The following is a 255,773-nucleotide window of genomic DNA, read 5'->3' as shown; positions in this document are numbered from 1 at the left end:
ATTATGTGTAGTTTTTAAACCAACATGGACCACAAAGTTCAGTTCTGGTCTCATCTTAGCGTTTTCTTCCTTATGTTTGTAGTTTCCTTTCCAGGGCTGGTACAACGTCTTCTGGGGTCTCAAACACAACTGGATTTGGGGCCCATTATTTTAATTTATCCAGGGTGTACTCTACTTCATTTTAGTTGATTGCATGAAATCCCTATAATGTGAAGACTGTGATTGTGACATGTCAATTTTATTTAATTTTCAAATTTCTATAACTTTTCCAGAGTCCATAATAAATATGTGAACTCTGCAGAAGCATGATCTCATATTCTGAAATATTCTAGGGCAGAGGAGTTTTTGCTCTCAGTCCAGCTCAATAAAACTTATGTAACATTTTGTGAAAAGACATCTTAGTATTTCCAAAAGGAAATAGATGGTCATTTTTAAAGAAACACCATTTTATTTCGGTTTTTAGGTTTAAAACAAAGAAAAATATAAAACATTTACAAAACAAGGGGTTGCTGATGTTTACTTTAAAGTGGTGTAAGAAAAAAACCCCACTGTTTCCAACATAATGATAAGAGAAAAAATAATAAATATTACTCATACTTGAGTCATGTTGTTATGGAAATTTGAAGCAGGATTTATAAAATAAATAAATAAATAAAAATACTGCTAAAATCTGCATTTGTTGCATCTACATTTACAAAAATGAATGTTAGTTCTGCACTAGATTCTGAGCACTAATAAAACAAGAACAGACTACAATCACTCAGGATTTGTCCCAGATATTTATAGATTTGATGTATTTGTCCAATAAAAGTCTTTGAATGTTCGTTACAATGTACAGAAATATTTGTGTCACTGCCAGAACTTTTTACCTAAGCAGAACTTCATCAATCTCACTTTAAGTTGTAGTGAAGAAAGAATCGCCTGCAGTTTTGTGCTGCTGAACAGGCTCCACCAGAGGTCGCTGTTTGACAGTAGAATATCACAATGAAGAGGAAATTTACTGGAACTGCGTGAGTCTAAATTAAAAGTTTAGAAATCAGTCAGATCCCATTTTGATCAAGGATTTGTATTTATCACTAACAGATGTATTTTTGAAACAATCGGTGCAACACATGCTTGCTTTTTATGTTAAAAATAAATCAAAACTTTTAAAAGAAACACACATTTTAACATCTATTTAACCCAAAATGCCTTCTTGTGACGTAAATTCACATTAATCCCATGTGGGAATTTATTTATGATTTATGATCAATAACTAATGCAACCTGAACTCCCTTTGAATAATCTATTAAGTGGAAAAATATAATTTATAAGACAGTTTTAAAGTTAATTATCACATTGGATGATTTCTTAAAAGGTTTTGGTGTTTACATCTGTAAATGGTTGGAAAGTTCATCAGACTGAATAAATTTACGTTTGAAACAGATCTCATTAGCTGGCAGCAACTCACCTGAAAAAAAGAGTTTATTTGGCGCATTTCCAATAAAATCTCACATAGGAAATACCAACATTGTGAACAGGAAGTGAAGCTTATATTGTGGAACAGCATCCTTCCCTTTAGTTTGACTTTTCAATCATGCTAAATCTCCTATAGTCATGGTCATATTTCAAATGGATGTTACTAATCCTGCAGAACATTTTCAGAAAAATCACCAGCCTTTAAATTTCAACTTATAAAATAATAATATAAAAAGACTTTTTTCAAAATGTATATCTTGTCCTGCTTCATCTTCGGCAGGTGCTCAAGAATATCTGCACTGTGCCTTAGATATTCATAAAAAATCTAAAATTTAAATCTCATGCTAAGTTTTGATAAAACTAAAGTGATGTATCTTTAAAAATAAAAGTATAAAATCAAGCAGAAAGTACATGTCAAATTCTTACAATAAATAATAAGTTGATTGAACACGTATGAGTTTACAAAAACTTTTATGCATCACAGTGACACTAAAAAAAACTTGGACTTTTATTTTAAAAACAAATAATTCCCTTTTAAAGCAATAAAAAAGGAGTTTGGAAGTCAGTTTATTACACATTCATATTTAAATCGTTTCTTCCTTAAGAAGTTCCAGGAAGTTTTCTGAGGCCATTTTTATCCCACGTTTTCACTTCCCAGGAAAAAATAAATAAATTTAACTGTGTACTTCAGTTCTAGTTTAAGTAATCCACATCACACGATTTCAGTTAGCTTATTTTTTATTGTTTGTTTGTTTTTAGACATGCCTTGTTAACTTTAATTGATTTTAAATCCTCAACATATGTCAAAGTAGTCTGTGGTGAAGGAGGATGTGAGTCCTTTATTCAAAGTAATATTTTGTGGGTTAAACTATTGATGCTCCGATAAAATCAACCATAACATCCTCTGATCCTGAGCAGATTTTTACAGAAAAAAGCTGTGTGTGGGTAGTTTATGGGACCCACAGCTCAGGCTTTGTTCAATAATTATGTGTGAACGTTAACCCATTCCTCTGTTCTTGAAGTGATTATAATACGGTTTCACAGGATACACGCTGTAAAATGACCACAAGTTTGTGGCTAGAACATTGACTGCACAGCTGTGTCTCAACATTTCTCTCTCCTTTTGCTCTACTTTGTCGTAGCAACGCCTTTACGGTGATATTACAGTGACTCTGCATAAGTTTTAAAGTGTAGACGACGTCACACTGACCAACGCCAACAGCTCTGCAGTTTGTGTGGAGTTATTGCTCAGTACCAGTGACTATTTTGGACTTCTAAGTGGAAACATTTGCAAAACCAAATGGCCTAAGTAAGTAAAGAATTGCAGCCTATAACGTTCTGGAGTTTGGAGTCAGTAGTTACCATTACTTAAAATGAAATTACAAAAATAAATTTGCTAATGGAAACACGCCGATTTCGAAAAAGTTCACGCTTTTCGATAAAGTTTTTGCACTAGGATGAGGTCATAATGGTTTTTCAGCCGTATCAAAACACTTTTGTCACGTGATCACTACAAGTGAAACCAACGAAGAAGACGAAGACAGGGAGTAGTAGGAGGATGATAGTTTGCTTCTCACCCTCTTAAAAAACTTCACATAAGTAGCTGCTCTGAAGTATAAGAGGCCTGGTGCCCCAATGCCTGAATAAGACGCTGAATATGGGGGAATATTTCTGCCATAATTCAAGAGCACACATTTTCAGTCTGGAAGGAGGATTTTATGTCTTTTGTGCTAACATTTTCAGTTTGACAGCAAGACTTTGTGTCTTCCTTCTCAAAAGTTGTAATGTTTGTACTCACAACTTCTGCTCTCTTTCAAATATTCACTGTGCTTTCTCAAACCTTTCTCCTCGCCTCAAAACTTGTCTCTGCTCGGATCAAATCTCCGCTTGCAAACCTCTCTGCTCGCGCTTGGAACGCAAAAGTACCGTCGCCTAGCAACCTCTCAGCCAATAGAATGAGAGTGTTATACTGGGTGCGTTTGTTTACTTGTAGTGGGTGTGCCTGCATGGCTACTATCGATTATAGCAGAAAAATTGACGTCCCGTCTGATGACTGAAATATATCTCATGTAACTGTTTACATCCGTCGCTGCCATGAATTTTAGTGACTTATTGGGTGAACAACCTTATTCATGTGTGATTTTAATTTTCTATTTAATGAAAGCATTAAATAGCATTCGTTTTGAAATTGAATCTGTCATGCTTTTTTGATGTAACTTGCTGGAGTGCAAAAAATTGCAAAAAAGGTGGAAGAGGTTTGAATAGATTGTCTTTTGGTTGTCCCAGTATCTCATATCCTGGGACCTGGCAATTTTGCCAAGTATCTCTGCACTTCCTGGATGGCATCAGCTGTGGCACTTTTGGTCTGCCTGCCCACTTCGATGTTGCTAAAAGTTAGCTTAAAACCAACAAATTAGCATTTAAATTGGCATTTGTTGGTTTTTGAACTGCAAAAGATGTGACATTCTTTTGGCAGTGCATCGATTGGACAGACATGCTTCCTTATAGACACGATTTATGTCGTCAGTGTCAATTCGAAATAGTTCCTGTATAGGTCATGTCACTTTCTTGTAGCGATATGCTCACCGACACGGGGTTTCATGCCATGAGCTTTGACACATCGGTGTTACTGGAAACCTTCAAAAGTCAGAACTGAAGCAAAAATGGTCTGAATACGTCAAGTATCTAAACACTTTGAATAACAGGCATTCGTCACCACTTTTAAATCCCTGGCTAGTGTGCTGGTTTGTTAGGTCTCCATGCTACTGGTTGTAGGCAACATTTTTCTCTACTTCTTCCTCGTCATTAGAAGACAAATCACCAATAAATCTGCATTTTATGTTCTTCTATTCAAGTTGGAGACTTTGCAATCTCTACTTTCTTCTTTGATCGTCATTGTGTCACCATTGTGTCTGACTCCAGAGGTCTTGGGGCAACATTTCCCTCTTTGGCAATTTTTAGAAGTCACCTCAGTTTGTTTTTGATATATTTTCTAACTTTCAGATATAAAATGAAAGCCTTTTAAACACAATATTTATATTGGAAAGACATGAGGGGGAAGCAAGACTTTATTCTGGTCTAAGCAACAAAATTAATTGTAAATCATACAAAACAACTATTTTCATCAGTGAGATATGAAAGACTAGTAAAAATGCTTCCTCAGAAAAATTTCTACATATTTACACACACATTATTGTTTTGTGACAGTAGAAGGCTGCACATGACTTGCCACTTTCTCTCAAAAAGTCCAGTATTTCATCCTCTACTCTTTACTCAGTAGCATCAGTCTTTTCCTCTGTATGTGATGTTTGTAAAGGTAGACGTTGCTCCTTTATAAAGAGGATTGTGCCCCTGCAAAGAAAACACAAATTAGGAAATTATCATTTAAGTTTTAGTAGGAGAATGTAGATTTGAAAGGTTGAAACAAAAGGTTTAAATGCCTAAAAACAAAACAAAAAAGCAATTAAACGCTCAGTATGTGCTTTCACATCTTTTATTCTGTGACTTTAGTGATTCAATGGAAATTGAGGCTTGTGAGATTTGTGAGACCACAAAGAGGCCAATTACCAGAATAGGATGATTAGAGTTGGCTAATTTAAACCCAGCCCTTCCTCTGACTGCCTTTTGTTCAGCTGGGAGTAACAGCAGGACACTAAATAATTAAAACAACACCCTCAGAAAACAGGCAAATGGCTGAGTGTGTGGCCTTTTAGATGTTTTAGTCAGCAAAGATAAATACTGTGCCACCATTCGGTGTTCTGCAGATGTGCTAATTCAGAAAAGCTGCTTTTCTGCACACGCCACCCACCGTGTCCCACTTGGCCCGAGCGCGCTCCTCCTCGAATTTGGCAAACTCCCGCCTGTCGTGGATGGTAACCAGCAGCTTCCAGATCAGCAGAGCGGCCAGGCCGAGGAACAAAATGGCTCCCGCCACCGACAGGAGCACCACCAAAATGTCCGGACCCTTGGGGCAGTCTGGGCGGAAGAGGAGGAAGAGATAAAAGATGAAGAGTAGTGGAAACGCAAAGGAGGTCAGGAAGAGGAAGTGTGATATTACAAATATGTTTCCTCCATGTGTCACTGCGTCCGACTTTTAAGTTTGTTGCAAAGGTCATACGTGCTGAACTTTTTAACTTTTTCCAGCAACAACATATTTCAGTATAATTTCTGAGTGTCTTTAAATCAAAATTTTCTCTGGACTCATTAATAGATTTATTTGTAGATTAAGATATTTCCATGTGCATGCTTTTATATTTAGTCATATTTAAATTATTTACAATTTCTAGGCCTGTGACAGTAACAAATTTTCCTAGACAATAAATTGTCCCAGAACTTATTGTGATAAACGATCATATTGTTGTCTTGGGACCAAGTAATATAATAGTAATAATGGCACAATAATGCAAGAATACATTGTCAATGATCAATCTACTTTAAATTCTAACGAACATTTAAACACTGGAACTGGACGGCATTTTAAATATCCAAAATAAATAAAGAAAACAACAAAAACAACAAATAAAATGAATGATGAAGTCTCTATAAACAAAATTATCTTTCAAAAACACAGGCTAGGAGAGACCAGAACACCAGACTGAACGACTTTTATCGTTCAGTTTTTGGTAAAAAGAGAGAAAAGGTTTGGTTACCTATCAACAACTTGTTTTCATTCTAAGGACTATTTTTTTTCTGCGTTTGAGTTATTAGAGTTATTGCTTCATGAAGGTTGGACAGCACCAAAACCTTCAGTAACTATTTTGTTATTACTAATTGTTAGATTTTCTCCCCCCTCCTAATTATTACGGTTCTTCCTATTTGTTTTGAATATTAATATATTTTCAATCTAAATCGCATCTTTTGATTCGTTTCTTCATTCATAGCAAACCTCCATTAAGAACAGTTCTTCCGATGCTTCTAGTTGTTAATAATTTGTAACATTTTGAAGCTGTAGTCAGTCGCCTACTCCAATCACTCATTACATAAACTGAAAGAAACCCATATTAAGTCCCGTAACATGAGTCTTGGCGTGGACACTGCAAACATGAAGAAGGTCTTCTAATCAAATGGGGGAAAAATTGAGCCATATAGCCTTTTTTTTAAACATGTACAACAAAACCAACAACTGTTTTTTTTTAATTTTTGTCAAAGTCTAGGCCAATTGAGAATCTCTGACAGAAACAAATCAATGGTTTGGTACCTAATTTACATGAATAACAGTTTCTTTAACAGTTAAATAAACAAGAAGAACAGAGGAAGGGCTGCAGTGGAAAATACTGACATCTTAGAGCAGAGGCCACAGCTTTCCCATCCCTCATTATGGTCTGGGGGGAAAAATGCAACAGGAATCTGATTTGAGGGGTTTCAAAACGGACTGACAGCGGTACTCATTAACATGGAGCATTCCTTCACCAGAGCGAAAGACGACTCGACTTGTTGTGTTATCGTCTGTGTTTTTCCTATCATTCATTGTCCAGGGGAAACTTGCTATTTAAATTATCCACCAAATTCGTCTCTCAGTATTTATGATGGAAGTAAAAGACTAAATACTGCTGAATCGTTTCTTGTTTTATCCCAACATCTTATTTAAAAAATTCCTTAAACGTTTGTAAGCTCCTCAGAAAATCATCTTGACGCTTTTATTAACCCTCTGATTTTGTTGGCCTGTAGTTCCAGGCTGTAATGGCTCCTGGAAGATGTTTTCCTAACTGCAGCCTTGTTCCGAGATGTTTGGCCAAACCAGAGAAGCAAAGACAATACAAGTTCAAGTTGTTTAAAAGTTCTCAAAATCTGTTGGTTTTGTCTACTACCATCAACTGACTCAACAAGGTCCAGGTTATTTATCACGGTAGATATTTGGACTTAAACTCAAATGGGGTCAAATGCTTTAAACAGTTGGATTTTAATGAATTGTGATGACCAAACCGCAGGCTACTCGGATGAGGCATCAGCAAGATTTAACTGGATATTCCACACCTGTTCAGGTGGCGAGTCACAAAAACAGTTTCTTTTATGGATAAAGACATTTCAAGTTTCCCCTTCACTATTTTGGGGTGCAGGTTTTTTGAGAACAACATGGAGTCATCTGCAAATGGCAGTTTAACCTTTTCCAGACAGCTAGATAGCTAACTATCAATTAATTGCAATAATTCTGTAAGTAAAAACACCATTGATCAATCATAATGGCTTCAGGAGCCCTGATCTGCATCCAACATTAATGATCTTTAAATTTTTTGTTAAGTCTGATCACCTTTTGAGATATTCATCGTTATAGAGCTCAGAGATTAACTTAATATTAAAAATTATGTTGGGTATAAAATGACGAAGAAAACTTGCAGGAGCAAAAATGAAAAAAATAAAATAAAATAAAAAATCCAATTTATTCAGAAGAAAAAGTCCCGTTTGTAGAAACTAATATTTTATTTTTTTTCCACAAAAAATAGGTACCAATAAGTAGCACTGTAGCAGATTCACTTGAAATGTTTTTGTACTTGTTCCCTTAAGCCTACAAAGCTATGATTTATTATCTTGGCATTCCCAAGCTATTTAAAAGCACACAAATGTTACTGCCTGTAAATTTCTTCAATATTTTCTAAAGAAAATAAAAATAAATGTGATGCTATTTAAAGCTGCAGTACGTAACTTTTTAAAAAATACATATTTTAAACTGTACAGTATAGTAAGAAATAGATAAATCAAGCTCCTTCTCACAGTGCTAACTGCAGAAATACACAGCTCGGTCATAAACAACCAATCAGAACCATGAAGAGGGTCTTAGTGCTGTCAATCATGCTTGTGCATGTGCTGCTCACACTCTCCCCCTTGCTCTCTGCTAGGCTACAGCTTCTTCCTAGCATGGCCACCGATGGATAAAAAGTTTTGCTGGGACGTAAGTTGTTTCTCTGCCATTAGCACACTAAGCTGCACGTACACAAGGATGATTGACAGCACTAAGATCTTCTTTCTGGCTCTGGTTGGTTGTTTTTGATTGGGAGCGGTGCATTTCTTCAGACGGCTTTAGGAAGATGTGGAGGAGCTGATTATCTGTCTTATATCATACTGTCAAGACATTTTTAACAGATATGTATAATACGTCAATTTTGTAAAAGTTACAGACTACAGCTTTAATAAATGATAAGTAAAAATGATTTTGTTAATCCTACTTGGTCTGAAACTGAATCTTTTTCAGTCATATTTATATATATATGCTTACACTAATCCTCCAAAGTACTCACTTTAAGTCAACTTTGAACAAAAGCCACCTGGTTCTGTTTGAAACTATTCATATTTATCTTTTTTGGACATTAATTTAAAGAAGTATTTATCTTATTGTACTAAACCGTTTTGGAAATCAAACTGCATGCGTGTGTGAGAATGTGCTTTCAGACAAAACAAATGCAGCTTGTTTGCAGCACTTTTGAGTAACCTACAACACGAACAAACTTTTACAGCAAACTTCAAAGCCCTTTTCTTCTTCCCTTCCTCCTCTTGTTTTTACTTTGCTGCTTCCGACACGTCAGCTTTTGATCCCTCTAACAGCTCAAACACGTCTTACTAAGTACTTAAAGATCATCTCTCCAGTATAATTTATTTACTCATTATTTTATTCAGTTGTTGCCTTTCTCTCGGTTCGCTCTCTAGTCCCGCTGTCCTCTTGAGGATTTGTAAAGTCAGCAGTTTCCTAGAGGAGCAGGGCTGCTGTTTACAGCCCTGTTTGACACAGCAGGGGGCACCTGTGTTCAAGGCAATTTCCAGGGGTGCTTCTCTACCCACTCCTGTCTAAATTAAATACACACATTCATTAAAGCGATAGTCCAAAGGACAGAGTTTCTCCCTGAGCGGTAATGATCATTAAAAGCATATTTTACACCAAGCGCTCTCTTTTCGGCTGCCAAACAAGCAGGTATCAGTAAGCCTGGATGAAGATAAACTATTTAAAAATATGAATAATGCTGCTGCATTGGTGGTTATTCAACATGCATTGAATTTTTACATTTATATCCAATGTATTATGCACATAACCTGAACCAGATGAAGAAAATTAATAGCTCAAGCTACTGCATTTCATATTTACAGTCTTTTGGAGGCTGTAAATGTTGCTTCATTGTATTGTATCAATGTTAAATTGCTGTTTTTATTATACACAAGGCAACCGGAGCTTTTGGTTCTGGTTCTGTTTTTATTTACTTCATCTTGACTTCATAATTTTGATTTTAACAATTGATAAGATAAAAAAAAGTCTTGTAAAGCTCTTACATGTTGATTCATTTGAATAATTCTCTTAAATACATCAACTAAAATTAGCTTGCTCACTACAGTAAGATGCAGCCAGGAATATTTTTTGAAGTTATAACACCTAATAAATTAAATTACAATGAAAAATACTGCACTCTTACAATACATTTTACATTTAAGTCATTTTTCATTGTTCAAAAGCAAATCTTTAGAATTGTGCTTTAAGCTATTCATAAAGAGAAAGTTAAGGCTTAAAATTAAACATTAAAGTATTGGTACTTTGTAAATTGTCAAATGTCTTCTTCTGAAAACTCTAAAGTAAGTAATGCAAAAAGCTTAAAAAGAAAATCAGCTCATTATTGTGGCTTTCAGCAAATTTAAATTAATTTAGGTAATCCTAAATTATGCAAAAAAAGGAAAAGCTTAGTTTGATTTCATGTTTCAGTCAAAAAAATTTTATGTGTCTTTTATTTTACATATATACAGTTGGTTCCAGCTTCAAAATGTTTGGAAACATTTTCTCGCTGCCCTCTCCAGCATGGTGGGCGCGTGTTGCTTACCCGGCTCTTTGACCACAAACAGGATGGATTTGCCGCTGGCGTCCTCATAGTACTGGAAATGCTCCACGCAGTCGTTTTCGTCTTTATACGAGCAGTTTACCGCGTTCGTGTCATGGAGAACTGTGTGGAAAGGGTCGAGGAAAAAGTCAGTTTGTGCCAATGTTTTTAGCTAAACAAATACAATTGTCACAAACACAACTAGAAATTAGGCTGCTAAAGATGAAAATAAAAGCACCTTTTACAAACAATCAGTATTTTTACCAAATACATTGCAATGTGTATTTAGATGTCTTGACATTGCATTGGTACAATAATCCAAACAGTGCTATCTTTAAGCTAATATTTGAGATCTTTCTCTTGTATATCACACTGTTGATCATACTAAAAACTATTTCTGATATATTTTGAAATTTTCTAAGGGTGTTGTCACCCCTGATGCTCTGGTGGACTCAGTTACTTTTTCAGCTGCTGTGGTTGGCTTTCACACTGCACTGTGCCAAACAAACCTGTTCCCCTCCTCGCCTGTAGTGGCGCTGCACCAAAACCTCTTGAGGGAAACAACACAAAAACCTCTGAAGAAGACATGAGCGCAACTTCCTCCTTCACCAAATGTAAACAAAAATGAAGCGGCATCAGATTTTAGCGGTTGTTTTTCTCTTGGTGAAAGACAAGCAATACACCACACGCCAAACTCAAGGCCCGGGGTCCAAATCTGGCCCACCAGAAAGTTTTATGTGGCCCACAGGGACATGTAAATAGAACCTTGAGAATGATAATTATATGACATAAATGAAAGCAGTTTTCAACGGAAGAGGATTATCGACAGAAAAATAAAAATCTGCTATTTTTCCTCAGGATTTAGACTTTCTTTCTCAGAATTTACCAGAATTATTCTGACTTCTGAGATTCTAAGATCGAAAGTTAGAATTCTGGGGGAAAAAATGTGAGAAAAACAGTCAGTATTCTGAGAAAAAACTCAAAATTATGAAAAAAGTCGAAATTCTGAGAAAAAGACAGTATTCTGAGAAACAAAGTAAAAGTTCAGAGAATAAAAAGTCAAATTTTGAGGAAAAAAAATTCAGAATAAAAAAAAAGTCAAAATTCTCAGAATTCAGGCTTTTGAACTCACAAGACTAATACCAGAATATTTTTATTTTTCCACTGACAATAATCTTTTTCTGTGTCTGCCACATGGCGTCAATGTAATAATGTTTGGTATTATTGAACTTTAACTCATCAAATGCAGAGGCGGCTATTTATTCATATTTTAGAGGTTTGTTAATGAGTTTTATCATTACATTTTACCCCAACTCTTTGAGGATATTCTTAATCTTGATATAGTCCAAATTAAAAGTGAGTTTAACATCCCTTCACTAGACTAGTGTGTTTGTTTTGGTTGTAATTACCCAGAATGCCATGCGTTATAGCCCACTTCCTGCTCTTGGTCCACTTGAATTCACATATGCACCAGAGTTCACTTTTATCAGGTTTTCAGGAGGACCAGAGTTTGCTTTTTTGGTCCACATCAGAATTTGATAAAATTTATATTATTGATAACATTTATGTTTTACCAATATGCGTTTGATCAGCTTACCTATTTCATCCACAAGTACAATCTCATCCTTGCAGATTCGACTGCAGGTGTTATCGTCATGCAGCTTTCCCCTTTTGAAATGTTTACACTCCACGCATTCCCTGTAATGACAAGACATAATCAATGCCATTTTATCACAGAATATAACAATCCAGATGTTTTGAATTCAGCAGCAAGGCATGGAAACGTGTGCATATTTATGCTCACTTCTTCATGGTACAAGCGTCTGGGCAGGTGGGGCACTTGTCACATGTGGCCCCGTAGGCCCCCGGCTGGGTGCACTCGCAGACCCCACAGACGCACTGGCCCCTGCCGCTGCAGAGCAGACCCAGGTTGGACATGCAGGTGTCCGTGCGTCGGGAGCAGTTACAGTTCTCACCCTGCCAGTCTGGCGCACACTGGCAGAAACCGCAGTTACACACTCCATGGCCTGAAATGGGGAGAAAACGTCACTTTCTGATAAGCTACTGTAGCACAGGTGACATTGTATTATAGTCAAACGTAAAGAGGGGAATGAACAAATGAGGACATGGGTGTGATAAGTTATGGGTGTGAAGAAAGAAGTGTTGAGCGGCTTTGATAGATGTAATCTGGATAACACATAGAAAACAATTTGCTCATTTTAAACAACTTTCAGAATGAGCTTAAATCCAAATAAGCTGCTGATGTCCACGTCTTCCAAACTCAACATTTACACTCACACGTAAAAATAGCTGCAGACAGACGCTTAACTACACATCCGTACATCTTTGAAAAGCAGAAATGGAGCCTCCAGCACAACCAACAAGAATGCAGCAAGTGATTTCTGAATAGTCAGTCACCAACAAAACCCTTGTCTTTTCCAGCAGCCATTGTACAGCGCATACAGTGGTAAAACCAGCTAACCAAAGGTGCTGGAACTCTGCATGAGTTGCTAAGTGGGCTGGGTTTGGTTGAGGTTGCTAGCTAACGTCACAGTGTCAAAAAACATCAACATATTGCAAAAAAAAAAACAGCTTGGTGGTTTTTTAAAGAATTTGCTCTTTTGGGCAAAATATGAATTTTGAATAATAGGTCAATTTTAAAACATATATTTTTTTAAAGTGTTTAAATGGCTCCATTCTTCACTTTAATGTGAATATTATGAACCTTGAGTTCTTGCCTTACCTCCTTTTTTAAATGCCAAACTGTGGGTGTTTTTTTAGAAACACCTACAGCACTTTCAGAACAATTAATAAGTGCATTTACACTAAAAGCAGGGTATATATTTAATTTTGGTCTTTCTAAATTCCACCAGAGTGTAGAAAGATTGAACTTTTCATTGCGTTGTTGACCACTAAAACAGACCAGTAAATGGAAAATTTTGCTCTTTGGCGTCAAACATAATACTGTAGCAGGTGGCTGTAACAAAAGTGGGTGACTGGTGTAATGCTATGGTTTTAGATCAAATCTGATTCTGACTTTTCTTACTCAGAATTTTGACTCTTGTTTTTTTTTTTCAGAATTTACCAGAACTTTCCTGACTTCAATCTTTGAAGATCAAAAGTCAGAATTCTGGGGGAAAATATGTGAGAAAAAGCGTCAGAATTCCGAGAAAAAGACAGAATTCTGAGAAAAAGTCAGAATTCTGAGGAAAAAGCGTCAGAATTCTGAGAAAAAGCATCAGAATTCTGAGAAAAAGACAGAATTCTGAGAAAAAGTCAGAATTCTGAGAAAAAGACAGAATTCTGAGAAAAAGTCAGAATTCTGAGTAAAAGCGTCAGAATTCTGAGAAAAAGCGTCAGAATTCTGAGAAAAAGACAGAATTCTGAGAAAAAGACAGAATTCTGAGAAAAAGGCAGAATTCTGAGAAAAAGGCAGAATTCTGAGAAAAAGCGTCAGAATTCTGAGAAAAGTCAGAATTCTGAGAAAAAGTCAGAATTCTGAGAAAAAGTCAGAATTCTGGAAAACAAAGTCAAAACATTAAGAAAAATTTCTGAATTCTCAGAATTCTGACTTTTGACCTCATAAGACAGAATTCTTTTATTTTTCCACTGGACATAATCTTTTCTTGTAGTTTTCATATGTATTCTGCCAAATGATATCAATGTAATGATGTTCGGTATTATTTAACTTTAGGAAGCACTCATTGAGGTTTATTAATGAGCTTCATTAATACTTTTTAGCACAACCGGCCCTTTGAGGACATTCATAATCTTGATATGACCCAAAATAAAAATGAGTTTGACATTCCTGTTTTATAATATTGTATAAAGATAATTTTGGGGTCCTTTATATTTATGTTCAACAACCACAGGGTAGTTAAAACAAACTATCAAAGGTCATATTAATGACAGTTTAGTCATTTTTAGTGATTTTCTGAAAGTCCATCTGGAAAGACTCCTGACTGGAAAGAAGAAGTGTTTTGTTGAGGTTTCTAAAACCGCTTAATGTTAAAGCTTGTTCCATTGTCTGGCTGAGACATCTTTTTATTTCTGGATGAATGATTCATTACATAAGTGGGTAAAATTGTGCACATCATTGCCTTGCTGGTACTCCATATATATCCATGTGTGCATGCGAGTGCCAATCTGAGTGACGGTGCAGAAAACATTGTGGTGCGCGACCGCAGAAAACAATGTCCAGATAAACAATGAGACAGGAAGCTGCTTGGGACAGCGTGACTGGATAAAAAATGATCCCCCAACAAGCTGTTATTACCACTCAACCGCAGAGCTGAGGTCTTTTAATTTAGCAGTTCTATGGCAGAGTCCAAACGTCCCTCGCTTTAAATGAGGTATCTGAAGACAAAGACACACCATGTTCTGCAGAGACCCAGTCTCTGAACATTTCCAGCCCTCTTACACACACGGTCCTTCTCTGACCAAACATGGATTTATTTTTAGCCTCATTACACCACAAAAGCCCGTGAGTAAGCAGAAAGGTATTTTCATGTTACTCTGCAGACTTTTGGGAATACAACGAACGTTTCTGGGTGAGAGCAGCAAAGGTGGGGAGAGTCAGAGTGATATATGAGATCTGATGATGTAATGGAGGACAGGTCAGTGGTTGGTGCCAAAACTTTGCGCTACATCTCTTCTACTCAAGTCATGGATCCTGACCGATTTTGATCTTTAATAAAAATCTTTGGCACTGAGACAGAAAGTTTCAACCGGGTCATAACAATGTTAAATGCACTTTCATGCTTGTCCTTTATTTGTAGGTAGAATCTGGAATTGATTAGACTTTTAATAAGTTCTTTAAATGGCTCATTCTTCCATAGTTTGTTATAATTCAACATGAATCTTTAGGATCTTCTCTAATATTCAAGGACTCAAAAATTTTACATAAATAAAACATATACTGTATGTAGAGCCCACATAAACATTTGGCTGAATATCTTTGACTTTTTGTTGCCATCAATAAGCTTTTGGCATAAATATGGATTGATATACAACTACGGTACTTTTTTTTGATTGGCAGAGTTTCTTTAAAATGGTTTATCCCCCAAATTTTCAAATGGGTTGAATTCAGGGCTTCCAATAATCCATTTGGGAGGATTAAGGTAATATATAAACCCAGTTTTGCCCAATTTCCAACAATCTGATCCAAACCATCACCTACAAATTAAAGAAAATTTGTAAGAATGTTTAGGAAAAACCCAGAAAACTGAGTCACCGACCACAGGGAAGCCATTTCTGCGACCATGAGAAGGCTGACCATGAAACACGCCACAGCAATTATTGTTGGAACAATATTATTCAGCAGCAAGGTGACTGTAGAACCCAACAGGGCAATGACCACAAACAGACTGGTTTGGGACAGAATAAATCAGGAAAAACCCCGTAGAGAACGTATGGACTTTGCATAAAAGCAAAATTCAATTCATTGATGAGGTCACAGAGAAACCCAGAACAATATCCGGAGCACTGCAGGTCTCACCTGCCCCAGTACATGTTCGTGTTCAGTCCAAACCACATCAGACCAAAAAAAGCAAATGTCTGTTCCAAAGTTGCCAATAAAAAAATTTTAAAATAAAAAAAGCTCTCCAAGATTCTATGGACTCACAATGCAAAAATGTCACATTGTGCTGCATCTTGTATAAAACTTAATCAGCTTTTCAAAATTAAACATCATACCAACAACCAGGCAAGGTGGTGGTAGTGTTATGGTTTGAGCCAACTTTTTTTGTTTCAGGTTCTCGGCAACTTGCTGGGTTGTGCAATGGGACAAAAAACCAAAGAACGACTGTAAGTTCATGTCTGAATGGATCAAAAAAATATGTTTTTTTAGTGGCCTAGTCAAAGGCTGGACTTCAATCCAATTAAAGTGATGTGGCATGACCTAAAACAAACCCTTCATGGTTGAAATTCTCCTTATATGGTTGAATTAACCTCAATGCCTAATCTTAAATAATTTTGATTGGTAATGATCTTTAAACAGCTGCATCTCACAATGAAAATTTAAATTATTAACATCTCCAAAGTAAAGTCACCAGTTTCTATGTGACTAAATACGTGCAGCACTCAACAAGGAGGCTAAATTGCTGTCAACTTCTGCATAGAAATCTTCACAAATGTAAGGGTCACCTCTGGCAGAAGAAAAGTTTCATCAGGGGGTCTGAACATTTTTCTGTGCTGGAACCTTTTTGAACTTCTACAAAAGCTTTGCACGACTGACCAAAGAAAAACACACATGGTGCCTACACAATGGCACATGTTTATTGTGAGTGGAGCCTGTGTCCTGCGCAGAAGGAGAGAGTTGTTATTGCGTGTAATTCTTCCCAGATGAGGAGGGTCGGTGGCGGCACGTCGGCATGGCAAAAGGGACTGCCAGCCTTGAAACTACTGTAAACACAGAAAACTTCACCACAACCACACACAAAATTCACTGTGGTCAATTGATCATTTTTTGCACTTTAACCATTTAAAAATACATTACATAACAAGGTTTTAATGTTAAATTATACTTAAATGCATCCTGCATTTACTTAGACTTATATTCTTTATATACACATGATTGAGAGCTGAAGGAGTAAATGTTGCATCATTTCCAGCAGGTTCAGTTGGTGTTTATTGAAATCCAAATAACTTCTCCAAAACTTGAGAATATGAGACAATGGGATATAAATATGCTTCTAATCTCTGGAGAGACTTTAACTGATACTGTCTTCTTTGGTCAGTTGAGACTAAAACGTATATTTAAAAGAATAAAATAAAATAAAAAAACTCTCCAAGTAGCTTCGGCACAAAACAATGAATCAATAGCAGTAAGTTGATGTTTTTTGGTATGTGGAAAATGAGTTTCAGAAACTTTCGGAATGTAATGTCACAAATCAGTAGGAACTGCCCGTTACTTAGCAACCCAGCGGAACTTAGTCTGCAACCTAGCAACCCAAGCCGAGCTCCAGCTTATTTTTATTTAAAGTGACAATAGGCCTTAAAAATAGCTCATACTGAAAGCAGCTGAAAATAGGCAGACCTGACCAAACAAAAATCTCAGTGTCTGAGAATGATTTTGTTAAAAATATGTAATAAACATGTTGTGTATATCCCAATCCTAACATGTCCAAGGATAGTTCACCATGATACTTCACAATGAAAATGCTTATCGTACATTTATTAAAGTATAATCTTTAGATCCAAAGGCAAAACCCAGTATTTCTGCAGGTCATTGCACCTTACCTGAGCACAGCTCTCCTTTGTATCGCAGGCAGTTGAAGTCATCACACTCACACAGCTTCCCCCACACCTTTCCGAAGTCGCTGCTGTGGCACACACACTGGCCGCACACGCAGTCGCCGCGGCCGCTGCAGACGGGTCCTCCGGATCCCGCTGGGCCGCTGCAGCGGTCCTGCTCCATGGGGTTGTAGTCGCCCTCTGCGCACTCGCAGTACGGCCCCAACCTGCCTGGGTGGCACAGGCACATGCCGCACTCGTAGGTACCGTTCCCGTTGCTACATTTGGGGCTGTTTAGCTGGGCTTTGCTCTGGCATTTACAGTCACACTCAAAGGTGACAGTGATGGTGAGAGAGTCCTTGAAGCCAACTGGTTTGATGATGAAGGTCTTCTTTTTTTGTCTGGGACAGCCTCGAGCGCGGGCCTCTACGCTGAACGACACCTGGAGAACAGGAAGATTAATGTTCACTTAAAGCTGCAGAATGTAAAATATGTTATTTACATATTTGTTAAAACTGTGACCATGTTCTGACAGATTGTTATGAGATTGACTTCCTCCACCTCCTCCCTGAGCTATTACTGCCATTGGAGAAATGAAAAAAAAACAAAAAAACAATCAGAGCCAGGAGGCGGGTCTTAGTGCTGTCAATCAAGCTTAAGTACTTGCTGCCAAATGTGCTAATGGTGGAGAAACAACTTACCGCTACAAGAAAACTGTTTATCTGCAGTCAGTGGTGGCTGTGCTAACTAGCATAAGCATTAATGACATGCTGTGCTAGCTGAGCAGCACCACACTGAGGGTGATTGATAGTACTATGACCCGCCTCCTGGTTCTGATTGGTTGATTCTAGCTAGCAATTGGAGAAGGCAGACAAGTTCGATTTTGCCTCAGATTATCTGTCTCATACCGCACTATTACAACATAGTGACAGTTTCCACAAAAATTTTATAAAATTGTTTTTTTTTGTAAAAGTTATATTCTGTAGCTTTAAAGTGTGACAGACATGATAAAAACACTTTCATAATTTAAAAAGATGAACTTCTGCGCTTTAATTCTGTGTGCACAAAAACTTCTAATAATAAATATTTCTCACTGCAGGAGTGTCGCTGTTTTCTGTAGTAATTGGGTCAAAAGCCGGCGCCATCTTGTGATGTAATGAGGGTAAGTCAAAACGTAAACAACCGAGGCCGAGTATACAATTTAAAGTAGTTTGTGAGAAATATTTATTATTAAAAGCTCTTGTGTACACAGAAATAAGGACAGTACATCTTTTTAGAAAAGTGGTTTAATGGTGTCAGTGACACTTTAACTGCCGCCATTTTTCACCATTATCAAATCAATTTCATAAGGAAATATTTTGAAGGGAATGCGAAGAATGCAAAGAAAAGCACAAAGTTAAAGGAGTTGCTCTGCATCCATATCTGGTAGATGTCCAAAAGCGGGCAGTAACTATATCTGGAGAGAGATCCAAATATGGAAATATGATCAGAGGCAGGAAGAAAAGAAAATATGTGGAGCGCAGAATGTGTCTCTTTGACTCAGGCAAGAACAACAGAGACTAAAATGTAAGTAAATATGAAAGTAGCAAGGTAAACTTTGAAAGCAGGCATTTAAATCCTGTATATTGGCCCCAAAAGGAAAATAATCCAGAAAAGGCGGACTCAGACTGTTGATCTGTTCCCTCCAGTGTTTGCTCTTTTGACACGATGAGGAAAAAAAAGGAGAAATGAACTTTTAAATAGAAATAGACGGCAACTATAAGAGAATGGAAATATAAGGGAAAAAATTCCACAATGATGGGGGAAATACCAAAGAGAACTACTGAAATATAAATATACTTTTGGTGTTTTTTTTATCATGAAGTCTGGATAATGTCTCAAAGACTTGAGTCGGTATGAGCTGCTCATGATATGACAAACAAGCAAAAATACCAAAGTTTTGAAGTAGCATTTAGTTATTATTTCAATTTTTATGCAGGTTTTAGAATATACAAGTGTTAAATTTAGTTTCAAATGTTTAGCGTGCTAAATATTTAAACTTTTTGTCATTCTGCTCTTTATAGTACAATGGCAAATTAGGACTTTTGCAGATGAAAAATAGTAGCACATTTCTGCCAGAAAACTCAAAAGTTTTTAGAAAAAAAGTTGACAATTTGCTAGAAAACCCCCCTGAAATCCAATGTGTTATTTTATATATATATGGTGAAAAATTTTCATTTATGTGTCTTTTACCTCCAGAAAACAAGATTTGTTTCTTCATTTGATGGATTTAATTTATTTAATACGAAAACAAGTTCAGTTTTTGCATTAGTTTTACAGGCTATTTTCTGAACATTTTTACTAAAATCAATTCTATTATTAAAGGCATATTCATTTAGTTGTTTTTGTGTTGTTGTTTTTTTGCACAGAGACAATGTACAACATCTTATTAACCTTTTAAAAGTAAAGATACAGAGTAGGGTACAGCTTATTTCCACTTGCTCAAATGTTTATACAGGTTATCAATTGGTGAAATATAGTAATTAATTTAATACATATCCAATAATTTATTATTTCACTAAAACCAAGCAAACCAGTCAAACTAGAATCCTACAGGCAGTTCATAAAAATATTTCTTTACCTAAATGCAAAACTGTTTATTTGTTAGCTTTTTTTTTTTGCCTAACATTTTACAACTATTACATGATATAACCTCATATGGCAATGATCTGTTGTAACAAAAAAGAAGGTAGTTTTATTAAAAGCAGTTTCTTGTGCTCAGACCAGATTTAAAACCGTAAAGATTTAATAGATTTAGTTGAGGGGAGACTGACCGTGTCTCCTATTTTGAGGCCGGAGCAGGATTTGAGGCCGGGGATGAGCTCTCCGTTCAGACAGGTGGCATTAAAGGACAAGGACAGCTCCTCTGGGACGCCTAGAAGCTCCAGCTCCACTTTAGAGCGAATTTTCTGACAAAACATAAAGAAAAGAAAGAAATTATTTAAACTCGTTCATGTGAAAAACTTCTGTTCTTATACAAGATGCCTGACCTGAAGCGACAGCTCAAGTTTAGACATTGTCTTGAGTCAGTTCTGCTTGCACTGGTAATTTAAAAACAGCTTCAAGTCGTTGTTTAATTCACAGAATTTATAACTCCTCCACCTGTTTTCTGCTTCTTGACCTCAAGTCAATAAAAATCACTCAGAAAACGTCAACTTTTGGTTGGTTTCACACTTCAGGAGCTACGGGATTTAAACTGAGACACGCATGACTCAGACGCCATGGGTGTGGGTCAACAAACACACGTCATGTCCTCAGACACCGTCTAGTCAAAAATGTGTGTGTGTGAAGGGGTGCAAAGGTGTGTGTTTCTACTCACAGCGTAGGCTTTTAGGATGAGCTGGATGACGTTTCCGGAGTCGTTGGACAATGTTCCCACTGTGGTGCCAGGAATAAGCTCACTGTAGTTCTGAAAAACACAAAGATAGCAACAAAATGAAAAGAAATAGTAAAAATTACAGAAGTGATCCAGATGTTTTCTAATTTCTTATTTATAGCAGATGCAGTTTTCAGTGGCAAATTAATATTTTTTATTTTCAATAACCATGACAATGTGAATCATTTATACCGAAACCCGTTAGCCTCTGTGGTTTCTCATGTCCGAAAAAGAGTTGCCAGATGAGTAATGCTTAAAACTGCATTCCTCATTATTACTACATAAGAAGAGTGTAAATCTGACTTTCCATGTTTCATAGAGAGCTTTTCCTCCATTACAGTTTTCTTCCATTTTTGTCATTGATATAACCTGATTTAATATAAATGACAGTGCTCAAATCAAGGCCTGTGTGGAAAGTAACCCTCCCTAAACTTAATAAACTAAAACTAGAAAAGTTTGGTCTGATTTAACTTCAGACAGTGAAGAAAAAAATGTGTCTTTTTATTCAGTGAATGTAAACTTCTGGTATGAACTGAACTTAGCTGAGGTAAATACATAGTTTTAGACAAAGTTCTTCAGATTGTTTACATGAAGGTTGGCGAGATAATCTTCCTCACAAAGGCATTCCATGTTTCCAAAGCTCAAAACTTGAATTTACTCAGGAATTTTCTGATAAGAAATAATCAACATCGGTGAAATGGGAGCTAGCTTAAATACCGGGTAAATCTCTGTTAAACAATCATGAAGACATCGACACACACTGTTGTTGTAGAGAACAAAAATGTTGAAGATGTGCTTTATTTTCACAGGTACTTTAAAACAAACAGATTTTTACTAACTGTGTTGCTTCAGTGTTTAATGCAAAATGCCACAAAAACACAACTATCCACAATATTGAGCCAACTTTTCTGACTTCGTCCTCTCTTATCGCTTGTGATTGAATAGTTTGTGACTCAATAATAGATGATAATACAAGCTATAAATATAGTATACAGTGCCTTATAAAAATTATTCAAACTCCCTTAAACTTTTTTCACACTTTGTCAGATTACAACCATAAACTTCCATGCATTTCCTTTGGATTTATTTGATGATAAACCAACACATAACAGCTCATATTTATGAAGTAGAAGCTTTTAGATCCCTGGTTCAAATCTCAAATTTGTTACAAATAGAAATATAAAAAGTGTGGCTTGCATTTTGTCACAAACTATTTAAGGGAGTCCAAAATTTCAAACATATCCATGTGTTAGAATGGCCTAGTCAAAGTCAAAACTTAAATCCAACTCATAATCTATTGCAAATAAATGATAGAGATTGTGCTGTTTTGCAAACAGGCAAAAATTTAAGTATCCATATTTAGTAAGCTGCAGACATATTTTGGAATACTTTTTGATCATGAAATATTTCTCTAGATAGTATCTTTCCTATCATCCTGTCATGTTGTTGCTTCATCCAGCACCTACAAGTTTGTATTTAATACCACAAACCTGTAAGATACAAAAACTATGTCTACACATTTCACAGATCAGTGAGCATTTTTCAAGAATTTATTTTCATACCCAGTAAAAACCATCTGATGAAGATAAACCTGGTGTATATGTGACAGGATTTTATTTTAACAACATTATAGATGAGAAGCTTGTCAGAATTTGTTTATTTATTCTTTGAATTTATTTTTGTTTAATCAATAAGTTGGTCCTCCTGACATTTAGTGGTGTTTTAAATTCTGTTATGCTGCTCTTGGCAGTTGGTGGTTACCGTAGCAACCTGTAACTGATGTTTTAAGTTCTGTTACGCTGCTCTTGGCAGTTGGTGGTTACCGTAGCAACCTGTAACTGATGTTTTAAGTTCTGTTACGCTGCTCTTGGCAGTTGGTGGTTACCGTAGCAACCTGTAACTGATGTTTTAAGTTCTGTTACGCTGCTCTTGGCAGTTGGTGGTTACCGTAGCAACCTGTAACTGATGTTTTAAGTTCTGTTACGCTGCTCTTGGCAGTTGGTGGTTACCGTAGCAACCTGTAACTGATGTTTTAAGTTCTGTTACTCTGCTCTTGGCAGTTGGTGGTTACCGTAGTAACCTGTAACTGATGTTTTAAGTTCTGTTACGCTGCTCTTGGCAGTTGGTGGTAACCGTAGCAACTTGTAACTGCCAGCTCCGCCCCCTTTTTTCAGTTGCCGTCTGTAAATGTGGCAATATGTTAGGATCAGCTCTGTGTTTTCTTCACAAGTATTGTAATTTAACATATATTTTTAGACAAACTTAATCATATACAGTGGTTTTATAAGTAATTTTGCTGTGTTTTATGTATGCTGTTAACTGTTATCACTATTAATGTTTAATTTTCCAACTGCTAACTGCTCATTGGGAGCTACTGCTTAGTAGTTTATTAAGGTTATATGTTGGATTTTATTAAATGAATTGGGGAAGAAGCTGCTGGACTGATGTTAACCACCAACTTGATTTCTGCTTTTGTTAGAATAAATACAATGAATCTGAGAGTATCTGTCATGAAGTCAACCTACTCAATCAGTGATAAACATAAGGATTTTAATCTTTACTAAATAAGTTGCTAGACCGTTTAAACTGTCAGTTTTTTAATAAGCTGATGAAGATTTTGAATATATTGGGCTTGAACTGACCTGGTAGAGGGGCACCACAGGGTTGGTGACTGCAAAGATGAGGTTGATGTTGTTCTCTGACATTTTCTCTGTGATCAAAGCAAGTGACGGATAATCCTGCAAATCAAAGTGTGTTTAGCTCAAACAGCACTGAACAACTTTTATAAGACATGCCTGTTCATATGTTGTTGATCATCCTCCATGTTTACCATAGTGGTGGACATGCTGTACATATTGTCAGCGTTCAGGTGGCACTGTCCATCGTTGGGATGCACGATTCCAGCGAGTCGTCCATCCAGAGCCACATGGGTTTTGGCATCGGAGGTGAAAATCAGGAGGTGGGAAGCACCTGGACGCCAGCCGATCTGCTCCTAATTCAGACATAGGAGATGGTTCTTATAGCTAACTAAAACTAGAAAAATAAAAACTTTAATTAAGAAAACATTCTTGTTAACTAAAATAAATAAAAACGGTAATTAATGAGGAAAAACTATAACTAACTCAAACTATATCATGCTTTTATAAAACTAACATATTGAAATTAAAGATATAATATCCTTCGTTTCATGATTATGAATCTGTTTATTAGTCTTTTGAACGGATGTGAAATATATATATATATTTTTTTTCCCCTTACACAAACTGTTTACGTCAGCTGTTGGCAAATTCCAGCATATACACCTCATGGTGGCGCTAATGCTAGTCCTCAAAATGGCAACACCAAAAGTTGGGAGAAAACTCCTGACTCAGTTGTTGTTCAACATGAATACATTTTTAAATAATGGTTTATATACATACAAAACTTCAACCTTTGTGAATTCTGGACCTAAAGATTAACCAAAGTATGAAAAAACTGAAACTATTGTTACTACTAATTAATGAAAACTAAACTAAAACGAAACAATATTAAATTAATAGTAACTAATAAAAACAAGGAAATACGCTCCATAAACTAACTACAGCTAACTGAATTAGACAAACAAAAAGTCACACTAAAATTAAACTGAACTATAATGAAAAACCCAAAACTATTGAAACCCTGATACAGCAAGAAAAAAAATTCCTACAAGCCCTTTATTTTTTCCATCCCTGTAAAGTGACTTTTAGTATAATTTTTTTTTCTCAACATCATGTTCCTTCAGTGTGACAGAAGAGAAAAAGAATGCAAATTAACGTGTAAGTAAATGTTTACGTGGCAGCAGAAATGCCTGCATTCATGCAGCGCGCCTCTCCACCTTGCACACAGCAGCCTGGATGATTGCATCGAATCCTCCCTCCGGGGCGTCTCGGTTCCTGGACACCATCTGCTTCTTCACCTCCTCCGTGAAGCGGCTCACTTCCTCCGTCAAAGACAGCACGTGTTTGTAGCCGAACTGGGGCAGACAGGTGGTATTAATGCTGTCAATTGAACAGAAATTCACTGTTTAATTAATTTTGCGTGATAAACGTTTTTTATTTTGATGTCTGATGTCTATTTTTTCTGGTTGCAAACTTTATTTCCTGTTTTAGTTCCCTTGATAGGCTTTCTCTGTCACCAGATGTTTCCTTTAGTTCCTTTTGTCCCAGCCCTGCTGATCATCAGCTCCATTTTGTGCCATGTTGTCTTTTGCCAGTAATCAGCCTCGCTGCCTCTATCGTGCATTTGGTTTTGATAATCAAGAAAGGAAGTTTTCACTTCCTGTAGAATATTTTTGGCAAAAGAGAAGAGGAAAGTGTGCAGCAAATGGTCCAAGACAAAGGATTGAACATTTCAAAAACATCAAAGTCTCTAGTTTGCACATATTGCTCCTAATTCCCCAAATGCAAGTGAAGCAGCAGAATCTTTTTTTAAAGGGGACCTCTTGTGCAAAATTCACATTTTCCCTATTTTTGTTAATCTATTTGGGTCTCAACTGCTTCTAAAAGCAGCCCAAAAGCTTAAAGAACACACACATACACAGCCAAGTTTTTTGCAATAAGTTTATGTTTTTTGATGTTTGGAAAACAATTTGTTTTAAAAACCTCCACAGTCTAATGTCACAAGTCAGTAGGCTCTGTCCATTACTCTAGCAAACCTAGCAAAGCCTAGACTGTTACCTAGCAACCCTAGTGGAACTCCAGCACATTTGGTCAGCTGATTTTACCAGTCTATGCGGTGTATAATGGCTACTGGAAAAGACAAGTACTTGCTGTGTTCTCTACTTCTGCTTTTCAAATATGTACGGTTGTATAATTGTGCAACTGTTTATAGTCATTTTCATGTGTGAGTGTAAGTGTTGAGTTGGCAGCTTATTTGGACTTAAAGTAACAAGAGGCCCTAAAACAGCTCATCCTGAAAGGAAAAGACAAGTACTTGCTGCGTTCTCTACTTCTGCTTTTCAAATATGTACGGTTGTATAATTGTGCAACTGTTTGCAGTAATTTTCATGTGTGAGTGTAAGTGTTGAGTTGGCAGCTTATTTGGACTTAAAGTAACAAGAGGCCCTAAAACAGCTCATCCTGAAAGGAGCTGAAAATACGCAGAACTGAGCAGACAAAAACCTAATTATTCAAGAATGATTTTATGCAAAAAAATGTAATGAAAATGATGTATGACATTGCATGACTGACAGACGTCTCTTAATCTGTCCAAGGAAGCACAAATAGGTCACTTTGAAAGTCTTGGATTTGGGTTTCTCTTCTAAAGCAAACAAAATGCAGTGCTAACCTCATGAACTATGTCCCAATGCTTTGGCCCTCCATGCCAGCAGGGGGCACCCAAGATTCCTTGAAGTCTCTCACAGAATAGTGTTGTTTAAAAAAAATTAATCTTAAAGGAAAAGCAGTGATCACATGCTTGTCCACAGAGGAGTAAATGCTGCAAGTCCATGACTCAATGGACTTCACATCACATCAATGACATGTGGTTCTGAATTTACAATACATAAATAAACTAACTTGAATATAATTGAATGCACAACATGGGCTTTTCTAGCAGTCATTGTACAGCATATACAGCAATAAAAACAGCTGACTATGGCTGTCTTCACACTGCAGCCTGAAGTGACCCAATTCCGATGTTTTTTTCTTAATGCGACCTGTATCTGATCTTTTCATGACAGTCTGAACAACACAGGTTGGATTTTTTTCGAATGCAACCCAGGCCACTTGGATATCCGATACGTATTCGATCTTCATCTGACGTGAACGTCATTGATACTTGGCAAATGTCCCAAATCTGCACCCTGATATGCCCCCGCGTACTACAACTAGGATTAAGTTGTTAAAGTACTGGCTCTGGTCCTACAAACACTGAGCACCGCTTCTTCTTTATGGTGGTTGGCAAAACACTGAGCACGCTCTCTATGTGACGTTATTGCGCCCTCAGGTAGTTTGCAGTTCACACTGGAATACACAGTGGGAAGTGCTTCCTCCAGTTCACGCTGCGTCACTGAGACACATATATTTGGAAGTGTGAATGAAAACGGCTAAAAAATCTGATTTGACAAAAAATTTGAATTGGGTCACATCAGGCTGCAGTGCGAACGTAGCCCAAATGTGCTCAAGCTCCGCTTGGGTTGCTAGGTGACGGGCTGGGGTTGCTAGGTGACGGTCAGTGCCTGCTGATTTGTGACTTAACAATCAAGAGGTTTTTGAAATAGCTCATTTTCCAGACACTAAGAAACATCAACTCATTGCCAAAAAACGGCTTGGTGTTTTTTTAGGCACTTCGGCTGTTTTTAGAAGAACTAGAAACTCAAACTGAAATACAAAAAACGTGTAAAATGTAAATTTTTCATAATAGTTTCCCTGTAAAAGCGATCTTCAATGTGCTAATTTTTTTGCTGACCTTTCCAGTCTTCTACAAATATTTTCATGAATACTGAGAAAAGATTAATTTCTCCTACAGGACCCATCTTTCTCTTCTATGCCGGGAACTCCTTAATGTGCTTTATCTTACAATGAAACATTCCTGTCGGCCAGCTTTTGTCAGCCCGTGTGTAAACAGAACGTAAATGTACCCGGGAGACATTAAACCAACAAATCAATCCCAGAGGAGTATCTGGGTGGAGTTTTAGTGCAGCAGCTTACAAGCAGTCGCTCTGACTCTGCAAGTAAAACTACCTGCGGCTGATTGAGAGCAGCTGACCAAGCAGTTGTGGTTGCCACGCTGAGCCTTTAACGACTGCTGCGACTCTGACTGCTCTCTTACTAAGCAGTGCAGCGATTAAAGATGTCCTCACTAAAATGACATCATCTGCGTAACGATGTTACACGCAGACATAAACAACCGCTGAGGTCAGCGCTGTTTCTGACATGGGCATGCACAAATACAAGTCAGGATTTCAATACAGCAAGTCAAAAACAATAAGCAACAAACATGCTTTCAAGGTTTCAGCAAACAAGTTTCTTTGAATAAAGGTTTTCCCTTTGTTACGTCACGTTTGTTTTTCACTTAGCATGGGGTTAAATTCCATGATGTCTTGCACAAAAAATGCAAACATTTGCTGCAAATTACATTGTTAAAATATGTGTTCTCTTTGTTGAGTCAACAAAGCTTTCATGCTGTTAGACTTTAACATGATCGAAGGAGGGAATGCCACAGATATCTAAGTGTTTTTACTCAGTTACTTGTCACTTAATTTTAAGAATTAGAGCGGTTCAAATTCAATTAAATACTAAAAACTCCAGTGTTTTCCATTTGTTTATTGTAAGTTAGAAATAACAATAAAATGTAGCAATTATAATTTTCAACGTTAATCAAATAAATAAATATATTTTTAATTGTTTATGAAATTTTGAGTTTAATAAGACATAAGATCTAATACTAAATACACTCATACTCATACATAAGAACAATTTAGAGAGACAAAATCAACTTAGCCATGTTTTCAGACTGTGTGTGGAATATGGAAATTACTGAAGAAATTAAGAAAGAAAGACATGTTGTTACTTTTGATATGGCTGTATAATAAATAGACACACTGAGTCTCCTTCTGACTTAAAGCTGCAGTATGTAACTTTAGTAAAAAAGAAATATATATATATATGTATATATATATTACATATTTACATGAAACTGTCACTATGTGGTGACAATTTGGTATGAGGCAAATAATCTGTGAAAAAGAAAATCAAGCTCCTCTCTTTCAGTGCTCCCAGTGGTAACTAGAAACGACCAATCAGAGCCAGGAGGCGGGTCTTAGCGCCACGCATCACCCCTCTTCCATCCCCCATTTGCTTCAGCTTGTTGTGAATGCTAAAGCTAGTTAGCATAGCCACAGAAGATGGCGGGTAACAGTTTTCCTGTAACAGTAAGTTGTTTCTCTGCCATTAGCACATTTAACAGCGAGTACATGAGGGTGAGTGACAGCGGTAAAACTGTCACCTCTTGGCTCTGATTGGTTGGGAGAAGTTAATTTCTTCAGATATGAATAGTAGCTTAAACAGAAGGTGGATGAGATCAATTTTGTCAGATTATCCATCTCATAAACTGTCTCGACATGGAGATGGTTTGTTGTAACTTTCCGATTTATAAATTCATATGAAAATGTCACATCAGGTCATATAATTATAATAATAATAATAATATTACCTGTAGCAGGGGTTTCTCACGGCCGCCTCAGGTGAGATGTACATGTACGGCGACAGCGGCTTGTCCACAAAAGCCCCGAAGCCCATGCGCAGGTTGCTGGTGGTTCGGTTCATTTCTTCGGCCAGACCGCGGCCCAGCGTCCTCAGGCGGAAAAGGTCATCGTTCATCGAGTAGGACAGGTCCATGAGGTAGTAAAGGTCAACTGGGTAGTCTTCTACCTGCCGCACTTTCACTGTGAAGCGCTTTGCATCATCTGGGAAACGTGTCACAGTTTCTGACTGTAAATAAAACTCCTGAACCGGGACCGTAACTCTCCGGTTTCTAAAATGAACCCACCTGGCCTGAGAGTGATATGCAGTTTCTGCGGCTTTATCTGGGTGACATCTTGGGTCGCTCCGGCCGCCTTGTTGCTCAGCGGCCGGTCCTCGATCACTTGGAGTCTGCTGGTCGGAGACTCCAGACCGGATGCTTCACAACCCGCAGCGATCAGGTTTTTCTTCAGGTCGCAGCGTGACGAGCTGGCAACTCCATGACCAAAGTCCTGAGTGGAACGTCAAAGTGAAACATATTCAGTCAAAACTGTTCTCTTCAATCGTAATAGAGTATAAAATGAGCTGTGCTATGCATTTTCCAAGCACATAGAGCTATTTTAAAACACAATCAAGTAACTACGTCATCTTAAGTTGTTGTAAAAATGCTGCATATGTAACAGGGTTTGTTTATTTAGTCTTCAAATTAAGTCAAGAAGTTATTTCTCCTGACATATTGGTTCTGTTGCTGCTTTTGGCAGTTGGTGGTTACCATAGCAACCGGCAGCTGACAGCTCCTCCCCCTTTTTGTTCTCACTTGCTTTGTTTTTAGCGCGTGACATTTGCTGTCCTGCGTTCTTGATGAAATAAACTCGAGTTACTGAATTCAGTCTCTTGTACCCAAAGATTATACTCAAGTAAGAGTAGCACTACTTCAACATATTTTTATTCAAGTAAAAATAAAAAGTAGCCATCCAAGAAATTACTCAAATAGGAGTAAAAAAGTATTTGATAAAAAAGTCTACTCAAGTAATGAGTAACTGATCAAATTATGAGTCATTTAATATTTAATAAAATTACATCATCAGAAAAGAACAAAATATAAAGTTAAGTGGAAATTTTGATATTTTAAGGGCAAAAATGACAAGAATTCAAAATAGGGCAAAATAAAAAAAATTCCAAATTAGTTTCTCTCAATGAAAAACTTATGAAACTTAAACAAAAACTGCAGGTGTGTGTCTGTGTCTGGTGAATTTGGGTTAAATCATGTTTGTTTTTAATTCAGTGGGTAGAAAATCCAGAAATTTTACTCAAGTAAAAGTAGAAATACTTCATAATAAAACTACTCAAGTAAAAGTAAAAAGTACAGCGTAGAAAAAAGTCAGTTTTTCCAAAAAGGTTGAGTAAATGTAACTAGTTACTACTCAACTCTGCCTGCCAGATGTTTTTAATGTTGGCATATTATAACATGATGAAAAGTAAAAAAAAAAAAAAAAAAGGCAATTTAACATAATTCTGGACCAGCTGTACATAAAAAGGACAAGTTCAACCAGTCCCTGCTAAGAGAACCCCGGTTAAAGTCATAAATAAGTCTGTAAATACTTTTTAGATGACTAAATATTGCGTATTCCTCCCCATTACCGGGTTTTACAGTAATAAACTGAGCTGGCACTCAGAAAACACGACTCTATCCTCATGTAAGGACACATGGGACACTTAATGATGTTTGTGGCGTCACAAACGATTGAGTATCTCACTTTAAGAAAATTCAGCCGGGTTTACAGCTGCCTGATGGGGAGGTTGGTGCCAGCCTGCATCAGTCTGGCAACTCATTACTTACATGAAGCGAAGCAGAAAAAGTAAAATACTCACCTCCTGGAAGCACCAAGAACAGCTGGGGTGCACAGCCAGACATTGCTTGCATGTGCTGGCTCCCCTGGAGGTGCACACGTTTGAACCTGAATCCAAGAGGAGAACAGTTATTTATCCCAAACCACAAAAGAAAAAAAGAAATAATAATAATCAGGCAGCTTCAATAATAAAACTCTGGTGTTTTAAGAGAGGTATGAGATTGTTTGTGTATCAGATGGAGCAAATAATCTCTACTGCAGCTAATGATTATTTTAGTAATCGATTATTCTGATGACTAATCGATTAATCGGATTAAAAATTGTTTAACCACAAGTTTATCTTTTAAAACAATATTAGAAATACATTAAAATATGAAAATAAACATTTAAAATTCCTCTTTAAATCAGAAATGTAACCATTGCTTTAGTGCACGCTTGAACATTTGTAGAAAAAGATGAATCTACTGTATATCTAAAAAAATACGTCAGCATCAGCATGTGAAAAGCTTAACCATTTCTGCTGATCTATTGACTATTTTTTGGGAAAGTAAAAGGTGCTTAATATATATTTTGGTGCAGAATTTGAACCAGGTGAAGCTAAAATGACGTCACTTGAGAAATGTTTAGTAAAAAAGCAACAATGGACAATGTTTTTTTTATATTTAAAATGCAAAATGTTTATTTTTTTTACAGTTTTGCCTTAATTACTGCTCTTAATTACATTGTTCTTCCAGAAAATTTGCTTTTTTTGAGTTTGTTAATGATTAATTGATTATTAAATTAACTGAGAATGATTTCAATAATCGATTAATCGCATCACCCCTACTTTAAATGAGCTGTTGGCTCACTCCAACATACATAAACACTATAACAATACAACAATTTTGTCTTTAAAATTCCAAAATTTACACTTAACTTTATATGTTGTTCCGTCTGATGATGTAATTTTTACTTGAGTAATTTTATTATGAAGCATTTATACTCTTACTTGAGTTAAATTTCTGTATTTTCTTCCCACTGAATGAAGAACAAACATGTTTTTACCAAAAGTTCACCAGATACATACACACACCTGCAGTTTTTGTTAAAGTTTCATAAACTTTTTATTGAAAGAAACTTATTTGGAAATATTGTTCAAAAAGCCTGATTTTGTTATTTTTTGTTACTTGTATGTATTACTGTCATTTTTGTCCTTAAAATGCCAAAACGTCCTCTTAACTCTGTACTTTGGATCATCTTATTATATAATTTTAAATATTAAAAACAAAACTTGGAAATGTTTTATACCCAAAGTATATTGGAAATCTTCCCTTAAGCAGCCTGTACAATAATTACTCACTTCTCTATCAATCTGGAATCCCGTTTTGAAAGAAAGCAAATAAGCATAAAAAAATGACTAACATCATGTTCTGCAGCCCCATTGTAAGCCCTCTGTGTATAAACAAAAAGCTGCATAAACTCACCGCTTGCTGCCGTTTTCCCTGCAAATGTGAAAACACACATCCATAAGAGCCAGCGCGTTGGGAGCGCAGCCATCCTGCAGCTCAGGGCTGAGTGTGAGGATGCAGGTTGCGGTCTGAGCAGCACCAGTTGAAGAAGAGCAGGAAAAAACTTATCTGCAAGTCTAACAACTCCAAATACAGTCAGATGTCTAAAAGCCAGCCCAACTCTGCTCCCCCCACATTCACTTCATTAGGAAAATAGGCGGGGAAAGTGCAGCATTTAAACTTGGAAAACTTGGAAGAGACTGAGATGTGTGTTTCATTGACTACTACTAAACATTGTAGTCAAAAAACTATAATGTTTACACTTTTATTCATGTTTTTATGGTTGTTTTATTCTGTGAAGTCAGTAGGAAATGTTGTAGATTTAATTTAAAAAAAATAGCAAACAGGAAATTAAAAAGGATGTTAAGTAAATGTAAATGTTTCAAACACGTTTTTTCCCCCAATATATTTTTTGTTAATTATAAAATTAGGCTGTTAAAATTCTAATAAAAATTAGATAACGTTTTGTGTCGCGTTTTGAGAAGCACTACACTGCCCTCTAGCGAAAAGCTGCTGTAAGTAGACTAAAAAATGAAGATAAAAGCTGGATATCATTAGTGGAAAATTCAGCAAAAATCTTATAAAAAATAAATTAAATTAAACTAACTAAACTATTAAATTCATTTCGAAATCATTTTATCGTAATTTGTTTGCCATCACTATAAATGACACAAATGCTGATAAAATTTTGAGTTCAAATCCATAAACTGTTGCCCTTCCTGCAAAGATTGGCACAATCATTTATAGGTTTTTCTCAGAGATGGGCAGCCTTTTCCCCTCTATAATAAATGAAATAATTATTTGAAAATTACAGCTTGTATATATGATCTGAAACATTTAGGTGTAACAAGAAAGCAGCAATAAGAGATTACATACTTTTAGATAAAGTCAAAAGTTAAGTTGCAACCCTGATAAACTGATCAGATAGGAAAACTGAAGAAACAAAGACAACAACGCACATCAATGGCCAGAATATCAATAATGCACAGGGAGAATGTGCAAACTCAACAAAAACAAAAAAACCCTGAATGTTTCTGGCTGCAAGACAAGCTATTATTTACCAAAAACAACAGGAGACAAAGCCGCAGAGCAGAGCGATCCGAATGTGGAGGAAGAAATACCACGAGAGAAATGTAAAGTATTCCAGGCGTTTATAGCCAACAACAGAATCAGTTTCCATTTAATAAGAGAGGATGAAAGAAAACAATAAAACAGGCAAATTATTAGAAACACTCAGTTAGAGCAAGAAAGATAGACAGACAGATAGATCACATTATAAGCAGTCATAGGCAAACAAACTAAAGAAAAAACAAGCAGTTTTTCTTCTAATTTTCTTTCTTTTTTTTTAAGTAAATGGTGTTATTCATTGGAGATCCAAAATGTAATTTGCACGTTTGCTGTACTAAAAGAGAGGCATCTAGTTTTCCCATTTTGGGGGGCTGAACAAGGTTCGGGTCACTTTCTTTCAAAATGTTTACTATATTTAGCAAAGTTTGATCAATTTGGGTGCAGCAAAGTTTCAGTAAAAGTCTCTGGATAGACATAATAAGAAAATTATGTCTGTAATAATTTTACTCTAAAAAGCTCAACAAACAATTTTGTTTCAGTCCATGAACCACAAATGGCCCTTTTTCCACAGTTTGGACGTCCCTGGAGCAGCGTTTATGCGCAGCCTCAGTCACAAATCATACAAAGCGAGCTGGTTGTGAGTTTCTGAGCGATCAGTCATCTGTTAGCTCCGTCAAACGGGGCTTTAAAGCTTCCACAACAGCTTCACCAGATTGTTATGTCCATGCCACCGCTTGTAAAACCTCCAACAGCAACCCTCTAACCAGCGCAGGCTTTAAAACCCTGAGAGCTTCCCAAAACAGAAACAGCTGGAACATCAGTCTGACGTAGTAAAAAAGATACCGCACTAAAACGTTTTGCACAAGACTTCATTTTATTCATACTACAGTCATGCTTCTTGAATTTTTCCACTTCATAATCATGAAACTATGTGCATTTCATTGGGTTTTTTATGATAGACCAACACAACGTAATGGATAATTATGAAGGAAAAATATTTTTTTTCCCCTTTTCCAAATAAAAAAGCTGGGATTTGAGTCAATATTTTGTAGAACAAAGTTTTGCTGCTGTATGTCTCATTTGGTAGAAACATCAGGCAGGTTTTAAATTATTCCACAGCTTTGTCCTGCTATGAATGGGATTTAATTCGGCCATTTTAAAACCTAAAGTCAAATTGCAACAAAAAGTCAGGCGTGCAGAGAGGATCGTTGGAGCTTATCTTAAGTTCAGGAAACAGGCAGATAACATGTCTGCAGACCACACACATCCTGGATGCAAACTGTTTAGACTTTTGCCTTTGAGTTGGAGCTATGGAGCGTTTTTGCACAAATAAACCAGAGAGACAATTTCTTCCTCCGGAATTTCACTCTGATGAACACAATGATAACTTTATAGTCAGATTAGTTTAAAAAAAATTAATCTCTTGATTTAGATTTTTTCTTATTTCCTTTAACGGTTATTTATGTATTAATGCTGTGAATGCTGTAGGCATTCACACTAATTACTTCCACTTTTCTGGTTGCTGCGTAACTTTCGCCGCGCTTCTTCTGCTGCATACTTTGTGCTATTTTCACCATTCAACTTTTATACTATTCAGCTTGCTCTCCTAATTTCATCTTTATCTCCTGGTATTCATAACCTTCAGATTTTTTATAATATTCAGCTTTTTATGAATTTTTCTCCCCATGGGGGAAACCGCTCCATCCTGTGGCAGAATTGAGAATTACAATATAAAATGTCTTGAGTTTCACAGTGGATGTTTCAGGTCCTGCCAGAGGTGTGACCAAGTCACTGTGTTGCAAGTCTCAAGTAAGTCTCAAGTCTTTGTCCTCAAGTCCGAGTCAAGTCTCAAGTAAAGACAGGCAAAAGTCGAGTCAAGTCTCAAGTCAGGAACCTTTAATTTCAAGTCATTTCGAGTCGTTTTTATTTTACTTATTTTTTATAATTTGCAATTATACAAAAAATTCAAATAATAGACCATTTGTTCGTTTTAAAATATGTATTTATCTCAAATGATAGAACATGTGTAGCTGAACACAAAGTATAAAAAACATTTTTAAATTGGACCACTTTATTGCCCAGTTCTGTTAAACTTGATATTCAATAAAAAAAGACGAAAATGCTGACATTTCCACAGCACAATACAAAGAACCATAACAGCAGTTTTTTCCTCTTTTCTCTGACCTGTCAAAACAATATATTGTCAATATAATTTCCCGACGTAGATGTCTTCAAATACACCAACCATCCTTAGATGATACTAGACCCGGCTCATCATCATGATGGGACAGAGAGACTCTGTTCCCTGTGTTCAGGTCCAGAATCTGCTTTCTGTTCCGGAGCCCCGCTCACTATCCACCGGCTTCCTGAGCTAACACGGTGCACATTATTTGTGGAGGCATTTGAAGGACCGGATTTATGGTAAATCATCACCAATTTAACCCGGAGTACACATGCTAACACGAAGTTAGCTAAAGTCAACTATCTTACAGCAAAAGAAAAGTGCCACCTACCGATCTTTGTAAAGCTTCAAATGCCGGACAAAGTTGGACGTCGTGGCATCTCCATCCGATATTCTCTTCTTGCATGTTTTACAAGTTGCAGTTCGTTTTTTAGTCGAAAGTTCATAACCTACATAGCCAAAAGAAATTACTCGCGGAAGCATATTCGAGCGGTTATTTCGTATTTCGTTCCCTGAGCTCTGTAGCTTTGCCGCGTTTTTTTAAACGTCCAAATCCTGTTAATTTGATTGGTTGTGCTGCAGCTACGTACACATACATACATAAGGAGAGAGGAAAAACATAGTGACGGTCTGCGCATATTGATACGGAATGAGTGAAATTAATTAATGACGCCACTTTATAAATAATGTGTTTTAAATTTTAAGACTTTGAGTGAAAAATATCAAGTCTTTTCAAGTAAACAGCTTCAAGTCGAGTCAAGTCCCAAGTCAATGGCATGAAAGTCAAAGTCAAGTCCGAGTCTTTGAGCATTTTTTCAAGTCAAGTCTCAAGTCGTGATTTTAACGACTCGAGTCTGACTCGAGTCCAAGTCATGTGACTCGAGTCCCCACCTCTGGGTCCTGCCTATTAATGGCAATGAATTATCTAGTTTTGGAGCTGACATGGAGGAAACAAGGCAGCGGCCATTTTGAAGTTGGGCAGTTTAACAGGTTTTATGCTGTTTAACACCTGGGAATAATTTGAGCTTTTGACGTTGCTTTTTTTGTGCTGCATGTTTTGTAGTAATGTTTTTTGTAGTCACCGTGCTAAACGATGCCTCCAAGCAAATGTTGATATCTCAGGAACCATAAAAGTTTTGGATTTCATTCACCCACCGTTTTTTATCAGAAGGAATATGGGAACGTTGCTGTCCTTTTCAAATTTTAGGGTTTACATTAGTTTTTAAAAAAATGTTTTACATTTCATGGAATATATTACTGTTCCCAGCATGCTAGTGGTAGCCTATTTGCTATCATTAGTATTTTAGCTAGTTTTAGCTTTTTAGCTAATTTAGGCTTTTATGTGGGTTTTTCACACTGCTTGGACTATTTCTTACCTTTCTCTAAGTCTTCAGCAGTTGGCTTCAGACGCTTTTGCCATTTTCACCAAAAGCACTCAGCATTGAGCATCCACGCTTGCATTTTCATAGGAAATCCACACTTTCTAGTTCATATTTACTGTCTACATGGTGAGTGCGAGAAAACAAAATAAAATTCTTCAAACTGAGTCATTAAAGCTGAAATATCTAAACTTTTCCTCTGTAACTGAACGTCCACACTAATCTTACGTCTTTCACAACCTGTAAAAGGTTTTCAGCTACACCCATCTTCTCACAACTATGGAAAGAGTTATTTTTTTGAAAAAAATATGTAATTTTTTAAAGAAAAGTTATTTCCTGCAGCTTAAATAGAAAATGTTTGATATAATACAGATGTTTTTCTTTTATTTTGTCACTCATCTTTGTTTGTCCTCAGCTTATTATCAAAGGATTTATGAAAGAAAGATTTAATTTTTGTTGACAGTGGAGGGGGACTCAGATCTGATTTTTGGGATTGATTGGTTAATTTCCATTTTCATTTGTTCTATATATTACTGATGTTAGTTGACAATGATTTACACTCTTTTACTCTTCCTATCATATATATGGACTTATATTTGATGTTTTTTTTGAAAACCTCCTGTTTATTCCACCAATTATTGATTTCTGGACTCTTCCTGCGTTAAAACATTAGTTTTGTTGTTTCTAAATGAATATGAACTTCTTGTTTTCTTTGCATTATTTGAGGTCTGGAAGCACTGCACCTTTTTTCCTATTTTGACCAAGTAAATACTAAATTTTTGCTTGGACTTCCAGAGATATGTTGTCAGTAGTTCATAGAAGAAAACAACAATGTTCATTTTACTCAAACACATACCTATAAAAAGTAAAATCAGAGAAACTGATCATTTTATGTGGTCAATTAATTTAAATTAATTGTCCACTCAAGACTTGAATAATTCTGTATTGAACAGAAAAACATTTTCTAGATCGCACAAACTAAATATAACTAGAAAGTTATATACCTAAACATCTTTCTTTTCATAAGGCTAACACCTGAACCCCTTTTTTCAGAACTTAATTAGTTTGATTCATTAAATAATTTAATTTACATTGAAATAATTTTTTGTTTGTAATTTTAGGTGAATCTCTGGATTCTTTAACTTCTTCTCTTAACTTTCATGAACTGGACTTGAACCTCCATCGTGTTAAATCCCAGTGAAACACTGAGGTTCTTGTTTGTAAAGTGAGATAATGTGGATGGTTTAAAAGAGCATTAATATGTTTTTAAGAGCCTGTATTTTACAATATTTTACTTTGAGCTAATCCATGATAAACTATCATGTTACAGAAAACACATTCAGATATCTGGACTGGCTTAAAGTAACTTATATTGGGATGTTTTGCAAGGAGAGGTTTTCTGATTTCTTCATCAGTTCTTTTCTTCTCCTTTTGCTACATCCTTTTTAATTAATTCCCTTCCTTTATATCTTAAGCCTCCTCCTTCTCTTGCGCCACTTATGATTTCTCTTCCCTTTGTGTTTTATTTCCTCATATGATTACACAACCCTCTGGGCAAAAAGCTTCTCTTTCTTCCAGTAACGTTGTTAGCCATCTTGGCTCCTTCTTAATGTTTGTGTTTTCAACCAGTTATATCTGTTTAAACTTTAATTAAAGTATTTGGCCTTTTTGTAAAAGTATTAGTTTCTGCACATTTTGTCAAACGACAACAACAAATAAATTTCAAAGTATCTCACTGGCATTATCACCACTAACTAGTTACTGGGGTGTAGGAGAAAAATGAAAACAGTCTACTAATGTCAGACTGAGCCTGATTTAATCTCAGGATAAATCCAGCTGTTCTGTGAAGGCATCAGAAGAAGAAAAAGCTAAGAAAACATTGCCATGCACGGCTAATCTTTTAATTCCATTATTTTGCAATGTTTTTGGGCCCAAATTCATATGTTAGATAGTGAATTTCACACAAGAACAGTTCACAGTTTTTCAAGTGCATGGTAAGATTTTCTATATTTTCTGACTCGTCCCTCTCATAAACCCGCTTGTGTTTAATATTTGGAAGCACAAAGTTTTCTTTTTTAACAGCTGCAACACTACCAAGATGCAGTTGTTTACTAAAACTGACAGGTTGAAGAAGAAAAGCCTTTAATCAGGACAGCTTGCAGTATTCCTGGAGGAGCTGCAGAGATCCACAGCTCAGGTTGGAGAATCTGTTAACATTATGCATCGCTTACACACAAAGTTATATAACTTGAGATTCTGCTAAAAAGGTTGCAAAAGTCTTGAGGATTGGGCAAAGCGGAAAATCTGCCTGATGTGTTTTCTAAGAAAGCATAATTTTCACGTTAGAATGGTCCAGTTGAATTTTACAACTGGACCATTCTAGTTGTCCACTGGAACAAAAATCTAACTGAGAACCTAAGGGAGAACTTAAAAAATAATAATTATATTGACCTTGAGCTTTTTCAAAGAGGTGCTTGCAGATGTAACTGCAACAAAAGCTGATACTTATGGACATTAAAGTTTTTTAGATTTTTAAAGAAACTGTCAAAACTGCTTTATTTTTCTTTGACCTCATAAATGTGCTAGCCTGGACATTGCCTTCCTGTGCCATTCCGGTGTATCTTGCTTACCTGCTTCATCTGGCCTTTCTCACATTGACGTGGATTCCTCCCCTAGAATTTCAGCCGGGTCGATCAGCGACCATCAGGAGAAGCTGCGGACGATGACATCAATCATCTCTTTGCGGTGGAGGATGGTTGTTTTCAACGCAGGCAACTTCCGGGAAGCTTAATAATGTAAAACTAGCATGTTAGCATGTCTGTGGTTTTAGCAATAGCAGCGAAGGAAGTGAACAAAACTATTCAGTCCGTGTTAGCCAGGCTTCGAAATGTTGAATCAACAGTAACAGCCATCTTGTTCTGCTTGGCATTTCTGTCTTTGTGTTGCATCATAGAAGTATTTTACTTAAATTATTACTATTTTTAAAGTTATAGATAAAACATCCTTTTAGTAATTTATATAATATATGTTATTTGCCTATTATTTTTGTTCAGCCGCAGAAGTTTTACAGAGCTGCGTGCTACGTCACTGTTTGTTTTGTAGCGGAAGTAGCGTCAGGTGGTCAGTGGTGACGTTGTAGCCTGGGAGAAGAAACTTTGTACTGGTTTTGTTTCTGTGCGTCACTGCCCAGCTGCTTCAGGGAGAACAATTCCCAATAACAAAACACAAAGCGTGGGGCAAATAAAGTTGCCAAAACAGAAGATGGAGTCCTGTCTGTTTCGTGAGTGCAACACAGGTTACAAACGTATATTTGTAACCTGTAATTTGTTATTACTTTGTGTCTCTCTGTCAAATAAAGTCCAGATTGTGATTCTAAGGTACCAAATTTGAAAAGATTAATAGCGTATAAATCTTTTTGCAAGGCAGTAGCTGCATTCCCTTTACAAATGCGTGCGAAAACATTTCCAATGACCATATAATTGTGCAATTTGACATTTCTAAAATTATTTTTGCTGAGTTTAATTTAAACACACCAATTAAAAAAAATTATTGTTTTCTGATAAGTTTTGGTGCTATTATTTTGTGGTATTTTGATAAATGTATTTATTTTTGCAAAACTGCGTCATGGGAGTCAAATAATCAACAACCGGATGTTGCCACTGGCACAAACCACGAAGAAGAACGCGACAGGAAGTAAGTAGTTGGAGGATCATGGCGCCGCATGTTTTTTATTGACTTATGACATAAACAAACTTATGCACATGTGAGTTTAATTGCGTTTCTTGTTGCGAAATTATGTTTTTTAGACATCAACGAAATGTTGACAAAATTTTGCATACACTTATAATGGAAACGCAGCTAATATGACCAAAAAACACCTCATATTAGCGCCAAAGATTTTTTTAAAAATCAAAAATCTAGTTACTTTCACTAAGGGAATTTATTTTCCAAACGTCAAATTGCGCGATTATGTGGTCAATGGAAACGCAGCTACTGTTTGATTTGAAGAAACAAAGCCACAAAAGCACCCGGAAGATTGCGAAAGCGCTTTTCCATTGATTCATCCGAGGAACGCAGGCACACATGCATGCACCCTCTCAAACACAGAGGCTGTGTGTTGACTTAAGAGTTAATGAATGGATGATTGAGGACTGGGAGGACTAGGGAGAGCAGCTCCGTGGAAACAACCCCTCTTTCCCATGGAAAGCAGCATATAAGTTGAGTTAAAGACAGAGAAAATGAGCGCTGCACACAGACCGAGCTAATTTCTGTGCGCAAAGAGAGAGGAAGAGAGCCTGGAGGGGCTTTTTGGAAGCTTTCGAAAGCACCAATAAAGCAAGTAGCATGTTCTTGACAAGAACCCAAAGGGGAAGAGAGTGAAAGAGGAGCAGCTGTTGGAGGAGGAGAGTGAGACAAAGACGGAGTAGGGGGGCTGTCCTTGCTTGCTCTTCACTCCGAGGTCTGAATGTGGGAGGAGGCAGTGGGAGATCAGGACCAAGAAAAGAAAAGAGCAGTAAGGAAAATGTTTGGCATGTAAAAAAACACACATCTGACAGCTGTGTGTTGTGGATAGTTTTGGGAAAGCACCTTTGTGTGTGTGTGTGTGTGTGTGTGTGTGTGTGGTGAGTGTTTTTGAGGGGCCGGGGACCATGCTGCAAGGGAGGACTGTTCCCTGGGTCTGCGCGCTCCTGCTGGGGCTGATGGGGCTCCCGGCGTCGGGCTCCGACTTTCAGCATCACCGATACGAGGACATGGTGCGGGTACTGTTTGCGGTGCACAGCGACTGCCCCTACATCACCCGCATCTACAGCATTGGGCGCAGCGTGGAGGGGCGCCACCTCTACGTGCTGGAGTTCAGTGACAACCCAGGGATCCACGAAGCTTGTGAGTAACACCTGATTTATTGTTTGGAAGCACATTTAGCAAAAACAGGTTTTATGGTGTGTTGAAATCAGGGCCGGCCCAAACCTTTTTGGGGCCCTAACCAGGTTTTCATTTGGTGCCCCCCCCCCCCCCCACACACACACACAATACGAACATGTCAACCTGGAATGGTTGATCATTCCTCGGTTACTCTTATGTGTGTACCATACCTGGTATCATTAGCTCTGCATTTTCATTACCAATGAAATCTTTGTCTAAAAAATAAAATTTTGCATTTGCGATGTTTCCAATAAATGAGAAAAACAAGCTTGTTCCCGTGATAAGTCATTAAAAATCAATGGCAGCTACATGAAATATATTCAGAAATCATCAGAGGAATCGTCGACCTGTTAGTCAGGCATTGGCGCGACAAGCCCCTCATACATGGCAGCAACTAAATCAATTAATCACTTAAATTAAATTAAAGTGAGCTTAATAATTTCCATTTGCATAATTTATTCTTTTTCTCTTTTGTCCCTTTGGTCTTTACCCCTTTTATTGAAGGACAATTATGTTAACAGAGTCTTCATAATTCATTTTATTTGTTGTTTCTGTTTATTTATTTCAGATATTTAAAATGTCTTCCAGTTCCCGTGTTAAATGTTCATTAAAACGTACATTTTATTGATCCTTGAGACTCACTATTATGCTGTTACCTATATATTACTTGAAAATTGTCTCAAAACAACAATATAATAATATATTTCATCATCCAGAAAATGTTTTTAAAGTAACATAAGATGATAAATTATAAATTTATGGTTAACAGGTTAAAAAGTTTGATATCAGTATACAGTATTTATTGTGTAACAACCTTAAAAATAATATAGAACTTGTTTATCATGTTTAATACTATTTAGTTTGTATTATTCAATTCTATTTTATGTTTAACCAACATGCTAACTTGGTGCTCTTGGGGGCCCCCTAGTGGTGTGAGTGTTTAACTCTCATATGCCTCTTGTTGAAATTAATTTGCATTCAAACAAGGCTGGGAAAATGAAATTGATTTTGGTGGAACAGTTGGTGGAGCAGATTTCAGAGCACATTCTGTTCGTACTTTTATCTGCTGGGACATAGCTGGCAGAAGACGGAGCAGTCTGCGAGGATTCTGGTTTTGAAAAACACAAGCTCTCCGATTTGGCCAGATGAGGACAAGAAAAGAGAGGAGTGATTCCAAGGCTGCCGTCTCTGATAAACATCAGCGAAAAGAAGAAAATACAAAAGAGCTGAGCCAACATCTGTGTTTCATCTCAGTTTTTCTGCCATCCAGCCTCTGACAAATTTTGTGGTGTAACTCAAAGCTGAGCAGATGACTAATAGGTTCACTTTGAGTCAACATGGGTTTAACCCTGAGCCTACTCCTGCAAAATGTTTTGCTTGTTTAATCCCCCCACCTCCTTTCCCCTGCTCCAAATCAGTTCCTCTGTTTGTTTTGCCTATTTATTGCAAATTAAAAAGCACAACTTCATTGCACATTTTTATGTGGGCAAAATACCAACTAATCATATCCCATGTCATCAAGATTTCTTTTTTTTTTTTCCATTCCCTCATCTGCTTACGCCAGAATTTGAAAAATAGCCTGACATCTGCAAAGAATGCAGTTATGGCCACGTCTGAGCTTGCATTTCTATTTCTTTTTCTCGTTCCTGCTTTTGCACACGTAGCGGCTTCCTTCAGTAGAATTGAAGGATGTGTGCCTTCTCTGTCGCAAGGTGAAAAACAGGAACTGTTCGCTTCATGACGGGGGAGTTACCCGAGGTCTCGTCTAGGTCAACATTTCTTACTCTCTTTAGGAATTCGGCTGCCGGCTGTTACTGAACTCACTTTGTGGTAAAGAACAGGAAATTAAGCCATGAGCAATTAATGGAAAGCGTTAATAAATTTGGAGGTATCAGCGCTGCTTCAAATAAATCAAATCATATTTGATAGTCCAGGAACTGTTTGGTCTTCTAGTTCCAGAATAGGCTTCTGGGCTCTTCAAGAGTGATTAATGAAGCGACCCCGGGGAGGAGGGAAATCTATCCAGCCGACGAGGTTGTTTGGATTGGTTGCTCAAAGATACCGACGAGAATACCAGATGACCTTCTCTGGAGTAGCGAAATCAGCCACAATCACTCCTTTTTGAGAAGAGTTTAAGTTTTTCCTCCTGTCATCAGTTAATTTACTCAAGGATTTTGCAGCTGCAGCGTTGATTTATCTTAGCTAAAGTCAAATCACAATTTGTGCAAAAACGTACAGAAATGTCCTTTAACATCACTTAGAATTAGAGGTAGACATTTATTGTATCGTTTATCATTTATCCTGATAAATTTCTCTTCATTGTTAGAATTTTGATTGATCGATGTATTGATAAACCCCCCTCAGACCAGTTTGATATTTGTACTATTTTCTCCAATGTTTGTTCAACAAAAGAATCAATAAATACCAACAAATTTTAAATGTTCAGCTTAGTGACACAAATCACACTTCTTTACATGATTATTGTCCTAAATAAGCTCATTACAAGAGGAAATGTTTGTCTAAAGTATTATTTGTGTTTGTGGGGCTATAATTGCTCTGACACACAGTCACAGCCATATAGTTACCTTAAAGAAGATGTAATAAATAATTCTTATTGTCACTTTTATCGTTATCATAATAACACCTCATATTGTGATAAAACTTTAATTCCCTATCGCCCAGCCCTACTTTGTGTGTTATTGATTGATGGTTAATAAGCTGAAACTTGAGGAACAGAAGCAGCCTTTAGCAGTATATATTTTTATTTACTCAAAGACTTAGCCTCCACTCAGACTCTGGGACTCTCATAAACTCTCATAAATCTTTATCTCTTCCAATTAGTGTTGAAAATAAGCTGGAAATTGTAGATGATTTGCATAAATGATTAATGCTGTCCCATGTGAGTTACTGTATAGTAAGGAGGGAAGTAAAGTTTATTTTATAAAGTGCCTTTCACAGACACAAAGTTACAGCGCTGTGCATATAAATCACACTGAAGCTATACATAATCTAAAAAAAACATGATTAATGCAGTAAAATTAAGCCAGGGAGAACAAAACTTTAAATGTCTGCTGACTGTGTTCCTTGTTTAGAGTAAGTTTCTTGTTTAAAATAAAGTAATAGAAAACAAGAAAAACTTCAACACAAATACCAGGCTGTATTCAACTGAAAGTTTGCAAATCAGTCAAGTAAATTAGCGCTTTAGAATCTTTAGAATTATAAAAAATTAATTTAGGGGAAGCTAAGTGCGCTAAACATCTTCAAAGTTAGCTTAAGGGCTAATTAGCTCCACTGTTAGCAAGTCAGCAACACTGTGTCTAATATTATTTATATAAGCGCACAATAAGCGTGTACGTGATCCTATTCTGCTCCGCTAGTAATCGCACATCCCAGATGTTTTGTACTTGACTCGCTCTAAGGTTGCAACAAGCAACAAAATGGAGCTGGAATATGCAAAGCAAAACCAAAATAAAGAGAAAAAGTTACACTGCTTACTGAAATGGTGGTCTGAAGCAGTAAAAGCTTAATTACAATAATATGTTGGGTTTAATTCTGCCCTGGGCGTCTAATTAAATTAAATTACTGGATCAGGAACGGACACAATAGCTGTGAGGTTTCGCCTCTAGATGCGGACTGCGAGGAAGTCCTGCGTTTAGACCACAGAGAGTCATTTAAATTAGAGCTGTTTAAATTTTATTGTTTATTTGTAGTTATTGGGGCCACCGTTAGCGGTCGCTGTCAATGCTGTAAAAAAGTTAAGTGTGTTCATCTGCATATCTACAAATATGTACAACCTGTTTTTTATGCTCTACAAGCCAAATGTGGTCGACTAACTACTATATTTAATTATTTATTTCAAACAATTTGAGAAAACAAGAACAAAATAATTAGCTTACCACTATTTACCACTGTTTTTCTGTTTGGAAAGTGAGCACCTCTTTAATTACACCCCTTATATAAGCACGTAATGTTAGGATGTACTGTAAGTAACATGCCTGATTAATATTGAAATAATTTTGCTGACCTGTTCAGTATCTGCAAAAAGTGGAAATCTTGACATTAATTCAACAGTATTTTTGTTTTTGCAGTGGTTGAGTTGAAAAAGCACTTCCTTTCTTTCTTATTCTTAAAGCTGCACTACTCAGTTATTTACAGGCTGATCTGGTACTGTTTAAAAAATTAAGTGAAAGTGTGTACGTGTGCTCATGCTGGATGATCTTTTTTACTTTCCTGCTGCCTGCGTTTTTCCAATTCTTCCCCCAGTGGAGCCGGAGTTCAAGTACGTGGGCAACATGCATGGCAACGAGGTGCTAGGCCGTGAACTCCTCATCAAGCTCTCGCAGTTTCTCTGCGAGGAGTACCGGGCCGGAAACCAGCGGATCACTCGGCTGATCCATGACACACGCATCCACATCCTGCCCTCCATGAACCCCGACGGCTATGAAGTGGCAGCCAGGCAGGTAATGTAAACTCTGGTATATGTGAGAGCTTTTTTCACCCTGAAGGAAAAACCAGAGACAGGAATCTCCCCAAGGGACTCTCTTTGTCTGTTTTTCTAATCTAGTCATCTGCTACCTAAGAAGAAAAAATAAGTAGATTTGTTTTTTTTTTATTTGCCAAAAATGACAGGGTCCCAGAGTGAAACTAAACACCTGTAAGTTGAATCAAAGCGCATTCCTCACACTCCACACACAGTTTGTTTAAATCCACGCGATAATATGCTAAGCAATCTGTTTTAATTTCAAATGACACATTCAGACAATAGCAGGTCATTTTTATCCCTGCGTTTGCTCGAGTTAGATCTTAGAGGTAATTGGGAACTGAACCACAGATCGCATGCTACGCACTCTGACACAAACACACACACGTGTGTGCAATCTCTTTGAGGCTAATTATAAGTCCGGAAGCGAGCTGCAGCACATGGCAGACAGTCGGAGCTCATAGGAATAACTGCACTGTAATTTGGCGCTTAGCAGATGTTTGGGTGCAGCACCATCTGGATGGTAAGGTTTGTTTTCCTGAATCTTGGTTTGGATCGTGTTGGTTCTGTCCTATGCAATCACAGAAGGAACAACAGAACCGGATATATTTTCATGAAGGTGTCTGTAACGGTTTTCAAATGTGATATTCTGGTATGTTCAGTTCGATTGGGGACCAAAGTTGCAACATTTGTTGAATTTTCAGATGGTTTGGTTTTGCTTTTTATGGAATTGTTGTTCTCAGAAGCAGCCGAGCTCTAATGCACAGAAACAAACCGTCACAAAGTTTCTTCAAAGTTACAACTGACCAACTGATGCTACTCCCGCTACAAGACAAACAGTGACGTAACTTCTGCGGCTGAACAAAAATAACTGTAAATTATATTAAATAAATTAATAAAAGAGTGTTTTATCCATACCTTAAAAAATAGTAATAATTTAAATAAAATACTTATTGGATGCAACATGCATGTACTGTATGTTTAAATTTGTTTTACTTTTGTTTAACCAGGTTGTTGTGTGTTACCAGGTCCCTCTTGTCAATGAGATCTAGATCTCAATTGGGTTTTACCTGGTTAAATAAAGAAAATAATAAATAAGTAAGTAAAAATAACTAATTGAAAAACTGTTCCCTCACGATGGCTGTATCATTTATTGCGATAAATTTATTATGATAATAATTTTGATTGTTGGGATTGTTATTGGTACTATTTGCTCCACTGTTTGTTCAATGAAGGTATCAATAAATTTTAAAATATGGTTAAATGCAGTTACTGTTTTGCAGTTTAATGATACAAATCACACTGTTTGTGCTACAAATTGGAATGTTTTTCTAGAGCAGTATTTGTATTAGTGGGGCTCTAATTGCTATGACACACTTCTTATCGTTATTTTTATTGCTATCACAGTAGTACCACAAAATATCACGATAGAAATTTGAGTCTATATTGCCAACCCTTACTCCCCCTGGCCTGTGGGGGCGCTGCATCAAGAGCCACTAAAGGAAACGACACAAAACAAAAGCCTCAGAAGAAGACACTGACCTCAACTTTCTTCTTGACAAAACGTAAACAAAAATGGAAAGCCGTCAAATGTTAGCGGTTATATGATTTCTTTTTGTCTTTTGGAAAAGACTACGAGCCATTTCTCTCGGTAGCGCTGGACACCAACGTTTGTTTTGGTTGTATTTACCCAGAATGTCTTGCGCTAGGGTTAGCTTTAGCTTCTTGCTTTTTTTTTGTTTTGTTAGCGGTCCCCAGTCCAAACCGCACCAGAATTCACTTCAACCGAACCAAGACCTGAGTTTTTAAGGCCAAGTGAAAAATAAAACTTGGACCCCAGTGACTTAGAGCAGCTAGCTGATACCAACAACACATGCTAAGCATTCACGCAGTTGGTCAATTTGTGTTTGTGGGTCAACAGGGTTCTGAGCTGAACGGGTATCTGGTGGGTCGGGGGAATTCCAGAGACATTGATCTGAATCGAAACTTTCCAGACCTGAATTCACTGATGTATTACTACGAGAAAACCAACGGACGAAACCACCACCTTCCTCTGCCAGACAACTGGGAACAACAGGTCAGTGTTCCTGGAGAAAGTTCAATTATAATGTGTTTATGTCCGTTAAAAACACTTAAAAGACAAATAACCTTTTCTCGCTGCCTGACATTAAATAGACCTAACTGTTTTAGGACAGTTAGAATTTAAAACTTTACATTTCCTCAGTATTTGGTAGCATCGCCTTTTAAACTGTCTGACTTGGCTCAAATGTTTTAGTTTCGTTTTATAATGTGTTAAAACAAACAGTTTTTGTCTCTGAGCAGGGTTGAGTAGTAACTAGTTATATTTACTTTTTGGAAAAAATGTACTCTGTGGAGTACTTTTTGCTTGAGTAATTTTATTATTGCAACTCTTACTTGAATAAAATTTCTGGATACTCTACCCACTCTGAGTAACTTCACTGAATGACCAACAAGCCTGTTTTAAATTTAAATGTAAATTTAATTTAATTAAATTTCTGTTTGGAATCAATAAAGTATATTTTGAATTTGAATTTTGAATTTTTAACCAAAAATTCACCAGACACAATCAAATACCTGCAGTTTTTGTGTTAAAATTTTAGACTGAAAGAAATAGATTTGGAAACTGTTTCTTTTGCCTGATTTTGTTATTTTGTAATAAGGTTATTCATATAAATTATTTTCATTTTGGTCTCTAAAATACCAAAAATTCCACAAAAGTTTGTGTTTTGGTCTACTTGATCGTTATTTTTAAATATTAAATGATTTATGTTTTGATCAGTTACTCAGTACTTGAATAGACCTTTTACCAAATAGTTGTTTTTACTCTTAAGTCATTTCTTGGACAAACACTTTTTTTTCCTGCTTCTGTGACAGTTACTTAACAGGTTGTTGCTGGGTAACCAAAAAGTGAGTGAGTTGCTAGGTAACTAAAGAGTGACTGAGTTAGTTGATTCCACTAACCTGTAAAATTATTGAATATTCTATCACACAAAGTGATCTTGTGTCTATCTCGATATATTATTACTGATTTATTGTCCAGCCCTAATATATTAAATGTAAATAATCTGGTTTTGGCAGCATACGTGTATTAACTTGTTAAGAGAGTCTATTTAAATGAAAGAAAATGCACAAGAAGGTGAGGAGATAAATGAAGCCTGGGGGAAACTGAATGAGTTTGTGTGTGTATGTGCTGAATAAAGAGCAACCGTAACATTGCTGGGTTTCTTTGGCATTAACTTTGTTGATATTTATAAATTGGCGAGTTTTGCACGGGATCAGATTGCTTTACCAGCTGAGCTACAGCAAAATAAAAAAAAGGACCATCATTTTAAGCAATTCGGTGCAAATGTTGCACTCTTGAAACAGACAGGACTCCGTCTTCTGTTTTGGTAATTTTATTTGCCCCACGCTGTGTGTATATTTTTGGGAATTGTTCTCTCAGAAGCAGACGGGCACTGACCCACAGAAACAAAACCGTCACAAAGTCTCTTCTCCCAGAGCTACAAAGTTACAACTGATGCTACTTCTGCTACAAGACAAACAGTGACGTAGCACACATCTCAGATTCTGTCAAACTTCTGCGGCTGAACAAAAATAACTAGACAAATAAAATATATTAAATAAATGAATAAAAGAGTGTTTTATCCATAACAGAGTTTCCTCTAGTCTATTATAAGCCTGGCAGCCCGCCATGCTTTACTAGCTGCCCCGCCAGGCAGCTAGTTTGCTTGTTTTTGTTATTAGAAAAATTAATCATCCAAAAAAAAAAGACTCTACATGTGGTTTGTTTTATGTTGTAAGTGTGTTGAGTGGCTTGCTTTTAAGTCCTCTGAACGGTTGTGTTTTACTATAAAAGCTAGTCTCCGCTTTATTAACACAAATATCAAATTTTATGTTGTTTTCAAGTATTTGTTTTAGGTTTTTGCATGTAAAAAAGCTCAGAAAACGGCTTGAAAAAGTAAAGTTTAAAGTAAAGAAAGCACATATCTTTCTTTTACTGTCATTTTTAGAAGCTGCAGTTTTGTGAATATTACCTTTAAAGTCTCTTTCAGGGTACAAACTGTTGGCTTGACTTTACAGAGTAAATACCATCGTTGAGGTTGGCTTCAGAAGACACCTGGCTTCATTCCAGGTGATCGAATGGCTTCTGTAGTTCGCTGTGTACTTGCTTCAGGGCACTCAAGCGTGAAATGAACAGTAGGGGGATTTATAAAAGCATGTGCTGTCAAACTATTGCAAATAGTTTGCCAAAAGGCACGTTTCCAGCATGAGGGTCAGGTCCTTGGGGGAGTCTCAACTTCTCCTCTCAAATGCAGAAAGAAAAAGCTGCTGTTCATGATTAACCCTTTTAAGTTTTCCTACCAGCTGGAATGAATATTGTAGCCTAACGGATTTCCATTTAATCAAGATACAGCAGCGTCCTTCAGTCTATTGTGCAAAGTTGAAAGAAGACATGATGGTGTTTGTATCACATTTTAGCAGATTTCCATCTGCTCTTAATAAAATGATGATTATTAGTCACTTGAAATGTTTATAAGGTTGCATTGTTTTTGCAGAAACCAAAGCCTGTCTTCTGTTGTTATTGTTAAATTTTTAAACAAGTTAAAAAAAGACTCATTCGGTGTCATGTTTAGTTTCTGGTTGGATCCAATTGGAGGCAGACTTGAAGAGCTTTAATAATGAAAAATAAAGATTTAAAGACATTTAAGGAGAACTGCACTGAGAAAAGTTACAAAGAGTTTAGACAGGAGCAAACAAAAACCAGGAGCTTAAATACTGAGGTGGAAAACAATAAACCAGGTGAACTAATCAAAGGAGACGTGGAAACAGTTGTGGCAGGAGGAAAGCGGAAAAACTGAGAGAGGGAGACTAATTAACAGAAAGGGAGAGAGAAAGAGCAACAAAGATTTAAGAGAAATAAATCCAAATGCACAAGAAACTAAACACAAAAGATTGAACTGATAATTTATTACATAAAGAACAAATGAAATGACGTATGGGAAAAAAAGAACAACAATGTCCTGAGCAAAACACAAAAACTCAAGGAGTTGGATAATTACTGCTGATTCAATTACTTCTTCAACAGTAAAACATTTACTTACAAAAAACACAGTGCAGCATCAATAACGTCATTAAGTAAAACCCACTCTCGTAATATCAATTTAAACAGAGGCATATAGACTTTTTCCTTATTATAATATAAAATAATTCATTTTATATTATAATAATAACATATTATATATATGATGTTTTATCTGCATCAACAGCTAAAACATGCTTTATACAGGAAACTCTCCATGATTTGTTTATTTTTAAAATATTTACAAAACTGTTAAATATTATAAAGTGGTTGTTGGTGTAATCATAATGTAGCAAGACAAAGTAAAAAAATAAAACAAATTATCTAAATATATAATTCTAGACTCTTACATTACTGGGAAACTGGTTTAGGAGACTGGTTTCTCATCCCTCAACTTTAAACCAGTTTAATCAGAAATGCTGTAACCTCGGGAAACATTTTGTGTCTTGAGTTTTCCTCTCAAGCAAACATGAGGAGTTTATAATTTCCGTCTTTTTTCACCTGCATATTTTCCATCAAAAGGTTAAAACTACTGTTTTTCTATCTGGCAGCTACAGTTTGTCCCAGATGGCCGCCTCCAGACTGGGAGACACAACCGTGCCACTGTTATCGCCATGTTATTCATGCTGGTCAGGATAACATTTACTGGCAACATGAAGCCACACGCTCTGCGTTAGCCTACAGGCAAATCAAGGCTGCATGCTGTAATTTAGCCAAGTGATAATATTTCATTCAAAGGAATGATTGAAGTGAAAAATGCCTGACTGTTCTTCAGATGTGGGGAAATGACTTAAGATTTACAGAGACTCTGAAATATTTAGTGAAAATCCTCCATAAATAGAAAATCTTATGTTTTCATCTTTTGCTAATTACTTGGTAAACTGATGTTTTGATGTTGTAATCACTACCTTTTAGTAGAGTTTTGAGAAAACCTCACTGTGTGAAGCAGTAAGTTATCACATGTGCATTACACTGTAAAAAAAAAAAGAAATACTAAAATCTACTCAATAAAATGTAGGCAGCAGTTTACAACCAATATTTTTAATGAGATTTTACAGTTTGGATTTGAGTCAAAGTTAATTTAAGCCTTTTACATTTAGTAATTTAATTTAAGTATACTCAAATAGAAAATATAATTTAATTAATTTAATTAAAAAAAAGAAAATTAAGTAGGAAAAAAATCACTTTTTACATTTATATAAATTAATCATAAAAATAAATGTAGTTAATGTAAATGAATCGAACAACAGGGTATAAGAGCCAAGCTACAAGAATTACTGTGCAATTAGGAGAACATAGTCATACTATGAGCAGAATAACGATGCAATTTTACTAGAGGAACATATTAAAATTATAGGAAGAAGCTGTTTTAATAAGAAAAAAGCTTTAAAAATTGTTTTGGAGTTCTTTTAAAATTACTACTTCATTCTCCTAAAATTATTACTCCATTCTGGTGATATTAAGACTTTATGTTTGTATTATTTAAACTTTATTCTGGGAATTACTATGACTGTATTCTTGTTATGAAAATAGATGTACTTCCTCATAGAGTTGACCTGAATTGAAAGCCTAAACTGTAAAACACGCTTGTTAAACAAGATGGCAGCATTGGGCATGCTGACATCACTCTGAACTGCGGAAACCAATGAAGTGCATTAGTGACAAGAAATTCAGGCTTTTCAAACATTAGATTCTCAAAAATAATTGATTTAGCTCATTCCTTATTTCACTGTAACCCTCAGCATTACTCTGTTTCAAACTCTCACCCTGACTCTTCCTCACAGGTTGAACCTGAGACTCTGGCAGTCATAAAATGGATGCAAAACTACAATTTTGTCTTGTCGGCCAATCTCCACGGAGGAGCAGTGGTGGCCAACTACCCCTTCGACAAGTCACGAGACGCTCGCATTCGAGGGAGGACCATGTACTCAGCCACTGCGGATGACAAACTCTTCAGGCAGGTGTGCAGCTGCTTTAAAGTTTCTTCCAGATGTTGCACATCTGACCTGATCTCATTGTTATCTGTTGCGTATTTGTGTAAGCATCTGAATGACGGGGAGTGTATGCGTTTGTGTGTGATGATAGTTGGCAAGGACGTACTCGTACGCTCACAGCTGGATGCACTTAGGCTGGAACTGTGGAGACTTTTTTAACGAAGGCATCACCAACGGAGCCAGCTGGTATTCTCTGTCTAAAGGTAAACGGTTAACTCTTAACATGATGCGTCCTCTGTACATGTTACTGACTTGTTTGTCTTTTCTCACCTTGTAAATATACTCTCTCTTGGCTTCAGCACTTTTCAGCATTTCCTGCAATGTTTGTTTTTTGGTTTTCACCCAACACTTTGATCATTGCTTTGTCACTGGATACCGTCCCAAGCCTTTTTCTGGAAAGCTATCTCTCATACTGACTCATCGTTAACCAGTTTTGACCTTTGCCTTTGCTAAACAAACCCACTCAATTGATTCTGTCCTGTGTTTGGACCGTTGTTATGTCTCAGCAATGTTCAATTAGCCAGTTTTACTTTTCAGAAAATGACTTTCTTCCTTAGTCAAGTTTATTTGTATAGCATATTTCAGCAACAGAGCGGTTCAAAGTGCTTTACATCATGAAAACACCATGCAGTCACAGATTCTGAAACATTAAACATTGCATTTTGTCAATGTTATCATTAAAATCATCAAGCAAAAACATATCGGGTATGTTAATCAATAGCGGTGTTTCCATTACAAATGTTTGCAAAACATCCAGAAAAAAAAGCTTTCTGGAAGTTTGTTCCAGATTAATTGAGCATAGAAACTTTAATAATTCAAATATATGGAGTAGCGTCAAATTTTAGCGGTTGTATGATTTCTCTTTTGTCTTTGGGAAAAAAAAAAAAAAAAACGCGATTCTTTTCTCCTACCGGTACTAAACTCTCGCGTTTGTTTTGGTTGTATCTACCCAGCATGCTATAGTCCGCTTCCTGCTTTCAGAGCCATTTTTGGTCCACCTGGGATTCACATACGCTTTTGAACGGCACCAAGGTTAAATTTAACTTTAACTAAACTAAACTAAAACCTGGTCTGCTTAGGGTTTTAGGTGGACCAGAGTTTGCTTTTTTAGTCTGCATCAGTGTTTGATAACGCATTCACATCCTCCCAAACAAACTGGACTTTCTAGATAAACTAACTAGACTTGGATTAAAGCAGACTAAACAGGGCTGGTGTGTGCGTGGTTGTTTTTCTTGTGTTTCTCTTGTGTTGCCCTAAGATGAACTGGCAACCTGTCCAGAATGTACTCTTGGACGAACATAGTTTAATAAAAATTGTGAAGTCATGTTGAGCAAACCCCCGTGCAACCAAAGAGACCGAGTATTAAAATTCTCAGCTACACACAAGCACAGACTTGGTAAAAAAAAAGACAAGTATGGACGAGGCCTGAAATCCAGTGATAAAATTTTGATTTTTTTTATCACTGCCACAGGGGAAAACAGATGAAGGTTGGACTGTCTGTTGGGTAATGTTGTCATGCTGTGTTTGATTTACTCCAGAAGTTGTAACGATTAAGTTAAGCTTCATACTGTACACTGAGGACTACTGTAGTGCTAATTACTATTATCATCACAATCAGAGTAAACTAGAAGATTTATGCAGAACTCTTAGAAATGAGTCAATGGTTAATCAATTTAAAGTACGATTTTGATCTATATATGTAGTATAAAACCGATCTAGGTTTAGACTAGGGATGGGCAATATGACTGACAAGCATATCAGGATATAAGCATTTCATGCCAATCAATAATTTTTGTTTTAAATACCTCAAATACTGACAAACTGGTGGTGGGATCTTTTCTGTTTTAGCCACAGTTTTTTCTCAGCTGCGTTGTTTTTTTGTTTTTTTTTTGAGCAGTTAAGAGGCAGGAGCAAAACCTGAATCTGCTACTCTATTGGTCGTTGCTAGGTAACCAAAGAATGAGTGAGTTGCCAGGTAACCAAAGAGTGAGTTAGTTGATTCCGCCAACCTTTACTTAGCTGGGCTTGAGAAGTTGAGCTACGAAAGTTTTTCCTCTGTCTACATTAGTTCAGTGAAATTATTGAAAATTCTATCAGACATGTTATTTACTGATATTGATCACAATATATATTGTTATCTATTTTATTGTCCAGCCAATAAACTTAGTAAAGTCCATAAATAAGTCTGTAAATGTTTCTAGTTGGTGTATTGTTATATCAAAATCAAAGTGGAGGAAACTCTCTGTATTCTTTTTTTTCTGTTCAAAAATCAAAAGAATGATGAGAGATTTACATGTTTACCCTGTAATGAGGGATGGAAACAAGTTTGTTAATTTAAATTGCTGCTAAACACTAAAATCAGAGTATCGGTTTGTGTTTGTTCCCATAAGAAAAATGGCACTTACCCAGCAAGAACAATGATTGAGAAATGAGACCCATTTTTCCACCAAAGATTTATCTAAAACTTCAAATGTTTATCTGACCATTAGAGCAAGTGACAAGATAGGAAAAGTGTTCAGTTTTTGTTTCCAAAAACGTCTTGAACCTTCAGAGAAAGTGAGAGTTTTCTTCTAAAATCTTAACAGGAATAGAGTCATCATCTTTCATTTATTGTTTCTGTTTACTTAAGGCATGCAGGACTTTAACTACCTGTACACCAACTGTTTTGAGATCACTCTGGAGCTGAGTTGTGACAAGTTTCCTCCAGAGTCGTCGCTGCCCAGAGAATGGCTCGGCAACCGAGAGGCGCTGATTTCGTACCTGGAGCAGGTCAGAAAAATTCACCCTGATGTTAATTTAGTCCTTCTAGTGAACTCTTTTTCTAAATTTGGGCCTTCAGTTTCAGAGAAATATTCCTGCCAATGAGTGTTATGGTTTGGTTTTTAAAATGAAATGTGCTCTTAATTCACTGCGATTAAAATATATTGTCAGGAAGTCTTATTTCACAAAGGGGGGATAATTATTTTCCCCCCGTTGTGGTGAAACTGAAATCCCTTCATTCTGTGGAAAGTTTATTGTTTTGGAAAGTTTGTTTAACATGTAATTTGTAACCCCAAAACCACTATGGTTAACAGCTATCCATGGTATTAGTGTAAAAATGCTTCTCATGATGTTTTTGATAATAAAAACTCCAGCAGTTTGCTTTTCTTTTTAATGACATCTGTCTGTTTCCAGGTGCATCATGGGATAAAAGGCACGGTGTATGACGAGAACAACAACCCAATCAGTAAAGCTGAGATTGCTGTCGCTGGGATTAATCATGATGTCACAACCGGTAAGATTGCAGTTTGTTTCTACTTATATAAATGTTTTTATAACAAATTCAGTTTTTATAAGTGCTGAAAATGCATTTGCATCTATGTGACATGTATTAATAGATGCTATGTATGTAAATTTGGTTATTTGGGCTATCCATTTTGTGCATTTTTTGGAGTTATTTGTGGAATCTGAAGAGAAATTTCCATTTTCTTAACAATAAAGTAGCTTATCTTATCTTGATCATTTGGATAGTTGCAGGAGACAGAAATTATAGCAATAGGCTTACACATCTGGAATAAATAATAGCTATTTGATGCAAAAACAGACGTCTAAATAGTTTCCATTGCTGGAGGAGTTCACAGTTGATCTGACTGTAGGAGAAATTGACAAAATGAAAACAAGAGCAGTCAGTTTCAGAAAGAAACGAATCCTCCTCTGCTGGTCGAAGGGAGAAATGCACTTCTCAAAAAAGTCCAGTCTAAATACAGTGCTGGACAGAGGTTTACATAATGATAATGTCCATAAAAAGTCTGTGTGCAAGTTTGAATTTATTCAAGATTTTCTTTAATCCACACAAGATTAAAGTTATACATATAGTGGTAATTTACAGGTGTACCTTCACTAATATTAGGTTAAAAGTAGAACTGGACAATAAATCAATAGCAATATGTATCGCAGTAGACACGCGATCGGTATGAATAGATAATACATCGAATAGAATATTTAATATATAAAATATTCATCTAGACAAAGGAAAGGCTTTAGCCACTCAACCTCTAATAACCAGCTAAACAAAGCTGTTGGAATAAACTAACTCACTCACTTTTTGGTTAACTAGCAACTCACTCATTCCTTGGTTACCTAGCAACAGTTTGGTGAGTAACTGCCACAGCAGCAGTTTAAAGTTCTGCCACTTTCCTTCATAACTGCTTAAAAATGGAAAAAAAAACAAAAAAATTGAAAATTGTGAATAAAAGAGGAAAGATCATACAACAAGTTTGGTTGTATTTCAGATATTTAAGACAGAAAAACAAATAAATTATTATACATAACTACAGATATGAAACACTTGCACCATGATTCGTTTTTCAGCTGTCGTCTAGCCCTAGCTAAAAGTCCTTTAGGCAATTGAAGCTCAGCAAATAAAGGTTTTGTTGCCATTAACCTCGTTAATGTGCTACTCAATGTGCTAATGGTGGAGAAACAACTTACCGTTACAGGAAAACTGCTTATCCGCTGTCATTGGTGGCCATGCTAACTAGCCTTAGCATTAGTGGTTAGTTGTGGTGGACCAGCTGTGGAGAGCAAGTCTTTTAGGACCTTGTCTGATTTTAAATCCACGTTTCCAGTTCTGATTTGTAAATGGCGATGTAGAATAACAATTGACACCAACCTCTGTGTCGTGGATTCCTCCAGGCGTGGATGGCGACTATTTCAGACTTCTGCTGCCAGGAACGTACACCGTGAAAGCCTCCGCTCCAGGTTACCTATCTTCATCCAACACGGTGACGGTGGGACCAGCTGAGGCTATCCAGGTTAAAAATTTTCAGAAAATCTCTACTTTGAAAGATTTAATTGTTTAAAAAGCGGCTGAAATACTCACCTTTTTTTAAAAACTTGCTCCCTGGCAGCTTCATTTTTACTTGAAAAAAGCTCCAAAACAAAACCTAAAGGGGAAGCACCAACATGGGAAGAAGAACATCTCCGCCCACAAGGCGTCACTGAAGCTCGGCCCAAGATGAAACATGCACAGAAACGCACACAGAAGTTAACCCAGAGATACAGCGGAGGCATACCCAGCATATTAATTATGTAAATGATACATGTTTATGATATATCTTTGTAGTCTTAGGGTAATTATGGAATAAAAACATTATTTTCTTGTTGGTAATGATTATAAATCGTCCCATATATATGAAAGGATTGTTCCAAGCCCAATGTATTTATGTAACAGTGTTGATATGTATGAACACAACTGTTTGTGTAAAGGGAAAAAAAGTAACTTTTTTTGTTGTCTTGGTTACGCAAAATTTGATGAGGACTGTAAAAGGAATTAAAAAAATGTTTTTACAATTTTTCTACCAGCTCTGATTTATTTTTTCACTGATTCTCCTTTCATATTCATATTTGTGAAAGGAATATAAATGTGTTTTGCATTTAGAAATATACAAAATTATAAGTAGATGCAATATAAACATTAAGAATAAAACTGCCTGAATTCTCAACATAATTTTGAAATTGATAACACACATTACTGATCTAAAAAAAAGAGAGAGAAAAGTTGTAGCGACCTCTAACTAATTTCTAAATTATTTCCTTAATCTCTCACCATGCTTTTTGTTGTGGAACCTTTATTTGCACTAGAGGTAATAAATTCGCATTCTTATTAAAATTACAAACTATTTTCCATAAACCCCAATGGTTGATTTGGTAGATTGTAATCTTTGGGTTTACAGGGTGTAAATTAATCGCAGCTCCTGTGGTGTCAATATTTATGGAGGGACAGAAGTGCCAAAATACAAATATGTTTATTGTTACTTACAATACTGATCCTTTGCTTCCAGTAGGTGGCAGCAAATGATGGTGCAAATAAATTTGAATTAAGGAGTTTATAGCACACATTTAAGGGAAACGTTAAATTTGTTGGGGTTTTTTTAGGTTTAGGATCTGATCAAAGGGTTATTAATAATGTTTTGAGTAATGAGGGAAAAAGGAGGGCTGATGATGGGGTTTATAATTGGTCCCTTTTCCTGTTTTTATCTTTCATTTTAAAGATCTTAATTTTATTGGTTGTAGATAATCAGAAAACTTTGATTTGGTGGAAAAAATTACAGCATGACTCTTTAAATGATGGGGTTTCTTCATTATTTTTTTTTTAAATTTCTGACCTGCAGACTTTGTTTTTCTTTCTAAGGATAACACATACATGTATATATGTAAGCTTTTTTTTTTTAAAACCAACAAAATATAACAGGTTATAGAGTAAAAGAAATGAATGTGTGGTTGATTTTCTTGAAAGATTATATAGGCTTAAATAAAAATGACTTTTGTATGACACTCATTACATATTGCACAAAACTTGGAAAAAAAAGAATATTTTCGGATTTTTTTTCACAGGTGTGAAGATAGTTATTTGATTTTGATTAATTGGTGCATCTCTAAATGTGGTTAATCTTTTTTTCCAGTCATTTGAAACCATTGCAGAGCAATAATAGCCTCTCTTGCGCACCAGAAAGAGGAAAAGCAAACTCTTATGGGCACTCGTTGAATTTGTGACCTTTCCCTGAAACAGACAAGCGCACTCATGAACCCGCTGCCATTTAAAAATGTAATATTATAAATATATAACTGTAGTTTTAGTTGTAAATTGAGTACAATTTATAATACCTGCTTATAAAGTGAGCTAAAGTCATCCGAGGAGCATTTACAATAAATAACATTGACATTAGTCATTCATTGTCATTACTAATATGAATTTTTGACATAAATTAAGCAAATTTCATTCTTTTTTTACCTACTGATGCATATTTCAACAGCTGATGCCTCTCCGTGAAACCAAACAGCAGAGTTATTGTTTGAGAGCTGATGTATTCTGACTGAGCATCAGAGTGACGCTCCACTCGCAGCAATATTGAGACAAAACAATAGACCCACATAATGCCCTGAGATGAAAGTGGCCACTGTGAAAACGGACAGAGCAGTCGTTTCACTCAGATCTGAGTCTGTGTGTGAACATGAGGTCACGCTTTGTGTAAACTTGGCCGAAAGTGGCGTCAATGAAGCCCACCGGCGTCTGACAGTCGTGACTCTCTACACTTTTCTACCCACTGTGGTTGACTCAGAGTTGATGGAGCAAGTGATGCAGTTTCAGAAATCCTGGGTTTGCTTGGAGCCTTAAAATGTATTGAAACAAGGAGATAATGCATTGTGATAAGACTTTGTTTCTTTGTTGATGAGTCAGTAATGAGTAAGGAGAGTAACGTCAGCTGAATATTTCAAAGATAAATGTGAAGACAAGTAAAACAATTAACAGACAACAGCTTTTGACTGTTACAAATGTATTTGGAAGTATATAACAGTTAGAGAGCAGCGTATAGAAACCGCAAACTTTGATATTCAATTTAAAAGTAAAATAATGAATAACAATAATCCATCATTTTATTTTTTTATTGTTTTGTTTTTTCTTTTTTTTAATTAGCAATTGTCATAATGATTAACTAAACTAGAAAAATAATACTCAAGTCTGTTGAAAAACTATTTATACTGAGGATGCACAAAAAACTGACAATTCATCAAATGAAGAAAGGAAAAAAAATACAAAATAAAATAAAAATGTATAATTCTAGTTAGTATTATTATTAGTAGTAATAGTAGTAGTAACTATTATAATTTTAATATAAAAGAATTATTAATATTATGACAACCTTATTATCAATAATCTTAGAAATAATAAAAATGTAATGATAATTATTATTTTTTTAAATAATAGTAATTATTATATAATAACAATAGTAATAATTATTGCATAGTAATAATAAGACATTTTTCTTATTAAATATGTTAATAATAACTGCTATTATTATTATTACTATTGTTATTATAATAATAATATAAAATTATAATATTATATTATATTGATAATAATAACACATATTATTATTAAATCTATAATAATATACATATTCTGTTACTATAGATAATATAATATCTATAGTAATAATAAGAATTATTATCATAAAAACTATACATATAGTTCTATCTATCTATCTATCTATCTATCTATCTATCTATCTATCTATCTATCTATCTATCTATCTATCTATCTATCTATCTATCTATCTATCTATCTATCTATTTATAGTTACATTTTGTGTTTATGTTTAGAATACCCAGTTCTGTAACATTTCACCTTAAATAATCAGCTCAGTCTGGTCCTCTTTGTTGAAATACAGTACAGAATATTACAATAAAACAACAACAAAAATTAATTTAACATCAAATTGATTGGTGTGTCTGGAGACTTTATTTAATAACATTGACCTGAGTTTTAATTTGCGTCCCTCTGATGGACCAAACCTGACAGGCGGTTGATGCAGATGGACACTTTTTTGGGCAACATTCCCAGACACAAATAAAAAATCCTAAGTAATTTACATTTAAAATAGAATCAGAATGAATAAAAACCTCCTTTGTTTTTATGGACTAATGGAAATTCTCCTGTATCTGTTTTCCTTTTCCTCGCCCGCTCTTCAAGGCAGCCGCATCTCGCCACCCTTATTTCCTGCCATTGTTCTGGATGTACAGGATCGCATATGAGGAAGCTGTCAGTACTGCAGACGCAGCAAAAAAAAAAAAAAAGAAAAACTTGATTTAACTTTTCACACCACAACACAGAATGAACAGTGGGTAGAAAAAGACACGTACTTTCTAAACCTGTAATCCTTTCTGCAGGGGCTGTGATTATGTTTCCATAAAAGTATGATTTAAAAGTATGATTTAAAGCTAATTATGTCATTTGAAGTGGCCACAGCCACTTCAAATGACAGTGCAAGAGAAGAAAGCCATGAAGGAGAGGACAGTAAAATAAAGAAAACCTATTCACAATGGTGTTCTTGTTAACTACGTTTACGCTTGTCGTAGACTTTTACAAGCTAAAACCTCCAAGCTGTGACAACTCTAAATGCTTTAGTCACTATCCCACTGAAATTATTGAGCTTTGCAGCACAAGAGAATGTACATATCACATGTCTTATGTCAGGCTACTTCCTAAAATGACTGTGGACATCTTTTGGTGTAATGTGACTGGACAGCTCCAGAATGTACTGAGTTGTGCATAAATTATGTAATAAACTGAGGAAATGTTCATGCTGGGTTTTCTTCATTCTGCCAGAAAATAAGCAATCACGCTGTCTGTGCAAATTTTACATCACAATCAGCATGTTCAATCATTGTTTTTAGATTAAAATTACTGCGGGAACTTAAATTTAAAAAAATAAATAAACAGTTTTACTGCATCATGTAATTTGTAATGCTAACCTCAGAGCTAATATCAGATTATGTGTGCAAGGTGAGTAAACTAAGGCTTTAAATTGAGTATTTTGTGATTTTGAATAGATTAAATCATCTTGTAAAGAATCATGTGCTCTGTAGCATTTGATAGAGAAGCTATTGGATGCTTTAACACGATAAAAACAATAAAAAGAGCATATAAGGAGACATTTAAACCTGTTAGAGTAGTATACAGAATGTAATTCATATTATACTCAGGAACAGGACACAGAACAACCCAGAAATAAAACACAGTTGTTGTTCTTGCATGTAGCTATGGTGTATTTCACTGAACTCATGCTGGTCATTGTACGCCTCTCTATTTCTATTTCCTCTGTCTTATCTGGGTAGTTTTATTCAGCTGTTTCATAGTGAGTTTTCTCCAGATGCAATCATTAAGATCCGCATAATTCCTTTAAAAAAAAATCTTAGGCAATAAGTTAATTTGTACATCCAATAAAATAAAAGTAAATACAGGGAACCCAACAAATTTCTTCAGGTGAGCAGGTAAGCTTAGAAAACTGTGGAAGCCCGTTTCCGCCACTCTGTTAAAAAAAATAAAAATAAATTATCTCATTATAATGAGATACTATCTCAAAATAATGAGTTATTTTGAGTTACTATCTCATTATTTTGAGTTACTATCTCGTTATTTTGAGTTACTATCTCGTTATTTTGAGTTACTATCTCATTATTTTGAGTTACTATCTCATTATAATGAGATACTATCTCATTATTTTGAGTTACTATCTCATTATTTTTGAGTTACTATCTCATTATTTGGAGTTATTATTATAATGAGATATTTTTTTTTTTTTAACAGAGTGGCGGAAACGGGCTTCCATAGAAAACAATGTGCATTTAAATCAATAGAAAATAAAGTAAATGAAAATGTAGTTCAAACTGATACTTAGCTTGATAAAGAAAATATACTTTATTAATGTAATGAATACCAAAAATTATTATTTTGTTAGGTAATAATCGGTTCGTACAAACCTCGTGCTTTTTCCCCCCCTTTTTTTCTTTTTATTCAGGCATGCGCGGGGCACCTCTCTGTAAATGTGGGTGGCGTTGTTTGTATGAAGGCACGGGAACAGCTGAACAGCTCGCAACGGCTTGTCCCGTGTGAAACGTGATGACAGCTCCCCGTACGGAGACCCGACAGTCACCCGTGGATCACCGTGGGCCACCTTCTTCCGTCGCCATGCTCTCTTGAGCCTGCGGGTTCGTCCAGGGAGACGCGGCTCGGTTCAATCCGTGGAGACGCGTAGCTGCTGAAAAAAAAAAGTTGTGTCGCTGAGGGGAGGCAACTGCCACAACACCACCACCACCTCCTCACATCACCGGCCTGAAGAAGAAGTTGGATATCTAGTCTGACTGGGTCTAACGGCCGGATCCAGGGACTCCAACAGAAACAACTCACAGGTAAGAAAAGCTACTAAAACCGTAACCCAAACCCAGGATGAACGACGTGGTTCTTTTTTTCTTTCTTTTAACAAGAACAGCTTCAGCTTGGTGGACATTTTCACGTTGTTTTTTTCTTCTTCTTCTGCTGAAGTAAATGCGCAGCAGACATAGTTTGTTCTGCATCCTGTGTTGGACGGATCCTGGACGGATCAATGGCGTGAGGTGAATGGGAGTGAACAGCACTAATGCTGCAGACAGAGAAATCACCCTGCTGGGTGTCAGCTGTGGCCTCTGCTGTCAGTTGTTAAATTATGAACACAGTCTCACACCAACTCTAACCACAAACACCTAAACCTTATAGTTCAGATCAGCTAGTTGCATACAGTCAGTGGATTAATTAAAAATTAGTGTTATATGGTAGTTGTGTATAGTATGATGCAGTGCAGTGAGAAACAGTTTTGTCTCAATTCAGTTTAAAAGTACTTTATTATCAATGATATGTCATAATTCCTATTATTTAAGTGTCTTGAGAGATTTGTGGATGGTGATGTTAGCATGTCAGTGCAATGACATGCTAACAGCTCAATAGCTAGGCAGCAGAGCCAATATTTCATAGTAATGTGTCCTGGATGACACTGTCAGTTGTTGGCAATCACTGGCAATCCACCTCATTTACTTTTGCTGCGCCTCTTTAAGTCCTTTTGAGACGCTGGAGTAGGGGATATGATCCGTGGCCATTATGATTGGTGGAAGAAATAGTTTGAACTTCCTGTTTCTCTCTCTGCATCCACGGAGTTTCCTTTAGGATTTAGCTATAAATCTAATAATAACTGCTTGCTTTTACTTTTTTTTTACATCCTGACATTTGCTGATGCTAGTATAATAATAAACCTTCATTAACATCTCAGATGCTCAAATAATAACTGGACTACAGCACAATTTTTTGTCTTAATAAGTTGAGTGAGCAGTTGAGGTTTTATTTGTCCAACTTATTTTATTATGCTCAATTGTGTTTGATAACCAGAAACATTAAAGGGTGACAAAAAAACAAAAATGTATCTGTAATGTGCAGATGCTCTATAACTTGTGCCCACCTAGGGCTGGACAATATATCAACAACAATCCATATATAGTGATAGACACATGATGATCATTTTCAATAGATAATGTATATGATAGAATATTGAGTAATTTCACTGAACTCCAATCCAGAACCGCACAGCATTCTGGGGGATGTAGGCAGAGGAAAGACTTTAGCCGTCCAACCTCTCAAAGCCAGCTAAGCAAAATTGGTGGCATCAACTAACTCACTCATTCTTTGGTTACCTAGCAACTCACTCACTCTTTAGTTACCTAGCAACAACCTGTTGGGTAACTTGCGCAGCAGCAGTTTCAATTTTTGCTAGCGTGTCTCATAACGGCTTAAAATAAACAATTACGTCATGGAGTGAAAACTGTGGAGGAAACAGGAAAGTCACGCCACCAGTTTGGTTTTTCAGATATTTAAAACAAAAAAAAGTAATCAGTAATTATTGATATTGACTGATTTGAAACGCTTATATTGTGACACCCACCTTTAACACTGTTCTGACTTGCATTTAATGACCATCTTCTCAGATAAATCTGGTCTATTTATCACAAACCCCGAATCAGGCAATCACATAGCAGCAACTAAATACATTAATAAGTATTAAAATGTGGTGAAGACAACTTGCAAAAGTTCAAACTGAACATCAGCGTGGCAGAGAACGGGGATTTAGACTGGCAGATGGATGGCGATCAAAGAAAGACAATAACTGCTTAATTAACCAACTTGTTATAAGCAAGATTTGAAGAATACCATTTCTGAACGCAGAACACGTCGTAACTTGAAACAGATGGGCTACAGCAGCAGAAAACCACACTGGGTGCCACTTCTGTCAGCTAAGAGCAGGAAACTGAGGCTACAATTCACACGAGCTCACCAAAACTGAATGTTACCAGATTGTAAAAACATTGCTTGGTTCAATGAGAGTCGGTTTCAGCTGCGAGAGTTTAAGGAAGGGTCAGAATTTGGTATAAACAACATAAAAGTATTGACCAATGATGTAGCATAAGTGTGGGTTGATTACCATTGTCAAGGTTTTGAAATGTCGCAGTTTCAAATGTGTATTTTTTCCAATAGTTTACGACCCTTTTAATGAGATGAAGAAAAGGCTTTAGAGGAATCAGTCGCTCTGCCTTTCCCGTCCTCTGTGTTTTAATCCAGTACCAATCTATTTTCTATTTTCTCTTGGCCCGATAACTGAACCTTGGGGAACACCTTTAGCTTCACAAAGGATGCTGGAGGAGAGAACAGTAGAGAGATGTTTGTTTCCTGGCTGTTAATTTTAAGGATTTATGTGGGTTTTGCTGACAGTGTTGCATGACATAAACACAGAAAAACACACTGCTAGATTCAAAATGTAAGTTATGTTCAAAGTGAGACATGATAAGACTTTGTTGTTCAAATGTTTGCTGACACAATTAGCCAGAAATATTGTTTATGTTTATTTAACTGTTAGAACAAGCTAAGAGCTAAGAGCAGGTATCTGAGTTTTACCATAAAACAGTTTGATTCAGCCTCACCTCTGTTCTTCAGCAACTCGTAAAGGTTTTTAATGCATTTCTTACACTGAATTATTAAAGACTAACGGGGTCAGATATCTGAACATAGTAGTGAAGAAATATGAGATCAGTGTTTACCTTTGTGTGCATTACATGTCTCACTAGCACTGTATAGTTGTTTGTTTAATAAATCTGATAAATTGTGCTGTTTTGTGCAACTCAGAGATTAAACAGATGTAGTTCATCTTTACATACTAAACAAAAGTTCCAGTTAAAGTAAAAAAGATGTTGTCAGTTACTGAAAATACATGGAAACGGGTAGTGAAAAACTCTATTTGCTGAATTAACTTAGACGTTTTTATGTTGTTCATGAAACTAGTTTATATATACATTTTTTTTTTTACTTTTTATTCTAAATGTTATGAATGCATACATGTCACTGTACTTCAACTGCTCTCCTCTCTGCCTTACGTTTTTCAGACTTGCATTGTTTTTAATTAATCAGACGACAACTGAACTAGTTGGTATGTTTGCATTGATTTAATTAAAATCTGACAAGTTGAGAGCTAGTAACCAAGTATCATTAATCAACAGATGTGTTTAGATAAATAAATGACAATACTTTAAAACATTTTACACTCTGCCGTTATAAAATAGTTTATAGTTCACAAAATGTTATTTATGTCACTAACAGTATCTGAATTATATTTTTTTATGTATTACGTCTGAAAGGATTTATTTTAAGAAAGCTGTAACAATTACAGTTTTTTGTGGCTCCTTTTACAACTTGTATGTTTTGTAAAGCTCTGACCCATAAAATGTGAACAAGATCTATAATTAAGGAAAGCAGTTCAGGGTTTCCCCCAGAAAACTTGCTAAACCCGGTGCTCGGGGCGATTGGGCAGCCATTCATCCAGCCGGCCGCCATGTTTTTGAATTAAAAAATGTTTAAAGTTGACAGCAAATTTGAAAATATCACCTGATAGTTTTGCATTATTGGAAAACTGGAAGAGTAATACCTAAACATCAACTATAAAGCCTTAAAAATGGCAATAGTTTAAAAAAAACTAAAATAAATAAACAATTCTCAGCCTGGTGGGGGCACAAGTAAAGCCTGGTAACCCGCCAGGCTTATTACACACTGTGGGAAACCCTGCAGTCAACTTATTTTTTTTCCTGAGTATCTAGCTGGTATTAAATATTCTTAGCAGCAGAGCTGAGTCAATGTCACACCTTGTGTGAAAGAGCAGTTGTTGCTAACCACACTGCAAACTAAAAACCCACTTGTTCTGGATTGTATTTGAAACGTAATCAATTACAAATTTATTGATGGAACTTGACTTAATGCCGTTTTTTGATTGTTGATTCTATGTTGCATTGTGTTTCTGTGTTTGATATGATGTAAAGCACTTTGAAATGCCTTGCTGCTGAAATGTGCCATACAAATAAAATTTGATTTGATTTTGATTTGACTGCAAAAAAGAAAATGGAGCATATAGTCAAATTAAGTTAGTCAAACTTAATTTATTTACATTTGTTGAAAGTGAAAACTGAATACATTTACTCGAATAAGGTTAATTTGATTACTTGTAACAAATGAATTCATTTTTTCAAGTTTTAAAGTCTGTTTTCTTTTTTCAGAGCAGGATTTAGTTCAAATGTTCAAATTATATTATCCATTAGCATATGTAACATTAGTAGTTGCAAACAGAGGTGTATCTGTGTATTCTTTTCAGAATATAGAAGCTTATCTTCATTCTCAGATTTTGTATTTGTTTCCAAATCTACAACAAACAAAAGTTGAAAGGTGAAAATGATAAAGCAGAACAGCTTTGCTGTAAAACATTCAGCCTTATTTTCTGCTCACTATTTTTTTTAAAAAGTTGCCTGATTAACATCAAACATCTTCACAGAAAATTATTTTTATGACTTTTGCATTTCTTTGCTCAATTTTAATCACCTCACTCGCACTGAAAGCAGCTAACTTTAAGTTTTTTTTCCAACCACGTCGGCACCGAACAGCATGGTTTTCTTGCTAAGTTATAATGAGAACACGTTATAAAATGAAGCAACATTCAGTTTTTATGCTCCTTTAATCTGGAACAAACTTCCAGAAAACAATGACTTCCTCTAAATCAAGGCTGTTTTTGATTAAAATAACTGGAACATCATAAACTGTAGTCTGTTCTTTAATCTGTAATAATGGTTTAGCCTTTACTTTGCCACTTGCTTTTTGATTGTTTTTCCTTCTGACTGTGTAAAGCACTTTGAATTGGCTTGTTGCTCAAAATGTGCTCCAGAAACAAAATTGTCTTGTTTATCTAAAAATGTGGCAGTGGTAACATTTATTATTGTGTTTATAAAACACATCATTTACAGATCATGTGTTTAGTAAACTGCGTGAAGGGAAATGTAGTCATTTTAAACTTGATAAAAACATCATTGGAAGTTGAAGGACGATCAGAAATATGGAACGTTTTCCCCAGAAAACTTGCCAAGCCTGTTGGTTGGGTGCTAGGGCAGACATTTATCCAGCGGCCCGCCATATTTTTGAGTTAATTTTTTTTTAATTGACAGGAAATTTGAAAATATCACTTAATAATTATGTGTTATTGGAAGATTGGAAGATTAGTATCTGAGCACCAACTATAAAGTCTTAAAAAATGCAAACATTTAAAAAAAACTTGGTGGGGGCACAAGTAAAGCCTGGTGGCCTGCCAGGCTTATAATACATTGAGGGGAACCCTGAATATGGGAAGCATAAACTTTTCTAATAAACTCTACTTGATTCCTATTTGAGTAAATAACATGAATTTTAATAGTTTTCAAATTTGATATTTTCTTCATAGGCATGGATATTTTAAACATTTCCGAACCAGAGATCTCAAGGATATTAAAAGTTTTGTAGCTTTTTCTAAAATCTTGGATGTTCGATTTTATTTTTTTTCAGAGTAGGGTTTCCCTCAGTGCATTATCAGCCTGGCGGGCCACCAGGCTTTACTTGTGCCCCCGCCAGGCTAAGCATTGCTTATTTATTTAAGTCTTTGTAAAATGTTTGCATTTATTACAACTTTATAGTTAGTGTTCAGGTATTAATCTTCCAATCTTTCAATAACACATAATTATAAAATTTTCAAATTTCCTGTCAACTTTAAACATTTTTCAACTGAAAACATGTCGGGCTGCTGGATGAACGACTGCCCTGGGACCCAACTACTGGGCTTTGCAAACTTTCTGGGGGAAACCTTGTCGGAGGAATCATTTCTCTGACTCACCATTGATCCAAAGATATTATTGCTTAGCTCTACGGTTTAACCATGTTGTATAACCACGAGTATTTTGGCAATACCTGAATAGATTATTGCAGGGGAGGATTATAGCAAGGCTTGTCCTCTAAGATGATTCATAAATGCATTAGAAGAACTTTTATAGAATTATAAAGCAAATAGATTTTAGCAGAGTGCTCTAGAAATCTCTCAACATTGTCCTCAATTCACCCCTAACCCTTATTAAAGTTTGAATTCCTGTATTTTCTGGGTTTCCCCACATTTCTCTGTGAATTCATGATGTTTCTGCAGCCAAGATATGATCCCATGTGAGAAATCTGTTGTGTAACAGCTCATATGCAAACTATTAGGACTAGGCTGTGTTTTTAAGGGTGCGGCATATCCCTAGGCACCTCTCTGGGGTCCTCCTTATTCCATACAAACGGTATCTATGGCAACACATCCTCGGCCCCTTTTGCAGCAAACATACAAGCTGTTTCCTTCTCCCTCTGGAAAGGTTTATGCAAAAAAGAAAAAAAAGGAAGGCATTTCCATCCGCCCGGCTCCTGTAAACACATGCATGTGCGTCATACAGTCTAAGTCATTGATATTTAACATGTGCACGCTTTGGAGGGGGAAAGGAATGAAGAATATGTGACCAGAGGGAAGTTATGGAACATGAAGGCAACAACGTCAGGATGAGACGAGATTCGGAAAGCGGCCTGGCAGAGTTTCTCTGCCTTTGGAATGCTTGTGTGTTAGCCAGACTGTTGCAGAGATGCTGGAATGCAAACTAAATGAAAATGTGAAGAATGAGGTGGATTTATGCAGAGCGCCGTTCGAGCCAAAGAAAGAGTGTTTCCAGTCACTTTAAACAAACCCACCCAGGGATTTTCCTACAATCAGCAGCAACCTCTGCAGATTTCCAGTACCTCCTCTCAGCTGTTAAAGACAATGGCCACTTAATGGTGCACAACATCTCAAATGTTCCAGGTAGTACATGTAAACCATTCCTATTTATAAAGGTCAGAGTAGAAATTCTGGAAAGGACTGATGTAACTTTCAGTCAGAGACACAGCTGGTGAATTAGGGACATTTAGAAACTGTAGTCACATTTACCCATTTAAGCAAATTTAAATTGGGGAACTTAGAGAGCACTTGACAAAAGCAACAACCCATATTGCATTCTAAAAAAACTGGTAAAGACAATAGAGGGACCAGTTTGTGCAAATCCTTTGTATCCTGCTTTCTTTCACCACTTCTCTGATTGTGCTTACTGTGGTATTCACGCCTCTCAGTACCAAATATTTCAACAGCGTTTGGCGTCTTTAAGCATTTGACTCAGCTTGCCAGATGTTCTCTTTTCATCCAGCAGTGGATAGTAAAATGGAAAGCATAAACTCTGGGCTGTATCAGAAGCAAAACTGACTTATGTTGAAATGATGAGTCCAGAAAATAATACAAACCTCCAGGACACTTCAAAGTTGTTTTCAGTTGTTTATCTTTTTTCAGTTGACCATTTAAAGCAGATTAATGAAACATAAAAGTACTAGATTTAGTTACCCAGAGTGGTGGTCCCCAGCTGTAGGCCCAATGTCCTGCATGCTTAGATGTTTTCATACCTTTACACCTGATTCAAATGATTAACCACTCATCATGTCATCAGGAGTGATCAGTCAGGGAACACTGAAAAGTTGGTGGACAGGAGGTTCTGAGGAGTTCAACACTACTGGTTAAGAGCAGTGAAATAGAAATCAATCAATCACATTGTTGCTAGTTGATGGTTTTCTTTGATGTCCAACCTGCTGATTCCAATTTTGACAATTCAGATTTTGTTACAAAAGACTATAAAATGTACAGATGCAGGGTTTTCCTTGAGAAAACCGGTTAAACCTGGTAGTCGGGGCACTAGGGGAGTCCACCAGTGGCCAAATGTGTTTTTGTGTAAAAAAAAATGTTAAAAATCTGGAGGAGCATAATCTGGAAATAATAGCGTGAGGCCAACAGACAGGTGCAGGGACGATGCAATTGGCCTAGTTCAATGCGTCAACTGTGTCTTAATCCATCTTTACTGTCATCGTTACTGGTAAAAAATCCCCAATTTAAAATAATCAAATGATTCTTAGCCTGGTGGGGTGGCAAGTAAAGCCTGGTGGCCCGCCAGGCTTATAATACACAGATGAATGTGTGAGAACTTTGTTTTAGTTCCAGAGTTTAATACTACATTAACTTTTGTTGCTTTGCTTATGTCTAATTTCATTTTACTTTTTTGTGAACTAAGTCATGAGTGCATCTAACAACGGGCAATTTATTAGTTTATTTAATCACTGAAGAAAGGGAGACCTCTCAGTTTTGATGCTTTTAATTAACAAAAGAAACATACTGTTACTGGTTGACTGATTGGTGCATCAGTTTGTTAAAACCTTCTTGACCAATGACGTTAGTATTTCACAGTGTAGGCATTCATGCATGCCTCAGTTGTCAGCAAAGACGTTACTGCTTAGTTATGTGAAGACATTGGCTGTTGCTTTCTGTTACCAAGACAACACTAAAGTCCTAATCATCTACTAACTGGGTCACTCCAAAACCCTAATTTATTTTTTAGGGTGATTCAAAGTTGTATTTGTTTCTTTGTATCATTGTCCATAAACAAAGTGTGAATGACCAAAGGAAACAGACACAGCAAAAACAGTCCATGACCGTCACAATTCCAGTGTTTTTGTGATGTTCCTTTTCTGAAATGTTAGATTTACACCAGATGTAACATGGCTCACACTTCCCAAAATGTTCCACTTGTCAGTCAGACTCACCCCAAAACTCTTGGGGCTCACCAAGATGTTTTTTCGCTAGTGTAAGACTCGCCTTTGTGTTCGTTTTGGCCAGCAGTGATGTTGGCTTTGGAACTCCCACGTAATTTCCATCTATTCTGTTTCTTTTATGTTTCCTGAATCATGAACTCTGACTTTAACTGAGGCAATGGAGACCTGAAGTATTTTAGATTTTTTTTCTTGGTACTTTTGTGACCTTCTGGATGAGTCGTCGATGCACTTTTGGAGCAATTTCAGTAGCCGAAAAACATCTGGAAAAGTTTACCACTCTTTCATGATTCTCCATAGGGATGTGTGTAGGCCGATAACAATGACAAATTTTATTATTGCGATAAACAATAATATTGTTGTTATGAGTAATAGCATAATAATGCAAGAAAACATTCTTAAAGATCAATAAACTTTAAATTCTTATAAACATTTAACACTGGAACTGGACGACAACTTAAATAACCAAAATAAATAAACAAAACAAAAAAACAACACATAAAATGAATTATTGTAAATAATATTGTCCTTCAAAAAAAAGGGAGAAAAGAGGAAAACGATAAATCATCTAAATGAAAATTATTGAGTTTAAGTTATCATTTAGTTAATTGATTTAAAATTCATACCTATTGTGATGGGTGGCGATAATAATACATACATGTTTTTGGTGTAAAATCAACAATAAAAATAAAACACAGAAACTAATATTAATATTTTTTGACCTATTAGATAACCCTTAATATGATAAAAATGGAGTTTTGCTAAAAGTACAAGTCCAGGAGAGAGTTGAGTCCTGAATAATTGAATTTCATGTTCATTTTTGCGCAAGCTGCATATATTTGATAATTTACTAGGTATAGTTTTTATCTAGATTAGATATTTCTTTATAAAGAAGATACACAGTAATATCTACACTGGTTTTGGTTTTGTCGTGCTGTCAGAGGGAGTTCCTGTGGTATCGACTTTATAAACAAACGGTCATAAAATTTCTCCACATGACGGCTGTCAGCCGGCCGCAGCCTCGTCACACTCCCCTCTCTTACCAGCCCTCAGCCCCTCGTCATTCATATCTGCTGACAGACCGAACGAGCAGCAGATGTCCCGCAGTTTGTGATGTCTAGAACTGTCCCGTGTCGTCCACCTGCCTGAATGTGTTTGTGTGGACTCAGCGTTCTGGACGGCAGCTGGCTTCCCAGTAAACAAACGGTATCATCCGCTGTCATTCAGCGTGCTCCAGAGGATTCTCCCTGTGTGTGTTTATGACCAGATGTCTGAAAATGAAGCAGAGTATTGTCGAGACACCACCGGTCAGCACATAGGATTTCTTTTTGCTCTACTCAGAAGGTTTTGTTTCTAACTAGACCTGTTTGAGCTTGAAAAGCTGACATGACTCAGAGTTCTGTCAAACTTACACCAGTTCGTACTGTGGAAAATAATTGTCCATCTTTTAACTTAGAATCAGGAGTTGTGCAACCACTAAAAGCAGAAAAAATGCCTATTTAAAATCATAAATATCTGCCTGGTTTGATTATTCAGGTCTGATATATTGCAATGTTCGGTTGGTTGTTTGCATACATTTATCATTTTAACTTACTTTTTTCATATTAATTACAATCACCAGTAGACACACCTTTACAAACATTTTAGAATTTTATTGCTAATCAGGGTTTCCCCTAGTGTATTACAAGCCTGGCGGGCCACCAGGCTTTACTTGTGACCCCACCAGGCCAAGGTTGTTTATTTGCTTTGTTTATGTCTCCCTTTTCTAAGACTCTATAGTTGCTGTTTGGGTTTTGTTAAAGTCTTCCAATAACACATTTACCTAATCATATTTTCAAATTTCCTGTCAACTTTAAACATTTAAAAAATATTTTTTAACTCAACAATGAAACATTTTTAACTCAAAGCCACGATAGATCACTGGATGGCTGACCTAGCACCCCAACCACCAGCGTTAGCAGGTTTTCTGCTAATTGATTAGCAAATGCTAACCGATTAGCAAATGCTAATCATGAACATTTGCTGGATGCGATTATTCAGGTCTGGAGTTTTGAAACCTTCCACAGATAAAATTGGTTCTCAGTTAGTAGAAGTTTTACTCACTGTGTCACACAGTCCTATGACATTTTATACAGATATGATGTTGTTTGTTTTGGCTTATTACTTTTTTCTTGCTTAATATGTTTAATGTATTTGTCATTTTATTTAAAAAAAACACCAAAATGCTATTATTACATTATTCAAACCTTATTTAGATATTTTTTAGTTTAGTTTTGGGTTGCTTTAGTAAACATTTTTAAGAATTAATTATTGGTTCACAATTAACACAAGAATTTTTACACTTCTTTGTTGTTTTTCTCATACTACATTTAATTTTTTTCATTAATTTTATTTTTTGATATTGACATTTTTTTGCCTCTATGATAATCTTTAAGTGGATTGATAATTAAGATCTAGATGGTTGTTCACTGGTAGTTCAGAAAATTAACATTTGTCATTTTATTTTACATGCAATGTTTGTTTTTTGTTAATAGTCATCAGTTGTTCCATTGTTATTAAACTAAAATGGTATTTTTGTTAAAATCATAAGCAAAAGCTGGATTTGATTATTAGATTCTCCTCCAATTTAGTTAATTCACAACTACTACAATAATGTTAATGTTACAAAATCACCATTTGTTCCATTATTTATATTAAAAACGATAAACTTTCAGATTTGATTGATCAGGTCTGGTTCACTGGACTCTCCAGCAGAGGACACTGATTCTCTACGCAGAGAGGCAGAAAAGAGTCAGCAGCAAAGAAACTTTGGACAGTTGAACCTTTAAGCTGTAATGGAAATACTGATCAAATCAATCAATCAATTTTTATTTTTATAGCACATTTCAGCAACAGGCATTTCAAAGTGCTTTACATTGTAAAAAAACACAATAATACAACCATAAAACACAGTCAACAATTGAAACATTGTATTTAGTCAAATGCCGTGTTAAATGTTGTCATTGATTATATTTTAAAAGCAACTCTAAACAGGTCTAGATTTAAAAAACTCAGTGTTTCGACTGTTTTTCTGGAAGTTTGTTACAGGCTGGTGGCGAATGAAATTTGTTACATGTAAGAAAGAAAACCTACATTTATTGGTTATATGTCTTAAATGTAAAACTTTCTGGGGAAAGGGGGCGACATTAAGGACTAATTTTGTTCCTATTTTTATTACAAATCAACAATTTAACCTTGATGAATAACGTCAATCTATTGCTGACTGGAATATGTTGATTACTTCTACTGTTTAAAATATCTCCTGCTTTTGTTGCGTTTGGATCCTTTTATATTGCTAGGAATGTTAAGCTCTGTTTTAAAAAGTTGTTTGCATTAAACTAAGACTAATTTTACTGTAGGTTTTCCCTCAGTGTCAGGAGATTAGCTGTATGAATTTCTTACCATATTGTAAGCGCCTAGTATCACATGCGTATTGTAACTAAAGGGTGTTTAGGTTTTAGGGTCATGTCCTGGGTTAGGCAGCTGGTGTGTTGCCCATCTGTCAGCTGTGCTGCATGTGTAGCGTGTTGTCTGCTGTTGTGTTTGTCAGCTGTTGACTGTTGTAATCCTGTTACTTTCTCCAGCACTACGCCAAATGGCACACTCCAGCTACAGCCACACAGTCTCAATTAGTTCCTTTAACTTCCAATACAATGTCATTAATCGGTTTGTTCACATTTATCTTTTTATTTATTCATTTCCACAGATTCTGACGTACCTTTTTTTGCTCTTAAAGACATAATGTTACTTTTTTTGCACTTTTGTTGTGCAAAGTCAGTCCCGATGCTTATCAGAAAAGCCCTTTAGTCTTTATGAAAGAGACACGCCTGGAAATAGCTTGTCAACAAGAGATTAAGTGCTTGAAATGCTCCTTGTACTTTACAGGACTTCACAAGTAAAACAGATTAATAGTTTTCCTGGTGGACATTTCCTCCTGCCACACCTGGAACCACCAGGAACTGGTAAATAAGCTACTTTACTATAGCTTATTTAAGTTTTTATTAAAATAAAAAAGTTGCAATACGTCACTGAGATTCCATTCTTAATTTTTTTTAAATATCTAATTTATTTTTTTAAAAATTTATGTAGAAAAAGGTATTTTTTAATTTTGCATAATCTCAGAAAATTAAAAAAAAAAATCATCAGTTTTGTGAAACTTATTTAGCGAAGAACAAAATACCCCACACTAAATAAGAATTTTTTTCAGGAAATTAAAAATGCGACATTTATTTGCAGCTATGCCAATTCCTTTAACATAAATGTAGCTGAATTTTTTTTGTTTATACTTTGTGAGGTTGATTAAATTACTCTGAAATCAGAGGCACTTTTAATTAGTAATCCATTAGTTCCTGTAGGACTCCATCTAAAACAATTGTAACTGCCTATTTTAACGGTTTAAACACCAAATATATCTTGATGTGCATCAACAGATTAAAAATAAACACAACTCATGCCAGACTGCAGATCTAGACTTTTTCCCCTTTATATAACACTTTATCAAATAAAAACATTACAGTGGAGCCATATTGGGACTACTACTACAGTTGTTAATATACCAGGTATAGCTATAAGATAGTAGCTCCTGATATAAACTTCTCTTTATCCTCATTCAAAGAAGGAAATGAAAGTAAAATAATGGGACATTTGGTATAAAACACAGGTCGGAGACTTAAATTCAACTTGCCATCAGAAAATCTCAAAATCTAGGTTTGAAAACGTAGCACATTTTTAGTGTGAGATGCAATAAAAGTAACTTTTTCTTAAGGATTTTTACATATTTACCAGGAGTTCCAGATTGTTATTTAAGTTTAATTGACCTGTCGGTAGCTGTAAACTATTTTTTAGGCATAAAGTGAACAGATTTTGCAGCATTAATGATTATCAGTAATTAAACTTTCTAGTTGTACTAACAAAGATCACATGATGACTTGGGTGAAAACTGACTATTCCGTGTAAATGTTCTCAGGGTGTAAAGTATTCCTGGAAAACTGCCATGACACAGTTCCTGTGCGGTCAGTTTCCAGATCACAAGGTGAAAGTCAGCGAGTGCCAAGGCTGCCGACGCACTCATGAACTTAGAGATAACAGTAAGGAGCTTGTCTGGCTGGATGCAGATCCAAAGGATTAGCTTCTGCAGCATGGCGTCTCCTTCTTGCCCCACTGCAGAAGTCAGGAAACTTTAGGTTCAGCTTTGGGGCCCAAATGAAATTGAACTAAATAATCCAGTATAAATGCATTTTTTCCATAGTTTTGACTTATTTGGAGGTTCTCATCTTCAGACAAGAACTTCATATCTTAACATCCTAGACAGGCGGCATTGGTAAAATGGACTGAACTTGTAGAGCTTTTCCAGTCCTTTTGACCACTCAAAGCGCTTTAAACTACAGCTACAAGGTATTCACCCATTCGCACACCAACACACAGATTGGTAGGCAATTTGGGGTTAAGTGCCTTGCCCAGAGGTACGTCAACATCTGGCAGGAGAAAGCTGGAATCAAACCTACAACCCTCCGATCGCAAGACAACTGCTCTACCCACACAGCTACAGTGTTATTTAAAAAGTAGCAGTTTTTGTAGCACAGTGTCACTGAGAATGGCAGAATCTATTTTAAAAAAACAAGTTCAGTTCCTAGAATCTTTGAAAGAGAAAACGGCTCGTAGCATCACAGGTCCGAAGCCAAACTTAACAATGAAAATCAGCTGTTTATCCACATATTCACTATTTTTCTCAAACCAAACTCATCATAAAAACCCCAAATAAATAAACAATGCTTAGCCTGGTGGTGTCACAAGTAAAGCCTGGTGGCCCGCCAGGCTTATAATACACTGGGGGAAACCCTGGCATGTTTTCTTCACTTTCTATGAAAATCAAAGATTGCTAATTTAATATTCTTGACAATAAAATAGTCCCAAAAAAGTCATGTATAAATTATGAAAACATGCTTCAGTTACATTTATTTTATTATAGTTTTTATGGTTACCATTGGGTGTTTTTGGTTGGAAGACAAGAATAATTTCTCATTCTCAATGCTTCTGCAGTAATATGGGAAAAATGAATTTGTTTTAAGGTTTTTTGCTCACCTTTATCAGGGGTGCCAAAAAGTTTAGAGGGTTGTGCATGCTGTGTTAATGTTTGGTGCAGGCAGAAATTTGTTTAGCCTACTTCTCAGAAATTAAATGTGAGAATGACTTTGGTTAAACATGTTTCCAATTCTCTGAAAAGCGACATGATGATGAGTCTTAGCAGCTTCTCTGATTTGTTTGAAGAGTTTTACAGAGAGTTTAATGACAAACTTTGGTTCCTCTTTACAGCCGACAGTGGATCTGTTTATGGAAACAGTTCAGAGGAACTTTTTGTGAAATTTAATACTAACTCTGATCATAAGCCTATTTGTGTCATTCCTGAATCAGTTACAGTATTTGTGAAGAAAAGCAGCACAAGCAACCCCTCGCTCAGACCAGTGAGATTTCCGTTGTTGAACACAAACCTTGAATCTCTTTCCTCACTTGGTTGTTTAGTCTGTCTATGCTGGTAAGACACATGGAAACTTTGTGCTTTCGCAGTCGAGAGGAAAAACAAAACTGAAAGCTGTCCAGCTGTTCACAACCAACCTTAATTTGTTTAAAAATGTGTGATGAAATGTTGGAGGAATTTATTTTCTATTTTTGTCAGATTGTTGAAGCATCTTCAGCTGAATCCAGCAGTATCAGTCAGTTTACAGGAAATCCAACGATGCACTGCAGCGTGTCAGATTAGAAAACCGTTTCATGGAAACTTTTCACAAACAGGCAAGCCGAGGCATGTTTCAGTCACCTGAGATGCATCAGGTGCTTCATTGATAGGATGAGCAAAAAACAAAAGTCCCTATTTCCTACCAGAAATATCAAGAAAACTGTTGAATATAGCCAAAGATGGATGCCTTTATGTTATTCAGCAGCCTAATTTACCTGTAGTAAAGAGGTTTTATTGAAATCCAATAAAAAATACATATTTGACAAGTGGTCAAAAGATACTCAATTGTCTTTTTTTTTTAATATTTTAGCATTGGAAGCATTTTTGCAGCCAAATAAATATTTATTTGACAATCCCAGAGCCCTGCAAAAAGATTTAGCTTGTTAAGATCACATATCAGGCTGGAGAAAATAGCTTTTGGGGTTTGGTTTCAACAGGTTTTTCTTAATATGGTATCCTAAAAATGCCATGTGTGCTGTTAAAATTAGTTTTATTTTTCAAAACGACATTTTTTAATGTACCTTCATTTTAAAAGTAAGCTATTTATAGTGTGCATTTTCTTGTTGTACAGTGTGATTTATATATACTTACAGAATGTCATTGCAAATAAGTGTCAAATTGATTTCATTTTTGAGTAATCGCCTTTTGAAAACCCCATCTTTTTCAATTCAAATGTGGGTTTGTTTTGATTTACACCTACCCCGCAAAATCTAAAGAACCGTTAATCATAATGTGCTAAAATTTTCTCTGCTCCTTTCTGGTAATATCTTGATACACCAAGCATCAGCCATTTTTTTCTTTTCAACACACACTAACTTCCACCTAGAAACAAGAAGCAGCCTCCAAAAGTATTAATAACTAGTATTCTAATATTTATCTGGAAGGAAGGAAGAAAACCCCACAGTCGTGTGGGTCGTCTCAGTTCCTTTTTTTTGGTCTTCAGTGGAGAAGCTGAGAAATTATTCTCCTTTTATCATTCTCACATTTAACAAGTCAAATAGAAAGGGGGAAAAGAAGAACATGATTGTCTTATTGCAAACATAAAGGCAAGTGCAACATTTACATATAAAATACCGGGATTATTGTAAAATTGGGTAAAACTGTTGTTTTATAGAAATATAATATATATACTCACATTTTACTATTTCACCATTTACTCACAGTTTACAAAAACTTTGTACAATTAAAATAAGTAAAAATATCCAGGTGGAGATTTGAAACTTAGGGCTCAAAGAGTTAACTAATAATAATAAATAAAAACTAGCAAACACATTCTAAAAATGAATTAAAACTAACTGAATAAAACAAAATGTCACAATGAGACTAAACTAAAATAATAAAAATCCTAAAACTATTATAACTCTGGTTCAATGATGTTTTCTGCTTGGTGTTTAAATGTTCCCCACTCGTATTACAAACGGTGGCTTTAATGCTGTAAACAAAGAAAACTCTTCAACACTGTAATTATGTATGTTATACTAACACAGCTATCAGATGGAGGAAGCAAACAGGGAGCAGGAGAACTAAAAAAAAACTAATTAGAGGCTTTAACTTTAGAATAAGAGAGGATTGTAAATGCACAGATTCATACAAACTTCATGAATCAGGAACAAGACGTGTTGAGGAATGTAATTCAGTCGTCTTAGCTTGAGCTCCCTCTTTTCTTTTCTTTCCTCTCTTTTATCTGTTTTTGTCTCAGGTTTCTCACGCTCTTGTTACTCCTCTCACTGAGCGCTCGTTCACAAAAGCTTGTCCTCTCTGAGGCGTTTGTTGGTTCGCATAGTGAGGACCTTAAAGAGTCCCAAGCAAGAGATCCAGTGGTTGGATGCAATGTGTTGCACTGGTTGCTTCGTTTTGTGCTGCATGTTTTTATTTTAAACAGAGTAACAACAGCGTTTCTCTCTCTCTCTCTCTCTCTCTGCAGGTTATGAGGGATGGAACCGGGCTCGGTGGTGCGCGCCGTCTTTGAGTTCCTCCCCAGCGTCTCAGAGGAGCTCCCGCTTTTCCCTGGCGATGTCATCGAGGTGCTGGGCGTAGTGGATGAGTTCTGGTTGCTTGGCAACAAAGATGGCGTCACTGGTAAGTTTTCAACAGGTTTTAGCGATCTAGTTAATTCCTTCTTTCTTTCTTTCTTCACTGCTGTCTTTCTTTCTTTCCCTTCTTTCCTTTTTTCCTTCTCTCTTTTCCTCCTTCCTTCCCTGCTTGCTTGCTTCCTTTCCTCCCATTCTTCCTTCCTTCCTTTCTTCCTTCCCTGCTTGTTTTCTTTCTCCTCTTTCTTTCTTTCTTTCTTTCTTTCTTTCTTCTTTCTTTCCATTTCTTCTTCCTGTCCTCCTCCCTTTCCTGTTTGCTTGGTTCCTTTCCTCCTTCCTCCCTCTCTTCCTTCCTTCCCTGCTTGCTTTCCTTCTTCATTCTTTCCTCTTTCCTTCCTTTCCTCCTCCCTTCCTCTCTTCTTTTTCATCCATCCTTCCTGTCTTGCTTGCTTGGTTTTTTTCCTCCTACCTCCCTCTCTCCCTTCCTCCTTTCCTTCCTTGCTTCCTTCCTTCCATACCTTTCATCCACTCCTCCTTGTTTGCTTGGTTCCTTTACTCTTCCCTCATTCCCTCACTTTTTCTTTCCTTCAGTCTTCCATCCCTCCATCTTTCCTTCCTTTCCTCCTTGTGTAAATTTATCATCATGTTGCTCTTCAGAAACCACTGACTGATGTCATTCTTCGTCCTCGTCCTCCTCCGTCTCCAGGTCAGTTCCCCAGCACGTTTGTGGAAGAGGTAACGATCCCCGGCACCAAGCCTGGAGACAGACTCTATGTGTGCATCAATGACTTCAGCTCAGCACAGTCCGGCACTCTGCCCTTAAAGAGAGGTACTTCTGCATTTCCCTGTCATAAACATGTTTAACTGAATGAAAGAAGCTTTTAGTTTTTCTGTCCACATCACATCTAATGTACATTAAAGCCTGTTTTTCATACAGTATCACTGTTTACATTAACAGCTCGTGTTTTCTCAGTTTTACGCTTCTTGTTGATGTCCGAGAGTTCAGGTAAATTAGCTGATTTCTGATTTTCTTTTTTTTGTCCTGTGCTTGAGTCTTTCCCTTCACATTTAAACTTTACTGATTTATCCTTACTTGGTTTTTATTTAGTCACCTAGAAAAGATTTGAAGGAAGGTTGGAAATGTTTTTAATTATGTTAATTCACCAAACTGTCCACTAGATGGCGATGAGAGGCCAACTTGTTCATTTTGATTATTCTTTCTGATGATTCTCCTATTATCATTAGGCCTGACGCAATAAGCAATGAGTCAATTTATCAATTAATTGATAAATTAAAACAAACTCAATAATTTCCATTTTTATGATTTATTTTTTTTCTTTTCTCTCTCTAACAAAAGTCTTCAATCTTGTGATTTGGTTTCAACTCACCGTTTTTCAGAAGGGCAATTTTGTTTACAGAGACTTCATTATTCATTTTATTTGATGTTTCGTTGATTTATTTTGGATATTTAAAATGTCTTCCAGCTCCACAGTTAAATATTCATTTTAATTTAAAGTTTATTGATGTTTGAGAATATGTTCTTGCATTATTTTGCCTTTACGGTTACAATACTTGATAATGGACTCCAAACAACAACATTATTGCTTATTACAATAACTTCTGGGACAATTTATCTTACAGCAACATTTGTTATTGTGACAGGCCTAGTTATCAGCTGTTCTGTGATTCTTTTGTGCTCTTCTCAGTAAAATTTCTCTGCTTTACTTTGTAGAGCAGCTCCCAGTCTAACTGTTGTTTTGTGCTTTTAAATGTTTAGTTTTCTAACACAAAATTAATGCTAGTGGCAAATATTTAAATTAATTCCACATCTTTAAGTCTTATATTAAGTTTCATTGTGTTATCTTTTTATTTTGACTATATCAAGATGGACGGAAGGCCATCTAAGCTTCTCTAAAACTGAATTGCTTCTCTTCTCGATCAACCGTTTGTCACATTATCTGCATTAAATCTGAATCTCTATCTCTTGCTCCATCAAAGATTGCCATAAACTTTTTGTTTAAACAACAACCAGCTGTGTTTTAAATTACAACCAGCTAATCTTTAAAGTTGCTTCTGTTGCTGTTGTGCCGCTAAACATTGCTAAATCAGTCAGCCTCTCCTTGTTGAGGCTTCACCTGGATAAAATTCAAGTTGGTGATGTTAGCTTACCAAGCTCTTAGCAGAATGACTCCCATCTACTTAAACGCTCTGATAAAGGCTTGTAAGCTGACCGGGTCACTCCCGTCACCAAAGGAATGTCGGTTAGCAGTGCCAACACGACGCTCAAGACAAACCAGACTCTATATGTTGTTTCACAATTGAGAAATGACCTACATACTGCTACCAGAACATGGTTTATATCTTTAAGAAACTCTTGAAGACCAAGTTCTTATACATTAGCAACGACCCAGTTTACCTCTCTCAGAACCTGGTTTGTCTTCATTATAGTTTTATTGTGACCTTTTGTTTGTCTAATTTAGTTAGTTTTAATTAGTTTTTACAGTTTTGCCAGTCTTTATTAGTTACTATTAGTTTTATAGTGTTTAGTTTCTCTTAGTTTTTATTAGTTTAAGCCGGGAGTGCACCGACTGCAGTTTTCTGGCCGATCTTTAAAAAGCTTGACTTACCGATTCCAATTTTGACTGATATCTTTTTTATTCTGTCTGAAATGTTGGTAAATACAGTGAAACCTCGCTTACGTTCGGTTATATTCCAAAAATAACCTGCGATAGGCGAAATCCTCGAAGAAATCCTCCTTTATTTTTTACAATTATTATACACGAACGAAACCAAAGATCAAAATCTGTTGTCAGGCCCAAATATTTGTTTAAGAAATAAAAATAGAAGCGTTTTCTTACAAATAACTTTGGTAGTTTTTAGAAATACTGTAAAATAATAATTTTAGTAATCAAACAGGGAGGTTGGACACATTGTGACAGTTCCTCTGACTGTGCCTCTTTGTGCTGACTCCGCTTCACTGTAGCGACTTTTTCTACTGAAAGCCGTGGTGCAGGTGTCTTTTTCCGAGAAGATACCTCCAAATGTTATTTTCCTCCTTCTTTATAGAACGAAACAAAGATTCATTTATTCCGTAATGGCGCCCTACACTCGCTTAGCTTCTACCTTCCTTTACCATGTCCAGAAGCGATAATTAGCATCTTTCTCTGCCTTTTTGGCACGTCTATGGGTGCTTTTGTCGGTGCAGAACGTTTCATCGACATTGTGGATTTTGTCATGGAGATAAGATCAGAGGTTCACATCGGCTTCACATGTAAATGCTGGCCGATCACCGATCTCCCAAAATTAAGGAAACTGGCGCCGGTAAATGGACTAGCCGATACATTTTCATACTTTGGTTAATTTTTAGGTGCAGAATTGAAAATGGTCAAAGTATTATTTTGGGATTATGTATACATTGATTGGGTAATGAATCCTCTACAGAAGATACCATTTTCAAAATATCTATTCAGTTGTTGAACAACAACTGACTGGTGTATTTTTTGTAACTTTTGTGGATTAGTGTAAGCGCCGCCAGGAGGATTATGGAGTAACGTAATTTGCTGACAGCTGACCTAAGCTGCTTGTGTGGGAAAACAAAGAATTTAACATCAGTTCAAAAGGCAAAAAAAAAATTCATAAACACAAAAACGAAAGACATTATATCTATAATCTCAGTTTGCTTTAGTTTTATAAACACACAATATAGTTCCAGTTAGTTATATTTTTCCCCCACTAATTACCATTTTTATTTATTTTAGTTAGCAAAAATGTCATCTTCAATTCAGTTTTTGTTATTTTGTAAATTCTAGTTAACCTTTGGTAGAACCTGCTAGTGGTCGTCCATCTTTGTTGCTTTTATGTGAATTGCATTTTTAAATCCTTGGTTGTAAGTCAAATGCATAAACATATAAAGTCACTAATAATAAATCATGCATGTGTTGAAAAGTAATTGATGAACGAACACTTGCCGTATCAGAAGATCCATAGGAAACGGTCATTATTGTCCGTCCAGTTGTATTTCCTGTGGTTCCACTGGCAGTGCTCCAGTTTTGGACCCGGACACAATGGGAGGTGGAGCCGCCGTTCCTTGGAATGTGACCCCTGTGACTTCTTGCTGACCAAACAAAATTCTTATAATCCCTCAGTCTCAGTACGTCCCATTAAAAGTTATTAAAATTCCTTGCAAAAGATAATTCCTTTGATATCCTGATACAAGCCTCTGGAGAAATGCCAGTTTGATTAAATTAAAGTAAAACAAAGTCGACTAATCAATAAGAAAGGAAATTTTTTTGTTTTGTGTCAGCTCTGAAGGGGTTTCCATCGGCATCGTGAGCATATTTCATATAATAAAATGTAAAGGAAGAAAAAGTCAGGGGGAGATGCTAACCGAAGGCGGAGCTAGCTCGGACTCTGAGGAAGAACAGACTGACAGCAGCGATTATGCCTCCCTCCCCGACGCCCAGCTGGCTAAGAGGCCAGCATCTGAGTCACCTTCCGACCTTACCCCCAAGGTAGGGAAGAGAGGAAGGCTGGAGGAACTCTTCGGTTCTTTCGGAGAGGAATCCAGAGCCTTCCTCGCTGGCTCATCCAATGAGGTCTCGTTCCTAGACTTTGCTCACCAATCAACCCCGGAGGACCCAAACAAGGTAACGGCTTTAGAAAGACGGCCGACACCAAGAGTCCGAAGGGGGAATGGAGCTCCAACCCGACCTACACCACCATGTGGGAAGGAAGAGCTCTGTTCACAGGACAGTCTCTGAACCCGCCTTGTTTTAATGACCGCCCGTTTTTTAACATGGGTTTAAATTAGTATTATCTTGTTTTTAATCCTTTAAAATGTCGTACTTGATTTTAGCCATCATACTCATGACTCTCACCTTCTCAACCATCAATGTTAGAAGTGTGAAGTCGCGAGTTAGAGCCCAGAGTGTTTTATCCTTTTTAAGCTCCGTACAGTCAGATGTGTTTTTACTACAAGAATGTTCACTCCCGTTTTTAAAGACTTACACCCGGTGGCAGGACTTGTGGCCACGGCCGTCTATATGGAGCGGCTCCAATGAAAATAAAAATGACGGCGTGGCCATTTTAATAAACAACCCGCACATCTTGGTGGAGGGGAGCACCGTGGTGAGAGAGGGACGAGCACTTTTAGCAAATCTGACTTTTAACGGACAGGATTTTAACCTCTTAAATATTTATGGCTTTAATGACAAACACGACAGGTATGACTTTTTAGAGGAACTGCAGCCCCACATGCTGGGAACAAAACCTTTAATAATTGGGGGGGATTTTATTGCATTTTATCTAGAAAAGATAGGAAAAGAAATAGACAGGATTTTTAGGTAGACAAAACATCACTTTTATTACAGAGAATCGTTAGGGATTTTAAACTAGTGGACTGTTTTAGAACTATGCATCCTGGAGAGGAGGGCCACACCTGGTTCAGTGGTGACGGCTCTATGGCCTCTCGTATCGATTATTTCTTCATCAGGGATTGCGCCCTAACTGATGCTAGGTTGTCACCGGCTTTCTTTTTTGATCACCTCCTTCTGTCCTGCACGCTTTCACTTCCTTCAGGTGCGACGACCGGGAGAGGTCTGTGGAAACTCAACCGCTCCCTGCTGGAGGACCAGGTTCTGGTCGGCCAGTACCGGGAGCGGTACCACGAGTGGCAGACCCTCCAAGACCTGTACGAAACACGAGCACAGTGGTGGGAGATGGTGAAAGGTAGGACCCAGACTTTCTTTAGACAAGCAGGGAAAAAGAAAAAGGAGAAAGAACAGAGATGCATGATGGGGCTGCAAAAAAGATTACAAAGATATTACTTTTTAAACCAAAAGGGAATGGATTTTAATAAAGAAATAAGTCTAACAACTGGTTGGAGGAAGAATCTGCAATAATGCTTCTTTGTACACTGAGGATGCAGCAATCTGTCAAGTGTCCAGCGTTACACTAACAGTTAAAGCCTGATCCCCACCTTTCTACATTCCTCTCTTCCTGGTTCTTTCAGCCTGGAGTAAATGAAAACCAGCTGAGTTTATGTGTCAAGACTTAGCATGATTAGCCTCCTCACAGTCAGACATTTTTATTTTAATAATCTACTATTGAAATAACATTTGCATCATCTATAAGCAGCAGTTAATGGACAGAAATATGGCTTCACTAGGATTCAAAACATTTTACCTGAGTTTCCAGGTTACAGTTTGGACTCTTCAGTCCAGCAGAGAGAAGCTTCACTCCTGAATCCTGCAGGTTGTTGTTACTCAGGTCCAGTTCTCTGAGACTGGAGGACTGGGAGCTGAGAACTGAGGACAGAGCTTCACAGCTTCTCTCTGAGAGGTTACAGCCACTCAGTCTGAGGAGAGAGTGAAAAAACTCTGTTAGTAGGCAATTCTTCAAAATTGTTTTCCAAACAACAAATATTTTTGTTTAGTAATCTATCAATTATTCTTATGATTAATCGAGTAATTGGATAAAAAAATTATAAAATAAATTAATGCCGCAAGCGGCGTCGTGCAGCCCTCGCAGCTCAGCACCGCTCCGGCCTATTGGCCACCGCAGGGTGCCGGCACTGCCACCCGCCAGCCACTGTAGACCCTCTGGCACAGTTCCCGCACCCGTCCACCAGGCGATATGCACCTACGCATTCGGCAGTGCTCTCCGACGACGCACAAAAAATCTGGCAAACTGGGTGATGATATATAGCTGTTGCTATAAAAATTGAGCCCAGTGTTGCTGCGGCGCTAAAACAGCGAAGGGAAAAGGGCTAACGTACGGCTAATCCAATTAATTTTAAAGTTTAACAATAAAGCTGCACATGTGTTTGGGGTTTCTTCAAATCTTTGGGGGCAATTTGCAGTGACCAACTGACCTGACCGACATGTTTTAGGAGATGTGGGGGGAACCGGAGCACCCGGAGAAAACCCACGCAAACACGGGGAGACCATGCAAACTCCACACAGATGGTGTCTGTGAAGACGCAGCGCTAACCGCTGCACCACCGTGCTGCCCACGTTTTTTCCAATTGCGTTGGGAAGGGATCTATTTTCTAGTTTGTCAATGGGGGGAAAAACTTTTTAAATTTGGTCTTGACGGAGCGTGGCATGGCGCCCCGTTCACAGAGGCTACAACCTCCATGCGTTTGATTCCAGTCCTCGGTTCGTCTCCTGCACGTCTTTCTCCTTCTCTAAATATCAAAATCAAGAACTTTAGACACGATCTTGATTGTCTTCACTTGTTTGTTTCTTTTTTGGCTTCTTCCATCCCAGAGTGTTTCGTACCTTCTTCCAAAATGAATTTTTAGACTTTTTCTTTTTACCATCTGGATTGTCCAAATCCTGCAGGATGGTTTCTCCAGCGACCTCGGTCTCTTCTGAGGATTCTGGATCCATGGAAGAACCTGATAGAGGTTCTCCTGAAAGATCCTCCTCTGAAGAAACCTCTTGATTTAATACTTTAACTTGGTTCTGTGAGTTTTCTTCCTTCTCTTGGGAAACTGTGATGGGTTGTTGTTGGAAACCTTTTTCCTCGGCTCTCAGAGTGTCGGCCAGCAGCAGATCGTCTCTCGCTCTTTGTAAATCATTTTTCACACAAATGAGCTCCTCCTGGTGTTTTTCTACTTGATGTTTTAATGCAGTTACTTCGGTTTCAAACCGACTGTTTAGCTCCATGTACAAACCGCTAACATTCTCCAGCTCAGCCTTGGCACTCCTTTCCTTGTCTTGCAGGATTTTCTTCTCTGATGTTGTTATTTCTTGGAGGATGGCATATTCAGCTCTCAGCTTCTCTAGAAGCTTCTTGTCCTCCTCTGTTTGCTCCAGGTGAGCTTTTCTCTCCTGCTCTACCTGATGCTGGTATGTCTCGATTTCTCCTGACATTTTGTGGAGGAGCTCCTCCTTCTCAGCTCTCATATGGTCTAGAAGCTTCTTGTCCTCCTCTGTTTGCTCCAGGTGAGCTTTTCTCTGCTGCTCTACCTGCTGCTTGTATGTCTCAACCTCCTGCTGTAAATCCATATTGTCTCTTTCAAACCTACGTTTTATCTCCTCGTGCGAAATGTGAACCTGATCCAGTTTGTTCAGCATCTGCTTCTCTCTCTTTCTCAGAATTATGATTTCTCTAGCCATTTTTCGAAAGAGCTCCTCCTTCTCTGCTTTCAGCTTGTTGACTAGCTTCAGACTCTCTTTCTGCCTTTCTATGTTTGCGTCTTTCTCACGTTTCACCTCCTGCCTTACCAGAGAAATGTCTGCATCATATTTACATCTCAGCTCCTTGTAGGAAGTCTTAAGTTGGTCCAGTTCTTCTTGGACAGCCTCAGTTTTCTTTCTCTCAGCCTGTATTCCAGCAACAAATGCTTCCTGGCTGAGGAGGTGGGCCACCTTTAAATCCTCAAACTCCTGCTGCAAGGTCTTCTTCTTCATGTTTTTCACACTGTCGTAAAATTTGGATGCAATGTTTGCAGCGTAAAGTTCTCCTGGATCACTGAACATCTCTTCTCTCTCTTCTCTCTCTAGTCTCTCTAGTCTCTCTAGTTCCCTCATTGCCTCTTCGGCCTCGTTGATGAGAGTTTCTCTGAGAGCTTCCTGCCTTTTTAGACTCAGTTCCATCTCTTCCAGTTTGGCCTCCAGCTCGGCCGGGTTTTGGTCATCTTCTAACCTCCCCTTGCAACAAGACTTCAAATCCTCAAAGTCTTGTTGCAAAGGCTTCTCATTCATGTCTTTCACAGCGTTGTGAACCTTGGAAGGAGTGACATCAGAGTTAAGGTCTCCTGGATCACTGGACATCTCTTGACTCTCTTGTGTCTCTAGTCTCTCTAGTTCTCTCTTTGCCTCTTTGACCTCGTTGATAAATCTCTCTCTGAGGGCTTCCTGCTGTTTTAGCCGGAGTTCCATCTCTTCCAGCTCCGCCTCCAGGTCGGCCATGTCTTGGTTGTCTTCTATCCCGGCGTTCTCCATTTCCAGACTAGAGTCCAGTCTGTGGGTTTCCTCATCTAAGATATCCAGATGTGCAGGAGCGAAGCTGCCTTGGGGGTCTTGCTGGACTCCCGTTCTCGCCTGGGGTCCCATCATTTTGTTGCAGTATTGCTGAAATAAGTGAAACATTTCTCCTCAATACAATCACTAAAGTTGTCAATTGGTAAACTACCTTAAAGAGCTTTGCGCACGTCTGAACTGGTCAGTGATATTGCAAGCAATGAAAAATATGCAGAATTGTGTCACATACAATTCTGCAGTTGATGACATCACAGACTGCATCGCCAGTGACATCACAGAGTCTTCCTTTGCTGGCGGTGTGACATCATTCCACCACCAAATATCTCACTATTTATTCTTGTTTACATTCAAAATAGTCCATGATTCACTCGTTTTTATCCAAACTCATTTCCGTTTTGGGCCAGATCAAAAACCTGAATGTTCATAAAGGGCCTGTTGTGCCAGAACATATTGATGAAAACCAATTAAATTGTTAAAATATCAATAAATAGGTGCTTCAGCATCAATAAGTGTTTCTTAAAATAACATAATATTGAACATCTTTTCACACTAATCAGTTCATCCAGGATTGTTTTTGTGCTTTTCTGCAATCATCACAGATTTTGTGGCGCTAAGTTAGAAATATCTGTAAGGAATTTTTGACAATATTTGCGCTAACATATGATGTTAAATGTGATCTTTTATTAATCGCTCTATCGGTCATGGACTATAACTTGACATCAGGTCAGGCTGAGACAGCGGGCACTTGATCCCAAATGTTTATGGTCAATTTTGAGAAAAAAATGTTGATAAACTCAGAAAACATGTTGATAAACTCAGAAAACATGTTGATAAACTCAGAAAACATGTTGATAAACTCAGAAAACATGTTGATAAACTCAGAAAAATGTTGATAAACTCAGAAAACATGTTGATAAACTCAGAAAAATGTTGATAAACTCAGAAAACATGTTGATAAACTCAGAAAACATGTTGATAAACTCAGAAAACATGTTGATAAACTCAGAAAAATGTTGATAAACTCAGAAAACATGTTGATAAACTCAGAAAACATGTTGATAAACTCAGAAAACATGAGGGGATCTGTTGATTTTTGTGTGAATTTTGCGGTTATTTGTTAAAACTGGAGGGGCCCATTGCTATGATTTGGAGTCTAGAGGGCCACATAAAAAGCTATGTGGGCCAGATTTGGCCCTCGGGCCTTGAGTTTGACACACGTGCCATATATGATAATCTATAGAACTTTTTTCAATATCTATACATTTTGAAGTTAATTTTGCTTTTTTAGTCAAACATTTATTTTCTTTTGTATTGTGGAAAAAGAGAGTGGGAAAGAAAATTTATAATAAATCGATGTAAACAATATGAAAAAGTAAAAGATAAAAACTAAAACTATTGATTTATAAATCTTGTTGAAAGTTGGTATTACCAGGGTTTTCGACCTCTCCCCTGACGTCCCGAAAGAGGGTCAAAAGACCCTGAGTCCAAACTGACGACTCTGATGGTTCAAATTAGCATCCCTTCTTCAATTGAAAATGTGGCCGTTGACCGTCGGGCCAGAAGGTAGGAGTGTGAATAGTCCATGTTGGGGGTGGGTGCGATCTATGATGGAGGCAGCTCTACAGTAGACTCTCCTGTAGGTAATGCTCTTCAGTCTAGTTTTGAAGCATACATGAAGTGTTTTTGGAGAGATGTGACCTTTTGCAGCTGATCCATGATGTTGTGCTGCATTATCCAGGTCATTTTGCCAAATGTACATAGAGTTTGCAAAACATACAATCTGTTTCAAGAAATATGCAAAGGTTTTTCTAAAAGAAATTAGTAATGTTTTTCTTTTAAATAAAGCTAAGTGGGTTTAAAATGACAGTTTAGAAATAAACTAACCAAATTAATTGTGTTGATCCACCTCAAAAAAATCATGCAAAAAGTGTAAGCAAAAGAAATCTGGGAGACTTTGCACATGCAAATTTGCATGCAGCCTTTTGTGCTGTGGAGGATAAATAGGTGACTGCTTCACCTAATTAGTTCACAAGAACTAATGGCATTTATTTCAGTCATAATCTTGCGGGGGGTGACCAAGGTTCCATCACTATGTGACAGCTGGTCAGCAAACCTGGCAAACATGATTGACATGGCAGCACTGAATGCACATGTGCTTTATCAGGCATGCATTGGGGTGCAGGAGAGACGGGTGGACTTCCTGGTTGAGCTTGCAAAAGAGTTGGGTAACTCTCATGTGAGTGAGAAGAAGGCACACAAGGAGAAACTGCTTCGGCAACAACCTTCCACACCCAGCTCAGGCAAAAGGGCGAAGTGTCAGGTCAACCATCGATGGAGGATGAGTGTCCCGAGGCCGAAACATCATCAGTGATCCCTCACACCCCCACCATGGACTGTTCTCCCTGCTGCCCTCTGGAAAGAGGTTCCGCAGCATCCGGTGCAGGTCCACCAGGTTCCAAAACAGCTTTTTCCCACTTGCCATCAGACTGCTGAACTCTTAACTGGACTGCACTCAAAAACTGGTCTCCACTTTATACCTTGCACATGTACAGAGCTAAATAACTTCTATTTTACTGTCATTCCTGCACTTTATATTTTATATTTAGATTTATATTTATATTTTATACTGTATTTTATTTTATTCTGGAGTAACCTCACAACATTGGAACCTCAAACATTGTCCTGAGCCGTATGCAACGAAATTTCGTTCTGTATACACCCTGTGCATGCAAAATGATAATAAAGTCAGTCTAAGTCTAAGTCTAAGTCTAAGGAACAATTGTGCAACTGTGAGATGCGTTGAGGCCATTACCAGGGTAATTACCAGGGTAATTACCAGGGTAATTACCAGGGTAATGGCCTTATTTACAGAACAAAAGCGCCTGTAGCTAAAATCCTTCAGGTCAGTCGACCCGTCTCTGGACTCCAAAGGTAGAAATGTTAAATGACCTTTCTCTGGTATTGCGTGTGTTAATTGGTGAGCTTTCCTGCTGTTATTTTTCAGTTGAAGCTAAGTTTAGTTCAGCAGGGTTGCCTTGGTAACAGTGTTTGTTTATACTAATAGGCCAGCCTTCCTACTGTTATTTTTCAGTTGAATTTAAGTTTAATCTTGAATTACTTTATAGATCTAGAGGCTGTTTGTTTATTTCAGCTACCAGGCAGAATCAAACAGAAAACAGAGAAATAGTCAGAGATCAGGCAGTCCATATTAATTCGCAGACTGTTGAGACAGATTATACTCCAAAGGACAAACTGGACAAACTCCAAAGACTTTGGACCGTGCTTCAGTAGTAAATTCAAGGTAACTGTCCTCTTGTGTTTGTCCTCACTCTCTAATTGGAGTGTCTGTGTGGATGAGTTGTTCCAGCAAATACTCCCAAAGCAACATAAAGCCTAACTCTTTGCAATGTCCACCTTGCATGTTTTGGGTGTTTCCCTTCTGCCAAGCACCTGAGTGGGTGATTTATTCACTTGGTGGCATACAGAGGAGGTCATGCAATATTTTGAATAAGGTATTTTGGAACATCTAAAATATGCAGGACAAATGCTCATCACACTGCTTAGATTTTATTTGGAAATAAACTTTGAAAACTGAAATCTCCAAAAAATTCAAATTTTTTTTGGAGATTCAATTCAGATTTTGAATCTCCAAAATTCAGATTTTGGATAGTCAAAAATCTCCAAAATTTTGCTCAATTCAGATTTTTAGTAAAATCCAAATGTTTTGCGTGGTTGTTCACATTTCCAAGTTTATGTGACTTGTATGTGAACTCCTGTGTGAACTGCAAATGACGTAGAAGTGTCTCACATGTACAGAAGGGTACACAATAAGGTCACATGTAGCGAGGGTGCTCAGTGTTTGCAGAAGTAAGCATGGATGCTACTGGTGGAGGGTATTTTGCGAATTTAAGGTTGTTGTTCGACAGGAACCATCACATTAACAACTTAATCCTCATTATAGTCTGCCATGATTGTTGTTTTTCTTCCTGCTTGCTCGTATCAGAATGCAGAATAGTGACATTTGTAGAGCATCAGGTCAGATGAATGCGACCATATTGTACAGATTCAGGCCACAAAGATCAGATACGTGTCGGCTAGTAGCCAGGCTTGCATTTGTAAAAGTCTGATTTGTGTTGTTCAGACTGTCCTTAAAAGATCAGGTGTAGGTTGTACAAAGGCAAATAAATTGTATTTGGGTCACTTCAGGCTGCAGTGTGACCACAGCCAGAGTTTGTTGTGACTAAGTGTGAAAAACATAATGGTATACAAAAAGTTTTTGGAAGGCACTTTATTATGGGAGAGATTTCTTGATTAATTCATTTGCATTGATATTCATTTAATTCCCTCTACTCTCTGTGTTTCTCTAGGTGATGTTGTAGTGGGAGAGACGAGAGGGTCCCTGAACCTCGGGGATTCCTGGCAACGAGGCAGTAATGCTTGGGGTCTCCGTGGTCTCTTCCCTGTGTCATGTGTCAAGGAGCTGAACCTCTCTGGTCGATCGAGGCAGCTGTCTGAGCGCTCGGCTCAGGCGCAGGCTCTAGAGCTCCCACCCTACGCACTAGGCCAGGCCAGGGCTCTTATGAGCCTACATGCACAGCTCAACGAAGAGCTGGACTTCCGCGAAGGCGACTTGATCATCATCACAGGACTTCCTGAGCCGGGCTGGTTTCAGGGGGAGTTAGAGGGCCAAAGGGGCATATTCCCAGAGGGTTTTGTTGAACTCCTGGGCCCTCTACGGTCTCCTCAAGTCCCAGATGATGGCCAGTATTTAAATGAAGACAGTCAGGAGTTAATCTACAAGGATGCTTATGATGCTGGAGAGGGGACTGAAGAGGAAGTTATGGAAGAAGGGGAAGTTTTTCTAGATCAAGAAGAAGAACAACCGCAGGAAGCTATCATAGAGGAAGAGCATGAGGAGGAAGAAGAGGAGGGTCTCTGTGGAGTTGGGCTGTATGAGTTTCGGGCCATAGAGCCAGGCGAGTTGGACTTCAACGTAGGAGATCGCATTCGTATTGTGAGCACTTTGGAAGACGGTTGGCTGGAGGGGGAACTGCGAGGGCAGCGGGGAATCTTTCCTCATCGTTTCATCAAAATGGAAGGAAATGAGCAGAAAACTGCGGAGGAAAAACATGCTGAAGAAGAGAAAGACAATGATGAAAACTCCAACCACACAAGTCCCAATGGGTCTGAAAATGTGCCTGAATCAAGGGTGTATGAGGACCATACCGTCTGGGACTTGGACTACTTTGAGAATACCCAAGAACAAAGCTTAATGCATGAATATAGCACAGCTACGGGTCAAGCTAGAACCATAGAGCAGAATGAAATGAACAGAAGACCTGAGTTGCAGCCGCATAGACCTGCCCCCCCACCTAACAGGCCATCTGAGAGACCCAGATCTACTCCTCCAGCGAGGCCTAGACTACCTCCTCGGCCAAGCCTACCTCCACATCGCTCTGGGCTTCAGGTTAGCCCAAAGTCCAATGGAAACCAACCCAACTATACTAACAAAAACCGTCGAACATTACAACCTAAACGAACTCAGAGCCTTAATAACTGTGCGCCTGGTTGGTCAAAAGACAAGACGTATCTCCAAAGACCACCAGCAGAAATTTCCACCACAAATAACAGATCCTCCAGTATTTCCCACACATTAAATACCATCATAGAAGGTAATAAACAACAAAGACTAACTCGCCATGCCAGTATGAGTGATGCTGACATGACACATAGTGCTGTTGCACATTCTCATTACCAAAATAAAACACGAGGCCCTAATGGGACACTCCCGACATCCATCACTTCAGAAGCCCTGGCAACATCAGCCAGTGACCTAGAAGCCAAGCTGTCCCAGCAGCTTTTTGAGTTTGAGAAAAGCTTGACCTCTTCTTACAGTGAAACCAATGTGAGCTCTGCTGCTTTTAGGGACCCTTCGCCCTCGGCTGACCTGAACCAGCAATCCCAAGTTTCCCGGCACTTTTCCATTCTGGGCTACAGCAACGAAAACGACATCATCCGAGGTTCCTCGCATTCCCCCGTCTCCAACCTTTCGCATTCCAACAACTCCTCGTTGGAGAGACGCAGAACCCTTCGCCCACCGCCTCCTCGCCCTCGAGTCCAGCGCCCGCCACCCCCCACTGTGTACAGACCAACTCGTCCTGCTCCGCGCCCCCCTGCTCGCTCACCAAGACAAAACGCCTCTTATCCAGCCGACACGGAAAGAACAAACAGCCCCAGCTTCTACAACCTTGAGAAAACCACCACCAACGACGCAGTCGAGATTCACACTGAGTTAGGCGACCCCACGGCCACCCACGAACACGAAACCCTGCAGGATACAGACCCAGACCTGAACAGGGAGATGGAGGCAGAAACTGAGAGACAGAGGGAGGAGGAGGAACAGTACCAAGTGCTGCTGCGGCTCCAGGAAGTGGAGCAGGAGATGGAGGAATATGCTCGGACTGCGGAGGAGCTCAGAGCGATGTTGGAGGAGGAGGAAGAGGAGACGGCACGCATGCAGACCTTAGAGAATCTGGAGTTCTGTAACTACACACTGGAGACACTGGCCTTGGAGCAGCAGCATCTACAAGGTAAGACCGAACGTTGGTTTAAGAATCACAGAAACATCAGGACCTATTTACTCACCTAAAATAAATCACACATACTTCTGTTACAGAAAACTATTGATTAGCGATATACCATCCAGCCATGAGAACTAGCAAATAGCATGGTAACCTCAGGGTTGCCAGATCTGGCTGACAGTTCCCAGCACAAAACAACAGAAAACCTCCCCAACTCCTAAAAACCCAGGATTTTTGTTTTACAGTACTACTACATAGTGACCTGAGTGAAGTTGCCGCCCCTTCCCACCTTCTTCAAATCAGATAAAATTGGTGTCAAACGTTTGTGTTACATTTGTGCTACAAAAAGTTTTGTCTGTGCTGCTTTGGCTTTGAAGATAACAATGAAAGTTTAAAGGACAAAAGGCCATCCAGCCCCCCCCTGACCCCCAACTTTTAAAAAAATCTAAATGAGCTTTAAACATTGATTAATATCTTCTAAACCAAAGCAACACAAACCAAAACTTTTTGCTGCACAAACCAACACAAACATAGTCGAGTTGATTGACACCAATTTTGTTTGATTTGAAAAAGGTGGGAGGCTGGTTGACCTTTCATGACCTCTAGAAATATTTCTAAATATCTTTAAAATGATAGCGGCACAAACGAAAAGTTTTGCTGCACAAACGCAGCACAAACGTTTGACACCAATTTTGTTTGATTTAAAGAAGGCGAGGGGGCAACTTCACTCTACATAGTGACACTTGATTAACCAATGACTTATCAGTGATCGTGTCACGTCCAACAGATTCTGCAGATTTCAAACTGAATTAGCTGACAAGTGCAATAACAGTATTTTATTTTATTCTTAGTTTTATTCTTCTCTGCTACACAATGAGAACGACTTAGAAATAATTTTCCTCTGAACATTTTCTAAAAACCCGCCAAATTATGTGAAAAGCCACCCAAATTTTAACAACCTGCCCAAAGCTGTTTTTTCTTGCAAAACTTGGGCAAAATTACGCTCTACATGTACTCAGATGTAGACGTATCCCTGTGGTTTTCATTTGACAGATGGGATTACTCCATTGGTCATTTAAGCAGCAGAAGAAATGTTTGGCTGACAATGAAATTAGATTTTCTCCATGGTATTCCTCACTGCCTGCCGGTGGCTTCACGGATACTCAAGTAAAAACTTAATAAAGGAAGAATCTGAAAATGAGACACTGGTGCTTACCAGGTTTCCTCTCTGATACAAACACAGTCACAAAAAGGCTATTTGTTTCCCAAAAATACCCCCAAGACCTGTCTGTTGTTTACAATACACAGTTGTTACGGGGAAGGAAAAATAAACCTTTACATTTTAAGAAAGACTGTGTCTCTCACAGGGACCAAATACAGGTTTTTGGGAGTCTCTAAATTTGTTTTATGGAATAATTGGATTAAATTTTCACAACAGAATGGTACTAAAATCAACAGCAGTTTTTTTAAATCAAGTTTTCTTGTCAAATTAGGATTTTTTTAAACACAATTTTCCATAAATATCAACAAACTTTAATGTTTTATGTTTATTCTAAAACCTAAAAATAGAAATAAAATGGTGTTGCTCTAAAAAATGACAACAGATTCCCCATGGTGCTAGATATTTTGCATAAAAGGTAAGTTGTAATTTTTCAAAAGGCAATGAAATATTTCCATCTCTAAAATAGTTTTATTTGACTGGACAGAGGGACAAAATGGTTCTTTGGACAGGAAAGGTTGCAGATCTCTGGTCTAAACTGAATTGTTTTGGTTTTTATGCAGAAAATGTAGAATCTCAGCTTCTGTTGTGTATTATTTTCATCCCAACAACAAAGTTTTATTTTATTTGCTGTAGTAGCAAGGAAACAACTTGGATTAGAAAACAGTATTTCTGTCCTCCCAGGCTTGCTCACCAACGCTGGGATTAAGGAAAAAGATTACGTTACAGGCAGGAACTGGTCACGTTTGCTACAGGTGCCTTTAAGGATCAGTCATTCACATACCACAGATTACATTCATTTATCTCGCTACAAAAATCTGCACACCCTTTTTTACAAACATGAAGTCTCCTGTCTTCTTTTATATTTTTGTACCCCTGCTTGATGTGGAAATGTGGTAAAGATTTTGTCAAGATCTGCGATTTGTGAAGTGTTTGAAATGTTAATTGTAAAAGTGAGACACAAGCTGAGGATCTACAGAGTGGCAGAGATAACAGACTTTGCTTTGTTTAATTTTTTGTGATCACAGATGTGTACGCATCAACAATCCTCACTGGATCTTTGTTGGAGAAACTTGTTATACTGCGTCCAAAATACCTCAGCACAAATTCACTTTCAGTGGGAGTGTTTTTCCGTGCCTCAGCTGGGTGTGTTTCTTTTATATGTGACGTCTGAGACACAATGGAAGCTTATTGTTATAGAGCAGAGAGTAACTTAAACACTGGGCCCTGCCTGCAGAGAGCTCTGCAGATCAAAGTCCTCAAACGGACTGAAAAAGGTGCCACACTTTGAGTTTGATTGTGTAGTTTGGAACATAACAGCTTTGTTCACAAAGAGCAGCGAAATATTAAATTCATTTTTAACATTTGCTAACATTTTACTCAGTTTAGCAAACTTTATTTGAATGAAATCAACACATCTGCCAAACAGAATAGTTGTGTTATTGGCGATATTTTGTTTTGTAGGTCAAGTAGTACAACCATAAATATGGGGACAGAGGTGCGGCAATCAAAGTTTTGTTGCCGCATAATGATGCGTCCAACTGACAAGATGAGAAGATAATACAGTGTTGGGTTCACAAGAATGAGAGATTAGATAATTAGCCAATTTTCTGTGAAACATTTAATCTTTTTGTTTCAACAAATAAAGATTTAATAGGTTTCAAACTGTTTTAAGGAATCTCTAATTGGTGCTAAATAATTCAGTCTAGGTTTGACTGGTCTATGTGAAGCTTAATTCCACAGTTTTTGTTTTGACAAAGAAAATAAATGTTTGAATAGTCTTAAACTGTGTCTTAAAAGAATCTAGCTAGCGTCGTTCCCGGCTAAAAGTCACATTTTACTTACTAAGTACATGTAACACTACCACATAAAAACTTTTAAGTGTTGGAGGCTTTTTCAGCGCTTCTGTAAGAGGGTAATGTCTAGAGTTGAATGTTCACAAATTAATCAAATCAATTGACCAGTTGCTTCATCACAATGATGGCTACTCCTCTGAGTGAGAAGGAGAACAGGTACAAGGGGAGGTACCGACATCCTCTAAGCTGTTTTGACTTCTTTCTAAGTGTGAGTAGCGCACAGTGGTCAAAAGACAAGTGGCATTTTCTTCATTTGAAATGAAGAAAAAAAAGTCAACTTACTAGTCTGTGAGATAGCAGGGTGTGATATTTCATAAAGTCCATGGAGATGAATAATTTGCATCACCATTTCAAAAAGGAATCATAAATTTAATACCCGACTTTGTCATCACAGCCGGGAAACAACTCAGAACTACTTCCTAAACTTATATTTGAAAATATAAGCTTAGATTAGATAGCACTTTGTAACAAGAACTGTGCTGAGAACTCAGGTTTTGGCCTTCCAAAACAAAATTTAGCTGATTTGTATTTATGCTGAAGAATAATTAACAGAATTTGAAATACTTTTCCTGGTTTTTCTAGAGACAATGCACCACCTTAACGTTGAGGTTTTCACAAGACTGTTAACATTTCCACATCTAGCAGAGACCGAATTTGAAAGCTCAAAAGGATAAAGCAATCAATCTTTGCTGCACTCTTATGGTACGTTCACACCAAACACATTATGCGCGTTAAAAATGTGTCAGATGATTATAACTATTACACTGCCTTCACCTTGTACCTCATGTTAAAGCACAAATAAGTTTGGAAAAAATTTTTCACACGCTTCAAGTTCGATGCGTGTGCACTTTGAATGCAGACGCTGGACATTTTGTTCTACAGCTAGCGCTTCACGCGTCAGGCACATCTGGTTTATGTTCAAAGTCTATGTGGAGGCGCGTCAAAATCACTCTAGCCGTTGTTTTCCTCTCTTGAAGCGTCAAACGGTCAAAACGGTTCAAATCGCGCCGCGCCAAGCGCTCAAAACGTGCCTCAACGGCCCTCAACGCGCCTCCACATGGACTTTGAATGTAAACCAGACGTGCGTTCACACATGTTTGGTGTGAACGCATCATTATGGCCCTCCTGTTTTCTACTGAAGTCTTTAAGTAGCAACCTGAGTGAATGACTGACATACCTCCATGCAAATAGTTTCCTTTTAAACATTTTTAACGCCTCTCATTGATACTAGAAACAACCAACTTCAAGTCTTTTTTCCTCACTAATGCCATCCAAACCAAAAGAACTTTATTAGTGTGACCTGTTAGCCCTTAGGTATAATGTATCCAAAAGTTTAGATTTTTAATTGTAAAGTGGCAGAAAGTTCATCTCTGCAAGTGGATCTTCTTTAACATAATCACTTATTATTGCCATTCACTTCTTTTTGGCTGTATTACAGTTGACGTTCCAGTTTAGAACGTGCTTTGCATTTGTTTTTTTTTGGCATTTGCGCTTTAGCACAGGTTGCTTTCTTTTTCTTACCACCTCTGAAACTCTGTTAACCAGTTACAGTAATAAATCATCCTCCCAAGCTTACAGCTCTGTTTCATTTTCAGGTTTGTCTCATGAGTTTTCCACTTTTGCAGCTTTTCAACAGTCAGGTGTTTTACCTTATCCACGCCACGGCTTTGTTTTTTATTTTTTCCAACAGATGTGTGTTGACCAGTTCCTGAAAAACCTCAGGTGTATAAGCAAACACAGCCACATGAAAGGAATGTTGTGTTTGACATTCCTACGGCTGAAAGGTGAACACAAGCACAGAGTTTCGGTCTCGTTGTGCTGCTGAAAGCTGAGATGCTGCACACTGATAATTAGGCAGGTTTATTTAAAAAGAGAACAATGTGCTTTCCAGTTGTCTGTATCTAGTTTTGCACATTCTGCCATAACAAAGGTTAATGTAATTTATAGGATAGTATTGCTTAATCTATTTTTTGTTACAAACAAAAATAATTTGTAAGATGCCTTATTAGCCAATAATTTCACTGCAGTGCAGCGGTGTCAAACTCATTTTCCTTTTGGGCCAAATCAAATTCATGAATGTTCTTAGAGGGCCGACCGTGCCAGAATGTATTGATAAAACCCATTAACAAACTGTTAAGATATTAATAAATAGCTGTCTTTGCAGTTCATAAGTAGTTCTTAAAATTAAACATCTTTTCACTTTGTTCATTTCTTGCAATAAGATCACAAATTTTGTGGAGCTAGCTAATTTAGAAATATTTTAAAGGAATTTTGCAATATTTACGTTTATGTATGACGTTAATCGTCACATTGACCACAGACGAACTAAGAACTTGACATCAAACAAGGTTTAGACTGCGTTGCTGCAAAAGTTCAAAATACTACCACCTACAGGAGGGAGGGAGTTAGTGGTCAGTTAAACCCAATGTTTTTGATGTTTTTTACCTTTTTTTGTGGAAAATTTGCAGTTTTGCATTAGTGAGAAAAAATGTGGGATTGTGTTGATTTTACGTGAATTTCCACAATCTCAGAAAATTGGGTGGATTGGTTGATATAATTTGGCACCTGGAGTCTTGAGGGCCACATAAAAGCTGTGGTGGGCCAGAATTGAAACTCAAGGCTTTCTTTCTCGAGGATTGAACAAAAATTGAGATATTAGTTGCGATATATGCCTATTTTCTTCTTCTTTCCTCTCTTTCTCATCTGTGCTTTCATCACTCTGACCTTTAGCATTTTGGGCGGTGTCGTTTGTATCCGGTGTAAGCATTTGCTGAGACTCCAGCTAATTATTACCTAAGAAGTTCAAAACACTTGGTATCTATTAGCCAACCATTATTGCACTGCAAACAGGCCTTTGCAATATGAATATTGCACACACAGATACTGCGATGATGATATATTTGCAACATATTGTTCAAGATCAAGGGATTTGCATACTTTTGAAGGACGCTGTATTTGTAGTCATTTTAAAATTGAATATGTGCATGCATCCTCACTTTTGCTAAATAATTTTTTTGCTTCTTTAGATTCTGTAAATTGATCTATTAGTATTTCTAAGTGGTATTGTATATATATTCGATGATAGATACAACCTTAAAGACTCATTTTGTTTAAAATCAACCTAATTATATTTAAGGCTGCTTGATTTCATTACTAATTGACACTAAATGCATATGTTTATGAGGGTTGGTGTGAATTTATCTATTTGTGTCTTTTAGCGTGTTCTTTGTATTTCTCCTTCTTTCAGCCAGCGTTAAAGTGGAGGGAGGGGGGCAGGTTATATTATACTCTACCCTTATGAATAGGATCGAGTTTTTCTCACACTAAAAGATTGTGTCTCTCTGAAAGTAAGGACAGTCTCCTACAATAGTTCATTGTACATGCCAGCAGCTACTTTTTCACTGGCGGCGCCGTCTTAATCAGGCTGTGTTCTCTCAAAAACCTCCTCTCTACACTAATTGCCTCTCCCTGATTATATTACATGCTCTTTAAATTGTTATTTTGGTAGTTTTCTACTTCCCTCAGTCCAGCCAGAGTTAGATTACAGTCCCAAATATGTATTTCAAGAAAAATCATATGGATACATTTCTCTGTAAATGATTGCCTCGCTCCGACTTGAAGGGCAAAGTCGAACTGCAGAGATTGAGTCAAAGATAAGGGCTGGATACATGAGCTGCTGAGGATAACAGAAACAGAAAAGCAAAGAAAATATGCAAAATTGTTCATGCTGCCAAGTGTTTTGTCCCTGTAATCTATTAAAAAAACACTCCAGACACAAACTTTTCTTGGAAACACAGGTCCAAGTTAGGGAGGGGCTGCTGGGCTAATCTTCGTCCCATGTGATTGCTCTGAATCATTAACCCAGTAGGCCCCTCCTTCAGTAACCCTACACTCACTCCCTCCTTCCTTGATTCGCCGAGGTAGATGTGGGAGGGCAGGTTTCAGTTGCACCGAGGGCTGGGAGGTGATTGGGCCAGGCAGAGGCGAGTGAAGAGGAGACACGGGAAAACAAGTGGGAGAGTTAGAAACAATATGCTCAGCAGGTGGAGTCTCCCACGGCGCCTTGTTATGGAATGCAGGATTTTGGAGAGAGAAAACAAGCCGCACTGAAGAGGAGCTCATCAGCCCTGGGTTGGCTGATTTTTGAATAAGCAGAGCCATGAAGAGCCCAGCTGTTTATGGGAACCCGGTCATGTTTGGCCCAGGGGATTGGAACCAAGCAGCTGGCGTCCCATTGAGGAGAGGGAAGAGTGTGGAGGAGCTGGGGGACGCCGACTGGGCCAGAGAAAGGGAGCGGATGGCCCATTTGCAACACTTGCAGCAACTACATCAGTTGCAGCTTCAGCAGCAACAGGTTGTTTATCCTGGATATGGAGTCCTTCCTCCTGGGCCGCCACAGGGACCAGTTTTAGTTGCAAGCCCTGTTCCACCTGGACATATGCCAGTACCTGGTGGGATGATGGTTCCAGTTGGTGTGCCTACACTGCCTCCAGGACATGTTCAAGCTCCATGGCCGGCCCAAGTCGGACAAGCTGATGTCTTCCACCAGCAGGGGCCTCTGGGCCACGATGTTTACTACCACCCTCGGTCAGAAGATGGTCACCTGGACTTGAGGATTTCTGAATGGAAGGGAAAGAATTGTTTTTACCAAGGCCCGGAGGATGAGTACAACCTCCAGAACAACTTTCCTCAAGAAAGGGACAGTAATGACATGAGGACTCATGAAGGTTATGGACAAATGGAGGACAGGGGTGGAAGGGATGATTGGGATAGAGAACATGAATATTACTCTGAACGGTACGACCACAGGAGACAGAGAGACTCTGAAGAGTACAATTACAGGGACAGAAACAGGGATAGGGATCATTATGACAGGAAATACAAAGACCAGTATGAAGAAAGGGGAGAAAAGTATTATGACACAAGGAAACACCGTAGAGAAGATGATAGGTACAACAATCAATATGAAGACTACCATGATCGTAAAGACAAATACGCCCACAGAGACAATCAGTGGGACAGAGATTATTGTGAAGACCGGCATCGGGAGTATTATGACTCCAAGGACAGATATCGCTCCAGAGAAAAAGATCATTACCGGCACAGAGAGGAGGACCGTTACTACGAAGAACAAAAATCTAGGAACGGTCGCTCTGACCGCTATGCAGAGGATCGATACGAAAGACGGGATCATGACTACAAACACCAGGATGAATACGACCGGAGAGGAGAGGAAATCGAAAGAAGTAAACGAAGGGCCCAGTATGACTCTGACGTTGAGGAGCGCTGGGAATGCAGGGAGAGGGATCGCAACTACAGATCCAGGGATTCAGGAGATGACAGGAGAGATGAACGTTACAGCAAACGAAGGGAATACGAAACAAGAGAGGACAATAACTACTATGACCAGAAATATGAAGACCGGTATGAATCCAGAGAAGAGGAGCATCCCCACCATCGGGCCAAAAACAGATTCAGAAATCTACGTTCAGTATCTGTGGAGCCTGATTATGAGGAATATCCTGTAAAAGATCACCGGACACACTGCGAAAAATGGGTTGAGCAGCAAAATGAGAAGCTTGCACGTGGAGAAATACAATCTTTTGAGGATCCCATCATGTACTGTCACAAGGACGAGCAGGAAAGGCGGTGCAAATCAAGCGCTGGCAACAACGGCTCAAAAAAGAGTCAGAAGCCTGTATATGTGGGGTCACTGGACAGGAACAGCTTCTACAGGAAGACGGCCCCAAGCTCCCTGCGAAAGTCACCGTTCGCCACCACCAGGAGACAAAAGCAAGGTAAACACAAGGATGTTGTCATGTGAGAGAAGGTGATCCACATCCTTTATTTGCACAACATGTTGGGCACTTATGTGGATGAGGTCATTTGTATAACTTAAGTCTAATGCCTTTATAAAGCATATAAGGTAAACCTTAAGATGAAAATTTATAGGGGAAATTCTGAGACAGAAGTCAGATGAAGATTCCCAACTAAGAAAAACAGAACAGGTGAGGTTTGACAGTCCTTGCAGTCACTGTCTTGTCATTGGTGACCTCCAGATGTGCTCCTCTAATCAATGCCGGGGGGCTTCAGAGTGCTGACTAGCCACGCTCACCATAGAGGCGCTCAGAAACGGTGGGGGTGTACATGTGTGTGTGAGAGAGAAAGAGTATCGTCTGTCTCAGTAGAAAGTGAGTTGTCAGGTATTTTGCAAGAACCTACAGAACAGGTTAGGTGGGTTCTCAGTTTTTGTTTTCTCTGTCATTCTCTGCATCTGTGAGTTTCCTCCTTACTGTCGTTCTCTGAATAACTGTGTGCGCTCTTAACACACAGCCTGTTATGTTCGGTTTTTGCATGACTGAATGGTCACTCTTTTATTTTATTACCTTTAGTTTTTAGAAAGACTCCCTGAAAACTAGCTCTACACAGCAGCGGATTGCAAATTGTGTCCATTTTACACACATGTGGTGCTAAATTTGGCTCTTTTAACCCAAAGTTACTGGGAATTGTTTGTCATTAGGCTGTGACTCAGAGTCCGAAGATTGTGACACATAAAGCAGTCAGCTGTCACAAACGTCTGCTGCCCTTGATATTCCTGTCCCAGACAGTTGGGACTGTGGGCATCCTTTAAGCATTTTTACTTCAGTTTATTTAAGCATTTCATTCTGTTGAAGACTTTTTCTTCTTGCAAAAGCCAAACATCATATTTTTGCTTTTTTGGTGTCTTTCCAGTGTGGTCAGCAAGTCTTCAACAGCCATCCGGTACTATTCAAGTTTTAAGTAAATGTATTAAAAATACAAAAAGAAGCACCTTTAAGCTACTACTTTGTTGGTATTTTAATTCAGCTTTTAGTCTTCAGTTCGCACCTGCCACCAATTATATACAATCTGATGCTCCAAGAGCTCAACTGCAACACTGAAAGAGCTCCAACAAGGACTTAATATGTACAAGATGTGAAAATAGTTTCCTTTTTTCTCTTCATGTCTGGGTTATACACTAGGACGGAAAGACGTAAGCATTTTTCTTCCAAAGAAAACATCTAGGTTTGTCTAAAATGTCCTTGAACTTGGTGAGAGAAGATGCTGTGGTTTGATAAAACCAAATGTGAGTGAAGTGAAATAATCTGCCAATGGAACTAGCACTTTTCCATCAATACTGAGGAACTATTGACTTAAAACAAACTCTTATATCTTGCAGAAAAGTTATTTTTAAGCTAGTTTTGTCTCATTTCAAGTGTACTAAGATATGTTCACTAGAAACTGGACCAGAAATACTTGGTAGGATTTTGTGTTTTTGGAGTGTGGGGGTGGAAGCATTATGTTGTGAGTTTTTTAAAGATGAAAAATATATATTTTTTTATGAATACAGGTAAAGATATAAACATGCTCAAATATAGAACAATCAGTTTTGACTGAAGATTTTCATAGTGTGTGCTAGAAAGATGAGAATGAAGATGGATTTTATGTTAGCGCATCACAGTGAGTTTAAGCTTATGTGACACTTTTCTACAGCTCAGTAAAAACAGAAAAACAATGTTTGACATTCAAGATTGGGATTAAATCCTTTTTTGGTAATGATAAACTACACAAATTGGACTTAATCCAAACAGAATAAGACTAAAATGTTAGAAAACATTTCTCTTTTTCATGGATTTGGGTAAAGAAATCACGACCAAATCATCGCAGGAAACCTTTGCAGTGTGGGATTGTTTCATGATGACTTGGACAAAGACAAAGGAGCACTTCCTTGGATCATATTGTTGTGTCTGAGATGAAGCAGGTGGCGCCCCATGACCTCCTCCCCCAGTTACCTAGAAGCCCTCACATGCTACACACACACACACGCCCGCCGACGCACACGTGCACGCCTACACACACACACACACACACACTCTTTTCAGGAGTCTAAGTACTAATCCGTAGCGTCAGCATGGTGAGTGGATGGTGGGGGTCTGTCTGGTGCCTGGCGGTGTCCAGCACTGACCTGACTCCCTCTCTGCAGCCTGAAACTCTGTGTGTGTATGTGTGTGTGCACTAGTTAGGCCTTGGGAGGCTTAATTCGAGAGCTGACGGCATCTTTCAGATCACACAGAGGCGTGTGTGCGTGCTCGCTTGCCTGTGCAGTGTCTTGTCATCCGTTAATCTTGTTAAACTGTTGCAGCTCAGTCAGGGGTTTGCTCTTAAATTGTAGAGCAAATAACAGCTGACCATCCTGTTGCAGGACTTATTAGGCTTAAAGTGACATTGAAGTGATGTTAGAGATTTTTTATCTTTTACCCTGTATGTTTTCCCTTTTGAATCTTGCACTCTTGTCCTGACCAGTTTAGTTTAATTAATGTTACACATTTGAATACATGTGCTGCTTTTGCAGGTTTTAAAAACATATTTACACAGTTGCTTAAAAAATGTGCAAGCATTTTCCATAAAGGTCAATGCAATATTTTACAATTGCACAAGTGAACTGTTCCTCTCCAAACATGACAGTTAATAATTTTCCTACTGTTAGTTATGTGGTACGAAAATTATGTCTCCTCCATTCATTTTAAAAACAATTAACTTGTTGAATTTGTTTTAATCTAATAAGGTAAGAATTTTATTGGTTTACTTTTTGTGCATTGGCAGAGTTTGAGGCACCTTTGTGTGATTAATGTGTCGTCATCCATCCGTGATCCAGCAACTAGTGCCGTGTTGTCCGCTGTAATCCCTGGTTAGTTGCTGCCATTGGTGGGCAGCAGGCAGGGTGGTGTTGGTGAGCTAAGACAGGAAATCTTAGGATAAAATCTCAAATCGTCTGACAACGTTGCTTTAAAGAGGCCTTATCTCACTGACGACAGGCAGAAAGTAATTTACATTACTTACGTCTGGATGAGTCACACATGATTTCATTTATTTTCTTCCATCTTAATCGTGAGCTTCACTGCAAGTCTTTTAAATTATAAATAATAATGCATATTTAGATTTTTGGGGTTTTATCAGAAGAGACAAGATTTAAATATTTCTAGAAAAGTGAAGTTTTCTGCATGGAGAGCAGGTTTTCCTTGAACATGTTCAAAGACATGCATGTCAGGTCAACTCGACTCTAAGCTGTCAGAGATAGAAATCAGCCATATTATCCCGGCATGTTAAACAGAAAGGTCAAAGGTTTGCCTCGTCTGAGTGAATTAAAATAATATTTAATTAGTTGTGATCAAATCCAGTTCAGATTTATTATAAAATATGTGAAATGGACGCCGGCAGGAATGGCCAACTTTGACGCCGTCTTCATCGTTGCTAGATGCTAATGGTTAGCCAGTCACAGTATTTTTTCCAGATAATTTTTTATCTTTTATGTCAATGTTTTCTTTTCAGAAGAGTAGCGAGTGTTTCTTTTGTACTTTTTTAACCCAACGTAGTTATAAGCTTTATTTACTCAAGATCTACTTCCTTTCTAATTTCAAATCAAGAGTCTCAAATATAAATCGAGGATGTAGCTCATAATTATTTCATCAGAAGACGTGCTAACTAAATGTATTTGTTTTAGTCACTGATTGTAAAGCAACCATAAAATATTTTTATTTTGTGGGAAAATAAAAATAAATCTATGTCAACAGTATGACATGTGAATAAAACGCTATTATGCAGCGATGGACATTGCTCTGTTATCTTTGTTTTCCACAGAAAAACTTTGCTTTAGAGTTATTGTTTAATTTAGAAGTAGTTATTTTATTAGAGCTGGGTGCCACTTCTAAACATTAAGATATGTTCCTATTTTTGATCATTTTCCCTGTTATAAACTCAAGCAAACGCCATATGAACCTATGGTTGGCTATGTTTATTTATATATCTGTATGCAAACTTTCGTTTTAATGTTCCCTTCATCCTTTATTATGTGACTGGAACCAGCATGCAACAATCCTGATATCTGTATCAAACCTTCAGCACAGAAAGCTTGTGAACTTGTCCTTTGGTGATTAGTTTTATATAGATAAGCCCATGTTCACACAGTTAGTTAATTTAGGTCAGTTCTACTTAGAGGCAAGTTATATGATGTTAGCAAATCAACCCGGTGTCAAAATTCACATGATTGTTTTCTCATTCATATTATTTACTGTCACTTTATGCTGACCTCAGAGTCAGTAGGTAAGCAGGAACTTTGTTGTTGTGGAAGCTAAACTTTCTTGCGCTGTTTGAAATTTCTCCTGGACTAACATATTTACACAAACATTTATTATAAAAACAATATAATTTGATCCACTGACTTTTATATAAGACAAAAGAAACATCTATTTTGATTTTGATACGTAACAATTGGAAGAAGCAGCCGCTAAATAAGTTGATAGGCAACTGAATGGGCTTATCAGAGAGAACATTGTATTAATTTGTGACACAAGTTTGTTTTCTGCTCAGGTAACTAGCCTGCAGTCTGCTGCTTGTTGCTCTTAGTGAGTTTACAACAAAATTACCTCAATAACCAAGAGAAAGAGTTGGTGCTATTTTTCCTTAACTTCCTAGTTGTTCTGTGTTTCTGCTGTATTTATTGAGATATACATATTTATTATTATTTTTATCCAATTATTTGACTTGCCTTCAAGAGTTGCTATTTTTTAAATCATGCTGTGCTTCTTCCTGCACATTTAAAATAAAAGGAATTCTGATTGTGCAGCAACATGTTGGGGAGGGGCAGTGCTGGGTTACTCTACTTTCCTGTTAGACAAAAAAAATTTTCAGATTTGAAAATGTAAATTTTTATAAGCTGTACTTGCTACTGACCTGAGTATTTGTCACATTTAGAGTGGGAACTTACAACTTTATTTCAATGGTAGCTTTTTTTTAATTAGTTGCATTTGGATATGAAAACATTAAATGTTAATCTGATTTTCAGTGATGTACAATTAATATTTTTGTGTTTTCTTTAGCAAGGTAGCTAAAGAAAACAAGCATAAATACAAATATATGCTTGTATTTAGCAGTAAAACAATTGTTTGAAAGGAAAACTAATTGTGATTTGGGATTTGAAATTCAATCAGGAGAGGAGGAAACAGTGAAAGATTTAGTAAAAGCTCATAAAGCCTGAAGGGATGCACCTGTCTCTACCTGTCCAGTAACCAGGAACTGATAAAATCTGACATGTTTAGTCAGCTCCAGCTGTTCTTACACAGCTTGTACTGCAGGTATTTTTCCCACAAGTAAAATCTGAAACTGAGAACATGCTTAGCTGTTTCGGTAAAGTTGCACCTGTTCAGAACCTCTGGAGTAAATGAGCAAAGTCAAAGTTTTGTGATTGATTTCCAGTCTCCCATTTTTGGAAAACGTATATGTGCTAATAGAGTATTAGCTGATTTCTGTTTCTCTTTAAGAACAATAATTAATGACATTCTGGATATTTTTTCTAATCTTCTTATTAAAGTCAGCAGTTACACTAAATATTTCCATTTTACGCCTAAAATAAACTAAAAAAGTAGGGTATGAAATGATCAAAACTGCAAAAGTACGAAATGGTAACAAAAAACTCCACTAAAAGTTTGGTTATTTGTTGTAGAAAATGACAAATTCTGAGTATTTTTCCTTCAGTGACAACTTACACACTAAAGAGTGTTGCTGTTAGTGCAATCTGCTCATGTATGGAGAGTGCTGTGATTAAAAAAAAGAATGAAAATTTATAAAAACCTTAAGTGACTTGTGCTCTGATGCATAAAAAACTATGAAACTGTGTCCACTGTGTTGTAGGTTGCAGTCCTGAGTCACTTGTGGGGCCTAAAAGATTACAAATCCTCCTTCTTGTGTTTATTTCCAAGACATTACAGCTTTCTTGGTATTAGGAGGCCCAACTTTAAGCTCCCTCTGTAAATATGCAAAACTGATGGTCTCTTGAAGTAATTGCATATTGTTCATCGTCAAATAATGCAAACCTGGAAGTTTCAAAGAAGCAAGCGATCCCAGCCTTTAAACGCTGCTTGGATCGAGTGTTGCAGCATTTGAATAATTCAGGGTGGTAATTAAATCGCAGCGTCCTCCACTTGAGAAAATCTCATCTTAAACACTCCATGAGTCATGAAAAGCCCTGCTTTTATGGAGTTTGGCTTCAACACTTCGGTTATAGCTCCTTGCAAAATTCAATTTTAGTTGGAGGAAACTTAATAAAATGAGCCTGAATATAAATGCACGCCACACTTTTAAGATTTTTCCCGCAAAAAACAGAAACTACAAATTATCCTAGCATTTATCAGTTTAATGCTGCTTTGTGTTTGCTTATCTGAAGAAACTTGAAAGTTGCTGTAGATTGAAAATAGTTTAAAAAGAACTGGATTTTAATTGGAGGAAACTGAGTAAAAAGAGACTGAATACAAATGCAGGCCACACTTTTAAGATTTTTAAAACCATAAATTATCCTCACTTTTCTCAGTTTAGTGCTACTTTGTGTTTTTTTTCTTATCATAAAAACTTAACTGGATTGAAAAAGAACTGGATTTTAGTTTGTAAAAAACGTTGAAAACTATAAATTCTCCTCACAATCCACAATTTAATGGTGATTTGTGTTTTTTTTTATCACAAAAACTTGATAAGACTAAAGAAGAATACAACATGCTTGCGTCCTGAGGGTAAACGTTAGAAACTGGTTCCTGGGAAGTTTCGCATAGGAGCAAGAATGTGACCCTTTGACATCTGACCCTAAAAGAGATAAACAGGACGGTTTGCCACTAAATAAACTCCACTGTCAAGAGACCTTCCTCCTAAAACGGTCACTGATTCAGTTTGGACAATAGCAAGAGGATTTATTTAAGTAGATTCTCTTTATTTTACTGAGGTGATTGAAAAACTAGATGAAATGTATTGTTCCAATCGTCTGCAGGGAAATGACACAAACATCTATGTCCAAAAACACATTCATAAATCCTGCACTGATTTATTTATTCCTTTATTGTACCTGTCAGTCTTGTGAATTATTTGGAGCGCATCGTGTATTGGCTGCATGCCGCGGCTTGCAGGTTCTTATGCAAACCAGTTTGCATGTTTGGGCTTATTTTCCAACCAGCTTCTGGTCTCAGCCGAGTTTCCCAGCGGGACCTTTTGGGAAAAGCCACTCCCAGCTCCCCCCACCCAACCCCAAAACTGATACGAGGAGGGCCCCCGCTTTCCCTGCCTGTTGCCGTGGATACCGTGTGCACACTGCGGCGAACTTTGGAGCAGAACACACAGGCGCTTATTGTCTGGTGACCTTAGAGAGTCGCATGCGGGCCAAACGTTTGACTCTGCATCAGGTTGACTGCAGAGAAGCACGAAACTTTAGCATGAGTGTTAGCATTACACGGCAGAAATGAGTTTACTTGGATTGGTTTAGCTTTAAAAGTGATAAAATATATGTTTAGGTGTATTTTTAGCAGGAAAACTTGGGGGCAAGGGGAATAAGTTTAATAACTTGTTCCTAATTGTGATGGAGTTCAGTCTGCCAGGTGACGGCAGCTTGTGAAACACGAAACGGCTCGATCCGAGGACTGGACTGGACTGGACTGCGTCAGACTCCACCAAATCTTTCTCATTAAGGTCCAGAAAACTTCCTGTGATGCCCGATCATGGTTCTTTAGCACAACTACAAGCATTGAGGAAAGCAGTAATAACAATAATCCTCCTAGAAATATGTAAAATGAAACGGTGAATAAATCTCTTTATATCATATTAAATAATTCCTGTGGGATATGACTCCATGCGAATCTTTCAGCTGGTTTAAACACAAATATGACCAAAAAGTTTGGTTTGCAATATATTTAAAATGTGTTTTATCTTTTATCTATTGATTCCCAGGAAAGTGAATTTTACAAAACATATAGTCACAATACTATATTGCTAATTTCAATGCTCGAAAGGAGAAGATAAGCAGACCTGTGCATTATGATAAATGAAACATCCGTTCTTATTCTGTTTCCCAGAGGAAGATTGCAACATTTGGGATGAAAAATGAAATAATGTAAAAGTAAATAAGTGAATAGTAAGAAATAAAAATTAAACAAACGAAAGCAATAACATTAGTGATAAAATATATTCAGTGGACCATAAGAATGGTTTTATCATGATCACTTAAAATAAAATCAGATCTTCTGAGGTTCGTATAATGTGCCCAAGGTCATCAACGTTTTAATGCAATAAAAATTTTGAATGCAATTGGTTTTATTTAGAGTAATAAATGTAAGAGGAGGCTAAGTACAAATGCATGTAAATCTTTAAAGAATGTTCCCACACTTAACAATTATACGGCACTTTGTGTTGGTAGATAAACTGATGTTTTTCATTAAACTACTCAATAATTCTGTTTTAAAACATGTTAAATAGTTTTGTGGCCCCTCCAGACTGTTCTGGTTCCTGATTGTATCGTTTTCACACTTTGATCAGTCAAGAAGTTGAATAAAACAAACAAAACGATGGATCCTGCTACTGAAGTCCGTGTCCGGGTTTTAGTGTCGTCCTCCCTGGTGTTTGTTCATGGAGGGATCCCATCCATTCTCATGGTAATTAGACCTCTGGAGTTTTTACGGCTCCGGTGCTGAACTTTAAATCCGATCACAGTACAGGTGATGGTGTTGACTTTAGAGCAGCAGGTGGGTGAAAATTCACTTTTCTCTCTGAGAAACAAAAAACAGTGAAGGTAGTTTAATATCAGATATTTCTCAATCATATTTACCTTCAACAAAAAATGATATAACATTTACCTTAAATCCCAGTGAGCATTATAAGTTCCTGCTGATAACCAGAGTTTAGTTTCTGGTAAACCCTTGATGACTTGATCTAAGCCATCAGGTGTGGCCATCAGGTGAGTCACGCTGCGTGTGAGGAGCTGGTGTGGGTTTTTATTTCGGTCCTGCGTCACTTTATGGCGTTATGAGATACTCTGCCCTTCCTTCTGTGACTCTTCTAGAAAACACTTTGCTGTTGTAAGCTGAGAAGTGGAAATGTTTGATTGGAGAATCATAGCAACCAGTCAAAGGAACCAGACAGGCTGGATGTTTCTGACTGAAAGATTTGATGTAAAACTGAGTTGCTTTGGGTTTTACTCGTCAGATATGATGAAATAACTTGGATGTGCTGTTTTTGTCTGACCTTTGAACTCTGTGCTGTTTGAAAATGGTGAAAAACATTGGTTGAGTGTGCGATCAAATGATTAAGACTCACAGGGTTTGACAGACTTTTAAGGTGATTTATTAGAAATCTAAGATCTGCAGTTTATTTTCTGACTTTTACAGTGACGCCCTTAATATTAGACTCAAAAATGCCAAAATTAAAATGACCGCATGAGATTTTTTTCAGACTTTTTTTTTTACATTACTGAAAAATTAGGCAATGTTTAAAGGTCTAACATGTTTTACTGTCAGGTTTTCATCCATATTTTCTGGCTGGAGTCTAAAATATAATTTATGTTGATTAGTTTAATGTCCATTTCTACTGTTTTTCTCTTTGCATAGACATTTAAATTTTCTTTCCTAATTACATTTCTCAACATTTATTTTTTTTTTTTCAAAATAAAAGAGTAAAAAATTAAATATTTCAGTTAGATTAGATTATATGTAACACATGATGACTTAAGACCTACGGAGGGCTAAAAGTGCCACAATTAGATGCATTTTGAAATAATAAATTGAGTAATACTCTTAAAATAGGAAGTAGATTGCATTTAATTTATGAAAAGCATGTGTAACTTGATTTTTTTATTTTTTTTTCTAGTGTAAATTTTATTAATCAACTTTATTAGTTCATTAAACTCTCTCTCTCTCTATGTATATACATATATATATATATATATATATATGGTAAATTACTTTTTTATTTTGATCTAATTATTTCATCATTAAATTTACAAATTATAATTCTAGAATTTTTGACTTTTTAAATTTTATGTATCTACTGTAAATATCTTAACATATGTACCGATTTGTCTATTTATTTTTTATATTGGTGCTTTATACACATCCAGATCTGCTCTGTCTTTGTTTTTCTTACATGTAAAGCAAAAAAAAAAAAAAAAAACATCCATGACAAACTTCCTTTTTGTGATGATAAAAAAAGCTCATAAACCGCAGACCATTGCTTCAGTTTCATGTCGTATAAAGTACAGTTTGTTCTGTATCTGTTGCTGTTTCGAGTCCCAGCGATAACCGGGAAATCACAGGGAGTACGGTTACAAAATGTCAACTGATTGCTCATTATACAGACTGGACTACTGAAACTGTAAAAAATGTATTTACCAATTTATTTTTACTGCTAATAGAAACAAAAATTAATTAGAAAGTGCAGAATTTGCCTCGGAAATTTGTTAAAATTGAATATAAACATAGTTTATGACTGCTGTTGAATCAGTACACTGTGTGTGGGTTTATATTTACTGAGATAAAACAAAGAGATTCTGGTAAACTGGGTCAGAGCGAGCCTTCGCAGGTTGGTTCTGATGGAAACTGTTGCATATTTAGAAGACTGTGAATCGGAGCGTGTGATTCGTTCTACATCAAACGTGGGAATGAGGCGATTGATTCCAATTATGTTCCGAGTCCATTGTTTTTCCATTCCCCCCGCATTGTGTTGCAAGGTGACTTCTAAAAAGAAAAACAGAAAAGATAAAGAAACCCAATTAGTGAACCAGTTTCTGACCGGCGGAGGAAATGCAGGAGTGCTGGCCGATCGGGTTGAAGCGATGAGAAAAGCTCATTTGAGTTGAGCGTCTGCCAAGTCACGGGAACAGGGAGAGGATCAGAAACCTCCTGCATTGTTTTGATGATAATTTGTGCCTTTGTGTGATAAAACCTCCAACAATTAGTTGAAAAAGGTTGAATTTTTGCCACCTGTGACCTGCCAAGTCCTGGATACTTAAAGGAGAAGCGACGTTGTTGTTGGGGATGATGAGACGACGGGGAACAGAGTTAACGTCGTTAGTCTCTGACAGCATCTGTTCGAAGAAGATAAGTGACGCCACCTGCAGCCGTGGCAACAGATAACTGCACATGCTCAGTCTGCACCGACCGGGACGTCCCGTGCCCAGAACCCGGGTCCTGTCTGGGTCAGGTCTCTGCTCCATTTAATGTCTCTACACTGAGGTTTGCTCAGTTCAAACACAGATCTCTCAATGCACAAGTTTAAATGTTTTGTGCAACTTTGAAGTAGAGATTACAGATTGGATATAAACTGCAACATGATGACGCAGGTTACTAATCTCTTGGGTTTTTATATATTGCCTTTGTTTAATAAAGATCTTGACCTAAATCTTCATTAAAATCTTGCAAATTGGACATTAAAAGGTCAAATAAAATTGGATAAAACAGTAACTTTTGCTGCAAATATACAATCTATAGAATAACGGAAGCATTTTTACTCGTAAACGATTTACTGTAATCATAAACTATTGACATCTAAGTGGTTAAGGGAGTGTTTAATGTTTGAGACAAACAATTTGTCTCAAACTATTCACATTGTTTAATCATGAATGCTTTGAATGTTTAAAAGTATTAGTTATTTAGCTTGGAACAACAAGTATTTAAACATCTGGTAGAAAATAGAGGGAACAATTTCTGCCATATTAGAATAAACAGAAGGTAAGACGTATAAAAATCTACATTTTCTATTGAATTAACAACAAATTATAGATTAAAAAAATCAATTGCAGTTACAACAAATAATAAAATAGCTATAAATTAGTTATTTGACCCAAAGCAGATGAATGAAGTTTTAGTGCAAAAATACAGAATTACAAAATAAGAGCACACTTGCAGTGGAATATGTTAAAATACTAGAAAGTGTGCATTTCCTGCAAAAATGCAAGTGTGAATGCTGAATGCTTTTGTTGCAAATGCCAAAACGTTTGAAGTCAACTGCTGAAGACTTGCAGAAATACAAGAAATGGGCAGAAGCACCAGAACAAATTATAATCCTGTAAAGTACCTAAATGGGATTATTATAACAGAAAAACTGGTGAAGGGGAGTAAAAGCTTGTGAATATTGCAAAAATTCCACCCAAACTGTACTAGAAGTAATATATTCTATGCAATGTTAAAAAAAACAAAAAACTAATGTAAACCCTAAAATTTTTAGAATCCGCTGATATCAATCCGATACAGAAAAACAGGTTTAAAAAATAAACCGCAACAAAAAGTGGTTCAGAAAGTGCAATTAGTTATTCTAAATATAATGTAAAAATAAATAATAAGGCATAGAATTAGACTGAGTAGATCTGCCCTTATGGATTGGGCACATTGTCACGGATACCAGAATATTTTTAAATACTGGTACGGATATTGATTTTGGATCGGTGCGTCTCTGGTTTCTGGAAGTTTCTTCCTTCAAGGATTTTAGTAGGAAGGTTCTTCATGGAGAACAGTGGTTCTATCAGGACTTTAATTTATGACTTTCCTCCTCAAACCACTCAAACACTGAGAACTTGTTGCTTCTTCTTCAAATGTGAGATTGGCAACAAATTTCTTTGGAATGTTGTTGTTTCTGCTGCAGTGATTCAGAGTTTTGGATTTTCTCAGAATGTCTCTCTTTGCAGTTTCTTTTTTATGGTTTTTCTTTTTTCTTTTTTTTTCTTCCTTTTCTTATCTTTCTTTTTACATTTTACTCCCACCAGAATCTGTTTTTATGTTGGGAAAGCAACTCCCTGATCCAGATCTGACCTCATCCAGATGGATTGGACTCAGTTATCAGTATGCATGAGCGGCACATGCTTACTGAAAAACTTTAAAGTTTGCTCTGTTCCTGAGAGCCCGCATGTCTGCGGTCGCTGTCACAGTCCATTGTGCCGCTCACAAAGAACCCGAGTCCACTTCGGTTTTGTCTCTATTCATGAAAGGCAGCGATGCGTGATCCAGGCCTTCCCCTCAGTCATGGGCCTCCTCACAGATGAGCGCCGCCGCCGACCAGCTATCTGGACGGGGCGAGGAGTTTGGGGCGGAACGGGTGGGCGGGTACGGGGTTGTTTGGTTACAAACGAGTGGATACGTGGGCTGGGAAACTATTTCTCCTTTTGTTTCTGCAACAAGCTGATTGTTTTGTTCCGTTTTAATCTCAGATATCAGCCAAGAGGTGAATTTTAAAGAGGTTTATTCTTGACTTTCCAGAGATGACGCTGCTGTCGTCGCAACCCAAACCCGTGGACTCCGGCCCGGTCTCTGACGAAGCCCCCGCTGCCGGCACGGACCCCGAGGACCCTGGGCAGAGGATGCTGGAGAAGAGGTCAAAGGTCATCGAAGAGCTGCTGCAGACCGAGGAGGACTACGTCAACGACCTGCAAATGTGCATCGATGAGATCATTGTGCCGCTGCAGGAGAAGAAGGTAAAAATTCAACAGCATGGGAAATTTAAAAACTATAATAATGTTACATATGATGGAGTATTAGGACTACGCTAAGAAAAATGAAAAATACAAAAAATTTAATTGAGAATAGTCATAAAATACTATTAGAATAATGTCCATAAATTAAGAAAATAAAGATATAAAATTATGAGAAAAATGTAATTAAATTACAAGACTAAAGTCATAAAATTATGAGAGTAAAATTATAAATTTATGAGAAGAAAATTACGAGAATAAAGTCATAAAATCATAAGAATAAAGTAAGAAAAGAAAATAATAAAATCACAAGAATAAAGTCCTAAAATTATGAGAACAGCCATAATACTATGAGAATAAAGTTGTGAGAATAAAGTGTTTGCATAATACAAGAATAAAGACGTATTATGAGAATAAAGTCATTAAATTATGAGAATAAAGTCATTAAATTATGAGAATAGTCATAATGCTTCAAGTATAAAGTTGATGAATCTAAAGTCTAAAAAATACAAGAAGAAAATAAAAATAATTTGAGAATAAATCATATTACGGGAATAATCATAGTACCAGAATAAAGTCGTGCTATTTTGACTTTATTCTCCTAATTTTATTATTTTTATTTTCTTAGTGTGGCCCTCATGCTCATTCATAGTTGCATGACCATTTTCTAAAAGTTTAATCTTTCTAATATTTAGATTTTTGCTGTAGATATAATGTGCATGTTTTGTTATATTCATCAATGATATAAACCATCCAGTAAATCACCTTACTTGCTATATTCTCACCAGGTGGAAGTGGACTTTGAGGGACTCTTTGGGAACATCAGCTCTGTGATTGACCTCTCTCAACGGCTTTTAGATAGACTACAGGAATCAGAATCCGTCGGTAAGGGCTACCAAAGTTTGTCTTTTCTAAATTCTGATTACAACTCAACACATTTCCTGCTTTTAACCGGCTTCACAAGATTTAGGAGCCATTTGAAAATTGTTTCTGAGTCCCGTTTAAACCACTTTGTACACTTATTTTTTTTCTTTTCGTTTAAACGAAGCACATTTTATGACATTTTTGCATCCTGTCTTGTCCTGTCAGGAGTCGTGTTTCTAGATTTCAAAGCTGAGCTGGAGGAAGTGTACAAGCTGTACTGCCAAAACCACGACGATGCCATCTCCCTGCTGGAGAGCTACGAGAAAAAAGAAAACATCCAGGGTCACGTGTTGGAGTGCCTGGAGAGGCTGAGGTGCGTGATGGAGTGGACACAGCGTCTTAGCGTAGATCAAATTTTTTATTTCACCTTTTGCTTTTGCATGGAAATTATGAAAAAACTTGCACTTCATTCATACTAAAGAAACAAGCAGGAGTGGCCTCCCACACAAACGCCTGGTTTAGTGGCTGCTGTGGGGTTTATAGTCTTGATCCAATCCCAATCATTTGATTTAAATCATCGGCACCAGGAATCATCCACCTTCCTAAACCTCCTTTGAGCATTTCGCACTGCTAATTTTTACAAGAACAGCTTATTTCCATTTGCAAGTCTTATAAAAGTGGTTTTTACAATGAAAGAGAGACTGTATTGGCTGCTGCAGCTACCGATATGCAAAGCATTAACATTTAACCCTTATCGGCAGAAAGGTGTCACAGACGATACATCTTTACAAGCCAGATTTGCCGTGCCGTAACTATGCGACACGTTGCGCTAGCTGAAAAATCCCAACGGTTTCTGACGTTGCGCTTTCCAGCCAGTATCTTGTTATTAGAAAAACTTCACTCCTGGTGTTGCAGGGAGCATGTTTTTCTTGGGTTTACTCTGACAAAACATTTTTAATAGACGGTAAATTGCGAAAAGAGATGTTGAGTAAGCTATGTCTTTAGAAACAAATGGTAAAGCTTTCCATGTTTTAGGTAACATGATAGTAGCTTCATGAAGTGTTTAGTTACCTCACATTGGTGCTGCATATTGCGGATATTTTGCAGAAACTCAAAATGAAACAATATAGTTTCCATGTTAGTGTTCATTCAAACTAACTTTTTAAAACTTTTTCTTTCTTTGAAATGTGCGTTTCCCCAAATATGTGGAGGTAAAGTTCCTTCATTGTTTTAGCTAAACAGCGAAGCTTAATGTCTTTATCACTGAGCATTCGTAGTCTAAATGTGGATTATTCTGTGCAGTAAAACCTCATATTTCTATCTGCTCACTAATAAAAGGGTACTACTTTTAATTTGAGGATGACATCTTCCACATCTAACATTTGTCAGCTGAAAAACCAGAAGCAAACATAAAAGATGAATAGTTGGTCAGTTTCTCCATTTAAACCTACTTAGGTTTAATAGCTGTGTTATGCTAACAAGGAATACCCTGAATGTATCAAACTCTACCCGGAGACCGCGTGATAAAACACCTTACTGCTCTGTTTATGTTCATTTTATTAATGCTGAACTACTCTAAGTTCAGAAAACAGATCTTATAGATGAGGAAAAAACATTTAAAGGATTAAAGTCTAATATTTTTCTACTTTTTCTTCTCCTAAGTCCACATAGAAAACCCAAAGGTTCTGACAGTTTATCGTAGCAGAAGAACAGTCCAGTTCCGGTTAATATTTGGTTCATTTGAAGACGTCAGCGTGCTCAGGCTCAGTCGGAGGGGTTAGTTGTTCTGGTGTCAGTCATTTGGAGCAGCCCAGGAATGCAGCTGGCCTCGTTCCTCCCGTCCGGTTTCACCGTCTGTGACTCAGTTTCTTCAGCAGACTTCTGGTTTTCAGTGATTTATTGTCGCGTTTGAAGACAAACACTCGATCTGCGAACAGGAAAAGCTGCTGGAACAAAGAGGCTACGGCTCCGTAAACAAAAGGAAAATAATGACCGTCGTTCGTTTCGTGCTCATCTAGGCCAAAGTTGACGCTTTTACAATCATTTTGTAACTTTTAGTTATCTGCTTCATACGAACAATACTTTTTGAATGTTTTTAGAAGATTAGAAAAGGTCATGTTACCCACACCCAATGTTTATACTGCTTCTTTGGGCTTCTGTCCAACTTTAAATGAGAAATATGTAACTCCTAATCTCTCAGGTTTAGTTTTAATCTCTTGTTTGAGAAACGCTTTTGTCACATTTGTCAACATAAAGACTTGTGAAAATCCAAGCATCATACTTACACTTTAAACACAGTTTTTTTTATGTTATCTTTCTACTTCTTTCCTTTCTACAGGGCGATATACCGCAAGCAGTAAGTCTACTTAATGAATGTCGGCATGATTTTCAGTCTGGGAGCCATCCTGACTGCTGCTCACTAACCCTCCTTTGAAAATGGCCTCTGTGTTTGTGCTCAAAGTGAAAATGAACCTTTAGAAACAGCTGTGCTGAATGGAGATTTGCTTCTTTGTGTCTGCATGTGTTTCCTGTGGTTCTGTTGGCATTTAATACGTCCCAACTCCTGTTCTCCTGTTTTAAACGGGCAGCATGAGATTGATTCTGGGAAACAATGCCACCTACAGGACTAAAAAAGGAACTGTATGTCAGTTATGATGAGACGTATTTAGAAATTTGTTAAACAAAAAACTAAGTATGTTGATTTAATTGCTATGATGTCGTATTAGGGCCATTGTACATAGGGAAAAAAAGACTTAAATTTCTGCCAAAAAATTCAGACATTTTGTAGAAAAGGCAAGAAAACTTTTGGATTGAAAATTCCAAGTCTTAAAAAAAAAAAATCTGAAATTTTGTATTAAATGCAGGCATATTTCTTGGCTCCAAAAATCTAAATATTTGCTAGAAAAATCTCAGAAATTTTGAGATTAATCTCAAAAATGTTTTGGACTGGAAGTTCCAAGTTTGAAAATTCAAATTTCTTTGACTCAGATTCAGAAATTTCCAAGTTCTGAGATTAATCTCAAAATTTCTGAGGTTTTTTTTTCTAGCAAATTTCAGCTTTTCAAACTCAGAAATTTCTACATTTTTTTCTAAAACATTTCTGAAATTAATATCAAAATTTCTAACTTTTTTTCTAGCATATTTTGACTTTTCAAACTCAGAAATGTTCTAGAAAAAAAAACACTTGGAAAAGTCTGAGACTAATGTCAACATTTGAGTTTTTGGCAGAAATTTAATCCTCTTTTTCCTTCCTATCTGCAGTGGCCCTAATGCGCCGTCATAAACTCCTTTAGCTTTTTAAGTAAAAACTTGGTCCTGTAGGTTTCATTAAAGCAAATCAGTTTCTTCTGCTTTCCATCAATCAGAGCTTTGGTCATCATCAGAAACATGCCTGTGATGAAGCGCTTATCATTGGATCGTCCATATGATAGGTCCATATATTCCTCCATCACTGATCTCATGATGACTCTGTGTGATCCTTGTGACTTTTGAAACCTTTGAGTTTTACATATTTTATTTGCTTCATAAATAATAAATGTTTTCTGGCTCCTTTGCAGGGGTAAAACTAATTACATCAACCTGGGCTCGTTCTTGATCAAGCCGGTGCAGCGGGTGATGCGTTACCCGCTGCTGCTGTCGGAGCTGCAGGGCGCCACGCCGGAGAATCACCCGGACCGGCACCAGCTGACCCAGGCTGTGCAGGCCATCAAGCAGATCAACGTCAACATCAACGAGTACAAGCGCAGGAAGGATCTGGGTAAACATGATTAACTTCATTTTATTTGGTCATATTCATTTTATAAAGTAGAAAGAATGTAGTCAGAGTTTTGAACTTCAATAATTAGGCTTTTGTTCTAGAAAAATATTTTGTAGATCCAACACATAAAAAAGGCCTCGCATGTTTCCACAGTTAGAGAAAAAAATGTAAACCGTTCCCTAATTTTTGGGGTTGATTTTTGTCAGCAGCAGCTTTTAAAATGTTTTATGTATTTAATTACATTTAATGAATAGATGCACCAAAGTTAGCTTTTTTGAATAAAAGTTGCTATTAAATTTACTATGAAATTATTCTAAAAGAAAAAAGTGTAGTAATACTTTGTATTGTCTGAAAATCTTATTCAAAATATTAATTCAGTTTATTTATATAGCGCCAAATCACAACAAATGTCATCTCAAGATACTTTATTTAAAAAAAACGTTACTATCTAGGGCCGCAAATAAACATTCCAAGTGCCACATTAGGCCCCCTGACCACATTTTGGACACACCTGATCTAAACCATTTAGTTTTTGCTTTGTCTGTATGTTTAGCTCCATCCACCTTCCCATTTAACTCTCACCAGCTTCCCAATTCTGCAGAAGAAGAGCATCCCACAGCATAATGCTGCCACTGCCATGTCTTACCATTTGGTTAGTGTGTTCAAAAAAGAAAGCAAGGCTTTGTATCGTCTTCCTTTGACATAACGAATTAATTTGAATTGATCTGGGACAAATAAAACAGATTAAAGTTTGTCTCTGTAGCATGAGAGATTATGACTGTTTTTGTAAGACACCGTAGATTATTAAAATTAAAAAACACTTTATTGATCCCAAAGGGAACTTAAATAACTTCATCTGATTTGGCTCCATGACCTTCCGCTCTTAAGTTCCCCCTCTGCTGTCCACAGTGGTGAAGTACAGAAAAGGAGACGAGGAATCCTTCATAGACAAGATCGCCAAGCTGAGCGTTCACTCCATCATTAAGAAGTCGAACCGCGTCAGCAGCCACATCAAGCATCTCACAGGAATCTCTCTTCAGGTTCGTTTCAGGTTCTGCTCTGACTCAAGTGTTCCTAAGGCCTAAATAACGCTCATTTTTTAATTCTCTAGGTTAAAAATGAAGAGTTTGATGATGCAGAGAAGAAGTTCAGGCTGCAGGAGAGGCTCATCAAGTCTTTCATCAGAGACGTTTCCATGTACCTGCAGCACATCAGGGTACGAGGAAAACCCCCATGAGTCTGTTTATGTTTACGTTTTGCCGTGAGTGTGACGTCTGGATAAATTTTCGTGTAGGAATCGGCATCTGTGAATGTCCTGGCTGCCATCAGCTTCATTGACATCTACACAGAGCGCAGCGTTCTGGATCCGGAGCGTTTCCAGAGAGCTCACCGCTGCATCAGCGACAAGCAGTTCACCCAGTTTGTGAGTAACGACCTTTTAGCCTCACCAAGGCTACGTTCACACTGCAGCCTGAAGTGATCCGAATCCGAATTTTAAAAATGATTTTCTTTGTGAAATCTTATGTCCAAAATATAAGCGACCTGTATGTGATCTCCAGTGTGAACTGCAAACGACCTGAAAGTGTCCCACATGCGCAGTAGAGGGCGCCATAACGTCACACATAGAGAGCGGGCTCAGTGTTAAAGTTATCTAAATCTGAAGGCCAAAGTGTAGTTTGGAAAGAAAGTAAGAGGTTATGGAGTACGAGGTGGGATAATGAAATGAGTGGAAGACACTTACCGTATTTCCGGACTATAAGGCGCACTTAAAAGCCTTTAATTTTATCCAAAAAAACGCAGTGCGCCTTGTAATCCAGTGCGGAAAATGCGGTATATAAGATACAAAATACAGTTGATGTTCTAAGATTTAGAGGAATAAATAGGAGGGAGAAGATAACTATAAGTAGAATAAGAACTGGTAATAGTTTTTTGAAAGGCACTATTTTTAAGATGGGGAAATTTCTTACTGGTTTGTGTAACTGGTGTAATACTAAAGAAACGATGCAACATGGTTTTATTAGCTGTAGGAAATATGTGAATCAAAGATTACTGACTATAGAAATAGGTTTTAATAGGGAATTGAAATTTGAGAATGTGGTTGCTCAGTTAAATAGTAATAAAGGAAAGTGAATGGTTTTTTTTTTTTTTTTTAAATACTGGTGTCATTAGGGGAATTTGAAAGATAAATAATAAAATCCAAGAGATGGCAGTAGTGCAAAACTAATGGATGCAAATTGCAGGAAGAAGATGTTTTGCCAATTGCCATAAATAAGAAGTGCTTAGTTCATCTATTGCAGGAAGGTTCAGGAAGAGGTTATCAGGCAATTTTTGATTTTTATAAAACTTTTTTTTGGTCATGTCGTCCACACTCCTTACCGGTTGGTGGCGGTAATGCTAACGTAACGTATTTTGCCAACCGCCAAAAACAATAACAACAAAACTTAGTGCTCAGTGTTTGCGGAAGTAAACATGGATGCTAACGGTGGATCATAGCTTACGATGTTAAAGTTGTTGTCCGACCGGAGCCAGAACTTTAACAACTTAATCCTCGCTATAGTCCGCCATGGTTGTTGTTTTTCTTCCCGTTTGCGCGTATCAGGACGCAGAATAGTGACGTTTGTCGAGTATCATTGACGTTCAAGTCGGATGAATACGCCTGTATGTTCAGACTCGGGTCACATTTGAAAAGATCGGATATCCAAGTAGCCTTAGTCGCATTAAGGCAACAAAAAACCCCAAAACGGATTTGTGTCACTTCAGGCTGCAGTGTGAACGGAGCCTTCGAGTCAAACTCGTGTTGTTGTTTTTTTGTGACCAAATCCATTATTTCGTCCTGAGCAGAAGGAGCGTGCCGAGGCGCTGGTCATCAAGCCTCTCTCCCAGCTCCTCGTCATGTTCGCCGGGCCGCACAAACTCATCCAGAAACGCTTCGACAAGCTGCTGGACTACGACAACTGCAAGGAGCGCGCGGATCGGCTGAAGGACCGCCGCGTGCGCGACGAGCTGCAGGTGGCACGAAACAACTACGAGGCGCTGAACGCGCAGCTTCTGGACGAGCTGCGGAAGTTCAACGGCGTGGCGGAGGAGCTCTTCAAAGACTGCGTGGGCGCCTTCGCGCAGGCGCAGAAGGACTTCATGAAGCTGACGCTGGGAGAGCTGAGGCCGCTGTTGCAGGTCGGGCACTGGTTCTACTGGTTAGGCTGGTCAATATTACCGAGTATTTTTGTTCGTTTTTAGTGCAAATATCTTAGTACACTTGAAATAAGACAAAACTAATTTACAAGTAACTTTTCAGCTTGTTTTAAGTCAGTAATTCCTTAATATTGATGAAAAGGTTTCAGTTCCACTGACAGATTATTTCAGTTATGGGGAAATTTCTTGTTAGAAGGACGGACACTTTAAAATAGTGTGTCCAAAGGACACTAGGGGTCATCTGTGGCCCTTGAAATGATTTTTGTTTGACCCCTGACCTCAAGTCAAGAATGGTAAACATTTGGCCAACAAAATAGAAAACAATTGGTGAGCAAAAATTGTTTTTTTTCTTCTTCTTATAAAACAACAGTTCAAATACATTTTTATGTTCTGGAAGTTTAATGAACTTTAGTTAAATCTTAAAAACTCAAAGTTTTTAAGATTTTTCCTCAAAATCATGAAGCAAAAAGTCAGATTTTGATTCTTTAATGCTTTATTATAAAACTGACTCTGTTATACTTTCTGTTTTTCTTTTTTTCCCCATCAGTTTTCTAATAAAGTCGGCGCAGAGGGAAACCTGATCACGCAGTTTCAGGAGGAGTACCACCGGGTCCTGAAACTGCTGCAGAGCTTCAGCTTCTGCCCGGAGAACCTGCCGCAGCCGGCCGGAACCATGAAGAGGCCATTTGAGAAGAAGACGCTGGAGAAGCAAAGCACCAAGAAACAATCTCAAGGACCTGTGAGTTTACTTGTCTTGTTCTTAATAAATAACGCACAAGTACTGTGACCGCTAACGTTAAATGTTTTCCAGCCCAACTACGCCGTCCAGACGGACGAGCATCGCTCGGCGCTCCTGGCTGGCTACGCTCCTGAGAAACTTTACCAGGCGGAGAGGAACTTCAACGCCGCTCAGGATCTGGACATCTCGATTCAGGAGGGAGACCTGGTTGGTGTGATAAAGCAGCAGGACCCGATGGGCAGCAACAACCGCTGGATGATTGACAACGGAGGTAGATTATTATATAAGCAACTCAAAATGAGGGGAACTTTTATACAAATTTCACATTTTGAATGTTTTTATATTTCCATTAGGATCTCAACTTCTAAAAAAACAACCCAAGTGCTTAAAAAAACAACCAGTTTTCGGTCTTTGGGCAATAATTTAATGTTTTAAAAACCTCTTGAATGTTAAGTCACATTCCACCGGCACTGAGCCGTTACTTAGCAACTCAAACGGAACCCAGCCTGTAACCTGGCAACCCAAACGGAACCCAGCCCGTAACCTAGCAACGCGAGCTGAGTTCCAGCCGTTTAGTCTGCTAGTTTTACTTGCTTTTTATTTTATTGTTTGATTTTATACGCTTCACAATGGCTGCTGGAAAAGACAAGTGCTTTATTGTTGACTTAACATTCAGAACCATTTGCTGCCTTCTGGTTGGTTCTTCTGCTTTTTCATTTTGGATCATAAATGCCCTGTTGCTGAAATGTTATTATATGGATACCTTTCCTAAGCTGTTCACCTTTAAGCTCATTCCGTTTTTATTTTTACTTTTGTTTCTCAGTCACCCAGGGTTTTGTCTACAGCTCCTTCCTCAAACCGTACAACCCGCGCCGGAGCCACTCAGACGTTTCCATTGAGAGTCAGTCGTCCAACGAGTCCGGCTACGGTGGCTCCTCCCCCGTTTTCTCCCGCCAGAACAGCAACAGCACTTTAACCTTCAACCAAGACGGCGCCACCGTCAGCTACTCCGCGGCGCCGCAGAGCCACCCGTCACCGCAGCCGTCGCTGGACTCCGCCTCGTCCCACCGCGGCCAGGTGACCTCCAACCCCGACGCCGTCACCCAGAGCTCCTCGTCCCGAAGTCACGCGAGCCGCAGAGACTACGCCGACCAATCGCACAGGAGCGGCGGCGCTCACAGAGACTCGGAGCCGGCGCACCGGCACTCGGGCTCACAGAGAGACTCATACGAGAGCAGGAACAGAGACACGTCGGATTACTCGGAGACGGACTCGTCGTCCTCTCAGATGAACAGCAGCAGGTCCAAACGACACGGACACGCAGACAGGAGCTACAGCTCACAGCAGTGGAGGGACGGGGACGGAACCAGGAAGTCCGCTTACAGCCTGGACGAGTACGCCGAGCCGGAACCAGAACCAGAACCAGAACCAGAACCAGAAAGTGAACTGGACGGTCATCAGGTACTGGAATTTATCTGGATTTCTCTCCTTATTATGAGTTTTGTAAAATTACTCACATCTCTTCTTCAGTTGTTTGGTAAAACTTTCAACATATTTTAATACAAAGTATGAATTTGAATTTATTTTATTTATTACCAAATCTGAAAAGTTTGTCTCACATTTTGTTTTCAAACCCTTTAGTCTCAGGCAGCTTTACATGTCTGAACATTTTCACAGATTCCTCTAAAACTGAAGCTGGGTGACATATGGCTTAAAAATACAAAATATACGGAGATTATAAATGACAGAAAATATTTTTAAAAAGTGGCTTTTATTTCAATCATCCCATCTGTGAGTTCAATGAGGAGCATTAAGACTAAACTATAAGACTTTTTGTTTAATTACAAAAATATAGTCATATTAGTAGGATAAAAATTATTTTACTTAAAAAAAAAGAGGAAAAGCTTGTTTTTTTTGGAGTCCTCATAAATTTACTACTTTATTCCCCAAATATTATGACTTTATTCTTTTTTTTTTGTTATTCTTGCATTACTGCCACTGTGTTCTTGTTAAAATGACTTTATTTATAAAAATGAAAAAAACGTAGCCTGACACGTATCTTTTGTCGTAAGTTGACCTGAACTCAAAGTCCAAATAAACAGAAACTGTAAAAGAACAGTTGCGAAACAAGATGGCCGCCCTGTGTGCGCTGACATCACGCTGAACTACGGAAACCCAAAAGGTTCATTTGTGTAAAAAATGTAATTATATTAAATTTTCCAAAATGTAAATCTTTGCTAATTGTTTGTTAATCGATTTGTCGCCCAGCCATCATCTGGAACAGCTTAGACTCAGACTGGATGGAGAGGTTCTGTGTCTGTTTGCAAATCTCACCAGATTCTTTAAATCTTAACTTTGACTAGGCCATTATAACACATGAAAGGTCTCCAACTCCTTTCCTTTACAATCAGTGTTTCCGATTTGTCATTCATCTCTGATGTTTTCAGAAAAAATAAATAATATCTCATAAATGCTACTTTAGTACAGTCAATTTCATAAAATCCTAATAAAATATTTTTTAAATTTATGTTTGTAATGTGACAAAAACTATTTAAAAAATACTTTAGGAAGAAATTACTCCTCAGGAATTTCTAACGTTAATAAATCTGCCGATAGTTGATATAAAAGAACATTAAATGACCTTTTTTTTTGTTTTGTTTTTTCAGATTTACTACGCGCTGTACTCCTTCAACGCCCGCTGCGCTAACGAGATGAGCATCTCCGCTAACGAGCGGCTGCGCATCCTGGAGTTCCAGGACCTGAACGGAAACAGCGAATGGTGGCTGGGGGAAGCCGACGGAGGAAGACGAGGATACGTGCCTTCCAACTACATCCGCAAGTCCGAGTACACATGAACGCCATCTTCCCTCGCCAAGGACACTTCGACCTTGAGAACTTCCCGGACGAAAACAGAACAAAACGAGCATTTTGCTGTAATTTATTCTGAAACTGTTTTCATGGGGTTTGATGTGGAGGACTAGTGCTGCAAACTCACACTCCTGACATTTTTATTCACCTGTATTTATATACTTTTTTTTTTTAAGATGTTTTTTTACGAAGTAGAAGGTACACTTTGTGCTGCAAAAACACAAACTTTTACCAAGTAATTTTGGTTTAGATTCTAGTTCAAATATCTTAGTTCACTTGAAATAAGAGAAACTAACTAAGCAAGATATAGAGGCTTGTTTTTAAAGTAAATAATTCCTTAATATTAATGAAAATGTATTTGTTCCATTGGCAGATAAATAAAATTCTGTGAAAAATGTTTTATGAGTGAAATAATCTGCCAATGGAACCAGTAAGGAATTATTTATTCAAAACAAGCCTTTATATCTTCCTAAAAAGCTTGTTTTTTCTTATTTCAAGATATTTGCAGTAGAAACTAACCAAGAATACTTGGTAAAATGTTGTTTTTTTTGCAGTGTGACCTTCGGTTTCCAGATAAAAACTTCTGAATTTCCACATTCTCTGACGCTGAGGACAGTCGATGTTGACGTAAAACATCGGAGGATTGAAATGGGAACGTTTTGGGTTATTTTGGCGCCTCTGTTACAGTGCAGAAACATAAAATGATGACCTTTTTTTGACCTCATGTTTGGGGTTTCTGCAGAACAATCAACAGCTTGGAGTTTTGTGTGGCGTTAAAAAAAACCCTGTAAAACTGAAGAGTTTGCAAACTGTGGTTTTGAACTCAGCTGCATCTTCCTGGAAGGAATGTCGTGGTCTGATTAACGTGTATATTTTGGGCCAAATAAAGCTGTATATAGAGACTTATGGTTTGGTGCCCAAAGTAAAATGTTTGAGTAAAATACTGCTCAGATGAACAAGCTTGTGTCTTGACTTAAACTAACATTGTTGGGTAGATTTTGGGAAAATTGATTTTTGTTTACAGAACCCAACATCACAAATAACCAGATCTGGTTATTATTCAGTGATTTTTATTAAATTTTATCTAATAAAATTAGATTCTGTATTCAATACCCAGAGTTCATGCACGCTTTGGATAAGTATTAAATTTGATTTCAGTGCACTGCAAAAACACAAATCTTGCAAAGTATTTCCTTTCCTTGTCCCTCTCCACTCTTCCATTTTTGTCCTTTTTTTAGCCAATTTCTCTTCCAACTTGTCTAAAATTTTCTTGTCCTTGATTTTTTCTTCTTTCCATCTGTCCTTTTTCCCATCTATCATTCCCTGCTTTCTAGTTACTTATTTGAGGTGGTTCATAAATGCATTTGCTGGATTGCTAAATTAACTTGTGTTGGTTGTTTAAATCTGCACCGAGTTAAAAAGAAAACGTTGCTCCGTTTGCGATGAAAAACCTTTATTGCGGTCATCAATAAAAGCAAGCGTTTACTCTCAGCCCAGCTTTGAGTTACAGAAAACATCGTTACAAACTCACAAAGCTGAACCTGCCAGACAGAAATGTGACGTTTATTTCAGGTTTGTTCTTCTCTTACATGATCAAACTTAAGCTTCTATCAAGGTTTTTGTGCAGCATTTGTTGCTCACTAAACATACAATATTATTTCTTTTCCATCTTAACTAAAGCACAAACTTTAACTCCACATCCTTAACTCTAAATGCCTTCTGTTCAACACATACTGTAACCCTTTAGCAAACATAAATCCGGCCCTGCTTCAACATACTTAATCTTCTTCTTTTTAAAAATAATCCCACATTATTAATCTTATAAACACTTAAAATAAAATCTATGCATTTTCTAGAGCTTTACTGGAGACGTTTGTTTTCACCGTGCTCTGGATGGCAGCTGCTGAGGAAGACGAGGAGGATTTCTTCTCCATGGATCTGAATGAAGTCGTGACGGTGGAAGACTTTTTCTGGACCGTCTTCTTCCTCTTGACGTGAAGGACCTCCATGGCGTCCATGTTGATGCCTTTCTGGATCTCCTCGCTCGTCTCCAGCTGCTCTGCGGTCTCTTGCTGTTGCTGCTGTTGCTCCACCTGCTGCTGGTGGTGCAACTGAAAGGTGGAAACGGAGAGAAGGTTAAATGAAGCATTTATTGTCTTTTGCTTTTATCTTTAGCAGCGTTTCTCACCATCATCATATGCTGGTACTTTGCAATCGCCTCATCAGTGGTAACCCCCTCAGCTAGGCCCAGTTCTGCAGCCCGGCGGGCGAGCTCGGCCTTATGGGAGCCAGGAGGGGTCCAACCTACTCCTCTGATCCAATTCAGGTCAGACTTGTAATTCACCTGGTGAAAAACAAAATGAAAAAAACATCTTTAATAGACACCTACCAATGTCTGTATATAATGGAAAGTATTTACACCCCTTCAAACTTTTCACTCTGTTTCATTGCAGCCATTTGCTAAAATCAAAAAAGTTAAAATTATTTCTTATGAATGTACATTAAGCATCCCAGCTGGACAGAAAAAAATAGAAATGTAGAAATTTTTACAAATTTGAAGAAATTTGAAGAAAGTACCTTGTAAGTCATGAAAATAATCCAGTATGTTTAGGAAAGTACTCAGGCAGTTTCAGGAAAGTACCTGGTGATTCCCAGTTAAGTTTCTAAAAAGTGACTGGTAAGTTTCATGAAAGTATTCTGTCTGGGTTAGGAAAGTATCTAATAATCTTCACGAACGCACTTGGTAACTTTCATGAAAGTACCAATTAATCTCCAGGCTGGTTCCTGACAAGTTTCCGAAAAGGTCCTCTTGAGTTTCAGGTAAGTACCCAGTAAGTTTAGTGTAGTATTAGTAGTCCACCAGGTCAGGAAAGTACCCGGTAAGTTTCAGGAAAGTACCCGGTAAGTTTCAAGAAAGTACCTAGTAAGTTTCAGGAAAGTATCCAGTAAGCTTCAGGAAAGTACCTAGTAAGTTTCAGGAAAGTACCTAGTAAGTTTCAGGAAAGTACCTAGTAAGTTTCAGGAAAGTACCTAGTAAGTTTCAGGAAAGTACCTAGTAAGTTTCAATAAAGTACCTAGTAAGTTTCAGGAAAGTACCTAGTAAGTTTCAGGAAAGTACCCAGTAAGCTTCAGGAAAGTACCCAGTAAGCTTCAGGAAAGTACCTAGTAAGTTTCAGGAAAGTACCTAGTAAGTTTCAATAAAGTACCCAGTAAGTTTCAGGAAAGTACCCAGTAAGTTTCAGGAAAGTACCCAGTAAGCTTCAGGAAAGTACCCAGAAAGTTTCAGGAAAGTACCCAGTAAGTTTCAGGAAAGTACCCAGTAAGTTTCAGGAAAGTACCCAGTAAGTTTCAGGAAAGTACCTAGTACCAAGGTTCGATCCAGAGCAGTCTTTGTTATGAAACTTTTAGATCCAGTTTCAAACTGAGTAGTTTTAAAACTCAGGCGTCTTACATCGCTCTGCAGCTTGTAGGCCTGCTTGGCGTGCTTGACGGTGAGCTGCTCGGGGTCGCAGGTGTAGTCGTGGAGTTTGCGGCGGTAGGTGACGTCGCTGGCCTGGGCCTGACTCTTCTTAGCCAGCAGGAACTCGGGCTGGTCCACCCGGATGTTGTAGCGGGCGCGCTCCTCCTTGGACTGACGCTTGTACTCCAGGTTGCTCTGAAGCTTGCTGGCAGCCAGGGAGTGGACCATCTTTGGGTCGTCCTCCACGCAGCGCAGCCCCACCTGCTGGCCCTTCTGCTTCAGGTGGGACTCCTTGTAATGGAACTGTGAGCAAAAGTTAATTAAATTTAAATTAGACATCAAGATATTCTACTGTATAACAAGGAACGCACAAGTAATTTTTGATCAGATGACTCTACATTTAGTAGACACTGCATGAAAACCTGCCTGCTGACGATGACTACCACTGGTTTTAGCTACCACGAGTTTATGTTTTTTATCAACATAATGCGTTAAATCTTATATGTACTGTATGTGTGATACATAAAAGAAAAACAGACGCAGTGCATTGCTACTAACTGTGAACACTACAACTACTAGATAACAAGGTCAGTAAAAGGTTTTAATTAAAAAAAATAGTGAGAGCGAGGGAAGTAGGTCAGCTATGCTAGCTTGACTTTGACAACCTTAACATGTAGATGTGCTGTGGAATTTGGTGTGTTTCAAATCAGTTAAAATTTTTAAAAAAAGGCGACCTACACACCAACTCTCTAACAGATCGTCAGCAGGGCAGGTGTGTACATTAGCTAATCAACCACAGCTGTGTTAGCTTAGCTAATAGCAGCGGTAGCTAATCTGCCAAGGCGATCACTTATTAATAATCGCAAAAATAAACATCAATTATAAAAACATAAAACTGTATCGGACTGATCTTTCTGTTCTTTGTTTAGAAAATGTTTGCGTATTAAATCCTGAAACATACATTGGCGTTGTTGCTATGGCAACATGTCTTTTTGTAGCGCAGCTGACACAAATAGCAAGGAAATGGTTCTTTTGAGTTGTTTTCGGAGTTATCTTTCGCTTTACTGTGGCACACTGCGCTAAATTAATAATAACAACCCCAGGTTCCATTTAGTTAAGGGAGTCGTTCTACTGTAATAGTGCGACTTTGGATGGCAAGTAAAAGAATCGTCCTTTTTCCCTCGGGCGTTGTGCGCATGAGGGAAATTTCCAGATGTAAATAATTACATGCAACGTGTCCATAACTTCCGGACCAAACCTACATCGCTGGCGATGTCTCTGGAGGCCTTGGCTGTTTGGAAGGGGATCGCATCCAGCCTCAGGTCATAGCCTGATGTCTTCACCTGCTCTCCAGAGGCCTTGTAAACTTTCTTTACAGTGGAAAAAAGAAGAAGAAGAATCTTATAATAGGATGATAAAGGGGAATTATCTGCATATATTTGCTTCACTAAGAGTGTCTTACATCGCTAATCTGCTGAGCATTGATCTTCGCTCTGATGAAGTCGGGATCGTCTGGGTGTAAGGTGTATTTATGCATCTCGTCGTTCTTCCCAGACTTGTACAGTCTCTGCAATACACAATGAGAGACATAAGCAGCTAAAGGAACAATTAAAATATATACTTAATGCGTGATTTTTCTTCTTTCTACCTCGCTGCACTGCTGGTAGCTGGTCTTAGCGTGGACGATGTCAGGAGAGTCGGCCACTGATGTAAACTTGATTCTGTCCGGCAGCTGGCGATATTTCTTCTGCAGGAGGAAAAATAAAATCACATCACAAGGTTTTATTTCGTTTGATTTGTTATTTTTCTTTCCTCCTCCATCTTATTGATTTGAATAATGTTTTATTTTTAACCTGCCTTTTTTTTGTTGCTTTATTGTGAAACGTTTTCAGTGGAAATTGCTACATAAATAAGTGAAGTTTAATTGTTTAGCGAATTTCAGATCAAATTATGAAACAAGCAATAAAAATTTGATTTCGTCAAAATAGTCAAGCAAATACACATCAAATATATTGATCAAAGTTCAAGTTATTATTAATCAAATGCAGTTTTAAACAGGCTTGATTTATAGGAACTCATCAGTGTTTTGGCTGTTTTGCAGTTTTCTGGAAGTTTGTTCTCAGAAACTGAAAGTTGCTTCTTTTGGTTCTGCTTATTTTTATAAATAAACTAAATATTATGTGACTGAAGCAAGAAAATACAAACAATTAAATGTTTCCTTAAGTATTTAAAATTATTTTATTATGACTTTACATGAAAATATTGGTGAAAATCTCAATTGAAACACAATACAAATGAGTATAATTATTATTTTCTACTCTTCATAGTATTAAAATCCAGACTTAAGATGCATCTATTATTCAACTTTATATAAATTTCTTTTTGTTTTAAATTACTTTTATTGCATTATTTAGCTTCGTTGTTTGTTCTGTGTGTACATTTTGTTTTTAATTGCTTGTCTTACAGGCTAGAAATAAACTAAAGTTAATTATTATTATTAGAGTGAGATTATTTTCTAGTATATGTTTTTTCCAAATACTCACGTCACTTATGAGTTCTCCTGCCTTCTTAGCCGCCTCCAGCTGCGGCGTTCCCACTCCGTCCCAGGCCACTCCTTTCATAAAACTCAGGTCGGATTTGTATTGTTTCTATGCATGAAACAGTAAAACACACATAAATCAAGTTGTGTGTCAGTGTTACATCATCTTCCTTTACTTCCCTAGTCTTTATTCCTCACCTCACTCTGCAGGTTGTAAGCCTTTTTGGCCCATTTCACCTTCATGTCATCAGGAAGCACCGTGTATTCGTGCAGCTTTGTCCTGTAGTCCTGATCGCTGGCCAGCGCCTGCGCGTTCTTAGCCGCCACCAGGTGGATCATATCCGGGGTCAGGTGGTACCGGCCGCTGGCGGACAGCGCATCCCGGCGGTACTCCTGGTTGCTGGCCAGCCGGCCGGCCTGCAGGCAGTGCAGCAGGTGGGGGTCCTCTGTGACGCTCCTGACGCCGATGTGTTTCCCCTTCTCCAGCAGGTGGTTGTGCTTATATTGGTACTGCAGAGACACGAGTTAGGTTGATTTCCTGGGCCTGCTTCGTTAACGGGTTAGCTCAAGCGATTACTCTAAAAAGTTTAATGTGTTTCTGTTACATAATGCAGAGACACATTAAACATCACCTATTTTGACCTGTACTGCGTTCCGACAGTGCAAAGTTGCAAACGTGAGTGAAAAAGATGAGCGACGAGTCAGGCTGTTTTACAGCGACGTATTAGAGCCATTACAAAAAGCAACAAAAAAAAAAAATCGAGTTAATTTCTGCCAAAAAACTGACATTTTGAAAATAATTTCTGAATGTTTCTAGAAAAAACAAGGACATTTCTGAGCTCCAAAAGTTGAAAATTTATGAGAAAAAAAAATTCTAACAAAAAAAAGCTTAAGTTCTGAGATTGAAAAGTCAAACATTTCCTAGAAAAATACTCGAAAGTTTCTGAGATTATTCTCTAAATTCAGAAATTTCTAAGAAAAAACAAGGAAATTCCTGAGCTCCAAGTCAAAAATTTGCAAGAAGATTTTTAAAAAACTTTTAGATTAATACCAGACATTTCCTGGAGAATAACTTGGAAATTTTCTGAGTTTATAGAGTCGAAAATTTTTGACTTTTGAAACTCAAATTTCCAAATTAATTACAAATTTCCGAAACTTATCTTAACATTTGTGAGTTTTTTCTAGCAAATTTTTCACTTTTCAAACTCATAAATTTTCCTTGTTTACTCTAGAAAATTTCTGAGTTTTTTGGTAAACATTTACTCTTCCTTTCTTTTTCTGGTTATAATAACCATAATTTGCTGTTGTAAATCACAGAGCTACAGTGTGATTAATCTAGTTAATATTTTTTAATCGATGTGCAGCCCTAATTTAATCTGCAGTTGAGTCAATCCTCCCGTTCTGCTTACGTCGCTGGCGAAGCCTGTGGAGTTCTTGGCGGCCTGGAAGGGGATGTCCTGCATGGTGAGCTTGTAGCCTTGAGCTCGCAGCGTATGCCAGGACTCTCTGTACTTTACCTGCAGCAAATGTAGCGCACAGAAAATAAATAAAACAATCTTTGATAGTAATTTTATTTCGGTGAGCAGCTTAAATTGTCGTACCTCGCTGAAGTTGGAGGCGTTTATCTTTGCTTGTGTAATTTCAGGTCGCTCAGTTGTAATAGTGTAGCTGTGCTGGTCGTTTATGCCCTTTTCTTTGTACAGACGCTGAGAAAAAAATAAATATATATATATATTATGTTGCATGTTATAAAATCTACAGAAGACATAGTAAAAGTGTATCATTAGAGTTCCTGACTCACTTCATTTGCGATTTGTCCGCTGAGTTTAGCGTGGATGATATCTGGGGAGTCGGCAACGGAAGTGTGCCTGAATTTGTACGGCTGCTGTCGGTACTTTTTCTGTGGCAGAAAACAGACATTTTATTGCCTCTCTGGAGCAAAATCATTTAAATTCTTCCCAAATCAATGGATGTAAATATTAAATATTTAAAAATCTGTAGGCTTTCTTGTGGACACGGCTGGGGAAAATGATTTTTCTGGGAAAACACGAAATGCAGTTTTTGAAAGAAAATGGACTTTTGCTAAAATGATTTAGTTTATTAATGGTGATGATTAGCATCTCAAATAGTCTTTGAAAAGGAGGCTTCCTGGATGCAGAGCAGGAGCAAAGTAGAGGGAGAAATTTGATATTTAATTCTGTTTGACGATATGAAAAATAAAAGATAAAAAAGAGGAGATATAGATCGTTTTCCACAGCACTGTGATAAAAGTGATAAGAAGAAAACAGATAAAAATCAAAGAAGACATCTTACATCACTGATGAGGTCTGTGGCTCTCTTGGACTCCTCAATCTGCAGAGCTCCGGTAGCGATCCAGGCGGCGCCTCGCAGGTAGTTCAAGTCAGAGCGATACATTCTCTGTGGACAGACACTTTTCTTTAATTTTACACACACAGGGGAAACGTTTGCATGTCTATTTCAACATTTTGATTTCTTACAGGATGACTGAGAAACATGAAAGAATACAGGTCCAGTCAGAAGTTTACATACCCTTATCAGGAGTCTTGATGTTATATTTATCTTTGAGCTATTCTTTTGATTGTACAACATAAACATTTAATTAATGGAACATATTCTTGTTTTTTGAGTACATCTGACTCAAAATTTTGGATTGATTTAAATTTTTTTAACTATTGCTGGAATAATAATGGAATAATAATAAATGGAGATTAATCTCAGAAATTTTCAAGGAAAAAAACATGGACATTTCTGAGTTTGAAAAGTCAAACATTTGCTAGAAAATTGTTTCCAAAAGTTTAAAAACTTTTGACTTTGGAATATTTCCAATTTTTTTCTAGAATTTTTTCTAGAATCTCACAATTTTAGAGTTTTTTTTCTAGCATTTATTATTATTTTTCAAACTCTGAAATTCCAAAGTATTTTTCTTAAAAAATTCTGATATTAATCTCAAGATTTAAGAGTTTCTTCTAGCATTTCTGACTTTTCAAACTCAGAAATTGCCATGATTTTAAATTTATATTAATCTCAAAATTTCAGATTTTTTCAAGCAAATTTTAAACTTTTCAAATTTCCATGTTTTTCTTAGAAAATTTCAGTTTGATTTCAAACTTTTAGAGTTTTTTCTTGCAATTTTTGACTTTTCAAACTCTCAAATTTCCATTCTTTCTTGAAAATTTCTGAAATTAATAAAAAAAATTCTAATTTTTTTCTTGCAATTCTTTTGACTTTTCAAAGTCAGAGATTTCCAAGTTTTTATCTTGAAAATTTCTGATATTGATCTAAAACTGTCAGATTTTTTAGGCAGAAATGCAGTACTCCTTTTTTCTATCTCGAATGGCCCTGATACGCTGCTGTAGAGAAACTATGAGCAGCTGAGTTTTTTTTAGGTAGTTGCTGTTACTTATCAGTGTAATTCTTGCCTCAACCAATTTAAACCATTTCTGATAAAGATGACTGGTCCAGTAGCTTTGAGTAAAGTTTGTTGTTGGTGCTGAAGCTGTGTAGATAGAGGAGTTTCTGAAGTTCGTCTCACCTCACTCTGCAGTTGGTACGCTCTCTTGGCAGCCTGCACCTTCATGTCATCGGGCAGCGATGTGTAGTGATGCAGAGACAGCCGGTAGTCGTGATCGCTGACCAAAGACTGCGCCTTTTTAGCGTGAGCAACCTCAACCATATCCATAGGCAGGTGGAATTTTGAGAGCTGATTTGCTGACTCCTTCTTATACTTAATCTAAATTCAAAACAGAATTCATAAATGTAATTTCTAATTGCTTATTTCTAGATAAACACCAGGGCATAAGCACTCACATCACTCTGTAGCTTGCTGGCGTGAACCGAATGCGCAATGTTCAAGTCGTCCTGCAGCCCCTTCAGTCCAATCATCTTCCCTTTGCTCTTCTCAAATTCTTCTCTGTATTTTACCTGAAATCAACCAGTTTGTGTGTCACACAAATTATTTCCACAGTAAAACTTTCTGTGTGTGATTGAACTTAATTGAAGTTAACATATTCTTGTTTTTGAGTACATCTAACTCAAACTTTTCCATTGATCTGAAATTTTTGAGTATTGATTAAATGAAATAAGCAATAATAAAGGAATAATAATAATTGGAGATTAATCTCAAAAACTTTTAAGAAAAAAACATGAACATTTCTGAGTTTGAAAGTCAAAAATTTGCTGGAATTTTTTTCTAAAAATTAAAAAAAACTTTTGAATTTGAAAATTTTCAAAAAACTTTTCTAGACATTTTTAGGTTAATATAAAACATTTTTAGGTTTTTTTCTAGTAAGTTTTCCACTTTTCCCATTTTGAAGTTCCCAGGTTTGTTCTTGAAATTTTCAGAGATTGATTTCAAACTTTTAGGGTGTTTCTAGCTATTTTTTGACTTTTCAAACTCAGAAATTTCAACATTTTTTCTTGAAGGTTTCTTAGATTAATCTCAAAATTTCAGATTTTTTTCAAGTAAATTTTAACTTTTCAAATTCAGACATTTCCATGTTTTCCTTAGAAAATTTCAGAAATTGATTAAAATTTTTTTTTTTTTCTGGCAACTTTTTTGACTTTTCAAACTCAGAAATTTCCAAATTTTTCCTTGAGAATTTCTGACATTGATCTCAAAATTTTTCTTTTTTCAAGCAAATTTTCAACTTTTCAAACTTGGAAACTTTCAGGTTCTTTTCTTGAAAATGTTTTGATTTCAAAATTTTAGAGTTTTTTCTAGCAAATTTTCAACTTTTCAAACTCTTTCTTGAACATTTAATATTGGGTGTCACACCAATGATTTCCAGAGTAAGACTGTGTGGTTGAACAGGGTCTCACATCACTGAGGATGTCTGCAGACGCTTTGGCAGACTGGAAAGGAATTGCGTCCAGACGCAGCTTGTAGCCGCCGTCGCGTAACTTTGTCCAAGATTCCTTGTATTGACTCTATAAGTGTAAAAGTATCATGAGAAACCAACTCATGAAAACATAAGAATGAGATCAATAAGCAGACTAAAAAACAAAGCTTTACCTCACTGATGTTTCTGGCATTGATTCTTGCTTGCACCAACTCTGGCAGCTCTTCACTCACTGTGTAATTGTGCTTTATGTTTTCTCCCTTCTCTCTGTACAATCTCTGCAAAAACAAAAAACAAACAAAACAGGACGACGAACATTACTGCAGGAAACCAGATTTCAGTCTGCATGAGTGTTGAAACTACAAAATAAATCCTTTGTGTGGTTATTTGTAGCGAGAGGATAATATTACATTTACCTCAACAGCACTTGACACTGTCTATGAAATATGTGTATTATTATATTTATTTAAAATAATGTAAATTATTTTGTGTTTTATATTTAAAAAATATTGAAAAATAGGAACCAAAAATTCTGATGACAAATTTAAGATTTAAAAATATTATTTTGCATGTTTTCCCCCATATTCCACACACCTGGCGGCCCTAGATTTCATAATATATACAGGTATATCAATACATATTATAATGTACAGTATATGTGTTATTATATTTATTTTAAATAATTGTAATATTATTTTTTTTGTTTCATATCTAAAAAAATTTGAAAAACAGGAAACAAAAATTATGATGAAAAATTTAAGATTAAAAAAATATTATTGTGCGTGTTTTTTCCCCATCTTCTGCACATCGCAGAAGTTGGTCCCAACTAGATGTTTGCTGAACATTTTTAGTTTAACTACATATTTAGTCTTTAGTTAAATATTTGTTTTTTAAACTAAATATTCAGCTTGATAATTAAATATTTAGTTGAAACTGACATTTATAAATGAAATATGAACATTTTTCTTTTAATGCAGGGCCAAATAAAACAAATTGACTGTGTAAATTTACAAATGGCATTCTGTAGAATTCTTCTTTTTATATAGTCTATATAAATATCTGGATTTGACTGTAAAGACATAATATTGATATTTGTTGTAGCTAAACTTACATCAATAGCCAGTTTGTTGCTGAGTTTGGCCTGATTCATCTCTGGAGTGTCTTCAACACTGGTGAACTTCAGAGAGCTCACATCCTGACGGTACTTTTTCTGCAGAAAAAACCCCCAATTTGTACAGATGAGGCAAAGAATAAAACTGGAAGTGCACAAATGTCATATGGCCAGTAGAGGGGGCACTCATCACAATCTGAAAAACTGCAAATATAAAAAACGATCACACAGCTGATGTTGCTGTTGTATCAACATAAATGAAACATCCATCCATCCATTTTCTTCCGCTTATCCGGGGTCGGGTCGCGGGGGTAGCAGCTTCAGAAGGGAGGCCCAGACTTCCCTCTCCCCGGCCACTTGTTCCAGCTCCTCCGGGGGAATCCCGAGGCGTTCCCAGGCCAGCCGAGAGACATAGTCCCTCCAGCGTGTCCTGGGTCTTCCCCGGGGCCTCCTCCCGGTGGGACGTGCCGGGAACACCTCACCAGGGAGGCGTCCAGGAGGCATCCTGACCAGATGCCCGAGCCACCTCAACTGGCTCCTCTCGATGTGAAGGAGCAGCGGCTCTACTCTGAGTCCCTCCCGGATGACTGAGCTTCTCACACTATCTCTAAGGGAGAGCCCAGCCACCCTACGGAGAAAACCCATTTCGGCTGCTTGTATCCGCGATCTCGTTCTTTCGGTCATGACCCAAAGCTCATGACCATAGATGAGGGTGGGAACGTAGATCGACCGGTAAATCGTGAGCTTTGCTTTTTGGCTCAGCTCTCTTTTCACCATGACGGACCGGTACAGCGCCCGCTTGACGGCAGATGCTGCGCCAATCCGCCTGTCAACCTCCCGCTTCCTTCTTCCCCCATTCGTGAACAAGATCCCGAGATACTTGAACTCCTCCACTTGGAGCAGGACACCCCCCCTGACCCGGAGAAGGCACTCTACCCTTTTCCGGCTCAATACCATGGCCTCGGATTTGGAGGCACTGATCCTCATCCCGGCCGCTTCACACTCAGCTGCGAACCGTTCCAGCGAGAACGAAACAGTTTTTTAATAATATTAATAATAATCTCTTAAATTTTGTTCTGGGTGTCATTTCAGCGTATCATGTTGGTAATCATGACAGGAGTGACCTTTAAATAAATCCCCCTGTAACAAGGTTATAAATAGAGGACTGTCGCTCAAGTCTGCTCTATAAAAAAGTTCTTCCTGTACTTATTGGGTGTTTTTATTTAAAAGGATTAAACGACCAAGAAGGATAATCCGATTAATAATATTTATTGAAGGTTGTTGGGAATAAAATCTGTAGTATTTCTCCATTTTTAGAGCTTTGGACTGTCAAGTTTAAGTAATTTTTTTCAGTTTAATCTCTGATATATAATCTATTTTGAGATTACCTCACTGGCCAGATCTGAAGCTTTCTTCGCCTGCTGAACGTCCAGAGATTTTGAGGCCTCCCAGCCGACACCTTTCATCCAGTTCAGGTCCGATCTGTACTGTTTCTAAACACAATGAAAACAAACAATCAGGTTAATTATTTCAGATTTAAATGAAAGATTAATTGGTTGTTTTCGGGGGAGGCTTACATCACTCTGTAAATCGTAGGCCTTCTTAGCCCAGGCCACGTTGATGTCCGTCGGCAGCGTGGTGTATTCATGGAGGAACGTCCTGTATTTCGTATCCGTGGCCAGGTCTTGAGCCTTCTTCGCATGGCTGATGTTCAGCATATCCAGAGACACGCTGTGGGGAAGGTTGACGTTTAAAATCCTGGCATTACACTGACTTTTTGCCCTTGAGGTCATTCTCATTTAAAAAAGATCGATTCATTCATGAGCTTCGCCAGGGTGATGACCCACAGCTGCCTGTCTTGGACAATAAATCTTTTGTGGATATCAAGGCCTGTGGCTGTGTGACCTTAATAAATGGGGCATTCATTAAAGGTTTTTAATGAGGAGTAAAAATATTTCTATACATAGGGTCAGGATATATTAGACTTAGAAAGCTGCTAGCATTGCAAATATTCAACATTTACAACCTCAATAGTAATATGATCCTCAATTCAGATGATAAATCCATCAGAAAATGTTTTTCATATGTAAAATAAACACCATTTCAAAATGTTTTTCTCTTTATAGTAGGACCGAACATTAAATCAATAACAATATATGCTGACAGACACAAAATCAATATTAATAGATAATGCGTCTGACAGAATATGCAATAATTTCACTGAACTCTGTTTCAGAACCACACAGCATAACTCTCTCACTCTTTGGTTACCTAGCAACCCACTCACTCTTTGGTCACCTAGCAACAACCTGCTGAGTAACCGACACAGCAGCAGTTTAACGTTTTGACTCATAACTGCTTAAAAATAAATAGTAACATAGAGTGAAAACTGTAGGTAAAACAGAAAACGCAGTTTGGCTGCATTTCAGATATTTAAAACTAGAAAACTAATCACTAATTATCAATATTGACTGATATGAAACGCTTGTATCCCGATATGTTTTTCAGCCATTCCGATCTGCCCTATCTCAGAGTGGTGTATATTTTTCACAATTCAACAACAAAAAAACCCCTAAATTAATTATTAATAAAAAGCTGCTACAAAGTATTAGTTTATAGACGTACAACTGGATTATTTCACTTTTTATGCTTCCTTCTCAACAGATTTGTTACGGTATGTCATGTTACATAACAAAACTTGGCTTTTCAACTGTACACTTTTTACATAAACTGTATTTTAACGCAAATACTCTTGAAGAGTACAAAGATTAAGGCTAAATTATCTCTGCAATTGTTGAGCCACTCAATGATAAATTGCTCCTGATGTTTAAATTAGATATACAGCAAAATACATCTGGTTTAAGTAGAATAACTAGTAAAAATGTGACTGAATGATGGTTAATCCAGGGGACTTACTTGTATTTAGTCTTCGTGTCCTCGTAGTTCTTCTTGTAGTGGAGATCGCTCTGCAGCTTGGTGGCCAGAGCGGAGTGAGCCATCTGAGAGTCGTCACTGATAGATTTAATCCCGATCACTTTACCTTTGCTTTTCTCGTACTCCTGCTTGTATTTTACCTGAAACAGAACAGGAATTTAACAGATTTTGAGTCAGACTCAGATATGTTCAAATGTCTTTAATCGGGAGGGCACAACAAGTATTTTTAGAGTTGTTCCAAAAAGGTTTTACACCGATATTAAAATGTCTCACATCGCTAGCCAGGTCTCGCTTAGCCTTTGCTGTAAGTATCGACAGAGAGTCCATACGGAGCTCAAAGCCCTTTTCCCTCTGCTTCTCCCACTGGCTCTTGTACACTTTCTATAAAAAGAAAGAAATTGAGCATCAGATGCAGTTGTAATCAAACCACAATCAGAAAAACTGGTTAAGGTTGTTCAATCTGGTACGGTTAGTGTGCTATTGTCTATTTTCTCTAATTTGGAAATTCTGTACTTTTTTCCTTTTTTAGGCAATAACTCATCATTTTGCTTTATTATATTTCTTTTTTGTGATAAAATTTTTATTTGACCTTTCTTTAAAGTGAAATACAGGTAAAAATTTGCTAAGTCACCTCCCAAAAAAATAATGATAATTCATTTATTTTTTGCCTAAATTATCTTTTGGCAAAAAAGAGTTTTTTTTTTTGTTGTTGTTGCCAAAAATCAGTTTAACTAAGGCTACTATTTTAGGAAGTGGACAATATACTTACAAATAATTACAAAATACTTTAATGTATTGCAAACATTTATTTACAAGAGTGTATTTTGGCTACATAAGTGCAAAAAGATGACCGATGTCTGGGTGAAACATGAAACTTTACTTTTGAGTAAAACTTTTTTCTCTTTAAAAATTGCATAGGTGGAATAAATGCAACCCTGGATCATTTTAATGACAAAATGCAAAGTTTCTCCCAGAAAATTTGATAAGCCCGGTGGTTGGGCGCTAGGGCAGTCATTCATCCAGCAGCCCGTCGTGTTTTTGAGTTAAAAAATGTTTTAAGTTAACAGGAAATTTTAAAATCTCACTTGATAATTATGTGTTATTGAAAGATTGGAAGATTAATATCTGAACAACAATGAAGTCTTTAAAAAATCTAACATTTAACAAAGACTTTAAAAATAAGTGATGCTTAGCTTGGTGGCCCGCCAGGCTTATGATACACTGGAGGAAACCCTGCAAAATGTAATTATCTGTTTTCGTTTCAATTTGGTCTTGATTGATTAATTGACTGATTAAACCCTTTTGTTTCTGAAAATAGTAAACTGTGAAACAGAGAGTGGGGAAAACAAGAATTTCAGCTCACCCCGCTGAGCATGTCGGCGTTTGCTTTTGCTTGTCTGAACAGCGGCTCGTCTTTTGTCATGGTGTACTGGTGAATTATCTGTTCTGTGTTTGCTTTGTACGCCAGCTGTAAAATCACAGAGATGCATATTACAGAAATAAACTCCATGATGATGGAAGAGTCTGTGTATGAGATCTTACATCGCTCTGCAGCTCCTGACTCTTCTTGGCGTGTTTCATGGACAGATCATCTGCCACCTGGGTGAACCTCATTTTGTCAGCCTTCTGACGGTATTTGACCTGTGAAAACAGAATATATCGTCGATAAACAGCATCTCCAAAAGGATTTGTATCACTTTAATAACTAATAAAATAGACTTGCATCACTGAGCAGCTCTCCGGCTTTCTTGGCCTGAGTTATGTTGAGGCATCCCTCAGCCTCCCAGCCGACACCCTTCATCCAGTTCAGGTCAGAACGGTACTGGTTCTGCAGGAAGATAATAATCTCATTGAGCAGGTTAGGATAGCAAATTGTTCTTAGATAATGAAATTTTAGTCTGGTCAGTTCTGCTTTCAGAATGAGCTGTTTTAGGGTCTCTGTCCCTTTAAATCCAAATAAGCTGCTCCTGGTCATGCCCCCCTCCCCCATTCAATGTTTACACTCGCGCGTGTAAATGGCTGCAAACAGATGAGCAATTACACAACCATACATCTTTGAAAAGAAGAAGAACAACAACAACAAACTCAATCATTTTCATTTCCATTATTTATTGTTTTTCTATTTTTTTTTTCTCTCTTTCTACTGAAAATTAGATAATAAAAGTCTTGATTCAGGTGCTTTGTTCTCAACTAGCCTCAGTTTTGTTTACAGTGACTTTATAATTCTTTTTTTGTTGTTGTTTCTGTTGTTTTGCAGAGTTATTTTGAATATTTAAAGTGTCTTCCAATTCCAGTGTTAAATATTTATTAAGATTTAAACTTTACAGATCTTTAAAAGGATGTGCTTGCAGTATTATGCCATTACCATTACATTACTTGAAAATGGTCTCAAAACAACAATATTGTCGTTTATCGCAATAGTTGGCAAAAAAAATGGTTGGTTGTTTTTTAAGTGCTACAGCTATTTTTTTAGAAACAGTAGAAACCCAAACGTACATACAAAAATGTGCAAAATGTGAGTTTTGCATAATAGATCCCCTTTGAATAAACCTTCAGCTACAAACACTGCTGAATCTCACCTCGCTCTGCAGGGAGTAGGCCTTTTTGGCCTGCTGGACCTTGATGTCGTCGGACATGATGGTGTAGTTGTGAAGTTTCGTTCGATAGTCCAGGTCGCTGGCGAGGGCCTGAGCCTTCTTGGCGTGGCTCAGGTTGATCATGTCCAGAGGAAGGCTGTACTGCGCCTGGCTCTCCTTGGAGCCTTTCTTGTACTCAATCTAAAGAGGCAATAATAATAAAATAATTCAATATGGAGCACAACTCGTATGGTAGGTGTAAGTAGCATTACCTATTAACCTTTACTGATTTAATTGGGGGGTTTTCAAAGGTGGATTGACAATACAACAAACAAATGAATTGATTTTTTTTAAAACAAGAATTAGAGACACAAGTTTAAACATACACACTATTATTATGTAAATATAATTTTGGTTCTCCTTCCAGACTATACAAATATACTGAACAATTTGTAATTATCTACAATTAATTGAACTAGGTGGGGTGAGCATTTATTGTATCGTTTATCGTGAACTATTTCTCATCATAAGAATTTAGATTTATTGTTGTAAACATAAAATTTTTGAAACATTAATGATGTTTTAAACCCCCCAAAACTATACATATTGTCTGGACTGTTAATTTTACTATTTTGTCTACTTTCTTTATTAATGAGCGTATCATAAATGCAGTTACTCTACGCAGTTTAGTGATACAAATCACACTTGTTTATTTGACTGGTATCCTAAGGAAGCATATTACAAATTATTTCAATAGTAGTATTTGCTTTTATATTTATCACAATAGTACCACAAAATATTGTCATAAAACTTTAAGTCCTTATCATCCACTCCTAATTTGAAACACATTCATTAAAACATTGCACTGCTTACTGTTAAAGTTTTATTTGGTCAACTCTTTGTACATACATAATCTCAATATCCACACACCTTTACAACCAACGAGTTTTTCCTCTGTTTTCTAAGATTGAAATTAAGCAATATCATGAGACATATCCATTCTGTTCAAACCATAAAGTCAAATGTCTGTCAAAAAACTTTTTTATACAATGTTTATTCAAATTTATTTTTTGTTTGGTGACATTGTGCAGCACTTTGACCATCTTTTGGTGTTTTCTAATGTGATCTAGAAATAAATTTGACATTGACATTAACAGCAGACTGTTAACTAAACACATATACCAACTGTATATGTATTATATTTATTCTAAAGCCTCTGAGGTAATTTCACTCACATCGCTGCTCATCTTGGCCACTTGCAGAGAGTGCAGAGTCTTGGAATCGCTCATATTCACCCCAACTGCCTTCTCCTTGTTTTTCATGTAGTACTCTTTGTATTTAATCTAAAACACATGGTAATCTCCTTTAATTTGGTTCAGAGACTATTAAAGTAGATTAATACAACTTGGATTTTTCTTTTTGTTGCTTAGATATCAGCAGTTTCACTCCTTTTCACTTACGTCACTGGCTAGGTCTCTGGAGGCTTTGGCAGCTCTCACGCTCAGATCGTCCACGCCAGTTTCACAAGCTTTGGACTTGGTCTTCTCCCACTCCTCTTTGTATTTAATCTAAAATTAATTTAGAAAATTAAAGAGAGAAGATGGGACTTTGTTTGCATGCAAACAAGTGTGTTAGTACATGTTTGTGCTTGCAAAACAGTGTAAACTTACATCACTGCACAAAGCTGCGCTGGCTTTGGCGTGCTGGATTTGGGGCAGATCCTGAGATAAAGTGTACTGGTGCTTCGTCTTTTCATAGCCTGCTTTATAATTTAACTGGGGGGGGGAAATGAGTTTTGTGTTCACACAAATCCAAAGTAAATTCAGTGCTCAGACATGCAACTTGTTAGAAAATTAATAAAAGTGCTCATTATGAGTCCCTGCTTAGTGTTTACTTACGTTGCTGACAAGCTGAGCGTTTTTCTTGGCTAAAATAATCTCGGGTGTGTCGGTCACAGACTTGTACTTGACCTGGTCAATATGCTGCTTGTAGTTTTTCTGTAATATTTAAAAATATTTATATATCAGAAGCATGAAGTCAACCAAATGAAGCCTTTGTAGTAATATTATGATAAAAAGCTTCCTATAAATTTCATTTCAAAATGGCCAAAATGTCCGTCAAGTATTTAAATTATAATTCTGCACAGTGAATTGCTATCTGGATTTCATTATTTGGATATTGCACAAATAAATACATATAGAAATAGAAGTAGAAATGACGTCATTGTGATATGCTCAGAAAAATACACTGAGCAACAAAATTTGTACTCCACAATCTCCGTTCACCACCATTTAAAAAAAAGTCACACAAATTAAGAATAATAGATTAAAAAAACAATACAAGAAAACACTTTAGTCACAAATTATGGTACAAGTTCAATTTCCCGAGTTGATAATGACTATTTTAGTGGGTTTATTTTGGTATTTATTTTCCTAGTTTTAAAATATCACCACAATATCTGCATATTTGTGTAAATCACAGTTTATAATCTCTGGTACATTTACTGACCCAATCAAGAACCACATTTCCAAATAACAGCAAACAGCAAAATTGATACTTTTAAACATCGCATTTGTGTTAAAAGCAAAAAATACATATACAACATAAAAGAACTCGTCTAAATACTGAGCATTGTGAAAACGTGAATGTTTTTCAAAAATTCTGATTTTTAATCTTACAGATAATGAAATAAAGAATTAAGTTTGGAAACTCCAACAGTTTTCCACTCAGTTTTTCTATGCAGCTTTTCCAGAAATCAACACTACGCCAGACTTTTCAAAACTGTGTAGGACTCCTGGGATAAATTGGAGTTTGAACTAATTTGAGAGGACTCACATCTTTCAGTGGGTCCAACTTCCTCTGGCTTTGGTAACCTGGTGTGAGAGTGGCTGGGTAGTTATATTCACCCTGCTCCTGCTCCTGGCCTTGTTTATAAGAAATCTGAAACAAAAAAATAATATTATTGTGCATTAGCACAGAAACCAAATATTTCTAAAATGCCAGAGCAAATAGCATGATCTTTACAAATACACCGCACTATTTTGTTGCTGTCTTTTCTTTCAGTGCCATTAATGTAAGAGTTGCTATAAATTATTGTAATCCTCATACTTTAGAAAGTGCAATACAAATGCAGGCCATTTAGCATCACTTAATCTCGTGCTACATTATGCAGATGCTTTATCTGCACTGATGAAGGTGAAATGTTCACATTGGCTTTAACAGGAGAGAAGTCTGATCTACTTACTTTATGATTGATCTAACAAACATTTAACCATTGGAGGACTCTGCACACAGAATTTAACTTTCAAATTAAGATTGTAGGATGATGATTCAGTAAGGAAAAATTTTAAAAATGAGGCCTTTTTCCCTGATACCAAGGAAAGAGTAATTTTGTCCTTTTTCTGTGGCAGTGTTTCCTTACCTTATATGTAAAACGGGTGGATCATTAGCAAAACACATAAGTAATGCATTTGACATGATTTGAAGTTTTTGAAAAATATTATTTATTGTTTGGCAAAAACCCACTGAGTGACAGCATATTTAAAGATCTCAGTTGTTTTTAAAGGTTAATAAAGAACTGTCATTCTGTAAATGTAATTTCAAGGTGTTTAATAAGTCATGACTTACATCACTTGCCAACTTCCTTGCTTTCATGGCGTGCAAAGTCTTCTTATCAAACCCTGAGTCTTCATAGTGGCCCTTCAGATCGCTGGTGTACTTTTCTTTATACTTGTTCTGTTGAGGTGCATCAAAAAATAAATGGGAATCATTAAAGCAACAACTTAAAACTATGTATGTGTAACGGGGTTTTATTTGAACAATGTTATAGATGTGAAGTTTGTCAAAATTTGTTTATTTATTCTTTAAATTTATTCTTGTTTTGTCAAGAAGTTGTTTCTCCAGACTTGCTGGTGTTTTAAGGTCTGCTACGCTGCTCTTGACAGTTGGTGGTTACTATAGCAACCTGTAACTGACAGCTCCTCCCCCTTTTTTCTGTTGCCGTCGGTAACTGTGGCATGTGTTAGGATCAGCTCTCTGTATTCTTTACAAATATTATAACATATATTTTAGACAAATGTAATTATATGAGTAATTTTGCTATGTTTTGTTTTAACTGTCCTCATTATTAATGTGGTCCATTTTAGCTATGTTTAATTTTAAAAATGTCAACTGCTGCCAACTGCTCATTGTGAGCTATTGCTATAGCTAATGGTGTATATAGAAGGGTGACATATGTATTATTAATAATTATCCTCCATGAAGAAAATGCATATAAATAAAGGTGTGGGTCTTTGTTTATATCTCTTTTTAGACTTACATCACTGGTGAACTGAGCGATTTTGGCAGAATTTCGAAACTGTGGAGTCTCACAGAAGTTAATGCTGTGGCCTTTGGTGTTCTCCAAGTCTTTCTTGTACTCCACCTGCAAAAAATAAATATCCACGTTTCAACATTTCTTTTCTTTTTTTAAGTTGATGAGATGCTAAAAAATCTTTTGGTGCTGGATACTAAATAATACTCTGACATGGGTTTAATGTTAGAGGTAGCAAAAATAACAATGATAGCATTCAGTTCTATGAATGGCTCAGCCTGACAGCATGTTTACTGCGGTCAGGACAGATGCCTCAGGATGAAGCAGAGTATAAAAAGGTTTGATGGGACGTCTTGTGGCCTTGGATGAAAGCTGCAGCCTTATAACAAAGGCATGTCAACGATGCAAGAAATGAGCGTTTCATATTTGTTGGAAACTGACACATTAAACCTGATACTTGTCTCATGCACAAACACACAATTTCTTACATTTGAGGGGGACGATGGGTTTCTTTCCCCTGAGGCAATAGCTGCGTTTCCATTCACTAAATAACTGCACAATCTGACATTTTGAAAATAAATTTGCTTAATGGAAACACGGCAGTTAAATGTTTTTTTTAAATAGAATTAAAGTTAAATTAGATCTAATTGATTTATCTATAAATAATTAAAAATTTAAAACTTTTCAGATAATATTTTGTTATCTTAAATTAACACAGTTATTTAATAGAATCTAATACATGAGTAACAGTCTGGTCCACACTCCATACCAGTTGGTGGCGGTAATGCACCATTTTCGTTGTTTGCCAACCGCCAAAAAACATCGAGGAAGAAAGAGAAGAAGAAACGTATTCACGTGTGATTTTAATTGCGTTTCTCACTTAATAAAAACGCAGCAATTGCGAAATTGTGTTTTTTCAACATTACTGGAATTTTGAAAAAGTTTTGCAAACATTTGTAATGGAAACACTGCTTAATTAACCCTTGCAGAAAACCAAAACAAGCTTGTTGGACGAAAGCTTTGCAGAATAACTTACCTCACTGACAATCTTGTTAATTTTCCGCGCATTCTTCAATGCCAGATTGTCGTCAGAGGTCAGACTATGGAAGTGGGATGTGCCCTTCATTTTGTTCAGGTCCTTCTTGTACTTTAGCTGCAGAGGGAATGATGGATGATTCAGGACATGTGTTAGTATAGGAGACACACACGGCATAAGCTCTCCGATTGTTGCCCCTCATCTGTTCTGGACTGTAATAACAAGGCGTGATGATGTATGAGGCCAAAGCTTTCAGACTGAGCTCAATTTCGTTTTTGGCTACATAAATGACATTGGAATCATTTTTTATGGCTTACAACGCAAATATTCAGACAAGACCTTGAAGCATCCAGACAAACTATACAGTATATCTTTTGATAGACTAAATATTTCTGACTTTATGCTTTTAAAACAGTTATGGGTTATACAGTTTTTAAGTTGATACTCACATCACTAGCAATTTCCTGAGCCTTCTTAGCAAGATGATAACCAGGCGTGATCATGGCAGGAAAACTTCCTTTACCTCTTTGCTGCTCATTTTCTGCAGTGTAGGCAATCTGCAAAGAAAACATTTCCTCAATTTGATCCATCTAAAATTTTAGTAGCATCTTCAAAAGTGAAAATATTATATTTTAGAACCAGAAAACAGAAAGATCTTGGAAGAATGAAAAAGTTTTAGGGCCATATGGAGAAAGGTTTTAAAATAAACAAACAAAATTATGAGAATAAAGTCATAATATTATGAGAATAAACTCACACAAGAATGAAGTCATATTACAAAAGTAAAGTTGAAATAATGAGAATAAAGTCATAATATTATGAAAATAAAGTCGAAATATAAAGCTGGATACTTCATTCTCGTAATACTATGACTTTATTCTTTAAACTATTATCATTCCTTGCTTAGATCCTTTCAAATATAGCAAACAAACTTCTTTAAATGGCATGTATTTGTATATGTTTGATGTTTTTATGTGAATTTCAAGTGTGGTATCTATATTGGTGAAACAGAATGAGTAATATTCAAACCTGGCTGAAGTTTTCTGCGTTTTCTCTTGCGTGAACCAACTCAACGGCCGCGGCTTCTGAGCTTGCTTTGCCCTTTATCTCTTGCTCGTACATCTGTCGGTACTTAATCTGTAGCAATGTGATGTGATTGGTTAATGATCAACATTCTGTCTTTATTCACACTGCAGACTGAAGTGACCCAATTCCGATTTTCTTCCCTCAATGCAACCTGTATCTGATCTTTTTATGAAACCAGTCTGAATAGCACAGATCGGCTTTTATTCGAATGTGAATCAGGCCACTTCGATATCCGATACGCATCTCATCTTTTCAAACGTGACCTGAATCCTAACGTCCAAGTCCTGAACGTCATTAATACTCGACAAACGTCACTATTCTCCGTCCTGATACGCTCAAGCGGGAATAAAAACAACAACAATGGCGGACGATAACGAGGATTAAGTTGTTAATATGGTATGCTGGCTCCGGGATAACAACTTTAAAATCATAAGCTGTTTTCCACCGTTAGCATCCATGTTTACATCCGCAAACACTGAGCACCACTTCGTCTTCATGGCGGTTGACAAAACACGGAGCACGCTCTCTATGTGTGACGTTATTGCGCCCTCTACTGCGCATGCGGGACACTTTCAGGTCGTTCGCAGTTCTCACTTTACATCACATACAGGTTGCATATATTTGGAAGTGAACAACCACGCCAAACAAAATCCGATTTGATAAAAAAATCGGAATTGGATCACTCCAGGCTGCTGTGTGAACGTAGTTTTAGTTTTTTTGTTTTGCCACTTACATCACTGGCCTGCTCAGTTGCTCTCTTTGAAGCCTTGTAACCAGGAGTAAGGTGTGCGGGGAAACTACCTTTTCCCCTCTGCTGCTCGTATTCCTCTGTGTATGCATACTGCATGGAAAAGCAAAAGTGTTTTGGTTTTATTTGACTGATCTGACTGAATGTAAAATAGTTAAAGCGGTAAAAAACAGTCAATTAGCATCTTACATCGCTAACAATCTGTGCCTGTTTCTTGGCCAGAAGCACCTCTGGAGGATCAACAAATGTTGTGTACTTTGAGACTCTTTCTTCATGCCCCTTTTTATATTCCACCTAGAAAACAAAGAGAAGCATCAGATTATTTTACCATGTTGGATTTCTGTTCTGTTCTACAGCAATAGATCATTTTAACTTACGTTACTGGCCAAAGAATTGGCATTTTTTACAGCTTGGTAACCTGGTGTGATCATTGCAGGGAAGCTGCCTTTTCCTTTAGATTCTTCATATTCTTCTTTATATTTTACCTAAAATAAGAACAGAAAATTAAGCACTGGCAATTTAAATTATCTACAGTTTCATGTTTATTTAAAGGTAAATAATTGTAAAGACTTACATCACTGATGGTTTTCTGTGCCTGGGACATTGTCACTATCTCCTGGTTGGTCACCATCCCTGAATACCAGGTCTGTTGCTGCTGTGAGAACTCAGATTGAGACTGGAAAGCCTGTTTAAAACATCAAAAATAGTTTGATATTTTTCTTTTTTATTTGTAATACTGCAATTTCAGCACCTTATTAAATAAGAATGCAATGAAACTCAGATCAACCATGCCTGGTCCCCTCAATTTTATATTATGAAAGCTATTTTTTGTGTTAAATCTAAAAAGGATGTTCTTATCTCGTCCTTTTGTGATCTAAAAGCAACTTTGAGCAGTGCATAATATGCATAATATTATGCATATTATATTTTCAGTAATGATTTTTAACCTGATTGTTCCCAAATGTTTCAACTTTTGACCCACAAAGTTACCCCAACTATCAGTTAAGCATGCAAGCGTTAGCAATAACTTAATTAACAGGTATAAAGTTCACACAAACAGCATTAACCACCAACCTTTCATGTCGTATCCATTTGTTAATGATGTTTTTATCTACTGTAACATTTATGGGATATTTTCACCATTAGCATTTTCGTCACATAGTTTAGTTTATGGAAAAGATCCCAAGACTCCAACTTTGGCAACCACTTTATTACATTAGGTCTAAAACCTTTAACATAGTATATGATAAGCTTTATGGTTTTTTCCCAGCTTTTTATTTTAAAAAGAATGTTTTCCAAATCCGGAAACTTAATTTCATGCTTAGTTTTATTAAAGTAGGCCAGATACTTATTTTTAAACCAAGTAGACCTCCAAGCAGACTGAATGTGAATGTTTATATAGGATTCAACATAGAAACAAAACCCTAGAATGTGGACTCTGAGTGTCAGTCAGCCTAAAAGACTATGTCCTCTATAGGACTAAATTTATTTTTTTACATTTTTATTGGCACACCACTCAGGATAAGGTGGAAAAAACCCAACAACCGTCACCTTTTCAACATTGCTTATGAGCAAAGACATAGAATAACTGTGCACCATGACTTAAAAACAACATTTTTAAGTTTTATTTACATAAATAATCATCCAAATTGTATTTAGAAGTCCCTTTAGCTTGGATGTATGGGCCAGTTGCTCTCTGATGAGCTCACCTGGCTGACCACCTGACTGGCTAGGCGAGCCTTCTCCATGGATCTCGTGTCACTGTGGAAGCTGGACATAAAGCGATCGCCATCTTCGCGATACTTCAGCTAAGTGGCACACGAACGACAAGCGTTAAGCCAAGGCAAGCAAACATTAAAAACACAAGACACAGCATTCCTTTCAATAGCTGAAGCTTCTAGTCAACAGTAAGATTAGCAGGATGATAATTGTGGGAACATTCTGTGAGGATGCTGTTTTTCAGAGTTGATTGGAAGATATTTACAGCTAAATGTAGCCCAATACTGGACAAAGATCTGTTAGAAAACTTGTTTGTTTTAATCTATCTTTTAAACAGCTGAAATTTTGTGTTTTAATTTTATTTTTGTTCATGTTTTCCTTTTGTAATGTCTGTAAAATGTTAAAATTGCTGAGTCAGTTGATTTGAATTCTGTGTTTTGGTTTTGTTTGTGTCTTAATGTATTTCATTATGTATTTTTTTGTAAAAGTATGATTTTATTGTGATGTTTGTGTGGTGTGGACCCCAGGAAGAATAGTCTTTACCACAGTAGAGAGTAATGGGGATAATTAAATAAACAGAAACAAACAGAGGATGTGAAAAACTAAACTAAAATAAACTTTAAATTAAACTAAACTAGAAAAACATTGCTTTATATCAAAATATCTTAATGTATTGGAATAGTCAAAATATATACCTAAATGCAATTAAAAATCAGTGGTATAATTAAAAAAAATATGTTCATATCTGCTATTTTCAAAAAACTTGTAAAAATTTTAGACTACCTGTACAAAGCTGGTAAAGAGATACTCCAAATGTATATTTTTATAAACTATCAACTCAAGATGGCTGAATACAAATGTAAACCACACCTATGAAAAAACATATTTATACTCTAAGTTGGTCTACTGCATAAAATCCCAATAAAAATCCATTAAAGTTTGTCTTTACAACATGAAAACGTGTAAAAGTTTAATTTCTTGAATTTATCTTTTCGAAAAAAAAAAAGTGACATTATAAATCTTTACACATCCTTGCCAGTGGTGTCTCTATTATAATGTCAAGAGAACCTGAGCTCATGATAAAAATATAGCAGAAGTGTGCTATTATTAATAGCTGCCGTGTTTTCCAATCAAGATGAAAGAGGAGCTTCCATGAAAGATCCAGAATAAAACCCTTATCCTGCCGTGTTTGATATTTATCCTTTAGCAGTAAACATGTCCTAAACTAATATTAGAATTGCAGTATTGCAAAGGATAAGAGTGTCAACTGCTCTCCAGCATCACTTTGTAAGGGAAATGCTAATGCTACTGAAGTCTATTTCACTCTAAATAAATTTGTACACCTATTTAAAGAGGAAAATAGACATATTTACTTTATTCAGAATAGATAAAGGGTGCATTAGCGTAGTCTGATGTCAGCTCTGATATATATAAATGGGTGTATGTGTCTATATATATATCAACATGCTAAGTCCCACATCTCTCTGCTAGCTTACAGCAACAGCTAAGAAGCTTGCATGCCCACTGCAAATATAAACATGAGAGGTCTGCTTAAAAGCTTTAGACGCAGACAGACTCAGACAGACAGAAACAGGTGGCCTTGCAGAGGAAAGGCAGAGATGAGAGGCTGTTTTTCCTCATGCATATTTTTAGCCACCTGAAGCATAAAGTGGCTCAAGCCGAGTGAAGGGTAGTCTCGCCTCTGTCAGAGATACAGAAATAACCGTAGGCACGCTTTTCATTTCAAACCCCTGCTGTCACCTAGAACACCGCCGTTATCTTTTCCATCCTTTTTTGATCATATAGTAAGGAATATACATTTTTGAGATCAGGTTGCTAGTTTTTTTTATGTTATATTTTGAATTTAGGAGAATCTTAAAACATATGTGAATTTGATATATTTTTAAAAAATACAACATATTTTGTTTTGAAACTTTTTGATTTTTTTATCAAAAATTAGACTTTTTAAAAATCTGAATTCTGACTTTAATCTTCTAAGATCGAGTGAGAATTATAAAATTAAAATTAAAATTCTGAGTTTAAAGTCAGAATCCTGAGAAAAAAAGTCAGAATTATTTTTTTCTTATAATCCCTAGAGGCACTAATACTCTTCCGTATAAAATGGACCTTGTCATGAATAATCCTATCAAATATTTCGCTTGTAGCATTGCATTATGGCTTATGTCACCTGTCAACAATAGATACTGAGACAGGAAAAGGTCAGAGCTTCGTGAATTGAATGTGTGCCGCACAATGATGTCATCGCATACCTCACTGGTCGCCTTGCTTTGCTTCTTTGCGTTGATGTTGATGGGAGTCTCATAAACACTTGTGAATGTGTTGTTTCTCGGATTGTGCCTGGAAAGCATGAGATGTAAAGTGGTGCAGAGGAGAAAAAGTACAAGTTAGATCCAATTTATTTTCCTGACATGTTAAAACTTTAAACTGCTTTAAGAAACAAACTCATATTTTCACAAAATAGATTCATTTCTTGATTTGAGTGGAGTAGCACTTACACAGAGCAATATGGCCTCTTCTTGTGGCTGACAAAGTTATTAGGGGTGAGAACCATTTTGCAGACATCGCAATGAAAACAAGCTTTGTGCCAGTTCTGACAAAAGAAGAAACAAATCACATTATTTTATAAATTCAGCATAGAAATTGGTTCAGAACAGATGCATAATCTGAAAGACGGTCATAGACAGAGAACACCCATTATCAGTTTTGGTATTTTAATGTAAACATTATCTGGTTTTTACAAAATTCAGAAATTATATTAATCCAACAACATGCTACGAATTTTGGGATCTCTTATTCATTAAACAAAGAGTTTATCAAAATTTAAAAGTATATATTTGCGAAAAATTAAGTGCAACCCCAAAAACCATAAATACAAAAAAAAAAAAAAATGTAACAATTCAAATTATTGCAGTGGCTACAAGACATAAAATATGTTTTGATGGGTTTACTGACTTATTTTTAAGTGTAGGCCTTTTTTCAATTAAAACATTTTTAGCTGAATTTGGGAATTTTATAAGCTATAGCTGTATTTTTTTTTCTTACAAAAATACCACTAACATAAAATATTGTTGGAATAGTATTTAGCAAGACAACAAACTGGAGATACATTTTGCTTTTAGCTTGCTTTTTCTAACTTTATGGCACATTAATTGTTCAGCGAAGAGCAGAGCTGTCACTGGCTTATGCTAGCTACGTAGCAGCTAAAAGGCTAATTGTAACTTTAGTGATCAAACTTAAAGATTATTAATATCAAAATAAAGAAATGACAAAAATAATGAAATGAAAGAAAGTTGAAAAAAGTTAATTTATTGCTTGCTTGTATTTTTTTCTTTTGTTTCTTGTAAGTGTCAATGTTGAGTAGTGCTAGCACTAGCTTCCATTTAGCATTTAGAAGACTGGTTGTAGCTCACATAAACAAATTGATTCTCTAATGTAAAAAATAAAATAAAATATCCAAAACAGATTACTAACATTATCATAGTATACTTTTCACATTACTGTTTCACATTTATCGGGCTCTTATCCAGTTCAAATTGGCGGGCCGAGGAACGGTAGGCCTCCTTCTAGTTTCTTAGCTAACTCAACAAAGTGGGTCATAATTTTTGATCAAAGTACCCAAATCCAGAATTTGAGATGTTGAAATAACTTTTTTGTACATTTAGGTGGAAAATCATTTAAATGTCACAGGAATACTTAGCAAAGAAAATAAGAAGAGATTGTTCTTGGATGGAATTATTAAGAGTTTTTGTGTTTTTATTTTAAGCTAACAGGCAGGTGCTGTATTCCACATCAAGCCCTATTTGGCAACTAGAGCATAATAAGCTGAAATTCCCTAAATATATAATATTGTATTTTTTATGAGAAATATTTAATAGTTATAGCTAATATTAACCACATTATTTAAACATTGCTGGTTCAATTTGAAGAGTTCATAGTCATAGCTCATCATCAATAATAATAATAATAATAATAATAATAATAATAGTTATTATTATTATTTTAAAAAGCTAACATGAAATCATACACGTTTTAGTAAAATTTACATTACCTGGTCAATGCAGTTGATCTTTTCTGCTGGGTAGACCACAAACCCGCACCTGGCACACGACTGCATGGTGAGCTACAAGTCTTTTCTCCCTCAAAAATAAAAATATTCTCAGGTAAAACTGTGAATAAGCACAAAATGTTGCTTTAAAGCAGCAGTGTGACTGTCAGACAGGCAACAGTATAGGTTAGAACCAGAAAGGGACTTGTGTGTCTTTGCTGGTGGTAAACTTAGCTGTGAGACTGTGCAGCTCTGAGAGGGTCTCTTACCTAAAACTGTGTCCCATGAATGGACCAGCCCCTTTTCTGTGCCCCCGATGCTCTGGGACTGCCTGAGTACAGCTGTCTATTAGTGGAGAGAGACTCACAAAGTATTCACATGTCTCTGCATTTGAGTAATGATCTCAGATAGAACGGCATCCTGTGATAACCTCTGCATCACATACACTTAATTCACTGAGTAATATTTTATTTTTTCTAGCTAAGCTTAATCAGCTAACAATGTTTAGAAAGAAAAATAAATAACTTTTAGCTAGTCAAATCTAGTGGTATAGAAAGACTTGAGCAAAAATTCTTTTAATAAAAATCTAATACTAATAATTCTATATGGGAAATTTTATATCCAAAAATGTAAGTGGACCTGACACAGAACCCAAATACCTCACCTCACGAATTGATAACATATCTTATTTAATTAATTCCTGATTATTTCATTTTTTTATTCTCAATTACTTTATTACTTCTCTGACAATGTACTTGTTCAAAATAAATAAGATTTTATTTTATTTCATACCTTAAAAGGTTTAACAAGTAGCAAGTCTATTGCTACATAGCAGAAGACTACTATCTGTCTTTTTTTCTTTTTGTAAATCTACTCTTATATATCATCGTCAAATTCCTTAAAAGTGATTTTTGCCAATGTTGAGTAAATAAATTCATTTTTAAAATTAATTAAATTAATTTAATTTTAATTATATATATTTGGTTATTCAAATTCATATTTGTTCGAATTCAAACTCCAATTTGAATAACCAAAAGAAAAAAACCCCTGAAAGAATGGAGTGACGTATGGTGCTGACGTAACCACGCACAAGCGAGACCTACTTTCACTTTCTCAAGTTGGAGGAACAGAAAGTTCGTGGAAACTTGTGAGGAAAAGGGAAGTTGACCCACAAGCTACTTTTTTGCTCCAAATAGGCAGTTACAGACCAGCCCACGGATTACTTGAGCGTAAGTTATCTCTGACATTTTAATATTTTTAAAAGTTAGAAACGGTTCAGATTTTTTACTAGCTAAACACTTCAAGAAGCTAACACAATATGTCAAACAAACCGTGTAAACTGGTAGCTAAAAACCCATAAATTCACAATTCATAGATGAATAAATTGTGATTTTTTTCCCACAACTTATTGTGAATAATAAATTTAGGTCAGTTATTTCTCTGTAGCCGTGCTGACTCTTGCTGTAAAACACAATGAAACAAACCCAGTTTGACGTTTCTAACTGCTAGCTTGTTTTTTTTTTTACTTTATTTACGTGTGTTAAACATAGATGTCTGGAGAACCAGCAGAGCTTAGTGAACTTGGAGGCGATCCTAGCGCAGATGAGGTGAAATTAAATCCTGACGCAGAGAGGATGGAGGACCACGTCGACGCCAAACCTGACCGCAGTCCAAGATTTCATCTGTTCGGGTGACTTTTCTTTAGAAATCCATGCATAGTCTGAACCAAAATTATAGTTTGTGCTTTTCAAAATTCCGTATATTCTCTACCACTAATGTGGCAGGCAAATATTTTTCATTTCCTTAAAAAAAACACCCACAGACACCCACACGCACACACACATCTGTGGTAAAGCATAATGTCTTTCTAACATTTTCTTTTAATCTAATTCCCACATCTTAATCTTAGTATAATCCTGTCAAACACGATTTGCCTGTTTTGCTTTTTCAAACCTATTCCTCCTCCCTTAGAAACAATTATTTCCAACCTATTCCTGGTAATTTTGTCAGAATGAATAATTAAATAATTCTCCTCTTCTTCCTTTTAAAAAAGGTTTATTTCCCCTTTTATGAACCAACTTGTCCCAGGTAATAGTGTTTATTTTTGCTACTGTGAACTAGCAAAAAATTGCCATCAAAAACCTTTTTTACTGGATTAAAAACCCAACTAACTACTTATTAGCAGTAATTAACTTTTTTGTTATTGAATGAAAACAGATAAAAATGCAGATGTAATCCAAACAATTTTAGTTTGATGGAACGTAAGAAGCAAATTAGAAAATTGAGATTGAATCTAAAGTTGGTTCAAATAACAACAATAAATCTGTCTGTATATTGCAAAATAAAACTGCATAAAAATGAATTAATCTGTGGTTTCATATTTTACCATTCTAAATCAGTTGTTGACTACAACTAATTAGAAACTGAATATTTCATATAAAAATAATGGCTAAAGTTTAATAAAAATGTGCTTTTAAATTGGGATGAATTTAGCATTTTTATATAACTCAAAACTGTATTTCCATGCATTTTTTTCAGCTGTTTTACTAAGCTTTAGATATTTATTCAGACTTAGATGATTATTTTTGAAAGAAAAGTATCCTAAAAGCTTGTAAATGTGAATTAATGGTAGCATGTAAGCCTTATAAAAGTGCATTGCCATAATTAAAAACAAATAATGTTAAAAACAAGGGTTTGTTCCAGTTTTACTCACAAGGTGGCGCTCTGAATCTGTCCTATAGAGAAACACATTACTGATAATAGTAATGAAACCAGATAATTATGTCACTTAATCTGAGTTTAGATTTTGACACAAAATGTTTGAATTACCAAAAGATTATTTCTTTTATAAAATTGTACAAAAAATAGGACCTGAGATTTTAGATTATAAATAAAAAAATGTTTTTTTTTAACATAAATTGTATCAAACACAATATACTGTCTTCTTTGTTATTATATTATGTATTATTATTATTATTATTATTGCTATTGATATATGACATATATAAGACACAATAAAAGTAATATAAAATAGGATTGTCCAAAACAAAAACATTTAAACAAATATAAACACAAAAGTTGAGTAATATACGATCTGAAATTAACTTTTAAGTTCAAGAATTTTATATGTTTATTCATGATATTGATGTTTGATCCAGTATCTCATTTAATATATCTAGCTTGTGAAATCCCATTTTAGGTATATAGTAGCATATTTTTAAATGTTAATGGACTAGAAAGTATAAAATTAATACAATTAGACCAGAGGTGTTGAACTCATTTTCGTTTTGGCCAAATCTAAATCATGAATGTTCTTAAAGGGCCAGAATGTATTGATAAATCCCGATCACAAACTGTTAAAATATCATCCATCCATCCATTTTCTTCCACTTTATCCGGGGTCGGGTCGCGGGGGTAGCAGCTTCAGAAGCGAGGCCCAGACTTCCCTCTCCCCAGCCACTTGATCCATCTCCTCCGGGGGAATCCCGAGGCGTTCCCAGGCTAGCCGGGAGACATAGTTCCTCCAGCGTGTCCTGGGTCTTCCCCGGGGCCTCCTCCCGGTGGGACGTGCCCGGAACACCTCACCAGGGAGGCGTCCAGGAGGCATCCTGACCAGATGTCCAAGGCACCTCAACTGGCTCCTCTTGACGTGAAGGAGCAGCGGCTCTACTCTGAGTCCCTCCCGGATGACTGAGCTTCTCACCCTATCTTTAAGGGAGAGCCCAGACACCTCACGGAGAAAACCCATTTGGCCGCTTGTATCCGCGATCTCGTTCTTTCGGTCATGACTCAAAGCTCATGACCATAGATGAGGGTGGGAACATAGATCGACCGGTAAATCGAGAGCTTCGCTTTTTGACTCAGTTCTCCACGACGGACTGGTACAGCGCCCGCTTGACGGCAGACGCTGCGCCAATCCGCCTGTCGATCTCCCGCTCCCTCCTTCCCTCATTTGTGAACAAGATCCCGAGACCAACAACAGAACACCACTCGAGTTCAGATCGGGGGGGCCGTTCCTCCCAACCACGCCCCTCCAGGTCTCACTGTCATTGCCCACGTGAGCGTTGAAGTCCCCCAGCAGAACAAGTGAGTCCCCAGGAGGGGCACTCTCCAGTACCCCCGCTAAGGACTCCAAGAAGGGTGGGTAATCTGAACCATCATTCGGCCCGTAAACACAAACAACATTCAGGACCCGTCCCCCCACTTGTAGGCGGAGGGAGGCTACCCTCTCATTCACCGGTGTAAACCCCAACGTACAGGCGCAGAGATGGGGAGCAACAAGTATGCCCACTCCTACCCGACGCCTCTCACCGTGGGCAACTCCAGAGTGGAAGTATGCCCAGCCCCTCTCGAGGAGACTGGTTCCAGAACCAGAGCCATGCGTCGAGGTGAGACCGACTATTTCTAGCCGGAACCTCTCGACCTCACACACTAGCTCCGGCTCCTTCCCCACCAGAGAGGTGACATTCCACATCCCAAGAGCCAGCTTCTGCAACCGAGGATCGGACCGCCAGGGCCCCCTCCCTCGGCCGCCACCCATCTCACACTGCACCTGATTAAAATATCAATGAATCATTCAAATTAAATAATATTATTGAACATCTTTCCAGTTCCTCCAGGATTTTGTGATACTTCTTGATTTTTTGCAATAAAAGTCAAAGTGTTTGTGGTACTAATTTGGAAATATTTGCACTTAAACATGACGGTAAATGCGACTTTTTATTACTTTCTGTATAGATTATGGACTGTAATCTGACATCAATTAAAGCTGAGGCAGCTGTTTAGTACAAGTAAGAAAATGTTTGACAATTTTTGAGAAAAATCTGCAAAAAACTCCCAATTATTAGCGCAAAAAAGTTTGTTGATTTTGCCTGAATTTACAAAACATAAAAAACTATGGTGGGCTGGATTTGGCCCATGGGCCATGAGTTTGACACATGTGATTTAGGGTGTCTTATGATGCGTGAATTACTCTTTATGGGCAATATTGTTATTTCCCATAAAGAGTATTGTTGATATTTCCTCTCAGCTGTGTAATCTTCAGTTTTCTCATGTCTACTCCTCTTAGATTTATTGAAAGTCAAACTGTACACCAAGTACTGTATGGGTGGATCTTTTGTCCGTCTGCAGCTGAGGACGTTGATGACCTGTCTGACCTCAATAGGGGGTGAGGCTCAGGGCTGGAGCATGAATAGGCCTTTAGAAAGCGCTGGTGCGATGGGGAGGCTGCTGACTCAGGGGGCTCACAGCGCGCTGCCCCAGTCCTCAGCCACCCGTGGACTCAGTCTGGACTCCAAACTCTATAGAGAGCATGTTAGCTTCCTAGCACACACCAAAAAAAAACCTTGAGCTTCCGGGTGTGGAGAAACGAGACAGAATCAAGGCGTTTCAGATGCAGAGCGGAGTGGCGCTTAATGACGAACCCAGGTAAGACGGATTTCTCACGGCCTTCGCAGTGGAACAGCGATCCAGCTCTTTGCCCACCCTCGTGCTATTGTTTGGCACCGCATGTTGGCACTTTGGAGGTGGGCGGGGGGCTTCAAATGTTCTAGATCACATGTTTATTTGAAAATGGCTGCGCTGCCTGTGAGTGCACAAGAGGCATTGCGGTGTACAGATTTGTTCTAGTACTTGAGCGACCCGATGACTCGGCTCTTCTAGATGGTTTGGCATCCCAATGGGGCCACTGCTGGCTCGGCTGTCTAGATGGATCTTTGAAAGAATGAAAATATCATTGGACTGTGAGAATTACCCCTGCTGGATCATTTCCTCCCGTTCACTCTGCATAGATGATCTTTGCGAAAATGTTCTAGTTTCTTCTTCAGCCCAACTGTGGATTTCTGCGACCAAATTTGGCCTTGACGTTTATGCCTTATTTGAAAACGTATGTATGTATGTAGGTATTGGGTGTTTTCTAGTCAGTGGTTCAGGTTGTCTACTCTGTCATGCATGCTAGCTGTGTTTGACATCTTAGGTGTTAGTTGAGAACATTTTTGACCTTAAAAATGTTCAATGATCCAGGGATATTTTCTAGATTTGCAAGATATTACATAATATGGTAAGAATTGAAGCTACAGAAATTTAAATGTAAACCTTCTACATTGTTTGCTTTTGCTGTAGCCTTCATTATTGGTTAAATTGATCCTCTAAATGTAAGTTTTCTTTCTGCTAGCAAAAAAAATAAGGATGGCCAGACGCGGGAGCAGGACTACTCTTCTAAAAGCCATTCCAGAATTGTTTTCCCAACATTCCAGTATAAGATGAGCTACCGGCGAGTGGGGAAGTGCATCATCATCAACAACAAAAACTTTGATGAAAACACAGGTATGGCACATACCTTTTTATACTACGGTTTTCAGAATACCTCACACTCTAGTTTTCTAGTAGTTAATGTTTGGTTGCTCTATTAATTTAACGTTTTGTTACGAACGTTTAAAACGTTCAAAAGGGATGAATGTTCGCAATGGGACGGACCGGGACGCAGGTGAGCTGTTTAAGTGCTTCAGGAGCCTGGGCTTTGAAGTCGTTGTTCATAACGACCAGACATGTGAGAAGATGGAGCATCTTCTCAAACAAGGTAAGCAGTTCCTCTCCATCTCCTTTTAATGCCATATGTTTATGCTTTATTCATTTTATTTCTTGTACAACTTTTTTTTTGTCTGTATTAGATGCAAAAATTGATATGTTTAATTCTCTTGAAGTCAGTTGCTACTATAAAAAGCATCAATAACAGTTGTGTTATACAGGGTTTGTATGAGTGCTTGAAATTCTTGAAAATGCTTGAATTTCGGTTAGGTGTTTTCAAGGTTTGGAAATGTTTGATATCTGCATAAAGTCTTGAAAAGTGCTTGATGTTCAGATTGCGCAGTTTTGTAATAAAGTGCAATGTAATGTTTGATTAAAAGCCGAAATTTAGAAGAGCTTTAGAAGAACTAGATATTTAAAGATAATAAAAATCTTTTTTTTTCACACTGTATGAAGTTAAATCTGACCAAACTTTTCTTGTTTTAAGTCAGTTGGAATTTTCTAAATTATTTCTATTTGGTAAAGTCCAGCTAACTTAGTAAGAAAATGTTTTAGAGATTTTATTTAGTAAATTTTCTTTCTTGGAAAAGAGACATAAAACATAAACTTGTCCCAAATGTAGAATGTTGAATACTATCACAATATATTATGATGAATGATGTCATAACATATTTAATTGAAACTGCCTTCTTTCATTTGTTTTTATTTTATCTCCAAAGTGTGGTGATAAAAAAAATTGGTAAACTTCCCTTGAAAGTTACTTGAATTTTACTTTTTGAAAAGTGTACAAACCTTTGTGATATTGTTTACAGTGTAGAGTTGAAGTTTACAGTGGAAGATAATAAAAACCGGCATTTCTTCACTCTCTGAAGTTAAATCTGGCCAGATTTTTCTCGTTTTGGGATCATTATGATTACCAAGATTATTTCTGTTTGCTAAATCCCAGAAAATTTAACAGGAACCTTTTTTTCGAAACTTTTTGTAACTTTCTCAGACCAGGCAGGTGTAAAGAGTGTGTATAAGTGAGACATTTCAAAAACATACAATTTTGTTATATTCTAATTTATATCATATAATAGTGAACCTCTTAAGTATGGTGCTGGAAAAATTTGAAAATTGAAAAAGATTTTTTTTTTTTAACTTTCTTGGGGTAAAGAGTGTGTACAAGCGAGACATTTCAAAAACATTACATTTTACTATGTTTTTGTTTATATCCAGTTTTGTTCTAAAAATTCAAAAACTTACCTTGAAAAACTTGAGAAGTCATTGAATTTTACTGTGAGAAAAGTTCATGAACCCTAGTTATAATGTATAGCTAAAGTTTACAGTTGAAGATAAAAACAGACTTTTTTTCACTGTCTGAAGTTAAATCAGACAAAATGCCGATTACAATTACATAATTATTCCTATTTGCTAAATACCACAAAGGTTAGCGAGAAAATGCTTTAGAATATATATTTTTTGCAACTTTCTCGCACCAGTCAGGTGTAAATGGGGTATAAAAGAGACATTTCAATACCTAAAATTTTGCTACATTGTAATTTATATGTTAGATGTTTGTAAACTTAATGTGTGAACTCTGGTTATATAGATAGCTGAGTGATGTGAAGTTTAGATTTTTAGATATATTTAGTGGTGATTACTAGAGAGGCCTGTAAAATTTGCTGTTTACTGGAATTAGATGAGCTAACATAAAATTTTTTTGGTGTATTTTGTTGGTCAGCCTCAGAGGAAGACCACAGCGACAGCTCGTGTTTCGCTTGTATTTTGCTGAGTCATGGTGAGGAAGGCATGATCTACGGCACAGATGCAGCCATGCCCATCAAGACCATCACTTCGCTGTTCAGGGGCGACAGGTGCAAAAGCTTAGTCGGAAAGCCAAAACTCTTCTTCATCCAGGTATGACACCTCGGGTTCGTACAGGTGCTGTAAATCCTTGAGAAATGCTTAAATTTCAAAAAGGTGTTTGGAAAGTGCTTGATATTCAAACTGCAGTTTAGAAAGAAAGTTGTAATTAACATTTAAGAGAAAAAATTCCTTCCACAAAATCATGTAATTAACCATTGACTTTACATTAATACAGACTGATGTGTTTAATGTAAGGAATACTTATTATTCCTAATCAACCAGTTATTGAAATAAAGGGTGTCCATGCATCCTTTAAAAGTCTTAAAACTTCTAAAAGTCATGCATCTAAAATTAAGGCCTTAAAATGTCTTAAATCTATTGGGGGAAAACGAGTTGGTCTTAAATAGGCCTTAAATTTTGTTGTGGGTGTAGTTTAATCTCATATATTCTGTGTAGTTTCTCACAGGTTGTGGCTATTGCTAACGAGCTGGTAATATACCCTTGCTAGGTAGCTAGCTACCTTTTTTTTTATGTCTATCATGGGTAATTGAAAATGTATCGGCAGTTTGCTGGACGATGTTTGTCTTAACTATTGGCTCACTTCTGTTGCCAATCCACACAATTTATTTATTTTTTACAATTCTGTAGTGATAAAGGTCTTAAAATCCATTACTAATGGCATTAAAAAGTCTTAAATCTGAGTTGATGAAAGCTGCAGAAACTCTGCTATATTTTATATGTAAAAGTTATTAAAATTAGGTTATTTTTGGAGTTAAATTTGTGTTTTGTTATAAGATCAATGAGGTTATCACTAATACTAATAAATTATGTCATAAATTAGTGAAACAAATAGTGTGATCTCTGGTTAATTTGTTTTGTTTTTATTTCCAAAGTGTGTTGCTGGTTAAGGTTTGCTAATTTACCTAAAAAAAATGTGTGAAAAGTCCTTGAATTGTCCTTGAAACGTATGTATTTTTGTACTTTTAAAGGCTTGTCGAGGTTCTGAATTTGATGAAGGTGTCCAGACAGATTCAGGTCCACCAAACGACACCCTGGAAACCGATGCTAATCCAAGACATAAAATCCCTGTTGAGGCAGATTTTCTGTTTGCATACTCCACTGTGCCAGGTAAGCCATGTTTTTAAGTGTCAAATTAAGTCAAATATAATGTAATTTTAGGCCTGTCACAATAACAACTTTTGCTGGACGAAAAATTATCACAATAATTATTGCGATAAACAATAATATTGTTGTCTTGAGACCATTTTAAAGTAATATATTGATAGTGACATAATCTTAACGGTGTAAAGAAAACATTCCACTGGAGCTGGAGAGTTTTTAAAAATAATACACAACAAGCAAAAACAATCAATACAATAGAAAAAAAGCAACTTAAAACATAAATGCTGAAAAAAATGGATACTAAAGTCTTTGTAAACAAAATTGTCCTTCAAAAATATAATTCAGCTGCAACTAATTATTATTATTTTGTAGTCAAATATTCTGATGCTTAATTGATTAATTGGATAAACAAATTGTCGCAGTTTACAGATTTTTTATTTAACCACTTAAGCCTTTCTGGATTTTCTACCCACTGAATGAAAAACAAACATGTTTTAACCAAAAACATGTTTGGTTAAAACACAGACACAGACACCACCTGCAGTTTTTGTTAAAGTTTTATATGAAAAGAAACTGAACTAGAAAAGTTTTCTTTTACCTGATTTTGTTATTTTTTGTTATTTATGTAAATTAATGTCATTTTTGCCCTTAAAATAGCAAAATTTCCCATTAACTTTATCTTTTGGTCCAATTGATGATGTAATTTTTAAATATGAAATGATGGATAATTTAATCAGTTACTCAGTACTTTAGTAGACTTTTTACCAAATACTCTTTTACTCTTGAGTAATTTCTTGGATGCCTACTTTTTACTTTCACTTAATAAATATATGTTAAAGTACAATTTTTGGATACTCTGCCCACCTTTTCAGCCATATTGTCCAGTGAAACTCCTTGGCGTATTAACTGTTTTCTAGGATATTACTCATGGAGGAACCCGGGCCGCGGATCCTGGTTTGTCCAGGCACTCTGTAGCGTCCTGAGCGAGTTCGGCAAGCAGCTGGAGATAATGCAGATCCTAACGCGGGTCAACTACATGGTGGCCACCCATTTCGAGTCTTGGTCGGAGGACCCGCGTTTCAGTGAGAAGAAACAGATTCCCTGTGTGGTCTCCATGCTGACCAAAGAGCTGTACTTCAACTGATATCCTGCCTGTACTGTAAGACAGAAACTCACAGACTGACCAGACTGACTCAACCGGCTGTTTCAGGCAATGAGCAAGCAGTCGAAGCATTCAGGGATGATTCAGGCCCGACAGGACCCAGCGCATTTAGAGCATGCCACTTTGTCTATGTGTGAAGTTGGGCCTGACGACAAGCACTCTGTGAAATCAAAAATAATACTCTGAGTTCATGTGTTTACAGTAAAACCTCCTCTTCAGGCTACCCCCTTGAAATACTAGTCACATTTAAGCCGATTGTTGTCGACAGACATTGTGAATTATATATGTATGATCTACTGACCCATAAAATTAGCTGCCAGTTTTTATGGGACGGTGGAATCATATCCGAATATGTGTTTCTCTATTTTACAAAACTTATTTGTCTAGACAAATAAAATTTTTTTTTTAGCTAATTAGCCCACCTAAAGAATTACAAAAACAAGTACTACTCTTGTGGATCTGTTTGTAGCTAACATTAGCATTAGCATGCAGACACAAAAAGACTTTCAAACTGTTAAAAACAGACATTTAAATACACTTCACTAATACATGCACAGCATTAGTGTTTCACACTTCTAGTTTAAAGCTTTTATGACTAATTAAAGCTTTAATTAAGCATAATTTAGCATGAATTAATCATAATTAACCTGTTAATTATGATTAAAGCATTAATTATGATGAATAAAATACTAAAACTTTCAAGCATGTTTCTACAACCCCTCCGATTGTTTTATTGACCTTTAATTAACTCTACAGTGTAACTGAATGTTGTGATTTATTAGACAGTAACTGAGGATTTTAAATCTCTACTGATGGTAAATTTATTAAATTGCTATATATTCTTGTATAGATCAAAGATTAAGGTGTACATCTTAACACTGAAATACATTGATGGATATATTTATGGTTAAAATGACAGGAAATGAGATCTTTAGGATTGTTTTCCCATCATAATCAATGTTTTTATTTCTAAAGATGGTTGAAAAATCTAGTTTTTGCTGTTCTTCTGGTTCCTTATTTATTTTAATTTAAATTTCAGCTTTGAATTTGTACAACAGAAAGAATATAATAGTAGAAAATTGTTTTTGTTAAATATTATTTAGCTCTAAACTATGTGCGCTACTCTTTCAGTTGTGTTACATTTATAGCTTTTTTTTCTGTAGGACACAATTCATCTTTTTTGACAAAAATAAACAAAACAATCTTTTAAAAGTTGGATGGTTTATAATGTACATGTAAAATGTATTAGTAATTTTGCTCCAAGGGTCAAATAGGTTTTGCAAAATGTTATTTTGCAGGAGGGAGTGCAGAAATAGCTGTTTTGCTATGCTAACATTAGCATGTGCTCTTTGTTTTGATATAACTTGTTGATAATTTGACATGCAGCGTATTTCAATCTTGTCCCAGTTAATTTTGTCCAGACAAAATTTACATTAGAAGTTGTACTTCTTTGTAAGCTTTTGCTTTAGACGTCATAAAAGGTTTTTTATTATTTAGATTTTTTAATTCAGTAATTAGTGCACACGCAGAACAAACATTAAAGAGCAGCAAATTAGTGCACAATAACAATTTACAACTACAGAAATAAAATAAACAAATAGAACAACACAAGCCCCCCAAAACAGAACAAAAAAAATGGTGTACAGTAAGATGAATACATTCAGAAAGTCGTAAAAGTTAATGTCTAGTGTTTCAGCTGCTCTCTAATGAGCTCTAATACACAGCAATATTTTTTAACAGGTCATACTATACAGCATCATTACAATGGTTGAAAAACACTTTGAGTCTTAAAAGCTTAAAAAACTATATATTTTTTTAACTTTTATTAAAAAAATATATAGTTTTTACATATTTTGTAAGATTATAATAATGTTGTGATTGTAAAATTTGAGACAATCTAGTTCCTCAACTTTCTCCCAGTGCTCCCAGTACTAGCTGTAGAAATATGCCACTCAGTCAGAAACAACCAATCAGAGCCAGGAGGAGGGTTTTAGCGCTGTCAATCACTCTCATGTTCCCCCCCCTCCCAGCTACAGCTGGTTCACCACAACACAGTCTGCCACGAATGCTAATGCTCGCTAGCATAGCCACCAATGATGGCGGATGAGCGTTTTTTTCTGTAATCGTAAGTTGTTTCTCTGCCATTAGTACATTTAGCAGCAAGTACATGAGCACTATTGACAGCGCTAAGACTTTCCTTTGTAAGCTACATACTGCAGCTTTAACGGAAGCGCACATAACTGACAAAGTAATGTTTACAGCCTGAATAATTTCTGCACATAATTTTATTTAGTTGAAAAATTGCAGTTTGTATTTGCTAAAGTGAATGTCAAGTTTGAACAGATCCCAAGAGATTGTCCAGAAACACCACCCAGCAAAAGTAATCATAAACTTTGACAAAAGTTGCCGCAAATAATTTGGAACGAGCCTCTAGATCTGGAAAATGGAGCAGATCATTTTCATTTGTGAATGTTTTTAAGGTTTCAGCTGTCAGATTTAGTAGCAGTCAATTTAAAAAACTCCTCCGACTGCAGCATTGTCACAACGCTCAACATCTCAGCCTTTCCTGTAACTACAAGTTGGTAGCAACATGCTAGCATCCTCAGGTTCCTCACTGTCCCATCAGATGTCATGTTTAATCTCTTACCTACATGTGGTGGATTAGGAGGTGTGATATTTTGCTGTGTAGTGATTTTGTTCTAACTTTGAATCAAGCATGAAGCACAAACAGCTTAGCTACCATCTTGTTCAAACCCAAATAAGTGAGATTTGTATAATTAATTAGCATTAACCTGTTCATTTATTTATTCAAAAGGGTCCAAGAAATCAGTTTGGTGATTTTCCTGTTCTTTATTATTATTATTATTATTATTATTATTATTATTATTATTATTATTATTATTATTATTATTTTATTTCATTTATCACCTAAAAGGCAATTCAGAATGACTAAGCGTTTGAACCGGACTGGGACCTGGAGCACACTTCACATCATTTTACTGTATATTAGTGTTGTACACCGTCTTCACTTACACTGTTTTGTAGTTTACAGATATTTTTAGCGAAAATAAAAAACTACAAAAAAATTTTTTTAAGCATTTGTACACTTTGAGAGTGTTTAAAATAAACATCAAGAATTTATTATTGGTAAAATAAATATTTCAATACATAAACATGACATTTGTTGGTTGTTAAAGTCACAGAGGCAGCTATTACTGGCTAATAACTAACCTATATTTACAGAATCCACTTTTCCACAATATGCACTCTTGTTTTTTGCTTTATTATTACTCTTTGTGATTGCATGTATTGGTAAAAATGATGGTGGAAGGAAATCATATGTGCTTTTATTATTCTGCTTTTCTCTTTTCCTCTGTAACTTGTATTTACTTTGATATCATTCGCATAAATGCTACATGTGTGCAATCAGTGCAGTTCTTGGATCTCTGATAATTGATTTGGTGTCAGGACTGAGCTGGAGCGAACGCTTGTTCCCCTTGTTTTGAAATGAAAACTTAAAAAAACCCAAACTTTAATAAGATGTTTGTTTAAATGCTTTCCAGTTTTTAAATGCTGTGTTCCTCAGGAATATATTTGAAAAGATTTGAATTTAAACTCATAATTTGGTCCAGTTTTTTTGAACAGTTCATTGTTTAAATAACTTGAAAACAAAGGAATGCTTCTGTAATTAAACATGAATTTATTGTGTAATGAACTTTGTGCCATTTTTTATTAGCATGATCACATTAAAGCAATCAAAACATACTTTGTCTGTTAGATTCAGTCAGGTTTCATTAGGGACAACACCTAAAGTCTGTTGTTTTTTTACGACTATGACAAACACGCCTCTTCCTGTACGTTCTTTGTTTTCACAGTCAGATTACCTTTCTGTTTCGATGAAATGACTTTTCAGTGGCAGGGATGTGGGATCTGATTAAAAGAAAACAGGCAATTGACTCAGTAGGAGGTTATTCTTAAACTCATCCATCTCACTCAGATTCTCAGAGATAAACTTTATTTAAAGACACAGTTTAGAGAATAATCTTTAGAAATCAATGACAATGGAGAATGAATCATCCTTGAAAATGAGGAAATTTTACATTTCTTTCCAGGAAGTGAACAGTAGCTCTGAGCGGTAAGGCAATCCAAATCCTAGGTACTTTTCTTTGTGTTTTCCCTGCATGATGAAAATGAAATAAAAAATCTTTGGTATCTCTGGAGTCTTTTGAGCAGTGACGTGCGGTCAGGGGAGGCAGGTGAGGCAGTGCCTCACCAGCCATCATGGAAAGAAAGAAAATATATAATCATAAAGTAATTTAAATTGTTATATTCATCCGGTGGTTTGTACTCAAAAATATTTATTTTTCATGTAGCTTCACCAATTTCGATTTTTATTTGTTCAAAATCGTTGAATTTTCTTATTTTCCCATTCAAATGCTTGGAAGCGATGCCGGTGAGGCAGCAGCGAGCTCTGCCTCACCTTGGATTGCGCAACCCCTGGCTCTGCGCTGGCTGCTAAGCGGAGAGAGCATGTTGCTGTACGGCGTCAATAAAATGGTTTAAACAAATTTAATATGTGAACTTATTTCCAATAATTTAGCTTATGTATATAATGTACAGTGCTTTTTGTCACCAACTGTGTTTGTGTAACGTGTTTCGTGTAATGAGCGATTATAAACGGCAGAGAACAGGTTCGAGGTGAGGCAGGCAGTTCTCTTGCCTCATGGCAGGGGGCGCTCAAGATCCCAGACGTTCGTCTTGTTCACTCCTCAACTGCCGAGTAAGTGACAGCGAGCTAGGCTAAACGATTCGGGAAGCAAGTCAAGTGCAGCGATAGATTATAATAGAGATAGTGATTTTTTTCCTCTCGCTTATCCCGACTTTCGACATGGATGACTACATTACAACACTAAAAAAGTTTTCTCAAGTGGACTTTCAATCGAAGCAGGAGATAATAACCAAAGGAAGACCAACGCCGGAGCTGAAAGGTTTGTATGTGTAAGGATGCAGAAGTGAAACATAACCTGTAAACTGCTGTCAATCTATGCATCTATTTGCAAATCTGATTCTGATGACGTCAGTGCCTCACCAGCTATGAACCTCACCGCACGTCACTGCTTTTGAGTCACTTTCTGGTAAATCCTCAAACACGTGCAAAGCCGCTTCTTACTTCATCTGTGGCTTTAGACGACAATATGTGTAAAGTATTTTTAAGAGCTTTTACACTTATTTGAATGTTCAGCTTTACTGCAAAAGTATTCACAACACTGGAAGCATATTTTGGTTCATTTGTCAGGCCTGAAACCTGGGAGTAGTGATGGCTCTGACCCGAGTCTTCAGAGCCACATATAGACGGTTACAAAGACGGCCTTCTGTCACCTGCAGAACATTTCCAGGATTAGAGGACTAATGTCTCAGCAAGTTCTAGAGAAACTCATCCATGCGTTTATCTTTAGTTCAGTCAATCAATCGAGTTTATTTATATAGCCCATTTCAGCAAGAAGGCAGTTTAAAGCGCTTTACGTCATAAAAACACAAAAATCAAAAGCTGGAGCATTACATTTTGTCAAGTGCCGCCGTTACACATTAGACTGTTGATTAATGTTTCATTTGTTATGTTTCAAAAGCAACTCTAACTGGTTAGGTTTTTAGTCTAGATTTAAAGGAAGTCAGTGTTTCAGCTGTTTTGCAGTTTTCTGGAAGCTTGCTCCAGATTTGTGGTGCATAGAAGCTGAATGCTGCTTCTCCACATTTGGTTCTGGTTCTGATGATGGAGAGCAGAACCAGTACCAGAAGACCTGAGAGGTCTGGAAGGTTGCTATGACAACAGCAGACCTATAATGTGTTGTGCTAAGGAGTTCAGTGATTTATAAACTAATAACAGTATTTTAAACTCTATTCTCTGAGCTATAGGGAGCCAGTGTTGTGACTTTAGAACTGGGGTGATGTGCTCTAACGTCCTGGTTCTAGTCAGAACACGAGCAGCAGCATTCTGGATCAGCTGCGGCTGAAGGATTGATTTTTTTGAGGCAGAGCTGAAAGGACACTGTTACAGTAATCAGTGCAACTAAACATAAACGAATGGATGTTTCTCCAGATCTCGCTGAGACATCAGTAATGTTCTTCAGGTGATAGAAGGTCGACTTTGTAACCGTCTTTATGTGGCTCTGAAGGTTCAGGTCAGAGTTCAGCCTGATCTCTAGTTTCCAGCTTTAATAACAGAAGCTCTGTGCTCCTCTTTAGGTCCAAAGATAATAGCTTCAGTTTGTTTCTGTTCAGCTGAAGAATGTTTTGGCACATCCACACACGTATCTGTTCTAAGTTGCATTGATTACTGCAGCAGTGTCATTTCAGGTCTGCCTAAAACAATCAACCCTCCAGCTGCAGCTGATCCAGAACCAGAACCAATAATTGAGAAGCAGCATTCAGTTTCTTTGCACCACAAACTTCCAGAATCCTGTAAAACAGCTGAAACACTGAGTGCCTTTAAATCAAGCCTTTTAGGGAACCTTTGATTCGTAATAACTGGAACATTCATCAATATAATTGATGCATTTTCACTGGGTGATTTTGATTATGGCATTTGACAAAATTATTGTTTCATAACTGATGACTGGATGATGTTTTCATGATGTCATGTTGCTGAAATGTTCTGTACAAACAAACTTGACTTGATAAAACAAAATCAAGCTCATAATTGTGAAGTGGAAGAAAAACAAAACACGTTTTTTAAAATCTTGTTGCCTCAGAAGTCAAAAGTGTTACAGATGGAACGACTCTACGACTCTACATCAAGAGTCTCAAGCTTTTTGCTTTTTCTCTACAAAATAACTGAAAATGAATCAGACTTGATCTATCTGTGAACATCACCTTTCAATTCTTGTCTTATATTTCAAATGGGGTTTAGATTAGCACTTTGACTAGGCCGCACCGGGCTATAAGCCGCATGGTTCAAAACATGGGAAAAAAGTTGCGGCTTATAGTCCTAAAAATACGGTACATTCATTTGTGGTTGTAACCTGTAAAATATGAAACGTTCAAGGCTTAAACTAAATATAAAACCACGGCAAACTGCAAACAGTCTCACGTGAGTAGCTGGAGTGTGCTTTGGTAATGAAGATTAATAGCACTGCAGATTGCTTCCCCGCTGTACGCCCTGGTGATTAATTTATTCGTTGTTTAATTTCCGGAACAAGTTGTTTAACAGCCCCTTCAAAAGCAGGACACATTAATGGAGCAGCAAACAAAATCCCCAAACTGCAACAAGCTACTTTCATACAGTTTATTTGATTAAAGTTGATGGGGTATGACGATCTGGAATGATTGCAAGGGCAATTTTCTTTCTTTTTTTTTTTTAAAGTTTGAAATAAACAAAAGTGCATTTCGAAATTCATAACTCACTTAACCTTCGAGTGAATGTACTGCAGCAGAGCAAGGATGCATGTTCCAAAATAAAACCTGATGGCTGAAGAGGAGGCACGACCTCCCGTGGTTAGGTTTGCCTCAGAACGCAGTGTTCAGACAATTAAACTGACAAAGACTGATGACTGCTGAGAAAATCTCTCTCTCTCTCTCATCAATAACCTGCACCGAATGCCTGATCAAAGTCAAACTTTGCACTGTGTGTTCTCTCCTTCTATTGTTTTACATGCGTTAGCTATGAGCCTTGCAGGGAAACAGCAGAAAAAGTCAGACATCAGCGTTTCGTGCCGTATTGTTTTCTTACTGACAGCTGAAAGCCATCAGTCAAACAGCAGTACATGTTTACTGCCTGATTGGCTGCAAGTCTCTCCAGCCTGCAGGTGAGGGCGTCTCTTTGTGTTTGCAGGTGATTTTCACTTTACAAGCTAAGGAGTCAAGAGGCAGAAACATGCAGACAGAGGAAACAAAGGCTGAAAGATTTGCATGAAACACTGCTGCAGAATCCACTTTATAACTCAGTATGTTTTAAAACCAGCGTGTTGTATAATATAAATACACCGTGTTCCAAATTATTATGCAAATTGGATTTATGTGTTATAAAGATTAAATTTTTTGTTGTGCTATTAAATTTATAGATGGTATTGTGTGTCAGGGCTCTTTGAATCACTATAATTAATTTCAGAGAGCTGGTTGATTAGTTTGTCTGCTGAGTTTTCAATTAAAGGAAATCTACTGAAGAAGGATGTTCCACATTATTAAGCAGGCCACAGGTTTTAAGCAATATGGGGAAGAGAAAGGATCTCTGCTGATGAAAATCATCAGATAGTGTAGTGCCGTATGACAAGATATAAAAACATTAGATATTTAATAAAAACTGAAGTTTTATCGTACTGTGAAGAGATTTGTGGCTGATTCAGAACAAAGATGGGTTTGTACAGATAAAGGCATATTGAGGAAGGTTTCTGTTTGACAAATTCATCGGATTAAGAGAGCAGCTGTTAAAATGTCCTTACAAAGCAGCAAACAGTTATTTGAAGCTGCTGGTGCCTCTGGAGTCTCCAGGTGGAGGATCCTCCAGAGGCTTGCGGTGCATGAAGCTACTATTGGGCCATAACCAGAGCTCACAAGCAGAAATGGTCGCAGTGGGCCCAGCCGTACATGAAGATTAATTTTCAAACAGACTTGTTCACTGATGACTGCTGTGCAACCCTGGATGGTCCAGATGGACGCAGTAGTGGATTGGTGGTGGATGGCCACCACATCCCAACACCGCTGTGACGTCAGCAAGGAGGTGGTGGAGTCATGCTGTGGGCCGAAATCATGGGGAGAGAGAGAGAGCTGGTCGGCCCTTTCAGAGTCTAGAATGCTGCTGCAGGTGTTCTGACTAAAACCAGGAAGATAGAGCACATCACCCCAGTTTTAAAGTCCCTGCACTGACTCACTGTAGCTCAAATAATAGACTTTAAAATACTGTTAGTTTATAAGTCACTTAAAGGTTTACCACCACGATGCATTAAAGATCTGCTGTTGTCATAGCAACCTTCCAGACCCCTCAGGTTCTGGTTTTGGTTCTGCTCTGCATCCCCAGAACGAGAACCAGAACCAAACGAGGAGAAGCAGCATTCAGCTTCTATGCACCACAAATCTGGAACAAACTTCCTGAAAACTGCAAAACAGCTGAAACACTGACTTCTTTTAAATCTCGATTAAAAAATCCCACCTGTTTAGAGTTTATTTGAAATGTAATCAATTACGAATTTAACGATGGCACTTGACTAAATGTAATGTTTTGATTGTTGATTCTATGTTGCATGACTTTGTGTTTTTATGTTTGTTATGATGTGAAGCACTTTGAAACGCTTTGCTTCTGAAATGTCCCATACAAATAAAATTTGATTGATTGATTGATCATGATTTCATTGTGTTTTAACAAGAATCAGTCGACATTTAAAAAACAACTGATCCTTCAGTAAAATTGATGCCCCTACTCATTAATAATCAAATCTGATATTAATTATCTGTATTAATAGACATGTGGAAACTCGTCTTGGTTATTTAATGAGCTCAGGCCTCAAATCTAAACTTTGAAGACAAGCAGGAACAAGATTTTAGACGTATAAGGACAAATATCCATGAAAACTGACAGATTTGCATAAAAAAGAGAAGCCATGTCCTACTAAAGATCAAGCCCATCAGAGCTCTATTAATATCAGTGTTTGTTTGATTGTGACCTACATGAACATGTGAAAAGGGGCGACTGAAGTATTTTTGAGACATGAATGCTGCTTTGTGGGTCACGTACAAGCTGTAAAGAAAACTTTGTTCTGAATGGTTATAGCAAGCGCACATGTGAGCAGCTGTTGAGTCTCACTGATGCTGTTTTTTAAAATTTATTATTATTTCCTGCCATGACCCACAAACTTTTACATGCAAAAACTGGCCTGTGCACAAGCAGACAGACGTCAAATGCACCAAAATTAAGCTCCGGATTAAGTTGTCTCCCTCAGTGACGTCAATTTAGATTAATATTGATGTTGCAGCACACGACCCCGACTGACCTCCATCTCCCTGTTTCTCCCGATGTGCTGCATATTTGTAATCAGATGGCATGGAGGGTGCGGCAGGGGTCTATCACTGACTGCAACTTCACTGACATTTTGCTAACATGCCCTCTTTTTGCATGATAACGTCTTAATTAGGGAACTGCCACTTTGCAGAAATTTCCTCAACGTTCAGTTTTGTTTGTCGTTAACTCCATTACAAGCAAAAACGTCAACGTGTTTTAAAGGGATTTTATGTGGAAGACGAATAGAAAAGTGGTGCAAAGCGGTGAAATGAAAGGAAAACAATGCATGGGTTTAAATTTATTTAAATTAACCACCACCTTTTGTTGCAACCACAGCTGTAAGAATGAAACTATTCCTTTGCCCTTGGCTCCTAACAGGTATTTCTTTTTACAGGTTTTCCTTTTAATTAGGTCAATTTAGCAAATCTGAAAACATTTTCTTTTCCTCTCCTAATGAAAGCAACCTCAGCATAATGCTGCCATCAGTATGTATCATCTTAAAGATGGAGTGTTAAGAAGATGTCCCATTTTTTGTTTCACGCCACAAACATTTTGCAAGCACTGTAAAAAACTCAAAGTCTTACCAAGTATTTGCAATAAGCCAAAACTAACATACAGGTAACTTTTACCAAGACGTACGTAGGAGCTTGCGTTAAGTAAATAATTTCTTAATATTGATGAAAAAAGTACTATTTCGATTGGCAGATTTTTTAACTTATAACAAGATATTTTCCCCATATTATAAATTAATTTATCTGCCAATAAAACTAGAGGTTTTTAATCAATATTAAGGAATTATTTTTTCTTAAAACAAGCCTCTATAGCTTGCTAAAAAGTTACATTTAAGTTAGTTTGTCTCATTTTAAGTGCAATAAGATATTTGCACTTAAACCAAAAATACTTGGTAAGATTTTGTGTTTTTGCAGTGTATCACCGAATTATGTGAAATGATCACAAAATTAAAATGAAAAATGTCTACGCACGTACTGAATAACTGATCAAATTATCAATCATTTAATATTTAACAATGACATAATCAGACAGACCAAAATATAAAGTTAAATGGAAATTTAGATATTTTAAGGATGAAAATGACAATAATTCAAGTAGTAAAAAAAATAACAAAATGAGGTGAAATATTTATTTCCAAATGAGTTTCTTTCACTAAAAAAAACTTATGAAACTTTAACAAAAACTGCAGGCGTGTGTCTGTGTCTGGTGAACATTTGGTTAAAACATGTTTGATTTTCACTCAGTGGGCAGAAAATCCAGAAATGTTACTCAAGTAAGAGTAGAAATACTTCATAATAAAATTACTCAATTAAAAGTAAAATGTAATTCAGAAAATCTCACTAGTTACTACCTCCAAACTTAACAAATAAATACATTTGTTTTGGTCTTAAAACTCCCAATAAATATGTTAAAGTTTGTGGTTTCATTTCACATAAACCCTGTAGGTACAGTAGGATATGACAATGTTTGCAGGCTGGATCTGTTATGCATTGAAAATATACCATATTATCCATTTATAATAGAAATCACAGCTGGAGGGAATTTTTCTATTTATATTTTTCTACAGGAAAGCTGAGCCTTAATGAAACCTTCGGGGCATTTTTGGAGTGTGAAAACAACACAGGTGGAGTCTGAAACAAGTCGGCGGCGGAAAACCAGTGACACCAGTTCTGAGGCTGATTGTGTCACTGGTTGTCAGGCACAGAAAAGGACGCAGCCTTGTTGTCAGATCGCTCTTCTGGTTAAGACAGTGGAGCGACTCAGATCCCTGTACAGGTAAGGACACGGCGCCTTGTTTCTTACATGTGCTTTACTTTATTTTATTACACCGTCTGTTTCTAATCTGAATGCACTTTCATCTTTTCAGCGTTTGTATAACATTATTCTGTGCAAAAATTAAGTTATATTTCATTGTGAATGCTCACCTGGCTGCTTACTTTGGGATTTTGTTCTCGATTTTTTATTTTTTTTTTGCTTTCCCGCCGGTTTCCATGAGCGAAGTTACTATGAATTTACACTTTGAACATCAACTATAACAATGCAATTTTGAAGTGGTTCTGAGAAGATGGTCTCATGTTACTTTTGTCTAGGTGGAATTTATCAAAATGCATAAAAGAGACAGGAGCGCTTCAGGTAATATACTGTTTCTGGATTTTTAATGTAAATATTTTAAAGTGTGCTAGTCACCAAAACTTAAGTCTGAATGTTTGTATTAAGACCAAATACTTCTGTAACTTTTTAGCAAATCTTGCAGGTTTTTTCTGTTAACTTTAAATTAATGCATTGATTTGAATATTTTAAAGTTTACTAGTCACCAAGACTTAAGTCTGAATGTTGTCATTTGTATTTAGACCAATTTTTTTTGTTGTTGTCATTTTTCTTTTTAGCATTTTTAGTATTTTTTTGTTAGTTTTAAATTAACAATGTATTTTATTTTATTTTTAAATAACTAATAATTATTTTAATCTAATATTTACTGACAAGTTTTTTTTTATTAAATTGAACACAGAATTTAATCACTAAATAGTTATTTTATAATGCAGGAGGTGCAGTGTTTTACAAATCAATCACAAATGCACAAGAAATCAGGTCTGGATACTTGCTTAAGTCTCCTCCTCAATGGCGTTTGAAATCAGAGGTGAGGAACTTTTTCCTCACTTTTATTGCAGCTCTGTGCAGTTTTGAATTGTTTTCTTTAACGAAATGTCTTATTTGTTATTTCTCCTCCAGTGGAAGAGACGTTTCTTTGTGCTTTACAAAGCCCCAGAGAACGACTATCAGCTCAGGTACTACAAAAGTGCAGAGGACCAGGTCACCCCGCTCGGAGGCATAGATATGACACAGTACGTTCTCACATTTTCAGCATGTTGCATCAATCTGAGGCTAATTTGCTGCTTTTAAAATGCTTAAGGGAGGTTAAAATAACACTGTGTCTCTCTGGTAGAATCTCACTGTTATATGAAAACCCTCAACACCACCAGAGATGGCAGTGGGTGCAGAAGAGTTTTAAATGCTCCCCATCATGTGTGGTGTTCCTCAAGGCAGGGAACCGGGACTACTTCCTTATTGGGGAGACCAGGTTAGAAAGTTCTGTTTTTGTTTGGATTTTTGGATTTTTACCGTTTTTGACTTTAATCCATGTTGCTGCATTAATAAAAATTAAGATTTTTACCAAATGTTTCTTTTTAAAAAAAACTAAATTAATATTTAGTAAAAATGTTAATTGTTTACTAAATAAACACCTAGCAAAAATGTAATTTTTTTAAACTAATTGAACATCTAGTAAAAATGTTTATTATTTTTTACTAAATAAATATTTAGTAAAACATTTTTTTTTTTACTAAATTAGTATTTAGTAAAAACAAATTTTTTTAACTAAATGAACATTTAGGGGAAAATCATTTTATTTACTAAATGAAATTAACATTTTGGAAAAATATTTGTATTTTACTAAAATGAAAATTTAGGAAAACATTTCATTTTTAGTAACATTTCTTAATAAAATGTTTATTTTACTAAAATGAATTTTTTTTTAACTTGTATTCTATGCCCCAAATATACAACATTTGTTATGGTAAATTAAAACATAAAATTGTGATCATGCAACAAACTTAAAGCTTTAGTATGTAACTTTTATGTAAAAAAAAAAAAAAATCTTTTTGTTTTTTAAATATTTGTTAAAACTGTCACTATGTCATGGCAGTATGAGTCAGAAAATAATTTACAACATGTTGAATCGTTTTGTGTGTGAATTTCCATGAATCACTTCCTTAAACATTATTCACCAATTACTATTTTTAGAGTAAAACCAGCCCAAAACAAATGATGGTGCTCCTTTCCCCTTTACACTAAGGCAATCATCTGATAATGGCTTTTCCACAAAATATATCCCTGCTAAGTGTTAGCGTTCCCTCCTTGGATTTGATTTTTGGAATTAGATTTGAAATTAAAATGTCACAGATGTGATTTGTTGAGTCTCAGAATCGCCTTTTGTCCCTTTTAGCTCGGAGGCGGACGGCTGGTTCACTGACCTGTTCGAAGCCCTGAAAAATCGCCCTCATAAATTTCTCAAATCACAGGTGCATTAAGCTTTTACGACTTCTTCCATGTTTCTCATGTTTTCTGCTGCATTGAGAATAGTTTTATTTCCACTTCCATATACCATGTTGTTTATTTATTCATCCTTCTCCTCTAGGAAATCAGCAATGGGCAGCCAGTCATTGATGTAAGCATGTGTAGTTTATTTTATGTTACGTTCAAGAGCAGCTTTAATATTCTCTACAATATATTTTATGATGATTAATATGAGGAACAGGGTTAATAACCTATGTTGTCGTTTCTCTTGCAGGACCACTTGTATATAAAACCTTGCAAATAATTTTTCAATATGAAAAACAATTCAAATAATTATTTTGTTGTAATAATTCCAATAAAATAATTATTTTATTATAATAGTAATAAAATAATTATTATAGTACAATATAATATGTTATAATAAAATATCTAATAAATATATATATTTTTAAATGTGTATTTAAAAAATATATTTTTGAATATGCTTTAAATATTTAAAAGTATTTCTGTTTTAAAAACTGAAATATTCATTAATTTTATTGGGATTTGATAGACCAACACCAAGTCAATTCTAGATTCAAAATTTACTTTAAGACACAATGCAGAATAAAATTATGTTGCACAAGCTCACACAAACACGTAAAGAAAGTCAGCACAGTTTAAAAATAGGCAAGTATAATATAAAAGTAAATATAAAATCAGAAGCACAAAGTAAAAAAAAAAAAAAGTTTAATTATTGCACAACAGCAGCCGTTTCTGGTACATTTGTGCCAGAGTTTTTCCCAAGATGGTCAAAGTTACATAACCAATCCTGCTTTTAATAACTTTTTCACCTGTTTGCTGTGTCCCTTCGACTTCATGATGCTGTTTGTCCTGTTCGCAGAGCAGCTGATTTATATTCAGATTACAGCAAATTAAATCTCAGTGAAACACATTATCATTTGTAGTTGTAACAAAATGTGAAAAGGGTTTCGGGATATGAATACTGTAGTGAAGCCATATAATTCAGGTACTTGACAAAAGAGCTTTTCTTCTCTTTAAATAACACTTCCTTGGCCAGAAACTGCGGTTTCGTTTTATTTCCTTCTCAGTTCTCAAACTCACAATTCTGGGTTTTTTGTCCCGTGTAAATAAAAAAAGGAAACTCCCCAAATTGTTGTTCAATGAAGTAGTGTCATTTCCTCATCAGATTCTAAATAAAAATACTTTTCTTTTCCTGTTCTATCAGATAATTTCAAACCCTCTTCACCGGAGAAAGTTTTCTGCCCCAGAGCTAAAGGTTAGTCGAGATGTAATAAAAACATTTTAACTGTGTCCTGTTAATTCATCAGGACTGTAAAATTCATCTTATGTAACTTTTTGGTGAATAATTTCACTAAAAGTGTTTTTAACCAGGAGCTCGGTTCAAGTAGATGTTTATATCTTCCAACAAAGACTAAACTATTTAGTCTGTTTAGTCCGCTTTAATCAAATTCAGGTTCGTTTGTATAGAAAGTCCGGTTTGTTTGGGGAGGTGAAAATGTCTGATGGGAGCCAAAAAAAGCGAAATCCGGTCCATCTAAAAACCCAAGTCTTGGTTTGGTTGAAGTGAACTCGGACTAAAAAGCAAAGCATTCTGGGTAAATACAACCAAAACAAAGTCGCGATTTTAACGTTAGCAGCAGAAATCGCTTGTAGTCTTTTGAGAAAGACAAAAAGATAAATCCTACAGCTGCTAAAATCTGACACCACTTAATTTTTGTTTACATTTTGTGAAGAAGAAAGTTGCGCTCATGTCTTCTTCTGTGGTTTTCGCGTCGTTTCATTCAGTGGTTCTTGGTACAGCGCCACCAGAGGGGAGTGGGGGGAACAGGTTGATCATAAGTTTAGTCGGTTTGACACAGTGCAGTGTTAAAGTGAACTGCAGCAGCTGAAATTTGTTAAAATGTAACAATTAACTGGACTGAATCTACCAGGTGTGAGAAAAACCCAAAGACTTCCTGCACATGTTGATATTTCTATGAAAACGACAATAGCACACTTTCCTCCACATGCTCATCACAAGATTGTAGAAAAAAATGCTTTAGGTTTAGAGTTTAAATCTGGTTAAAATCTGAAACTATTAAAAATGTGACAAACCTGGTTCTCTTGAAAGACATGCAGTTCAGACAAGTGATTTCAAAGTAATATAATAGACAATTACTTGCTGGCTTGCAGGTGCCTTTCCTTGCAAAGAAAGAAGAAGATCAGAATGATGCCAGCGAAATCTTGTTGCCATCCGTGAGTATACCTTTACTTTTCTACCCATCTTCCAGGTTCATGCTAGTGTGTTTTATGATTGGAAAGCAATCATTTTTATATTGACTTGTACCAACATAACTCACTGCCACCAGCATAAAAAGTGTAAAAAAAGAGGATAATTTAATGTTAACTTTGGACAAAACGTTTGGCTCTTTCCTCTTTAATTTCCCCAGGATCCTCAGCGAGTGGCGGCGTGCTGCTAAAGTGAAACAACAACAAAGCGCGTTGACGTCACAGATCACAGAGTTTAATCTCATACAAAGCAATCAACAACAAAACTGCAGAGGAACAGAGATATGCATTTTTCTCATAAAAATAAAGACAGACAAGGGGAGACAAACAAACACAAAACAAAGACAAACAAAAAGGCAAAGACGCGTCTTTGGAGAGAGCCGATGCAAAAAGGCAAAATGGTGGCCGCTCTCTGCATTTTCTCTCCCGACGCGAAATCTTATACTAAAGAGGTGTTTCTCTATTTAATTTATGCACTCAAGGCGTTCCTCCTGTTGACCAACTGGAAACTCCCTTAAGCACTCAGAGAAACTTGGAACTCCCCTTAATTTACGGCAAAGATCAAAGGGCCATCTGTCTTCTAGCAAGGATCGCTGGCCCTGACCCCCTGTGGCTCCCACGGTCATTCTGAGTACAGAACAACCTGAGATACAATCTCACAAATACCTGTGAAATCTAAAGTCTCTCTGCCTTGCCGGGAATGCTAATTTTATGGCCTCCTATGGCCCGGCCTCACAGTGGGGAGGCCCCATTGAGTGATCTGCATTTTGGCCCCTGTTTGTCTGAATGCCTGCTCCTCTGGCTCAATCCCAAATGCTCAACAGAAAACTGTTCCAAATAAGAGTGCTGAATATACCTTTTACACATGTCGTAAGATTAACTGTATTAAGCACTAAAAATAATCATTTTTCCTTAACAGTCCCCCTTTTGAGGTCTTCATCAAAGACCTCAATAAAAATTGATTAAGCCTTCTAATACATAACCAAAAAACTATGTATGAAACTAATAAAAATAAAAAACGAAAAAAACAAAAATAAAAAACAAAAGAGTGACGTAGCCTAATTATATAACAAAAGTATATAAATATTAGGCACATTACATAACATTATTGTGTTTGTTTTCCAGTCATCAGTGAAGGTTAGGTCCTTTTCGGACCCTTCCTCCAATGCTGCAGACGGGAACACTGAGGAACTGGTACGTATCTGCAGCTTGTGCACAATGCTACATTTAGTTTGGGAAGCCTATCAACACCAAGTCATGCTGCTTTACGATTGTTTCTCAGGGGGAAGATAATTCCAGGAGACCGACCTCTGAGCCTGTAAATCAAGACTATGACTATCCCAAGTCACGCCAAAAGGTAGCCTGCTATGTTGATTATTAATTTTTTTATAACTTAAAATGTTTGTCTTTTATTTAAAAAGTCAACAAAAAGGCTATTTAATGTTCCAATTAGAAGTTTTGGGACTTTTTTTTGTCAATAACTATTAAAAATACAGACTCAAATCTACACATACAGTACTGTGTTACAGTTGGTTAGAAAGAATACTCTTTAGAGTTAGAATAGCTTAATCTTTGTCACATCAGATCATATTTTCTTTCCATGAAGAAATTTGGCTTGTCTCTGTGGACAGCTGCAAATTTTAACCTTAAAAATGAGTTTTAAGGTTTAGATTTCGCTCAGTCTCAGTCATTAAAGGGTTAATAGACGATGTGTTTTTGCAGTGTATGCAAAATGTTTGTGGGGTGAAACTAAAATTGCACATTTTCTTAACACACCATGCCTAAGATGATATATTGATGGCAGCTTTTTACTTTTATGTTGAAGTACTGCCACTCATACTCTGCCTAAATATGACTGAGCACTCCACCAAATGTGACATTTCTACCCAGTTTACGTAAACCTGGAACAGCACATGTATAACCAAACTGTGAGTTATACTGAAGTTCTGCTTGTATATTTCTTTGTTTTCCATTGTGGCGTTGAAAAGAGAGCCAGTGTGCGGGCAGGCAGCATGGAGTCACTGTGAGTTCTGGTTAACGCTCCCATTTTTACAGAATAAACTAAATTCAGAAGCAAACATTTTAAACCTGCGTCCCTTCTAGGTATGAATCAATGACAGAATTTAAAAACATCCTGAACGCGTCTGAACCAAAGTAAGTTTTCTTTTTTTTCTTTTTTTTGTTGCTATGATTATTCTTTGTTTTGTGTTTTGTTTTATATACATACAGTACATAGCTATATTGTGTGTGACGTTTTAGCGATGGTGAAGTTGAAGCGATTGGCAACAGCACCCTGATGAGGTCCATCACCGACATCTACGTCAAATACAAGGCGGAGAATTCTCCACCTCCGATATTAAATGAGGCATCTGCTGAAAATGGGTATGTCCACTGTTTGTTATTTTCATGCCAGTCAAAGTGCTACATGCTAACAACCTGCAGCTCAGTCAACAAAGGGATTATTGCATGGTTGCCAGATAACAACACCACACAAGTGTTGGCATTCATTGAGGAATCTTGAAAAGGCAGAACTTGTTTAGCAAGTTATGAATCATCATTTCACATCATGACCTCGTCGGTTTTACCGTAACTCACTGCGCTGCTGATCATTTTTACAGATTAACTAGGTGATCTTTGAACTCTTGTGATTGTAAGCCTAATCTCGATTTCATGTATGCTTTAACACCAGTTCTGCACTGGACTGATCATTCTCCCCACTTACGGTACTTTGAAGTGCTACATAAAGATGTAATAGATGTAAAGATGATATAGGCCAACACAAAGCAGTACATATTTGTGAAATTTGAAAAAAAGAAGAACATGTACAACTCTAAAAAGTGTTACATTGGCAAATACAGAAGAGGATTAAGGTTACTTTTTTTTCTAAAATTGTGACTTTTGATCTTGCAACATTAAAGAGTCAGAACTCTGAGATTAAAGTCAGAATTTAGAAAAAAAAATTCAGAATTTTGACTTTTAACTTAGAATTCTTACTTTAATCTTCTGACATCAGAAGTCAGGATTTTGAGAAAAAAAAAATCTGAATTCTGAGGAAAGGAGTCAAAATTCTGACCTTAATCTCGGAAATCTGAGAATTCAGACGATAAAAGTCAGAATTATGAGATTAAAGTCAGAATTTAGAGGAAAAAATTAAGAATTCAAACTTGTTTCTTATCATTCTTAATTTAATCTCCTTAGGAAAAAAAAAAATAAAAATTCTGATTAGAAAAAGTCAGAATTCGGAATTTAATCTCAGAATTCTGAGAACTCAGAAGATCAAAGTCAACATTTTGTGATTAAAGTTAGAATTCTGAGGGAAAATAAAAAGTAAAAATTCTGAGAATTTTTCTTTCTGCAGCCCCAAACCTCTGCCATAGACACCACTTTGCAAAGGTTCCCCAGTTATTAAATATCCCAACTTAATGCCTGGATAAATCCAGCTGTTCTGTATGATTGTTTGATTGTTTGAGAACCTAAGTGAACAAACAGCATCTTAGAGACCCAGGATCACACTAGACATGTGAGGACAGCGTGGAGAAGTTTAAAGCAGGATTAGGTCATAAAACTTTATCTTGAGGTATGAAAATGGAATCAGTGTAGGGCCGCTGAAAACCTACAGTAGCTTTGGTGCAGCTGCAGAGATCCACATCTAAAATAGAAAAATCTGTTGATACAAATACTGAGAAGACAAGAAGACTATTCATAGACAGTCAAGAAAAGTCCTATTTATAGTTTGTCATATTCTGTGTATAGGAGGTTGGGCTTTTTGGCCTACATGCAAAACGCTGTGAGAGACGGAAAGCCTCACCCTGAACATGCCATGAAGCACGACGGAAAAATCAAGCAGAAGCAAACTGCAGCGATGCTTTGCTGCAGCAAAGTCCAACTCAAAATCTGATGACTCATCTTCGCAGAGGCAGATTGCATTTGAGCTATTTTGCAAAAAGACATAATTTTCTGTCTCTAGATGTAAAAATGCATCTCCAACGCAAAGCATAGACTCAGAGGATCCATTGATAAAAATAAAAATTATGGTTTTAATTTGGAAAAAAGTGGAAAATTGTGCATAATTTCCTTCCTCTTTGCAATGATTCAACACAATCCAAAGAGCCAGGTAGTTCTTTTTTTATTTTTAGACAAAGTTATTAAAAGTAAGTTGTTTTCAAGTTTACCTCCATTTTGTTTTCTCTCTTTAAAGCACATGTGTCAAACTCAAGACCCGTGGGCCATAGCTTTGTATGTGGCCCACTAGATTCTAGTCTAAACACTAAATCTGTTTAAATATTATGTGTTCAATCAAATTAATTAAGTTTTTATCTGTTACTGCCAAATTATATCAACCAGTCCCTCCAGTTTCTTGAAAATTATTGTGGCAATACACACAAAATCAACAAATCCCACAAAATCAAAAATGTGATAAAATTATTATCACATTTTTTGTCATAATAATTGAAAGTTTATTGCGGATTTTTCTCAAAAGTTGTCAAAAACTTTATTACTTGTACTAAACAGCTGCCTCAGCTTTAACTGATATCAGATTACAGTTCATGATCTGTTTTATTACTTTATTACAGCAAGTAATAAAAAGTTGCATTTACCATCATAAATAAGCGCAAATATTTCCAAATTAGTACCACAAACACTTTGATTTTTAATGCAAAAAATCACAAAAAGAATCACAAAATCCTAGAGGAACTGAAAAGATGTTCATTATTATTATTTATTGATATTTTAACAGTTTGTGAGCAGGTTTTATCAAATCAATACAACCGGCCCTATAAGAGGATTCATGACTTTGATTTGGCCCAAAGTTTGACACCCCTGATTTAAGGCAATTCTCCACAACAACAAAGCACAGATGAGTTGTTGGAGCATCTCTTCAACAGATTTACAGTAAAGGTTAAAGTTAAGCCCGCTCTCAGTTTAAGCCATCTAGAAAATCAGCAAAGTGTGACACACCTTTTCTTTACCAAAAACTTCCTGGTCTTGTCGACATAAATCAGTCTGTTTTGATCCGATCTCCCAACCTGTCACAGAAACAAACGTTCCCAAATACTGTCATCACCACGTCTGACTGGAGACAATTACTGCCTGTCTGTTTGCAGAAATACATTAAGACTTTTGTTCCTAGTCTAATCTCAGCAGATTAAATGTGTTTTTTGCCGTTTTTGATGTAAATGTGATCGGATTATCGAATATTTTTACACTTTGACCAATGTGTGGCGTGCCGGAAGTGGTCTGCCATGTAAGAAGGGTCCTGAATGCTACATTTGTTTAAATAGGGTCGAAGAGGCAGGTTAAGACCTGCCTCTTAACAGAAGAAGCAGGTCTGTTAAGTCTGTTGACAACTTTAAAGTTCTTCTAGTTAAAAATGTTGAACTCTGCTCTGCACTGGGACTCAAAGGGCTGCAGAAATCCTCAACCCTGAGGAATCCAGTCCTGCAGGTTTATGCACAGGTCTTCCAGTTTGGAAACAAACGTTTTCTTAAATTGTTTGCACGCACTTCTATGAGAACTACTTTGTCAAACGAGTTTTCAGTCAGATGGACAGCTGGATTTCAGCTGACCTTTGACCTTCATGTTTAGAAGGCCGTGTAAACCACCGCACCGCAGACACCCAGCAGCTCTTTATTCTTCTTTTACTCTGTTATCATCTGCTGCTGTTTGCTTCACCAAATTTCCTCTGATATCAAACTGTGTAATAAATCTTTGTGATTTCCAGCCAACTGTGGTAAACTGCTAATTTGCCTGACTATAAAAATAGATAAATAAAAAATACTAATGCCCTCTCTCTTGTGTTTGGCATTGCCTGTTCATTAAAATGCACCAGTGCCTTGTTGGCAGCAGTTTGCACGTTATTTTTTGCCCCCATGCTGTTCCTATGAACTATTAAAAAATCTTCTTCATCCTTGTTTCGCCATTTGTCATGCACTGAGCGATCAAACCAACCATTCATCAATGATTCCTTCTTTTTTCCTTTTAATTTTTCTTGTATTGTCTTTTACCTTGGCTGCACAGTTGGTAGCCCTGCAGCAAGAAGGTCATTGGTTTGAATCCCACCCTGAAGTCTTTCTGCATTAACAACTGCAAAAACACAAAATTTTACCAAGTAATTTTTGTCTAGTTTCTAGTGCAAATATCTTAGCACACTTGAAGTAACACAAAACTAATTTAAAAGTAACTTTGTTGTAAGATATACACACTTGTTTTAAGTAAATAATTCCTTAATATTGATTTAAAAAAGTACTAGTTCTATTGGCAGATGAATTAACTTATAACATGGGAAAAATGTCTTATATAAGTGAAATAATCACCCAAATGAACTAGTACTTTCTCACCTATATTAAGGAATTATTACAAGATATATAGAACATATAGAAACTGAAAATGGTGGCATTGTGTTTTCCAGAGAAGACAAACGTCAGTCTTCAGATTTCAGCACCAGCTCCAGTGGCGCCGTTTCACCTGTTGATGTATTGGAGACGAATTCGGAAAGACGAGGCTCCACTCGGAGGTGAGATTTACAAAATCTTTACGTAGAATCTCGTTTAAATCTAGAATTCAACAAAATGGATTTAGGTCATGTTGTGTTCAACTTAATTAGGATAAGGGAGCTCTTTCTGCAAGCAGAAATATTTGGGAACGCCCATTTTGGCACCAGAGTCCAAGAACCTCTGGTGTAGCTTCACAATTGTTGCTGAGAACAAACACCAGAGGGTTTCATGACATTTTGGATGATTCATTTAGATAAACTTGGCCAACAAAAACAGCTGGCATGTTGCTGGGCCGGTTGCAATGGTTTCTAGAACATGGTACGTTGCACAACTGTTGTATCAAGCAGTAAGAAACTGTCATTAAGTTATGCAAAAAACTTACAAGCATGCAGACTGCAGCTGAAAACCAGATCTTTCTGTCCTTTTGTGCTTCTACACAGGATGTTTTCATTTAACTCTTTACTAATCAATAGTTTCTTTACTGGATTTTGTAGGAATTTTACATAAGAGGCCAAAACAAGTTACTCTACAGTTGAGAGTTAGGAGGAACTTCAAGTTTCTGGTAAACTTGAAATAAGACAAAATTAACTAATATACCTTGTTTTATATCAGTAATTCATTAATATTTATGAAAAAATTCTAGTTCCATTGGCAGATTATGTAACTTATTGAAACGGAAAACAATAAGTGAATTTATCTGCCAATGGAACAAGAACTTCATCAATATTAAGGAATTATTGACTTCAAACAAGCTTCTATTAGTTTGTCTTATTTCAAGTGAAACTGGTGATTTTCAAGTGATTATGTTTTTTTACATAAAAAACATAATCTTAATCTTACATAAGTTTTCCCCTCATATAAAATCAAATGCAAACTTTTTCCGTTAGAAGTAATGCAGTAAAAAAAGTCCTGTTTAAGATTTAACTTAATTTGAAGGTGTTACAGGCTGCAAAAGATCTGAGGCTCGTCTTCCCGCAAGTTGACGAAAATACAACCAGGGCTGCATCAGAATGGTTTAGATAAAAGCATTTTCATGTAATTGAAATTTGTCCCCAAAAAACAGTTTCCATCTGAGATGTGAGTGCCACACACTGACGTTTGTGGTTGTAATGTGACAAAATTTGTAAAAACGTTACTTGCAAAAATACTTTTCCAAGGCACCATGTGACACCAGCATATTTTCAGGTGACTTTAAATGCGGAACAAGACAAAGATGTGACCTAATGATGTGTACTGAAAACAGTTTTTTAGTAATATTCTGTTTTCCAATGTCAAATTTGAAAAAATCCAGTTTAATTTCTTCTGTTTTTTCCTTTCAAGCCTTGACAGCGTCATGCCAGACGTGAGGGAGTTTATGGTGAATCTGCTTGGTTTGAAGAACGATCTCACACTCTCAGAGGTGGAAGGAAAGCCGAGGTTTGTCGATACTCTGAAACACCACAGATCGAAAAGTTACTCATGTTGAGACACCCTGTGTACGTACACTGTAAAACATTTGAGCCGCATTTAGTTAGGTCTACTGTCTTCAACTCTTCAGTCAGATAAATTTTGCGAGTTTTAGGTTTTGAACCTAAATGTGAGTTTGTGAAAGATAAACTTACAGCAGTAAGTTGTGTTAACTTTTTATTAATTTTGTCAAACCTCCAAGAGTTGAATAAACTGGAGTTTTTAGGTTAACACTAAAAAAACAAAACAAAAGTGGGAACAATTTCCCAGAATGCTTAGAGGCATGTTTTTGTATCATCAGCTGGAAGTGCATTACATTGATCTGACTCCTGTGTTAATTAAGGCAAATGTTTATTTTATTGTCCCGTTCATGCTAAATATTTTATTTTATTTTTTTCTACCCCTCCAGGGGGTCTTTTGTGGGCTCTAGTGTCCCTTATATGACAGTAGACTGACAGGAAACGGGGAAGGAGAGGGGGGAAGACATGCGGCAAATGTCGTCGGGTCCGGGAGTCAAACCCGCGACGGCCGCGTCGAGGACTCAAGGCCTCCAAATACGGGTCGCGCTAACCGCTATGCCACCACAGCACGCCCCATGCTAAATATTTTTGAACAGAATTTATTATCATGTTTAATAAAATTGAAACAAGAATTTAAAATATTCTAAAGAAAAATAATCAGTTATTTTAACTTGATCTTGTGAGAACTGTGTAGCTCTTTAACAAGGTGAGGACAGTTTTTTCTTGCACATTTAAAAATAATTATTTGGTTTAAATTGCAGGGTTAAGTTAAAACTCACAATTCAAGATTAATGAACTTAAAAAACAATGTTTAGACAATTTGTCTTTTGTTAAATCAACATTTCTGAGTTAAAACCAAAATAATTTTCTTATTGACTTAAATTGCATTTTCAAGGCAACAAGTGGACTTTCATTTCCAAGTTAAATCACCTTCAAATGTTTTACAGTGTATGAAAAGAAAATGTATTCTAACGTTGCAAAAAAACAACCAAAAAATGTTTCTACATGAAAACATCAACCTCAAAGATTTTCGTAGACTCAGTGCAGGCTTTCCTTGAGCCACAAATATCACAGATTGCCATTGTTTGAGAACACAGAGCAAACAAGGCAAAGCTAGACACAGTGCTGTGTGTCCTTAATTGTTCTTTTAGCTGCAGAAGAAAAATCTCCTGCAGCTCAATCAGGCTTTACGTTGAACTGGGGGAGATTTCTGCTCATTGCATTCAGACGTATTGTGTGAGAGCTTGTTTTCATGCTGGGATTAACAATGATTGCTTTACCTTCATGAAAACATGTCGCACTATTTATAATGTAAAAAAATAAGAAAGTAAACGTGACGCTTATGTTAAAAACCCCATAGCATTTTTTATTACAACCCAATCAGCCTTAAAAGTATTAATGTTTTGTCTTAAGATTTAAGTGTGAAGCAAAAATCATGATGATGTGTCAAACACAAGGCCCCTGGGCCAAATCCGGCCCGCCATAGCTTTTAATGTGGCCCTCCAGACTCTAGACTAAACACTAATTGTGCTTAAATATTATGTTTTCAATCAAATTAATTCAGTTTTTCTGTTTCCTGACAAATTATATCAATCAGTCCCACCAGTTTCCTGAGAATTATTGTGGAAATTCACACAAAATCAACAAATCCCTGCACTTTTTGCACTAATAATTAGGAGTTTATTGCAGATTTTTCTCCAAAATTGTCAAAATCTTGACAATTTTGTACATTACTTGTACATTGCAAGTAAGGCTGCCTCAGCCTTAATTGATGTCAGATTATAGTCCATGATCTATAAAGCGAGTAATAAAAAGTCGCATTAACCGTCGTAAATAAGTGCAAATATTGCAAATATTTCCAAATTAGTACCACAAACACTTTAATTTTTATTGCAAAAAATCAAAAAGAATCACAAAATCCTGGAGGGACTGAAAATATGTTCAATAATATTATTTAATTTTAAGAATTCATTGATATTTTAACAGTCTGAACAGGTTTTATCAATACATTCGGCACATTTTGATTTATCAGAAAGCATTAAATTAACTGTAAATCAGCATCTGTTTGTTTATGTATGTGCCAGTGTGTCTGGCTGGACTGGACAGCCGCAGTCCGTCTGCCTCTTCCACAAGGGAGACCGAGTGGTGGCGATAAATGACCTCCAAACCGACAGCGTGGAGGACTTCTACATGTTTATCAGCAAGTCGATGAAGGATGAGGTAAAGTCACTGCTCGCAACAGATACACTAACTATGTTATCAGGATTTGCATGCATCATTCACGCCTCTGAATCTGACTTCAGGTGAAAGTGACCGTCCAGCGTCAGCGTGGATGCCAGCCTCTGCATTGGTCAAACTCTCCCTGCAGTGACTGAGGCACAGACTGATCACTGCAGACAACTTCAATGAGTTAAAATGAAGGATCTCATATGTCAAACTCAAGGCCCGGGGGCCAAATCCAGCCCACCACAGCTTTTTATGTGGCCCTCTGGACTCTAAAGTGGCACATAAATAGAACCGTGAATATAACAGTGGGCTTAAATATTATTTTATCAATCAATTCAAAGCAATTTTTATCTGTTTACTGTCAAATTGCATCAATTAGTCCCTCCAGTTTTTTGTGAAATATTGTTGAAATTCACACAAATGATCAAAAAATCCCTGCATTTTCTCGCATTAAAGGGTAATTGTGAGTTTATTGCAGATTTTTCACAGAAGTGGTGAAAAACATTGGATCTAAGTGACGGTTTACTCCCACCTGTAGGTGGCAGTATTTTTTGCTTCTACTAAACAGTTGCATGATCCTTACCTCGACATCTCGAGTTATAATCCATAATAATACGGCGAGTAGTAAAAAGTCGCATTTGGCATCATAAATAAGCGTAAATATTTCTAAATTACTACAAAAACAATTGCAACATCCTGGAGGGACTAAAAAGATGTTGACTACTATTTAATCTTAAGAATTTATTTATAGTTTAACAGGTTTCATCAATACATTCAGGCAGAACTGGCCCTTTAAGAACATTCATGATCTTGGAAAATGAGTTTGACACCCCTGTACATGTTGTATATAAACAGATCAGCATGTTTTTTGTTCTATTTCCTTTCTGTTGCAGTTTATATCTGTTTATGTCTTCAACAAGTAAAAGTCATACAGAAATATACTTCTTGTTAATATCAGTTTCTTTAAGCAAGCTCCGGAGTAACAGGGGAACTTACATTACGTTAGCCATGCTTTCTTTGTTTGACGTCACAATAAATATAAACAATAAGAAGGAAAAATCTCTTGTCAATATGAAAAGTCCCATTGTTTTCTGCTTATTATGGATGCCAGTCAGAATTGCTTGTGCAGTGAAACCACAGATAGGATTTCCTCATTTTTAATTTCAACTAAAAGGGAATCCCAGTATATAATAAGATTTGCATGCATTATGTTGCTCTTCATAATGCATGCATTACTCTTCTCCCCGGCGTTGAGACATCTTTCTAAGGAATCACCCAGTGAATACCCTGTTCCCAGAAGCACAGACAGAACGGTTTGCTAACCAACAAGATGTTATACGTATCTTCTTGTTGATAAGTATAACAAAAAGAAAGGTTGACACACTTTTGATTTTAGGTGTGACATTGTTCTGTTTTTCATAGATACACCCTCTCAGCAATTAGCAGTGACGTAAAGTGAAAAGGACAGAAAGAGAACAGTATTACATGTCTTATAACACTTAGGGCTTGGTAATATGAAGATAAAATCATGTCATGCCTTACAGTTATGTACCACGGTTTTTTCAAAACAAAAAAAATAATCACTTAGGCACTTTTTCCAAGATCTAACTGAATTGTGGGAACTTAGCTTTTTGCATTTCGTCTAGCGTTGAGTTGGATAGTAACTAGTTACATTTACTTGAGTAATTAAAAAAAAAAAAAAAAAGTATTTTTAGGACTATGTTTACCATGCTGTACTTTTTACTTTTACCTGAGTACTTGTATTATGAAGTACAGTATTTCTACTCTTACTAGAGTAAAGTTTCTGGATTTTCTACCCACTGAATGAACAAACATGCTTTAACCAAAAATTCACCACACAGACCTGCGGTTTTTGTTATAGTTTTGTAAGTTTTTTATTGAAAGAAACTGATTTGGAAAAAATTTCTTTTGGCCAATTTTGTTATTTGTTACCCATATGAATTACTGTGAAATATATATATATATATATATATATATATATATATATATAAATATATATATATATATGCTGTAATATATAAATGCTTTCTATCGAATAAATTCTTTGCAACGGGTGTTGGCAATTTTATTTGTCCTGGGAAGATGAATGTGTAATTTTTGTGTAAAAGGATTATGAATAAAATTAATTAATAAGCATTTCTGTTTATTAAATTGTCTTTTTATTTCCCATATAAAAATTGTTAAAGTATTCATGTTTGGAGACTTCCAGAGGCATTGCAGAGTAGTTAGGGGGCATTGGGTATTCAAATTAGAATCGCTGGTCGTTAATCAATGCCACACTTAATTGCACTTGACTCACACTAGAGGATTTTCCACTACAGAGCCAAATTCATGCCTTTATCAGTTACGACAAGTCATTCAGGTCCGGAAGCAGCAAAGTGGATTAGGACCATCACATTGCTAGTACTATGTTTGTCATGTTTCAAGCCTAAAACCACTGCTGAGTCTGACCCATACAAAACACAAAGACCCATCTCAAAGTTGCCCTAAAAACATTTCGATGATGATTAAGACTTTAGGGAAAACATTCAACGTAATTTCTTATTTTAATTTGGAAAACAATAAAATGATTCCAAGAAGATATGCTTTTGTCTAGAAAAAATTGCCACTCACAAGATGGCCGACGAGCTGGCAAGTCGTTGCGGTGCCTAATAGATTCTCCGGTTTCATTTGGTTTGCTTCTAGTTCAATTTTAGAAAGTTTCTTTAAATAAAAATAGTGTTTAAAAATCACTAAAGAAATTCACGGAGCAGTTTTTATTTGTATCTGTAATATTTTTGATTTTTTAAACCGTCGCTGACGCAGCTGTGCTAATGCTAGCTTGTGTGTGAACACTAATCTTCCCCTGCCACATCAACTTTATTAGGAACTCTTTATATAAAAGAATAATACAGTCTTATAGCAGATTATCTTATATTAACAGATAGAGATAAACACCAAAAAGATGACACCACACTTCAAAACAACAACTTAGCATTTTCAAAGCCAGTGCTGCAAATGCTGGCACAGATTAGATTACATAAAATATCAAATAATTATCAGAATTATATTGAAAAGCATGAATTTTTATTATTCTAAACTGATACAAATGAGGTAAACAAGCCAAAGGTCTAAATAATATTTAAGATTTTATTTTAGAATAAAAATATAAAACAAAAAAGACCATTTAAAAAGCAGCATGTTGACTCAATACATTAAGGGAATGTGGTCACAATAGATAATTTAGCAGGTAAAATACCATCAGTTTCACTGCAAACATGTTTGTGTAAACAGCTCATTGTTACCAAAGGCAGGAATGAATCGACGTTTTATTCAATAAACGGGTCCAAGACTGCATATTTAGCCATTCGGAGTCAGAATTTACATTATTAGTGTTAAAACCACTTTCAAAAACCAAAATCGGAGCTTCAGAAGAGTTCTCAAAATCAGCAGCCCATTTTAGAGTTTAGCTCTAGCTTCTGACTGCCACTCGCTGAAACATTTCTCCATGGCCTTCCTGCTCGACCAGCTGCCAACGTTCACGGTAGGGATGATCTTCAGAGGCTGGAGCCACTGGACGAAACGCTTCAGCTCCAGGAAGCTGCTGTGTTCACTGTATGGGACTCCTGTCACAGAAATAGGAAAGTTTAACATCTTTTGTCTTCAGGGTTTCTTTTGATATCCATTCTTTGCTACCCCTTTGGTAAACAGAGGAGCAATTACATCTGAGGTAAAAATCTGACATGAAGCCAGATGTTGTGAAATATAACAATAAATAGAGTAGACGGCAAAATCTTGAGGCACAACATGCTTGAGTTATTTCACTGGAAAAATCAAATAAAAGGATCCATTTGTCCTCTAAAATAAGAAACTGCGACATTGCCTCTTGCTCATCTTGCCTTCAACCATCTTACAAGTTAACATGAGGTCTCCTCTGACAAGATGCAGCTGAAATGGAGCCCAGAGAAGAAGCAGAGAGGAGGAGGAAAATTAGCATCTGTCAGAGTGACAAAACCAGATGAAGTGGAAGGAGTGAAAAGCTAAAATTGGTGGCAAAAGCCTCCAGCTGGTGGTTGTAGGTTACATGGCAGATGGCTCTGATGTTGATGTTTCTATCCAGAACTTCAGAGATAAAACTGTAAGGAAAACTGGATTTATTTACTAATGAAAATCAAGTCACAACTAATATCACCGCTGGGGTTTCAAGCTAGATGGCACTCCAGCTGTGCTGAAAATGGAAGAAGATGTAGCCTGATTATGATGAAGTCTCGTTTGGTTTTATCCTCCATAGAGGGCGTTGTAGGCCAAGTCATAGCAATTCAGTCACATTCTCATTTTTGTTTGAATACAGCACGTTTTCTGTCAGAATTTGGAGCATGAAGAATAGTCTGATGTTTTACCCTGCTCTCTGAATTAAAACAAACAGTTCCATAACATCTAAACCTGAATCTGTTCGGTTAAGTATTTCTACTGACCGTAAATGGAGATGTTGCCGCTGATCTGTGGCTGGATGTCTTCCACCGACTCCACCTGCTCGCTGAAGGTCCAGCCGGTGGGCTTGAAGGCTACCAGTCGATCATACTGTGCTGAAAAGCGTGCCAGGTGATCCTGCAGCTTCTGCAGAGATGGTGACATAAAAAAAAAAGTGCATTAGAATGCCTTAAAATTTATGTTTAAGGCTGAGGATGCAGCATTATTGCAAACATCAGCTCTGCCTTATAGCAGACACTTTAAAACCCAACCCGACATTAGTCGGCTTTTCTGCAACCAGTCATGTGAAAACTCCAGGACTGCAAATTTAAATCTCACTAGAGACAATGTTTTGCAGAAATATTGGTAATTTTGCTCATCACAACCTCTAACATGAAGGTTAATGTTTCCTACGGCGACCATGGAAATCAATAGGATATAAAAACCAAGCCCTGCTGCACCCACTTTGAAGGAGAGCTGCATCATGGGAAGCACGTGAACCTGGGCTGCCTTCCAGTCGGTGGTTATCCGCTCCTTGATTTGCCGAGACTCCAGGCAGCACATGGTGTTGTATTTGTCTCTGGAGAGACACACTTTTGACCCCAAGACCTCTGCCAGCGCTGCAAATAAATCACAACATTAGCCGTGTAAGCACCAGTTTTTACCTCACACTGTCTTTGCAGAAACACACTGCAAAAGGAACGTGGAGTGGGCGTTGCAAAAGTATTCATACCTCTTGAACATTCACGTTATACGACCAGAAACTTTAGTATTTTAATGGTCGCCTGCTCTTTTAACTGCTACATATGCAAAGAATGAACTGAGTTGTGTCTTACTTTTTTCAATGCTCAGAGAAAGAATAAGATATTGTTCTTCATGATGCCTTTAACTGTGATCGTTACAAACCAGCTGCAATTTTGTTATGGGTTAAATTCAACACACATTCAAGGATATCCGCGTAAAAAGAGGCTGAATGCAAAAGCATGCCACACTTTTTAGATTTCCATCCATCCATCCATTTTCTAACACCCTAGTGGGGTCAGGAGGTGCTGGTGCCCATCTCCAGCTAACGTTCCGGGCGAGAGGCGGGGTTCACCTGTACAGGTCGCCAGTCTGTCGCAGGGCAGATTTCCTTCCTCATAATTATTATGCAGCTTTTTGTGTTCGTCACATAAAATCCTAATGAAACAGCAGTGGTTGTAACTTTGCAAAATGTTTCTCCCCAAGTTACTGTCGTGTGTTATGAACGTGTAAAATACAAATGGGTAATTTTTAACGCTCACACTATTCTAGAGCTGAAACAATTAATCCAATTATGATTAGTCAATTGTTGAAATAATTGTCAATTAATTTAGTAACCGATTAATCATTAACTGGAGTTTACAGACAAAAAAGAAATGCAATTAAACAGTAATTTAGCAAAAGCTGTACAAATACAAACATTTGTATTTATTACATATATACACACACACACACATATACTGTATATAAAAAACAAGTTATCTTAAAAAGCTAAATCCATTACAAAACTAATGCATTTTCTGCAATAAAATTTTCTCTTGTATAAAAGTGGAAATATTTTTTTATCTTTTAATGCATTTCTAATATAGTATATAAAACTAGGCTTAAGTGATTGAACAAAAAACATCAACAGAATGTAAATTTTTTTAAATCCAATCAATTGATCGAATATTTGATAACTAACATAACTGTCATCACATTGCGTTATATAATCATTTACTATGGTAATAAAAGAGGTATAGTTCAATAAAAAGACTTTTTACTCATCATGCAGAGCTTTCTGACACACTTTTGATTTAAGAAAATATTCAAGTGAATTTTTATAAAAAACAGCTGCAGCCTATTTTCTGTATGTCAGTAGAGGACAGCACATATTCATTACTTTCTTCAAACAGACAATTCCCGAAATCCCGTGTCTCTGCACTCGAGTTTCAATATAGATTTAATAACAGGTGACATTTTAGCGGGATGAAAGCGAAACAAGGCTGTGGAAAAAATAAAAAATAAATGTTTGGTTTAGATATGGTCATACTGACAGCAAGACGTTTATTAATTTAAGAGTAAAATTTAAAGTAATAGTCTAATTTATATTCAGGTGTTAGTTCATTCATCCTTCTTTAGGTTTATGGTCGTATTGAACTGCATTTGAGATATAGGTCATATAAATTCTTAAAGAAGATCCCAAACCACATACCTAAGAAGACCTTTTCTTTCCCCACAGAGTACGAGCCACACACCACGAGTGTTCGCGGGTGCAGAGTCACCAACTCAAAGGCCCTGCTGGCTGCAAAGCTGATGACTTCCTGCTGCCTGGGAAACGTGTACTCAGGGCTGCAGTAGCTACAACGACAAGCAGCCATTAAAACCTCCTCAAAGTAACCGAAAAGCACAGAGTATGTTCAGATACTGACGTTGTGTCCAGGTAGAGAGTCTGAACCCGGCAGCTGAGCAACTCGGGGTATGTTTCCATGGAGGGGTCGGCCCTGAAGTCACCGGTATGGAGAACCGTCTGTCCATCGGGCAAGAAGAACAGCAGCATTGCAGCTCCTGGACAACTGAAGGAACAAGGATGGAAAGCTCAATGTTAAGTAGTTTGAAATTGATTTTACGTAAAGTTCAATGAGTTCACCACTGTTCACAGAAAACACAACGTTTGGACGGATGAATAGACTACAAACCAGATGGATGAAGGGAGGAATGGATGGACAGAAAGATGGAAGGATGGACAGATGGATTTGTGTCATAAGAAGAAACTAATATTTGGAAAATGTGGATTGATCACAATTGTCGTCACTGGAATTTTAAAGACTAGTAAATATTTTTCTGATCGTGTTTTGTTCACTTTTCTCCGTTGTAAAATTAAAGTATTTTCAAGCTGAGTTTTCAAACTTTTCCAGCACCACACTTTGGAGATAATACAAATGAACTAGTCTAAACTGGACTTTTTTTTTTTTAACTGTTTGTTCACTGTGTTATATCCAAGAAAGTTGAGTGGAAGGAAAAAGTATGCCTGTTCAAGAGTTTTGGTCTATATATAACTGCTCCATGCCCTGAAGTTAAATTCACAATATCATCATCAATTACTGTTATTAATGTAAAACGTTAAGTTTTTAAATGCCTCACCAAGTACTAATTTAAATTTTTTTTTAAATTGCACAATTTCAATAAAGTTGTTTAACATATAAAATATAAACCAATGTTTATCTTCTTTACGCAGATCAATAAGTCATTGAGAAATTAGGAATAAATATTCAAAACATTGAAACCATCTCATTTCTTAATACAATATAAAACAAAAAAACCCAACTAGTTTTCTGGTATTTAATAAAGAGAAATAATTTTGATAGTTCCAACTTTCCTAAAGCAAGAACATTTTAATGTAATTTAACATCAAACAGTGAGAAAAAAAATGGTGCATCTATTTATTAGAATTATTTATTAAAATACCTGGTTTAAAAATAACTTTTCCATATTTATGCTTTTTAAAATCATACGTTAGATTGCACTTTATTACAAAAATGAAGGACTTGAAACAGAAATCAAGCGCTTTCCAAACCTTGAAAACACCTCATTGAAAGTCAAGCATTTTCCAGGGTTTCAAGCTCCCGTATGAACCCTGTCTCAGTCCTAACCCTTGAGCAAGGTAGTGGGTTCTCCCCATTGACTCACTGGTTGGCGTCCAGGAGGACAACCCTGACTCCCTCCACGGTGACCTCGGCGTTCATGGGCAGGATGTGGACGAACTGCTCCGCCACCCGAAGCTTGCTCTTCACCAGGTTCCCCGTGATCTGACAGGAAGAGACAGGAAGCAGTCAAACTGGTGGGTTACCTTAGCAACCAATAATGTGGTCTTGTTCTGGCCAAAACTAAAATTATTGATAAAATAACAACCAATTAACCACTGTATTTTATGAAAGGACTCAGATTAGGAGGTACACATACATTTTGCATTCAAGATAAAACGCCTTCACCTGGTTCAAATTCACAAAAGGAAAGCTATTATTGCATTTTTAAACAACTTCATAAACGATAACATGACATTTTAGTTTTTTTTAGTTAAAAAAAGAATTTCAGTATTTATGTTCCTCTTAATGTATTTTGAATACTGTATAGAAAAAATTTAATTTATTACCGGTAAATGAAAAATCAGCAAATGGGGCAATTTTTTTGATCCAATTAATCAGGTAAAATCGATACAAAAATAATGAAATTGTTATTTGCGGTACCACTGACTTTAATATGGGCTTTCATTAAATATTACATGACAGAGCAAATAATTAGTTTTTTTTGTTATTATGCTTCAAAACATGATTTTAGGTTTCACAGCAGGACAATAAATTAAATTTGCATTCAGCAATATTTATTTCACACGTGAACTGTCATAAAATAGTCAGAGGTCCAGAAAAATTTAATTTCCAGCACATTGTGCGTTTTTTCTGCACAACTAAAGAGACCAAAAAACAGAATTACAGGTTTTTAAAATGTAATTGAATTCATTAACAGTTTTCATTGCTGCAACCACAAGCAGAATTTTTTCATTACTGAGTGACTGAAGACAGAGAGTGGATCAAGGTTTAATGCATTTACAAAACAGACCATTTTATAACTTTTAAATTTTTACTGAGAAAATTGAGAAGCATTTAGCAAGTGAATTGTATTTTCTGCCCAAATAAGTGAAGATGAATCAAAATCTTGACAAAAACGACAAGTTATTTTAACCGTATTTTGTTCCGGGAGAGAGTTAAAGCCTTGTGCAGACGAATATCTAACAGCTTGAAATGAGTGACGCAACATCATGACTCGCCACAGATAAATTTAACCACTGGAAAAAAATCTTGGCATCAGACGAGGTAAACAGGAGGGGCTACTGTGCGTGCCGCAGCTGGACTTACTCTGTTACAGTAGATTGGAAACGTGGAGGTTCTGGTCAGGCCTCCGTAATGGTCCGAGTGGAAATGTGTCAGGAAGTACGAGGTTATGCCCTCAATCTCGCCATAACGGAACGCATCGACAACAAACTTTGTACCTGAAAACATTTTAGGGAAATCTCACGTCACAGACCACAGAATTTTGAATTTTTTTCCCCCTCAATCGGGACATTATATACAGTTACATTAGATTATCCCTAAAAAGTTTATTTCCATAATTCAATTCAAAACTTGTAGCTTCATTACGCAGACAGCATTACATAGCTCAGGAAAAATTTAAGAGACCACTTAAAATGATCAGTTTCTCTTATTTTTCTCTTTATAGGTTTATGTTTGAGTAAAATGAACATTGTTCTTTTATTCTATAAACTACTGACAGCATGTCTGAAATTACAAGCAAAAATTTAGTATTTATTTGCAGGAAATGAGAAATTGTCAAAATAACGAAAAAGATGCAGAGCTTTCTGACCTCAAATAATGCAAAGAAAACAAGTTCATATTGATTTAGAAACAACAACACTAATGTTTTAACCCAGGGAGAGTTCAGGAATCAATACTTGGTGGAATAACCAGGAGGTTTTCAATGGGGTTCAGAGCAGTGGGCTCTTAATTTATTCCATAGCTGGATATACTGGTATATAATGAAGCATTGATTCAGGGCATGGAGCAGTTATACATAAACCAAAATTCAAATGGGCTTTGCATCACAATTCCCCAACTTTTTCCTTCCACTCAACTTTCTACTGACACAGCACTGTGAACCAACAGCTTCAAAAATAAAAAAATAATCAAGTTTTATCCATTTTATTAATTGGAAATATGTTTCACCTCTGGTGTAGACCACTAAAATAATACATTTATTTGATTAGCCCTTTACAATAACCAGTAAAAGTGCTTTAAAGTGAGTGAGATAAGAAAATATATAAAACAAGAAATAGCTGAATAAAGTAAAAAGATAAGAATGTAACACTGAGGTCTTATCTTTTATCATTAAAAGTTTTTTTTTGGTTTTACATAATTTAATAATCTGAAAAGCTGAATTTTAAGTCAGTATCAACTGCAAGCCACAATAATCAAAAATACCTTCAAGATACATTTAAAATATATCTATATTGTCATTTTTAACTGAAATAAATCATTTAATTATATTCTAACTTTGTTTGCTTACTGACCTGGAATCTTCTTATAAAACGGACAACGGGGCAGCTGCACTTCTCCGTCAGCATTTATTCTGTTCCAGCTTCGTCTCCATCCTCTGTTCCCACCTCTACCTGCGTCACTTTGAGCGCCAACCGAGTCATTTCCGATCGCCGCTGCCTGCGCTACCTCCGTCTCCGGGTCAGCTTTTCTTTTCCTTTGTTTGTGCCGTCCCAGGTTCTTACCAGACGCTGGAACAGACGACGCGTCCAGGTTGTTTTGTAAACTTTCAGTTTCTGTATCCTTGAGCGGTTTGAGACCAAAAAACACCCCGATGTCAGTCTGCTTCAGTCCAGAACCCTGGACTGCCTTGGTTTGGCCTTTCTGAGGCAGCATGTTTTGATAATTTGACCCAAACGAATCCTGTGATGAAGATACCTGAGCAGAATTAAGTTTCTGACTGCTGTGAACCTCTAAGCAAATAGTTTCTCTTAGTCGCTCTAAAACGACACTCTGTGGAGACTGAATGCTGCTGCCGCTGATTTCCCTCCTAGATACACAAGGAGCTTCTGCAGCCTGCTGATTAGAAGGTACTAATGAAGAAACTGGATCCAGCTGAGATGAGGAGGAAGAAGAGGGATCATCAAAAGTTGCACCTTCATCACAGTTCTTGTCTATGAATTCAGCCAGGATTTCATCTTCACTTGAGAAGCTGTCGTTGAACAGAATCACTGAGTGTTCATTACCAGAGCTTTCATTAAGGAAAAGAGACTTTCTGCAGTTGATTTCAGACTCTGCAGGGAGCTCAGACAGCGGAGAGTAGGAGATTCCATCGTCATCATCATCATCATCTTTGAGCGATGTCTGCTTCTCTGTTGAAACTTCACAAGCTTGATCTGAAAGAATCTCCTTGACAGGAGTGGGTGAAATCTCACAAACTGACTTCTGAGCTTTATTATTATTCCCCAACCAGCCTTTCTTTTTCTTAAAGTCATCAGGCCCAGGAGAACGCAGCAACAAAAGGCCATTTCTAGGTTTTGTCGGAGGGGTTGGAGTGTGATTCAGACTGGAAAAGGAAGAAGGAAAGGAAGTCGTCCCCTGAGAGCGATCTAATGGAAAGCCGAGCGCCTCATTGTTCTGAATTTCTTGGAGATTTGCTTCTCCGCTGGTCTCTGTTTGCCAGGACAGACTGGGGGCCGCGGCGTGGCCATTTGCACGGGTTTCAGCGAGAAGCGTGTGGTTGAACTTCTTGTAATGGTTTGGAATGGTGGAGGAGCACTGGAGGCCATCTGGACATTCTGGAAAGAGGAAACAAATCAATCAGACTTGGGTAACTTTTTTCATCACGATTTTGTGATTGTGGTTAAATTACATTCAATCTGGTGTTGTGCCATTAAATCAACAAGCTGAATATCTCACTTCTTCCATCCCACACAACAAATCTGAGCTAGGGATACATGATATTATCGGCATGGTATCGGCCGATATTATCTGCAAAATTTAATATCGGAGATCGGCCATTCAGTCAAAATAACTCACTGATATAAAAGGCGTTGTTTTTATATGACTTTACATATGCCTGCAGCACAGCACAATGTCAAATTTGCACTTCTTGAGTGTTGTCATTGTCTTAGAGAGAGCAAATGTCGAATAAATTTGACATTTAACAAAAGTGTTACATCATTTTCAGCTTCCTTTTTAGCATTTGCATTTGGTACCAGGCTAAACTGACAGAGTTGCAGTATTTTAACTCCGTAGTAGAGAAAACCATACAGTTTCAGTAAGTAGTTATAGGAAAGAAATGTTGGTATCGGTTATCGGCCAAATGAGTTTTAGTATATCAGCATATTGGATATCGACCAAATATCTAATATTGTGCATCCCTAATCTGAACTGACACTGAAAGGAAACCAGACCCACCACTATTTTCCTTTGTTATCGGGTAGGACACTGTTATCAATAAATGATGTTTAAAGAAAAACAATCATTTAAGGCTCTTTTTCTATATGGTGTAAATAATTTTGTTTTTTTTAAGTTTCAATCAAAAATCACCTTTTTTTAATTGAATACTTTAAATAATTTCTCAAACTTTTCAGAAACACAATTTCTTAATGTGACTTGATGACAAATTTATTTAAATAGGCTTAAAGGGAAAGCTGAGAAATGTAATGTCCCAATAGGCGTCCAGTTGATTGCATCGAGTCATTGACTTTGCAGCATTCTCTCATCCTGAGCAAGCACTTAAGTGTTTGATAAGAGACAATAAAGGAGCTCAGAAGGGCAAACACAATAAATCACAGAGGCCAAAGTCATCTGTCCAACACAATTACATCAGGTGGGGAATAAAAACTAATTATCAGGCAAGATTTTGTTTGTTTTAAGGACCACTGGAGGTTTTCCAAGGTTACTCTGCAACACACAAAATTGCATCTAACTAGAGCATCCGATTACATTTCCTTACAATAACAACTTTCCAAAGAAATAATAAAATGATGTTGAAATACAAGATTTCCCCCAGAAAACCTGTAAAGCCTGGTGGTTGGGCGCTAGGGCAGTTATCCATCCAACGACCCGCTGTGTTTTTGAGTTAAAAATGTTTAAAGTTGACAGGAAATTTGAAAATATTACTTGATAATTACGTGGTATTAACAGATTGGAAGATTAATACCTGAAGAACAACTATAAAATTTTAAAAATGCAAACATAAAAAAAAAACTTAAATAAATAAGTAAAGCTAATTGCTTATTATAAGTCTGGCGGGCTGCCAGACTGGGGAAACCCTGAAATATTATATTGCAGCAGTAATTCCCCATTTGGAGATGAATAAATTAATTATACAATTACTATCTGACTACAGTCTTTATTTAGTGTCACATGTACAGTTTACTGCAAAAGCAAACTGTACATGAACCGTTTTTACTTTTTGTCACAACACAAACACTAACACGTTGTGAAGGGTGAAGTTTGTGGTTGTAAAGTGGCAAAATGTGAAGAAGCTAAATTAATTTTGCAGGACGCAGGAACTACATGGTGGACGTTTACCTTTGCATTTGTCCCTGGGGTTGTCGAGGCATTCAGCAACATGCCATCTCTGAGACTGTACAACCAGAATGTGGAAAGGCATCTGACAGATGGGACAGAAGTCTTCAGACATCTGCCTCTCGGTTGCATTGCTGTCACTTTGGATTACCTCTGTAGCATAACACTTGACGGATAATTCATTTGATAATAAAAGTTTGCTTTCAACTGCCTCCCCAGCAGCAGAGGAGTCTCCACTTTCATTTGTTTTGGTTTTTGTACTCTTCTCTTTTGACCTGAGAGAGGGAGAGCTGTCCTTCTTTGACGTTTTCCTGGCAGTACATCTTCTCTTGGAAACGCACGGCGATTTATTGCTCTTTCTCGTCTTCTCCAGGGATTTATATTCCCAAATGTCATTTTCGGAGTCATCCTTCTGTGACATTTGGAGCAGCAGCGAACTTAGCTTAGCAAGAGTCTCCTCAAAACAGAGGTTATTACACAAGAACTAATAACGTTTGGTAACATTCCTCTTCAGAAGCAAAAGTGACACCAAACAAACCTGTATGTATCGGATATTTCCCGTGTAGACATTTCACTAACCGAATAGCTCATTTTATAAAATATAAAAAAATATTTTCATATATTTTGTTCATGTTCTGCTGTATGGAACTGCTAGCTACCCTTACCTTACCGCCACAATACAACGATGAACTAAGTAAACATAGTACGACATAAAGAGCCACACTTTCAAAATTTTAATAAAACTAAAATGCTTAAATATCTTTAGTAGAACATCTTAAAAATCCAAATGACACAGAACTTACTTTAAAGCTTATATAATTTCTGAATTTTAACAAAAAAGTAATTTTAAAAAGTGTCGTATTTTATCTTTCTGCTGAAATGAACGTTGTGAATCTACAACGTCACTCCTATTGGTCGGTTTGGCCAATCGGCTGCTGTGATTGGTTGTTGCTGCCTTAAGGAACTGCAGACGCTGCCCGTCATCAATGTTGTAGTTTTTGGTGCCATCATGGCGTCCCACTGCAGCCTCGTTACGCTGTTTCCCATTCAAAGTCAGCTCGATTACGCTTTAGATGATGCCACAACACAACAAGAAAAGGAAGATCTCATCTACCAGTATTTGACAAAGATAGACGAGAGGGAAGACCTGAAGATACCGGATTTTCAGCCAGGTTAGATCATGTTGCAGCTTTAGCTTCCTTAGCAAATCTCCTTCCTTCAGAACAGTTTGACAGGAGTTTAACAAGTAATTTTCCTTACGATTCTAATTGTTTTAATGAAATAAATGCACCTTATTTTCAAATTACCATCTCCTTTTTCTGCCTGGCTTTCAACAACAGTTTCACAGCTATTTCCCAACATGTTTTTGAAGGAGCTTAAATGCAATCTAAACACCAGTTTTTAGCAGATGTTTGGGATTCTTATTTCTTGCCAGTAATCTAAGAAGAGCAGCGACAAAAAAAAAACAACAACTAAATTTTGACCAAACTCGGATCAGCTGCTTTGGGTTGGTTTGACATTATAATCATTATAGGGTTGTCAACAGTGTATGAGTGTTGACACCCATAGATAGAGTGCCCTGCAAAGTCTTCATTGCAACAGCTGTTTTAAATTTCAATAAACCTCCACGTCTTTTTTTTTTTTTTTTTTAGATATTGTTTGTTAAATCAACACAATGTTATGTAAAAATATCTGAAAAATGTGGTGTAAAACTGCAAACACTTCACGTCCCAAAATAAAAGGTATTTTCAATGCTGGAAGGTAAACCCTCATCCCAGTTGAAACTCTTTTAAAGCCCTTTGCAGGTTTTCTTCCAGGCTTTTCCATCCATCTGCCAGGATGTTGCTGCCATAATGTTTCATGGGTTGGTGTTGGTTCTCCACCACAAAATACCTAATGGCCAAAAAGTTCAGTTTTGGTTACATTACAGGTTTTCTTTGTCACCTACTTGGACGTCTATCAAACATGTAGGAACAGAAATTTCTTTCAGCAACAGCTATCTTCTTACCGCTCCTCCTGACAGGCCAGATTTTTGGAGTGCATGACTGATGGTTGTCATGGTGACACGTTATCACACCTGAACTGCACCTCGCCCAGATATTACATGGGCCTCTTTGCTGCTTTTTTGTTTAATACTTTCCTTTCTTACTTACTTGTTAGCCTGACTTTTGAATGTAATTGGATAGGTTTAATTTAGGGGCAGTAGAGTACAAATGCGCTCTAAACATTTTTAGATTTTTATTTGAAAGAAAAATTGAAAGCCAAACACTTCAACATCACATTTAGACTCCAAACCCTTCCTACCACCTTTTGGTTGCGTACTGGTAAATAACAGCCAGTCAGGTTTTAATGAGTAGAAAAAGATTTAAGAAAATAAATTTACATCCATTTTAGTATGTTTTTTCCTGCGATTGGTTTTGAGTTTTATTTTTTAATGAATTTAGTTTCCAATAAAAGTCAGCTTGTTGATTTTTCAGGCCAGAATAATCATTATCTTAATAATTATCTTAATAGCATGTTACAGCATGTTGTCAACACCTCATTACACCAGCAGGTGGAGATCTTCAGCACAAATGAGCTCCACCATCTCTCAAGAAATAAAGATTCTAGTTATTTTTCCCACTTAACTGACTCATTTAGCTTAGCAGATAGGTAAACGGGAAAAACTTGTTGCTCTCACTGGTTTCACTAAGTGTAAAAGGGAATATTTCACTTTGATTGTCCTGCAGTATGACCTGTTTTTTCTTGCGATGTGAGTAAACTTTTAAGGTTGGGGGAAGTTGAGCCACTTTTGGTGACTTTGGGAATCCATAAACAAGTAACAGAGATAACTGGATCCTTGACACTTTTGTAAATTAATCCAAATTGTATTACATAAATTAAAAAAAATGTTTTAATAGAGATGCCCTCATGTGACTTAAATGCAGAGTGAAAACAGCTATTTTTTGCTCAAGTAGTAAGTGATCTAAAAAAAATTCTCAAAGACAAAAAGTGTTACTGTTTCCTATGATTTCCTCCAGGCTTAGAGTGGCTGAACACTACGGAGCCTCTGTCTTTGAGCAAGGAGCTGGCCGGCAAAGTGGTGCTGCTGGACTTCTTCACTTATTGCTGCATCAACTGCATGCACATCCTCCCTGACCTGCACCAGCTGGAGAAGAGACACTCTGTTGAAGGTCTGTGCATGCTGTGTGTGTGTGTGCCTATCCATGAAAAGAGCTTATTACTGTGGGTGTGACAGTAAGGAAAGGTAGACCATGGCAACAAGCATGCTTGCAGGTGGGGATGGGTGGAGGGCGTCCAATTTTGTAGATAAAAAACGGGATAAAAACCCGCTATACTATCCACAAAGGATATTGAATTGAGTCCTCATAATGTGAAAACTGAAATTATGATGAAAATAAATGACAACTCATGTTTTTTTTCCTGAAATGCGTTTTGTTCCACAGCACAAAAAGACTAAACTCTCACCCTGCAGCCTTCAACAACAGCGTTGTCATTCTTACTCGGTTTGCAGATATTTAAAATCGTGTGCAAATACTAACACTAAAGAGCTGCACATCTGATAGAGGATTTTGGGGTTTTTGTCATTGTGTAGGATATAAATTAGCCTTTTCCATCATAGTTCCTGGTGAAATGCAGTACTTGTCATAGTGTATGTACCTTTCGTTTCCTCTGGGATTAATTTGATGCCAAAGGTTTATATGAGCTTGTTACAGTTGATAAGACAAAAAGCCAAGTATTATCAGTAGCAGTGCAATTACAGCCACATGCTGGCTAATTTAAATACAGATCCATAAGAGGACAATCTAATGGATTGCCTAATGCAACCACTTTTACTGAGAGTGCTACTTTTTAGACGAACTAAAATTTAATTTTTTAAGGTACCTTTTTATTAAAGAGTCTGTCATACTTCTCTGGAATCAGAGATTGCTCTTATTGAAATGAGCCTAATGTTTCCCTTTCTGCCAGTATCCTTCTTGAAATTATTTTCTCCCTGATTCATCCTGATAACTCCTAAATTTATCCCAGTGGATACATCTTTATGTTTTCAGCCCCACACATCTTAGACAAGCAGGCTCAGTGTTAACTTACTAGAACAAGAAGTAATTTCCTCCCAAATCTTATTGTAAACGTGTGATGAAGACATGACAACTCTCCAGTTTGTCAACAGTGTTTGATTCAGGGAACTAAATGCTCAATATGCAAAAAGGAAAGGTCATAATCCAACCAAATACCCAAATATTTATAGGATTATTCTCTCAATAAGCTCCCATTCTAAGGTAGAGATTCCAGCAGTATCTAATAATTCAGTTTTATTTAATTTTCTTCTAATATCCAGCCAATCTTAAGCTATACAGTAATGCATGCTATCACAAAGTAGTGCCAACTGTGTAAAATGTACTATTATCTGCATAAATAAGCAATTTAACAGAAGACATAATCTTTCTAACTTTATTAGTAAATATGTCAAATAAAATGGGGACTAAGGTATAGGTGACTCCTGTAAATTTTGGACTTTTCTCTATATGCAGAAACACATTGTTCTGTCTGAAAGGTAACCTATAAAGCCCAATTACTCAAACCAATATCACTAATTTCTCTTACCAATAAACTAATTATGACATTTGTTTCCAACATAGTAGTTGTTATGGTGCTGTATCTCTTGTTTGTCATGCTATAATTTGTTTTGCAACTTTTAATGGTTTGGAGCACCTTAATGCTAACCCCACTTAAAAAACAAAATCAAAATTGCATTAAATGCTTCTACCTGCATGACCAAAATGATCTGAAAATCAATTGAAATACATTAACATTTGACTTGTACCCAAAAAGAAATCATTATTTTTTGATGGAAAATGTGGAGGAACCCTTAAATAAAACAATGTGCTTCTGTTTTGTTCTGTGCTGCATAACACAACACGGCGCAGTACATATGTAAGCCCACTTAGGAAGGGGAACTGTAGTAAAACCGTCTGCTTCTTCTCCAAGAGCAGGAAGGCCCTTATCTCAGCTGCTAAGAGATGGTAACCAAAAATAATTCCCAGCTGCTGTGAAAGTTACTGCAGTGCTCATGCATGACTCTCCACTTCGCTGTACCTCATAGTAATGAACTTAAACAACCAGATGCTTGCAAAGTTAAACCTTCTGTGTCCTTTTGCAATATTTGTTGTTGTTTTGAATCCTAAATTTAAATACATTACAACCGAAGGTTCAAAAAGTGTGTTTTATTGTGTTCTGCAAAGTTAAGAAAATGTACGTTCAATCTTTAAGCAGTTTTAACAACATGGTTACATCTTGCTTTGATCAAACTGACTTAATGAGAATGTTTATGAAGGCATTATGTGGCACATAGTAATAGTCAATGTAAATTAATATCATTTTGTGTCTTTGTGTGTTATTTACTCGTTGTGTTCTTGGGGTTAGATCAGAAAGATTTGATAATTTTGGTTATAAAAATAGAGCATATTATTTATGAACTGTCACAATTTCACATAGTTGCCAGTAGGGGTCAGTATCGCTCCACCGTTGCTAAGAGATAACCGTTGCTAAGAGATAACAGTTGCTGAGACGGTTGTGTATAAGCGCTATGTAGCAACCGTACTTCTAATAGAGTTATTTTGTGTTACAGGTAAGCTGGAGATGTTAATAATATATTCTAAGTTATGTTATTGGGTTCTGCTAAGCATCATTTACCACACTGAGTTCCGTATTAGTACCGTTTCCGTTATCAGTTACTTCGTCAACTGCCGCGGCTGTTACCGTGTTCAGAGCGGAGGCGGGAGGAGTAACAAGCGGTATGTATGTAGTTGAAAAAACCCGCTTCCTTTCTGAATCAAACAAGATGATCGGATAGTTTACATATCCGAATATTTTACACATTTCCCGATATGCAAAATATCGGGAAATGTTTGCTGTGTTTGATTATATGTTGATTTTCTTGGGATATGTGCGTTAGATAAAAAAGATGACTGTTGCTAAGAGATAACCGTTGCTAAGGCGATTGTGTTTGAGCGTTTTGTAGCGACTGTTCTTCTAATACTCATTATGTGTTACAGATCTTCAATTAAATGTTGCGGCACCAATCAGCAAATCTCTTTTGATTGTTTTGTACCATAAGAGTAGTAGTAACCCTTTTTTTTTGACAAATTGAAGCCATATATCTGGACAGATCTATTCAAAACTTCATTATTTTATTAAATGTATGTAGAATTTGTATGTTTTGTCCTCTGTTTATCCCACATTTCTCTGTGTTGATGTGAATTGAGGACAAAAATGTACACTGAAGCTCACTTGTTTGTTTAAATTTTAAGTATGAAACAAAAATATATCACTGCCACACAATCGTGTGACAGTGAATACGGCACACAATCAACAGTCAAGAGACGATTATACACAATCGTCTCTTGATTGTTAAATGTCAATGGAATATAATTCTTTAATGTACTTTCTTAAATCCAGCAGAAACTTAATTTCAAAGATCATCTCATTGGGCGGTGTGTTATAATTGAGTTGCGAGCCTGGCAGCGCTCGGAGCACAGTGTCAGCGTTGCTCTTATCTTTGGCACTGATTCGGGTACATTTTGTTTGCAGCTCTGGTCGGTGAGGTGTGGGAGCCACCCAGTTCATTCACTCCCACAGTCCGCTCACTCACCCTCCCATTGTCACTACAATCTGTTACTGGTACTACACTGTTTGGCAGAGGTTGTAAGGGACAGAAGTGAGTGGAGCCTTTGGAGCTGCTCAGGAAGTGACTTGTTGGATCTGTTTACAGTGGAAGTTATTAATTCTGTAATAAAGAGCCAGCTTAACTGAACGAATATGGGTTTATAAAGAGTATGTGATTCATAAAGTTTTGGTTTGTAAAGCCTAGAGTAGCTCAAAGACGAACTCCAGACTCAAATTCTTGCTTTACATATTCGAGAGAAATTTAGAGGAACATAATCTGTATGCTCTTATTTATTTGAAGTTTATGGTGCATTTTATTCAATCATACCTGTGGCAGTTTTTTTGGTTATTTTGATTAAACTTTTATTCCTTCTGAAAAATGTCTTAAATATACTGACGTATCAGGAATCAAGAGACATTTTTAGAGTATTGGCGTGGCGATCTAGCCAATCGGCACACTAAAATTGATAAGTGGTTTTTACAAGCCTGGTCTGCCTGTAGTGAAGCACATTAATGAAATAACTACTTGTAGAAAACAACTAAAACAAATTGCTAAAAATTCTTGGAAGCGTTCAGGTTAGACAATATAATTCCCTCACAGTTACTCTGATATGTTGCCAGAATATCCTGCTTTATAAAAGTGAGCCATGCCTGGGTTGTATGTGATCAGTCGACAGTGACAGATGACAATATTAAAACATGCTGTAGATTAACAAACATATTGTTACCTGATAAACTTTATGCTTACAAACAACACCTTCTGGCTCAGTGGTTAATGTTTTCTTCCTGTTCAATCCTAACTATTCCTAGCCATAGCATGTCAGAAAGCATATTTAAAATGTCTTACAATTTATTCATGTTGCAATCTTTCAATACTTTATTCCTCATGATGATATTTTTCTTTTATTTGACAGTGTTTTACCATTTACAAGTTATTCACATGCCTACAAAAATATATTTTACCACTTTTTGCCACTTGGATCAATACATACTTTCAGGAAAACTCTCCTACCGATGAGGCACATTTCAGATGTCTTTACATTCAAGACTGTAAGTTTTGAATGTGGGAAAACTGTACAAAAAAGGAACATGTTTCAGTACATTGTTCGACGCTCATTAAGAAACGGGAAGGAAATCTGGTTTGTGTTCTTTGAAGTTTCTCCCATGAGATTTTTAGCATTGCAGAAAAGTTTTTCCTTCAACCCTTCTTCAAAACCTTTGATTCTCAGTTGCTGTTTGCCAAGTTGCAAATCATATCATGATACTTACTGTCTGAAAAACAAATTTGATGGTGATTAAAAAATCCTAGAGCATTAAAACAGTAACAATAATAACATTTTTACAAATTATTATTAATCAGTAGTTAATATCCGATAGTATTAAACATCCTTTCTATTATGTGCTTGTTCTGTTTTGAACCCTATTTTTCATGCTAATGTCTATTTATGGTTGGTATGATTTTCTCTCTGTCTGTTTAATCCCTTTCGCAGATGGGCTGGTGATTATCGGTGTGCACTCTGCCAAATTCCCCAATGAAAAAGTAAGTGTTGTCGTGGTTTGTTTGTCTTTGGGCTGACTGGTCTGGGAAAGCTTTTCTGCATTTTAAAAACTGCCAAAATAAGTTAAGCTAGAATAACAGTAGCTTAATCCTCCAATAAAAAGTTTAGAAAAATACAAACTTTAATTTTAGTGCATTTATTAAGTGAGAGAGAAATTTCTATATTAGTTTTTTTTATTACTAAATTCCACTTTTTGGAACTTTTGATTTTCTTGTAATAAAAACTCCAGCTTTTTCAAATTGATCAATATCAATTGATAATCCATGACTTCCTGTTTCTTTGCCTATAAATATGATGTAACATGAAGATTTATTTTGCCCTGCCACTCTTCAAAATGGGAATGACAGAAGAACATTGGGGGTCAGGGCAATCATTCATCTAGCAGCCTGTTGTGTTTTTGAGTTAAAAAATGTCTAAAGTTAACAGGAAATTTTAAAGTATCACTTGACAATTATGTGTTATTGAAAAATTGGAAGATTAATACCTTAACACCAACTATAAAGTTTTAAGAAATGCAAACACTTTAAAGACTTAAAAGAATAAGCATTGCAAAGCCTGGTGGGGGCACAAGTAAAGCCTGATGGCCCGCCAGGCTTATAATACACTGAGGGAAACCCTAAACATTGCATCCAAGAAGTAGCTGCTCACATAAAGTTGCACTTATCTAATAGTTATAATTAAAAATAAAATTGTGGCACTATGTGAAATACATAATATGTATTAATTTTGCACAGACTAATATTTTCAAGCATTAAGTTGTGTTAATTGTGGTGATATTCTACTTACTGCTAATGAAAACACAACATTTAAGGTGAAAATATTGTCAGATCAATTAAAAGAAATTAATACAGAAATGTGGGACGAATGAAAAGTATGTTAAATACCTGCTTAAAGGTTTATTTTAATATGTTTTGGTCTTTCATCAGGATAATTTAGGCAAATCACTTAAAGCGAAACTAACCTTCTTCCAAATCAGTGTTAAGAGCTAAATCCTATTCAACATGCAAAATTACAAGATGTAGCTGAAAATATAATTTATACATTTTTCCTGCTTGTAAGAGATCAACTCTGAATAGAGAAAGAAAATGCAAAAGAAAGCGTTCATATATCCCACCCACCAGCGGGTGCCATGATGAGGAGATAATCAGTACTATTCACTTCATCTGTCAGTGGTCGTAATGTTGTGCCTGATCGGTGTACAAAGCATTAACAGTAGGGGAGCCAATAAGTGGCACCTGTGTTTTTGTTAGAGCGGTGGATTTTTCCCTCCACTGAATAAATCTTCTCAAATGAAAGGTATCATATAGGTAACCCATATTTTAAGGCCTTTTATCCATTTTTTTTTAACTAAAGGTTAGATAATTATGGGGGATGCTTTATTATAATAAATCAAATAAATCTTTTTAACCAGTAGAAACATGAATATTAGAGATAAAGCCAACAAGTTTATGGTAAAATATCACTCTTGCTTTTATGCTTTTATATATAAATATAAACTTTGACTATTTTATTACAATAATTGTTTTAATAAATTCCTACCTCTTATCATACCGTATGGACTTAAACTTTAAGTGAAACCTCATTAATCCTCGTTTTATTCCTAAATCAGGAGTGTCAAACTAATCAATAACAGTAGTTTCCAGTTGTGGAAAAAAATATTGATAAAACTACCGATTAAACTGTTAAAATGTAAATAAATAGGTGTCTATCCATTTTCTTAAAGTTAAATAACATTGAACCTTTTTCACATTAATATAATTTGGCAGAATATAGATAAAAAATGTTGCTGCAGCAGATCGGAGCTATCAATTTTTTTTTTTTACCACTGTAATTTTGGTATGTTGTAGAAACATAATGACAAATAAAAATCTTTTGTCTTAAAAAAACTGGATTTGGCCCCATGGCCTTGAGTTTGTCTATAATGAAAAATGACTCTAATTCCAACTCAGCTTAAAATGACAATGTTGTGTAATTTTAATCAAATTTATCAACTTAGCTTTCATTTACCATCAAGTTTTAATCAGTGTATGACCAGAAAGAAAGTTGAAATATTCACAGTATCTATGAAGCTTAGATAAACTAAATAATTTCCTAGTAAGGATTTAATCTTTTACTCACTTTGTGTCTGTTTCTGAACCTCTGAAGGTCCTGGATAACATCCAGAACGCCGTGCTCCGCTACGACATCTGCCACCCAGTGGTCAACGACAATGAGGCGACTCTCTGGCACGAACTGGAGGTCTCCTGCTGGCCCACACTGCTCCTGCTGGGGCCACGCGGCAACTTGCTCTTCTCCCTGGTGGGCGAAGGCCACAGCGAGCGGCTGACTCTTTTCGCCGACAGTGCGCTCCGATATTATCGGGAACAGCTGAAGACCCACTCAGTGGGGATAAAGCTGTACAGGGACTTGTTGCCTCCCAGCATCCTTTCTTTTCCCGGGAAGGTGGCGGTGGATCAGGGCAACAAGAAGCTGGCTATAGCAGACACGGGCCATCACAGAATCCTGGTGGTTTCTTCCGCCACTGGAGAGCTGCTACATGCTGTAGGAGGTACGGAGTCTCAGTTTTGTGTACCAGAAACTTGGATTTATTTTAATGGGATTTTATGTATGGAGCGTAATTGTGAACTGAAATGATCCACTTTTCTTTTTTTTTTTTTACATATATCTGAAAAGTTGGACTTTTATTCATTTGTATTCAGCCCCATTTGAGTCCTGCAGTCTCCAAACATACAACCAAACGTCAATGGAAGTAGGGCTGAAGCAATTAAATGGATTAATTGACTATTGAAGTAATAATTTAGAAATCGATTAATCATTAATTGGAGTATAGATACTGAAAAAAATGCCATTTGTTCAAGAAACAACATACAAAGAGCAGGAATCAAGTCAAACTGTATAAAACACACACATATATATATATATATATATATATATATATATATATATATATACAGTATATACACTGTATATGTTTTGTATATGTTTTGCATTTACATATATAAAATGCAAAACATGAAAAACAAAAACTTCTGCCTGTAAATAAGTTTTACCCAGAACTCAAGAGGCATCATTTTATCTTAACCTGGTTTAAACTTTTTTTATTTAAATAAATCTTCTTTTAAGCACATTTTGCTATCCAAATTATTAATGGGTTAATCCAGAAAATAATAGACAGATCTGTCCTGTTTATTCAATAACATTTAACCTTTTTCACATTAATATAATTTGACAAAATATAGATAAGATGAGCAAAAAAGGCCAGGTTTTTCACATGTTGATGTTAAGAAAATATTTTTTTAGCTGTAGATGCATCATTTGCTACAAATAATCAATAGTTCACTAAAGGAATGCTATGTTGTTTCATTTTAAACAATAGAATGATTATTTTCTTATTTAAAACAAAAATTAGACATTTTTTTTACTTTTTTTTTATTTTTAATATTGTAAAAAAATAAGCTTTAGTGATTAAATGAAAAATCAGGAGAAATTTTTAATTTTTAAAATCAGAATAATCAATTACTTAAATAGTAATTTAGCAGCCCTAAATGAAAGCATATTAATGCATAAAAATGACCTAGTCAAAGACCAGACTTTAATCTATTTGAGATTCCCAGGAAAGGCTTGAAATTTCTCACCATCCAGCCGAGTGATCTGGAGCTAATTTGCAGAGGAAAAATTGCCAAGAATTTCAATCCTTATGTGCAAAACAGTAGAGAGAGACCCTAAAGTGGAGGTACAGATGAATGCACATGTGCAGTAAAGTCAGCTTATATAGAAATACTGGTAAATTTCTGATTCTGTAATAAAAATTTGACAGATAATGAGCAATAATTGAGAATGTTTTAGCGATGGTGAGGTGAGGCTTTTGCCTCAGTGCCTCTCAATGGAACCACATGGTAGACTGTGCTGGCCTCAGACCAGCAGAACGGTTGGCAGCAGCGGAGACGAGAACATGCTGCCATTTTGGCACTGACCTAAGTGTGAACAACCGAGAAAAGAAAGTAGAGGACTGAGTTTAATTTTGTGTTGATTTATCTCGTCTTTGTGGAGAGATTTAGAAGAAACTGCCACCTGCTAATTAGCAATGTAGTAATTACTTCCACAAGTACTGCACAACAATTTATTTTTATGTTGCAACCTGAAATGTCAACGGGTTTTGAAAAACTTTGTTGTGCATAATTGTAAGATGAAAATTACACATGGTTCAACCAGATACTGGGATTTTTAACTTTTATAAAAAAAATTTAAAAATGTCACTATCTCCTCCTCTGACAGTATAATATGAGACAGATAATCTGTCAAAAGATTGAGCTCCGTCACTTCCTCCTAAAACCAACAAATCAGAGCCAAGAAGTAGGTCTTGGTGCTGTCAGTAAATCTTGTGTATGTGCTGCTCAGCGAGCTAATGGCGGAGAAACAACTTACCGTCCCAGGAAAACTGTTTATCCGCTGCCATCCGTGGCTATGCGAACTAGCTTGAGTATTCATAACAGCCTCTGCTGACGGAGAGAAGCTGTAGTTGCAGAGAGCAAGTGGGAGACTTTGAGAGGTGCGTACATGAGAATGATTGACAGCGCTAAGACTCTCCTCCTGGCTCTGATTGGTTGTTTTTGACTGAGATTTGTATTTCTGTAGTTAGCATTGGGATTGGGAGAGGAACTTGATTTTTTTTCACAGATTATCAGTCTCATGATATACTGTCATGATATAGTGACAGTTTTAACAAATATGTATGTACTATTTTTTAATAAAAGTTGCATTTCCCTGCTTTAAGGAGAAGTTATTCTCTGTGAATTAACTGTGGTTCTTCTGCTACAGGACCTGGAAGAGGCAGACAAGACGGCATCCTGTCCAAAGCTTCCTTCAACTCCCCACAGGGCGTCGCCATCAAAGGAGGCGCTGTGTATGTGGCCGACACTGAAAATCACCTGATTCGAAAGGTAGTGCCCCTCTCCATCTCCGTCCCTGGAATGCTGCTGAGGTTTGTGATGATGCTTGCATGGAAACGTTTGCTTTTCTGCTTTCGTTTGCAGGTTGACCTAGTTCAGGGACGAGTCAGCACTCTCGCTGGCGTAGGGACACAGGGGACAGACAAAGAGGGCGGGGCTATGGGACCCCAGCAGCCAATCAGCTCTCCATGGGACGTGACGCTTGGCTCTGCCGGTGAGTTTTTGCCTGGAAGTTGACGGGTAAATTATTTTTTTCTCCTTCTCTTCTTCTGACCTTTCTCTTATTGCTTGCCAGGCAGATTCCCTTCTGTCCTGATTCTGTATTCCCTCCACACACTTCTCATCCATCAATTATTCCTAAATCCATTTGATTTCTCATATTGTCTAGACTTTATGAAGCCCTGTTACTTTGCAGATCGGGGTTCATGCAGATAGTTGAATGTGAAGAGAAAAAAAATCTGTTAGCAATTGGAAGTGACCACTTTGAGATTTATATTCTGCCTTTCAGATGGGTTCATGAAGGGCGTGTGATTCATGCATTACCTGTAAATATGAAATCAATCGTGAAGTCCTCTTTATGCCTCCGTTTCTCAGGTTTGCAGAGATCAGAAAGTTATTTACTCTGTGATTATCTCATCCCAATTCTACTTTGGCTCTCATTTTTAGAAAATATTTGATGGTTTGTGTTTTACCAATTGAGGAAAACACAACTTGGTGTCTTATGACAGTATTGACAAATAATAATATGACACTTTATTTGAAGTTTATTTTTATTTGTGCATAAGACTGTAATGACACTGTCATGAAAGACATTGCACTATTTATGAACATGAAAGAGTCGTCATGAATGTTTATTACTGTTGTCATGAAGTCTAATTTGGTAAATAATTACATTTTTAATGCAAAGTTGCATTAAAACTTTAAAAGTGTCAACTTTTCATCAAAAGTGTAATTATTTACCAAATCACACTTCATTACAGCAGTCATAAACACTTACAAAGACTTCTTTGTGTTCATAACAGATGTTATGTCATATTTATGACAGAGTTATGCCAATCGTATGCACACTTTTTCAAATAAAATGTTACCAAAAAATTATATTTTAGCTTAGCTAATAAGGTTTGATACATTAAAAGAGGAAAAGAAAAAATCTAGACATACATTTAACTTTTTATGAGAGGAACTGTATTTGGTTGATAGTATTTGCTTTCTTAGTAATGTCAAACATGCATTCTTGGTGTCCAAATTTACAGCTTTTTAATGTGTTTTTTCTTTTTTGGTTTTGGGGTTTAATCGTATGTGTAGGCGGTGCTGCAGACAACGTGCTGTGGATAGCCATGGCAGGGACCCATCAGATATGGGCTTTGTTCCTGGAGGATGGAAAGCTGCCCAAAGGAGGGTGAGAGACCTGGTCACTATCCCATATCCGCTAAAAAGACACTAATAACTCTATTTTAAGCACAGACAGTCCTGAGAGAAAGTATTCGCTACTTACAGATCTCTGTTGCTTTTTTTGCTACACTCAAATTCAAATCCTCAAATAAATTCAATTTGCATAATTACCAAAAAAAAGCCATTTCCGAATGAGAAATCTACACAATATGGCCGAAAATAATCACCAATTGGATTTAACTAAGGAAATGGGTGCGGGACTCCTAATTTCACAACCACATCTTGAGTTTGTAGAAAAGATGTTGGTCTAAAAAGGGTCAAATCATTGGTTTGCATCAAGCAAAGATTGGAGAAACTGCTAAAATTGGGTTAAGGACTGTCCAATGTATTATTAAAAACTGGAAGTAAGAAAAATGGTTGCAGCACTGGATGGAAATAAGTTTTGTGAAGCTTATCGAAACAGTGACTGCTAAAAGTCCAACAAAATTGTAGAAAGTGTGTTTTTGGTGTCATGTGTTTTTGGCCACGCAGTGCATTTATTTTGGTGAAACTATCCATACTAACCTTGACAAATGCCAAACTCATTAAATTAAAATTTCATTGCATGACCTTACGCATGTTGTTCTTTGTTGAAACCACTCCAGTGTGGATGAATTAGAACAGCTATGCAAAGAAGAATGGGCCAAAATCCACCTACAGCGATTTAAAAATCCTCATTTCCAGTTATTGCAAATGCTTGATGGCAGATGTCGGCACAACCAGTTATTAGGTTTGTGGGTGATTACTTTGTTATCTAGGGCCAGGTTGCTTTTAGGGCTGGTTGTTAAACTAATTTTATTGATTAATCATATTTTTAGTTTTTCAAGATTACAATTGTGGTTTTTTTAATTGTCTTTTTTACCAGTGCATTCCCTGGGTATCCATAGTTCAAAGTGATGTCAGTACACCTTTGGCTACCATCTTGTTTTACAAGCAGATGTTAAAGTTTCTGTTTACTTGGTCTTTCAATTCAGATAATTTCTAGGACAGGTTTAGATATATATTTTTTTAAATTATGAGAATAAAGTTATATTATTACAAGAATACAGTCGTAGCAATACGATGGCTATATTCTCATAATTAAACAAAAATGATTGTAGCCAGTCCCTAATACTGTTGTATAACTCACAGAATGAATCATTGAAGTAAGTAATCTTCTGAAAATGTGTTCTGTCATTTGTAATGCATCTTTTAGAGAAGAAAGTAAGAAAACAAATGGACTAAAATCGAATCTGATATGAAGAAATCAGAGATATTTCTTTTAAATTCCATACCACACAGCCCTAGTTGCTTTTAATTTGAAACATAAAATCTATATTGCGCCTATTCAGGTTATCTTCGCCTGATATTTAAATTTATTTCACCTTTAAGTAAAATCTAAATTTAAAAAAAAAATGTTTACAGCTCTGTGTTCTTGTAATTGGGGCAGGGAATCAATTTGTTGGTGTGTACAATTGCAACAGTGACTACAAGGCGGGAACGTGCGTGCGATGGGCGGGCAGCGGCAGCGAGGAGAACCGTAACAACGCCTACCCTCACAAGGCGAGCTTCGCCCAGCCGTCAGGCCTGGCTCTGGCTGCAGAGGCACCCTGGAGCTGCCTGTATGTGGCCGACAGCGAAAGCAGCTCCATCCGCACTCTGGCCCTGAAGGATGGAGCCGTCAAGCATCTGGTTGGAGGAGAGAGGGACCCGCTGGTGGGTTCAAAACACACAACAAATAAAGGAATAAAAGAACAGCATTAATATTTTTTTACCGTTTACTATATACTAAATGTGTGTGATAATATAGTAAATGGTATATTTACTTTATGGTATACCATTTACTATATTGTGATATATTTACTATGTAGTAAATATATTACTAGAAATATATTGTAATATATTTACTACATAATAAATACTGTATATTGCTATATAGTAATGGTATATTAGTCAATATAACATTCACCATTTAATAAATACCATCATAGTATATAAATGGTAGTACTATTTACATGCATACAGTTTATGCATGTAAATAAATTACATATTTACTGTGAAGTAAATATACTATTTACTATATGGTGAATGTTATATTGACTAAGTAATAAATATACCATTTACTATATAGTGAATGGTAAAAATGGTTTTATTTTAACAATATTGTAGATCTGAATATTGTCAAAATTGGTTTATTTTTCATCAAATTAATTTTGTTTAGTCAGTTATTTCTCCTCCTGACATTTATTTGTGTGTCAGTTAGGCCGCGCTGCTCTTGACAGTTGGTGGTTACCGTAGCAACCGGTAACCGTCAGCTCCTCCCCCTTTCTTTCTGTTGCTGTCTGTAACTATTTTGTCTTTCGGTACCTCGGTGTCTCTGTTGTGGCGTCAACAAATTGGTCCTGAGACAGTTTACACATTTAACCAAGAGAATCTATTGTAGGGCCGAAACGAGTCATCGAAATAATTGTGATGGACCGATTATTGAAATAACCGTCGACTAATTTAGTAATCGATTAAATGTTCACTGAAGTACTGACTCAAAAAAAGGCCATTTGTTGAAAGAACATATTCAGAGCAGTAGTTAATCCAAAATTAAACAAATATAAGCACCTTTTGCTTTTCAAATTATTAATTGGGTTAATACAGAAAATAAGTGCCCTATACTGTATTTATTTTTTTGTTTGCTTAATTTACAGTTTAAAATGAACATGTCACATGTTGACATTAATTTTTGAATGAAAAAGGTTAGGGTTAATTTTTAATAATTTTGTATTAAGTCAAGAATAAAGATTTGAGTTTTTCTAATGTTGATGTTAGTAAGTAAGTATATTTTTACCTAGTGATTCATCTTTTCCTACAAACAGAAGCAAATGCTTTTATTGCCTTTTAGGCAGTAGAATGTTTATTTTTTTATTTAAAAAATATTTATGTACATGAATCTTTTAATGTATTTTAAATATTTTATTTAAAAAATCAGGTAAAATGAAAAATCTGCAGAATGTTCTAATGTTTTAATCCAATTAATCATCAGAAAAACCGATTAATCGATAATTAAAATAATCGTTTGTTGCATCCCTAATTCACTAATCTCTTTCTTTCATTCTTTAAGGGAGTAAGTTTCTACTTTATCTGTTGAAAATTGATTTCTATAAGAGTAAAACTTTTTACACAACTTAAAAAAAAATGAAAGCAGAAGAGTGTCGTCCTGATGGAAGAGGAAACATCATAAATGATGTTTGTTCTTATCGGTGATATAACGGTTTGTGCCTCCAGCCTTGAAAAGCTGTAAAAGTTACACATCAATCGCACACATTTCCAGCTTTCTAAAAATTATTTACACCGTTTTGAAGGAAGCTTTTGTCAAAATCTTTGTAAGCCGTAGGCAGTCACAAGGATTCAGGGTTGTTCCTTCCGTAAATAGAAGGTATTGATTTAAAACAAAAAAGCTCACAAACAAACAAACACAGACTCGCTTGTTTTCCTGCTGAAGCAGCGCCTGAAAAAACAACTTTTGGGGTTGTAATGTTTTCCAGCAATTTAAGCTGCATTTCATTTTTGGCTTTTATGCGTTGTTCCATGACAAAGAGCTCCGAAGCATAAGACAATTTGCTGAGGAATCTGTACACTTGAAAAATTACCCTAACTCACAATAACTTGAGTGAGTTCTCTCTAACTTGAGAACTGTAACTTTGAATGTCATTTGTACAAAGTTGTGAGCTTTAAAGTCACCTTTTATAAAATGTAAGACCTTGAGAGGCAGAGAGGCAGTTTCATGTCTCGATTATTGAACCCAACTAATGAGGAAATATTAGACGGACAGGATGCCGTCTTGTCTGCCTCTTCCAGGTGTTGTAGCAGAAGAACCGCAGTTAATTCACAGAGAATGACTTCTCCTTAAAGCGGGGAAATGCAACTTTTATTAAAAAATAGTACATTCATATTTGTTGGACTTGTACTAATAAAACTAAAATACCTTTCCACAGTTATTAAAACGTGTTGGTTACCATTGAAGTTTTTTGTTTTTCACACCTTTTCTTACATTTGGATTTTGATTTGACTTTTTGAATATTTTATTTTTCATCCACCAGAACCTTTTTGCTTTTGGGGACGTCGATGGGAAGGGGGTGGATGCCAAGTTGCAGCATCCCCTCGGTGTGGCCTGGTCTGCCGAACAAAGCCGGCTCTATGTGGCCGACTCCTACAACCACAAGGTAAGCGAGGCTCGTCACAAGGCCGCACCATTGGCGTTCTTCATATGTTTAGCGGTTCTGGCGTCTTTCTAGGTTCCTTTGGGCCTGAAAAGTTACAGAAAGTTTCTAATTCTCATTTAAACGTATTTCTGTGGTCTGAATAAATACGGAATAATATAAAAATGACAATGACAGCCCTTACTGTCCTTGTTTTCATCTTTTATTCATCTCTCCTCACGCCATTCATGTAAATTTTTTATTTTATTTTTGCTGGTATTTAAAGCCTAACCTCTGTAAAAACATCAACAGTAAATTTGTGCAGAACGTTAATATTTAAATTTTAAACATTTGCCAAAACTGGACTAAGAGCTTGACTTTGACTGTTAAAAAGTTTGAACTTTTGGGAATGTATTGGAACCCTTTGTAAGGTTAACTCTCCTTTAATTTGCCTCAGATCAAGGTGGTGGATCCAAAGATGAAGCAGTGCGCCACGTTAGCAGGGACAGGAGAAGCTGGAGATGCTCTGGGCCCCCAGTTCACCAAAACCTGCTTCAACGAACCAGGAGGAATCTGCATCAGCGGGAACCTTCTTTACGTGGCCGACACCAACAACCATAAAATCAAAGTTCTCAACCTGGACTCCAACAGCATCTCTCTGGTCAGACTTGTGTGTGTGTGTGTGTGGGCGTGGGTGTGCGTGTGTGTGTGTGTTTGAAAAGAGTGTGTGTTTGTAACCTTGAGCAAGGACTTTTACATTTTGTCCGTCTTTGTGTAATTAATCTTTCCTAAAAGCGTTTTGCCCTCTGCGTTTGGGTAAAAGGTGACACAGAACAGAACAATGTGAGCGTAAGTAGCTTTCTCCTTGCTCTGCATTAATGCGAGTACCTAAATCTGTCTCCCGACCAGCTCCACATCTCCGCTGAGTACACAGACTCAGCATCTGTGAAGCCTTTGGGAGTCACCAAAGTCCCCACGCTGCCTAAATCAGCTGCCAGGAAAGATTTGCCTCCAGTTACGGCGTCGGCGGGCCAGACTGTCATCCTGTCACTCACCATGTCGCTTCCAGAAGGAGTGAAACTCACCGACGAGGCGCCCAGCTGCTGGGCACTCTCAGCTGAGGGTAAGAAAAAAAATAGAAAAAATTCTCTCTCTCTTAAAAAACATATTTTATTCCTACTGATCTTCCAGTTCATGTTGAAAAAATAGTCATCCTTACATTGCATTGTATGCTGTTTAAAATGCATTTAAAACCAAAGTTTTGTTTTGCTCAACTCTAAGATTTGGTGCAGATTTTAATCCAGCTCTCAATTAAAAAATCTTTACCGCGCTTCTGCAAGATTATTTAGGCATTTCTCTTCACTTTTGGGTTTTGTTTAAAGGATTTTGAATGAATATGACTAAAATGGACATGTAGGAATCCCAAATATTAAGGCTGGTATTAGGGTTGTACCAATACAAAAATTTGAGCCAACATTGATAGCTGATATTAATATTGGTGTTATGGGGTTAATCGATATATATTTCACTACATTCAAGACATTTGGAAAAAACCCAACCAGAAACGGATTAAAAAAAATAAAGGTTGTTTGTATTGACACAGTTTTATACTGATATGTTAAAAAATGAATAATATTGCCCGATACCGATGTTGGTGCTGATGTATTGCGCATCCCTAGTTGGTAAACAAAGATTAAAATGTATTTTTGCTCATCAATTATCACAATACAATACCACATTGCCTAGACTTTCCAAATCAAGTCAAAGCAGCATTGAAAAAGTTTAAAATAAGCGAAGCGATGACAAACTGGTTTTGACCCAAGTTTATCTGTCACCATGCATTGAGCAGGATGCTAAATTAAGGCCTTAAAAGGTCTTAAATTTGTTAAAGAAAATGTAAGTTGGCCTTAAATGCGTTAAAAACAGATCTTGAATTTTGTCATGGCAGGACTATTTAATTTATTTAGACTGCTGTACTTTTCTATCGGGCAAAGGTTTGAGTCATGCGCAGACATCACTCACTGCTTTCTGTGACTCTAGGCGGTAGGCTACCAGTAACAAGCTGCTAATCTTGCTAATCTAGAGAGCTACATGCCATGTGAGAAGCACAAAGCTGCTGCTTAGAGCCATGAAATTTCAGTTTTGGTCCCCTGCTTTTCTTTTGTACATTTGTCTTCCTGCCAGATCTTAAATTTTATTCATAATGGTCTTAAATTTGGGAAACTTGCATAAACTCTGAAAAGGTAAAGCACAGATAGACTTAAGCTAGAGTTTGAAATTTGTATATCTTTTCTTAAGCATTCTTGTGATCAAATACTGAACAATCATTTTTGCTCTATAAACATATAAGCCAAGTGCATAAATAATCAGATGAAATATCAGGGATTTCCTTCATTTTCTATCTCTGTCAACACATTTTTCTCTTATGATTTACAGTCCCTTGGAAAAAAAATTTAAAAATCCTATTTGTTCAAAATAGTAACCAGTTAGTTAGACCTCAAAGAAAAGTGAAAGTCGGTATTGGTAAACAAGGTTTCCCCCAGAAAGCTGGTTGGGTGTTAGGCCAGTCATTCATCCAACGGCCCGCTGTGCTTTTGAATTAAAAAATGTTTAAAGTTGACAGGAAATTAGAAAATATCACTTGATAATTATGTACTATTGAAAGATTGGAAGATTAATACCTTGACACCAACTGTAAAGTCTTAAAAAGTGCAAACATTTTAAAAAGACTTAAATAAATAAACAATACTTAGCCTGGTGGGGCACAAGTAAAGCCTGGTGGCCCACCAGGCTTAAAATGCACTGGAGGACATCCTGGGTAAGAAAAACCCTCATCTGTGCCTCTATTGACAAACATTTGTTCTTATTTTAGAGCTTTTTATATATTTTCAATAAATGTGGAGGAAGATTTATAATCATGTCTTGCAAACTTTAAATTTCTGTTCTTGGGTATTATTTCATTTCACTTATTTAAAGTGGTCTTACTCACCCAAACTCTTTCCGACCTCAAGATAAATAAATCATACACAAATACACCTTCTAACTTGTTGGATAAGAATAACACGATAAGTTGAAATCTAAAAAGCTTTTCTCCTATTTTGTAATGACCCTATTGTAGAGTTCTGCGTTCTCCTACATGCTGTTATTTTGGTCCGTTTTCTATGATTCTGTCTATAAAAAAAGAAAAGTAGACGTGAAATGAGGCTTAACCTCTATTTCACCGTTCAACAAGCAGCGCTTCTCTCTCCCAGCCTACACCTGGGACTCTCAGCCAGAGGATGGAGGATTACTTAAATCACTTTTCTGAACCACTGATGAAGATTTATGTGTGTTTTTTTTGTGTGTGTGTGTTTTTTTTAAAGTTCTCAGCATATTTCGGAGGTAATCAACCACAGTTTGACCCCAGAATCAGGTGTGAGGTGGTGCTTTTAGATACAACACGAGTGACAGCTGACGGTCCGATCTTTAGGTTCGGAACTAAACTGTTTCCATCTTTCCGAGTGACGCAGCGTGCAGTCTGCCAAATCAGCAGGCTATTTTTAGGACTTTTTGATAAGGCGACATGCCTCGGTTCACATAATTAGCCACCAGGCTATGTTATGTGATCCTCCGCTGTCCCATTATGCACAGTCTAGACTTCCGCTGATCGGATCAGCAGCGAGGCAGGAATTTTAATGGATCAAGTTAGAGCTATACGCCAGATCTAAATTGTTTTTAAAAAAACGCTTTTTAGAAATGGCTTCTGTGGGACCTCATGCAAGGCCGTGGCTTCATTAATCACTGTGGGCATGGATTTTGTCATCTCTCTGGCTTCAGAGTTTCTCACAGTAGAAACTCCAGCCTTCCCTTTTGAACTTCTTACTCATTTTTCTTCGCTAAAAATGTGAATTTGCTTGTAAAAGTACAGCCATTGTGTCAGAAAGTAAATGTTCCTACACATTTCAGTGCTCTGTTTGGCAGTGATGGGAAACACTGAGGCTCCAGTCAACAGGCAGCGCAGTAAATCTAGACGTGGGGCAGACTGGCGCTTTCAGACAGACCGAACTTGGTCTAAACTCTGCTGGATTTGTTTTTCGTTGTGCTGTCAGAGTATCTCTGGGGACAGATTGGCCCGTCAAAGGTTAGGCACGCCACCTGAGCTAAATTTAGTGACCGTTTGCTGTGTACCATCATGTTTTGGGCCCATATATTCCCAGATTGTAATGATTGCAATGTTTGCCCGGTGTTTGTTGTTAAGAGTTGTCACTGCTGATTTTGCACAATTTTCTTCTGGAACACCTAAGGAAACGTATAATAACATCCGTTATATTAATTGCTTTTGTTCTAGTCTTTGCACACTAACAATATTTTTCTCCATCTGATGACAACATCAGTTACTCAGTATTCAAGTAGCCCCTGTATACAGCAAACGTTTTTAATCTTACTTGAGTACAATGTTAGATAAATGCATGTAAGTGCATTTATCTAATCTTATCAGGCACAAAAAAATCTGTTCTGCCTGATTGCCCCCCACCCAGTCTGACTGACTCCAGGATGATGAATAATTTTGAGCAGCTTATTAAACCTCATATCATGCCTGGACTTAATTTGCTTGATTTGCCCCAACTGGCTTATCACCCCAACTGCACCATCGAGCATCCAAACTTATTTTTTGCCATTTTATTGTGTTTGTGTTTCATATGTGTTGTCATTGTTGCCTTCCATTTCTCAAACAAACCATCTTTAAACTTCAGATTGTGGCAAATGAAAACCTCTACAAAGCTGCTCACTAAAGTATGTTATGAATGTTTGCTGGAAGAAGTTTACTATAAAATAACTAAAATCACATTTTATCTTAATTCCAAATATAATTTAACCTGTTTCATGGAAACTGAAAGTGTTTTTTTTTTTTTGTTGCTATTATTCCCACACTGCATTTTATGTTAATTTTATTCTATTTTACATACACATGAACCACCATTCAAATCTCTTTTGCAGTAGTATGAATGTTGGCTTTGAAAAAAAGACGTTATAAAACATTTAAGTGTTTTACTAATATTTTTGGATGCCCTTTTTCTTTTTAAGAAGAAATGTGAACTTGTAAAGATTAAATACCTTGTCAGAAAGATATACATACTGTGTATAGTGCATAATAATGAATGAATCGTGTAGATATAATTTGGAAACAGTAGGATTTGTGATATAAGTAAAAATTAGCCTTGGAAATATATATATATATATATATAACATGGGACATATGTGGACAAGACAATTAGGGTTGGGATTTATAAAACTGTATATGAAGGTTTAGGGGGGTTGTATTTGATTTTTATTTTATTTTTTCTACTTGTTTGAAATAAAGATTTAATTTAATTTCATATTAGTCTAGATGTGCTTAATGTTTCTTATTAGGCCTTTATTGTGTCTAAAATTACTCATAATGAGGTATATCTTTTACATCTGACCAGGTTTCTAAAACAATCCAAGACTTTATTAATAATATCCTTTTAATACTTCTTCTGCCTACACTTTAATGCCAAATTACATGACTTTTGATGGATTTAAAGCTTCAAGGAAGTCAATTATTTATAATCCTGACTTCTTTTTCTGTTTTTCAGGTAACGAGTGGCTGCTGGAAAACCAGGTGGCGTCCGGCGGCATCGTGGATTTGACGCAGCCGCTCCGAGTGTCAGCCAAGCTTCCCGCCGCTGTGAAGGAGTCGGACGGAAACCCCAGCCTCAGGTTGAGCGTGTGGCTGTTTTACTGTTTGGAGGAAGGTAAAGCCTGCACTATGAAAGCCGCCTCATTCAGCCAGCCTCTTCAAATAAACGCCAGTCCTGGAGACGGAGAGGTCACTGTGGCGTTCGCCCATTCCTTCTAAAACCAGCTGCACGGCTCTCAGATCAAACCCATGTTAAGGTTTTGTTTACAGTTTTGAAAGAAGAATGGTGATTTTTATTTTTTGGGCAAACAAACAGGTCAGAATCTCCTAGAAGTAAACAACTGCTTTGCATTGATAATATAGGTTTGCGCCTAGCCTGAGTTAACTGTAGCACAATATTTAATGTTAGTAATTGGAAAATCTGTCAGATTTGGATAAAATGTATGCATTTTCTATCATGCATTTAGCAGGTGGTGGTGAAGTAATATTTCCCATTTAATCCAGATTATTTATTTTTGCAAAACTTCAGAACCTTGTAAAGCAGCTTTTTTTTTTTGTTACTCAAATCCACTTGTAGATGCTTTTGTTTCCATAACAGATCGATTTACATGTAAATCTTGTGAAGAGAATATTTTGCATAACTACTAAAATGTTATTACTGAGCAGTTTCTGAACCCATTTCTCCCAGAACCTGATCTGATTTTTTTTTTGTCAGCTTTGTGACTAACTTTTCAGAAAAAAGGAATAACAACGAAAAAGGGATTTTTAATAGAGCTGAGATATGATTTGGTTTCATTCTGCCTTTGACTGTGAGAGAACACCTTGTGAATACTAATACGGAGATATGACCATTTTCCTAACGTAAAAAAAAAAAATGAAATTCAGGGCCTTTCATCAAGGTGTTGGAGTAGGAAACCAGAAATATCCACTGCACCATTTAATCTGATCAAAATGAAAGACGTGAACTTTATGAACCCATGAAGTATTAAAATTATCTATGCAGACTCACATTTTATTATGTTAAGGGACTCCAGTGTGAGATTTTTATTGTTTAATGTAATTATATTTGCAGTGCCATGCAAAAGTATTCAGACCCTCTGAACATTTTTCACTTTTTGTCATGTTGAGATCACAAACTTGCAATGTAGAAGGAAAATGATTTTAAAAAATCAATAAAAACAATTCTGGTATGTATTTATGTTCAATCTGAAGTCAGTATTTTCTTTGCAAAATAGTTCAGGCTCAGTCTGAACTATTTTGAACAATCTCAGTCAGATTGGGTGGAATTGCAATATTTAATATCAGCCTCAGATTCTCAATTTGCTTCAAATCTGGATCCAAAAACGTTAGTTTCGCTCTAATTTGACCAAATCACCTCTGTATTTCCCAGATTTATTTGGCTGGGAGAGGAGAAGAAACAAATTATCTATAATTATCCTTCTGCTTTATTTTTATGCATCACAAGAAGATTTTCTAATGCATAAAATCCCCATAAAACAGAATAAAGTTCTGTTTGCAATTTCCTCCTGGAAGGTAAAATCCTATGAACTCTTTTTGCAGCCTCTAACAAAATGTCTTCCAGTATTGTTCTGTTTAGCTCCGTCCTTCTCTATCATTACTTGGAAATTAAAGAATCCCCCTCACCATAATGCTGCCACTACTGTGTTTCACGTTACAAAAATACATTACGGTTGGTTTTTATGACAAAATGTGAGAAAGTTCACGTGGTGTGAATACTTTAACAATGCCCTGCGAGTGTTTGCTGCAGCTCTTCCTGCTGCGGTGCCGTCTAGCTGCATGCTAATCTTGCGTCTGTAAATATTTATCTTTTTAACGGCATGCATCGCCGCAGACCAGCTCTCGGAGTCTGAATGGTCACACTTGTCCGACGTCGGGATCTGTGTGACTGATAAAAACTTCTGCTTGTGATTATCCGTGTCACGGGGCGCCCCTTTGATTCAGACCGCTAAAATCCAGCTGCTATCTGAGTGATGAATAAAGTTCCTGTTTTCAAAAAGCTGAGGCGGCCCCCCTGTGAACCGATGACACCTCGAGTCTGCCGCCTGCTCCGCCACACTGTGCGTTATTACACCGAGAAGACAAAGTCTTATTCAAATCATCTGCTTCACAAAGGGAGCGTGATATGAAAGATAGACTCTTACAAGGAGTTGCTGGATCGCTCTCTGTTAAGCAATATGATATGATAATGTGGACGCTGTTATTTTGATCGTATTGCTTCTCAAAGTTACGGTTTGCTGTCGGAAGCGGACCTCGGGGTGTTTTTTGTTGTTGTTTTTTATCCTCATCGCCTCGCATGGCGTTATTGTCAGAATCTGGTTCTGTTGTTCGGATCGTTCGGCCCAAGTGCCTTCCAAAGGTCTATCTGATGAGACTTAAATGTATCTGAAGCAATAACAATATACTGTAATAGGAGAAAGTGCTTTATTCCCACATTATTTATTTGAAATGAGCTGCTCAAGTTTTCTGATCCGTTTTCCGGCTCTGTCATCCCTCCAGGATATTTTTTTTAATGAATTGTAATGGCTTCGAATGGCTGTTGGTGAGATTGTTTTCCAACTTTTTAGACTCGTATATTGCATTAAATTGTCTACATATTAAAGCGAAAAATACCTAATAAATATGTTTATATACTCTGTTTTAATCTATTTATTGTCTTCTGAGTGTTGGAGAAGAAACCGGATTTTCTCCACCTCAACTGGAGCCGTAACAAAACGAGAAAGCTGCACCTCTGTTGAGATTTTGTACAAACAGATTTTCAGAAATGTTCTGATTTGTGATAGAATTCATTCTTTTCTCAAAGCCAGCTCATTTTCTCCTCATCTGTGGAGCCTGACTCCAATCCAGCTGCACTGACTCAAAGTGACTGGAAGGTTTTACTTATTCTGGAAAATTATGGAATTTAAAGTGTGAATTTTCCACGTCTGAATTAATTTTGAGTGATATTTGTGATCACAGACCTTATTCTCTTCATCTCACTCATCCATCCATGGTTCACATTTGTTTATCCATCCATCTTTTTGTCCATCCAACCACCAATTTGGCTACAACTATGTATTTATCTGTCATCCATCCAGTTTGAATACCAGTTTCTTCCTTCACTCATCCTTTCTTGCTTGTTTTGTTCCCTGCTTTATTTTTTAATTCATTCCCTCTCTTTGTTACTGAAGGTTTTTATGTTTTGTTGCTGCAGGCTTTTGAGCTTTTCCTTCCTGCCTATCTAATCAACCAGTCAAATTTTATATTTACACTTTTTAAAAAGGTATAATATCCCTAAAACGTCTTGAAATGTAGATTTTGTCATAAAACAGCTGCATTTATGCTGAGATTAAATTACACATTATTTGACTGTATATCAAATTATACTCTCCTTACTAATTTATTTAGTATTATTGATACAGTTGGGATTTTATTTAGGATTAGTCAAGTAAACGGGGGATCGGTACAAATAAACGCCATAGTTTTAGATTTTTGCTTCACTTTGTTTTTTAAAATACAACCAAACTGACCTGCAAACTGGTTCTGCTTTAACAAGGAAAAGAAAACATAATGACTTGAAAATGAAAGTGTTGTTTAAACAGTCTTTATTTAAATTTTGTTGAAAGAAACTCCTTAGAGAAAGAACATGGTGTCTTCCAGAGAGGGAGAAATACCAATTAATGTCATTCTGAAAAAAGGACATTATGTTCAAACCGTCTCTGGTTTTGTTAATGTTAATACATTTTAGGGAGACACTCAAAGCATAACTGTTTGTCAGTATATTATCATTTTGCTTCATGGATTTGTGTTATTTAGCCCATTTTCTTGCTCTGCTGATGATTGGAGAGTTCCAGTGAAAATGCATGCAACAAAATGAGCGATTAATTAATTGTAATTAGTTATTCTGGAGTTTCTTTGTTTGCTTTTTATTGCAGAATATTTACCCAAACAACATTACACCCACTTCTCTTATATTTTCAGTTCTTTTATTTAATTCTTAATCACGACATTTTTATATCGCAATACTTCCTTACTTACCATGTTTTAAATTTAGCCTTTTATTCTAACATTTTACGTCAAACTGACCCACCTTTTTTGAAGTCAAATCTTACAGCTTACTATGAACAAAGTAATCCAGTAGTTTATTGTTTTCTATACTACAGAATGGGATCTTTTCTGTCATATTTTATATTTCTAGAATCCACTTAGTTTCTGGGAGGACTGTGAGAGTCTGTTCACATGAAGCTCGTTTTTGCTAATTGGTTGCCGTAGATATATTGATAGTTCCAATGTTCAGTAGTAACTGTATTATCTCTGTCTGTAAATAGATTTGCAACCTGCCCAATACAGAAGAAGAGCACAATAAAACACTAATACATAACATAATGTACAGTATATGCTGTACAAGAAGCAAAGCAGACAGCAGAACAGCACACGTTTGATTAGTCAGCATTGAAGAAAGTACAGCAGACCTGCAGGTTTCATCCTATTATGCGTTACAATAGCAGTAGGCACAAAGGAGACTCAGTGTCTTTTGGTTAGTACTGCTGCTACTTTATCCAAAATGTCCTGAAGGAAGGAGGTGGAAGAGGAGAACACATAAAAGTTCACACTTTGGACCAGACTCCCAACTGAAATCTTTAACAAAGCTTCAGTGTCTGCTTTTGTTTGACTACGTCTGGTAGACAGAATATTCTATCAGACAGAAGATTCTGTCTGGTAGACAAAATATTCTGTCTACCAGACAGAATCTTCTGTCGTAATGGTAGACAGAATATTAGGGCCATGCTAAGAATATGAATTAAAAAACCATAAAATTGAGAAAATGGTAATAAAATTGAAAGAATCAAACCATGCAAGAATAAAGTTGTAGTATTATGAGAATAAAGTCATAATATTATGAGAATAGTCATATGAGAATTAAGTCGTACGAGAATAAAGTTGTATGAAAATAGTCATATTTTGAGAATAAAATCATTATAGTGCAAGAATAAAGTCGTACAAGAATAAAGTCCTAATATTACAACTTTATTTACTGGTGTTTTTGTTGTTGCTTGTTTTATTTTGAAAAGCTGCCTTTTACATTTATTTCTTCCTACCTACCGGGACTTAAATATGACTGTAGATTTTAAAACTGAACCTAAAACTGTAAACCTTTGGGTTCAGCCAATGATCTTCCCTTACTTTCATTTTTTTCCAAGTACATAGCTACATCAAAATCAGTTTTCAGCCAAGGCAGTAATTATAAAAGGTTGTGTCTTGACTGGAATGGGCCCAATGGTTTATTTATAAAGAACCATGTGTGAGTCTGGAGTGGGAAGTTTCTAAAGTCTAACTCTGATAATCTGTTTTCAAAGACAACAGAGTGAAAACCAAGTAATAAAAGAAGAGCTGCTGCTGCCCCCCTGTCTTGCTCCTTCTGCCCCTTATCTGCCTCCTTCACTGTTGTTCTGACAGCATCATTAACCCTGTCTGATTCCAACTGCTGGCATCGCTGCCAGAGGCCACACACACACACACACCCGCACACACACTGGCTTGATTAACTTGAAGCATACTGTTGAGTACGATGAGATAAATGGAGAAAACAAAATGTAAAAAAACCCCTCAAAACATCAGAAAGATGCTCATATGAAGGATAATAATACAACTGGAGTATTAAGTAGAGGATCGGCTGTCGCTACACTATAAAAACACAAAATCTAACCAAGTATTTTTGGTCTGGTTTCCAGTGCAAATATTTTAAATACACTTGAAATAAGACAAAACTAACTTACAGGTAACTTTTCAGCAAAACATAGGAGTTGGTTTTTAGTCAACAATTCCTTAATATTGATAAAATAATATGTTCATGGAACAAAATATTTCAACTTATGGAAAAAATGTCTTGTTCCATGAAGAGATATTTTCACTTATAAATATTAGTTTTTCATCAAGGAATTACTGATTTCACCACATTGTTTGATAACTAGGATCGAACTGGGATGTGTGTAAACTAATGACTGGATTCATTAGTTTGTTGGATTGTACAGCTTTCATGAGACCAAACAAAATAAAATGGGTTTTGGCCAAATCAAAATTCCAACTTCTTTTCTCGACTTTTTTTTCCTCTCTCAGAATTATGACTTTTTCTCACAATTAAAAATTTTCTCGAAATTTAAAACGTTTTCTCAGAATTCCAACTTTTTCTCTCAGAATTCTAACTTTAATCTTCTGAGATCAAATGTCAGAATTCTAAGAAAAAAGTCGGAATTCTGCGATTAAAGTTGTTTTTTTTTATTTGTATTTTATTTTGTTTTTTATTCTTCCTACCTATTTAAATCTGGTTTAAGTACAGTCAGATACTTAAATTAGTACTAGTAAAGGTGTAATTAGTCATTTACATCTCAATTTTTCATAGAGATGGAAACTACGGTATTAATTTGCAATTATCTCAAAAACAAAACAAAGTCTGTAAGAGAAAAAAATTATTTTTAGCTGCTTACAAAAACTCGCCTTTATCCAGATTCTTGATTAAATATTATTAACGTGATGATGAAAACTTCTAGTTTTTTTTTGTTCCCATGGATTTGACTGCAGGGAAAACTCATTGTGACTAAATTATAATCATACCTCTGCAACAGATGAAAACATTTCCCAACTGTGACACTGAAAAAAGCAGAACATTTCTCTTGTAGCTTCTCTGTTTCTCTGCCTCAGGTTCGGTTTTTAAACAAGCATCACTGCAGATGACGAACTCAAACTTTTGACTCTCTGCCTGCGTTCACACGGGGTCAAGCGCTGAGGTCAAGCACAACCCGCTCTGCTCGGCTAAAGCCAGTGTGCTGACTTTACGTCAGGATATGTGGGATGTCGCTGCTCAGTGGTGAAGGATGCTCTGGTGGAAGTGGGCGAATTATTGTACTGAATAATGACAAGCTGTGTCAAATGAGGCTTTAAGTACCAACATATTTATTCACTACTGCTCTTTCTGCAATACTTTTAAACTCGCTAAAGTGCCACTTTAGCTACATATACGCTCTCCAAAGTCCATTTTTGCATTTCTTTCAACTCGAGAAGATATTTAAGCACAAGAGGCAACCAATTCCACTGGGGTTGCTTAAATAATTTCATTGAATATCTGCAAACGAAAGCTGCAGTGCAGAGAATCAGCAGACTCAGAGTGGTGGACAATATTTCTTCCAGGCTGTGGGAAAAATGCAAAGAAAGCAAAAAGGAAGTGCACACAATACAAGCTTTTCCACGGATATTTTCACGCCGAAAGACTTGAATTGAAGTGATGGAGGCTAATCTAATCCATGCCGAATGGATTCATCAGAAGAGTTTACAATCCTGCTTTCTGCTGCTCCGTGTTGGTTAATGAAATCAGTCTGACTCTTTACCCCAGTATTGATCTGGAGGCACAGCAGTTTGCTTTCAGAGACTGTTTGATTTGTTTTGCATCCTGATAAATCACATGATTTATCTCTGGTTTCTTTACCAGTGTCCTTTACAAAATTAAAAGAAAGAATGACCAATTAAAACTAACACAAAATGTCACTTTTATTGCCCGAACGCTGTTTGATAATCAGTTTGCTTGCATTATTTTGTCACTCCACTGATTATTTTGGCTTTTTGCAAAGAATCTTGGTACTGCATGAAAATTTAAACCTGTTTTCACGTTACAACCACAAATATTTAATCTATTTTATTTTATTTTATACACCAACAGAAATAAGTTTTGAAGTGGAAGGAAGTAATTTATTATTTTCTTAAATATTTCACAGAATTAAGAATCTGAAATATTTAGTGTGTTTGTATTCGACCCATAAATCTCACCACTGATTCTGAATTAGATTTCAGAACATTGAATGGGCCAACAGATAGAGATCCTTGAGGAAATCATCCCTGCAGCATGATGCCACCACCATTGTGTTTCACCAAAGGAATAAAGCGTCTAGCTTTAGTCTTTCTCCAAGTGTTGCACTTTGCATATTGGTCAAAAAGATACATTTTGGTCTTATCTGACTTGAAGCATCTACTTCCACATGTTTGTTTTTTTCAATCAACAGCGTTTAGCAAGATAATATTAGACTTGTGCGTTTTCAATCTTAATTATGCATAATTTCTACTAAAATATTATGAAATTTGTAGTTCTTTTGAAAAGACTGCAGGAGTAGTAATGCTTTTGTAGATTTTTCTGAACTCGTCAACCCCATATTTAGGTGTTTCTTACTGAAAATCAAAGAAAACACTCAAGCTCCACTGTGTCCTGCCCCAAGATGAGGAGTTCAAGTATCTCGGGATCTTGTTCACGAATGAGGGAAGAAGGAAGCGAGAGGTCGACAGGCGGATTGGCGCAGCGTCTGCAGTGAAGCGGGCGCTGTACCAGTCTGTCGTGGTGAAGAGAGAACAGAGCCAAAAAGCAAAGCTCTTGATTTACCGGTCGATCTACGTTCCCACCCTCATCTATGGTCATGAGCTTTGGGTCACGGATACAAGCGGCCGAAATGGGTTTTCTCCGTAGGGTGGCTGGGCTCTCCCTTAGAGATAGGGTGAGAAGCTCAGATATCCAGGAGGGACTCAGAGTAGAGCCGCTGCTCCTTCACATCGAGAGGAGCCAGTTGAGGTGGATCGGGCATCTGGTCAGGATGCCTCCTGGTTCCGGGCACATCCCACCGGGAGGAGGAACCGGGAAAGACCCAGGACACGCTGGAGGGACTAAGTTTCTCGGCTGGCCTGGGAACGCCTTGGGATTCCCCTGGAGGAGCTGGAACAAGTGGCTGGGGAGAGGGAAGTCCAAGTCTTCTGAAGCTGCTACCCCTGCGACCCGACCCCGGATAAAGCGGAAGAAAATGGGTGGATGGATGGATGGACAAAGAACTGAGCCTCCAGGAAGAAAAAAGCTTCATCACTTCATTTTCCGCATTTCAAGCTATAGGAAACATCCAGCTGTTTTAAGAGAGTTTTGGAGGGGATGTGGGCGTTGCCTTGTTGGGTAGGTGTCGAGTTCTGTTGCAGCTCCTGGGGTCGCAGGGTTCAGGTTGCGAACGCTGGTGTAAAAGTATTTGAGTGCTTATGATAGCACTGGTCAAATTGTCAACTGTTTTATGGTAATTTTGATGCTACATATTTTGCACAGTGAAGACTTAATCTTCAATTTACATGTACTTACCCTTATCAGTGATTATTCTTCAATTTACAGAAATCCAGGTTTGTATTATTTAATTAATACACTCTGTTATAAAACATTTTTTTGGATCAGAAATATTAACAGAAATGAACTGATAATGTCACAAAAACGTCATGAATTTAGTCAGAAGATCAGATTTCTTTAAATCAAATTAGATATAATTAGACCTGATTGAGAAAAATAGATTTCATTTTTGGACTCCGCAGTGCAAAATAGTCCTAATTCAGTTGAAGAAACAGACAATCTCCAAAAAGTCGATTTTTGAAACCCAGAGTAATAGTTTTTATTCTTGCAGATTCTCTGTCCATCCCCAGTTCACACCTGAACTTTTTCATTCATGCTGGTATTTAATGATCAGCAATCTTCACTTGGATGCATGAAATGAAACGTCCGGCTGGCTGGCAGCCGAGCTCTGCCTGCTTTATGTCCCCGTTGAGATAAGTTTGGTGCAACACAGCTCCCGTGAAGCAACGCGCAGGTCTGTGGATGAGATGGATCTCATGCGCAGGGAATGTATTCTTGGAGATAAAAAAATAAAAGATTATAAATTGGGCCTGTGGGAAAACAAATCTTGTTTGTGATGGCAAGTGATGAAACTCTGTGGTTCATAATGTCTCGGACACAGCATGTTCCCACAGTCTGAAGGAGTTTTACCCAAACGGTCATATAACATTCAGGTAGGGAGACGAGTAAACGGCTCCACTCGTCCTATAAAATGTTCATTTACTTAAAGAAACTAAACAGAGGGTGAACTGGGCTATATTGGTACATCAAATAATTTTAAACTGTAATTAAAGGGCCTAAAATAAAATGTAAGCCTAATTAAAAGCTATAAACATGCAATATTTGAACACAGAAGCACAAAAATATCAACTGTTATTAGGTTTAATGTAGATGTATTTGCTAAATATCTGCCTATTGTGCTACCAGATGATTTTAAAATAACTTAGAAACATTAAATATAACATGAAAACAAAAGCATGTTTAGATGTAGCCTCCGCTTAAACACTTTGTTTTTCAATTTAAATTATTCATTGAACATATTTCTTATATAATAATATATACTGCTCAAAAAAATAAAGGGAACACTTTAAGTGTTAAACACCTGTTTAAGTGTTCCCTTTATTTTTTTGAGCAGTGTATAATATAATATATTTCTTATATAGAGTGATGTATTTCAAGGGCTCGTTAAATCTGTGTTATTTTAGCTTTCATATAATAAAAAAAATACCGGTTTCTGGAACAGAATATTAAATTCAACCAATAAAAATAGATTTTTAAAAACTAAAATCTTATATTTTTGAACAGCATGTTCATGTTCTGTTCCTTTAATTCCCTCAATTCTCAATTTGCATGAATTGCTGCATCAGTGCAGCGTGACATGGAGGCGATCGCAAGAAATGCAACAGTTTTAGCCCATTTATTGAAAACATCTTTGTTGTAACTCCTGAATCCCTGGCTCCAGCTGCTATTGAACAGATTTTGCTTCAGTTTCTCCTTCCGCTGAATTTTCCTGACAAACTTTTTGCAGTGATCTTCTGTGCGTTTTTGTTCTCTCAAGTCAGTCGTTTTCCATACACCTTTGTAGGATCAAAACACTGCCTGTGCATCTTTCTCCACCGTACTTTTTCCTTTCACTAAACTTTCCATGAATATATTTTAATAACGCACTTTGTAAAAAGTCTGACTCTTTAGTGGCTTGCTTTGCTTGAGGAGGATATCAATGACAGTAAGCAGTCTTCCTCATTATTTCTCTTTTAAAATCATTTTTAATATGCTATTTCTATTTTTTGAAAAAACTGTATATATAGCTATATATATTATTTTTTCCAGTAGTTTTAAGTGTTTAGCATCAAAAGTAACTGTATCCCACTGGATGTAATGATTGCAAACAGTTCAGTCTTTGAATTTAATCATTGAAATACATTTTGGATAGTCTCATTTTTGGATATGAACATTTAAAAGCAAGCTTGATAGAACTCCTCCCTATATTAACTTTTCCAACATCAACAGCCCTTTATTGTCCCCATGGGACGGCCCTCTTTTAAAACGTCCTGGATGCGCCCCTATCTTGTGCTTAACATGTCCTCAAAGTTTTCTTCAGGAACTGTCTCTCTAAGTAATGTATTCATGCGCATTCAGAGGAGAGAAACTGTTGTTTTAAGGATTTTGACGCTCAGGTGCCGCTTTGCCTCCTCATCCTCGCCGCTGGGACCCAGCCGGACTCCCTGATTGGCCGGTGCGCCGCGGTGATGTCACCGCCTGCCTAGCTGTCCCAGTCCGGTGAGGCATCAGGCGCAGATCCGCGCGGGAGCTCCAGATGGAGTTGACGCGCGATGGGATAAGAGCTGCGGGTCTTCTGATGAACTCGAACCGTGTGGGCTCAGAGTGCAGCTGCAGCCCGTCATGGGGGACGGCGGCGCGTCTTCGCCGGTGAACCTCCACAACGGCACCGGGAGCGAGGCGTCCGACGCGTCGGGCTCCGCTGCGGCCGCGTCCGAGCACTGGCTGGCCGGGATGAGCCTGGTGATGGGTCTGATCGTCCTGTCCATCGTGTTCGGGAACATCCTGGTGATCGTGGCTATAGCCAAGACGCAGCGGCTGCAGACGCTCACCAACGTGTTCATCGTGTCGCTTGCGAGTGCGGACCTCATCATGGGGCTTCTGGTTGTGCCATTTGGCGCGGCGCTGGAGGTGCGCGGCTCCTGGATGTACGGCTCGTTCTTCTGCGAGTTCTGGATCTCCGTGGACGTGCTCTGCGTCACCGCCAGCATAGAGACTCTGTGCGTAATCGCCATCGACAGGTATGTGGCCATCACCTCACCTTTCCGCTACCAGAGCTTGTTAACCAAAGCCCGCGCCAGGGCGGTGGTGTGCGTGGTGTGGGGCATCTCCGGGCTGGTCTCCTTCCTCCCCATCCTCATGCACTGGTCCCGCGACAGCGTGGACACCGCCTGCTACGATGACCCCCACTGCTGCGACTTTGTGACCAACAGGGCTTACGCCATCTCCTCATCCATCATTTCCTTCTACATTCCGCTCCTGGTCATGATTTTTGTTTACGCGCGGGTGTACAGAGAGGCCAAAAAGCAGCTGAGGAAGATCGACAAGTGCGAGGGCAGGTTCCACAACACCCTAACCGGACTGACCTCCAAGTGCAAGAAGAGGCCGTCGAAGATCCTGGCGCTCAGAGAGCAGAAGGCGCTCAAGACTCTGGGCATCATCATGGGGACGTTCACCTTGTGCTGGCTGCCCTTCTTCATCGTCAATGTGGTGCGGGTGTTCTGCGCTGAGGTGGTGGACAAGAACCTGTTTGTGTTCCTGAACTGGTTAGGCTACGTGAACTCCGCCTTTAACCCGATCATCTACTGCCGGAGTCCGGACTTCAGGAAGGCCTTCAAGAGGCTGCTGTGCTGCCCGAGGCAGGCGGACCGCCGGCTGCACATCAGCTCCTGCGACCTGTCGCGGTGCTCCGGCGGCTTTGTTTCCGCTCTGGAGCCCGGTACGCTGGAGATGTGGTCGGACTGCGCCGCCCTGGACAACAGCGACACCAGCTTGATGGGGACTGGGAAACTGCCTCACTCTGAGTCCCAGATGTGAAGGAAAATATTGAAATTAACTTATTGTTATTGCTTAAAAAAAACAACAAAAAAAACCTTCAGCCTGTGCGAATAAAAACCAAAATGCATCCAAATCGATCGTCATTTTGGGACAGGTATGAGGAATTTCCTTTAAGGTGTTTTCAAAAATGTAGAACAAAGTGACGAAGTTTGGAAAATCCTGCAGAATCAAACACTTTTAATATATAAAAAATCTAAAATCCAAATTTGCCAAAAAGAAAAACAAGAAGGTAGAACGCATTTGTTATATTTTTTAAAACAATTATTTATATACTAAAATATTGTGTTTTTTGTTTTTTACTCTAAACGTAATGGATAAATTACCCGATTTATATGTGGAGAGCATTTTAAAATAATCCCAACAGAGCCGGACCAAGGCAGTAGCGATCTAAGCTGCTGCTATACACTCCCAAGCCAACAGGGGGCTCTCAACGTACATTTGTTTCTGAATTTAAAATTATTTAAATTCGTTTTTATACATTTCTTTACAACTCATGAATTTATCATCTTTTACAAGTGCTTTTTTTTAAATGTAATTTTTCCGCAAAAGCAAACATTTAAAGACTTTCCATTTGTTATTATGAAAGTGCGTAATGTAGGCTACTTTTATCATTTTCTCCAACGGTTTCTGAATTTTAAGTTGAAAAGAAGAAGAAAGTTTTGTTTTAGATGTAAAACAAAGTTCTGAAAATTATTTTGAAGAGCACACACACAAAAAACTGCTTCACTGTGAGATGAATGAATGTAAATAAGAAAAACCTTTAAAATTGTAAAAAAAAAAAAAAAAAATTATACATTTTTTGATGATGGAGGTTTAGTGGAACTTTCAGGAAACTTGAAAACACAAAAATCAAAACAAATTATTATTCCTTCTGGTAGATATAGAAAATGTTTATAAATGTTTAAGTGAGTTTTTTTTTTTTTTTTCAATATAAAACATGATATTTCAGTCAGAAAATCAAGTAAAACCAGATATTTTTCTGGTTATAAAATGTCTGAAAGTAAATTTTACCCAAAGAAACAGCACATCCACCAGCCTAATTTATTCCTAAAAGTATTTTTTTAACCCTAATTTTCTTAAAATTAAGCAATCACATTTTTATCAATGGTGGGTTTTAAAATCTACTATGATTTTTACAGTTAAAGCCGGCCCAAAGCATAAGTGCACCAAGCTCCTGGTTAGGACCCCAAACCATCCTAATCAGCACTCTTCAGTATGCTATGAACCTACTTTCAAGTGTCTCATAGGATTTATGAATATCATTTATAAAATAAGTAATTAAAATGTTCATATTAAGTAAAATCTTTTGATGAAAAACGAGGATTTAAAAAGTTTTCTTGTTTTTTAAAACATCTGACAGCAGGTAAAAATCTAACAGAATATAGTTTGCTCTTATTAAAATGTCCACACCTACTAAAGTGATTCATTCACAAAAACTATATATTTTTTAAAGTTAAATTTATTGGATAAGAGTCTCATTTCTATCCGTAGAGATGATTATTATAAAGCAGGTTTTAAAACAATCCCCCATCATGATGCTTACGCTCTAAAGCCAGTCTGTGGCAGAAGCGAGCTAAGCTGCTGCTTGGAACTCCAAACCACCAGGGGGCGCCCCAATCATACTAGAATTACTAGGACATGGTCATCAAAACTTCTTATTTGTCATCACATTAAGAAAAGTTTTAAAACAAACCATTAAAAACTTTCTAATGAATGTAGTTTTATTTTTTTAGGTTTATTTTCTTTTAGTTATTTTGCCATTTTCCTGAGACAATAGGGAAACGTAATGAAACCGATTAAAGGATTAAGTAGCCGTCGGGGCTGCTGGGTTTAATCCAAGCTGGGCCTCCGACACGCTGGGGTTTATCTCTGTTGACACCAGATATAAGCTGTGTTTGTGACGGCTTAGCGCCCCCTGCTAGCCTGCTGGCCCTGAGAGAAATTTAATTCTTACACGACCTGTAAGAATTCGACAAAAACACAAGTTGCACTAATAGAGAGGAAAACCTTCAAGGCTTAAAAGTTCCCATTGATCCTGATTTCAACATTAAGGGTTGTTGTGTATGTTGGGGAAACTGCTAGTTTAATTTCAGTGAATGTTAAGTATTTTTTATGCTTTCATTGTAGACCTGCAGCACTTTTTTTCTTTTATATTTTCTTTATAAGTCACAATTTGAGGTCAGATCTCCAATAAATAAACGTCATATCAGCCAGGATCAGTTCATCTTCAACTTTTAGATCCAACACTTTCATATTGTATCCTAGATATTCAAAGGTAAGAATAGACATTGTTTAAACAGATTTTCAACCATAAAATGTTCACTGACTTAACAAGAGTCAAAATTAAAAGGTAATTTAATCATTTTTGTTTGTGTCTGACCTTAGAAAGCATTTTTCTTTTGGTTTACAGATGAACCACATGCGCTGTCATGTTTGAATTTAGAGAATAAACTATGATTCAGGATTTTAATAAGTCAATATTTTACATCTACCTACACCCTTAGAACTACAAAATTATTAGGTCATTTTAAATTTAATTTCTCTGCCCATATCTACTTTAGTATAGCAGTTTTTGTTTACTACTTGAAATAATCTCAACAGCAGAAACATCTCAATAGCCTCAAAAAATAATTGATTTCACTATTTAGTTTGTTTCAATGGAGGATTTTTACACAATTCTATTTATTAAACAGATAATTTGAGTCAACTAATCATTTTTTCCAATCTCAACACATCCAGAGATAGTTGATTTAATTAATCATTAGCTCATTAATTTAATGTAAAACAACTTGTATTGAATTTTTTTCTGTTAGGTTTATCAATATAGAATCAACAAAACAAACCACAAACGAAACATTCAATTATATATCCAGAAAACGTCAAGTACACACTAACAATCCTAATAATAATTTAAAGCAGTCAGATTCAGTTTATAATGTCAATTTGTACAAATGTTTCAATCAAAGAAAGACCAGCATCACGTCATTAACTTTCCTGAGAAAGTATGCGGCGACAGTGGACGGTTTGTTACATAAAAAAATTTTAATTTTAAACTCAAAATATATTAAATTAAAAATTTCAAACGCCACATACAAAAATGCAAAGAAGTAAGATGAAATATGGTTGGAGCCCACTGGTGGCAGAGTGATTTAACTGGTGCCACCCCTCCCCGATAAAACTCAGCTCAGGGCCTCGTTCAGCCTTGGTCCGGCTCTGGAGCGCTGTGATTCAGAAACACAGCACACACAGATTTAAATAAAACAAAAAGACGCACATCCTCTCTTGTAATTCACTCCCCCAAAATATTTTTATTTATTTATTTTTTGTCTAAATTACTTGGTTAAGCAGTCACTTCCATGCCTGCGGTGATGAGGATGGTGATTGGTTCTCAGATAATCCCACATCATGATGCTTACGGAACCGCTCCGGCGCGCTACAATAAGCTGGTTGATATTTAAAAGCATTTGTCTTGTATAGCTCACAATGTGTTTTTACCTCACAGCCGTCGGCAAGTGCAATTTGCACTATGACAGGTACTTGTTTATATTAAACATCATGTAAAATAAGACGTGTATTTATTCCGCCGTGTCTTTTAAAATGAGGAGAGTGTTTGCGGGGCGGACGCCTGTTGTACATACTGCAGCGCGAAGTGATGAAATGTTGATGAAGAGCCTCTCTCTTGCTGTCCGTCTCCGGCTTTAAGAGCTGTTGTGAGGTGGTGCTTTAATGTCTGTGAAAATAAAAGCAAGTTTCAAGATCATTCAAGACGTATTTCTTGTGGATTCAATTGAATGAGATGTTTTCTCTAATTAATTAAATACTTGTAATTTACCTACTAAATGGAAATGTTATCCAAACCAAACTGGTGCATCGTGAAAAAGTCGTTGCCTCATGAACCTAATAGCTGGTTGTGACTAGAAGTGCACTGATCGCAGTTATCTGTTCTGATCTGTCAATACAGATATATATATATATTTTTTAAAAAAACAACTAACACTGGCAGGTGTTTTAAAGTCAGTTGCTTTTTGGAAAACGGCAATGGTTGTTTACACCAAACATGTCAAAAACGCGCCCGTCGCCTCAAGTTCGACGCCTTTACACTTTTCGATGCATCTTTGTGATGCAAACTCAAGCTGAATCAGGTTTCGGAGATAAAAGAAAAACTCCATTTCAACAGAGAGCATTTGTCTAACGTTTGTGCAGCTGATGTACAATCTGGTGTTTTCACTCTCACCTGAATCCTTCCTGATGCTAACCTCGGGGCAGCATCTCCCCCGAGCGTTCGCTCTAAAAGCCAATAGAAAATGTTTTAATAAACATCATGCCAGCTGGTGTTATGAAGTGGTTCTTACGGAAGAGATTTGCACTTTCCTCTGGGGAATATTAATAAACCCTTAAGCTGGGCACCTTTAAAATGCATTAGTGTGATGTGTTATGCTAATGTCGCCCTCCTAAAAGGAGTGAGCCGTACATCTTAATCAGGACCTTAAAAAAAAAAGAAAAATACTGACTGAAAGTGAGCTCAGCTGTTTGGCTTCAGAACATTGTTTAGACATGATTTGCTGAGGTAATGAGTGCGAATGAGGCCGAGTTTTTTGGGGGGGGGAAACAACAACCTGAATGCAGAAACACCGATGGCCTCCTGCCAGAGACATCACTGACCATTGTTTGTTTGTTTGGCCAGGACTTTACATTTGGCATTGAGCTCCCAGATGGAGAAGCTAATCAGCTGCTTTAAGAGTAATTGCTTTAAATTGCATGTGTATCAGCAGACATTTTGGCTGCTCAAAGAGAGAGTACACAGATTACCATCAACGTGACCTCACTCGGGGTGAGACGCTGCACCTTGTTCGTTAAATCCTTGCAGGAAGGTTTTGGAAAATAGCTGAAATGGTAAAATCCTGAAAGAGAGCTTGGTTTATAGAAGTGTAATGATGTTTTATTGGTAAAGAACAAACTAATCAGACATTCAAAACAGACTGTCCTGTCCAGGTAGAATAGAGAGAAGTAAAAAAAACAGTCTTTTTTTTATTAAATTATCTTCAAATTATTTATTTCACAAATAAAACAAACACTTCCATTCCAAATTTCAATATTACACAGTAAAGATTTGTAAAAATAGCAACCAATGTTTGAATCCCAGGTGACAAAACAGTACAAGGACCCATTCTCATTCTTTATCTCCCCAAAGTGTCTCTTTTATTTTTGAAATTAATTTATTTGAACTTTTTTCCAAGTTCCATCGTACCAAAATCCACAAACTCACTCTTGTTAAATGAACACACTGTTTATTGTTGTGTTTAAAAAAATATTCTTATGTACAATTATACCTAGAGATGTATTTTCATATGTATTATCAATAGTTTGTGTCCCTCTGTATTTTTAACCATCCAAATATCATAAATTTGGTTTTATTCAGACTCAGGTTTAGAATAAACCATCATTTTTGTTGAAACAGCCTCTAAAATCTGCCATATATTTGATCCAGAACAAAGAAATATTTGTGTTTTATCAATGTAAGACAAAGGTTTCCATTTTTGATGCATCAAATATATATTTGACACTCTGAAACAAAACTAAACCATTTGGACTTAACACTGATCCCTGTGGGACGCCACAAGTAATGTGTAAGATGTTCACCATTTCCACAAATTTCTGCTTATTCATAATTTAACTTTTTACCCATTTCTACACCACATCTCTTCTACCAAACCCTCTGGTATCCTAGTCCACGTGTGTTAAACTTGAGGCCCGTGGGCCAAATCTGGCCCCAATGCTTCTTATATGGCCCTCTAGATTGTAAACTAAACACTAAGTGTGCTTAAATATTATGTTTTCAATCAAATCAATGCAGTTTTTATCTGTTTACTGCCAAATTATATCAATTAGTCCCTCCAGTTTCTTGAAAATTATAGTGGAAATTCACACAAAATCATCAAATCCCACCACTTTTTTTTTGCACTAATTGGGAGGTTATTGCAGATTTCTCTCAAAAATTGTCAAAAACTTTCTTACTTGTACTAAACTGCTGCCTCAGCCTTAATTGATGTCAGATTATATTCCATGATCTACACAGCGAGTAATAAAAAGTCAAATTTACCGTCATAAATAAGCACAAATATTGCAAATTAGTACCACAAACACTTCTATTTTTATTGCAAAAA

At 36.9% G+C, this 255,773-nt stretch overlaps 9 protein-coding genes across 14 annotated transcripts; 6 read left to right on the top strand and 3 right to left on the bottom strand.

Moving 5' to 3' along the window:
- Positions 1-4,491: 4,491 nt before the first annotated feature.
- On the bottom strand, positions 4,492-32,784 carry itgb3b (integrin beta 3b). The gene is made up of 15 exons (XM_032573554.1): positions 32,413-32,784; positions 30,972-31,057; positions 29,407-29,611; positions 29,071-29,323; positions 24,752-24,914; positions 23,726-23,887; positions 23,538-23,633; positions 20,839-20,928; positions 20,294-20,428; positions 17,487-17,922; positions 12,052-12,274; positions 11,845-11,945; positions 10,251-10,370; positions 5,267-5,433; positions 4,492-4,809 (listed from the first exon to the last, which is right to left on the bottom strand). Exons 1-15 carry the CDS (start codon positions 32,483-32,485, stop codon positions 4,741-4,743), a joined length of 2,379 nt encoding a protein of 792 aa, XP_032429445.1. The 5' UTR covers positions 32,486-32,784; the 3' UTR covers positions 4,492-4,740.
- Positions 32,785-41,418: 8,634 nt separating this feature from the next.
- cpn1 (carboxypeptidase N, polypeptide 1) lies at positions 41,419-58,958 on the top strand. The gene is made up of 9 exons (XM_032573583.1): positions 41,419-42,009; positions 46,312-46,508; positions 48,450-48,605; positions 53,414-53,590; positions 53,715-53,826; positions 56,253-56,392; positions 56,798-56,897; positions 58,298-58,416; positions 58,513-58,958. The coding sequence occupies exons 1-9, from the start codon at positions 41,775-41,777 to the stop codon at positions 58,621-58,623; spliced, it is 1,347 nt and encodes a 448-aa protein (XP_032429474.1). The 5' UTR covers positions 41,419-41,774; the 3' UTR covers positions 58,624-58,958.
- A 5,103-nt stretch (positions 58,959-64,061) lies between these two features.
- dnmbp (dynamin binding protein) lies at positions 64,062-131,327 on the top strand. Of its 3 annotated transcripts, XM_032573541.1 has the most exons (18): positions 64,062-64,354; positions 81,701-81,855; positions 82,513-82,635; positions 82,780-82,812; positions 95,164-97,386; positions 119,523-119,737; positions 120,523-120,619; positions 120,824-120,971; positions 122,937-122,954; positions 124,156-124,355; positions 125,265-125,395; positions 125,467-125,571; positions 125,650-125,778; positions 127,197-127,529; positions 128,095-128,286; positions 128,359-128,557; positions 129,110-129,747; positions 130,953-131,327. In XM_032573541.1, the coding sequence occupies exons 2-18, from the start codon at positions 81,711-81,713 to the stop codon at positions 131,139-131,141; spliced, it is 5,118 nt and encodes a 1,705-aa protein (XP_032429432.1). In that variant the 5' UTR covers positions 64,062-64,354; positions 81,701-81,710; the 3' UTR covers positions 131,142-131,327. The 3 variants fall into 3 exon arrangements, with proteins under 3 accessions (XP_032429432.1, XP_032429433.1, XP_032429434.1); XM_032573542.1 differs by lacking the exon at positions 82,780-82,812 and having other exon boundaries at positions 64,063-64,354; XM_032573543.1 differs by lacking the exons at positions 64,062-64,354; positions 81,701-81,855; positions 82,513-82,635; positions 82,780-82,812; positions 95,164-97,386 and adding an exon at positions 104,409-106,250.
- A 1,263-nt stretch (positions 131,328-132,590) lies between these two features.
- Positions 132,591-161,911, bottom strand: nrap (nebulin-related anchoring protein). 3 transcript variants are annotated; one of them, XM_032573539.1, is made up of 44 exons: positions 161,870-161,911; positions 161,604-161,721; positions 160,051-160,145; positions 159,805-159,892; positions 157,525-157,623; positions 156,390-156,500; positions 156,193-156,300; positions 156,005-156,109; positions 155,801-155,908; positions 155,011-155,118; positions 154,431-154,538; positions 153,982-154,098; positions 152,952-153,056; positions 152,261-152,368; positions 151,469-151,573; positions 150,532-150,630; positions 150,304-150,408; positions 150,094-150,201; positions 149,869-149,976; positions 148,637-148,834; positions 147,781-147,885; positions 147,600-147,698; positions 147,421-147,525; positions 146,331-146,438; positions 146,040-146,197; positions 144,701-144,854; positions 144,512-144,616; positions 143,124-143,222; positions 142,186-142,290; positions 141,993-142,100; positions 140,982-141,095; positions 140,707-140,904; positions 139,467-139,571; positions 138,955-139,053; positions 138,755-138,859; positions 138,563-138,670; positions 137,352-137,663; positions 137,158-137,262; positions 136,263-136,361; positions 136,077-136,181; positions 135,877-135,984; positions 134,606-134,917; positions 133,343-133,498; positions 132,591-133,265 (listed from the first exon to the last, which is right to left on the bottom strand). In XM_032573539.1, exons 2-44 carry the CDS (start codon positions 161,667-161,669, stop codon positions 132,996-132,998), a joined length of 5,391 nt encoding a protein of 1,796 aa, XP_032429430.1. In that variant the 5' UTR covers positions 161,670-161,721; positions 161,870-161,911; the 3' UTR covers positions 132,591-132,995. The 3 variants fall into 3 exon arrangements, with proteins under 3 accessions (XP_032429430.1, XP_032429429.1, XP_032429431.1); XM_032573538.1 differs by lacking the exon at positions 161,870-161,911 and having other exon boundaries at positions 161,604-161,854; XM_032573540.1 differs by lacking the exons at positions 157,525-157,623; positions 161,870-161,911 and having other exon boundaries at positions 161,604-161,854.
- A 779-nt stretch (positions 161,912-162,690) lies between these two features.
- Positions 162,691-176,022, top strand: casp7 (caspase 7, apoptosis-related cysteine peptidase). Its single transcript, XM_032573590.1, has 7 exons — positions 162,691-162,829; positions 163,151-163,290; positions 167,773-167,924; positions 168,049-168,177; positions 169,849-170,024; positions 170,963-171,101; positions 172,013-176,022. Exons 2-7 carry the CDS (start codon positions 163,151-163,153, stop codon positions 172,237-172,239), a joined length of 963 nt encoding a protein of 320 aa, XP_032429481.1. The 5' UTR covers positions 162,691-162,829; the 3' UTR covers positions 172,240-176,022.
- A 7,921-nt stretch (positions 176,023-183,943) lies between these two features.
- Positions 183,944-200,386, top strand: LOC116726730 (pleckstrin homology domain-containing family S member 1). Of its 2 annotated transcripts, XM_032573581.1 has the most exons (18): positions 183,944-184,033; positions 184,348-184,390; positions 184,801-184,895; positions 184,988-185,100; positions 185,202-185,336; positions 186,261-186,336; positions 186,453-186,482; positions 187,560-187,610; positions 188,528-188,590; positions 189,749-189,817; positions 189,906-189,980; positions 190,612-190,646; positions 190,727-190,777; positions 190,883-191,005; positions 195,033-195,137; positions 196,438-196,533; positions 198,668-198,803; positions 198,887-200,386. In XM_032573581.1, exons 2-18 carry the CDS (start codon positions 184,363-184,365, stop codon positions 198,956-198,958), a joined length of 1,353 nt encoding a protein of 450 aa, XP_032429472.1. In that variant the 5' UTR covers positions 183,944-184,033; positions 184,348-184,362; the 3' UTR covers positions 198,959-200,386. The 2 variants fall into 2 exon arrangements, with proteins under 2 accessions (XP_032429472.1, XP_032429473.1); XM_032573582.1 differs by lacking the exon at positions 187,560-187,610.
- Positions 200,387-201,726: 1,340 nt separating this feature from the next.
- Positions 201,727-213,102, bottom strand: dclre1a (DNA cross-link repair 1A (PSO2 homolog, S. cerevisiae)). The gene is made up of 9 exons (XM_032573553.1): positions 212,408-213,102; positions 209,401-210,663; positions 208,193-208,326; positions 206,970-207,088; positions 205,712-205,855; positions 205,495-205,640; positions 203,745-203,899; positions 203,285-203,426; positions 201,727-202,435 (listed from the first exon to the last, which is right to left on the bottom strand). Exons 1-9 carry the CDS (start codon positions 212,823-212,825, stop codon positions 202,269-202,271), a joined length of 2,688 nt encoding a protein of 895 aa, XP_032429444.1. The 5' UTR covers positions 212,826-213,102; the 3' UTR covers positions 201,727-202,268.
- Positions 213,103-213,400: 298 nt separating this feature from the next.
- nhlrc2 (NHL repeat containing 2) lies at positions 213,401-239,475 on the top strand. Its single transcript, XM_032573564.1, has 12 exons — positions 213,401-213,576; positions 215,425-215,577; positions 220,561-220,610; positions 222,775-223,177; positions 225,448-225,569; positions 225,663-225,792; positions 226,884-226,977; positions 228,473-228,704; positions 231,080-231,202; positions 231,636-231,839; positions 232,088-232,301; positions 236,776-239,475. The coding sequence occupies exons 1-12, from the start codon at positions 213,414-213,416 to the stop codon at positions 237,036-237,038; spliced, it is 2,151 nt and encodes a 716-aa protein (XP_032429455.1). The 5' UTR covers positions 213,401-213,413; the 3' UTR covers positions 237,039-239,475.
- Positions 239,476-247,162: 7,687 nt separating this feature from the next.
- adrb1 (adrenoceptor beta 1) lies at positions 247,163-253,374 on the top strand. The gene has a single exon (XM_032573589.1). The coding sequence runs from the start codon at positions 248,395-248,397 to the stop codon at positions 249,586-249,588; it is 1,194 nt and encodes a 397-aa protein (XP_032429480.1). The 5' UTR covers positions 247,163-248,394; the 3' UTR covers positions 249,589-253,374.
- Positions 253,375-255,773: the final 2,399 nt, after the last annotated feature.

The sequence above is a fragment of the Xiphophorus hellerii genome, chromosome 10, assembly GCF_003331165.1.
Source record: "Xiphophorus hellerii strain 12219 chromosome 10, Xiphophorus_hellerii-4.1, whole genome shotgun sequence".
In the NCBI taxonomy this organism is placed as follows: domain Eukaryota; kingdom Metazoa; phylum Chordata; class Actinopteri; order Cyprinodontiformes; family Poeciliidae; genus Xiphophorus; species Xiphophorus hellerii.
This window is presented reverse-complemented; position numbering and strand designations above follow the sequence as displayed.

What these genes read in the sequence shown, in the direction of transcription:
- LOC116726730 (XM_032573581.1), top strand. Translation starts at nt 184,363, where the DNA reads ATGCATAAAAGAGACAGGAGCGCTTCAG. An exon ending in AAGAGACAGGAGCGCTTCAG is followed by an intron (nt 184,391 to 184,800) that starts GTAATATACTGT and finishes TTTATAATGCAG; the next exon opens with GAGGTGCAGTGTTTTACAAA. An exon ending in GCAGGCAGCATGGAGTCACT is followed by an intron (nt 190,647 to 190,726) that starts GTGAGTTCTGGT and finishes CGTCCCTTCTAG; the next exon opens with GTATGAATCAATGACAGAAT.
- nrap (XM_032573539.1), bottom strand. Translation starts at nt 161,669, where the DNA reads ATGCAGTCGTGTGCCAGGTGCGGGTTTGTGGTCTACCCAGCAGAAAAG. An exon ending in ACGCTCAGCTTGTCAGCAAC is followed by an intron (nt 150,409 to 150,531) that starts GTAAGTAAACAC and finishes TCCCCCCCCCAG; the next exon opens with TTAAATTATAAAGCAGGCTA. An exon ending in CCAGAGACATCGCCAGCGAT is followed by an intron (nt 134,918 to 135,876) that starts GTAGGTTTGGTC and finishes TTTTGCTCACAG; the next exon opens with TTCCATTACAAGGAGTCCCA.
- dnmbp (XM_032573541.1), top strand. Translation starts at nt 81,711, where the DNA reads ATGGAACCGGGCTCGGTGGTGCGCGCCGTCTTTGAGTTCCTCCCCAGC. An exon ending in CAACAAAGATGGCGTCACTG is followed by an intron (nt 81,856 to 82,512) that starts GTAAGTTTTCAA and finishes CTCCGTCTCCAG; the next exon opens with GTCAGTTCCCCAGCACGTTT. An exon ending in TCACAGGAATCTCTCTTCAG is followed by an intron (nt 125,396 to 125,466) that starts GTTCGTTTCAGG and finishes TTAATTCTCTAG; the next exon opens with GTTAAAAATGAAGAGTTTGA.
- cpn1 (XM_032573583.1), top strand. Translation starts at nt 41,775, where the DNA reads ATGCTGCAAGGGAGGACTGTTCCCTGGGTCTGCGCGCTCCTGCTGGGG. An exon ending in CTGGTATTCTCTGTCTAAAG is followed by an intron (nt 53,827 to 56,252) that starts GTAAACGGTTAA and finishes TGTTTACTTAAG; the next exon opens with GCATGCAGGACTTTAACTAC. An exon ending in TGATTTCGTACCTGGAGCAG is followed by an intron (nt 56,393 to 56,797) that starts GTCAGAAAAATT and finishes GTCTGTTTCCAG; the next exon opens with GTGCATCATGGGATAAAAGG.
- nhlrc2 (XM_032573564.1), top strand. Translation starts at nt 213,414, where the DNA reads ATGGCGTCCCACTGCAGCCTCGTTACGCTGTTTCCCATTCAAAGTCAG. An exon ending in GCTGCTACATGCTGTAGGAG is followed by an intron (nt 223,178 to 225,447) that starts GTACGGAGTCTC and finishes CTTCTGCTACAG; the next exon opens with GACCTGGAAGAGGCAGACAA. An exon ending in AAAATCACCTGATTCGAAAG is followed by an intron (nt 225,570 to 225,662) that starts GTAGTGCCCCTC and finishes TTTCGTTTGCAG; the next exon opens with GTTGACCTAGTTCAGGGACG.
- itgb3b (XM_032573554.1), bottom strand. Translation starts at nt 32,485, where the DNA reads ATGGCTGCGCTCCCAACGCGCTGGCTCTTATGGATGTGTGTTTTCACA. An exon ending in TCCAGGCTGCTGTGTGCAAG is followed by an intron (nt 23,888 to 24,751) that starts GTGGAGAGGCGC and finishes TGTCTGAATTAG; the next exon opens with GAGCAGATCGGCTGGCGTCC. An exon ending in TGTACTTGTGGATGAAATAG is followed by an intron (nt 10,371 to 11,844) that starts GTAAGCTGATCA and finishes CTTTCCACACAG; the next exon opens with TTCTCCATGACACGAACGCG.
- casp7 (XM_032573590.1), top strand. Translation starts at nt 163,151, where the DNA reads ATGTCTGGAGAACCAGCAGAGCTTAGTGAACTTGGAGGCGATCCTAGC. An exon ending in GGAGCATCTTCTCAAACAAG is followed by an intron (nt 168,178 to 169,848) that starts GTAAGCAGTTCC and finishes TTTGTTGGTCAG; the next exon opens with CCTCAGAGGAAGACCACAGC. An exon ending in CAAAACTCTTCTTCATCCAG is followed by an intron (nt 170,025 to 170,962) that starts GTATGACACCTC and finishes GTACTTTTAAAG; the next exon opens with GCTTGTCGAGGTTCTGAATT.
- dclre1a (XM_032573553.1), bottom strand. Translation starts at nt 212,825, where the DNA reads ATGTCACAGAAGGATGACTCCGAAAATGACATTTGGGAATATAAATCC. An exon ending in GAAAGAAAAGGTCTTCTTAG is followed by an intron (nt 203,900 to 205,494) that starts GTATGTGGTTTG and finishes ATTTATTTGCAG; the next exon opens with CGCTGGCAGAGGTCTTGGGG. An exon ending in CGGCAACATCTCCATTTACG is followed by an intron (nt 202,436 to 203,284) that starts GTCAGTAGAAAT and finishes TTTCTGTGACAG; the next exon opens with GAGTCCCATACAGTGAACAC.
- adrb1 (XM_032573589.1), top strand. Translation starts at nt 248,395, where the DNA reads ATGGGGGACGGCGGCGCGTCTTCGCCGGTGAACCTCCACAACGGCACC.